General features: G+C 37.0%; 11 protein-coding genes across 15 annotated transcripts; 5 read left to right on the top strand and 6 right to left on the bottom strand.

The window, feature by feature from the left end:
- Positions 1-235: 235 nt before the first annotated feature.
- LOC110164185 (RNA-binding Raly-like protein) lies at positions 236-75,438 on the top strand. The gene is made up of 9 exons (XM_055151740.1): positions 236-364; positions 33,462-33,746; positions 64,051-64,126; positions 64,880-64,924; positions 67,301-67,494; positions 69,816-69,929; positions 72,297-72,463; positions 73,296-73,333; positions 74,755-75,438. The coding sequence occupies exons 2-8, from the start codon at positions 33,491-33,493 to the stop codon at positions 73,326-73,328; spliced, it is 885 nt and encodes a 294-aa protein (XP_055007715.1). The 5' UTR covers positions 236-364; positions 33,462-33,490; the 3' UTR covers positions 73,329-73,333; positions 74,755-75,438.
- Positions 75,439-76,931: 1,493 nt separating this feature from the next.
- Positions 76,932-92,412, top strand: lrrcc1 (leucine rich repeat and coiled-coil centrosomal protein 1). 2 transcript variants are annotated; one of them, XM_055152177.1, is made up of 19 exons: positions 76,932-77,367; positions 77,667-77,872; positions 78,024-78,089; positions 78,166-78,333; positions 78,663-78,826; positions 78,896-79,105; positions 79,750-79,949; positions 80,624-80,798; positions 81,444-81,592; positions 84,542-84,746; positions 85,353-85,492; positions 86,982-87,183; positions 87,767-87,883; positions 88,411-88,585; positions 89,525-89,688; positions 89,912-90,099; positions 90,761-90,898; positions 91,014-91,149; positions 91,766-92,412. In XM_055152177.1, exons 1-19 carry the CDS (start codon positions 77,324-77,326, stop codon positions 91,877-91,879), a joined length of 2,961 nt encoding a protein of 986 aa, XP_055008152.1. In that variant the 5' UTR covers positions 76,932-77,323; the 3' UTR covers positions 91,880-92,412. The 2 variants fall into 2 exon arrangements, with proteins under 2 accessions (XP_055008152.1, XP_020784792.1); XM_020929133.2 differs by having other exon boundaries at positions 87,698-87,883.
- A 289-nt stretch (positions 92,413-92,701) lies between these two features.
- Positions 92,702-100,857, top strand: e2f5 (E2F transcription factor 5). The gene is made up of 8 exons (XM_055151872.1): positions 92,702-93,070; positions 95,544-95,653; positions 96,126-96,287; positions 97,224-97,332; positions 97,552-97,858; positions 99,129-99,266; positions 99,344-99,382; positions 99,908-100,857. The coding sequence occupies exons 1-8, from the start codon at positions 92,882-92,884 to the stop codon at positions 99,982-99,984; spliced, it is 1,131 nt and encodes a 376-aa protein (XP_055007847.1). The 5' UTR covers positions 92,702-92,881; the 3' UTR covers positions 99,985-100,857.
- Positions 100,858-101,276: 419 nt separating this feature from the next.
- Positions 101,277-104,935, bottom strand: ackr4a (atypical chemokine receptor 4a). The gene is made up of 2 exons (XM_020929182.2): positions 104,848-104,935; positions 101,277-103,407 (listed from the first exon to the last, which is right to left on the bottom strand). The coding sequence occupies exon 2, from the start codon at positions 103,398-103,400 to the stop codon at positions 102,315-102,317; it is 1,086 nt and encodes a 361-aa protein (XP_020784841.1). The 5' UTR covers positions 103,401-103,407; positions 104,848-104,935; the 3' UTR covers positions 101,277-102,314.
- A 2,309-nt stretch (positions 104,936-107,244) lies between these two features.
- myripa (myosin VIIA and Rab interacting protein a) lies at positions 107,245-125,977 on the top strand. Its single transcript, XM_055151331.1, is given in 17 exon segments — positions 107,245-107,334; positions 108,205-108,334; positions 112,886-113,107; positions 113,485-113,621; positions 116,545-116,625; positions 117,249-117,346; positions 117,430-117,510; positions 117,779-117,886; positions 118,479-118,608; positions 118,914-119,407; positions 119,806-121,302; positions 121,305-121,415; positions 123,158-123,334; positions 124,026-124,187; positions 124,624-124,722; positions 124,793-124,853; positions 125,655-125,977. Coding segments are annotated over 16 exon segments (3,585 nt in total). The 5' UTR covers positions 107,245-107,334; positions 108,205-108,224; the 3' UTR covers positions 125,672-125,977.
- A 496-nt stretch (positions 125,978-126,473) lies between these two features.
- plxdc2a (plexin domain containing 2a) lies at positions 126,474-136,997 on the bottom strand. The gene is made up of 13 exons (XM_055151984.1): positions 136,911-136,997; positions 135,548-135,696; positions 134,470-134,610; positions 133,200-133,269; positions 132,982-133,104; positions 131,823-131,941; positions 130,536-130,635; positions 129,886-129,981; positions 129,724-129,805; positions 129,265-129,325; positions 128,277-128,484; positions 127,449-127,585; positions 126,474-127,054 (listed from the first exon to the last, which is right to left on the bottom strand). Exons 1-13 carry the CDS (start codon positions 136,981-136,983, stop codon positions 126,839-126,841), a joined length of 1,575 nt encoding a protein of 524 aa, XP_055007959.1. The 5' UTR covers positions 136,984-136,997; the 3' UTR covers positions 126,474-126,838.
- Positions 136,998-138,332: 1,335 nt separating this feature from the next.
- On the bottom strand, positions 138,333-140,713 carry LOC110164143 (peptidyl-prolyl cis-trans isomerase Fkbp12-like). The gene is made up of 4 exons (XM_020929174.2): positions 140,588-140,713; positions 140,467-140,514; positions 139,557-139,669; positions 138,333-139,049 (listed from the first exon to the last, which is right to left on the bottom strand). Exons 1-4 carry the CDS (start codon positions 140,622-140,624, stop codon positions 138,921-138,923), a joined length of 327 nt encoding a protein of 108 aa, XP_020784833.1. The 5' UTR covers positions 140,625-140,713; the 3' UTR covers positions 138,333-138,920.
- A 901-nt stretch (positions 140,714-141,614) lies between these two features.
- On the bottom strand, positions 141,615-147,676 carry LOC129408238 (MAM and LDL-receptor class A domain-containing protein 1-like). The gene is made up of 9 exons (XM_055151350.1): positions 147,549-147,676; positions 146,890-147,051; positions 146,003-146,237; positions 145,144-145,303; positions 143,925-144,039; positions 143,557-143,674; positions 143,202-143,298; positions 143,051-143,120; positions 141,615-142,961 (listed from the first exon to the last, which is right to left on the bottom strand). Exons 2-9 carry the CDS (start codon positions 147,037-147,039, stop codon positions 142,929-142,931), a joined length of 978 nt encoding a protein of 325 aa, XP_055007325.1. The 5' UTR covers positions 147,040-147,051; positions 147,549-147,676; the 3' UTR covers positions 141,615-142,928.
- A 4,833-nt stretch (positions 147,677-152,509) lies between these two features.
- Positions 152,510-171,695, bottom strand: si:ch211-106h4.4 (MAM and LDL-receptor class A domain-containing protein 1). Of its 2 annotated transcripts, XM_055151344.1 has the most exons (35): positions 171,565-171,695; positions 169,938-170,060; positions 169,041-169,169; positions 168,421-168,523; positions 167,733-167,898; positions 166,991-167,207; positions 166,775-166,906; positions 166,536-166,660; positions 165,609-165,840; positions 165,020-165,288; positions 163,751-163,841; positions 163,520-163,663; positions 163,203-163,328; positions 162,430-162,563; positions 162,181-162,346; positions 161,449-161,568; positions 161,215-161,369; positions 160,710-160,805; positions 160,526-160,616; positions 160,195-160,314; positions 159,904-160,006; positions 159,279-159,429; positions 158,946-159,165; positions 158,295-158,415; positions 156,962-157,094; positions 156,503-156,581; positions 156,311-156,421; positions 156,217-156,246; positions 155,701-155,826; positions 155,018-155,230; positions 153,942-154,061; positions 153,666-153,827; positions 153,516-153,598; positions 153,109-153,268; positions 152,510-152,650 (listed from the first exon to the last, which is right to left on the bottom strand). In XM_055151344.1, exons 4-34 carry the CDS (start codon positions 168,513-168,515, stop codon positions 153,167-153,169), a joined length of 4,233 nt encoding a protein of 1,410 aa, XP_055007319.1. In that variant the 5' UTR covers positions 168,516-168,523; positions 169,041-169,169; positions 169,938-170,060; positions 171,565-171,695; the 3' UTR covers positions 152,510-152,650; positions 153,109-153,166. The 2 variants fall into 2 exon arrangements, with proteins under 2 accessions (XP_055007319.1, XP_055007320.1); XM_055151345.1 differs by lacking the exon at positions 156,217-156,246.
- Positions 171,696-171,834: 139 nt separating this feature from the next.
- Positions 171,835-192,092, top strand: mrc1b (mannose receptor, C type 1b). The gene is given in 32 exon segments (XM_055151343.1): positions 171,835-171,996; positions 172,727-173,083; positions 173,893-174,063; positions 174,506-174,661; positions 176,830-176,940; positions 177,437-177,574; positions 178,119-178,295; positions 179,044-179,198; positions 180,025-180,138; positions 180,630-180,745; positions 181,212-181,360; positions 181,919-182,118; positions 182,661-182,776; positions 182,873-182,945; positions 183,308-183,461; positions 183,882-183,920; positions 184,411-184,574; positions 184,900-184,961; positions 185,038-185,135; positions 185,207-185,349; positions 185,426-185,531; positions 185,636-185,763; positions 186,192-186,236; positions 186,331-186,430; positions 187,219-187,451; positions 188,047-188,212; positions 188,627-188,791; positions 189,165-189,281; positions 190,378-190,533; positions 190,861-190,887; positions 191,413-191,563; positions 191,565-192,092. Coding segments are annotated over 32 exon segments (4,299 nt in total). The 5' UTR covers positions 171,835-171,899; the 3' UTR covers positions 191,680-192,092.
- Positions 192,093-192,463: 371 nt separating this feature from the next.
- cacnb2b (calcium channel, voltage-dependent, beta 2b) lies at positions 192,464-215,180 on the bottom strand. 3 transcript variants are annotated; one of them, XM_055151349.1, is made up of 14 exons: positions 214,983-215,180; positions 201,437-201,502; positions 200,799-200,921; positions 200,247-200,386; positions 199,778-199,839; positions 199,663-199,688; positions 199,233-199,313; positions 198,735-198,793; positions 198,543-198,652; positions 197,920-198,071; positions 197,373-197,468; positions 196,987-197,160; positions 195,873-195,891; positions 194,745-194,882 (listed from the first exon to the last, which is right to left on the bottom strand). In XM_055151349.1, the coding sequence occupies exons 1-13, from the start codon at positions 214,998-215,000 to the stop codon at positions 195,880-195,882; spliced, it is 1,119 nt and encodes a 372-aa protein (XP_055007324.1). In that variant the 5' UTR covers positions 215,001-215,180; the 3' UTR covers positions 194,745-194,882; positions 195,873-195,879. The 3 variants fall into 3 exon arrangements, with proteins under 3 accessions (XP_055007321.1, XP_055007322.1, XP_055007324.1); XM_055151346.1 differs by lacking the exon at positions 195,873-195,891 and having other exon boundaries at positions 192,464-194,882; XM_055151347.1 differs by lacking the exons at positions 195,873-195,891; positions 201,437-201,502; positions 214,983-215,180 and adding an exon at positions 201,301-201,395 and having other exon boundaries at positions 192,464-194,882.
- Between the last annotated feature and the right edge of the window lie 9,813 nt (positions 215,181-224,993).

Genomic DNA, 224,993 nt, shown 5'->3' with positions numbered 1-224,993 from the left:
TTTCATATATCCACACATAAATCACTGCCTGATTAATGCCTACTTACCATTTCCCTTTAGGACCCTTTTGGGACTTCACCCCTAAAGACTTCACATGGCACGCTCCTTGAACACCATTAAACCCCAATATCACGGGACAGGGGTAAAAATCAATACTGTTTCTGCTTGACCCGCTCCCGTGCGCATTTGGATAAGACGCTATCAGCAACAGCGGAGCACAGAAAGCCCCGGACTTGTCTCAAACTCGTGCGTCACGTGATCCACCGGAGGAGCAGCGGCAGCACCAGCTCAGCGGTGGAGACACGATCCCTCCGCCAATATTCGCTCTGTTTGTGATTAACCTGAACGCTTTCGCCTCTTTTTGGTGAGTACGTTTTGCCCTGACACTTTCTTGAATGTCTTTGCTGGCTTTTTATCTTGCTTTTACGTCTTGTTGAAACGGAATGAACGTGGAAAGGAGGTCCTGTCGCTTTCTGCCTGTAGTCGCTTCAAAATCTTGGATGCTCAGTCTATACCACGGCGTTCACTGATTTATATACAGACGCAACTCTCGCTATCGCCCGCTTTTTCTCCCCTTTCTAGCTCGGGACTAGTTAGTTTGCCTTCTTGTTTTGGTTATTTTGTGGCTGTATTTGTGGCTGTGGCTTTTGGGCGTAGAGAGCGTTCAGAAGTATTGGAAGTTGGACTGTGCTTTTGCTTGATATTGTTAGATGATTCCTTCAGACTTGTTTGTAAGTGTGATATTGGCCACGTTGTTGACAACAACCGTGATTCATATTGGGCAGCTTATGTTTTATAGTCAGTGGAAAACTTGTGGACTGAAATGAATGATGTACTGTTCAATTTAAGTTTACATTTTTTAACAATATTACCAACGATTTTGTAATGTAGTAGTTTACTATGAAACAATTCTAGACCTCAGTTAGAATAAGGCTACCTAGATACAAACAATTTTCTTGTTCAGTGATAAATGCTCACATTAGGCTAATTACTGTAGGCTACTAAACTCCTACTATTACTTGAACTTGACTCTTGTGAGCTTTAAGCCATTTAGTTGTTGTTGTTGTTGTTACCTTCTCATAAACAGACCTGGAATTGTGTTTAGTTTCATTCACACATGTTTGAGTAATCTTTTATTATGTCCACATCTCCAAAGGTCAAAATGTTCTGTTCCACCTTATGACGTCATGACGCTGTCGTTTTCAAGATAACAGCTCCTTTTCAACCTTTGTTCAGAGTTTATCCAAATGTGTATAGAGAAAGTGTATGGATTTTAAAAACACAGTGGAGCGCTATAGTCCAATGAGGTTCATTTGGTCTTCTGATAATTTATGTTAATAGGTTCTTTTTTCTCACCAAGAGTTTGTTTCACGAGTTCATGAGTGAGGGGAAGATGGAGCGTGAGATTGACAGGCGGTGCAGTGTCAGCAGTGATGCGGTCGCTGTTTCGAACCGTTGTGGTGAAGAGGGAGCTGAGCCAAAAGGCAAAGCTCTCGATTTGCCGGTCAGTGTACGTTCCTGCCCTCACCTGTGGTCATGAGCTTTGGATAATGACTGAAATGACAATATTGCAGATACAAGCAGTCGAAATGAGTTTCTTCCACAGGGTGGCTGGGAGCTCCCTTAGAGATAGGGTGAGGAGCTCAGTCACAGAGGAGGAGCTTGGAGTAGAGCCACTGCTCTTCCACATCAAGAGGAGCCAGCTGAGGTGGCTCAAGCATCTGCCTCCTGGACGCCTACCTGGGGAAGTGTTCTCGGCATGTCCCATTGGAGGGAGGATCCAGGGAAGACCCAGCACAAGCTAGAGGGACTACGACTCTAGGCTGGCCTGGGAACACCTTGGGGTCCCCCTGGAGCAACTGGAGGAAGTGTCTGGGGTGATGGAAATCTGAGAGTCCCTGTGTAGACTGTTGCCCCCGTGAACCAACCTTGGATAAGCGGAAGAAAATGGATGAATGGAAGAATTTGTTTTCATACCTGACAGTTTCGAGTTCTCGACTGCTGCGCACGTCACAGCAACATCACATGACCACTCTGAGGAAGACCACTAGTGAGCATCAGGTATGAAAACAATCTCTTGGTCTGAAAAAAGAACCTAATAACATACACTGCAGCGCTTCCTGCACTAAAAGAGGACTAAAATATACCAGGACACACAAACGCCCCTTAACCAAAAAACAATGACCAAAAACTCAAGAAAAGTAAAGTTTGTTTCTCACAATCATATTAAAAGCTTTGTCCACCAATGGGGCCCTTTTCTGTATTGATCCAAATCTTTTATGTATAGCCCTATTTGTTTAGCATTTTACACGGTTAGCACTATTCCCACAAATTCTGCCAGCACGCGCTCTCAGTGGCTTCTAATGAGCCATAATCAGAATTACAAGTTTGAAAATGCAAATGAGCTGAGCGCGGCAGGGAGCACTGAATCAGAGAGAGAACACGGCTTTGAAACTGGGGTTATGTGGTAAAAATACTGAATAAATATTACACTGATATTGTGGTTTTAGACTCAAAGGAGCAGGCAGTAGTAACTTAGACTCATTTCCTAGAATTACTTAGAGGGAGTCACAAAAACACTGCATATCTCACGATATCTAGTTATGGCAGTATTACTCACTGAAATATCTCAATGTATAATTTATAATGTCTTCTGCTCAAGGAAACTTCATGAATTTGAGCTGATTGGATACAGCATGGCTGGCTGAAGGCTGACAGCACTTAGATTAGGTCTTCACATTATAGACAGATCCAACAAGCTCCAGAACACTATTACATTGGATCGATTGGTCCCTGTTGGCATTCAGGGTTCTGTTCGAAAAAGCGTTTTGTACAAGTACTACCTCAATAACCTATTTTAGTAGGCAGGTTCTATAGTGCATTGCAAAGTATTTGTTGTATATGTGCTCTCTCTCAGAAGGATGTAACCTATTATGGGAGAAAATACAGCCTGGAATCACAGGGTCCTCATGATTTGATATGATACACGATACATGGCTCATAGTATGATATTATCACGATACATGTTATAATCGATATATTGCACATGATACTGTGATATATTTCTGTTTTTTAAAAACCAAACACATTTTAGCAAAAATATTTATTTGTTAAACCACTACTTCACTAGCCTGCATCATTTCGAAGAAACCGTCTGACCTCGCAGCTTTAGAATTCATTCGCTTGGCGGTAGACGGGTACTTTTTTTTATTTAACCAGTCACTGCTATTAGGTCATGATGTATGTAATGCACCGCTAACAGGGCTAACTGGTATTTTATTTTCCCAAACCCTGTAGGAAGAAAGGCAATAACATATTTCCCCTTGATATTCTCTTTGTTCTGGCTTTAAATCCTCCATCTCAGGAATCGTTGCCAACACAGAATGTATGGCTCTTTGCTGATTGGCTGGTGCCCGGACTTGCACTTCAGGGTTTTTGCAAACTGTCTAGTGTATTGTGATTCCTGACCTAGTCACTGGAGAGAAATGAAATTGAGAGGAGGCACTAGGTGGTTTTAATCATCAAAACTGTGGACAGTGAACAGTGTATTGCATAAACAAGGTTCCTTCCTTGTCATGCAGACACACAAAAATTCCTAAAAGAACCAAAAAACACTATTGATACAACAACTCATGTAGAATGATTCTGTATTATCAAATTTAGTATGATAGTGATGATATATAAATGCTTTGATATTTTTACACACCCCTAGGAGAAAATGCTTAGTGCTAAAACTATAAAGATGCAATTTGTAACTTTTCTGGTGTATGGTCTGCTACCTGCTCTTGTCCATAGAGATGTTATTGTTCTGCCTATGATTTTCCATAGTATGGCATTAGACTTATCTCCATGAAAACGAGCAGTTGATGCAACTAGGCCAGATTACAGGCAAGAATCTTGTTTTAATTTTCATTTCGGCAATATAAACCTGTAATTGAATAAAGATTTAGTTTTAACATTTAAGGGAGTTGTGTTTCGTTTCTTTCACATGTGTTTAAAACTCAAATCCGGGGTTTTTCTTTCAAACAGAAATCACACTGTTCCACCTCGTCATGTCATGTAGTAATACGGGAAGAGCTCCACTGTCTTAGTAAGGTAAAAGGTAGCTGTTGAAAACTACCACTACATGACATCTCAAGATTGAATAAAGCATTTTGAGCTTTGGAGATGTAGACAGACTATAATATTAATAATAATAATGAGGCATTACTCAAACAAGTGTGAATGAAACAAAACACAACTCCAGGTATGTTTTTGGGGAGGTAACAGCATTATAACATGACGTAAAGCTCACAACAGCACAGCAATAAAGCTTGAAAAGAGATAAATCCTGTGGTAATAATGTGGTCAATAGTTAAATAACAGACAGTGAAAAATAGTTCATGGCCTGCATCCTTTAGAACAAGAAACAGGAAAACAATCTTGTGTTTTCTGGTTGCAATGGCAAAACTCCAGCTGGCATTGGGATTCTGCTTTTCTCAAATTACAACTTTAGGGACTATACATTTTATTCACTGGTTTCGATTAAGATGTTATAGAATTTACAGTGCATTATTTCATCATTTCTTATTATTATCACATCAAAATGCTTTATAAAGACGTATCCACTCTTGTTACAACTAAATGCAGCAGAGACTGAGCCGTTGCTTTTTAACAGTAACTAAATGAGCGTTGGTTCATTATGCAAACAGCGTTGATGGATTTGATTTGAACAGTTTGACCTTGTGTTGAAGCCAGAACACGCCCTCAGGCTACACACTTTACCCTTACTAACAACTAATAGTGAAATTTAAGTTTGGCCACTTGCTGGAGGCTGTTGCTAAGGAGTTTTGGGTTTGCAAATCTGTGTACCACCACTGGTCCATACACCCCAGAGTTTTAATCAGTGGATAAGGGCTGTGTGTTTACTCTTAATTTTAATTGAGATTGAGTAGTTGGTTTCTAATTGTCAATGATCAGTTTTTAATCTAGGGGTGTACCGGCAATCCACTGTCAATAAAAGGATGTAGTTTGGAGCTGAGTTCAGGATTTGGAGAAAGAAATGTGACTATTTTTGTGTTAAATGGCACTGATAAAATTTGTATCGTATTGTATTGAATTGTGTTGTATTGTATTGTCATTTTATTTGTTTTAAATAAGACATTATGAAATCAAATACTAAACTGTGATCAATCAGTATCAGAAAAAATATAGGGTCTTAGTTTGGTCCTGGATTAGTCTTGTTTAGCCCTGGTTTAGTCCTGATAGTCTTGGTTTAGTCCTAGTTTGAATGTTGTTTGTCATAGCTATGCATTGTTATGTACCACAGCAAATGTTACTTTAGACCTGGTTTATTCCTGGTTTAGCCCCATTTTCAGTTCATTCCAAGTAGGACTGGGCAATTAATCAAATTAATTCAATTAATGATTGAATCAAGTTTACTGCTGACTTTCTTACTTGCCAAGCAGGGTTATGGTGCAATCGAACAGTTGACATAAAAAAAATCATTCTCATTCAAACAATTAAGGTTAGATACATAGACATTTTTCTACAAATGTAATTGAAGGCAGTTTACAATTTCTTAATTAATAGGATATGATAGGAATGACTCTGTCTTTGTTTGAAATCAGAACTGTTCAGTGTTTACAAAAGATGATATTTATTTTTTGGCCATATCGCCCAGCACTAATTCCATGCCTATGTTGATCCTAAGTCTTGTCTTAACTCTATGTATGTTATATTATATTAAACAAATGTATTCTTGGATTGCAAAAGTTATAAGTTGACTTATTATTACACATTTCACTTTCTAACCCTCATATTAGTCCATATAATATACGTTTTTCATCCATGTCTTGTGTACATCTCCTCCCCGTCTGTAATGAGCAGGTCAGAAACAGGTGGAGGAAGCCATGTGTGAAATGCTCTGCTGTGTACACTATACTTATCTCTCTATGGAGCGCTCTCTGGAATAGCCCGTGCTTCCCCTGCACCGCTATGACACCCGCGGGACAGATAAAGTTCAGCTAGGCGTCTCTGTGGCGACTGCTAATCTGAGCATACCCTGTACGCCTCCTGGACGTGCGGGTCAAGGAAGCACTGACCCTTAGCATGCTGTACTGTTCACTGTGTGATACACTGTGGTACAGGTAATACAAAGGGATACAGCTGCTTTATTCTGTGGTCAAATCCATACAGGACGATGGCAATAATATAAGCTTAATATAACTGAGATCAAGATTCCGTCATTTCTAAATGCTAGGTCTTTTTAAACATGCATTATGTAATATTTCTAGCGGAGGGTCCTGCTCTCCTGCCCGTCTACATGGAGATGATTTTGCTTCACCTGGAACACGAAATGGGTCGCCTTTGCACTAGGGCTGGGTATCATTAAGAAGTTGCCGATACGATACATACCTCGATACGTAGACCACGATACAATACAAATCTTGATACAGTGCACTTTCAATTTGATATATATTTCAAATGGATTTTATATGGTTCAGTAAAAATAATGTCTAAATCATGGCTGTGATACTAAAAGTCTTTGTTAAACCACTTCTTGTGCAAAGTGAATATGAAACAGGCACATTTTAATCATCAAAACAGTGAAAATGTCAAATGTGTTGCATAAGTTTCTTCCACTAAACAAGCAACAAAACTGTAGCGCTGTAACAAAATAATTTAGTAAAATATACCAAAAAATACTTGGCAATATATATTGATACAGCAGTCAATGATATCGATACTGTATCATCACATTAGGTGATATTTTGATATTTTTGCACATCCCTACACTCCACTGATCTGACCTGTAACTTGGCCTCGTGACATCTCCTGCTTGTCTCCTTGTCTCCTTGACATAGTAAGTTTAGTTTAATGTCATACTGTGGAACATTTCAGGCACTTGTCACTCCACCAAAAGTTATATAGTGCACCTTTAAAGTCTACAGCTACTCCTCTTTCACTAAAACAAAGCATGTGGTTTGGAGCAGAGTTTAGACCTTGAAGGGAGAATTTTTATGTTTTTTTTTGTAACATGACAGTAATTAAAAGTGTGTATAGTTTATGTTCTTGAAATTCATACTGGAAGTCTCAAATTTGTTTTTAGGAAGACAAAATTATATGCCAGGGAAAACTGTGACCTATTGCAGTACTAAATCAAATGTAATGGAGTATCAGATGTATTCCATTTGTTCCTCGTATTGCAGCTCCATTCCTGCCTCCTTTGTGGCAGAGAGATGAGGCTTTTTGTCACACAGAACACATTGTAGTGGAACACCTGATGCTCTGTTGTGTTTTGAGACGTGCCATTAGGTGAACATTATCTACCATTCAAACACACTGAAGCTTGATTTCAGCACCACGGAGAGCTCCATCAGCTAAAAAGACATGATGCAGGACTGAAGTATGAGTGCTATAGCTGGACTATAGTAAGACTGAACCAGATCTAAATCATGACGCAAAGTAGTTACAAAGAACCAGGTCTAAACAAGGGCTGAGGTTTAAGGATTGAGGTGTACACTTAACATTAAACCAAATATACATATTAAACCTAAATGTGAAGTGCTTTTAATCTGTCTGTTTATCTCACATCATCTTAAAGAGGGGATATTATGCAAAATTTATTTTTAAAGCTTTCTACTATGTTATGTTCCTTCATCAAAAACATGCCTGAAGGTTTTAAATGTCATCCATGGATATTTCAGTAATTTAGTGATCTCTCCTGGGCACTATGTGAGCCTTCCTTTTTACTCTTAGTCTTTCTACATCTCCAAAGCTCAAAATGCTCTGCTCCACCTTGAGTTAACAGTTACCTTTTACCTTTAGTTCAACTGAAATTGGTAAAATGATTTTAGTCAAAGTGTACAATGTGAAAAAACTCCTGAATATGCAGGGTTTGTGTGTGAAAGGTGAATGAAACAAAACACAACTCCAAGTATGTTTTGATGTGGAAGCAACATTATAACAATAATAAATCTGAAAATAGCATAATATAGGCATAGTGTCATACTGTAGAACAATCCAATGAAACCAGTAACACCTGTAGACACGCAGTTGTCTGACCCTTCACCAGAAAAGTTACACAATGGACCTTTAAGAGAGAATGAGAAGGAACAGGCCTGTGTGCCAGAGCCATGTTTAGCAGCTTTACTTCAGCACTACAGACAGCTGCCAGATGTGATTGTTCCTGAACAGCTGGAGATGTGAGACTGAGTAACCTTTGACCCATCCTCCTCCTCACATGCAGCACAAACGCCTCTCATTTCTGGCTCTGCTCTGACATCAAAACTCAACCTGATGAAACCATTCAAGAAGACCATTCAAGGCAAAATATATGACGATGATAAAATTGTTTTGTTTATAAAATGTTTCGTAAATTGGTTTGGGCGATAAGCCAGAAAACAATGGTATCCAGGCGGTTTGCTTTTTACTGATTTAAAAGATAAATAAAGGTGTCGTGTAGATAAGAAACAGGCCTTGGGCTGTTTGAAACAATTCAGACATAGTTGTTTTGTTTTATTGAATTGTAAACAGATTTATTTGACTGCACCAGAGGATACACTGATCTTTTACGATATATAGCGTCTGGGCTGGAATAGACTGAAGAAAATGTGAAACTGATGTAATAACGTTATAAATATTTGGAAACACCTTCCTCTTTTTACACATATAAATCCTCAGAAATTATTTGGCTTTTAAAGTTTAGAAAACACAACAATGACTTTTGGGCTTAACCAGGACCTATCCAGGTTCAAGAAACCATTAACTGACCATTAATCGATCAAGTATACCAGGAATTATTATGGATGCAATCAAATAATATTCAGAATTTAACAGTTACATTAAAGAAGTCCTATTGTGCTTATGTCTGTTATACAGCTATAAATTAAAGAAACAAGTCTGCTGACCTCCATGTTAGAAAACTGTGGTGCTCAATGGGACCTGATGTTGCCGTAAAACATCATCACAACAAAGAGTCCACATCTCTGGAGAACTGAAGATCACACTAGGGAGTAGAAGATTTTTTTCATTTGGAAAAAAGTAATTATGCAACACTGCTGAATGCTACGTGTATCACCGATTAAGAAAATAAAATTGTTGTATAATGGTGATGGAGAAAATGGGCGTTGATCGGTAATATGACATCTTGAAAATAAGTTATTAAAGATTGCTGAAATAATAATACTCCAAATACAGCTTTGGGTGAGTAAATAGTGAGGAAAAAAAACGTTAACATGGTTAAAAGAAAAAAAAAGTTTTACTTAATAGGTCTGCTTTAATAAAATCAAACTGTTCTCTGACAGTGTATTCTCACAAGGAAACTGCAGGGGGAGCTCTATCGCAAACATTACTTGCAAATGAATAATACAGGTTTATGATCAGCTGTAGACACTTTTCCTCACCCACTCCTCCTTTGGTCAGCCTCTGTTTCTCTGTTTCTTTCACAGTAAAGTGTGAACACTCTGAAACTAGTATCAAGTAACTGGTATCAAAACTAGATATTCATTGGAATTGTCCAAACATTTTTGTGTTCCTGTGTGACTTATTTAATTCAGGTACTAGGGAAAATGGAAAGAATAGGAGATTGGCAGAAGAATTTTAGCAATTTTACAATTTCCTTCACCACATTGCTTCCCAATAGATGCTGAAAACTTGTGGTTGTACATGGCACTCAGAGGAGCCTTTAGCCCCTCATCTTCTCCACACTCCATCTTTATTTACATTCAGATGAGCTCAAATGACTGGGGACTGTTTACCACATTCAAATGTTGCAGCATCTACAAAATCTGCCCTCTGCCATTGCACAGACACTTTCAAACAAACAAAAAAATCTTGTTTTTAAAAAGCATTTGACATCTCTATTGCAAATGCCACCAAAATGAAAATACAGGTTGATTTTTGGTGGTGGTTACCTGCTTGTCTCTATGGGGATGTTATTGCTTTGCCTGAATTGTCCCATAGTATGGCATTAAAAAAGTCATATTTTACTTGCTTTGCTTTTAAACACCTCGAAAAGGTGTCCCCTTTTCACAGATTTAATCTGTAACTTGCCCCATGGAGATAAATCTGTTTGATGTCATAATATTGAACATTTCAGGCAAAGCAATAACATCTCTCTGAAGACAAGCAAAATGTGTAAACTAAACAAAAATTTACAGAAAATAAATGACAAAACAATGACAATGGACTGAACAGATACTACAACAAATGGATTAAACTAAAAGTAGAATTAAACCAGGACTAAAGAAGTATTAAACAAGGACCAAACCAGAGCATAAACATGATATATCTGTGCTAAAAATTGGATGTGACTAAAATCATTTGGACCAGTTTGAAAATTGCATGATGATAGGACTAAACCAGTACTAACCATAGACTGTATATATAAATGAAGGAAGTTGTCATGCGGGCACCTCCAGCTTCTCCTGATTCCCTTTGACTTATGCTGGAATATTGTCATCCCTCTCTCTGTAACTGCTGTGGTGAGCCTCGCCAATTTGGTCTTAAAATGTTCGTATTAACCTGCTCTACATGATCCTGGTGTCTTTCTTTTGCTATTTTGTTTGTTATTTTGTGTGCTATTCATATCTGACTAAAAGTGATCCAAGACAAAACCTAGACTAAACCCAGAATCAAACCAGGACTTACTGTCTTCTATAAAACTGCGAGTTTAGATTAAGAAAACACTGACTCTTAAATCCACTTTGTTGACCTTTGACCATAAAGGTGCTGCTCTGTCTGGAGTGTTCCACAGTATGACATTAAACACCCCTATACCTTACATTGATTCAGTTACAGGTGGTTTTATAGCTCAAAAATACACAGAAAAATAGACATTTTAACTATGAGTGGGGTTTCCTCTCCACAGATCTGACCTATAACTTGTCTCGTTTGGTCTCCATGAAGATAGAAAAGTTTACTATACTGTGAAACATACCAGACAAAGCAATAACATCTCCATGGAAAAAAGCATTTGAAGGACCCTCCACCAGATAAATAATCCACCTTAAATTCGTGTACCTCTCTCTCTGACCCTTTGTGCCATGATAACACAAACTAATATTTTGTTATCTGCTAATTCTTCTGAACACTTGAGTCCCATCTGTGGAGAAAAAAACTATATTTGATAAAAACACACTAACAACACACACATATGGAAATAAAGAAATATTTTAAAGCATGGCATCTGTTTACTCGCTCCAAATGGATTCCTGTGGAGCAGAACAGGTGGAGTCCCTATAGATTTTCTTGAAGGTGATGCAGTCATTTGGAGGTGGGAGAGGCTTTTCAACAGATTGTATTTTTCACATTGCCCTAGATGATAAGTAAACTACATTGTAAATTTGAGCTAGTAGTGTTGTCAGGATTATAACATTTCAAACTCAATTTCAGTGCTAAGGAATAGGCTTGATACTTTAAACCAATTTTGATACAACAATGATAAAAAAAAAAAAAAAAGCACTCTTTAGCTCTTTTTAGACAATAGGTATTTTCAACACATAATAATAGTACTTTTATTTTACAGTTCTTTATACTAGTTCTGATAAAGCTCAGTATGACTCTAAAACTGCAAAAGAAAGGTCAAATTTGGTCTGTTTTGTGATTCTTTTTAACATCGATGCTTGCTCAAATTAGTAGCTTCAAACAGAGATAAACGGATACATCGTTTCCCAGATATATCGGACCAATATTTGGACTATTCAGCATATTGGCCAACACTTTAATATGAAGAGGTCATTGCATAAAATGTGACTACGCTGATCTTATACATTTGGGGTAAAAAGGGTTGTGGGAGTATCTATAGTAAATTTAAATTAGATAATTGGGGGATAAATAATCTAAATTGACCCCAAAAATATCGGTAGATTATCAGCCATCGGTTTCTCTGGATTCTGAACAATCGTGTTGGCATAGAACGTGAAAAAATGTAACAAACATATCAGTCTATGCCTAGTTTGTCCAGTTTTAGTATTATATAGATCAGATTTTTCATCCTTCTGACAACAACATGATCGTGCATCTTGATCGTGCAAACTCCAAACTATGCCCCCACCTCACCTGGCAACCTAATCCAGAACCTTCTAGCTGTGAGGCTCATATGACAACAGTTATTTCCTCATTAAATGCTTTATACTAAATCCTATTTGAGCGTAAACATTGGCATCACTGTTATAATATGTTGCCAAATTACAGGCAGCCCAAAATAACAAATTCAGCTAATACAAATGGGACCTTAAAGAGCCTATATTATGCTATTTTCTGATGTTCTAGTGTTTTTTCCTAATCAAAAACATGCCTGGAGTGAATATTGTTCATCTCTCAAACAGGAAACACTCTGTTACACCTTTGTGATGTCATGTGGCAATGGAGGGGGTGCTCCACTGTGTTTTTAAACTTCACATGTCTTCTCTAATCATTTGGATAATTTTAGCCCTGGAATTGCCAATCTACTGAACTACAGATAAAAGATAGGTGACAAGACATCACAAAGTGGAACAGAGCATTTTGAGGTTTGGAGGTGTAGACAGGCTAAAGGGTTTTTCAGACATGTGTGAATGAGCAAAACCCAACTCCAGGTATGTTTTTAAGGAGGTAACAACTAGGGATGGGCATTCGATTCAATTTCCTTAATCAATCGTTGTGATATTTAACGATCGATTTTTTAAATTAATTTTTAATCATTAACGTTTTTATATAAAAATTATCATCAATATTACTAATCTGCATAAATAAACTCAATTTTAAAACATATAAACCATAACCACTATAGAGCCACATCAGTCCATTTGAGATTATGATGTGTTTAATGCATCTTTGTGCACATTGGCTTACGTTTTACAGCAACAAAACTTAAAACCGCATGGCTAATTTGCATAAACTTTAAGCACCGCTCTTAGCGCAGCTCTTTTTTTAACAGTATTTTCACTCACTTTTTTATGTTGGTCACGTTATTTATTTTGGCTACTGCTGTGATGAAAAGACTGAAAAGTGTTTGTCTTTTGGACGGATGTGCACTCATCTTTATGTTGCAGTAACTAGGATATTGCACATACATGCACCATAACGAAAGCGGGATACTCCAAAAACCCAATCATACCTGGGACACTGATGTGCATGTAAACACACTCACTGAGTGGTACAGTGATCTCCAAGGAGGTGTGCCAGAGCCCAAACGTGGGACTGTGAGGTGCAACTCCAGTGTTTGCGCTGTCAGACGCAGCCTCTTCTCCTTATGCTACGCCAAGCACAGCAACCTACATTTGGTTTGTCGATTAAAAATGAACTTGATAGATGAAATTCTTAACGATCAATTATCGATTAGTCAACTAATCATGCCCATCCCTAGTAAGAACATTATAACATGGGTTAAAGCTCACCAGAGTAAATTTTGCCTTAAAAAAATAAATACTCCAAAGCAACAATACAGTGCAGCATTGTTGGTAAACCTGATTTTATGATGTGAGCAGACAGCAGTAGTAGAGCTATTCTGATTTTAGCTTTAGGTCGAGTCTATTATTGAAAATTTCAGCAAGACTGTTTTGGGATCCACTCATTGCCCATGTACCAGTGGGCTGCTTTCTGCCCTCTGGCCTCCCTGGTCCTGGGTGTACAGAGAAATGTGAATCTGAATTGCACATAGTGAATGAATGTGAGAGTGCACAGTATTACCCCCTAGACCTGAGCACCACGGGACACTAAGAAAATGAATTAATGAATAAAGTGAGCAACATATTAAAATATACATTAGCAGCTTGGCCCCAAGACTAAGACAAAAATATAACAAGAGATTTTCAAACTTCTCACATCGAGTATACTGAAACAGGGATTCAACTAAAGAACTAGTCCACTAAATATGATCTGTCAAGACAAAAAACAGGACTGTACCGATTCACAGACTATATGAAAAGTTATTAATCATAATATAGTACTAAACCAGGATTACATCCTCACGCTATGCCAGGGTTGTAAAAGATATTGAAACCCAGATACTAGCAGATACTAGAATGCGTTTAGTTGTCCTGGTTTGCGTCCTGTAATGAGGATTTGGTTTGGTCCCAAGCTAGCCCTGGTCTAGTCTTGGTTTGGTTCTGATTATAATCCCAGTCTAGTCCCAGTTTTGATATGGTAATTGGTAGGGATGTCCAAAAATATCGAAATATCAATATATTGTATAATTTAATGTGATGATACAGTATCGATATTGTGGGTTACTGTATCTATATATTGCCAAGAGTATTTTTTGGTATATTTTACTAAATCAATTTGTTACAGCGCTACAGTTTTTTTTTGCTTGTTTAGTAAAAGGAATCTCTTTTACGCAACACATTTGACATTTTCACTGTTTTGCTGATTAAAATGTGTTTCATATTAACTTTGCACAAAAAGTGGTTTAACAAACACTTTTAGTATCACAGCCATGATTTAGCCATTACTTTTATTGAACTATATCAAATCGATTTGAAATATATCGAATCAAAAGAGCACTGTATCGACATATGTATCATATTGTGGCCTATGTATCGAGATATATATATCGTATCGGCATCTTCTTAATGATACCCGGCCCTAGAAAGTATGAATTCACCCAAAAACTACTGTAATGTCTCAGATACTCATTACCCAATTGAACAAGTATCAAAACTTAAAGCATAAAAACATAAACGGGACATTAATGAACTGCAAAGTTAATGGTTTAGTAGTCCATATTTAAACTAAGACCACATGGTAATTCTTAGGGACATTTTTTTTTAACATTTCAGTTTAATTTAATCTTGTTTTAATCTTCTAAACTAGGTATAAACCAGAACTAAATAACCATCTGTTCACATACAGACTATAGAAGGGGTAAACAAGCACTAAACTAGAAGATCTAAAATTGAAAACTAGACTAAAATTGAGTAACTTGAACCCACACAAACCAAAACCAGGTCTAAGTAGTAATCTTCTTATTCTTAAGACCCGTTGAGCAATTTGAGAACAAAATGATCTATTTGTTTGTATTATTGCATCTCAGTATTCACTGCAAAAGAGCCTGGCATGGCAAAACTATGATGAAGTTGCCCAATGCCCAGATGTAATAAAAGCATACTGCACAATGAAGTTGTTTTGTGGGTTATCAGCTTTGCCTTTTATTGCCAGATTGCGAGATAGTGACGTTCTCAGATATGAAGCAGGCCTATAGGTCACCCTGTGTTTTATCTTTCTCCAGTCATTGGCTGACACAGAGCTGTATGAAGATAAGAACATTGTACATCTCATTTTAGGCTTGTGTAGTTTGTGCTGCCATATATAAATCCATATATACATTCACACAGGGTTTCCACTGGGAGACAGGGCCAGCTGTAACTGCCAGCCACAAGGGGTCAGTATTAGAATAATTGTTAGAGGAGTTGATTGTTTTTTTTAATCATTCATACAAAATATGATGTTAATAATTGCAAATAGAATCATACGATTTTTGAACAGTGATTGTGATATGGATGATTTTATGGAGAGAATTTGGACCCGCCCATCAGCCCTAAGGAAAAAAAGAAGGAAAAAAGGAAATAAAACTTGGAGACATTGAAAAAAGTGTAAAGAAGTTGAGATGATCACTGAAATCATAGTTCCAATTATCCAAATCCAAGTATCCAAATTATCATGAAGATCCGACTGACAGCACACACACTCATGAGAATGAGGAGCCCACACCTGTAATCAAACAGGAACCCCAATCTCCAGAGTCCACAGACGATGTCCAAGACAATTCCAACTGTGCCAACACATTCCCAGAATGATCTCCATGGAAACATTGTATCATGTAAGGCAGACAGTGGAGAGATGAACGAACTGTAATGTCCTGAATTGTCAGAAAATCCTGCAGTTCCTCTGAAATCTGAAATTGGTTAACATGTGACATGGAGTTGCTAAAGGAATCTCTGTCTTCACCACTTGAACCCAAACACAATAATGACAGAACCTTGAGCAGAAGACACCAGTATAGTTGCTGAAGATGAGATGGCCACTAACGTTATAATTCCTCCAACTGACCATGGAGATTTGATTCTGACAAATTTAGCACAGAAATTGAAGTCACAGAAAAAGAGGCTGCTGTGGAGGTGACTGAAATTGCTGAATCTCAAACTAAACAAAGAGACCTGAAGGGTAACACCCATAAAAAGACTGAGGAACCTTCAGTTAGAGCCCAGAATCACTAAGATTAAAAATAAAAATTATGTCCAAGAAAAGTCTTCACAAACTAACAAGCCTCAGGGACGTTCAGTTAATGCCAATATCGCAAAGTCAGGACACAAAACCAGCAAAGGAGACGAAAGTTATGCCCAAAGCCAAAGAACCAGTGATGGGCAGATGTAAGAGGCAGGGTAACTTTAAACTTCCTGCACATTTGAGGAATGTCGGAGAACCGGAGGAAAGGCACATTTCAGAGACACACATTTTCAACGAATTTTCCAAGTGCAGTTTCACCAACAGCGTCACCATCAGCGATGGTGATATTGATGCTTTTTTGGAAGAAATACATGAACCCACCCCCAAAGTCTGAAGGAAAAAAAAGTAAAAGAAGAAAAACTGGCTTACATGTTTAAATACTGAAGCTCGTCTTGACACCTCTTTATCTGGACCAGCTTCTTTTTGAGGACTTTTGACCACTGAAAATATAGAACATTAATGTTTTCAGTGATTTGTTATTTTGGCAGTGGATCTATCACCAAAACCTAACCTATTCTAACAGATCTTTTTTTCAGACTTTAACTTACAGACTTGCCAAACTACTACTACTAAAGTAAATTTAATAGTGGTAGTGAATTTGTCAGCTATGGATTTACAAACTAAACTTTAGTCTAGAAAAAAAAAAAGAATATGTTACAACAAATTATTATAAGACCAAATTAACGTCATTGGATCAAAACCTGCAAACTGGAGAAGCAGGAGAGTCCAGAAGATCTAGGACTGTGGTGCTTTCTCAACAAATAAATAAAGTGTTCAAATAAACATTTAATTGGCAAAACACTGTTCTCATTGATATATTCTTGTTTCTTATGTCTTTTTGTAGTAAGTATTTTTTTCGCTTCTTGTTTTCAGTACCAGGGATTTCTACCATGTTTTCTACCTTGTGATGTCATGTGGTAATAAAGAAGGTGCTCCACTTTGTTTTTAAACTCCATACACCTTCACTAGAATCGTTTGGATGATTTCAGCTCTGCAATTTCCAATCTCTAAAAGGTAGCTGTTAATGAAAACTAAACCTCCATGACATTAGAAGGTGGACTAGAGCATTTTGAGCTTTGGAGATGTGGACAGACTAATAATAAAGGATTACTCATGTGTGGATGAAGCACAACACAACTCCACCTGTTTTTTTTTTTGCAGAGGTAACAACATTATAACATGGCTTAAAGCTCAAAAGAGTCAATTTTGCGTAATATAGGACCTTAAATTCATAATCTTGCTCTTCCATACACCTCTACCACACACAGAGATATACAGAATGAATACAGCTCTTTGATATTAGCCTTTAGCCTGCTCCCTCTGCCCCTAAGCCTCTTGAAGATGATTGGCAAAGCTAAAGCCTTTTTCTGGATCCTCCCTCCCCCCTCTCCTCAACTGGATCTCTTACTCTGCTCTTTTGTTGCCATGTTCACCTTTTTCCTTTTCCTTTCAACCCAAGACCACTATTATGCAAAGTGTAGCCATTTTGTTTGAATTGTAAAGAGAAATTGCCCACGGATTCTTGGTAAGATTTGGTTCCCTCCAGAGAAATCGGAAGGAAGCTGAGATCTTGCTTAGGTTTTGTTGCAGTAAATATAGTGCATATTTGTAAGTACAGCATGCTGGTGTGATTACTGGACCCAATTTTATCTCAGAACACTGCTACTGCTGTTTTCTTTTGTAAATATTAGCCCACAGTAACCCAGTGAGAAAAACTGTGTGAAACCTACTACTGCTACTACTACTACTACTACTACTACTACTACTACTACTACTACTACTACTACTATTACTACCACTACTGCTACTTCTACTACCAACACAACTACCAGTACTATTACTTCTGCTGCCACTACTACTACTACTACTACTACTACTACTACTACTACTACTACTACTACTACTACTACTACAAAACCAATTCATATATGTAATTAAACAGTACCTTGTGTGCCCCACTTTTCAGTCCCATCTGGCAGTGGGCTGCTCTGGTCCCTCTGTATACAGCCAATAGACTACTTTTCATTAAGTTTAATTACTAATCGAGGTTGGTGAGTGATTCAGCAGTATAGTCTCCTCTGTTGAAGCATTAGCAGTAATTTATGGCCATAGACTCACAGCCAAATGAACAAGAAGAAGAGCTGCTGCTATTTAAGACAGATAATACTCCTCTATAGAATACAACTGCCGTACAATGGCTACAATAAGCCCTATAGTTTAACTGACCTAATTTACTGCTACTTTGTAAGGTGTAAAAGGTTGCATTACTTTTACATTGGGTTTATTGTTAACAGTTAACATTTACTGACTTAAAAATGTGAAAAACAGAACTAATTTGAATCAGTTTGCAAAGTTATTCCTCATTTACCTTATGCATTTCAAGCATCCTAATTATTCACCACATTGAGTTTATAAATACTTTTCAAAAGGCTAGAGCAGAGTTCATGGTAATGGTAATAACGGCTACTGTGCACTTCCTGCTACTACTACTACTACTACTACTACTACTACTACTACTACTACTACTACTACTGCTACTAGTAGTAGTACTGCTACTACCACTACTACTACTTCTACTACTTCTACCACTACTGCTACTAAACATACCACTACTAGTATGACTAAACCTATTACTGCTACTACTACCACTACTGCTACAACTAAAAAAAAACATTTGTTTATGTAAAACAATTGGGGTAGGTCATTTTAAGTTTTTTTTTAAACTTCATCCTACTCCTTTTGAGCACCAGGTCTCAAAAATGTTCATGTACATATCATTTTTAGTGGTAGTTGTTGATTTTGTTTTACCTTGCTCAGATAAGTAAAAAATAAATACAAATCCTAAATAATAATAAAAAACAAACAAACAAACAAACAAACAAACAAACAAAAAAACTACTGCTACTACCAATACTGCTACTACACCTACCACCACTAGTACCACTAAACCTTCTACTGCTACTACTACTACTACTACCAGAGGTGAGGACTTGCAAGTTGTGACTTGGACTCAAGTCAGACTTGAGTCACTATTTTTAGGACTTGAGACTTGATTTGATAAAATGAACTGAGAGTTGGACTTGACTTGGACTAATGGGCCACTGACTCCAGACTCGACTTGAACATGCCTGTATTTGACTTGGGACTTGACTTGGACTTGAGGTCAAATATGTGAGACTTACTTGAGACTTGCACAACAACTACTAATGACAACTATTGTGCCCTTCCTGTTTATCAATAAATAAAGTTAAATCAGTAGATGCAGACGGCACAGAGCAGACATATAAGAGCTGCTTATACAATATATCTGTACTGTGGCGAGACAAACGCTCAGTCAAAACCATTATAAGATGATTGAGTTGATTTTGCGCAATCTTCCCTTGAACATTTTCTTGAAAGTGGAAAAAGGAAGCAATTGTGAATCATCTTTTTAATACACATTTACAATAAGAATGTTTTTTTCAGCAATCCATGAGTTTCAAAAGTATGAAAAATAAGGGCAGTTTCTAGAGCGATGGAGAAAAAGTCATCAAAATGTTGCCAAATAGAAAGCTGAAACTAATGAATAACTCACTCAATAGAAGACAATAATTCCCCAATACAAAATCCAATAATAGAAAGAGACATTATCTATGGCAGTTTTGAAATAGCACTTTATATTACATTATAAGAGTTGATATAGGCCGAGCTTTACCCACTCATTACATAAAGAGCACAAAGCTATCGGCCTCTTGTGGGATGTGTAAGCTCCTTTGGTTTCTGTGGGGAACTATAGGCTGAAGGAGATAAGGATGAGGACTGGGGGTTCATTTATATCTTCTTTCCTTAGAGAAAAAAAGTTCAACCATTCTTATCATAGGGCTGCCCTGGTCACTGCTTTAGGGGGTTGGTGCAGTTTCTGTATGTGTTAAGACATTGCATGAAATTATTACTGCTACATTTGAGATACTTCGCTCTGGTTGCATTAGGACTGCGACATTGTAAAAACGGTTTAACTAATTATTTTCTTTGTACTGACTGATCCAGATTTGTCTTTGATTTACATTTTTTCATATTGAATTAAGTACGTAAACTTTATTTATATGGGGCTTTTCTCAGCTCGAAGTGTGTCTTGAGGTCAAAATATATCCACTGTGTAATGTATGCTTCAAATTATAAAGTGTTTTATTGTCAGGAAGAGCGAGTTTGCATGCTAGTTGTTAGTGTGATGGTAAAACTCCACTCTGTTGTCTGAAATTTGTGAAAAGCGCTTATAAAGTCATGGCGGTGAATAATTAGGATGCATGGAATTCATAAGGTAAGTGAGAAATAACTATAACTTAGCCTGATTCATCATCTGGTTTCACTTTGTGGAAACCACCTAACCTCGTTGCATTAGAATTTGTTCGCTCAACGGTAGGCGGGTACTTTTTTAAATTTAACCAGTCGCTGCTGTTTGATCGTGACGTATGTAATGCGCCATTAACGGGGCTAACTGGTATATTAAACTTTTCCCAAATCCCATAGGAAGAAGGGCAATAATGTCTTTCCTCTTGATAAAATTCACCAAACATTCTCTTTGTTCCGGCTTTAAATCCTTGATCTCGGGAATCGTTGCCAACACAGAATGTATGGCTCTTTGCTGATTGGCTGGTGCTCAGAATTCTGGGATTCTTGCAAACCGTCTAGTGTATTCCGATTCCTGACCTAGTCGCTGGAGAGAAATGAAATCGAGCAGAGGCAGTAGGTATAACTTTGGACCACTGAACTTGTTCTGTTTTTCAAATTTTAAGATAATAAAAATCAGATACAGCACCTTTAAAGCTAATAAAACAAATATATAAAACATCTTTCACATTTTAGACTTGACTTCATGAACTGAAACAACATGAACATTTAATCAGTGCCATTTAACACAAAGAATAATTCTGCTCCAAACTGCATCCTTTTACTGACAGAGGACTGGCTGTGGACTGCTTGATTAAAAAGAGCCAAGCTGATCATTGATGATTTGAAACAACTGGATGTAGTTTTGATTAAAGTTTGATTACTTGCACAACCCTAATAGCGTTGTCCAACCATTAAGAGCTGTTTTTATTGTTAGATAGCTTTTTTTCTTCAATTCTTGCCTCTTACTAAAATGGCAGCGCTGGTGTGAAATGGTCTCATCTTATTATCACATATTGGAAGAGGTGACAAGAACTGAGAAAGCACATTATGGACCAAGTTTAACACCCAGTGACATACGGCAGTGCTTCCCAACCAGAGTTACGAGGACATCAGTATTGTTAAAGGTCCTATATAAGTCCTGTATAGATCCGTCACTGGAATTCCTGTGAAGATGTGTGGAGTTTAAAAACACAGTGGAGCACTTTTTGTATTACCACATGACATGGCAGAGAGTTTTCTGTTTTCCCATGCATGTTTGTTACGGCCACGGGCCTCCAGATCCTCCTCTGGCCATATCTGCTTGGATCCCTGTGTGTGTGCAAGCCTCCATATGCAGACCCCCTGCTGTGATGCTGTGATTGGAGGAATCAATTTAAGATGGCATCTGGAGCCGCTCCCGCTGATTGGTGGAAGCCGAAACACCTGGCCAATCCCGGGCCTACACCTGGAGCTCCGGCCCTATAAAAGGACCCGCCCCCTGCCACTCATGGCAGCTGTTCTGTTTGTGGACTTGCTTGCCACCTTTGTGTCTCTCGTGGTGTGTTTTGTCGAGATACTAGAGTCCTGGTGACTTAGACTGGTTTTTGTTTTTCTGTTTCATTTAGTACACCCTGTTTTGGTTAGCCTATTTTTCCTTATACTGTTAGCCACTCTGTTTAGAGCCTCTTTTTGTTAATTCTTGTAAAAATCATTGTTTTGTTAGTTTTACCTTACAATTCTGTTAAATAAATCACAACTTTAGTTTTACCATTTTACAATCTTGGTTATTTTGTTACTTCCCCCTGTCCCTAGCAGAGCTGGGTTGTAACAATGTTTGTGATGAGGAAATTATAATATAGGTCAGAAAATAATGTAATATAGGCCCTTTAAAACAAGAAAATATATTAATGAGAAAATGTTACAAAAAGTTTCTAACAATTTTATTTGTTTCTGCATCAAATAATTGTTTCGTGGTGACATGAGTATTGGTATGAATTTCAATTAAAATTCAGACGGAAACAGACAAAACACTCCCTTGGACTTTATTAATATTATATTGAGAAGCTAATTCCCAAAAATAACACCAACAGTGATAAAAACTTCACTTTAACACTAACAAAAAATTATAGCGATTTCGAGACCACATTGATAATAAAAGCACTATTGTTTTGGACAATACAATTGAATTTTCCTCACTAAATGAAATTGTTATAATCGCCATGTGGTATTAAATAAGCTCTGATAGATATCATTGCAAAACCATTCAGGGAAGGTCCTTTTTACTTTTGTGATTTCTTTTACCAATAATTCAACTATCTAGTTTCAATACTAGTTTTAATATTGATTTGTATCTGGATATTTGTTTTCACAGCCCTAATAGCATAAACATGTATTCGGGAAGCCTACATATACTCCTTTATATACAGGTATCAGTTGTAATGAAAAAACACACTTTATTAAAAGGAGGACACATCACTGTGCTTCAGAATTGCCCTCTTTGTCACCCATGTTTACTTTGCTGACTTCTTGAATATGGCTTAAAATCGTGTCAAAACCTGAGCAAAATCAAGTCCTGAAGGCCTTTTTGAGACATTTTAACTGTAAGGTGCTATATTTTAGATTGCACTTTAGACCTAACTCTACCACTCTCAGAGCTTTCAAACACTCTGCAATAAATCAAACTCCAGTCCATTTGTCATACCAGATCAAAGAGGCCATCTTTCTTTGTACAGTGTGGAGTGAAGGATCATGGGTAAGAGGAAGTGGTAGAATGATGACTTTATGGTTTGGATCTGTGGACAGTTATTTCAGTGACACTGTCCAGTCTGACTCTGCAGTGAGGTGGAGAAGAGCTGTCAGATCCATCTATTGAATTATGAGAGGAGAGGATGAAGGGAGAGAGGGAGGAGGGAGAGAGCTAAGGAGGTAAAGATAGCCTTTGTGAGGGTTTACGGTGACGAATGAATGTTTTCTAGCTTTGCATTTTATCAATGGGTTTCAGAATGATGAAATATAGGAATCGTTGCCATAGCATTTAAATATTTTGAAGAAAATATAATATATTTTTAATGGGAAAAGGTCCTCAAATTATTGCATATAACATGAGACTGAAACCCAGGAATAGCTGAGTTGTCGTGCTTGATATTTGATAGTAATTTCAATACCAGAGTAATAATAAAATGCACTCCTTTTTATATAATATAATGTAGTACCAATACGTTTGACAAGCCTATATAAAGGTAGCCTGATTCATCAGCTGGTTTCACTTTGTGGAAATTGTCTGACCTCGCAGCATTAGGATTTGTTCACTCGATGGTAGGTGGGTGCTTTTTTCATTTAACCACGGATGTAATGCTCCATTAATGGGGCTAACTGGTATATTAAACTTTTCCCAAATCCCATAGGAAATGGTCACATTTTTCTATAGCGCTTCTCCACTTTCAAGGCACTTTACAGCAAGGAACCACTCACCCATTCACCCAAGTGTACACAAGTGTACACAGACACTGTGGGCAAGGTGGGTTAAGTGTCTTGCCCAAGGACACAACAACAGCATTCACCTGTGGGAGCTGGAATCACACCAGCCAACCTGTGGGTCAGTGGATCTGACCACTCAACCTGTGATGTTTATGTTGAGAGCTGGATTCGAACCACCAACCTTCAGATCAGTGGGCAAATGCTCTACCAACTGAGCTACTGCCGCCCAGAAGGAAGAAGGGCAATAACGTCTTTCCCCTTGATAAAATTCACCAAACATTCTCTTTGTTCCCGCTTTCAATCCTTGATCTCGGGAATCGTTGCCAGCACAGAATGTATGGCTTTTCTCTGATTGGGTGGTGCCCGAACTCACACTTGGGGGTTCTTGCAAACTGTCTAGTGTATTCCGATTCCAGACCTAGTTGCTGGAGAGAAATGAAATTCAGTGGAGGAAATAGATGGTGCCAGCCTGGATATTCTAAAAGTCCTATATTACACAAAATTTAAATGTTTTTACCTCATCAAAAACATATCTGGACTTGTGTTTTGGGTCATTCCCACATGTTTGGGTAATCCATTATTATTATTCTGCCTACATCTTCAAAGCCCAAAATGCTCAGTTCCACCTTGCGATGTCATTAAGGGGCATTTTTTTTTAGTTAGCAGCTACCTTTTACCTTTTTTTCAGTAGATCGGCAATTCCAGGGTTGAAATTATCTAAATAATTCTAGTGAAGGCGTATGGAGTTTAAAAACACAGTGGAGCACTTCCTGTATTACGACATAACATCACAAAGTGGAACATAGTATTTTCTATTTGAGAGAAGATTGTGTGACTGAAACAAAACACAACTCCAGGTATGTTCTTAATGAGGAAACAACATTATAACATAGATCAGAAAACAGCGTGATATGAGTTCTTTAAAAGGAAGCACAATTTTACTCTTAAATATGATTACCATGATTCTTATAAAACATTAGAATATTTTTGAGTTTGCTGTGTAAATAAAAGTTTATTTCTACAAATTTAGTTACCAGCTAGTTAAAGTAAATTAGTATACAACCTTGATCTTGGTCCACAGCAGCATTTGCTTATCTCACATTTCATCAAAAGCTCAAAAACTGTATTGCTCTGTGAATATTTTGCAAGAACACAGTTTAAAGTTTAAAAATCTTCATTACATTAGTTTCAGTAAGGGGTTTTGACAAGTGGAAATCTGAAGTACACAGTGGAGTAGGGAAAGTGTGAATTATAGATAGTATTTATAAGCCAGAGCACCAGAAGAGGTTGGTCAATACAGAGTTTAATTTGAAATTGTAGTAATTTTAGCTGTTATTGTTGGTGAAGGGCATTGCATGAATATGAAGGACAAAAGTACATTTTCAGAGAAATGAATACTAAATGTGGAAAACAGAGAAAAATTCCTTTACTGTACATTGTTACCAAACATTTCTGCAGACAGCCACATCATCATAACGCTGTATATACATAAGGTTAGAGTAACATATCATATAGGCTTTATTTTTTGGGTCACATTTTTATTTAGCACTTTTTCACCTTCAAGGCACTCAAAGCGTAGCCTGATTCATCAGCTGGTTTCACTTCGTGGAAACCGTCTGATCTCTCAGCATTAAGATTTGTTGGCTTGACGGTAGGTGGGTACTTTTTTAATTTAACCAATCATTGCTATTTGGTTGTGACGAATGTAATGCGTCGCTAACTGGGATATTAAGCTTTTCACAAATCTCATAGGAAGAAGGACAATAACGTCTTTCCCCTTGATAAAATTCACCAAACATTCTTTTTTCTGGCTTTAGATCCTCAATCTTGGGAATCATTGCCAACACAGATTGTATGGCTCTTCGCTGATTGGCTGCTGCCTGGACTCGCACTTCCAGGGTTCTTGCGAACCGTCTAGTGTATTTCGATTCTTGACCTGGTCACTGGAGAGAAATGAAATTGAGCGGAGGCACTAAGTGGTGCCAGCTTGGCTACTCAAAGCACTATACATCAAGGAAACATCAAGGAAACACTCATTCATCAGTGTATGTGTAGACAGTAGGGGCAAGGTGGGTTAAGTGTCTTGCCCAAGGACACAACGACAGCATTTATCTGTGGGGGATGGAATCACATCGGACCTTCCCACTTAACCAAAAATATTTATGTTGAGAGTGGGAGGTGAACCACTAACCTTCTGATCAGTGGATAAACGCTCTTACCAACTGAACCCTTTCTTAGTAGTCTGTTTATATCTCCAAAGCTCCAGCTGTTCTGTTCCACCTTGTGATGTCATGTAGTGGTGGTTTTCATGTTAGTTAGCTTTTACCTTTAGTTTTTTAGAGAAGAACTCAGCAGGATTTGTGTGTTTAACATGTGCGAATGAAACAAAACACAACTTCAGGTATGTTTGTGATGAGGAAACAACATTACAACATGCCCAGAAAAGAGTATAATATGAGCCCTTTAATATCAAATATTTTTAGCTCAGTTATCGGGATGTAATGATATCCAAATCTCTCTGTACGATATCATGATATGCATCTCATGGTATGATATTTATTGCGATATTTTGGAGAGGACACTTTTTAGCTTTTAAAATACCATAACAAGATTTTGGTGTGAATTATTTTTGTCACAATCCCAAGAATTCAAGTAAAAAACATATTTCTTCATGTTGTTTTTACTGAAATGAATCATAGGATATGTAGTTCCCCATGTTTAAAAGCTGTTGCTACCAAAAAACTGTGCCTTTAAACAAAGGAACTTGCGATTCGATATATTGTGACAGCCTACAATTATTATTATTCTGAGATTTTTGACGATATCACAATATTTCAGTTATTGTTACATCCCTACTCAGTTATAGCAGGTTTTCTCTTCAGGGCATCTCAGCTGGGGCCCCTACACCTTCTGCTGGCATATAGTATTGGCAAGCATCAAATGGCTAACTTCTTTTCTTAAACTTCTAGCTTCGATAAGTAAATTTTTCATGTTTTCATATTATTTTGTATTTTATTAAAAGTTATTGTCATTTTAGCTGCTATTGTGCGTGAAGGGCATTGCACGAAAACAAAGAACAAATTTACATTTTCAGATAAACAAGTAATAATTGTTGGTTAGTCTTTGTAAATGTGAATGTTGAGTGGAAAACACATACAAATTCAGTTATTATACACTGTGCCCAAACATTTCTGCAGACAATTTTCTATGTTCTACCATGATTCTTGTTTGGACCCCATAGTATTTTTCTAACAGGATTAATGGTCATGTTTTTCTCTCAACAATAAAAGGAAATTGCTGTTATCCTAGCTATATCCATACCCTTCTGTTTTAACACATTTCTTTCAGATTTCTGAACACATTCGGTGCACTTGTATTGAGCTAGTCTGGGCCAGTTTCCCCTTCTCTATTATTACACTCAATCTCTGCATGGTTTAAAATTAGGCTGAGGCTGCTATTAAGACATGCATTCAGTCTTTTCAATAGCAAGAGCCCTTTACATTCACCAGCCACTCTGCAAAACATAGTATAGGTACAGACTGAAATCAATGGGATCTGATTTCTTTGATTGTAATGGATGTCTTTTTAACCCAACACCGTAATCAACTTAATCACACAGGGAAAAGGTGAACTTCTTATGTTATGTTGGTGCAGTTAATGTGTTTGAGTGTAGAAAAGGCTACAGTTGAAAAGGAGAAGTTAAGAAGAATAAAGGGTTTTTAATCAGAAATGTAAGACACACACACAAAAAAAAACATTATTTGGTTCAAGGTAGTTTGAAATGGTTCTTGTTTTTCTGTTCCTGATTTACTTTAACTGCGTGCAGCATTTGACCCCTTTTGACCTGGTTTAGTAAAGGCATGTGATGGTTAGGTCCTTGCTTTGTCCTGGTTTAGACTTGGGCATGTCCTTTTTAATTATACTGTTACTCCACACAGTGCGTTATTGTAAGTGATGTAAATTGCTCTCTATTGGCCCTTTTTGTTGGCCTGATTCATTAGCTGGTTTCACTTCGTGGAAACCGTCTGACCTCGCAGCATTAGGATTTGTTTGCTCGACGGTAGGCGGGTACTTTTTTTAATTTAACCAATCGTGCTATTTGGTCGTGACGTATGTAATGCGCCAAATCCCGTAGGAGGAAGGGGAATAACGTCTTTCCCCTTGATAAAATTCACCAAACATTCTCTTTGTTCTGGCTTTAAATCCTTGATCTTGGGAATTGTTGCCAACACAGAATGTATGGCTTCAACTACATCCATCTTGACCGTAAAAGTGACCCACATAGGCGCTTGAGTTTGACGTTATTGCTTCACAGCTCTTTCTGATTGGCCAGTGCGGGGTCTTTAACTTCCGGGGTTCTTGCAAACTGTCTAGTGTATTCTGATTCCTGACCTAGTCGCTGGAGAGAAATTAAATTGAGCGGTATTAAGTGGCACCAGCTTGGCTACCTTTTTGTAGTAGTTCAGTAAACTTCGTTTTACTCTTCTTGCACAGTGAAATCATTTTAAAAATAGTTATACTTTGATTTTTTACTGCATATTTTTGTTCTATTAACTGTTTTTGAATTTGTGTTGCAGCAGTGAAATTTCTCAATTGTTCTCTTAAAGATGATCTTACCTATGATTATTTAAATTGACTTAGGCTATGTACATTGCATTATGGCTGTTGTTATGAATGCAAGGACAGTGAACTGAACACATAGGCCCATACAATCTCCTCATCAGAGTCTTCCAGTATGGTAGACCTTATAGATCCCATTGTGCCCGTGTTTTTGCAGTGCATTTCGATTCTCTGTTGATGTATTCAGCAGCATAGTCTCAAGGTCAGAGAGCTGCAGTTTTAGAGGAACTTTAGCCCTCGCTCTGCTCCTGTCATCTGTAACTTTTCACTTCACTCCTGACCCAAATGCTCCCATGTTCAATACACTGAAAAATACAAGATTTCACATTTATATTTCAATAGTCTACAGAAAGACCATGTCATGACTTCTCCAGGAGGTCACTGGGCTATAAGCATGAAAATACTGTGAATAGCAAGAAGACACTGCAACTATTACACGTGCATCGCTACCTGAGAATTATTACATAAAAATATTGTATTAAAAATTGTTTATTTAAAGGGGCACTATGGAACTTTTCTGGTAGAGGGTCTTCCGTAACGCTATTCTGTGGAACATTCTAGGTAAAGGTAAAGGTAAAGGTGTATACCAGGAGTCACCAAACTTTTTTCTCAGGGGGCCACATTATCGCTTGACTGTAATGGGGGGCTGGGGTCGGCTCACCCGTATAACAGAATTGTATGACCCTGACAACGCAGATTATATTTTTGAAAACCGCCACACTGTCTTTACATATCAGACAAACTGCACGGTCCTTACACTAGACAAAAAAATAATTGGTTGTCCACTGTTCTTTGAAAACCCGGCACTCTGCCAACTTTTCGTACTTTATCACTCGCCATTTTGCTGTCCTTAACTGCACTACAAAACTCTGCACATGCTTTGACTGTCACTGTTTGATTTTGAGATTGTCAGGTGATGAAAATTTTGTGTCAAATGTAAATACACCATATAATTATTTAAATATAATATAAATACTTAATATAAATATAATTTTTAATTGAAAAAAAAAAAAATACAAGATCCAGATGTGTTATTATTTGCCAAAAAGTAATAAAAAAAATAGGCCATGATAACTTTTGAGGATTGCCTCACAGGGCCAGTTCAAGTGGTGGGGGGCAGAGGTGCTGGGGGGGCCGCTCAAAGAGGCATGGCGGACGGGAGTGGACCAGTGGGGCCTTAATTTGATGACCCCTGGTGTATACCCTCCAGCAGAAAAATGAAAAAGTGTAGCTCATTTCCTTATTATTTAAGCTATGCACATTTGCAAGATATAATAATATTATCATTAACTAGTCACAAAATATAGTTTGTGAATGGAAATGTGAATGGAAATTTTTTTATGAAATTGCTTATTATAGTGTGTTAATGACTGCATACATATTGTACTGCAGTTTCTAGAAAGCAAGTACTCAAAATACTACAAAAGCAACACATTATAATTGATGTATATGTGTCTAATGTATTTTACTAACCTACTGCATGTTATGAGCAATAGACTTACAGTCTGGTATACATCCTCTTGTGCATTTAACAACTGGCTTTTAGTATTTTCCAAATGCTTTATGCCAAGTTTGTGTATAACGTTTCTGGCACAGTTCTATGGCTGCAATTTTATGGACAATTTAATTTACAGGTATGCTTTTGTGAGACTACACTTATCATACCAACATTTTTTTTTTTTCTCTCTGAGGCCATTTTCATTATAATTAAACTGGAACTGGTTTCTCTGCTCCCATGACCTTTGCCTGAAAAATATTGATGGAAAAGAAACACACACACAAGAGTAATTGCAACGGCAATATGGATTGCAGATTGTTACTGGAAGATGCTTGTTGACATTTGACCTAACAGAACAGGTTTTTGTGTTAAACGTGAAACAAAACACAACTCCAGGAATTTGTGATGAAGAAACATTATAACAGCTCAATAAAACAGTGTAATATGGACCCTTTAATGTCAGTTAGTGTCTTAAATGGTTAAACAAACATCTGGTTGGCAGAAAATGGCACTTATTTCCTTAAAACACACTTAAGTGGAGTTATTGTGATGTTATTTGTGGAAACTGTCTGACCTCACAGCATTAGGATTTGTTGCTCGACAGTAGGTGGTGCTATTTGGTCGTGACTCGTGACATATGTAATGTGCCACTAACGGGGCTAACTGGTATATTAAGCTTTTCCCAAATCCCGTAAGAAGAAAGGAAATAACATCTTTCCCCTTGATAAAATTCACCAAACATTCTCTTTCTTCCAGCTTTAAATCCTCGATCTTGGGAATCGTTGCCAGCACAGAATGTATAACTCTTCGCTGATTGGCTGGTGCCCGAACTCACACAAACCGTCTAGTGTATTCCGATTCCTGACCTAGTTGCTGGAGAGAAATGAAATTGAGCGGAGGCACTAGGTGGCGCCCGCCTGACTATGTCTCAACCTCCTCTACAGGCAATTTTATCTCTGGATAATTGAAGGTGTGCTTCAATTACCCAGAAGCCCTATTTATATGTCCATCCCGACAACACCTTCTGTCTCAGCTCTCTCAAGTGTCTCTCGTCCATCCTTCAGCCCAAAGACATCATCTTTAAGGAGGGGGGATTCCGAATCAACTGGATGACCATTTTGGAATGGAGATGGAGCCCCCATCGCATCTACCCACCATCAATAAATATCTTTATCATATTCCATTGCTGTGGCGTGGTCCTTGCTAGTGAAGATCCAGTTGTGTTATATAACTGTCATTTATCCTTCAAGTCACTACTGAACAGTTTTGTAAGAAGAAAAGTTCAAACATTATGAAACGCTTTAGGACAAAACCGGCATGTAAATAGAAATTATTACTTCCAATTAAAGGCCCAACAAGAATATTGGCTAATCAGCATTTTTTTCAGTATTGCTGCCGATATTCAATACCAGTATCAGTATCGGTGCATCCCTAGTTTAGTCCAAAAATGGCCCTTGTTTAAACCAGGTTTAGTTCTAGGCTGGTCCATGTTTGCAGTGTAAACCTAGTGTATATGAGTTCTGTGTTGTGACCCAGTTTGTCCTTTAATGTTGGCTTTGGATTTAAAGGTGAACTTAATACTTTGCATGTAATGTTCCACAATATGCCATTAAACTTAGAGACCTAGAGATAAGATCTGTGGAGAGGCAATGCTGCTCACAGTAAGAAAGCAAGTTTCTCAAGGTCTTTTTAAGCCACAATTGAATAAATGCATACTGGTTTGACATTGACATTCCAGGCTAAGCAGTAGCACTCTAAATGACATGGATGTTGAAGCTCTGTAGTAATAAACTAATATTAGAGAAAAATAAATACATTAAAAAATTCAATTGTCCATATGTTTTACTCTCCCTTTCTCTATTTGTAACATATCCACCATTACCAGGGGAACAGTTTGGAGCAGAGGTGACACCCTTATGATCTAGGTGTGATTTTTCCATTCCCAACCTGGCAACCCAGCGGCCCTGCAGTCTTCTTTGGTGTGATTTGTCAGATTCTCACATTTCTGCTTCTCTGTCAGTATCTCACCTCCCGTAGACAGCAATCTGCTCCTCACAGCATTAATGCCATTATAAAAAAAAAAAAAAAAAAAAAGACAAGCAATATAAACACAAACTCTGCCAAATAAAAAAAAATTATAATTACACTGTAGGGCTGCAAGATTAATTTCAATCAAATGGAAATTGCATTTTGAATGGATGCAATTAGCAAATCGCAAATGGTGCAATTTTTGAAGTACCATAATTTTCTCCACAAAGAACAAAATATCGTGTCTTATTCTGCATAAAATGGCAAATGCTGTAGTTTAGATCTGAACAAACATGCTCTGATTTGTGATTCGTGTATTCGTGTTTGGTCAGTTCTGAATGAATTAACTTTGAACTGAATCCCATTATTAAAACAGAAATCGCAAATCTATAATCGCAATCACAATGCTTAAAATCGGCAAAATCTTCCCACTTTTACTAACAAAATGTACCCATGTTAAATATTAAGCTCCAAAATATATTGCTCCAGCTTTCATTTATTGAACAATAAGTCCTTATAGTAATTATCATGACAGGACTATTATAGTGACAACTAATAAACATGAACTACTAAAGCGTTACATTTCATTTGTATTTTATTGTACATTTAGAATAGTTATTTGGGGCTTTAGTGTTATTGTGTGAGTTATTTTCAGTATTACCATTTATATTTTTTATATTTTTTTCAGCAATATATCATACTTCAAACTTTGTAATTGTGACAAGCCTACCCAATACTTATCAATACCATTTGACTATGGGTCTGTGTTAAAATGCACAAAATAAATCTAATTATCAAAAACTGTTGTATTTGGCTGGTTATATGCACTTGTTATTTGTTCCAGTTGGTTACAGTTTCATGAGTATTTTTTGCCTATATTTTTAAAGGAATTTATTCTGCATCTTGAAGCCTGAGCTTATTATTGTATTGTATTGTGTGTGCACTGTATGTCTATTGAAATTCACTGCAAATCAGTCTCCCTTTGGAGAATAGAATGCTTGGAAGTTCAAGATATTTGGAAGTAGATATTCACCGATCCCATACTGGTGCATGCTTCTATATTGCTTCAGCCGATAAGATTTACAGGTTGTAGGTAGCCCAGAAAGTCTCATTATGTTGGAACAGTTTTGTCTTATTTTTGTTGTAGGGAATTAATTTTATTGGTTGATATCTGTTATCAGCAAATACTTAAAGCTACAGTATCGAAATCATGGTTGGAACTGAAAAATCTGGTTGCTGTATCCCTATTTGGAAGACAAAATGGAAGAAATTTCAAAATTACTTATTTCAATCTTTAACATTTCCCGTTGTTTTGCATAACGTTGCTTGTCAAAATCTTCACAAAACTATCAGAAAGAAATCAGATTAGCCTATACTCACATCAGATGTAATTGTTTACGTGACATTTCAATAATCATATCACAGAAATCAGGTCATGGGCAGATCTGTGGTGTGCATGTAAACATAGCCACTGATCTATCTACATCTCTAATCCATATGTCCTTATATTTCCCATCAGGCTTTGCGGTGGGGCCTGTGGTGAGTAGAATGACCGGAAAGACCCAGACGAGCAACGTGACCAACAAGAATGATCCCCGCTCACTCAACTCTCGAGTCTTCATCGGAAACCTGAACACGGCGGTGGTGACGAAGGCTGACATCGAGGTGATCTTTTGTAAATACGGCAAGATCGTGGGCTGCTCCGTGCACAAGGGCTACGCATTTGTGCAGTACTCCAGTGAGAGGAACGCCAGAGCCGCTGTGTCCGGGGAGTACGCAAGGGTCATCGCTGGACAGTCACTAGGTAAGTGTGTGTGTGTGTGTGTTTGTTTGTGAGCTGTTCAGTCTAGTAAAAGTAGATCTATCCATGTCGTCAGATACGAGGTTCATGTTCAAATCAAATATAACTCTTATTGGTAACAGCTGTAATAAAATTCTTCAGCACAAAAACATCTGACATGGCCAAGTTGTGTATGTTATAATGTTTATGTTATAATTTGGTGTTCTGGTTCTCAAGACAATTATCTCATTTGGGTTGCCATTTTCAACGCTGAAATCCAGTAAATGAAAACCTAAATTGCCTCGCTACTGAAACCCTGCAGCCAATTATGATCCAGTGCTAGTGCAGCCTCTGCAGCTCAGTGATGCTTGAGGTTCTGAGCTTTCATGTGAAGCCTGTCCATATACTGAGGATGAGAAAAACTTCTTTCACAGGTCTGTCTGCAGGTTAAGATTGTGGGAACCCAGGTTCTATTGGATTGTAGTATCTTTCTCATATCTGTAAGAGCACAGGTTACATATAGTTACTTTTATACAGTGTTTCTGTTAGGTTTGTTTCATACCCAGGTATGAACTCATTCTAAAACTTGTATCCAAGATACCCTTACCCCATTGGAAAGGTTGAGCAGGAGTTTTTTCTGTAGTAGTGACTGTTGTTGTTGAGACAGCAGCACTCATCATTCAGATCAGAATGTAATGTTGTTTTGTTTTTACACTATATCAGATTTAAGCAGTAACTGTAATCACAAGTAAACTATACAGCATTAATACAAAAGCATTTCTTGCTAATTGCTAACATTTGTTATTTTCACAACAGTTTAAACGGCTTGCTATGCACCCTCTGCTGACGACAATGGCACTTCGGGATGAATTATGTTTATTTATACGTGTGCGTCATTATGCAAGTTGTAAATATTTAAATACCAATGTTCAGGTCTCTAATGGTGGCTTAAAAACTTTGTAATGGCTAACACTGAATTACTTGAAGGTTTAGTGTAACATACCCACACAATAATGTTGGGTCAATGTACAGAATCGAGGAGAGACTGTAGTGTATACGTACACTATTCAGTGGTAAACCGTCTGATGAATGCTCTAGTCCCTGACTGATCGCGTGAGTTGATGCTTAAATTCAAATACCAAATAGATCTTAGTAGCTGTAGTAGCTTGACCTCAAACAAGAGCATCTTTGAATAAAGTGGTGATAGTGAGAGGAAAGCTTTATGCCTATTTTATTTTCATATTATAGCTGCTGTTAGTTTTTCAAGATCATAGTCCAATGCTTTTCTCAAATGCAATAGAGTTTTAAATATTTAATATTCTGCTAGATTGGAAAGTTAAAATGCCTGGTTTGACTACACATTTCACTCAAACCTTTTTAATTAATACAATAATATTTAGGATTTTGCAAACTGCCACTGATTCACTATGTGAAACTATTATATATATATATATATATATATATATATATATATATATATATATATATATATATATAATATATATATATATATATATATATATATATATATATATATATATATATATATATATATAACGAGTATCTACTACTATCATACACAATTTAAAGTTTTATTCACTAGCAAACATTTTCACTGAAAACAAGACTCTAGTTTTAAATGAAAGTAAACTATTTTGCCAACATTATATTTGATCAGTAAACTATAAAAGTGTTGCCGTGGAGCTTCAAAATAAGACATAGGAAATGTACAGGGACTTGGACTCTTGGTGTTTGGGGGATCTGAGTAAACCCTGTTATATTACTTATTGATCACTTCACAGCCCTCTCCATAGAAAAACACAGTCCTCCCTGAGCCCCTGTCTCTCATTAAATATGAATCAGAGCTCCTCTGGTCACATCTGTAAGTCCAGACAGTGCCTCATGCATTTAAACACCCCGATAACCATTTTTTGACCATGTATTTGACCAAAATGTGTCTTGTTCCAGTACAGATACATTGTATAAGCGGCTCTTGAGGTCAAAATATGTCTGTTAAGTGCTGTCTCCATTTAACTATAGAGTGTTTTACTGTCCAAGAACCAGGAGTGCACTGTTAGCATGATAGTTGTTGTTAGCATTACTCCGCTCTGGTCTCTCAGACTTGTGAAACACACTTATAAGTTCATTGTGGTGAATAATTAGGGTGCTCTGAATGCATAAACTAAGTGAGAAATAACTTTGGGGAAACTGTTTAAAATGAACTAGTTATAATTACCTGTTACACACAAAACACTGCTTGTTTTTAAGACTGTAAAACGCAGATAGATGTCTATGCAATGACTCGAAGAGATAACCTTACTGTGTTCAATAAGATCCTTAACTGGTTTTACATGAAAACATAATAAGAGAGACATTTTTGAGAGTTCCATCTGATTATGTGATTATGTGATTATGATTGTTATCTTTGCACTAAAAATGGGTGTTATTTTTGCTATTTATGTATAGCTGCTTGTGTTACAAATTGAGGAGTAGGTGGAGGGGTTACAGGAGAACAAGAAAGCAGTGGCTGTAGGCAATTTTTTATAATGATATAGTGATTATGTTATTTTATGTTGTATGGTGGTCACCCATTTCTGCTCCTACGATCTCAAATTAGCTGTATATGAAAGCCCTTACCCACTCACCAAAAGGTCGATTTGATCTCCTCCTCCTGAATCTCTGTCCGTGACTAAAACACAACTCAGTTAATCATTGTTTTAACATAACAGTTTACAGAGTAAGTACGTACAAGCCACGTCCTGCTGTGTGCAAAATCAGCAGATGTTTTCAAAGGGTTTTCTGAAACAAAATAGCCTACAAAAGCTACAAATGCTATACAGGAAAATATTAAACTTCATAAGCAATTGTGATGTATTAGCTGTTTTGAGATCATAGAATGTGTATCAATAATTTAGTATTTCCTCAAGCTTTATCCCAAATTGAACTGAATGAATACATGGCAAGTCCAATTATCTTGCTACATTTATCCAACCACAGCACAAAATCTGCATATTAACAATGAGTGCAGGATGATCTCTTCCTAAATGTATATCCCAATAGAAAATAGAGAGTTGTGTGGTTACAATTTAATCATCAATACACATGGTGGTAGACAAAAGGTTAACGTCTTCTTGTTCTCTGCATTTGACTCATCTTTTCCCCTGGTGCCAAAGAGCAGGAGGGATCTTGAGGACTTGGTCTTGAGGACTTCAATTCCATAACAATAGCTGGAGGATTGTTGTTCATGTTTTAGCTTTTGTTATTGTTAAACGTTTTCTTTCACCCCCACAAATCCTTTGTTACTCATTATTTGTGTTTTTAATACCTGCAGTTCCTTTGCGGGGTTCAAGCATCAAGCTTTAAACAGCAGTTTCAATGCACATGCAAATTATTTCACATTTTTATATTTTTTAAACTCACGAAACACATAAATATATCACCTAGCTATTGAACAGTTCCCTTTTAATCTACCACTAGGGCTGGGTATCATTAAGAAGTTGCAGATACATATCTTGATACAGTGCACTTTCGATTCGATACGATATATTTCAAATCGATTCGATACGTTTCAATAAATAATAAAGGCTAAATGATGGCTGTGACACTAAAAGTCTTTGTTAAACTACTTCTTGTCAATTGTGTTGCAAAAACAGGTTTCCTTCCACTAAACAACTCATCTTTAACAAAATAACTGAGTAAAATATACCAAAAAATACTCGGCGATATATTGATACAGCAGTTCACGATATCGATACTGTATCATTACATTAAACTATACGATATATCGATATTTCAATATTTTTACACACTCCTTTTTACCACCATTTTAAATTTACATTACAGGACTAATTCATAAAGCCATTTCGAACACAGAGCAGGACTAAGAAATGAATAAACATAATAACCTTGAGCAGCAAAATTCTTATGATATTTGTGAGTTCGTAAACTCACGAACATCCTTATTGACATACTCCCACTGTAAGGTTCAAATCCGCCCAGCAGTGGACGGACCTATCACAGAGCAGCTTTGAGGTTTGTGTGGAAGCCAAAGGCGAAATGCCCTAGTGAACCAAACAAACATGGTGACACAGATGTACTTCATCTTATTTTAGCATCAACGGGGTCTATTTTGTTTGTGAAAAACATGTGGAAGGTAAGAGCTGCATGCATTTGTGGACAGGGAAGATGTCTGTGGTTTGCTGTGAATGTTCCTGGAGTTATTTACTATGTGCACTCTGACCAGAATCCTACTTTTTAAGCAAATATCACAAATGTAATAGCAGTACTTGTCCAGAAAATTGTAGTATGATTTTTTTCCCCCCTAATCGTCTAGCCCTATCTTCAGTATCCTATAATCCTGTATGGAGAAAAACAGCAGGTCTTTTTAGCTGACTTCACTCATATTCAGTGTTGGGAAGGTTACTTTTAAAATGTAATCCCCTACAGATTACAGATTACACACCCCAAAATGTAATTTGTAACATAATCCTTTAAATTACTTAAAGTGAGTAACGTAATCTGATTACTTTGGATTACTTGATATTGTCATGTTTTTTTAAACGACATGAATGTAGCAACCACATCCTCAAAATTCTTGTTTGTTGTCTTCAAATTGTCTGAGCCCAAGTCTCCATGAATAAGCAACTGTTTGCTGTAGAGAAACAAAGACCACGAGATCTTAATATAAGAGGTTTTGTCTGTTAAAAGACAGTAACAAGATCAGCTTTTCCTTCACCAGATTAAAAAATATTATTGATAGAGAAATTATATGAGATCACCTTAAATTATGTCAACCTACTGTTAGGTGTCATGTTGTTTAGACCTGGTTTAGTCCTGGTTTAGTCCTGGTTTAGTCCTGATTTTTAGACCTGGTCTAGACCAGGTCTTTAGTTCTGGTTTAGTCGTGGTTTAGTCCTAGTTTAAACCTGGTTCAGTCCTGCTTTAGTCCTGGTTTAGTCCTGGGTTAGTCCTGGGTTAGTCCTGGTTTAGTCCTGGTGTTAGTTCTGGTTTAGAGGCGCACAGGAGGAAGCGCAGTTTACGCGAGAAAACACGGTCCACACGCGGCGCACGAGACGGCGGTGTCCGCGCTGTAACTACGGAAGGAGACGTGGTCCGCGGGTTCTCAGGTTGATGACGATGATGAAGGTGTTTGTGTGTGTTTGTGTTTGTGTGTGTGTTTGTGTGTGTGTGTCCCCTCATGTGGCAGGTCACTATAGGACAGTAGTGCAGATATTATGAGTCTATGCAGGTTGTTTTCACCAGTGCCAGTAGCTCCGGTTTCACATTTAAGTTGTAGGCGATTTTATATTTGTTTTTTTTATATATATATCTCACATCGGGAGAAGAATTTCCAAGACACAAATGCGTTTTTACCAATGCACTGCTGCTTCCACTGTGTGACTGACACCGCCAACTTTAACATGACGTTTCCATCGCTCTTATTGCGCGCGTTCTGTTTGGGCTTCAGGCAATGAGTGAAATTACCGAAATAAAAAAATAAATAAATGGGATGTAGCACAAAATGTGAAAACAGGAAAATACCGCCTTGTAATCCACTTATTTCAGCAAAGTAACTGTAATCCAATTACCACTCATTGAAACAGTAACTGTAACGGAATACAGTTACTCATAATTTGTACTCTGATTACGTAACGGCGGTACATGTAATCCGTTACTCCCCAACACTGCTCATATTGACACTTGCCTCCCTGCCTCAAATGTCTCTCAACATTCTCTCTATTACATCCTATTTTCTCCAACCGCCAATCAGCCCAGTGTACCATCTTCTTGTTAAGGCACACTCAGTTGCCTTTATCACACCTATGGGAGATTTTGCTTTAGTGTGCCTGTCCCTTTAAAATAATTTCCCCCTACCTTTCTCCTGTCAGGTCTAACCCATCCACCCATCGCACCTTATCTTTTAAACATGAACTTTAGATTTCATTAGTGGGTGGTGGGGATATTGCCGGAGGAAGCTGCAGACTCCCAGATGTGAATTTCAGATATTTCTTCTTTTTATTAAATCGTATGGAGCTCTAACTGACAGTGGGAAGCAGTGCAGAGCTACACAAGAGTGAGTTTGTAAAGCGTAAAGAGTATAATGTGTTTGAATATGCAGCAGGTGACCAAGGCCAGAAGTGTAGTAGTGTGCAGTGAGCAAAATGAAGGTGGAGATTTTCAAAAGTAAGAACTGCTAAATAAAATAAATACAGTTTAAAAAAGGAGCTTCTCTCATGGATGGAGCCCTACTACTACCTCTTGTAGTATTACTACTACTGCTACTACTACTACTACTACTTCAAATATATACAACAGTGGCTCTTACACATTCTGACTACTACACTTGCTAATATGACTTATGTTACTACTACTGCTGCAGTTGCTACTACTATTGTTGTATTAAGTACACTTAAAGGTGCTTTGTTCAACTTTTCTGGTGAGTTTTCTAGTAGGTAGTAGCTTGATTCATCAGTCGGTTTCATTTTGTGGAAACCATATGACCTCGCAGCTTTAGGATTCGTTCGCTCGACGGTAGGCAGGTACTTTTTTCATTTAACCAATCGCTGTTATTTGGTCGTGACGAATGTAATGCACCAAATCCTGTAGGAAGAATGGCAATAACGTCTGTTCCCTTGATAAAATTTACCAAACATTCTCTTTGTTCCGGCTTTAAATCCTTGATCTCCAGAATCGTTGCCAACACAGAATGTATGGCTTCGTTTACATCCATCTCGACCTCTTTGTTTACTGTTGTGCTGTACCACAAAATGGATCCAGAGAGGTGCTTGAGTTTAACGTCATGACTTCCCAGCTCTTCGCTGATTGGCTGGTGCGTGGTCTACAACTTTCGGGGTTCGTGCAAACCGTCTAGTCTAGTGTATTCCAATTCCTGACCTAGTCGCTGGAGAGAAATAAAATTGAGCGGATGCACTAGGTGGCACCCGCCTGGCTAGGTAGGTAATGGACCACTACCTACTTGTCTCCATGGAGCTGTTATTGCTTTGCCTGTAATGTTCCATGGTATGACATTATATCCATTTATTCATTACATCTGTTTCTATTGTTCAAAAATCTTTCTATGAAAAAAATCTTTCAAGGGATGAGTCTCCACAGATCTGATTTGTAACTGATTTGCACTTGTAGTGCTGTTACCTGCTTGTCTGTCTTGTGATAAATAGGTTTAATCTGTACTGTGGAACATTCTAGACAAAGCAGTAAGATTTCCATGGAGACAAGTAGGTGGAAGACCCTCCATGCTATGCAGTGCAGCTTTAATACTACAAGCCTACTTATATTTATTACTATTAGAAACTAGACCACTGCATCTACTACGAACTGGGCAATATTCAAATGTATTTAGAAACAAAATTTATACAAAAATGTAATGGCCTATAATTAGAGCGGTGCAATTATCTTTTAAACAAGAGTATAAAGAGATATCTCTTTACTTTATGTTTTTAATTCTACAGTGCGTTTGTCTGATTTAAACTTAAACCTCAACTATTATATTAAAAGATGGTTTATGTTTTAGCTAATTTCTGTTGCGTAGCCAAAATATCTGATTATTTTTATATCAGTATACTTAGAAATCTTAAAAATCGATATTCCTTTTTGTCTAGCCTATGCTTAGTCCCTGACTGATACTTAAGCCTCAGCTAATATACATTTAAAGACACATTTCTGATGGATTACTTAAAAATCTCGAGCTATTAATTTTTGATAATACTGCCCACCTCCCCCTGTGGTTTTTATTCAAAATACTTTTATCTATTCTCTCTACTTGGTCTAGATACAATCCTATGCTAATTCTGTCCCTGTCTGGTGCTTACATGCTGCTGAAGTCCTGCCTAAATTGAATCTGGGCTGCAGCCTTGTCGTCTATAGGCCTTTATGTAAATGTTGTGATGGGAGAGTTTGGCAGTTGTCCTGAGACAAAGGTGACTCTTATTAAAACAGCCCTGGTTTCCCCTGACTCAGCCTTTCTGCTCTGTTCTGTTTTTATCATCCGCTTTCAGATTTATGGACACTTAGATGTTATTTTAGATTAATTCAGTATCATCGTTTCCTATTATGTTCAGCCAGTGTAGTTCAAGACTGTCAAGACTGATGTTCTGTGTTAGAGCTCCTCCTTGTGGGGAAAGTGACTAATTCCCAAAGTATTTGTAATAAAGTAATAAACAATGCATTTATGGGATAATGTGTTTTAGCAAGTTTCTTACATTTTGTTTGGTTAGGCATTAATCGTTATGCAATTCAATCTGCAAAAATACTATTCACATTTTTCCCAGGTTATTCTTGTTTTATTGGTTTAGTCCTGTAGAAGATTGGTCCTGTTCTAGTCCTGGTTAAATCCTAGTAGTTCTGGTTTTGTTTCCTATTTAGTCCCTCTATTGTGTAGGTGCATGTAAGTGTTAACATACCCTTTGAAAACCACGAAAACTCTCAGAGAATTTTGATATCAAAGTCCCAATTTTTTTGCAGAATTTTGGAAACTGCTGGTTGCCAACTGTACATATGTTTTTCACTGAAATGTTGTTAAAAATGAAGATAATTTACATTCAGTTAAGTTACATTCAGGCATTTGTTTGATTGATTGATTGATAATTACTTTCTTTCGCTCTTATTTTTCCCTGAACACTAGATGGTGCCACTATCAAAGCAAAGCACTTTATCATGTTCCGCACACTGCTAATAATACTGGAATACTGGAACTATTACTGCTGCTACTAATACTACCAGTACTGCTGCTACTGTTGTTGCTCCTACTACTACTACAACTACTGTTACTACTACTACTACTACTAATGACATTTTGTACTAGGGCTGCATGATTTGGGGGAAAAAGTATTGTATTTGCAAATTAAGCTTTAAATTCAAGATTCAGTTTAAAGTGCACATCCATAAGCAGTAATATCTGTGAGCAGAATCAGATATAAACTACCAAACTTAGGTTTAAACTTCAAGCTAAATTTTCCCCTAACTAGGCAGGATATTTTGTTGTGTATGTGAGCATTCGATATAACCCCAAAAATTGCAACCTCTGCAATTTGGCAACTGCATCGATTCCAAGTGTGATTTCAATCCAGTTGCGGTACATTGTGCAACGCTATTTTGTACTCTTGCTTTGCTGAGGATGAATCCATAGTGTCTGTATATGAGGCGAACGTTATTAGCTGTCTGTGTTTTCCTTTAGGAGTGAACAGTCACAGGCCTGTTTGAGGCAGCTGTGTCAGTGTAATTAGACAGTACAATTATGTGTCTTCATCTTGAATACAGTGTAAACGCTCCGACAGCTGGGGGCTCGGCAGGCGGTATCCCATCAGCCCCTCTGCCTCTCACACTCTTCATCACTGCATACAGAGGAAAACACGAGGAGACTGGAGAGTATTAGGAGTGTGCTGCATAAATGGTTTTGAATAGGAAGGTCAAACAGGGATTTTTTGTTAAGTTGAGGCTATAATATTGTGTTGGTCAGTGGCATATTCAGTCAATATTTTTCAGTAAATGTTTTGAATGTTACTGTAGAAATGTTTTTATTATAATGTATAATGCGATAATTCATTTCAGTTCAAAAAGTTTATTGTCAAATTTCCATATGAAAAATTGAAATAATGTTCTCTCTCAATCTTCTTAATAAAATAACAATAATAATAATAATAATAAAATAAATGGAAAAGTCCAAAGTTCTGCTTTAGGGAGATGCAAATTCCTAGCTTCCTGGCTGCCTGGTGGTTAGAGAGGGGAGAGGGTTCAGCTAAAACAGACATGTCAAACTCAGGCCCGGGGGCCAAATTTGGCCCACGATATAATATCATATATGTATTAGAGCTGGCCATCCGGCTATAGAGACATTATTTATTTAAAATATTCTTATTATTTTATATTATGCTTGTTCTGGATTTAATGTTTAGAAGAAGAGAAGAGAAAACATGCAAATTTTGCAATTTTTCAATAAATATTTAGTTGGCCCATGACTTAGTCCTAGTTTTTAATTTTAGCCCTGTGAATTTTTTGACACCCCTGAGCTAAAAAAAAAAAAAAAAAAAAAGATAAAATGTATATGTTATCTTAAAGGTTGTATAGAGGATTTTCCAAGGAACGAGAAATCCAGCGACTGTTTGTCCTTTTTCAAATGTTGCGCATGCGTGAAACCACCCCCCCTTCCCTACAGCTCCCTACTTAGAAACGCCTCCTCCCGCCTCCTCCTTACGCCAGAAACAGGTTTGTTTACAGCCGGTGCGCTGCACATTACTTGTACACAACTAACTACAGTGTTGGTTAGGCAAGGCGGAGAAGTGAGGAGCGGGGGGAGCGGGTGCGCGGACATTTCGTGCGCTGACGAGAAGTGAGGAGCAGGGAGAAGAGCGGAGCAGGGAGCAGGGAGAGGAGAGAGGAGAGGGGAGCGGTGCGCGGAGATTCCGTGCCCGGAGAAGTGAGGAGCAGGGGGAAGAGCGGAACGGGCAGCGGGGACAGGAGCAGGAAAGGGGTGCAGAGAAGGGTGCGTGGAGATTCCGTGCGAATGAACTAGCTACAACACGCAGCAGCAAGCGGACTCTTTCTTTGCCTTGAAAATTACGTTTTCAGACATAGGATATCGCTTTCGTGTCCTGAAAAATGTTTGACTAGCTCTTGGAAATAAAGTACGTTTTCATAATAAGCAGAAGTGACCTGTCCAGGAGTAATTTGGCGACCAATGCGTCAGTCTTTAGACCCTGCGTCTGCTTCAGTTGCGCCATCGCTGGAATGAATCTTCAAGAATCACCTTAGTTTGGCTTCGCTGCTTTTCCCCTTGTCTTCTTCTTTCAGCAATCTCAAAAACGTACTTTCTTTGCGTTGGTGGAGTAAACAGCATCTGTGCGGCTTGCGTCTGTGGACTGCGTGACAGGCGTACGTAAACCACGTACCGGCAGCGCGCAGAGTTGATGAATTTTTATTCTCTTTTTTTTGGTCATCATAATTACAAGGCTACTGCACCTCTATAATGCTATCATTGACAATTTGAAACAAAAAAAAAATCCTCCATACAACCTTTAAGACCACACTTTGAGACATTGTGATATACATGTAAAGTCTGCCTGTTTAAGTATGTAATCTAAGTAGGTAAGTTGTGACTGGGGTAATTTATTTCCATACATGTTTTTCATAGATAAGAAATCACAAATCATGTTGCTCATTACTACTCTCTTGTGGTTTAAGTATACACATTTGCACTAAAACTAAAGATGTGAAATAAGATATAAATCAGTACATATAATTCAAGTTTGGAGATAATATGAAACTATGCTATTAAACCTTTGGCAAAAATAAGATTCAAACTGCAACACATCATCAACACATTAGAAGCTGAGTTGCAGGTAACCTCAGAGGAGAAAGACATTGCATGTTATATTCTGTGTAATACAATAAAACTGCATGTTTTTATCTTCGCTGGCCCGCCGGCTAGTCTCTTGTGTTCATATTTAGTGCTTACATTGCAACTCCGTCCTCCAACACTCTCTTTTACTAACAGTGAGCTTTTCTTTTACATCTATACACAACCATAGCAGCTTCTATATTCCTGCTTATCTGCATTTTTGTATAAAACAAACTTAAATCATAATATAAGCTGGTGGTGTGGAGTTTTTTTTACTCGTTGGTTCCCCCTGGAGTAGAGTGATAGATGGTACGGTCTGAAGAGGCTGAAATGCTCTGGCGCTGCTGAATTTAGGAGAGAGGAGACTAGGAGAGAGGAGACAAGGAGAAAGAAAACAAGGAGAGAGGATAACTGAGCTGTGTTTGAGCAGGATCCAACCATGTACAAAGGCAGGAGAAACCGTAACTACAGATGTAAGTACAGATATGTTGTTTTAAGTTAATATTAGAGAACTGCTTTTACAATGTGATGACTGTGTAAATTACTCAGTGCTGTGCTGCTAGTTGGGAAATAGTAGTGATCAAAGTATAATACAGTAATACAACAAATACTTCACTGGATAATTAACTAACTATTCTTTCTCTAAGTGTTGTTATTATTCTTGATATCTTCGAGACTCTATAAATAACTACATTCTGTGCAGGCGGTTGGGGAAATAGACAAAAGTATATACTCATACAAAAAAATACAGTGTTGGTTAATTAATTATCACTTTTTTGTTGTAGCTATTTTTGCTTGAAATCTGATCTCAAATGCACGCTAGGCTTTGGGTCTTGCAAACTGGTTACTAACACATTTTGGTATATATTTGTTTTTTTTGTATTGTATGTATGGAAGTTCGGTAGTTCGAATCTGATTTTTTAATATTAAATAATTGTAATTGTTATAATAATATTGAACAAATAAGGATTTTCCAACTAGACTGCGTAAACCTGAGTTAAATATAGTTCATGTTGATTGGATGTAAAAGTTTTTGCTGTTGCTGTTAATGTTATAAACAAATAATGAAATTGTGTGAATGACTTGAACTAAGGCCAACTTGTATTGTCTGTATAAAAGCAATTACACACAAATATGCTCATAATACACATGGCATTTCAACTGGCCACATTTTAACATTTGTCTGATCATAATGAGTTATGTAAAATGCCAACAGGAGCTGCTGGTATTTATTATCATTATTTACTTGTTTATCGTCAATATGTCTGTTTAGGGAATATTGTTGGACTTCATAATAGGACTGAACGATTGGGGAAAATATCTAATTGAGATTTTTCTGACAAGCACTGCAGTTGCTTGCATTGCAAAACAGACAAATATAAGAATCACATTTCAGAACATTTCAGTTTGGACAGATCTAAACTATAGGGTTAGCAGTTTGTACAGATTAAGAGGATATTTAGTTGTTTGTGGAGGAAATAGTACTTCAAAAATTGCTGTCTTTGCAATTTGCTGATCACATTTTGATTCGATTCAGATTACGCTTGCCCTACTTCATATTCTTAACTTGAAACATGGTTCTTTATAGACACTGTCCCCTACCAAAGTGTTTTTCCTGAGGTCCATTGGTAATTTCTTGCTTCAGTGATCAGGGAAATTTCAGATGTATCCACGGCCAGAGCTCTGATAGGCCTCGCCACATGAGGCTGATTGACCTGTGAGCGTGGGCTAGCACCACCGCTGGGTGCAAGCATACATTAAGAACTATTAACAAACATTTATTCAAGATTTATGTTCTCTATACTAATGAGGTGTGTTTCATTAAGACCACAGTTCCTTCGTTTAGATTTAATAGAACTAATAAACAAAGAAAACCACGAACATCCCAAGAGCTGCAGTTTCGGAGATGCACGGACCAAATCATCTATACTAGTGTAGATTCTGAAAGTGGAGTTTTTGAGGTTACAATATCATTTCAGAGACACTTTATTTGAACAATTTGAATAATCAAAACTTGGACCAATTTAATAGTCTATCAATCTGAATAATTTTGCTGTGTGAAATTGCAATATTTGCTTGCTCAGTTTTCCTGCTTCTAACCCAAAAAACTTTGAGGACAACATGTTTATTTAGAGATAAATAAATGTCAAATGAACAATATGGGATTGACAATATACAGTTGTTAAAAACTACTATGTAGTTGCAGATTAAAATACATAAATGAACACATGCCACCTTTTATTGTCTCCCTAAAAAATTCACTAATGAAAAGTACATGTGATCTTACACCAGTTCTGATCAAGACCATTCTAAAATTATTCAGCAAATGTTCAATTAGGTCCTATTAAAGGTGCTATGTTATGCAAAATTGACCTGTGAACTTCAAGCCATGTTGTTACCCCATCAAAAACTGGTCTGTCTACATTTTGATGTAGTTTTACCTTTTGTTTGGTACAGATCTGCAATTCCTTGACTGAAATTCTATAAATTAATCAAGAGAAGGTGTAAACTCCATACACCTTCTCTTGATTAATTTCATTTCTCTCCAGCAACTAGGTCAGGAATCGGAATACAGTAGATGGTTTGCAAGAACCCCGGAAGTTGTATACCGTGTATCGGCCAATCAGCGAAGAGTTGTGAAACCATGACGTCAAACTCAAGTGCCTGTCTGGGTCCCTTTTGTGGTACAGCACAACAGTAAACAAAGCGGTCGAGATTGATGTAGACGAAGCCATACATTCTGTGTTGGCAACAATTCCTGAGATTGAGGATTTAAAGCTGGAACAAAGAGAATGTTTGGTGAATTTTATCAAGGGGAAAGACATTATTGCCCTTCTACCTACAGGATTTGGGAAAAGCTTAATATACCAGTTAGCCCCATTAGCAGTACATTACGTATGTCACAACCAAAAAGTACCCACCTATCGCCGAGCGAACAAATCCTAATGCTGCAAGGTCAGACTGATGAATCAGGCTATAAATATGCAGTCTGTGTGTTAAACATGTGTGAATGAAAAAAAAACACAACTCCAGGTATGTTTGGGATGAGCAAACAACATTATAATGTAGAAAGATATTTCATGTATCTCTTTTTTTATTTTCTATGTCAATACTTGTACACAGAATACCACCAGTATTAGCACTATGCCACTGAGTATACATTTTTGACATAATATCTGTACAGTGTGTTCCTACAAGCTTTAACCATGTATCTCAAATCCTCATGTTGAATATCTGGTGTAAATTTGGCGTTTTCTACTCTCAATAAAAGTTATACATTTTAACTTGTTTGACTTTTCAGCCTCTCTGGTGTAGCCAATGTTACTAGTGAATATTTGATGCAGTGGAGGTCTCTGGATGGAGTAAGCACAGGTTTTAGCTGACTTTGTTGAAAACTGTGGACAGGTTTCTAAAGGTCGTGCACACTCTAAAACTTCGGACAGTGCGTTTTATTAGTTGTGGCTGTGATGGAGAACAGTGTTGCTCAAGCTGCTGATTTCAAGAAGAACCAAAATCTAAAAGATACAAGCTTAAAGATCCCACATTACACTATTTTCTGATCTATGATATTATAATGTTTCCTCATCACAAACACACCTGGAGTTGTGCTTTGTTCATTTGCACATGTTTAACACACAAATCCTGCATATTAAGGCTGAATTATTTTCTCAGACTGAAAACACTGTTCCACCTTGTGATGTCATGTAAGTTCCACTGTGTTTTTAAACTCCACACACCTTCACTAGAATCATTTGGATGATTTCAGACTTTTGATTGGCAATCACTACTGAACAAAAGGTAAGGTAGCTGTTGTTACGGCCCCAGGCCTTAGGTTTAGTTCGCTGTGTGATTTTTGTGAACTTCTCCTAATTCCTGCTGCAGGAATCTTGGTCCGTGATTGGTGGGGCAAGTCGACGCCCACCTCACCTGCAGCCACCTCCCCCTATTTAAGGAGATTGCCAGCACCTGTTCGGGGCTGCTGGCCTTGGTGGCCAGTATGCCATTTTGGTTTTGTGCTTGTGTGTTAGTGTAGTTCTGTTTTGTGCCTTTTTTGCCTTGGTCACTCGATTCTGTTTGTGGGCTTATGTGGTTTAATTTGGGGAACTTGTGTTTAGTTTAGTGTGTGTCCCAGTTTTACCACTCGTTTTTGTGTAAGCCTGCGTGACCCCTTTTCTGGCACAAAACGCTGTTTATTCTGTTGTTCTGTTTCTTAGTTTAGGTTGTTTTCTGTATATTTTTTGTGTTTTGTTAATTTACCTTTACATTCCTGTTAATTAAACATTACTTAATTTATTCCATTTTACACTTGGTTTATTTTTGTTACTTTCACCCAAACGAGCTGGGTCGTAACAAATTGGGGCTCGTCCGGGATCTGAATACCCATCAATAAATGGATAATGATTAATAGGTTTGTATATTAGGTAAGTTTTTCAATTGTTTTTCAAAATTTTCATGATGGTGAACGGCTGCAAATTTTGCCTGTGGCTAATGTTTTGCCAGTCATGTGTGTCTGTTTGTGCTCCATGTGTGTTTGTGTCTGATCACCCGGTCACACACACCTCCGAGCCCCTCATTTTCCAGATTCCTTGGGTTGGGGCTTGTTCCTATGGCTCCTCATTCATTGGGGTAGTGAATGCTAACACTGCTACTTGAACTGCACCTGTATGCCCTGCCTTTCCTCCACCTTCCACCTGCTCCCTTAGTAAGTATAACTTGTCTTTTATTCTAGTTTGTAACTTTTCTTAGGTTTACTTGTGATTTTTGTGAACTTCTCCTAATGCAGGAACGTGATTTGGGCAAGTCGACGCCCACCTTGCAGCCACTATTTAAGGAGATGCCAGACCTGTTCGGGGCTGCTGGCCTTGGTGGCCAGTAGCCATTTTGGTTTTGTGCTTGTGTGTTATGATTCTGTTTTGTGCCTTTTTTGCCTTGGTCATCGATTCTGTTTTGGGCTTATGTGGTTTAATTTGGGGACTGTTTGATGTGTGCTAAGTTTAACTCACTACTGAACAAAAGGTAAGGTAGCTGTTAACTTGAAAGCTACAACTTCATGACATCACAAGGTAGATTAGAGTATTTTGAGGCTTTGGAGACAGACAGACTCAAACATGAGTTAATGAAACAAAACATGACTCTAAGTTTTTGATGAGGTAACAGCATTACAAATTTAGTTAAAGCCGTAAACTGTATAATTAAATGGACTTAACTAATGTGCTAGCTCCTGTGTTCCAAATAGGAAGTTCGGCTTTTCCGGTTCCTTCTGATCCAGATTCCCATTGACTTACATTGGAATATTGCCGCCACTCTCTCTGTAATTGCTGCTGTGAGCCTTGTCATGTTGGTCTTAAAATGTTTGTATTAACCTGCTTTACATGGTCCTGGTGTTTTGTTTTGTTTTTATTTTGTGAGCTAAAAAAAACAGTTGATATCATGAGTTTCTGGTTGCTGTGTATAAAAGAGGCGAAGGCCGTAGAATGGTTTTCTGTAGGTTTAAAATTGCAGAGCTCCACAGACAGCTCCACCTCTACTGCCCAGATGCTACGATGGAGAGAGTGAATCTTAGTAGCCGACACATTTTATACATTACTGTAAACTGGGGTGTGGTCTAAGGTAACAAAATACATGATACAAAGGGTATAAATTAGTGATGACTTAATGCATGACTGTTCTGTTAACATCATCAGGGTTGAAACAAAAGAGGTTTATGGTAGGTAATATTCATTCCATCAGCTGGTCCATCACACATTGTGACATGCAGCTTGTGCTCACATATGACAACATCCTGTGTTCTAATTAGTGCCACTCAAACCACTTATTAAATAAATAAATAAAAAAAAAAAATCATACCATCACCTTTTAATACTAGTATATAGCCTGACTCCAAATTTGCTCCTGTAACTGTTAGCATCGCAAACTCCATTTGAGTGGAGCCAAACACTATGGGTAATGTCACACTCACTTAGTCCATTTCTTTATATACTCTATGGTTAAAGCTCAAAAGAATCAATTTTGTGCAATATAGCACATTTAACAGATACCTGTACCTGATTTATACTGTGCTCAAAACATATAGCAATGAGTTAGGAAAGTGAGGAATCATCATCATCATCATAGTTTTTTACAGAGCCTTAGTCCTTAGAGTAGAGTTTAAAAAGACATACAACAAATAATCATACTTTGGCAAGACAACACGATAATCCATATCTTAATTATTCACCACAATGAGTTTATAAGTATGTTTCACAATTTTTAGAGGCCAGAGTGGAGCTTTGCCTTCTATGTTAACAAACAGGTATACAAATAGTGCACCATCCTTACATCCTGGTTCACGAATGTTAAAAAAGATTTATAATTACAAGTGAAGAAGATATTGCAATACTTGCTCCCAATATTGATCACATTTTCAGGTATAACACAGCTCTAGTTTTTAATCACCATATGGTAAAATCAGTCAGTTTGTAATTTCTTGCTTCAGTGATCAGGGAAATTCCAGATGTATCCAGGGCCAGAGCTCCACATGAGGCTGACTGACCTGTGAGCGACGGATAGCACCACCACTGTGTAAATGCATACATTAAGAGCCATTAAGAAACATTTATGCAAGATTTATGTTCTCTATACGCTAATGACGTGCAGTATTAATACCGCATCCGTTACAATATAATGTCAAGAATTAAAAGTACTGCATATTAATCAAAACTGGGATACATTTTACAATAAACTATCTGATTTTGAAGGTGCACTATGCAACATTTCTAGTGGAGGGTTCACCATTTGCTTGTTTCCATGGAAATATTATTGCTTTGTCTAGAATGTTCCACAGTATATATTAAAGATATCACAAGGGAGACAAGCAGACTACAGCACTAGGCTACATTACAATTCAGATCTGTAGAGATCCCCTGTTCACAGAAGGAATTATGGTATTTTTGAGCAATACAAACTTAATGATTAAATGCTAAATTGATATATTTAAAGTCATACCATGGAACATTCTAGGCAAAGCAATAACATCTCCATGGAGACAAGCAGGTAGAAGACCCTCCACCAGAAAAGTTGAGCTGTGCACCTTTGATTATTTTCTCTAGCATACGGTAAAATCATTATTCAACTTTTTCTTTAATGTTGAAATCAAGTTTGTGATTTTAGTTTTATAGCAACACTAATTATACTTGTATGAATGTAAAAAGAATTGTCTAAATCTAAGTGTATTATTTATAAAAGTTACTCACGTAAAAGTCATTACTACCCACTTTTGTACTTGGACCTTTGAGTTTGGATTCAGAGGCAGAGTTCAGATGGTTCAAAGCGTTGCACTTAACACAGACCTGGTTTCATCATGAGCACAAACAGCAGCCACACAGTAAAAGAGCGAAAAGTCCATTAGCCACTGAAGGCAGCACAGTGTCCTCTGGCTAAAGAGCTATGCTAATTACAGCTTCATGCAAAATTTTAAAAAACATAAATGTACACTGCTTTGAACTGACATGGATTAATGCATTTATACAACAATAGGGCATAACATAACGGACCAGCACTTTAATATGCAGCCTCATAATGCATTGTATTCTGAAAACGTTCTATCAGAAACCAGCACTGACTTCCACAGTAGCTTGTATGCTGCACAGTATATCAAAATTGGAAAATCAAAATTGCTTTTTGAATGGGCCCACTTATCAAATCGGTAAGGCTGGAATTATTACGTAAAGCAATGTTCTTTGCTGAAAACAAAATATCCAGTCCTTTTATGGGAAAAATTTGTATATTTCCATGTTCTCTAAAAGGTGCATAGTGTAATTTTTCTGAAGAGGGTCCACTTCCTGTTTCTCTCCATGGAGTGTTTTAAATTGTCCACATTATAGGCTCTATTCACACTTATGTCACAAACCAGGAAGACGTTTGGAAAGATGCGATTACAACTTCCCAGACCCAGTTTTCTTCATCTACATGTCATTGTAGCATCCTGTTGTGTTTGGCAAATCAACAATTACAGCCATACCTCAGTTTTTATCATTTCCCCACATACATACAACTCTGAGCGCACTAGGTACATGCGATTAGAAGAGGTGAGGCGCCAAATTCAAGATGATTCCAAACAGCACATACATATGCAGTGTTCATTTTACAACTGATGACATTTACTTCATTGGGTTTCATGACAGTCGGTCAGAGAGCCCAGTGTCAGTAACTACACTAGAAGTTGTAATCGAATGTTTCCAAACATCTTCCTGGTTTGTGACGTAAGTGTGAATAGAGCCTATTGTATTAAACTAATCTATCTCGCATTTATTCAACTACAGGTGTTATTTATTGCTCAAAAATATCTTTAAAAATAATTTTTACCTCACCTCTCCACAAACCTAACCTGTCATTTGGCTTGCATGTCTCCATGGAGATTCTTAAGTTTATGGCCCTACTGTGGAACATTCTAGACACATATCCATGGAGCCAAGTAGGTCATGGGCTCTCCACTGGGCAAGTTACACTGTGTAGCTTTAAATGTGCTCCTGGATTTGTTAAAATGCACACTGTGGACTTAAGCCTTGAAAATATAAATTCCAAATCTAATCACAATTACAGTAGTTTAAAAAAAAAGAAAAGACATTTCCTTTCTGCAAAATAAAGCAGCCCTAGTTGCTGGTCTGTTGGACTGGATTAACCAATCAGAGAAGTGCTTGATCTGTTTTGTAAAGAGCAGCCACCACAATTTATAAAATGTTACACTATTAACAAATAATCAAACTCCTGCCAAATCAACAAGTTACACACATTGCTGATCTATTAATTCCTAGTATAAAATTTATTCTAAAAACTATTGAGTTATTTGAGATTAGCATGATTTTGCCTTTTAATCACCACAGGTTCATAGAAAGTGGGATGGGTGCGTTGTCATGACTAACCTCATTGGTGTATTGCTTTCTTCCTAATGGACCACAGGTTGGTCTAATGACAATGTTATTAAATGTCTTGAAGGAAAGTGAAGGGCAGCCAACTGTTTGTGCTGCCAAGTTTTTTTTACAGGACCAAAGTACATGATTACGATTAAGAAAGGACGTGCACTGACTCCTCAGATCCTTATTCAAACATAACAGTCACAAATGTAAGTGTGGATAAAATGGAAATGTCTGCTGTGATGCAAATATTAGCTAGCCTGATTCATCAGACGGTTTCACTTGGAAACCATCTGACCTCACAACTTTAAAATTAATTTGCTCGACAGTAGGCGGGTACTTTTTTTATTTAACCAATCGCTGCTATTTGGTCATGACATATGTAATGTGCAGAAATCCCGTAGGAAGAAAGGCAATAACGTCTTTCCCCTTGATAAAAATTCACCAAACATTCTCTTTGTTCCAGCTTTAAATCCTCGATCTTAGGAATCATTGCCAACACAGAATGTATGTCTTTGTCTACTTCCATCTCAACCGCTTTGTTTACTGTTGTGCAGTACCACAAAAAGGGACCCAGACAGACGCTTGAGTTTGACATCATGACTTCACAGCTCTTTGCTGATTGGCCAGTGTGCGGTCTACAACTTCTGGGGTTCTTGCAAAGCGTATAGTATATTCTGATTCCTGACCTAGTTTCTAGTTTCTGTTTGAGAAAAGGACTCTAAATATGCAGTCCAAGTATGTTTTTAATGAGCATACAACATTATAACATAGATCAGAAAATAGCATAGTATGAGCTCTTTAAGTTCACTAATCAAAGCACAGAATTTCTTTAGCTGACTAACTGCAGCCCTAATACTTTGAATGCTTTTTTAAAGTACACAACATATCATCATAGATGAATATATGGTCCCAAGACATGACTACTTTGAATGCACATCTGCTGTGTCTTCATAACTGTATATAGGCCGTCCTGTCTCTCTCTCCCACAGTGCTTTAAAAGACTGTCTCTGTGATGAAGCAGGAGCAGGCTGTGCCCTTGAGTCTGAGATCTGATGGGGCTCTCTCCTGTGTCAGATTTACAAGGCACAAAAGAACATTGGAGAGTGGCCGTTACGCACTAGTCTAGTCCTGGATGAATATTAAAAGTGCAGATCAGGTCACTTGGAAATAAGAGTGGGCGATCGAGGCAAAAAGATGTATCACGATTTTTGGTTCAATAACTGAATCTCAATCTTTATAAAAACTGGATTGCTGGGTTTTAGATGACATTGCAACATTCTATAGGTAAAAAATATTTAAAGGGCCCATATTACGCTATTTTCTGATCTATGTTATAATGTTGTATCTTCATTGGAAATCTACCTGATGTTTTTAAACTCCAAACATCTTCACTAGAATCATTTGGATAATTTCAACCCTAGAATATCCTATCTCTAAAACAAAAGGTAAAACATAGCTGTTAACTTAAGAACTACAGCTACTACTATGAACGTAAATGTAATTTCTTGTTTGGGCTTCCATTTGTCACACAGTCTAGATTGGAGTGATTGAGATTAGCCCGATTAGCCAATCAGAGAAACAGTTTCTGTCTTAAAACAAACTATACAAAAGAGAAAAATATAATAACAGAGGACTGAAAAACATTGTGGACTTCTGCTGAATAATGAGCGAAGCACTAGACACTGTTAATCCGAGGTGAGAGAAATGTCATTTTGTTCTAAATGATGCATTACCATGAGCTTGTGTGTTTCCATGTTACACTGAAATAAACAAACCTCAAATTGCAGTGGTGACCAGACTGTACATCCTATACAGAAGAAGTCAGTGTGGATTTATCAAGCACAATGATCATGGTCTAATAGTTTTGTTGTTGTTTAGAACCACTTTCATTCTGGTCAGGGTTTAATTCTAGTTTAAACCTGGTTTAGTCCTGTTTTTGTTCTCATCCTGGATTCGTATATTTGTGTTTGGAGGCTTTGGGTGATCTCTTTATCAAATACACCTGCGTTCTGAACAGGCCTGAGTGGACTGCTCTGTGCCAAGACTAATCTGCCAGTCTGCCAAATGGACTGGGATAGAGGCTTACGGTTAGGAAACAAACTTAATTGTGCAAGAGACATTATAACTTTGCTTTTTGTAGAGAGAGCTGCAGATAAATAACATATTTCCCATGAAGATACAGGGGAATACAGCATAAATAGGAAAAACTACAGTAAGGCAAAAAATAAAACAATCACATTTTCTATTTTCTTTTTTATTTTACACTCTTTTTTACAGATTATACTTTTTACTATTTTAAATCTTTTCAAGAGATATACCCACTATTCAGTTTAGAATAAAATATCTTCATGGAGACTAACAGGTGGTGCTCCCAGGCAGGTCAGATCTGTGGAAAGGCAAGCTTGTTGTTTTTTTGTTTTTTTTTGTTTTTAATGCCATACTATAGAACATTCCTGGCAAGGCACTAGTTAGGGCTGTGGGCCTTTAGGATTTATATGGGACAACAGCAGAAAAAAGAAGTTAGTGAGCGGGTGAGTTTACTGAGTATTTGGTATTTTGTTTTGTTTTATTTTTTTTGGGGGGGGGGGGGGTTATATGAAGATAAAAAAGATAAAAAGATAAAAAATAGAATAAAGTTTAATTTGTCTTTATATAAATACAATGTTTCCTAGTATGTTTTTTTTTTTTTTTTTTGCATAAATACTTGTTTTTGCATGAACTCCTGTGCAGGTGTAGTTTAGGTCAGCTACGTAGAGATAGTAGTAGTTTTGAGAGCTTATGCCATGCCCCTTTTTAATAGACTAATCAATCAGCAGGACATGTCTTTAGTTGAGCAAAAATCATCATATCACATGCTAAACTATTACATAAAATCACATCCAAAAACTACATAGTGCTGATATACTGTACCACAAGAAATAGCCTAAGGTGTCTGAAAAGCCTGAATAATACATAGGAACCATTATAAAACCTACCCTAACATCTGATCTAAGTGTTCTGTATTGTTAAAATCTGTATTGTTTAACTATTATTACTCGTAAACCAGATGTTCCACTGGGTCCAATTCACTCCACTTTGATTCTCATTGTCTTCTTTAATGACTCGTCCACTGCTCCACTGCTCCAGGGCAAGGCGAGGTTCAACTTCCACCGTCCTCTGTAGGCTATTTGGAGCTGGGCTGTTTAATATGGATGAACTCGGAGGAGAGGAGCGCCCCCAGGAACCAGTGATTGGATTTTTGTACGACCCGATGTCAAGGGGAAGAAACGGTTATTGAACTCATCCGGACTCCGGGAGGCGCTCTGGAAAAATGAGGTCTTCTGAGGAGCACGATTGATGCATTAATCTACAAGAGAAGAACAGGTTGAGGGCTTAAAGGCGCTGTACCTGGTTATTACTGTCTTAAAAACGGTTTGTAGTGGTCCAAAATTATTCCTCGTTTATCTTATACATTTCAAGCATCCTAATTATCCAATGTTTACATGTGCTTTTCACAACTCACAGAAACTAGTTTGGAGTTAGAGGAGAGGATCAATGGTAAAGCTAACAACAACTTGATTATCAAACAATAAAATGCTTTCTAATTAAATGCAGATGTCACACAGCGGACTTATTTTAACCTCAAGAGCTGAGCTACTTATATTATATATCTGTACTGGGGCAAGACAGCTTATTACAGGATTCTAGCTTGTTAGATTTGGCAAGATGCATAGTTTTTTGTGCTTTGTATTTTCTATTGATTTTGAGCAGATATACATTTCTATGCAGATAATAAACCCACAACAGATGCTTCTTTGTCGCATTAGCAATTCAAATGAGCTGTTTATGTCCTGTTTGTTTTACTGGTCTTGTCTGAAATTAAGATAGAAAGTAACTGCAGCAGTTTCTTTGTTGCATGTAATGAAGAAAGAATCAGAGATGACTGCAATATGTCAGATTTCCAAAGAGAATGACAATGAAATCCTGTTGGAAAAAAATCAAATGTATTGTTTAAATCCAGTTAAAAATGACCTCTTGCAGTTAAAACATCTGTCTCTAAGCGAAAAGGTCGGCTGTATTTCTAGACTGGCTGACACGTCTGTTTGGATTTTACACTATTGTGAGAAAAGAGATACACAATTTAAACCAATGTAGAGATAAAACATGGGGAAGCGAGAATTAACCAGACCGAAACAACATCTACTGTCCTCTGTTTGAAGAACACAAAGCAATTGAATGTACTGAATCTGAACAGGTGCAACGGCGATTACCCATGAGGCCAAGGGAAACCATGGAAGAGACACTGCCAAATTCCAATTATCCGAATAAGTACTAAATCTGGAATAGCCCAATGCTGACTGGCTGCACCCTCCAGAAATTGTGATAGTGTTGTCCATTCAAGTGAAGACCGTCTGCTTATGTTTCCGTTGTAGGGAGTATTATACCTCTGATGACATAAACCAAGGACTGAATGACAGTGTGGGACTGGCACAGCACAGTAAATGTAATTTCTCTATCACTGAGCACCGCAATTATAAAAGCCCAAGTACCATTTGTCTTCTCTATATCAGTTCTTATATCATTTCTTTTTCCATATCCTAAAAGTCACAGACATTCACGACCCAAGTCAATAGACATTATTTTGACCATAACTGATGATTAATGAGGATATTTTATTGTTGACTGACTGATCGTGCCTCTCTGAACAGTTAGTATTACTCAAGATTTAAACAATGAAAAACAGTAATTGAACCAGCAATAAAAGGATCCATAAGTCGCCTAATTGGACATTAAATGGACCCAGTATTTAGGAAACAATGATCTATATTATGGTGTAAGCTATTATCATGACCGATGTGTCCACCATTTTCCATCTTTGGCATGTTCCTCAGTTCTCAGTGTCTTCTGTAGCATTTCAAAATATAACAATAAACTTTATTTAAAAGTATCAGATAGCCGTTAACTTCAAAACTACTGTTTCATGGGACAGAGCATTTTGAGCTTTGGAGATGTAGACAAACTAATAGTAAAGGGTCACTCAAACATGTGTAAATGAAACAAAACACAACTCCACTTATGTTTTTGAGGAGCAAGTAACAGCATTATTGCATGGCTTGAAGCTCACAAGAGTAATTTGTGTAAAAAATCTAAAAAGAAAATCTTGGTAGAGCACTAAAGAGGACAAAATGGCAACATTCTTTCCTCTGTTTTCTCCCCGTGGCTTTTTCCTATGTCTTCTGTAGTGTCTGAGTGTCTCTTATGAACACTCTATAAATGTCATACAGCTCACACTTTACTGTATCAATCAAACAGTGAGTGGCCACTGCTTAGCAACGCTGTCCCCGGACGTATCTCTCCACTTGTCTTATGTCACCATCTTACAATAACCTTACAATGTTTTGACCTTATAAGGCAGTAGAAAGTTTGGTTTGCCAGGTATCCACTGGAAAAGTTGGTTGGGAAACACTGTAAATGCTGTAAACATTTGTCTGTCAATTTATCATTCATTATCTGTCTATATCTTTTGGCTCAATATTCATGAGGTGTATTTTCTTTGCTTTGTGATAAAAATTTTCTGTGGTTTGCCTATGACACTATCCTACCTACTCATGTTTATTTAACTCATGTGTATTTATTTTTTTATGATACTCTACATTTATAATTTTTGGAGGTATAATCTTGCTTTAGGGTAGGGTTGTCAAAAGAATCGACGTGGGACCAAGTCATTGTTTTGCGAGTCTCAAGTAAGTCTCAAGTCTTTGACCTCAAGTCAGGTTCAAAGTCAAATACAGGCAAGTCCAAGTTGAGCCTCAAGTCTCTGGCCCATAAGTCCAAGTCAAGTCCAAGTCGTCTGCTTTGAGCTTCAAGTTATTTCAAGTCTTTAAACCAAAGTTAGAGTTTTGCAATTTATATGAATTTTAAACTAAAATTTACTTAGTCAATATAGTATATTTATATACGAGTATTTATATAATAGTTGTAGAAATGCTATTTTTTCCTTTTTAAATGTCTTAGTATCAATCATTAAGGTCAGAATAGAAGTGCTAAATCACAGTTATTTTGTCATGTAGTTCTCTGTATTTCAATCTGTTTTACTGTATTGTACTGCATTTTACTGTATAATACTGTGTATTACTGTAGTACATTTGAGGATACCATATCACAGTACCGCATTTATCAACTGTAAAGAGAAAAGTATTTTCTAAAAACATATTTTTTTAGGAGAAGCATCAAGTCTTCTCAAGTCAGAGGATTAAAGTCCAAGTCAAGTCCCAAGTCTTAGTCCATTTTATCCGGTCCTAAAAATAGTGACTCAAGTCTGACTCGAGTCTAAATCACGACTTGCAAGTCCCCCCTCTAATCGAAACTAAATACTCATTTTAGCAGGCACTGATACTAAAAAGTCACATTAACGGGACAGAAATAAATCGTTCCTGAATAACTTTAGAATGATCTTGAGCTGTATCAGAACAAGTATAAGAGCACTTAGACTAGTATATGCTTATGGACCAATATGGAACATACCTGGATGACTAAGGGATTAAACATGATAATATAAAAGAAAGTACCACAATTTAATATTTTATTGTCTAACTAAAGAGAGTTTTTGTTATCATTGTTTTATCAACATCAGTACTGAGTATCAGGTCTATTCTAGTCTATTTAGAATTGATATTTTAGTATCATGACAACACTAGTAGTTTTAGGTACGATCTTGTAGCCAATTTCCCATCTCTAATGATAGTTGTGTAATCTCTATAATTATTCATGTATTCTGTGTGTTTTGTCAGCTCTGTGTCTCTGTATCCTTTTAATGAGTATGGGACCACAGTGGAGAGGGCTATTTGTCAAGTCCTTCTGGTTTCTTAATGATAATGATACAGCTGTCCCAGAGCACCTGAAGACACCATCACAGCTCCAGTGGCCCATTAGAGCAACAAGGAAAGAGTGGAGAGAGAGGGAGCACGTTACATTTTAATACAGTGGAGTGGATGTACAAGGTGCTAGAATAACTGGTATGAGTTGGTGATTCATTTCAGATATCTCATAGTTGCATTGGACTCTAGGGATGTGCAAAAATATCGAAATATTGATATATCGTATTGCTTAATGTTATGATACCTTATTGATATCGTGGGCTGCTGTATTGATATATCGCCAAGAGCATTTTTTGGTATATTTGACTAATTTATTTTGTTACAGCTCTACAGTTTTTTTGTTTAATTAGTGGATGGAAACACGTTTATGCAACATATGTGGCATATTTGCTGTTTTGATTAAAATGAGAGTGTTTCATATGAACTTCGCCCAAGAAGTGGTTTAACAGACTTGTAGTATCACAGCTATGATTTATCATTTATTTTTTATTGAACCGTATCGAACTGATTTGAAATATATCGCATCAAATTGAAAGTGCACTGTATCGAGGTATGTATCATATCGGCAACTTCTTAATGACCTCCAGCCCTATTGGACTCCAACTTCTTGTTCAGAAAACACATTTAAAAAGCCACAATTACAATTCATTTTAACATGCAAAACTTCAAACTAATCTATATCATTTTTTCTCATATTGTTTTAGAGTGTGATTTGCTGTTGTCACTGCTACTTGATCAAACACCTTTGTCATTTCACATAGTGTAGTAGCACACATAGTATTCTAAAATCTGAAAATGTTTAAAAACTGCTGTCTCGTATACTAAATGGCTCTGCTCCACCGCCTCTTGGGGAATTTATCAAAAAAGAAACAGTGAGACCAGCACTCGATGCACAGCGAGGAAGGGGGACTGTGAAGTGCAGTGTAGGAAGTGCACCTTGGCCCAGAATATGTTCTCTAAGAAAGACTGCAGTGGCTGGAACACTCAGAGACAGCACCACCGTTACCTCACTGGAGAAACAGCTTAAAGAATGGCTTATGAGTAATCAAAGATGCCACGACTTTATAACCACTTTACACTTTATTGTCTTTTCATTACTACAAGTACAAGTAAGGAACTGGTGGAGGGGGCAAGTAACAGTTGCACAAAATGCTTGTAACTTTTAATCATAGCTAAAAAAAATAATTTTAAAATGCATATTTGCTGCTGCTTTAGGTTAATTCATGGTAAATATAAAAGGAGTATATATAATAGGGATGTAACAATAACCAAAATATCATGATATAATTTCGTCAAAGTTCTCATAATAATATCGTGGGCCATCACAATATTTCGAGTTACAAGTCTCTTTGCTTAAATTAAGAGTTATGATGCAGCAATAAACAGAAATAAAGATACAGGGAACTACATAGACCATGATCCTTTGCTCCATTTCATTGTAGACTGCAAGAAGAAATAACAGTTTTACATTTTAAAGGGAAAAAGTAGCATATTAATAGTTTTGTTAGTACCATGAGATGCATATCGTGAAAATATCGTACCGAGAGATTTGGATATCGTTACATCCCTAATCATGAGCCTCTCCACCATATTGTGAGCTTTCCCACAATATTACAATAAATACACTGTGAGGTTTATACCGTGATGATATCGTATCATCAGATTTGGATATCGTTACACCCCTAAAATACTATACATAATATTTTCTCTGTACCAGACCTGTAGTTGGGGACCCCTGCACTAAAACTAAAGGATTAAGTTCACCTTTCTGTGATGTATCACAATGTCTTGACAGATTTTGTCTATTTTGCCTTATGTATTGTACTGTCATGTCTTGTGTGTGCTTTGTACTATTGTTCTTTGTATGTTCTGTACTGTGTATGTTGTATATTGTTTGTACTTCCCCTATATAGTGTATCTAAACTACAATTTTCCACCACTTATCTCTCATAGTCCTCATTTTAACCCCTCCAGGAGTTGTTTAGGATTATTTTGCATTTCATTCCCACATGACCTTGAATGGCTCTAAATTCCCTGTTTGGGGCTGCAGATGACAGGCACACTGAATGCAGAGATAGCGCTGCAGTTTGGGGCTGTAGCTCACAGGCTTTGGCAGGTGGATGAGCTGTCAATCAAAACAAGTCGTGATGCTTGTCAGGATGACTCACTCTGTCAGTAATGAAGATCAAAAAAGGCTTTCGAAAAAATGTTAAAGCTTCTTCAGAAATCCACTTGAGACATTTTTGCTCATATATCCTGTCTAGCCTTGAGGTAAATGTGCTTTTGTGATAAATTCTGTTATAATTTACTGTCAGTCTTCACTCCCTGGTGCTGCCAGAGCTACAAAAAACATGAGGACTTTTTTGGTGAAGAGAACACAAAGAGGAAAAAAATCAAACTGAATCTAAGCATTGGCAGTATACTTTTCCTACTCATGAAGACAGTCCCATGTCTTACAATGGGATTATCAAGACAGCTTTTTAAGTTTTTGGAGTTGAACCTTTGAACCTGTGATGTTGGTATTGAATGAAAAGAATGTACTTTTTCACATTTCTATAGTGCTTCTTTTTACCTTTCAAGGCTCTCAAAGCACTTTACATCAAGGAACCACTCACCCATTCACACGCATTCATAACCAGACACTGGGGGTGAGGTAGGTTAAGTGTCTTGCCCAAGGACACAACAGGAGTATTAATCTGTTGGAGCTGGAATTGCACTGTGGGTCAGTGGATCTGGCCACTCTCCCAGTGATTTTTATGTTGAGAGTGGGCATTTGTATCAGTATAATGGGGTGTACCATGTAACTTTTAAGGTTTTGTTTATTTATTAAGACAATTAAGATTAAAGCAGAGATGCTAGTTTCAGACTGTAGCTTCAAATATACTCTTTTGCTCTTCTATCTGTAGTCCTTTGTGGGAGGAGTCAAAGATAAAGAGAATATTTTCCCAATTTGTTCCAGAATGGGGAAACTGTACTGCATACAAAATACAGTGTAGATGTAAAACTGTACATTCAACAGTTTCAACATCACTTTACAACAATTAAACTCAATTAAACAGCAGAAAGTGGACTGCATTCATTTAGCAGAGTTATTACAAAATGCACATTTTACAGCTGGTTTATTCTCAGTCAGGGAATGCTTGTTTTTGATGGTATTTTAACAGTTATTGAAAAAGTAATTCAGTTATTGAATACATGAATAATTGTTTACTCTTCTTCATCAGATATCAACATGGCAGGGGAGCCGAAGCCGTACCGACCAAAGCTGGGCTCCAAAAGACCACTGTCGTCTCTCTACAGGTCTGTATCTCTCTGAGTCACTTTAAAGTCACTTTAACAGCTGGAGATTGGTTTTCTGACCCACTTTTCCAACCATAGATGTTCTGTTGCTTGTTTAAAATACTCATTTACCAGAGCGTACTTTGAGCAACAGGCAATTCCCCACCTGATTCCAATTTGTTGGGGAACATTTTCACAATTGAATGCACTCAAGAAAGTGACCTAACATTTTTCAGCACACAACAAATTCACAGTTAAAATAAAAAGGTCCCCTACATGATAGATGAAACACTTGTTGCTGAATAAAATATCACACCTAGCATTATAACATGGATATACATCTATACATATCTATACATAACATACATCTAGCATTTTTTTCAATTAAGGGTGTTTTTATTGCTCAAAAATAGAAAATATAAATTTGTACTCTGAGTGGCTGGCCTCTCCGCAGATTTGACTTGTCAGTGAGCCTATTGCTGTCACCCACTTGTCTCATCTGCTTGAGATAAATGTAATGCCATACTGTCAAAGTAAGACCCTCAACCAGAAAAGTTGCATAGTGCATCTTTAAGTAGTGACGCTGTGAAACACTTGGCAAGTTGGCAGAAAGTAGCCTACAGCTATCCATAGGATTCAGAATAATGGAAAAAGAGGACTGCTGCTCTATGGACCTCCTCATCCTCATACTGAGGAAGTTTTCATTTTCAGAATGTAGTCACATAATGTGGTGCTTTCTCTTCATAAGGTAAATACTTCTTTGCTTTCTTCCAGTGGCTATGAGTTTGACTACGACTACTACAGAGATGACTTCTATAGGTATGTATTATTCGTGTCATTGTCTCACCAATGTCCAATTTTAGTGTCACCATTATTGTGACAGGAAGCACTGCAGTCGCACAATTGGCCCCATAATGAAACCATATGAAAGCCATTTACTTCTTTTTTTTTATTGTGATATTAGAGACAGTACAAACAGTAAAAGGGATTAGACATTTTGACTTGATGGGGAAAGGAGTGCATACATTAATGTTTGAAGGGAGTGACGAGACAATAAGAATGGCTTTTGTTCTTCTTACTGTATATGAGAGGACAAGTGTGTGTGTGAACTTAAGTAAATGGAGTTCGCTGTGGTTTCTTTATGGGCTCAATTGTATAGTTGCAGTGCTTCCTCTTACAATATCTTTTCACACTATCTAATAGTATTTCAAGTCCAGCTTTAAAAACTTTACGAAAAGGTTATGTTAAAGCCACATTACACTTTAAGAGAGAATGTTTTTAATTTTAGTTTCTCCATAAACCAGACTTCGAGCAGAGCCTCTTCCTGCTTGTTTCCATGGAAATGTTGTTCCGTTGGCTATAATCTTCCACAGTATGGATTAAAATGTATCATAAAGTATGGGCATCATGCAGTTAATGTGACACTTCCAGAAAATTACATACTGTACCTTTTAATATGATATAAACAGCCTGATAAAGACATATGATTATGTAACTATAATTATCCATTAACCAATTCATTCTGACATGGCCACTCTCATATATCATCACTATATCACATCATATACTTTACATTTTAAGTATCAAACATCCTACACTGTAAAATCACGTTCCTCCTATCTCCTGCCTCCTGCTGTTTCGGAGAGCAGCTATTTAGATAAAAGCCGTACAGAATTGGCTCATTCTGAATCATATTATCACAGGGGTATTAAACGTCATATTTGGGAGGCTTCATTCTTCTCCATTGCGCTCTATAATGGCACTCTTATCTCGGTGGTAATGTCACATAGTCCCGCGGCCGGTCATTTGGGAAAGATCCACTGTGAATGTGTCTTCCTCTTGACGGTTTCATTGGTTTGTTTACTTCTCCTCTGCGGTTATCTCAAGAAATTAAATCATCTGCTTTCAATCGATGGATGTGCTTATAGAATTTAGGGATTTACAGAGGATTTTTGATATATTTGACTCAGTGATGTTTGTCAGATAAAAATATATTTATAATTGATTTGATAAAGGGCCCATATTACGCTGTTTATGATCTATGTTATAATGATGTTGCCTCACCAAAACTACCTGGAGTTGTGTTCTGTTTCATTCACTAGTTTAACACACAAACTGTATTCAACATATTTAGGCTGAGTTCTTCTTTCATACTGAAAATACTCCTCATGATACCACTTCATGATGTCATGTGGTGATACAGGAAGTGCTCCACTGTGTTTTTAAACTCCATACACCTTGGCTGGAATTATGTAGATAAGTAGAGCCCTCGAATTGTCAATCTTGAGCTAAAAGTAAACGGTGGCTATTGGCTTGAAGCCTACCACTACATGACATCATAAGGTTGAACAGTGCATTTTTAGCTTTGCCGTAGTTTGGAGATGTAGACTGACTAATAATAAAAAATTACTCAAGATTGAAACAAAGCACAACGCAGGGTATGTTTATGACATACAGTCAGTTTGGTGTAATGTAACCTTTAAAGCATTTATAGAGACTTGGAAATGATGTAACTGGTCTATTTTGGGTTTTCTATTTTGTATACTATCATTGAAACAGTATCCAAATCCTGCTTTGGCACAATAAATGAGAAGTTATGTTTGGCAAACAATGATATGTAGCTAATTGTAACTATTGTATTTAATTTGTGACTATTGTAAATGCTACAAGGTACATTATATTGAGAAAATCCAATTTCAGCTGATCTGGAAGCTAAGTGGGAATGGGTCTGGTTAGTACTTAGATTGAAGAATATACCAGGTGTTGTAGAGGGGCAGCAGTGACTTAATGCATTCTATTGTTGTGTCCCTAGGCAACACATTTCACCCACTCTGTCCATGTGTCAAGGTGGTGTATGAGTGATTGTTGGTGGTCGTAGGGACAGACATTACAGAATGGCAGCCTCACTTCTGTCAGTCTGCCCCAGGGCAGCTGTGGCTACAATAGAAGCTTACCACCACTGAGTGTGGAATAAATGAATGATGCACACAATTGTAAAGTGACTTACAGATAGTACAGATGGTATTTCTATCTGTATTGTGTAAGTAATTTTTCATCTAACATCCTAAAACAAGATGTTGCTTGATTTGTGTCAAAACCCTGCCCATAAATAGGGAACTTGACAACCAACTGGCACATTTTTTTCAGGTAATGCATTTTTGTTTAGCTGAATTAACAATGCTCTTCTATTGTCCTCAGACTGTTTGAGTACCATGGACGGGTGGTGCCCCCCTCCAGAGCTGTGATCCCAATTAAACGCTCTCGTGTCATCGTCCCATCCCGGAGACCCAAGTCCTCGTTCTCCATCAGAGCCTGCTCCTCCTCCTCTTCCTCCTCTTGCTCTTCATCGCGACAGTTCAACAATATCTCCTCTGCCCACGGACCCAGGCGTATGTTACTCCACAGCGATTTGAACAGTTTAAGGTTTAATTATATATAGGTGTCAAAATATACCTAGATATAAATAATCACTCTTTAACTGCATTATTCACCTAGCCCACATTGAATTATGTAATCAACTTCCATTCATGATACATGATCTATTCAAGTCAGCGACAGTCTTTTAATTATTCTATTTTGATAAATAAGAAATATTTATAATATATTATATATATATATATATATATATATATATATATATATATATATATATATATATATATATATATATATATATATTATATATATATATATATATATATATATATATATATATATATGTGTGTGTGTGTGTGTGTGTGTGTGTGTGTATATATAACCAGGACTAAAACCAGTGATCTCATATATAAAGCATTTCTCTATCAATAATATTTTTTATATGGTTAAGGAAAGACTCTACTTTTTATTGTCTTTAAGTAGACAAAAGTTATTATGTTCAGATTTCCTAGTCTTTGCTACTTTACAGCAAACAGTTTCTTATTCATGGAGACTTGGGCTCAACAGCCAATTTGAAGAGAACAAACAAGAACGACATTTGCAGGATGTGGTTGCTACATTCATGTAGTTTTAAAAAGCATGACAATATCAAGTAATCCAAAGTATTCAAATTACGTTACTCACTTTAAGTAATTAAATGGATTAAGTTACAAACTACATTTTGGGATATGTAATCTGTAATCTGTAGGGGAATACATTTTAAAAGTAACCTTCCCAACAGTGCAGATTAGTAATAGTAATAATAATGATGATACTGTGGAACGTAAGTGACTGCATCTGTTAAAGTTTGTTAAACAATAAATTACTTTATAAAGTCATGTTTTGGTTCTATATCAGTCTTTTGATCTGCCACAATAATGTAATAATGAATTTAAATGAAAATACCTCAAATTGAAGGCTTTTCTCAGCAATTTTTAGGTGAGATTAAAAAGAGATTAATTAGATCATAATTAATTAATCTCTAATCTCTCTTTTAATCGCATGACAGCAGATATATATATATATATATATATATATATATATATATATATATATGTCAGGGAATTGACCCCGACCTCAAATATTAAAGAACACGCCAGGGACACAGTGGTTGGTTTTACTTGCGCAAGGAGTAAGAGAGAGCTCTGCCTGTCGCAAGGAGTAGGAGAGAGCTGCCTGTCTCATCCTAACTGAAGCTCTCTTCTCTCCATCGGCCTTTTATTGTAGAGCACACAATTAGCATACAGTAGGTTACTTTGAATACAGTACCTATTGTTCACATGTTGTCTCATGACTGACAAGCTTCCACTGACACAGCCCCCCATTATACACAGGTTTCCCATTCCAGGTGGTAGATAGCCTCTAGCAATTCCCCAGAGTTCTGTGTTAACCTCATGATGTTTGCCATTACTATTTGTTTCTCCCGGTACATTATCTTTAATGAGTCAGCCAATGCATCAGCAAGATCACCTGATACAGCTTGAACACAACAAAACAAGTAAAACAAAAAGCCAATGTTGATAACTTATACTACATCATGATTGCCTTTACATGAGAAATGCTTATAACATAAAAATTCTCTAACAATATATACATATATATATATACACATACATACATATATATTTAATACTTATCTCAAAAATCCTGTGTGCTTTGTTATAAAAATTTGAAAAAAAATAGGTACTGATACTGAATGATCCAATATTGGGGTTTTTTAAACACTGAAGGAGTGAGAGCTTCACAGGATTTTTTTCTTTGTTAAATGTTCATAAGACATGCTTCTCAAGGACAAGGCTGTTTGTGAAAGCGGCACAGCTTTCACAAACAGTGAAGATGACCATGCTTGTAGAATAAAAACTTACTTATTATAAAAGTTACATGGGATGCGTTTGACACAGGTAGTATCTTCATCATGGCATATAATGAAACACCACTGAAACGAATGTATGCAAAATGTTTATTTTTGTATACATTGGTATATAATATTTTTTTTACTTTATCACAATTAAGTTATTATAATACAAGAATGGTCATCTTCAACTGTTTTTTTAGCCAATACAAAGTCCAGTATGTGATTCCTGTGTTGTTTTAGCAGGCCATACTTCAGTGTGTTAAAATGCACAGCGTGAACTGATCTCGAGTCTTAAATAATTGCACTTGCCACATTTGTATTAGAAACTGTAAATCAATATTTCTTCGAAGCCTAATTCAAAACACCTCATTTCAAGCAACCACTGACCCATTTACCCTCTCAAGACAGACTGACCATGTAATTTATGTTTTTTGTTTCCAGTGAAATCTGACCAACTCGTAACAATAAAAAAGGAGCTGTCTCAAATCAAAACCAGGATTGACTCTCTGCTGGGCCGACTGGAGAAGATTGAGAGGCAGCAGTGGTCTGACGTTGGTGAGTTATAATTAAACGTATTATGTGCATGTTTACTGCATGCATGTAACAAATGGAGAGAAGAGGAGAGAGGTTCGATGAGATGCTGTAATGAAAGCTTTCTATCTGTCTGTAAGAGCAGAGAACAAAAGGGAACAGAAGAAAATGGTGTGTGGTAAAAATAACATAATCTAATGAATGTTAAAATGGTGCTGCTGTAGTCTTCTGAGGCTGACTTTCTCTACACAGGCTGTTCTATTAACTGTGAACACAGAGTACATTTACAATGTTGATTCATTCATTTGCATTACCTTTTTGTCCAATTATCACAATATCCATCATCCTCCTGCAATGTATGCATTAATTGCCTGAGTACTTCTGCATATTAATTAAGGAGTGCATGTAGTAAATCATGAATTCCCTTTTTTAATAAAGTGCACCTTTTAACAAGAGAATGAGTACAAAATAATATATGAACTACAGAAAGCTAGGAAAACCCATCTTGCCAGTCAAACATGTCTAGTTATAAGTAGTGATAGTTGACTGACTTGAATTAATAAGGATGCACCAAAAAAACTGCAGTTCTGCTTGTAGTTCTGGTAATTTTTTTTAATACAAAGTTTCTGTTACTTGAGAGAAATATCACAACTACATAACATATCTGGATCAGTTTTTCTTATTTCCTTTTAAAGGAAATAAATGCCATTTTCAAGTTTCTGATCTGGTGTCGACTGATATTGGGTATTGGTAAATAAAGCTATAATACTGAACTGAGTATTGGAACTGAAAAAGCTGGATTGGTGCGTCCCTAACTTGAATATGCACAGCATGCAACATAAATGAGTCTCACTTTTGCCCAAATCCAAATCTGTATTTATTTATATTATATATATGTAGCACGCTTCACAAACAAAGCAGATTCTAAAGTGCTGCACAGAGACAGAGACTAAAAAAGACAACAACCAAGGATATAAATGTAAAATTTGATCATAGTCCAAAAACAATAAAACTAGCAAAACCAAATAAAAGAAAATGTTACATTGTTTTTGCTTTGTGCTGTCAGTTTATGCAAAACTCAGTTAAAAGCAAAATAAAACAACCCATCTTACACTGCAAGATTAATAAAGGAGACCATTACTCATTTTTTCATTTTGTTCAATCTTTGGCAAACTGGCAACCATTATACTGTAAGTGCCATCTTTATTGGGTAAAAGTTATTTCTGTTTGTTGTTTCTCTACATATAAATGCCCAATCAAGTTTAATGAAAGACAACTGTCAGCTTTATATATAGATGTATATATAGTACACACACACACACACACACACACATATATATAAAAAAAATAAAATAAAAAATGTGTTTCTCACCTTCCACGGTGGTAGGTCTCTCTCACCTTCATTGAGCTCGGGTCCTCTACCAGAGGCCTGGGAGCTTGAGAGTTCTGCGCAGTATCTTTGCTGTTCCCAGTACTGCACTTTTCTGGACTGAGATGTCCATTGTTTTTCCCGGTATCTGTTGTAGCCACTCTTCCAGTTTGGGGGTTACAGCCCCGAGTGTCCGATCACCACAGGCACCACTGATGCCTTTACTTTCCAGGCTCTCTCCAGCTCTTCCTTGAGCCCCTGGTATTTCTCTAGCTTCTCGTGTTCCTTTTTCCTGATATTACCATCGCTTGGTATTGCGATGTCAACCACCACGGCTCTGCTCTGTTTCTTATCCACCACCACTATGTCTGGTTGGTTCGCCATCACCATTCTGTCAGTCTGTATCTGGAAGTCCCACAGGATCTTGGCTCGGTCATTCTCCACAACCTTTGGAGGTGTTTCCCACCTTGATCCTGGGGTCTCCAGCCCGTACTCTGCACAGATGTTTCTGTACACTATGCCCGCAACTTGGTTATGTCGCTCCATGTATGCTTTCCCTGCCAGCTTTCCCTATATATATATATATATTATATATATATATATATATATATATATAGAGAGAGAGAGAGAGAGAGAGAGAGAGAGAGAGAGAGAGAGAGAGAGAGAGAGAGAGAGAGAGAGAGAGAGAGAGAGAGAGAGAGAGAGAGAGAGAGAGAGAGAGTCAAATTGTCATTCACTCAAAAGTACTTGGACAATATGATGATGTGTGTTAAATAAATGGAAGTGAAGTGACCTGGCAATTAAAGGTTCCACAGCTCTTTGAATTACGCTTTTATATAATTTGGCCTCTGGTTGTATATGGATGTTGTTGTCTACTAAAAAAATATTCCATGGCACGTGTGGAGCTCCCATAGGAATATGAATAGTCAGTGTGTCCATCCAGGCTTATCTGTGTGTAAAATGAAATCCATACTCACTCTCAGATGATAACAGTGTATATCAATGTGTCATGCTGTTTGCAGAGATGATGCAGAGGAAGCAGGAGGAAGTGTGCGAGTGTCTCCATGGCGACGCAGCGGACCATTCTGGAGCAGAGGAGGGGGAGGCGGGCGAGGTGCAGGGGGAGGGAGGGGACATGACGGACGGAGCAGAGGAAGACTACGATGAAGACGAAGGCAACAGAGACCTGGTAAGAAGGGCCATTACGAAGTCTGATGGAGTGCAGTGTAGGGTTGTTAAAAAAAATCAATACCCAGGCCACATACTGATTGATACAAAAACTAGTGTCAAAACTAGAACAAGTATTGATACTAGAAAAAAAATAATAATAATAACTTTTCCTGGGTAGTTTTTAATGGTTTAGATTTATATCAGAACAAGTATAAGACCACATGATAATATTTGGGTAACTACCTTATCTTTATTTCAAAAGAGATTGGCAATTCTAGAGCTGAAATTATCCAAATGATTCTAGTGAAGGATTATGGAGTTTAAAAACACAGTGGAGCATTTCCTGTAATACCAGATGACATCACAAGGTGGAAAAGAGCCTTTTCTGTTTTAGAGAAGAACTCAAACAGAAACCAAAATATGGAGGATTTGTATGTTAAACATATGTGATTGAAACAAAACACAATTCTAGGTATATTTCTGATGAGAAAACAACATTATAAAAAAGATCAGATAATTGCGTAGTATGGGCTCTTTAAGTTTGGAGTTTTAGTATCGTGACAGGACTAGTGAGGAGTGGGAGGTAATAAAGGATACAGGAGGACTTTGTTATGTATTCAGATGGGCTTCATGCACTCTTATTATGCAGATTTGACTGTGTGGGTTTGTAAAGATAATAAGAATAGTGGACCATTTAATACAAAAACAAATCACAGTACCATACTAAATCTTATGTGTATTTAAACTTTCATATTGTTTTAGTTGACTTTAATTGTTGTCCTCTATTCTATACAAGATAGTGAGATTGGTGATTAAATACATTATTAATTTGTGTTTCTATTTGTTGGCAGATTGAGAACCACATATCAGACATTGACAACTGAGAGAGGTCAGTATTCAATTATGTTATTCCTTTTGATGGGTTTCCGCTTTCTTTCAGATTTATTGCCGCCATTTTGAGTACTTTTCAACATTCAGAAGATGTCATATTTTTGTTTTGAATTGTTAATTGCTATGGCAACAGTGCTAATGATTCACCAGTCTGAAACCCATCAATATATTATTTCCTCAATGTTGTTATAGAAATTACAACAAATAGGAATTTCCTTTGGTTTTGTGTGTATCTTTGTATGTTTTTTTCCATAGAACTTTGAGAATGCTAGTGCTACCCAACTCTATTCAGAAAAATAGTAGCTTATTCTTCAGTGTAAGTGTATGGAGATGGACTAAAAAGCTTATGATTACCTCCTGTTCATCTCCATGGCCTGTCATTGGTCTGCAGCGCTCAGGCACACTGCAGTTTTCTGTGACGCCTGTCTGAGCCCAGATTGGACTATTTCATCTAACCACTTCCAAATCTGCTCCGACTGCGTTTGAACAAATGGCTTTGAGATTTCATTTGCCTCTTGGCTGGCATCTCGTCTCACTGTTCGCTAGCTCTCTCTCTGGTAGTGACATGTTATATTATGAGGCTATAGATCAACACTTGAATTATTTACTATATTTGATTAAATATGTAAATTTACTGGGGCAGAGAGAAGTCACCTAAAATGTATATCACAAAGAACAACAAGAGACAACCATACATCAAGGATGGGTATAATGCAGAGGGCAACTGTCCCTACGGAGACAATAAATTGTAGGCTACTAAATCTTACCTTAATTATGTAATTGACAATATAACTTTTGCTAGACATATTCAGGTTTTTATCCTGTTGGTCAATGATAATAATAATAATCATAATCATACAGCTAGGAGAATGAATATTGTCAAAATGCAGTTTTCTGTTGTATTAGTCAATAATCCAATAATAAAAATCAGGTTCAACATTTGTGAATTTACCTTTTAACTATTTCTTTTTTGATGACATTATCAAACAATGTGCTAACTTGTTTTGGGGAGTTTAAATTGTTGTTGGAAAAAAAAAGTTTCCACTCCACTCTCACTCTGAGTGTCAGCAGTGGCTTCAGTGTGGATGCAAATTATATCACAATATTAAAATTTTATATCACCCCCAAAGTATACAACAAGATGTCATGAATGATATAGCCCAGCCCTGGCATATAGTGTTAGTCTTAAATCTGATGTGTTTGTTGTTTCTGTACAAATGGTGATGTTTTAGGGGTGTCTTATGTGCTATAACCTTTGCAGTACTAGTAATAATCTCCATTTTCTTAGCCATGCATTGCTTATTTTGTTGTGAGATGTCCCCAGAGTAGTTTTCACCTGTCAGCCAGTCTCAGAAGCCGTAAATGTAAGCTGTAATAATGATGCAGATTCCCTCTGGACTGACACTTTTTTCTTTTCAGAGACAGAAATAAAGACGTCTAAATGAAGACACCAGCAAAGCCTCTGGATGTGACAGAAACACAGTGAATTGTTAAGAGCCAGCAGAAGAGGAGAGGTTTCAGTCTTGTCTTGTTACAACTCTGATGTGGACTTTCTGAAAATGCCGGCTTATGAATATTCACAATAACTGCAAAAAGCAATCAATAATCCCTGGAGTTATTTCCTCTCAGAAAAACAAGGACTTTATTTTGTGTGCTTAATATAATCTCTGATGATCTGTAACAGTAACAGTGATGAAAATGTAAGTCAGCCATGACATTTGTCATTGTGGATGTATTTATTATTTATGTGCATTAAAAACTCTGAGAGAGACTGCTGTTCATTTGAATGTAGGAAGTGTTTACACTTTACAATTTATTTATCTTGGAAAATGTAATTTATTCAAAATTTGTGTTATCGTGTATTCAGTTCAAGGCACACAACAATTACCAGAATGCTGTTGAAAATATAACTATTTCATCTCTCAACTACAAATAAGACTATGTAACCCCTCATTCATCCAGGAGTGGTCCAGTAAAAATCCTACTGTCTCAAGCCTACCATCAAATTGAAAATGTCTTCTGGATGGGAGCTGAAACCCCTTCAGTCCAAAAACTGTTCTCCAGATGACCACCATTTGAGACCTTCTTTACATTGAACATACATTATAGCTGCTATAAAAGATTTAAATATTTCACTGTCTGTGCTGTGCTCAAGCATTTAATACATTCATTCCTATCTTTATATTAAACAAAAGCAATTTTTTCCACAATATGAAATATTCAATTGATGTGTGCCTTTGTGTTTCTCTTATAAATCATAAATGCATTTAGTTTATTTCTGTTTGGAATTTATGAAAATGATTTTAATAACAAGCATGTGAAAAAATGACCCATTTGTTCCATTAGTATTCACTGCATCCGATGTACAGAGTTTTTCAAATAAACGGGTTTCCTGTTAACTGTATTCATTCTTCCATTGGAACGCATGCAAAAATACCCATAATGATAGACATAACTCTTTGCATCCCATCTGAATAATATAATTTATTTTATCACTTACATGAAAAGACCTATATTAGATATAGAAAGTAAGAAGTCTATAGCACTTACTTTGCAAATTCTTATGAAAATCTTACTGAAATAGCCTAATCTTAAAATATTTATATATTAAGTATGAAATATTTGTTGATGTCAGTGTTCAGAACTATTTGTAACACTAATTGTCACACTACTAATTGCTGCAGTAGCAGCAGTATACTGTATTTATTACACTAGAAGCATTTAATAGTCCCAAATGGACCAACTTGAAATGTCCTTATTGACTTTCTTATATGCACTTCTCAACCAAATGAATGCAGCCAGGAGAACCCCCCCTCCTCTTGTATTTAATTATCACATACACCTTTTATTATTACAGGTACAAGAATATCCATCTATTCTACTGTGCAATTGAAAATACAAATCACTGACCGATGAAAAATGCATGTGTTGCACCGCTGCAGCAACAGATGGCATTACTAATTCACTGACTCCATTTACACTAGATCATCATTTTCACAGGTTAAGGAGGGCCACTGGCGGGGTTACAGGGATAATTGAGTCTATCACGGCTGGATAGTGGCCAATGGGTACTATGATCAGTCAACCGGCACTCCTAATGTGGACAGCGTTGAGTGTGTGAAGAGAGGAATCAATCAAAGGCCTGTTGCGACCAGCAGAAGCAATTAGTAGTTTAATGGAGGCCAGGATCTTTAAAGTACACCTGTGATTACATATGCTTATTTCATGCACATTACACACTGGCCTACTGTTGAAGCTGGCAATATTACTGCTGCTCTTACTACCACTACTGCTACTAGGCTACTATGTACTAAAACGTTTTATTTTTTTTAATTCAGACATGCCTAAACATTTGATGGGTACGTCGCACATCTGTTTAAACTTTATCATGAAGAAATGCTATAAAATTCTCAAACAAACTTATGTTTTTTTCATTAAACTTTACAATTAATTAATGTGTGTAGTCTACCTAAGAAGAGAAAAGATTTTATACAGATTTATTTCAAAGCATGATTTCAAAAAGTTTAAAGTGGGCGGAGCTAACGAGCATTTGCCGGAAGTTGGAGTTGTGAACGTCATGTAAACAGGAAGTAAAACTCTCGAAGCGGTGTTTTCAAGAAGCTAAACGACAAAAAAGTATTGAAACAAAATAAAGGTTATGATATGGCTAGTCACAAGTAGATTACTGCATATACCGTGTGTCAAAGTTACTATTAGCAAGCCTTTAGTTGGTTTGATCTATTTGTCGTAATTGTAATGGACAATGTTTCGCAGTCGAAGCCAGAAAAAGCTAACCTCTTTGCGTCGTCTTGTTGTAGTAACAGCTAACCAGGTACTATTTCTCAGATTTGGTTTATTTTTGCGTTAACATTGCAGATGATCTCAGCATTACATATTGCAGTTACATATAGCTATATATGGTAGCTTTACAAAGTCAGACACTTTATTAAACTTGATTCAAACTTGGAGATACTTCTATATTTTCATTATGGGAGACACTGAACTATGCCTCATCGACAAGAAGATAAAAAGGTAACACACTCAAAGTTTACAGTGCCTATAAATATGTAGTAACGCTATGTTTTCAATATCTATTGAAACTGAGCTATATACGTTTGTGCTGCTTTTAATAGTGTTGTAGAGCACCGTATAATTCTCTCAGTTTTCTATTAAATTCCAATAGAAAATAACTCTTTTCATACTAATTGTAAGTTATATTGGTTTACCATCATCTTAAACTATGTCAAAATATGCATTATTTCGTCTACACAGTCAGTTTGAAGTCCCTCTTGATCATACCACTTCCCTCATTCATTCATTAATTGTCACAGTTTACTAGAAGTCCAGCTCGTCTCTACTGTTACCTCCCTGAATCTTCACTGTAACAACATCTCACGAATTGAAGGCCTCACCAATGCGTGGCACCTGCGTCATCTGGACCTCTCCTCCAACTGCATCTCTCACATTGAGGGCTTGAGCTCGCTCACTTCTCTGAGAACTTTGAATTTATCCTGCAACTTAATCACCAAGGTCGAAGGTGTGTGTTTTAATTACCTTCTCAGTTGTATGATGGATGATCTAGTACAGGGGGAGTTCCTCAAGTAATTTATATCTGTCTTCCGTTTGGTCTAAAGTTCTACGAGTGTTTTATGAGCTGTAAAATCACTCCTTTGTCCCGCCTCTCTCAGGACTGAATGGCCTTGTGAACCTAACAAGATTAAACCTGTCCTATAATCAGATTAATAACCTCACAGGTAAGGCTTGTGTATTTTTGATAGTGCCACCGGTATCACACTGATGTTGATGGATCTTATTGTCCTTCTGTAATAGGGTTGTTGTATCTCCACGGCCCGCAGTACAAGCTTAACCATCTTAGCCTCCATGGCAACCAGCTGGACAGCATCGATCACCTTTTGCAATGCCTGCTGGGATTGCACAGCTTAAAAGAAGTTATTTTGTACAAAGATGGAGCAGACAATCCACTCTGCACATCCCCTGGTAAAACTTAAAAATATGTGACAGGAAGTTATTACTATTAATTTTATTTTATTTTTTACAGTTGACATATTTTTTAAAAGTATTTCAGAATTGCTATCTAAGTTCAAAACACTGCAGTGTCATTGAGTATTTTTTCTGCTTACCATTTTTTTAAATTTTTGTCACAAAGTGTCTGTACTCCACACATGCATTTTTTATTTTTTATTTTTTTCATGCATTTACTATTCCTTGTACTTGCCAACAATATATTTTTATATACAAATGTGCAAGAGCTAAAAAAAAAAATAATAATATGAATTAAATACAATATGAATTTCCCTTTATTGCAGGTTACAGGGAGATAGTCTTTCAGTCACTGCCTCAGATTTATGTCCTGGATGGTTTAGACCATTTGGGAAACCCACGTGAACCTCGTGTGCATAAACGAGACATTCCTGGTTTGGAAGATTATGTGGACCTGTTTCTCTCATCTGATACCAGTCACCATGAAGCTGTAATTTACTTATTTATTTCGTAAGCCTTTTAAGATTACATGTAGAGTACTTAAGATGTTCTTTTTCAGGTCAAAGGAAGTAATATTAACACTCCCCGCATTGACGAGGTGTTGAACCAGTTTCGTCAGCGGATTGCATCAGAAGTTTTAGCAGAGACCACCCCACAGTTGGATCAAAAGGACAAGGCCCCTGCAGTTTCCACTGCAGCCGATCCACCAGACCCTCATAATGAAGAACGCCTCCGGAAACTCGAGCGTCAGGTGTCTCTGCTCATTCAGGTGATTACTTTTAACATGACTGTAATAAGAATGGCGGACTAGTATAAAATGGAAATGCATAAAAAATACACTTTTAGGTGGACTTCTTGCAAAGAGGTGGTTTCTTGCCATTTTTACCCAAACATATAGTGCCCAGACAGGCTGTCTTTAATGGCAATGAATGGACTAAAACTTTTCTTTTTTGATTTCATTGAGTGAAGTTCCTTCACCCTGAACAGAGTTTATTGCGCTTAGAAAACTGGGCTCCTGACATATTCATTATGAACCCTCTCTGATAATGCCAGGAATAAATAAATACAACTCAGTTTGAAAGGTATTTGTGAATGTATTCTGCCTATGGCTCAGAACAAGGAACAATTGTCACCATTGCCATAACAATTAAAAACAAAACATTATAAAATATATATAATATATAATATTGTTTAATGGTCAAAAGTACTCAAAATGCCACCAAGAAGTTCAAAATAAGGATATTGTCAACAACATGTCTGTGTCAGCACAGATTTGGGGTTCCTATCATAAACCCATTAGATATTTTCTTATGATGGTGAACAAAAATGTTAAATTATATTCTGTTCTTATAGTGTATTTATTAAAGTGTGATACAACAAAATTCCAATTCCAGCACCATCTTTGTGCTGCAGGGTCCTATACGAGACAAACTCAGCAGCAGCATCAGTACTCCTGCTGTGGTGATGGTACGGGTACCCAAGAGGGACACAGATCGTACGTCGGAGAGTGAGTGTGACAGCGGAAAAGAAAACAAGAAGCGCTCAAGAATCCCCAAACATATGAGCAGCTCAGGAACAAGGACAAAAGGCACAAAGGGAAGGAGATCCGACAGGTAGAATGAATACACCAACTCCAATTCACATGAAGAAGGTTTAATTAGTTCATATTAGAATGTTTTCATGTGTTTGAGAATAGATGCATAGCTTTTCAAAAGATAAAGGTTATATGAAAATGCAGTCTGCAATATTTTTGGCTTTTTTGGGCTTTGTCGAGTAAATAGCACTTGTACATGGTCTCTCTTACTTCTCAACAATCAATAATGACTGTCAAAAATAAAATTACAACTTATTATAATTATAAAGTATAATTACAGATACAAAATTGACTCATTTGTCTGGTTTCGAAGCTCATTTGTCTGGTTTCAAAGAATAAAAATAGTAACTGGATGTTTACTATTTAGCTTGTCAAAATAATTACAACAAGCAGCAGGTAAAATGTTTATCAGCTTCCTCTTCATATTCTGACAATCAATCACTCCGTATTAGCTGTTTTTTATGTAGTTAGTAGCATCTGTAATTTAATATACGTACCTCACTTTCCTTTTCAAATACAAGGTGAACTGAATATAGTTTCAAAATCCCCTTAGTCACTGTTTCAGACTTTGTTTACCCATAAAACTGAGAATTACATCCATCTCCTTTGACCTTCATTGCCGCCTTAGCTCCGGGGTTGGTAATAATCAGGTTTTACAGCTTGTGCGATGCCTGTGATTTGTTTTATGTGCAGTGATCAGGAGAATCATAAAACTACATCTTCAAAGTCCTCTGTGGGGCCCAAGAAGAAGCCTGGCATCGCAGCAGGAGTCGAGACAGCAGGGGCCACCAGGAGGCGCCCTTTGAAATGTGCCGAAGCCTCTGGCCATGTAAAAACAAGGTCTACCAATGAAGAAGAGACCTACAGGGTAAAGACGAATAGGTTGTCTCCATGTAGAAATACAAGCTTGTATTTTTCAATAATGTTTTCTACCCCATTTGATGTCCGCTTGAAAATGGGATACACTTTTTATAGCAGAAAATTATCAGCTTTACAGATAGCACCTAAATGACTTCTGGATTTGGCTAGGTGATTGTGACCAAAATAAATAAATACATTTTGACAATACAGAACCGAAGCCAGATCAAACTCTTTACTGACAACAGGAATTAATCTGTTTTTAAATCATCATAAAATAATATATGCAAAATACAGTACAAGCATAATTACCAATGTACTAGGGCTGCAACAATTAATTGGAATAATTTAACCAACTATTAATAATCATTGACAATTATAATATTTATTTGGACTATGCATACTAAAATGCATGCCACAAGACGGTTTATCATGAAGACTCGTATGGCAATATTAAAACAATAGTATTCTTTGTATTTATTTTATTTTCAAACAGCATTACTTCAATAATTGTTTCACTAGCTGACTAATCAAAAATAATAATCACTGAATAGTCAACTTCTTAAAAAGTTGTTAGTTGCAGCTAAGTCTACCACAATTTTGAAAAGCGCTGATATTGCCTTCACATTTACACTATATTTTGTGTGTGTGGTAGACTATAGTGGAGGAGCGTGACCAGGAGAGGGAGCGGCGCTGGAAGGCGGAGCAGGCGGTGAGGAAACTGACAGAGGATCTGAAGTGTCTCCAGACCAAAGTGAGTGAGGAGCAGGATCTACAGAACCTGGCTGTGCACACCACTGACAGGTAATAAAATCATGTCCTGTGTCGTATTAGTCCTATGTATTAATCAATTCAAGTCTTAATCAATAAATCAAAGCATGTTTATAATAGTGTTTAGAACTTACAAGACCAAAGTGCTTTATAGAAAAGTGAGGGCATAATAAAAAAACTATATATAAGTCAAATATATCAATAAAACACAGCTTAAACAGTTTGAGTTAGTTATAGAAGCTTTCTAAATTACTTAATATATAATTAGAACTTATTCAGGTTGTAAAATAATGCATATATTCATGTATAACCACTGCTATGAAATGTGTCACTAAAAATAGTTAGTTGTGGGTGCAACTACTCCACCTGGTGCTCTTTAGATTGAAGCAGTTAGAACAAAGTTACTTAAAATGTGGCCTAAATACATGTTAAATAAGAGTTATAAATCAGCTCACTGGCTAAATAATATTATTAGTTTATAGTACTTGTTACTTATCCACTCACCCCTGCATGTTTGAAGCTTTTCATGATTATTATTCTAACAAAGTGTCCATTTGCTCATTCTTCTCATGGTTTGGTCCTGGTTTGAGCCAGTTTAGTCCAATTCTTGTCCTGGTTTAGTCTACATTTTGATGTGATATGTCTGCAAGTCTGAATGTTCCCTAAGAGGTTAACTCACAAATGCTGTACAGGTTTGTAGTTATTATAAAAATCTACCTTGCCTAACATCATTATTGCGCAATGCTCAGAGATGAATTAATATAAGCTGAAAGATACTGATTATAAAAACATCTTCGTATCTCAGAAGCGCAGCCCACATCAGTGTGTCATTAAACTACTGACCCGTCATTAAAAGTTTCCAGTGTCATTGAACTAAACTCGCCTGAAGCTTTCTATAATTATTATACAACCATTTAGTGGAAGAAGGACCATTAACCCACAGACCCATTTTCATTATGTGTATTAACCAAATGCAGTATGTCTACCATCATCTCTAATTAAATATTCATATCTGTCACTGCACATTAGAGAGCTTTTGGCTGGGATAATAGGCTCAGCTGCATTTGAAAGATTTTAGTTTTTCAAAATTTGTGGAACTGACACATCTGAACTTGGACTTGAAAAAATCTAATTGGAGCTTCACAAAGGCTAGTTGGGGCTAAACTAGAATTTAACCAGGACTAAGCAACTGTAGATTTAAGTGAGAATACAATAAAACAGTATTAAAATTAATCAGGGCTTTAAACTTCAAAATACTGAAGAAAAAAAATCAATTGAACTGAATCATGGTGGTGTCTGTGGAGGATGAAATTATGAGTTTTATACAAAAACAAACAAACAAACAAAACAAAAAAAACAGAAAAAACCTTGACATTTAACCTCTGCTCCACAGTTTGAGAACCTCTCCCACAGTTTGACTTGCACATTTGGTTTGGATAAATGGGTTATGTTAGTAATTAGAGCCACACTGTCAGGCATATGTCAGCAGCGTTATGTGAATCCATCTTCTCCGTCACTTTGTAATGATGCTGCAGCGGTCGGGTATCTCTCATCAGGAGGCAGATTACTTACAAATGTCTTATCATCAATTCAAATAACACAGCATGAGATAGCTTTTTTGGACTAAATTATAAATTCATTTGTTTTTGGTTTCATAAGCGGTTAATGTCCCGAGGTAATTCTAAGATTTGTTGTTTTATTGTAAATTAAATTTTTGTGTCTCTTTTGATTTGGTTTATAATGGTCTTTGTCAGGAAATTGCTGTTTATTAGCAAGACACAAAAAGTGATTTTTAAAATGTAGGCAAATTTTGTCTGAAAGGTAAAAAGTATGAGACACTAACTTCAAGGAAGTCAGTAACTAATCATATGTTTTCTCAGAGCAAAGATGATTTTCATACAGCTTTCTGCATATATTAGTAGAGTCCTGCACGGGTCCATTTTTTGGATACCCGCACCTGCCCATTAACTTGTGATTTTATCAAAGTTAAACTCGCACCTGCTCGGACACGATAACATTGCACCCATTACCCGCCCGTGCCCGTGATAAATCACACACAAATTAAAAGCATTCTAACAGAAGCATCCATCAGAATACGAATTGAAAAGTTACGACTTCAAGAATTACAATCACAAAATGAAATGAAACAGTTACGCTTTCTTCAGATTACGAATTCACAAACACAACTTTACTGTCATCACTTCACTGGCAGTATTTACTGAATAGAAGAAACAATGATCGAGATGCCGGACTTTTGCGCCACACACGCCACAGGCTGATCCAGGACTAAACCAGGACTAATTTAGGATTGATTCCAGGACTAAACCAGGAATGAACTAGGACTAAAACAGGACTAATCCAAGACTAAACCAGAACTGAACCAGGACTCACTGTCGGGATGGGCTTGGAGATGCGACTGTTGCTCCAGGCGAGTGCACAGTGGGCTCGGGATTCTCTCTCTCTCTTAAGTCCAGGATTAGTCGTTGTGTAGTTTTGGTTTAGTTCTTATTTAGTTCTGACCCGCTCATACATAATTACTACTCGTCCACATACCCCCCCCTTTAAAATTCCAGAATGTTAAAACCCGCCCGTTTCAGCAGCCAGTACCTGCAGGTACCCGACCTGGTACAGGACTCTGTATACTAGTAAAGAACATGCTTCTTTTCACTAGTGGCATAGTGACTAGTTTTCGGGCTCACATCAAGAAGCTCCTGGGCTCAAATCCTGGGCCATGTGGAACCTGAGTTTTCATGCTCTCCCTGTGTATGGATGGTTAGACATGCAATGTTCTGATTGCAGTGATTTAAATTGCAAATTCAGTAAAATGGTGTGATGAATGCATTTCCCAGTCAGTTGGGTTTGGGTAATGCATCTCTGAATCTCTGGTCAACTTACATCAAACATGGCAGATTTGACTGAAAATATCAGTTTTTTGACATTTGATCCCAGCTCTATTTAAACCTTTCTCTCTCCTCTCTCTAGATTGAAGGAGATGCTGTTGAAGGAGCGCTCTGGCCGCTCTGAGCTGCAGCGGCGCGTGGAGGAGCTGGAGGGCCGATGTCAATCTCTCACTCAGGCACTGGAGCAAAGCCGAAGCACAGAACAGCTGCACAAGACCGGACTGAGCAAACTGGAGGAGAGCATCGCGCAGGCCGACAGTCTCAGGGTTATGCAGAGGGCAGAAGAGGTGCTCAATATTTCTTTCTTTATGTATTTATTATTTTTTATTATGACTGAGGTCGAAAGCAGTGGAGCTCAGTACTCCTGGTCACTTTGAAGTCTGCTCTTGTTATTGAAGTAAATTTGGCATTTACTTTCCCTGTAGACAGCTAAATATATATGATTCAGAAATTTTTTAATAACTTCATTTCTCATTGATTTTTCAGTTTACTTCCAGAAGCAGGGGGCTGGGCGGTCACTGTTGAGCTCTATACAATATATAGTATAGATATGGATATAAATACTCAAGAAACATTATTAAAGTTTTACATTAAGCCAGTTCTTCCATTGTATCTAAATGTTAGTCCTGCACTCATCCTATTGTGTTTTTATTATTATTTTTCAATTTTAGATAAAAAATGTCCAATTTGTAAGTGTCTCAGGCCATACAGTGTAGTAAAGCACGACAACACAAAAACTTTTTTCATGACTTGTAAAATTACATTACTCTAAATTGTGAAATTGTAGACAGGTTATGTGTTTTTATTCTTCAGTATTTAGTAAACATATTTTTCTTGGAGATTTGCAGACCCAGTAATTTGTATGACAGATTTTGTGTAAATGTTGTGTTTAGATGAAGCGGTACCAAGAGTTGGAGAATAAAGCAGCTGTGTTAAAGAGGGAGCTGGACATTCAGAGAGCTTCAGTCCAACAGCACAAAAACAAACTGCAGCAGCTCCACGAACTCCTGGCTTCAAGGGAACAAGAGCACAGGTACATTACACTACAGCACTGGGGAGGGTATTAGTCAGAAATATAATTTGTCAGTCATCTCAGTAATATTTTAACTGACTGGCAACGGGTTTGTGAGAATCAAGAGAGTGGTCTTTTTTGCATGTAAAATAAAAGTAGGACTGACTTCTGAAGATTCTGAACTTTTAGATGAAATTTTGCATCATCAGATTTACTGAGCTGAAATTGGCATTTTGCAGTATCAGATCAGTATCAGAGATTGACAGCCAATACTTGAAACATTTTCTATTATCAGTATCTCCAAGTAACAATAGCTTTTGTATGTATTTTACATAAGGTACAATGTAAAACATTTTATAGTATTTATTCATATTTTAGATGGAACTTTTAGCTCTTACAAAGCATTTTTATACAATTATGGCCTTCGTATATGGATAATAAAAGCATTTGGTGTGCTTATCTTCAACAATTATTAAATGGCTGAAACTCTCAGTTTAATTAATTGCTCTAAAATCACAAAACAATGCATTTGTTCCATCAGCACATTTGGTCCATTTATCATAATGGGTTTGAATACTGTCTCTTTAACTAACTCTCATCTACATCCCATTGTCATATGAACAGTAGAATGAGACAGTGGTTAATTATATTGGATATTTTGTTTATTCTGTTAAAGTGTGAATTTTGTCTGCTTTACAATATTCAGAATAATTAAAAAGCACTATAGTAAACCTCATGAAAGAGAAAATAACAAATTTACCCCCTTTTTGGCTGCTTTGCTCCATTTCTTAGTGTTTGAACCAAATAATGTTAGAAAAAAATACCCTCATTCAATTTTCTCAGTATTGCTATTAACTATTTAATTATTAATTAGCTATTTATTTACTTTTGTGCACTATGTAACTTTGTAACTTTATAAATGTCAATCTCCTCTTTGCTTGTTTCCTTCATGGAGAAGTTTTACCTTGTCTGGAATGTTCCACAGTATGGCATTAAACTGATGTGTTTTTCAATTCAATTACAGGTGTTTTTATTGCTCAAAAATATCTTGGAAAAACATGCATTCTTACTGAGATGGTGTCACTGCTGCACAGACCTGACCTGTAACTTGGCCTGGTGTTTTCACCTGCTTGTTTACATGTAAATAAATCTGTTTAATGCCATACTGTGGAACATGCCAAGCAAAGTAATAACATCTACATGGAGACACGCAGGTGACACACCATACGCCAGAAAAGTTACATAATACACCTTTAATCAATATTCAGAGACGTTTCAACTACATAATAACTGCAAGAATATTTAGTTTGTAGAGGATTATACCTTTGAAATATTTGCAGGGAATGTGATTTGCAAATTGCATTAATTCAACACAGTTACAGTCTTGATTCCTTTAATCTTGCAGCAGCCCCATTGCCCAAGGTTTTGCGGAATATTTAGTTAGTGCTGTTTCTTGTCATAAATGTAAATGAAAACAAAAGCAAACTAGAGGCTATGTCTTTGCCTACAGGAAGCAGCTGGAGATGCGGCTTCAGCCCGGTGGAGCAGATTTCCGCGAGGCAGTGGCCGAAGAGGTGTCATTGGTCGAACAAAAACATGCCCAAAAAGTGTCTGAGCTACAGGAGAGAATTGCAGAGGGGAGAAGACAGTACGGCGCTCTAGAGGATGAGTTTCGAATGGCGCTAACCATCGAGGCTGCAAGGTTTTCTGAGGTCTGTGTCAAGATGAATAGAAATCTTAAAACCCTGAAGCAATTTAAAAAGTGAAAAAGCTTTTGTGATGTTAATTTAAAACAGAAAAGATTGACCTCCTCTGGTGATAATTTTTTTCACCATGAAAGTTGATTTTGAATTGGCTTTGATTTTTTGTCCAGCCAAGCAGCTTAGAGAAAGAGTAATTTTAATCAACCTTTGTATGTAGATTTTTTAGCTGGCACAAAATGTAACCTATTTTCTACCTTCTAAGTAATACATCTTCTTGTCACTGCATGCTTTAAAGGTTCACTTAGTAACTTTTCTGATGATTGTGATTATTTTACAGTTATTTTTTACCACAAAAATATAAAATGAAATCATGGAAAAATGGAAAAAATTGATATAAACTCTCCACACATCTGACCTACTCATTGGTTCCAAGCAATGGCAACCGTCCTCAGTGGTCTTAGCAGAACTGAAGCAAAAACTGAAGGTAAAAAATGGAACTCAGTTGTCAAAAATGTGTGTGCAGGTAAAAGAGGCGTGTGATCAGATGAGTGCAGAGTTGACAGATTTGAGGTCATCCCTTTCCCATTCACAGCAGAGGGAGAAGAAGTCCGCGGCTCTGGTCCAGGAGCTCACAGCTATGGTCAAAGAGCAGAAGAGCCGCATCACCGGCCTCATCAAAACCAAACGAGAGGCCGTCACTGAGCTCAAGGTACAAGTCAAATTGTTTGTAGCCTATGATCTATACAAGTGTTTCAGGTCCCTTTTAGATGTTTGAGTTTTAAAGGGAATTATTATGTAAAATCAACTTTCATGAGGTGTTAACCACATTCTAGTTATATCCATCTATCATTTGAAGATTGAGTGCTTAGAAAATTTAAGTTCTCACCGAACCCCTATCCCTGCCCACAGCTCTGTACTTGCCTGTTGTTTTTATTGCACTATTTTGTCTGTAAATAAATTCCTATTCCTAATATGGAACTTGACTCCAGATTTGCTCCTATATTACTAACCTCATGAGCCTCATTTTATTGGAGGCAAAGGCCATGGGGGATGTCACAGTCCTTAGTCTACTTCTTCATACAGTCTATGGTTCAAAAATTGGCTGGTATACTAAAAAGATTAGTTACAAGCATTTCTATCAACATTATGAAAATGTATTACACATTTTTGTAGCATTTTTATGTTGTATTCATCCATAAAAGTAAGTTAGTGTTAAAATTAGCCATGTGTCCTCAGAGCCGTGTGCAGTCATTGGAGTCAGAGCTGGAGCAGGACCGGCGTCTGTCTGTGCAGCTGGAGCTCCTGAAGAAGGACAAGTCCAGGCTGTTGTCTCAGCTCACAGCTCAGGAATCTGTGATCGACGGGCTCCGAGCAGAGAGGAGGATTTGGGGACAAGAACTTGCTCAACAAGGTGAGACACAACACTCTAGTATTTAAGAATGACTGGGGAGTGGGCTATGCAAGTTATCTTTATTACAATTATCAAAAAAAAGAATTGTTTTGAATAATATGTATGTGCACTCACTCTGTCCCAAGCAATCTGATGCAATCAATTATGACTCAAATAATGGTGATTTGTTCTGCTAAGAGAAGGTTTGGTCTGCCTGATCAGCGGTCACCCACTCAGATAGAGAAGTATAGTTGCCCTTTTGACTACTACATATCTATGTATAAAATTCAAAGAAAAGTCTGGGAAAAGTACCGGTAATATGTTTGGGCTTGGGTGTTTTGTCACAATTTGAGCTGGAACAGTATTTTTTGCATAACAACATTTTTCTGCATTATTCCTCATCTTGTTTGCCAATGTCATTATGAAATCACTGTTAACTGATGGAATTCAGTTACTGTCCATTACCGCAACTCTTTGAGAGGCTTCAATAACCAAGTAAAATGCATAACAAGTACAATAGTATTCCAACCTGAAGAGACTCAAAGTGAAAGTTTTAGTAGCTTTATTGAATGAGTTCAGCTTTGGCGCTCAAAATCTGGCAGAAGTGATGAAGGTTTGGCTGTGTGGCCGATTAGAAGATGTTTAGGAGATGTCTTCCTGGGGCCTGGACACTGAGAGTGGTAGAGGTGAGGCAGAGGACAGTGAAGGGGACGATTAAAGGATGGCACAAACTGAAGCGGCCGCACATCTACAGTGGGCAGACTGGGTGCTGATTGGACGAGGAGGAGGTGCGGCGAGCGATGGATAGGAGTGTTTTAAGTGAGGTGATGAAGGCTGAGGAGCAGGGAAACTCTGGAGAAGTGGTGAGGTAGACGAGAGCGAAGTTAGGTCTTCCAGGCTGAAGTTAGGCTAGCTCAAAGCCCCTAGCCCTTATCAAGACCATCTCTCTTGTGGCTTTAGGAGCCTCTTTAGCCCAGGACCGTGGGCGTTTGGAGGCCAAGATTGAGGTCCTGTCCACGGAGCTGGAGACACAGAAGAAACAAAATGAGAGAGATAACGACGCCCTCAGAATAAAAGCCAAAATCATTGATGACCAGACAGAGACCATACGCAAACTTAAAGAGGTACTTTATGAGAAACTTTAAGCTAATTTCCTCCACCTCCACAGAATATTTATATAGGGCATCTTTAATATTGATTGATAAAAACACAAATAACAACACACAATACAAAATTACATTAGACTCATTGTATGCCTAATTGATTTAATCACATTTGAATAATATTAATTTTTTCCCTCAGTTTTTCTTCAACATTTCCTTGACTTGTTTTGTCTCTTTGGTGCAGTCTTTGCAGGATCGGGAGGAGCAGATTCAGAGGCTGAGCGAGGAGTCTGCCCAGGCCCAAAACTCTTTCAAAGTAACAGAGACAGAACTCAAAGAACACGTGGAATGCCTCACTCTGCGCAAGGAAGAGCTGAAGCAACAGCTGCAAGATAAGGACACAGAGCTAGAGGAAGTCCAGAGGGTTTACAGGCAAGAAATGGATATAAAAGTGAAAAAAAGGGAGGGAATAAATCAGGCTAGTCTAGGGTTACAATTGTATTTTATTTAGGCCTATAGTGTCATCAATCTTGGACAATAGCATGCCAGGCAGAGAGAAAGGAAGTTCAGTTCAGGGTGACAACCTCAAATTGTAGGAAGAGACAGATAAGTTGTTATATATGATGGGACATGGAGGGACAAATTCAGGGAATTTAAGTTCATAGATAATAACTGCAATAACTCTTCATGATTTTCAGTTTTTATCAATGAGACTCGAGTGGTAATAGGTGTCTACATATTAGAACTCTGAATGGCAGTAAATGCAAAAAAAATCCTGATTTAATTTTGAGAAAAAAATTAAATTACTGGTAAGTTAATAAAATATTTCAAAGTAAAATTTCCTATTTCAGAACACTTACCACTTTACTACTGCCAGTGCCTATTGCTGGTCTATTCTTTTACCTGTAGAATCCTCTAAATCTCAACTGAGATTAGTTCTCTTTTTTTTTTTATGTGATGAAAGATTTAAAACATTTAATTGAAAAGTTTTTTGTTTTTTTTTTCAAAACAATCTTTAGATTTGTACTTTCCTTCTACAATTACAGCACATCAGAGTTTTTTGCTAATTAAATTGTGTCTTGTCTTTTCTCAGTGAATCCAGCAGAAAGTGGAGGGACAAAGCAGAACTTCTCACTCGACTGGAAACTCAAGTAAAACGAATGAAAGAAAACTTTGATGCAAAAGAGAAACTGCTGCTCGAAGAACGCGATAAAGCCACTGAAGCACAAAAGTACGACTAATGCTCATTTAAAAAGAGATGTACTCACTGAAATAATGATGTCTTCTAAACTAATTTGGATCAAACGTTATGAACAGCTGTCTTGTCCTGTCTTGTCATTTTGCAGAGCTGCAGTGGAGAAGCTGCGTAATATCGATGATGCTTTCAGACAGCAACTGGAGTCACTTCAGGTCACTCACCAGACTGAGCTGCTACAACTGGCCTCAGACAAGCAGAAACTGATAGAGCAAGCCAATCAGAGGGTTAGATTATAAATACTACAGATTATGTTCAGTGCCCTCCCTGGTGTATTCTTCTATCATTTATCCAGCCTTCAGAGTCTTAGATATAGAGTACACTTACTTTTGAAACTGGTATTTTTATTTACCTTTTATTTTATTGCAAAACTACCCTAATTAATTCATTAATCATTGCATTTTATAGCGCCTTTCAGGACACCCAGACATTAAGACATTAAGCAGGTGCCAGACCCTTCGCAAGAAATGTTAGAGCCCCATTAACTTTCTCCTTTTTTGTTACATTAAATGACCGACCTCATGGAGCAGTTAATATTTGATTAAATTGATTAAAGCTGGATGCCCTCCCTGATGTATCCAGCCTAGGAAAAAAGAGTAGCCCTACTTTTGAAATTGGTGCATTGAAGTAAGAGTAAAGAAAAAGGTTAGTGGCTAGGTTAAGGCCATGTTTGGCTTCTCATTGCACTATACTATTTGTTTAATTGAACAATAGACAATGCCTCTAGCCACATGGGATCAAATGGTTAACTGTATTTGTACCACAACTCTGGGTAAATGGAGGGAGATGCATGCATAAGGAAGGGCATCTGGTGCAAAACAACTCAAGGACTGTGTTTTGCAGGTTTATGATGTGGAGGAGGAGATGCGTCAGCTGCTGGAGGAGACGAGTGCTCAGAAAAGAGTCATGGAAGAGAAAATAAAACGACTCAACAGTGTGCTAAGAGAGTTCAGTTAATGCTAACATAAGAAATGTGTATTTTTTTTGGTCTTAAATATTGTATATAAGATGTATCTATTAAATTAAATGACTGAAAATATGGTTGGTGCTGTCAACATAAACATCGTTGGTTGAGCAGTCATATTCCAGCTCCCACAGTTGAATGCTGTTGTTGTGTCCTTAGCTGAGACACTAAACCCACCTTGCCCCGTGTACATTGTTGTATGAATGTGAATGTATGTGAATGGGTGAGTAATTATTTGATGTGAACTGCTTTGAGAGCCTTGAAATTTGAAAAGCACTATTTAAAAATGTGACCATTTACCATTTAGTGCCTGTATTGTTATCAGTGTTTATTCAAAGGTGCAGGTAACCAATGGGTATCACATTTTTATTTAATACCAAAGCAACAGGTAAAGCAATGACTGATTAGTTAAAATGCAGAATACACATTTTATTACATTCTCAAATCAGCAAAGTGATAAAAACATCTGCAAGTCTTGTCCAATTAGTTGTTTTGACATTATTAAAGGAATATCTGGTCGCCGTAATCCTTTACAGACTATAATTTTGTCTCCTATTCACTGGTCCCACTGTGCCAATTAAATTAAGTGGGGGCTGTCACTCATGTCTGGAGTGTGAGGGGGCGGGGCGGGTTAAGAAACGGGACGGGGCTAGGCTGTGTCCCAACTCTACACTTATTTCCTCGAACTCCCAATTTTTCCGTCAGGTATTAATCCCGCCCATGGAGGAGAGTGAACCAATAAAAAACGACTTGCGTCCTTCGTCAATGGCTCTTTTCTCGCAGTGGGCGTGATGGACAAGTTAAGGAATCGAGAATTTGAGATGTTGAGGAGGCAAGTGAGCTGAATCGGGACGCGCCCCTGCCTGAACTGGACCGCGGTTTCCCTGGCAACAGCTCTAACCTAACGTAACGTGCGTCCATTTAAAATCCGCGTAGGTACTTTCACACAGCGGCCAAACTGAGGTAAAAAAGACACGCTGCATACGAAGAAATGTATGTTAAGACAGGTTAATAGCGTCCAAAAACATCAAATTAAGTTGTTTTATAGAAGAAATATGGAGTTTGAAGCCACGGAGACAGTACGATCCACTCCGAGCCGACACGAGAAAAGTTTGGGTCTCCTTACGATGAAGTTTGTGAGTCTGCTACAAGAAGCGAAGGACGGCGTGTTGGACTTAAAAGTGGTCAGTGAAATAAAAAATGTAAAATGTTTTGAGTTTCATTCAAGGGTGTATTATCTTGGGCCTTCCTCTGAGCGACAGATGTGAACAAAGTGAAACAAAAGGCTGCGGGGTCAGGTGCAGTGATTTGGGCTGCAGGTGGATTAGCAGCCTCCATTAGCATAGCCCTTGTTGTTGATGATGGAAAAAATACAAAATATACAAAAAATGTCAGACTGGTCCATGTGGGACAGTCTAATTTACTAACCAAGCCAATAATAATAAAACGGTACATTAAAGCTAATTTGAAAACAGTTTAGTAATGTTAGCAAGGGTGTGCGGTGTGTGTTTACATGATTTTTCAAACTGTCATTTATAATAGAATCAAATAAACAATTTAATTATCAGATTTAATTTAATACTTTTTGGCCAGTCTGTTATTGTTGAAAGGAAAGTATGAAGCAAAAGGTTTCTAGATCTTTCTTGATTGTGATTGTTGTTTGACCGTAATGTTTAAGTGCGTATGCCAGGTTTTTGTCTTATTCTAATTTTGACTTGGTGGGATAATACCTGTTGTAAATGTAAATTATAGTTTTACACCGATTAAGAAGGAATTTGTGAAGAAAAGTTGAAAAATAGTTCTGCTTTAGAGATTCTACATTGAGGACATCACACTTGGTAGAATTCTGTCCAAAACGGGAGCACAATCTCACGCAAGAAACTAGTTTACTTTAAACATTCTTTTGACAAAATAATGGTGTTTTCTTATAGTTTTATTTGCCAAATAATCATTTATGTGTATATTAGAGTTTTGGCGTTCTGTACATGGTTGCTAATGTAGAAGTTATGGACCTTATTAGAATGATGTCATGATTCCACCAGGAAGTACAATTTGAAACATAAAAAATGGCCAACCAGGAACATTTAAACATTTTTGTTTAGCTAAATCTTCAATATAATGGTATTTACTGTGTTTATTTTATGTTATTTAATGTTTTAGTGAAATGAGTCGTCCAGCCTGTCATAGGCACTTTAACAGTGTTTATTTTTAGAGCTATAATTAAAAAGGGCAAAGTCATAATATGAATTAATAATTATTGTAATAATGAGTTTATAAAATGGAAATGCATGGTTCCTATGGGAGGTGCATACTGTTATACAGTATAAAATTACAGAACTCTGCTTTATTTGAAAATGCCATCCGTTTCACTACTGTAGTGCAGTCTCTGAGCTCATATTTTACTGCAAATCATGAGCCAAATTTACAAAAAACAGTGTATTAGCTTACCTGTGCTATTAAGCTGACCTCTTCTTCACCGCTCTTTTTTTCCAGCCTACCACAGAGTATTTACCAAGATGAATTGGCTACAGCCTTTTTAGATAAGCACTCACACAATGGCAAAGTTGATGCCCTCCGGTCTCCTCTTCCAATCTGTGCTTTTGCATCATCATAAATTAGCATTTTATTTCATCTGCAAACATTTCTATATTTTTTCTTGCATCAGTTCTATTTCAAGTTTTCTGTTTAGTCAGTCTTGTCAGTTGGATCAACCTGAGGTCATCGCACAACAAGGATAAACGTTATTAACTGAGCCTTGGGCCTCTCGAACAATGCATTTGTCAAGTGTGGATTTTGCAGCCACAGATTTCTTTGACTTTAATTGAGTGTCTTTGCTCAGTGGTTTTCCCTCTCTTGTTTCGCGCCAAAGCCTGGTAATGTTTACACAGCAGGTCTCTCCACCTCCTCCTTCTCTCCTTTGTATAACAGTGCTCTGCTGATCTGCTGTTTGTGCTGCTTAATTCACCAAATCCCTCATTTGTTTGCAATCCTCAAGTCCCTGCCTCCACACCTGCCTCCAGTGATCACAAAAGCGCCTTCGGCTCAAATCAGAGGAACTGGGATCTCTATTAAATGCTCTGTTCGATTTGATAATGTTATAATTTCAGGTGGAGGGCAGGGGCCCTCCATCTTCATGGGTTTCAGAATGATAAAAAAAAAAACAATAGCAGTTTCCATTGAGATTAACAATTAATGCGATATATAACATTGTTTGGATGGGAAAAAAGTCCTCAAAATGTTGCATGTAATAGAAGCCGTATAACCTTATGGGAGATTCTCTTGAACCTTCTTATTTTTTAGTAATTTGACCTGCAAACCTGGCATATTAATCTTATGGATTAAAGTCCATTCAGCCCACAGTAATAACTTCTTTTTGGTTGACCCCACTTTCTGAGGCTATAGTGAAAAATGTTTTTTTTTTTCCCTTTTTGTTTGTTTATACTGACAGAGCACACATTTTTGCCAGTTTTCACGAAGATACATCCAGTAATTACTGAGATATTAACTATAAACATGGTAATTAAATATGTAGTCTGACACATAAACGGCAAATTCCACCATTAGAATTCTGACCCGTCCTCCAGCTCCATTGTAAACTATAGCTTTTTTATAATCTCTTGTTCTTTAACAACACTTGTTTGTGTGATCGTGTGACAGGCTGCAGACTGTTTAGCTGTGAAGCAGAAGAGGAGGATCTATGACATTACAAACGTGCTGGAGGGAGTGGGGCTCATCGAGAAGAAGAACAAGAACATCATTCAGTGGAGGTCAGCTATGAACTTGTGTTGAATTTTTTTTTTTACTGACTTCAACAATAATAATTCTCACACTGTCACTCACAGCTTTATACTGCTTTATTTATTAACAAGATTAACCTTACAGCATAAGAATTCTGTTCCTTTTACATATTTGTTTGGAAATGTATTTAATAAGGCATTTTTATTTGTGAATTCGTAAAGGAAATGTAACGAAGTATGGGCAGGACTTTTTGATTTTGGAGAAAATATCAGCAATTTGCGACTGAAAGACTGAAATATGAACTCAAAACCTAATACAGTGATCCTGTGGTTTTCAGAGGACAGTCCTCTAAATAATTGCAGCCTTTGTGGTCTGATGATTGGGCCAACTCAATATTTGATTCTTCTGTGATTTATTGTGCAACCCTACTAGACGTCAACACAATAACCCCAAAAAGCATGTAAATTCAGCCTGTATGTTGTGTGTATCTGTTGTGTGTAGGGGTGAGAGCTGTCACAATCAGACCCCCGAGATGGTAGAACAGGTGAAGCTGCTGAAGTGTCAGGTCTCTGATCTGGAGGCTCAGGAGCTGGAGCTGGACCGACAGAAGGCCTGGATCGAGGAGAGCATCCAACAGCTCAGCAACGACCCCACTGTGGCCACATATCCTTTGCACAGGGCAACGTACTGTTACCCAAAATCAAGGCTCTCAAACTCAGTTAGAGCAGGGGACAAAGTTGTAAAATCAGTGTTGGTCGGGGGTCGCATATTATATAATGTATAATATATGACCACCAGGCATGCAGCCTCACACAGAATAAACTTGAATGCAATGTAGTCTGATATATTTTATAAGGGCCACATGATATGAGACAAAGAAATTTGGTAAGTATATGCTGTACGAATAAGTTAAGCAAAATTAGAACTTGTACCAAGACCAAATTGGGTTAAAGGAATACACAATAAGTAAATTGTGAATAAAATTTGCCATTTTTACATCTACTTTCAAAACTCTTGTTTCTTTTCATATGGAGAACTTTGTATTGTATTTTTATTTTTGTCATGTGGTGATATTGTAAATAATCAATAATATCTTTTACACATGGGACACAGGGCTACAGTTAAAGCACTTTGAAACTTTTAGACCTCTGCTGTGTCACTGCTAAGCTAAGTTCCTGACCAAGCCTAGCTCAAGATCTGGAGTTGGGTTTCCAGACTGCTTCTGATAGTTTGCCTGAGTAACACTGAAGGACAGGTCAAATACAGAGATCAGTGTAATAAGCTACAAATTGAATCTTACATTGGAATGAATGATCTGTTCAAAATGGTATAGTATCCTTCCCTCAAAACCTCTAAGATTTAACATAAAACTTCTGAATTTCTTGACCTTGTCTCTTGTACTGTTGCTCCTGTTTAGATTGCCTTTGTCTGCACTAAACCACTTTACAGTTTGTAATACGACTCCTAGTTATGCGTTACTGAGAATGATTACTGTAATTATTATCTTGAATGAAGAAACATAAGAGCCAGGCTAATCTCAGGCAGTTTTTCCAGTATTGTGAATGTGCAGTTTGCAGCAGGACCTTAACACGGGTTCACATATAAGTTTGTGACACATGAAGACATCTGTAACGCCTTTAGTGGAGACACTCTCCTCGCCGTCATGGCTCCTGCAGGAACACAGCTCGAAGTTCCTCTTCCCGAAATGGTTAGTCATTTTTGAAAATGCAACTGACTGTTAACTTGGTTTGGATTTATCACCTGCTTGTCTCAATGGAGATGGACACGTTTAATTTCATCCTGTATCAAATACTAGACAACCAGTTACTTCTCCATGGACACAAGCAAGTGGCAGATGTGTTGTATAGTGTATGTATGTACTCCTGAATATGTTTAAACCACATGCATGCTCTTATTTCTTTTCCAGAGTCTCAGTGGCCAGAAGAAGTACCAGGTGAATCTGTGCTCACACACGGCTCCCATTCAAGTGATGCTCATTAACAGAGACTGTGATGGCTCTGCTCCGGTGGTCTTCTCTGTGCCCCCCACAGACGAACTATGCCCCATGCCCACACCCCCCCACACCCCCGCCAGCCTGCAGCGCTTCCCCCTCTCCTCTCAGGCCTCCTTCTCCTACTGCAGCCAGGACTCTCTCTGTTCTGACCACCAGATGGCATTCACAGACCATGAAGAGGTGCTCACGCCCTCCTCCACTCCTCCGGACCTGCACATGGGTAAGTGCACTGCTCCCATGTCTGTGATGTTTGTATAAATGGACTATAAGCATAAAGAAGATAATGTTAAATTTAATGTAAAATTAATATTCATTCATATTAACCTTTTCTTAACCCTTAACCCAACTCTGGATGGAATACTCTCTCATCAGGTTTTCTTCTATTTATTACCTTTTACAAAATGTATTTTTGGGAACTTGCTTTCCCCCATTTTGAACTCTTATATCAGCTCAAAAAAAAAAACAAAAAAAAAAAACAAGACACAATATTTGCTTTTTTGTGTCAAAGCTTGATTGATTTTTAATCCTGGAGTGAAAATGAAACAAAAAACGCCTATATAATGCAGAAGGAATAGGGTCAGTGATAAGTGATGAAAAACAGGAACTAAAAAAAAAATTCAAGATTTTCCCATAAATGTATCCTGTGACTCATTGCTTCCGACTCAGATGGGTTGCCTGCCTTAACTTGTTCTGACTCTTGGATTTCTGTTCATAATTTACATGATGCTAAATCAAGCCACAAGTCAAAACTGAAAATATGTTCTCTGATACGTTTTAACCCCTGTTATTTTAATTTAGTTTAAGTTTTTGCAATGAAATATGATGAGTTTGAGAAATTCTACAGTATTTGTATTTGGTGAGATAAGCAGATTTATAACTGTCACATCAGCAGTTGTTTTTTTTTTGGGATCTGACTCATTTACAGTCTTATTCTTAGACCATTTTTTTTTTTTTTTTTTTTTTTTTTTATGAGTCAGCTTTGCAATTTTGCAATATTGGACAACACATAAATGCATACACTGATTTTGGAATGGTTTAACTGTGTAACTTTTTTGTAGGAGTCTACCACCTGCTTGTCTTTGTATAGATGCCATTGCTTTGTCTGAAATGTTCTCTAGCTTAGCACAGGAGAAAGGAGAAAAACAGGTGACTCCGACAAGCCAAATTACAGTTCATATCTGTATAAGAGTTCAATTACTGCAAGATGGAGAAGTTTTATACCATACATCATTCTAGACAAAGCAACATCTCCACGAAGACAAGCCTAAAAAGTTACACTGTGCACCTTTTTAAATTTGAAGAACATTTCGGTAGATATGTAGTGGTAAACCAGAGTAACTGCAAGAGGTTGGTTTGTGTAAGTAAATATGATGCAGAGAATACTGCTTAATAAAGCAGGTCATTAACAGTAGTATCTGTAAAAGTTTTAATGGTCCAAAGCGTCTGTGTATTCTTAGTTTCTCTTCTGTTGTTGACTGTGTCCTGTGCAGAGTGCCACAGTGATGCCTCCATGGGCCTGTCACAGAGGCACATGGACCTGGTGGGACCTGAGTTTCAGCCTGTGATGGACATGAGCAACTTACTGAAACTGAGTGGAGCCACGGACCACCTCAAGGACGAGCGCATGGGTACAACACTCGGGCCTAAAGAGCAGTGCATTCTGGGGCTTATCATGTCTAATCTCATGTTTGTGTCTGTTTTGTAGCAGCTGTGGATCTCATTGACGAACTAATGTCATCTGATGGTAAGGTCATGGTGTTTCTTTAGTTATATTTCTCTTAAAGCAACATTGTATAACTTTCTGGAGGTGTTGATTCCATGGAAATGGAAAGTTAACAAATATTCTCAGTGGAGATAAAGTTCATGCCATGCTTTGGAATGTCATAGGGGCATGGGGGATCACTTTAAGGATGGATGCTTTTTTTTTTTTTTTTCTCTCAGCAAAACAAAAACATCTAAAATGAATTAAACATGCTTTTATTTAGGTTTTTTTGGCTACAGGATACACAATGAGGGTTTAACAGAAATCATAGAAATGTAAAAGTATGTCCCCAAAATGTGTCCAATGTTTTTCTGTTGCAAAAGTTCAAAATTGGCATAGTTCATGTAAAATGTATTATAAACTTATGCAGTATTGTTAAATTGTTAACAATGTGTAAGTGCAGACTGAGCTTTTGGGGATTTTATCAGCTAAATAGTTTATCAAGAAATCACATTTAAGTCATAGAGGTGTATTCTTATCCTCCTGCTCTTATCTCTCTATACAAAGGTATGGACTACAGCTTTAATCTGGATGATCATGAGGGAGTATGTGACCTCTTTGACGTGCAGATCCTCAACTACTGAAGTACATCTGCTGAAGTAAAAGTACCACTACTACACTCTACTGAACTGCAAGTACTACTACTACTACTACTGCTCCCTGGTACTGTTGTCTTTGGGAAGCACTTTGGCCACTCAAACCTTAACCACTCTACTCAGGACAGAAAAGCTTAAAAGATACCTGTGACCCCAATTGGACCCTTTGAGATTTTATAGACTAAATTAAGCTTTTGTTGTTTCATTTGGATTGACAGCATTCCCAAGAGCAGCTTCTCTGTGCCGAGGTGAGCTCAGATTACTCTCCTGTCCTGCCGCACTTTGTCTTTTTTGTACTTGTTCCACTTTAGTTTTGTGGAAAAGACTGCTGTTTGATTTCTAGAGTTTATGAACAATGTTGTCCTTGAGTTAATATTGCAAGAATCTATGAATGTTCAGTATTGGCATTTTTAGTATTTAAATTAAAGTTCAGGGTATGACTCAAAATATTTTCATAATGCATTAATTGTATTCATATGAATAATATATTTGACATTCTACATTTATCTATGAGAAAAGGGACAAAATAAGTAAAACTGCCTTAAAGTTTTCATTTCTAAATTATTGCCACACTGCCATTTAGGCATCCTTTTTTTTTTTTTTTTTTTGTACTCAGTTGGGAATATCTTATTAATGTAAGAGAAATCATAAGTTTGTTCTCCTAGTTATGTGAAACTAATGCCGATGATTTACTGCCTGATTTGTAATTTGATAATTTAATTTAAATGTATAGTTTGAAAATGTTGGTGCCAAAAGGCCTGTTTTCCTATTTATGTTTTTTTTTATTGTACACGATTTTTTATGTTTGTTTTGTTTTGCACACTTTGCAGAGTTTTCTAATAAATATATTTGACTTGTAAATATTTGATCTGCTTGAGTCCTAATTATCTATTCAGCCCCAGGAGACGGTATGCCTTTGTGCCAAGCCAAGCCAAGTATGTTAACTGTCAATCATTTTTTCATCACTCCAAAACTTGTGCATTGAATAGCACTGATGCCATAGCAATGAAAACAAAACCTTCTGAAAGTGTTTTTGAAAGTGCTCAAAATCTCACAAATAAACAGGATGCTGATAACCACAATCAGTGAAGTTCCTAAGAGGGTATGCTTTGGAAAGGCAACAAGGAAAGAATTAACCCATACAGTTTGTTTCAGGTCAGTCAAAGGATGGTTTTCATGTGTGAAAAATTAGACCCATATGTTTGTTTACTCTTTTGCTTTTGCAGGTGGTACTGATTTATTAGTGAAGACTTCAAACTATGACCAGCATTTCCCACCACGAGTATAAAGTAGGTTTATTTCATTTTTCACAACATATTTACAAAGATGTGCTTGGAAAAAAAATGTACAAGTTTTTGTGCACTTTGTTGCAGTTCAGTTGCCTGGGATCCGAAATACATCTTGAATACTTGATTGTGATAAGATGTCACTCTGGACTTGCCAGCCAAACAGTTCAGTGGAAGCTGAGCCAGAATGCAGCCTCAAGGTTGGTGCTGTCACTCATCAAATGTTCATTTAGTAATTTATCTCTGTCATATACTCAAGGTAGTGTTCAGTTTGCTTTTTGCAGACTCAGAAACAAAATCTACAATCCCACATTCTTTTAGGCAAAGCATTAATTACTTGTCAGGATGTTCTTTAAACATGATTTACAATTATGTGTTCAGTTTGCAACACTTTACACAAAACCAAATACAGACCACAGTTGGTATTTCAGTCGTAGTTTTAACTTTCAAATGAATTCCACATTTTTGTTCCGCCTCAATACACACATGTGTTATCTGACCTTCAAACCTTTGAAAGACCAGCTGCTGTTTTAAAACTTACTTATTTAAGCCACATTTGTCTATACAAAAGTTAATATTTTGTATTAGTTAACTGGCATGACTACTTGGAAACCCCTCTAACAATAAGGTGAAGTGGGTCTCCATTTCCTCCAGTAGAAGACTTGCCTTGTTTACTTAAAAGAAATGAGCTGATGAATATGAATGAGAAAATAATATCTTTTAAGTCCAAACCAGCAGTGACATCCAAGCAGTAAGCAGCTGTGGGTGTTTGGTTGCGTAAAGTCTGGATAAAAGGCCAGTAAGGGCACTCACTAATCTAAACTGGACTAAACTGTGACTAAACCTGGAACTAGACCAGGATTATAACAAGATTTGTGTCTATATCCATGTCAGAACTAAACCTGGGATCAAACTAGGATCAAGCGATGTGGAAAACCACCCAAATGTACACTCTGAAGACACCAATACGTTGAGTAGTCAGCCAGTCTAGGAAACATTGAACCCTCAACCTCCACGCCACACTTTTTCCGCTCAAATAGAAAAGGAATCAGTTTGTTGCGACTGGCTGTGAGAGTTGAAGGACATCTCCACTTCCTCAGTCCTCTGGCGTCTGCTCCTGTTGTTTTTTCCGAATCGTTTTGCCGCTTTCATTAGGTTCTTTCTGAACGAGGATCCCACAAACGTGTAGAGGAGGGGGTTGATGCAGCAGTGAGTGAGCGCCAGGCTTTCTGTCACCTGAGATGCTCTGTCCATGACTTTACTGGTCTCGCAATGAATCACTATGGTGTAAATAGTGTCCATTGTTCTGTACACTTTTAGTATGTTGTAAGGCAGCTGGGTGATCACAAATACCGCTACTATTATCAAAAGAACACGAATTGCCTTCCACCTTTTACTCTTACTTTGAATTGGAAGTTTCCCAAGCATAAGTCCCACTTTGCAGTAACAAACCATCATGATTAAAAGCGGAATCAGAAATCCTAGAATGACTTCAAACATCTCAATAGTGGCTTTACCTGCTCTACCCATTGACGAGTACACTGCTATACAAAAACTACGATTCCCAGCATGCCTCACTTCAGAGAGCATCAAATCAGGAAAGCCCAGGAGGAAAGCACTCGCCCAGACTGCAATGCAAACTTTCCAGCAGTTTTTCCTATTGAAGTGTCTTAAGCATCCAGAGTTGTCACTACCTTGCATCTTTGTCAAAGCTAGATACCTGTCGATGCTAATGCAAGCTAATAATAGCATACAGCACGTAAAGTTCAATGTATAGCAGGAGGAAACGATTTTGCAAAGTGTTTCTCCTAGTATCCATCCTCGGGACGCATCGAAAGCCCAAAAAGGAAGAGTGGAGAGAAGCAACAGGTCGGCAACAGCTAAATGGGTCAAAAAGACATCTGCCATCGTTTTTAGGCGTTTGTAGTAAATGTAGACGGCCACCACCAAGGCGTTACCAGCCAGACCTATGATGAGACACAGGGAATAGACTACAGGGAGGAAGACCCCCGCGAATGAGCGCACATCAGATTTTTCACACAAAGAGGGGTAGTCATCGTAGCTGAAGTTGTAGGTGAAGTTTTCATGATAGTAAAACTCATCATCAAACTCCTCCATTTTGGATCTGTAAGAAGGAAAAGGATGAACAGGGATTTAAATTAAACTTTCGTTACTCCAGATTTACGCGCCATAGGAATTACATGTTTACTTTTGTATGGGAGTTACAAGCTAAAAAAACAGATGCAAAGACAACCATTACTGATGGGACACCAGGAGATGTGCCATTTGGTACCAGGCCCCAGAGGAAAATGGATATTTTATAAGGACTTTTACTATTTAATAGCCTACCACTACATCTATGTGTTTTACTCTGAAAATATAGTGCAAATAAACCTTGTAAATGGCAAACACTGCATGAGTATTAAGACATTGTTTTTAAGAACTAGGGTTAGGAGTTTTATGAGTTTTGCACTGTTTTTACAGACCCCACCCTCTTCTACAGGTTCCTGAAAAAATCTTATCTTTAGTACAAGTTCTTATGAGATAAAAGGCTAAAAACAATGAATTACACAATTACTTTTTTTGGCAGGTGCCACCGAGGATAATCTAAACCTTCTGGAGTACTCTCATATTGTATTTATAAATGCAATCATAGATTTTATGCAATACCACAACAAAATTATGTTGCCAGTTCTCTTTAAACTGTATTTTGCCATGGGGTTTATTGTCAGGAGTGATTTTAGTCAAATGTGAAAACTTCAGGAAGCTTGGAAAACAAATTAGCTTATTTTAAAATCTACCCAATTTCTCAGCAGTACTTTTGTGGACTTAACTGTTTGTCCTTGAGTCAATATTAAGACAGCTGTACACTTGAGGTTTAGCTCGTTCCAAACTTTTCTCTCTATAAACAATGTCTGCTTGTTTGGTTATTTTGAATTTAGATCAATGTCAACAACTGGCGTCGTCTAGTTGTTGTCTTCGTGTTTTAAATGTTGTTGTCAGATTGTGGATAAACTGTTTTGCCCCAAAAGCATTTCCTTGATGTAAGACTGGGATTAGGAGAGACCATTAAAAGGAGCCCCTCACAGTGACTTACTGTTTAGGCTGCTAATTACATCAAGCTGCACGTTTTTATCTTCTATAATACCAGGATAAATAAAGCCTTTATGCAGATAGTTTCTTTTTCTATCCATTGTCCGGATATTGTATGTACATTTTTTTTAGGTTGCATGTTTGTCACTTTAAACAAAACAAAAAAATTCTTTCAATCTATTCTTTCAGAATAAATCTATAGGTTCCACAAACAGCACTTATAAACCTATAAAAATACCAAATTCTTAAGACTTAATGCCTTGACTCATGACATGCACATTTGAATAAAAAGAAAAACTTTATTATTAAGTGCTTGGTTTAGTTTATTATTTATATACTGCATTGTATGGTATTAAGTTGGTTCATTTAAAACTGCACACTTCACTAGTTAAATTAGGGAAATGCTGCAGTACAAGCTTTTAGCAGGAATTGTTTGCAGGACAGTGCATATAGAAAATGTTATGAGTCTTACCGTTGGAGATTGCAGAAAAATGTGGCTCATGTGAGATCCAGAGCTCCTGGAAATGAAGACAGAGCAAGAAGTGTGGAAGGAGTGAGTCAGAGGGTGGAGGCAGAATACAAGAGTCAAACAAATCACAATGCAAGTTTAAAGAAAGGAGTTTTATTAGTCACCAGTCAATCAATACATCACTGACACTAACAATATAGTGGAAAGCATTGTGATATACAGTAGGTTTCAATTTCATATTTGTGCTTGAATGTAATATAATACATATAAACCCGCTCATTTTCAAATATGCACAATTTAGTGACGCCTAAATGCATTATCCTTTCAATACATGATTAAGAACAGAGTACCTGGTTCATAGTTTTAAAAAATACATAGTTATAAAAGGTACAATGTTAAAAATATATTCATCAATTCCATTTTGTCTCTTGCTTTTTCCTTAATCCGAATTCCTGTATCCTCCGTACTGTGTCTGTGAAAAGACAATTGCAATTTGTTATGGGATTCCTGCCTGTACACACTTTGTCTATACACAACAGTTGGTCCTTACTTGGTTTTACACCCTAATGGGTCCAAATTGTCGTGGGCGGATCCTTGTTGAAAAATACATTTGGTGTTGACTTGTTTTGTATAGATTTTGTTTACATATGTTTAAAAACACACACACAATTTCCACATATTTACCTTGGGCGCCTTTTTGGTGTGTTTTGTCCCGGCTTTTTTGGGGACTGAAAGAAAAAAAAAAAAAACACACACTCAATACATCACTCGCTACTTTTGCATGACCAGGTAAAGTATCAGATAAGTGGAAATAATGTCCCATTGTTGCATCAGAAAGAAATCAGATGTAATGTTTACATATTATTTCAATGCTCTGACATCTGTAAAAATTATAATAATAATAATACATTTTTGTTGTGCATATAAAATAGCCATAGATGGTCAAACAATAGATGAGAATAAAATTATAACTGTAAGGCTGCTTAATTCGTTTGGTATTAATTGGTTTCAAGCTTGGTGATTACGGAAGCAAATAAAATGCTTCCAATATTTCCTTGACTAAAAGTTTATATTTATTGCCATTTAGAGTTCTAGTTAGCAGTCATAAAATAATCTTACTCCATGGATCATATTGCACGCTCCAGTCGTTGCCCACATACACCCAGTCACTCCTGTGTTGGCGCGCTGGAGCTCATTTCCACCTTCTGCCTAAAATTTAAAAAAAGATAATTATTTTACAATCAACATTTCATAACCATATTCAATGATAAAATACCTGGAGTTTGCTGTCCGTTGGTGCAGTGAGGATGAGTACAGCTTGGAGACTCAAAACCAAGATCAATGTAAGACTCTTCATGTTGATGATGAGGTGCAAATGAACAGCCCTTGGTACTATGTGCATGTTCTTTTATTTGGACCATTATGGCCGTTTTCTTGGGTGGGGTTTGGTTAGATAGAAATGTATCTAAACAGCGTAATTATGAGATTGCGTCTTAAGTTTATTTGGCTTCTTTCTAAACTGATTGTATCTAATGAAATCCACCCTTATGAATAACTTTCTACTTTTGGGCAAAACAAGTTGTTTAAGTGTAGCTCTCTGGCTCCATCTTATGGTCTGAAGATAGAATTGTAACTTTACAATCCAACACTGATTTATGAGCTGCTCTACTGTATGTATCCAAGATAACCTCAAACAATGTGTGTATATATGTATGTATGTGTAAAGTGGCACTTTTATTTATTTTGAGGGAGAGAACACACTATAGAAATTGAAGAAAAAATACTTGTAATAATGGCCATACAATACAGGCATAGGTTTTGCAACTACACTTTCTAATCTGGTGGGTAACTCTATAGCCCTAATGACAAACAGAATTCGCATAAATTCAGCCTAGAAGACCTAACTGCTCTCCTGTCTTCTCCAGAGATAACCTGCTTCTCAGTCTCCATAACCTCACTCCAAATACCCCTCCCCTCCTGTCAAATCAGTGCCCAGTCTGCTCAATTTAAACCCCAGTGCAGATACTTCGGTTTGTGCCACGCCAAACCTCCTTCTCAGTACCCTCTCGGCAGGTTGAAAGACTGGAGCTACTTGAACTTAAACTAAACTACTACATGAACTACTTTAACATAAATTACTACAACAGTCTACAATTTATCTTTCACCTCAGCAACACCGCTGCAGCTGAATGTATTGGTAGCTTTGTTGCTTTAACTTTAACTTTTCCACATTTTTGTTATTAAAAAGTTCTCTTAACTTGTACATTTTGTGTGTTCATGTTCCTGTCACTGTTAAAAATCCTGAATCATAAGTCCACCTCTTCAGGACCTGCCCCTCTGCCACCACCACAGGAAACTCTGCTCCACCTCCTTCACTCAGCAACTCCAGGAGGCCAGTGGAACCTACACACTTTGGGATTTAACTTCTTTTTAAAGGAGACTTGGTTGAAAGCTTGTTATTCATTGATAAAAGTGGAAGAAAACTATAAGGTAAGATGTGGAGTTCAATAGCCTTTTTTGTTCATGTTGCCTGTCATTTCTATTTCATATCTGACTTAAGCTTCCATACATTATAACTACCAATTTTACACTTGTATAATAGTAGTAGTGTATTTTATAGTTTCAGTATCTTGAATTGAAAGTAGTTCCATTAAGTGTACTTCTGGTCATGTAGGTTTAATATTGAGGAATGCTAATCTGGTGGATACCGAGTCCTTGATTGTTGCTGTAAGTGGATTTTTGAATCTGAAAAGTGGCTTATGAGCTTATGGAGGCTGCCCACGGCTCCCAAGTGTGAAACAAATGACTAAAGACAAATATTAGACTTTTCTTTCATTCTCTTGATAGTGTTTCTGTTTATATTCTGTTTAATGTTTTGATACTGTCACAGCCACCTGTTGCACATAACAATAACTTGGTAAACTTATACTTTTCTGCATGCACTGTGTTGTATTTAATTATTTTTATTTAATTGTATCTTAATTTTATACTTGTATACTAATTACTCGCCTTGATTTCTCACTACATATTCTTTATTTTTCAGATTTTCTTGTAGTTTGCCCCATTGTGGGACAAATAAAGGACAAAGCATTTACAAAAAGTCAGATTTGGCATTAGATATGTAAAGTCATACCTTTAGACAACCAACTAGTGTTAGTTTTTGTGTTTCCTGGCAAGACACTTCAGCTAAATTGCTAATGGTCACAGTGTGGAAGGGCATTTGGCAGAGATAACACAAGAAAGCTATCATTGTAATTGTTGTGATGATTTGGACAAGCCAGGCCCCAAAATAATAATTTTTGTATTTATACAGTGTCTATTGACTTAACATGTAGTAATATGATTATTTTTGCTTTCCAGTTTTGTTTTGTGTGTGAACCATGGGTCGAAAGCTGGACCTGTCTGGACTGTCGGACCTGGAGGCGGCGCATGTTTTACAGGTGGTGCAGAGAGACATGAGGCTGCGCAAGAGAGAGGAGGAGAGACTCAGGTCAGTGCTGAAGAGCTAGAAACTGATGTCTATAGTCAGATAAACACACATTTGAGCCTTGTATACGCACATTTATTTTTGAGGCAATATATTTTTACTGTGTTTTTACCTAGAGAAACAACATAAACTACCACCTGAAAGAAAAGGGAAAGGACTTTCAGTTGTAAATGTTAATAGTTTTAGTTCTTATGTTTGCATGATAAGCTGCTTAGTTAAAAAAAAGAAAAGGAAAAGATTATGAGTACAGGATAGGCTTTCACAACATGGCCTACATAATAACATGAAGTAGACTTTAAAGGATTAGTAACTGAAATCATTACTACTTTTTTTCCCATCCCATTTTAGCAAATATAAACATTTGTCTAATCCAACTATCCCACAGTTAATCTATCATTTGGATGGTTTGTTAAATTTTTAAGTTGATATAAATGGTTGTTGGACTTTAGCAGAGATTTCCCATCATGCTCTGTTCTTAACTCCCATATTGTCTAAAGCTCTGGACAGGAAGTGACAGCCCTTTCCTGTCGTTGTCATGTAAACATCCGCCAAACATTTTTAGAAATTAAAAACTTTCGCCAAGTGCAGACAGGACTTGGGTGGGAGCAGATTCTTTATTTCTGTCCAAAACAACAGTGAAACATAAAAAACACTGAAATGCTACGTGCTCCTAATGAAAACAATCTGCTTACTCATATTAGAAGGCTTCAGGAAAGACCACTGGATAAGGTTAACAGTTTTAACAAGCCACTTAATGAGTTCATTTACAAGGCCAGTAAACATCAGGCGACTAGAATAATCAGGTAACTCAATAATTAGATTGGATAAGTAGCATGTGTAAGTTAATGAGCCCATATTAGGTTATTTTCAGATCAATGGAGTTGTGTTTTGTTTCATTCACACATGTTTAACACACAGAAACCCTGCATATTTAGGAGTTCTTCTAACAGAAAAAAAAACAACCCACAGTTCTACTCTGTGAAGTTATGTATATACAGGAAGCGCTCCACTGTGTTTTTAAATGCTCTCCACCTCATTTGGAGTTGCCAGTACCGAACAAAAGATCTTAACTTGCAAACTTCTCATTCACAATATCGCAAAGTGTAACAGAGCATTTTGATCTGAACTTGTTTTTTGTTTAATTGTTTCAAACACAACTCCAGGCATGTTTGTGAGGATGTGCCAACATTTTAAAGCTCATGTGAGTCAATTTGGCATAATATAGGAGCTTTTAATAGATTTTTTTGAGTAACTGTTGTATTTGAAAGACAAAGTACAATGGATTAGCCCTTTTTTCTTTGACAAAACCATCAAAAAGAAATCGGATTGCTCACATCACATGTAATAAAATGTTGATAATCTAACAACTCCTGAAATCTGATAATGAGCAGACTTCAAGTGTATTAAGCGAAGCACTGTTATCTGCTGTTATCCACTTTGCTTGTCAATGTCGATTAACTGAATCATGTAATTTTGAAGTCCCTGGCACGGTTGTTTATAATGATATTAGTTTGCTTACACACGATATCCAAAAGGGGGCGATCTAACTAAGGTAATCACAGGACTTGCACTTTCTGTCCTTTGTTTTGATATGTAAATATATTTCTATATCACTGTTACAGCTGAATACATATTTGTTGTCTTAATACTGACAACACTGGATTCATTATTTAAATATTTTCCATCAAGTGAAACTGATGATGTTAAAACGCCCAGACTATTTATAGATGACTTATGCATCACTGATTTATTACCAATGTCTCACACGAACATTTGAGCATGAGCGCATTTGGACTGTGTGAAAACTGCTCTCAGCAATACTCTGGGTCATTTCTGCCTCATAGATTAAATTTATTTTACGTGTCAAATCTAAAATGAAATGTGAAAGTTAAAGGGATAGCTATGAGTATAGCAGCAAAAAGGTCTATATAATGTTTTTTATATTTGAAGACCATCTGAATGAATAATTTTAAATTAAATTGACTCTTATAAGCTTTAAGCCGTGTTTAGAATACCTCCTCAAAAAGGAGTTGTATTTGTCTCATTTTCACATGTGAGGGGTTTGAATAAGTTTTGAACCTCAAATCCAGCAACCTTTTTTGCAGTGTGCAATTTTAGAAATGCATATTATTTAGTTTAGGTCACTTTTATTTTTATTTTTTTCATTTAACAAAAACTGACACACATTTAATTGCATTTTCAGTTTTGATTCATTATTGAATAAATAAATGTAATAAATTATTTTTCAACTGTGCCTTTGTGCCCTCTAGTGCTCGAGGATGGGTCACTGAAAACAAGCTGCATTGCATAATTCTCTACCTGTGTGCACTTGCACCACCTGAGCTATTAGACCTTTATCTAATCTTTATAACTGCATAAATGAGTATGGTGGAAAATAACACACGGAGCTACGTGTTTTTCTGTGTGAATAGTGTCTTTTTAAGCCTTGTTTGAAATCATTCTAAAGTATGGATTTGCTGTGCTGGAAAGTTCATGTTAAGAGTCATTATATCCACATGTGGCTTTCCTTTCCTACAGGTGAAGGTTTGCAAGACTAAACCCAACATAATTTTACACAAACATATTAATGATTTAGCATTCAAGACTGCTTTTGTTCATAGACGTCCGCAGATTTTTTTTTCATTATTCAAATTACTGCATGACATCACAAGATGGAATAGTGTGTTTTCAGTTTGAGAGAAGAACTAAATAAAGCGTAAATATTCCGGGTTTGTGAGTTAAACGTGTGAATGAAACAAAACTCCAGATGTGTTTTTGGTGAGGAAACAACATTATAGCATGGGTCAAAAAACAATGTAATATGGGCCCTTTAAATATAAACTGTAAGAGTCAAGACTTGAACAGGACAACAACAAAAAAACTAAATCCACATTAAACCAAAACCAAATTGGGACCAGACCGGGACCAGACCAGCATATGCAGAACAAAGAAGGCCTAGGTTAAACTAAATGCTGCAAGGCATTATTGCATTACACTTACAATGTATAATTTACATTATAAGTGTTATAATTTACCATAGTTGATATTGCAAAAACAATATAGATATGTTAAATTAACATTATATATCACACACAACATAGGCTCATGATTAGTTAAAGGTGAATGAGTAGTCAAAGGTACCGCACAGGGCGCAAAGAGGAGTTGAAATAATGATTATATTTGACTGTCAAACCGAGCTTGTGTTAGAAAGCCCGACTTTGTGTGAGTGTATGCAGAGAATGTCCTGCTGCAGTCTGAATGTTTTATTCAGTGTTTCCTCTCTTAACCTTTGGAGCAGCGCAGCAGGAGCCAAATAAATCATATATGCACCTGCTTAATATTGAATCACAGACTGAGTGAAAGTGTATTTAAAGCAACAGACGTTCTAGTGGCACTATTTACTCTCTCAGATACTACAATACAATCTATGGTAAAGGGACTTTTATTTCTTAAGATTACAAAAATAACGTAATCGTAATTTGAATGGTGCAAATTGTCAAGACTGCATGACTTATTTGTGAGCAGTTAATATTTCAGTGTTCAAGCATTAAGGCTCCTAGACATTCAGGTTGTGAAATGTGAACTGAATCTTGATTTTTCACAAATCTAATGGGAAACTGAGTACTGAGACTTCACTTGCTCAGTATAAACTGGCTGACTGGGGGGAAAAATATTTGAAATGTTGGTATCGTGACAACTTTGTTTAATACAAACTTAATTTCATAAGGTGTAATATTACTGTATCACAAGGAATTTATTTTAAAATTAATTGTTTTAATTTGAAATGAATTATCTATTTAATATTAATCATGGGATCTTAATCTGTTTCTGGTACAGTAGTTTAAAGGGCCTATATTATACTATTTTCTGATCTGTGTTATTATGTTGTTTTCTTATCATGAACATACCTGGAGTTGTGTTTTGTTTCAGTCACACATGTTTAACACACAAACCCCACACGTTTAGGCTTCTCTCAAACAGAAGACACTGTTCCACTTTGTGATGTCATGTGGTAATCAAAGAAGTACTCCACTGTGTTTTAAACTCTATACACTTTTACTAGAATAATTTGGATGATTTTAGCCCAGGAATTGACAATATCTCTTGAAAGGCAAAAGGTAGTTACCACAAAACTACCACTTCAGGACAACACAAAGTGGAATAGAGCATTTTGAGATTTGGTTACTCAAACATACGTGCATGAAACAAAACACAGCACAACAAATAGGCATGTTGTAGAGGAGGAAACTGCATTGTAACATGGCTTAAAGCTCACTTTGCATAATATGGGACCTTTTTAAATACTATCTAAAACTATTCAGAAAATGTAAAACATGTCCAATATATTTGTCATTTTTTCAATATCAAATGAGAATTTAGTTTCAAGATTAGTGCATCAATTATTCTCTGAGTATAGTTTTTTTTTTTTTTTTTTTTTTTTTTTAACAACCCTGGTTTGTGTTGATTGTAGTGGAATAATTTTTCTGACCACTCACTCTCTCTACTTTGTCCTTCTCTCTCCTCTTCCTGCTCTCCTCCCCCCTCTGTGTACAGTGATCTAAAGCAGGAGTTGGCAGAGGAGGGCAGTCGTAGCCGTCTGCTGTCCACTCAGTCGTGTTTTAACCAGCGCTGTTGTATCCGCTGCTGCGCCCCTTTCACTTTTTTGCTGAACCCCAAGCGTCGGTGTGGAGACTGTGGATACAACGTGTGCCGTGCCTGTCGACTCTACAACAAGAAGAGCAAGGACTGGCTCTGCTCCTCCTGCCAGAAACACAGGTGAGCGGCATGAATGATACTTGTACTATTTGTAATGTAACAAATATACAAGGCAGTGAATTCTGAATATCTGTCATGTGTTGAATAGATCTGATGGTACTATGTTTATTTTATTTATTTAATATAGTTAATTGATTTTAATTAATTCAAGGTATTCTGTCTTCTGTACCTTCTAATGATTTTATATGTAGGCTTATTGGACATGTTTTGTGTACTGAAGTTTGCAGTATTGATTTCTCATTTACCAGGTCAATTTGTGTGAGTTCCATAGAAAATGAGTAGTTATAATATAAATACATGCAGTTCATAATAGCCCTTTTGCACTTTCAAAGATGGTCAGGTAAAAGAAAGAAACAGTTTGAAGTATTTCTTTGCAGGCTGCTGAAGACCCAGTCCCTGGAGTGGTTCTACACTAATGTGAAGAGGAGGTTTAAACGTTTCGGCAGCGCTAAAGTCTTAAAGACTCTGTACAAGAAACACCTGACGGAGCACAGCATCCTCTCAGAGCTGACAGGTACGGCCACACATGTCTGCCTACACCTGCCTACTGAACTGTTCGGTCAAACCAAAGTATCATAGTTAAAATGAGAATTGAAATAAAAAAAGATTTATCAAAGTATAATTCAATTTCTGTGAGATTAAATTGATGACTAGAATAAATTCAACAGTTGAAATACAATGGTACTCAAGCCCAAGTAGCATGAAGTATGAACTAAACCTTATGTAGTTTGATTCTTTAGTTCTAATGCAGTTTTGTTTTAATCCTGTTCTACTTCTAATCCAGGTTTAGTCCTAGTTTAGATCTGATTTTGATGTGGAGCATGTGTGAATGTAGCCTAAAATGGGACTAAATTAGGATTTGATCATGACTACACTGGGAGTAAAGTAGGTTTAAACCTGGCAAAGTCACAACTATAATGTAGGACCAAAACATAGAAAAAATATTGTGAAGAAGTCACTAATGGTCTAAATGAAGAAATTCTTACATGGAAAGCATTTCTTTGCTATGTTTCTTGGGTATACTAATTTACCAGATATTTTGCTCATGTATTGTTGTGTTTTCAATATGATTCTCACTGGACCATTTTGAGTCTTTTTTATCATATTATTATGTTCATATTGGACTGGTCTGTGCTTCATGTGTACACACATATGGACATGAATCTCAGGCCAATAGTTCAAACTCTGATCAGATTTAACTGAGGGATTTCAGAGGAAATGCTGTTGAGGTCAGCAGACATTTGGTTTAACTTTTATAGACTGTTGAAGCTGCTATTGTGCATAATCTAACTTAAAAAAAAAAAGTATACTAAGGGTGAAAGTAGTCTAGGTAAAATGCATGCATCAGGACAAAATATTTAGTTGTATTTATTGTATTGGTTTGGAACAATTCAGTCTGTGTGCACAAAATCAACAGTAATATAGTCTTGTTCTTCCTGTGTGAATCTTTTAGTATACTTTAGTTACAACGCTTACGCTGATACAGGATTTATGGTGTTAGTTTGAGTTGTGTTTTAGGCTCTTGTCTTCTCTGTGGTCAGGTGTGGTGTAATGTCGAGCCAAACTGACACATCTGGGTCAGACTGCAGTGATCTGGGCACCGGAGGCGTGTTTTTAAAGGACACAGAGAAACTACAGCTATTTTTATTTAATGGACTGCCTACACATAACTTGTCACATGACACTTATTTACTATAAATCTATAACATTACTATAAAACTGCCATAAAATTAGTCAACAATTAACCAATATTTAAATAAAAAAATATAAAAATAAGAACAAATCTTTTTTGTAGTTTCCTTATAACACTAGTGTGATACTAAAATTTCAAACTCGGCTTTGATACTATAAGGAAAAGCCTTGATACTCAATACTGATTCCGATACCATTACGATGAACAAAAACAATCCAACTGTCTTTATTTAGACCATAGAAAGTGATTTTCAAATCATAGTACTTTCTCTCTTTTATATTACCATCTGGTCTTTAACTGGGCGACTAAAGGATTACACAGTTATGTTTCCAAAGTGGTCCCAGAGCATATGTGTTCTTTTCTTGTTCTGATACGGCTCAAGATCATTCTAAAGCTATTCAGGAAAAATTTGACTGTCCTGTGAATGTGACTTTTTTTTTAGTACCAATAGTTGCTCATATGAGTGTTTAGTTTTAGTATTGATCATAATCTTATTTTCAGTACCTTTGACAACCTTACTCAACACATAAATAGAAATGTAGCTCGGTAAAATTGGATAGAGGACAACTTTGTAGACTTTGGGCTATAGCATAGATTTCACCAGAACTCTCCATGGGGTTTTAAGTAATCAAATATTTAGGAGACCATTGCCTTAAAACATTTTGCTTTAAATTAATAAAATCTTACCAACCTGGCCCATAACAGGAAAAACATGTTTCTGAAACACAGAAATACATTTTCCATACAATGTGCCCCCTGTTTTATAAAGAATTGGTTTAATACAGACGTGTTCACCTTCACACTCACACACACCCTACAGGAGAGCTGTGACCTACAGCCCTTTAGCTCGTAGTGTTAGCATCTCTTTCGTCAGAAGTCCAATTTGGGCCAAAACTGTCACGTTGCATTATCTGTTCCATCTGCCAGGGGGTCAAACCTCATTCTGCTACCCCTGCCCTACTCGCATTCCTACCTCTGCTCTGCCCCCTGGAGGATTATTATCTGAAGTGTCTCATAAACTAAGTGCACATCTCCGTAATCTCAGCCGATCAGAGGGGCAGCGTCTGTCTTTGGCCCTAAAATGATTAAAATTGACCCTAGCGGCCCACTGTACTTCACAGAAGGCCAGTAATGCCAGACACGAGGCTGCACTAATGCACTTACATAACCACAAATGACTGTATTGTTGCTTGGCCTTTTCAGAGGGGGGAACAGTAAAGGAGGTCATCATGAAATTTTTCACTCTAAATAGGCTGAGTTATTAGAAGACATTGTACAGCATTATGAACTATTTAAAGTTAAAAAAAAAAAAAAAAAAAGCTTGAAAATCTTAGGCTTTTGCACACTAAAATGACCATTCGGTAGTATAGTAAGTAGGTCCATTCTAACTACTGGGTAGATGTGAGGTCTTCTACAGTTCTAATATTTCTTTAATCTAGAAAAAAAAAAATCCAGTTTTTGGTCCTTTGGGTAATTTCTTAGTTAAAACTAGGGGTGTAATATAAAATTATACTGGGTTTAGCCCTTAGTTAGACCAGGAATAGTACCATTCAAGACCTGGTTTAGATGCTGTTATACTCGGAAAACCAAATCTTTTTCTGAGGTGGTACTTTTACTTTTATGTAGCTTGAGAACAAGTGCTTTAGTATATTGCTACAACCACACCGTTATGACCTTGATTCCTGGGTTCTACAGTTAGCTGAATGTCTCTCTCCACTCTTCACATGTTTCCTTGTTCCCGCAGATGGTAGTGGTTATGAGGAGAGCATCGGCAATGATGGCAGCATCTGTGGAAGCGACTCCACCTTCTACAGACAAACTGAAGGTGAATCATATCAACTAAATAAACACAAGCTGTTAAGTTAGATTCTACAAGTATATCATTTAATGCAAGAGTCCACTTCACTTTGTAACACATAATTTGCTTACCTGACTAGTCAGAACCACATGCTTTGACAAAACTTTATAAAGTCAAGTGGATCTGAAGCCATATCATGTATAATGTCTCCCCAGTTTCACAGGGCATGATTGGCAGGCGGATTAACCAATCAGCGTCAAAAACAAATATGGCTGCTTACACATAAAAAAAAGAAGAAAAAAACCCAGAAAGGAGTGTAGATTTTTGCAAAATTGACAATTTAAGTGCCAAAATTTTAGAGGAGGTGTCTTCTGCATTTGAGAGCCACGTGATACAAATTAGCAGCTTTGGTTGGATCGTCTCGTGTTAGGATGGAGGATTTTCTCCAGCTGGTCCGGTTATATTCGCAGTATAATCACAGTATTACAACATATACTGTATGTTATTGGTGTATTACCAACCCACCCCTACTGTCGTATCTGGGACGTGATACTTGTATCCTGTTTCAAACACATTTATGCCTCCCAAGTATTTTTATAATATTTTTTTTAGTATTGATTGAACTGGAGTTGTGTGTTTCCTGTGTCCAGAGCACAGCATGTCTGAAACTCTGACTGTGGCTCGGCGTGTAGCAGAAGAAGCCATCGATGAAGCCATTTCCAAAGCTGAAGTCCACACCTACAGCCAGGTCACTATTACACAAACCACCTACATAAAAAAGTGTAAATAATCTTATGGATACGTAATAATTGTAGCTTCATTTGTTTTTAGGAAAAGCAGAATGAAGCACACTATTTGCGCCAACATCGAGGAGAACTTATTGAAGAACTGGCAACTACCATAGTAGAAAAAGTAGCTAACACTTTGAGTCATTCTTTACAGTACAAAGTATTTATTCATTGTGAAACCCAGTTTATAATCTAAACAAGCTGTCTTTAACCTGGAGTTGTTCAGTCATAAAACACATTTGGAATACTAAAAAGAAGCGTATTGCTGTTTTAATACACTTTAGAAAGACTTGCACTTGTACTGTATGTCGCCTCTGCAGCAGCTGTTTTTTTGTTTTTTTTTGCCGTGTCTCTGGATTAACATTTGACCTTGTATAATCCTGTGTGCTCAGATCATCAGTCGCAGGAAGACTTTGGCCCAGATCAAGAGCCAATACGACCAGGATCTAACCCACACGTACTACGACCACTCTGTGCCTCCACATCAGCAAGGACTCTGGGTAACCACAATACAAGTCTTAGTAATGCAATTATATTATTTCCCGCTACTGTCATAGTTGAAACAAAAGGACATCAGGTGTAAATAAAATAATTATAACAGTTGCTTTCAAACATATCACTGCAACATCTGGAGGAGTACCTTTTGAATCATTTGTAAAGTTTGTAATGTAAAGTGATGTCAGCCTTTTGTACATAGTTTATGTAAATCTTCTTGTGGCCACGTGCTTGTCTCCATGAAGATGCTTTGTTTGGAAAGTTCTACAGTGTGGCATCAAACATGTCTCTCCCCATGGAGACAAGCAGGTGATGCCATCAGCCCAAGTTACAGTCACTTAACACAACATGCACACGTTTAAGACCATACATTAGAACTTTTCAATCAATGTAATAACTTCTCCACACAGAGTAGGTGGAGACCCACCAGGAAAACTCACTTTTAAGGAAATCTTACAAAATTTTGTATTTGTAGATGTGTACCAACCTCAGTTATCATGAACATGTTTGCATGTATTCTCTTCCTTATATTGTTCATGATAGATTCAACAATAACAATATTGTGCATATATTTTATACAGTCCATTATGTCTGCAGAGGACCCACTCTTTGTCCCTGTTGGACATTGGAGCAGACTCTTCCACCTGTGATAGTCACAGTCTGAAGAAAGAGGGTCCTGGCGCATCTCTGTCGGCCTGGAAGAGCGTCGACCAACTCGACAGCTCTGGTACTGTACAGACTACTGAATATTGATAGATCTCACAAAATAACATTTTCACACACGCATTGTGCTTGCGCCCAGAAAAGGATGGTTTGTTAAGTTTTGAAGGAAAAAAAAAACAAACACTTTTGGTGATTTCCCAAAATATTTTTATACAAAAACATGATGCCATTGTGCAGTTGTTTATTATAAATCATGTAAACATTTAATCTTGTCACCTCCCATGCTGTGAGATATTTGTCTCAGCCCATTTTTCCTGCTGAATACATGTATTGTTCATTTCTTCTTAAACCTTGCTGTGTCCCTCCCAGTGCTCAAAAGCCCAGACGGAAATTGGCTAGTCCTTCAGAGCGGCCAACTTCCTCATCCCAGTCTGCTGAGCAGGAGGAAGTCTCAGGTGTACAGTGCTTTGGAGAGAGAGTCTGGAGCAGTATCAGCCTACGAGGCCATGGACTCTGACTGTGAGCCTGACAGCTCCTGGGGTGCGGTCCTCAAAGAGATCCACAAGAAGATGGGCCAATCTGATCTGCTGGAAGACCTGGATCTGGACTATGTGGGAGACAGGAGAGGGAGCAGGGATTCTGAGGGAAACTACTGGAAATCTAAGGCGCTGATAAACAAGAAGGTGCCAGTGGAGATCAGGAAGCCCTCATCGTCTCGGAGGACAAGTATCATCGACGTGAACTTTAACCTAGAGGGAGGAATGGTAGAAGAAGAAAGCAGAGAGGATCCGGAGGAGAGGAGAGTGAGGAGGGCCAGGAAGAAGAGGAGGTGCAAAAGAGAGACCAATGTTTTATGTGGACAGGTGAGCTTCAGTAAAGTGTTAGTAAAGAGCAAATAAATATGAAACTAAAATGAAGTAACATTTTCTCAAGCTTGGCATAGTCCAAATTGTATAGATATCAAATAATTTAGTTAAATAGTTTAATAACAATTACAGATATTATTGCTCAAAAATATCATGAATATGCATTCTTTCTTTGAGCCTGCTAGCCTCTCCACAGATCTCACCTGTAACTTGGTCTGGTGGTGTTACCTGCTTGTCGTCATGTAGATGGTTTGTGAAATATCCCAGGCAAAGCAATGACAAGCAGGTGGCGGACCTTCTACCATAAAAATTGCAGCCTTGAAAAGTGCTTTTTTTGTTTTTTGTGGTTGTTTACATTCATGTAAATACCAATATGAGTCACTTTATTTTCACAGGACCACACGCTCCATCTCTCCTCTGACGCCATCACACCTGAAACTTTAACCTCTGGAACAACGACCCCTGACCTCTGCAGTGACGTCATCAGCCCAGGAGCCAATCAGATCAACCAGGAACTCACTGTAAAACTACAACAACTGGCGGGTCATAATAGCATTAGTGACTCTTCAACCAATGTACAAAACAGTGTCCTTGAAAGTAACAGTGGAGACTATATGGACCTGGACGAAGCCGAACCTGATGACAAAACTGAAGATACTGAACTTGACAATGAAGCAAAGGAGCGATTATACAAACTAGTTTCTCAGTCTAGACTCTTATATTTATCCTCTACCGATGATGACCTGGACAAAGCGGGCATCAGTGAGGAAGAGGACACACAACCAAAGGAAGACCTGAAATTTAAACTTTGCCGCCTCGAGCAGGAAGTCAAATCTACTCAGTTTTCTTCTACAGAGGACGAACTTGATAGAATAGGTCTAGATGAAGACTTAACGAAGAAAGAAAAGGATGAAGAAATAGGTGTTAAAGTGTGCAAACTAGTTAGCCAAGTCAGTGCTACACAGTTTTCTTCTTCTGAGGATGAACTTGACAGAGTGGGGAGTGCAGAAGAGGCCATAGAGGATGCAGCGTTATGGAAATTGCAAGCAGAGAGAGGCGAGCAAGTTAGAAATTTAGCCAGTTTGGTGAGCATATGTCAGTTTTCTTCAACAGAGGATGAACTGGATCGAGTAGGACAAGATGAAATGGCCCAAAGTGAGGAAACTTGTAATGATTCTGACAGAACGGAGTCTATCGGAGATTTAGACGTAAACATGTTTGAACTAAGAGAAGACTGTAAGGCCATCAATTATTTAGAAATGTCCAAAGGAGATATTGAACCGAGCGATGCGAAAGAAAGTATAGATTTTGAAAGGAAGGAGTCTATCGGAGATTTTGATGTTAGTATGTTTGAACTAAAAGCAGAGGGAAAACCAATTTGGGAGGATGACACAGTGCAGGATACAAAAGAAGGAGGCAGTTATACAGGATACAAAACCACTGCAAGTATTGATAGTGAATTTGTGAATGAAGCAAGTTCACAAGAGTCAAAAAATCTTGAGAAAATATTAGCTGAAGGCAATGGGCAAGAGAAATCAGATAGTGAAGAAGATGAGGTTGAATTTAATAGAATTATTAATAGCATGTTGATGATGACGTTGGAGGATATGCAAGTGGAAGGACAAAATGTGGGAGAAACAAATGAGCAGTTTGAGCTGGGTAATTCAGATGATACAAGAGGAGGTGAAGATGGAGGGAGAGATGAAGAACTGGGAAAAAACTATGAAAAGATGGAACGTCAAGATAGATGTAATGGAAATGTTTTAAGTGATTCAAAGGAAAAAGTGACCACAGCAGGTGAGGCAGAGGAGGAACGTGGAGAAATGCAGAATAATATTCAAGTTTTCAAGGAAGAAGTGATGGAGGAGAGGATGAAAAGTGCAGATACAGACAGAGGTGGAAAAGTGCAGATACAGACAGAGGTGTGGGACCGGAGTCGAACCAGGAGCAGAGCGGGATCTTCAATTCTCCAGGGGGTTTACTCTCTCCAGAGGAAATACAAAAGGTAAAGGTGCAATTTTTACTTTTAAATGTAGTCACTCATCATGTCTTTTTAGCACCAACTTTTCATGATTTTTTGATTCTAAGATGATTCTAAGATTCTAAGCTTTTCATTGTGAATTTTTGAGATTGGATTGTTTAAAAATTGATTTCATATACATACTATATATACACTATACATCACTCAATCTCAGTCCACCAACTAAAGTAGTTCTGACCAAGCTGAGGTCAAGATCAGGACAAGATCTACTCAAGGTAGCCCCAGCGGCATTGAAGGATGAGTCAAATGCAGAGGACAAATCTCCATAAAGGGACAGTCAAGTGTACCTGAAGTTTAATTTAATCCTACTTCATGACATCACGAGGTGGAACAGAGCATGTGGAGCTTTAGGAATGCAGACCGACTAACAATACAGACTTACTCACACAACTCACAAAAGTCCAGGAGGTAACATCATTATAACAATAGATATTCACAATAGCTCTCTGTGATATGCTATGTGACATTTTCTTTTCTTCTTCTTCTTCTTTTTTTTTTTTTAAATTGGTTCATTTTGCAGCATTACAAAACAAAAACAAACCAGACCACTACTACTTGGATCATGACACTGACAGAAAGGGTCCAAGCTGAAGCAAAAGTACCAAACCCTACTAAACAATAACAGAATTCCAAGAAAGAACAGATAGCAGCACATCAACAACAAGTTTACATTTACAACTGTACATATAAGAGACAAAATATAAATGAAAACAAACACAATTTAATGCATAATTCATTCATTCCAGAGCTCTATATCTTTAAAAACATAATGCTTTATAATCATCACTCAGGTTGTTCCATAAACTAACCCCTCTAAAAAAAATGAAGATGAGAACTAAGAAAAATGATTGTATTTCTGTTAAAGATGCCAGCTTTGATTTGCTTTTTTATTTTTTTTGTTTATGGTCGTACAAACTAATACAAATGTTAACAAAGGCACCAAGGTTTATCGTTTATGATAGTAGAAAATAAACCACAATGAGAGTGAAAAAAATTTTAGGATTATTTTAATTAAAAAAATGTGTGTATTTTCATCACTAACACTTCCTATACTTTTTTGATTTCTTATGCTGCTTTTGTCTGTGGGTCCTACAATTCAGGGAAGTGAGTTTGTGTTCACTCAGCTAAAACAGGTGAGAAAGACAGATAGAAATGTCTGTGTTGTCAGGTTGGTGTGTATGTGCTTGTCCTCCCTTTGTTACTGTGAGTTCTCTCCTCTTCTACTCAACAAAAACACACTATTCATGTTGGTGGAGTTGGTGAATATAGATAGTTCCATAATGTATTGAAGGTAAAGTGCTTTTCTTTCTGTGTATATTAGTATATTGCTTTGCCCACGCCACTATTGTTCAGAATGGGCTTTTAACTACAGCCCTTATACTTCATAATTACTGCTTTAATGGACATCCAACTGTACCCTTACATAAATAAGCTCCAATTGCGCTATCATTATTTACTCTAGTAATACTTTTCACCACTTTCCCTGTAAGGTTTGAGTGATCGATGGTAGTAAAAGTGACCAATTGGCAGCCACATTACTATCAATCTGTCCCTGGGCAGCTGTTGCATGCTACTAGGTATTAAAATGTGATCTAATACAAAATCAAACTATAGCATTTTCCACTTTCAAAATATATAATACGTTGCTTTAAATTGATCATCATACTGAAACCCATGGATTGGTTACAGTTTGTGTTGTCCCACAGAGATACTCTGCTCAGTCTCTGTGCAGCATCACGACGGAGGTCCTTAAGGTGCTCAACGCCACAGAGCAGTTGCTACGGGAGACAGAGGGTGCTCCTGACACCCCCTCTGCCCCATACGCCCCTCTGTCCCCAAACCACAAGCAACTGGACCAGCAGCTCTGTCGGCTGGAGGAAAATGTAAGAGCAAAAATGCACATCTGTGTTGTTTTGAATGCATGCTGCCATTGTGTCCTTTAGCCAGACCCCTTCAGCTCAATAATATGAATGTGTGAGAACTTATGAACGTGCAAGGAGTTCACTCATCAAAATTGAATGTGAACTGGAAGCAACTATGAACTCCAAATGACTGTACATCATTTATTTCTTATCTTATTCAAAGGTTCACTTTGTAGCTTTTCCAGGTGAAGGGTCTGCCATTTGCTTGTTTCCATGGAGACGTTATTTCTTTGTCTGAAATGTTTCACAGTATGGCATTGAACTTATGAATCTCTACGCTGATCAGACCTGTAACTTGGCCTGGTGACATGTGTCTTCATAAGTTTCAATAAAATTTTAACTTTAGCAATAAAACACTCATAATGAATAATAAATAAATGCTCACTTGAAACATTTAATGCCATATGCTGGAACATCCCAGAACATAGTGTGGAGCATTCCAGGCATCTTCATGGACTAAATCAGGTGAACCCTCCACCAGAAAAGCTACATGGTACACCTTTAATTTATGGAATTAACTTCTCGCCATGTGAATTTTAAAAACAAACTAACATTTCTTTGATGCTAAACAACTGACAAAACAATTTTAAATAAATGCTCGTATTGTGAATAATATATGTATTCCAGTGTTGAATCCTCTCTCATTCCCCAGGTTTACATAGCGGCTGGTTCAGTGTATGATTTGGAGCTGGAGCTTGAGGACCTGGAGGATTGCGCCCGGGCAGTGTGCAGCTCCACGAGCCAATCAGAGCTCAGATACCTGGAGGAACAGGTGGCAACAGCTGCAGCTAAAGTCCAACAGTCCGACATGCAGGTGAGGGGACATTTGCTTAAGATTTTGCTTTCTCCAGTTTGGCTATCATGGTGAGGTGAATAATTGATTATTCACAGTTTATGTTTGTGTGATTATGACCCAGATCAGATTAATCCTGATTAATCCTAACTGATCCTAACTAACATCAGTCCAGTCCTATTATTAACTGCTTGTTATAGTCATGTCTGTACAGCGTTTAGAGCAGCTGAGGTTAAATGTGCTAAGATCTATTTCTGGTGTTGTGTTCATGGTTATTTGTTTTGTCCAGTTTTAGTCCTTTTCAATCCTGTTTTGGGTTCTCATCCTAGTCATCCCTAATCCTAGTTATCCCTATTTTCTTCTAGTGTTTCTATGCAATGACACCATTCAACTCATGATGTGCACCCATTATAAGGAACATTAATTATCAATTTTTGGTGTTTTTTTTTTTTTGTAGATATCAGACATTTCAGCCAGAATCGCTGCTTTGAGAAGTGCCGGGCTCAACGTGGACCCTCAGCCCACTTTCACTAAAACCAGGACCTCACCAGCAAAGGTACTGACCGCACATTTCAATATTAAAAGAGCTGAATGAACTTAATGAATGGCTCATGTTTGTGTTATAGTGCATTACTCTGGATGTGCCGAGGCAGCAGAGGCGCCTGTTGCCGGCTCCGCCCATTAAAGGTACAGATACACACCACAAAATAATTAGTTTAGTTAGATATTAGTTATTTTGTTTATGAATCGTTCTCTTTAAATACATTTTAGCAGTTTATGATGTGGCTGACACAAAAAAATGCCATTGAATTTAAAGTTAAGGAAGACATATTGATCTTGAGCTGGCTATATACTAGTAGTAATAGTTATAATCTATGACACTTGTGGATCATTATGTTATGATTTGAACATTTTTTGCAATATTATATCATAATCTATCTAAAACAACTTAATAAAAGAAACAAGTACACTGACTTCCACGCTAGAAAATTGTCATCACAACAAAGAGTCATGAACTTGTTGGCTCTAGAGAATAGCTGCACATCAGATTTTTTTTTTTTTTATATTTCATTTTTCATTTGTACCAAACTAACTATGGAATGCTGCCAAATCCAAATCCAGTGGTCGTATGGCGGTGGTGGTGAGAAGTTGATCAGAAATCTTGAAAATAAGCGATAAAGCGACAAAGACTGTTCAAATATGCACAAATCACTCCAAACACAACTTTGAGAGGGGAAATGAGAGGGGGAAATAACTATAGCTTGGTTATAAAGAAGACAGATTTTGAGTAATAGGTCTGCTTTAAGAAATGAAACAAAAATTTGCAGCGACCATTCTTTTGTTTTTCCCTCCAGACCTTTTTGAGATAAACATCATTCTTTTTAAACTCTTTAACAAATATGATTTCTTACCTCCAAGTTGTTTACAAGGCTTTAAATAAAAAATGCCACTGTAAATTTAAACACATTTTCCTTTTTTTTTTTTCAGATGACAAACAAACCTAAGTGTTTTACGTCCAGTCAGCAGTGCCTAGTGCCTTCACTGTCCACACAACAGACAAATGATCCTGTGCTTTTGCTGTGTGTAATGATTAAAAAAAAAAAAAAACTAAGACTGTTAATATATTTTTGTTTCATTGTTGAAATAGATTTTTTTGCACCACAATAGAAGTAAAAAGCAACAACACATACTTGTGCTAAAAGTGGCAAGGCTATTACATGCTTGGATGATGTGAAAAATTAGAAACGTTACATATCCCACCTTATTTACTGTCCTCTGTAAATTGTATTTTTGCCAGTTGTAGTTTATTTTCAAGCACAAAATAAAACAATGTTAATATAAATAGTTATGGTTCAAACTTTTATTTTTGTTGTTTTGTATTTTCGTTGATCCAGTTTGCTCCGGCGCTGGAGATGGGCGTGTAGTGAGGAATTCAGTCTGTTTTTTGAGATGAGGAAATGCCACCCGAACACCAGATTCCTGATTTCTGAGTCTGAAAATGACAGACTTCTTTAAGACTTCTCAGCCTCTAAACAAACAACCTGCAATACCAATACGTCACTTTGAATATGCAAATAAACAAGATGAAGTAGTATTTATTTGCTACACAGATTCTTTTCGGGTTTGTCAGAGTAGTAGCAGTTATAGAGGACTAGTGGAGTTTGAGTAATAAAAGGTAAAGGTGCCAAAATTGACTCAAAAAATACCCCAAACTTTCTCTCATATTTATTTATTTATTTTTATTAATTTAGTTTATTTCTTGAGTATTATGTTTAAATTAAAAAATAAACCAGTGATTTGGCCATGTAATACAAGACGTTTCTTTACAAAATGTACCTTACGATATATGATTACAGGCACTTTGATTGTTAAAGAAATACTTGATTTTGTAGAATTACCTATTTGATTCCAGATAGATAAGTTTAATGCCATACTGTGAAACATTCCAGACAAAGCAGTAACATCTCCATGGAAATGAGTAGATGGCACAGGACATCTTTTAATAGATTTCCTTTTTTGGTTACCTGAGTACTTTTCTCTTTTATGTACAATGTTGCATATCATTTCTTCCTCATAGAGGTTAAACAACTTTCTCAGTGAATGCTTTACACTGCTGCTGCATTCAGTAAAGAAACAGACCCATCACAATCTCAAAGCAATCTCTTGTAGTGTCAGGAGTTGTCAGACAGGAGGAAGCGTTCTCGTTGGTCTGGGACTACAAAGCCCTCTTTCTGCTCGCTCTCCCTCCGGTCTGAGATGATGAAGGCCTGTTTGGGGTCAATGACCACAGAGCTGTCCAGGTCCCGACCTGTGAGCTCCACCTCGGCGTACGAGGGCCGACCGGAGCCACGGCGAAACCGCAGCATGGGCCAACGGGTCGGGCGACGCTGTGACAGAGAGAGGAGTGTAAAGGGTTAAAGGGTTTAATAAAAAACATCTAATAAAAACGTAAAACACAGCATATTAAGATGAACATATTTTAGATGGGGTGTTCATTTGGTTAACTAATTAAATGCATCACATACTTAAATCAATTTGTTTTTTATACATATATATATTTGGGGTGCTTCTGAAGCAACATTATGTTTTTATATTGCATTATACGGCCTTAATATGTTCTCACAAGGGAGCTACAGTGAGAACTCTATCGCTAAAGTTACTATGTTTTGCTTTAAATCAAGAAGTGTTAAGGGTTAACTATAAAAGTAAGACTTCTAGCAGATAAATAAAGTGACTTATAATAAATTTAAGATTTATTTAATGTAAATGTATTAATTGTACCTCTATGAAGAACAGACTGAGGCCAGAGGTCGGATGAATATAAACGTACAGAGACAGAAGAACCGCTGCTGTTACGACAACGGTCCCCACGGCAACGCCCACCACAAGACCCACCTGGTCCGGGACCTCATCAGGACCTGGGCCAGAGAGGGGGGGTTACATGAAGGTTTATACCAGGGGTCTCAAATAAAAGGCCCAATTCCCCCTATTGTCCAGCCATCGACATTATATCAGAAATACCATATAATTTGGTATTTTTATTATTTGACATAGGCATTTACTTTAAGGGCAACTTAGAAAATTAACGAATGGAATGAACTCAAACATAACAATTTGAAATTTGAACTTCAATCTTTATTTGCTAGTGGTTTGTCCACATATTGCCTTTATTAACCTCATGTCTTTATGTCTTTAAAACTGGAAACAATTATGGTTGTCACTTATTTTTATTACATTAGTTCTCTTGTGCTGATACTCATTTTACTTTGTGGTACTTTTTTATTTTAGTAATTTACCATAAACAAGGTGATATTTTTAGATGCCCTCTGTTCTTTTAAATCATTCCCCATTTGCTCTGAATGTTACACAGTATGGCATTAAACTGTCTATCTGGGGAGATCTGTAAAGAGGTGAGCCCATTCACAGTAACAATGCATGTTTTTCACTGTATTTTCTATAGCAATAAATACACCTGTAATTGGATACTGCAAGATAGATAGGCTTACTGCCACACATGGAACATTCCAGACAAAGCAATAATTTTAACAATTCCCACTCACACCAATGATTTAAAACTATTATCTTGGCTTGACAAATATACTTATGTACCTCCATTTTCAGTTGGAGGTTGTTTAGTTGAGACGGTCCTCTTGCTCGTGTTACTGTGTGAGGTATTGTCCGCTCTCTGTGTACTGTTCTGGGGGTCAGCTGTGGCCCCCTTGTGCTGTCCCGCTGCAGACTGGGCAGAGGTGGTGCTCTGGGTGGAGGGGACTGAGGAGGAGGGGTCGGAAGTCTGAACACAACGAGGGTCTCCCCTCTGGAAGATAAGGGAGGAACGTTTCAGTGCATTTCTAATAATCATTAATCAAGTTTAAACTTTACATTAACACAAAAAAGATTAAAGTGCTTCAAACTTTGTACATGTTGACAAGAAATTTTAGATTTATTCTTGGTCATCTGATAAAATTATTTTTAATTTAGTCAAGATTTACTCAGACAATTGAGTTTAGTTTTTTCAGTCCTCAAAATGTCATGCTAATTTAGTTGACTAAATCCTTAACAGTTTTAGTCAATCTGAAAATATATTTGCATTTTAGCTATGATAAATTGTATTGTGTTGCTTCATGGGACATGTACAGACATGTGCCTTGAGTTTATAATCTGGTTTAGAGCTCTGGGACTGACAAGTGCAACTTGAATCTAGTCATGAATGGAACTAGATTCAAGTTCCTTTTAGTTTTTATGTTTAGACCAAAATGTTTGTCCTTTTTGTCATAGTTTTAATCAATAAAAATGTATGTAATTCTAGTTTAGCCTGGTTTTAGTTTTTTTGTGATTACTTTTTAGTGAGCAAAAATTTAGTCAAAGAACACAAATAAACTGTCCTATCTTGTGAATGGTCACATATGTTTCAAATAACGCCCATAACATAAAAAACTGAAAGTTGCTTCATAATTTGTTGCATTACTCATTCCCTCCGGTAGTAAGAGTTTAACTTTGGCCCATGGTGTGTGAGCGCAGTGTTGAGGGGTGACTCTTCCTCTGAGCTGTGTTTGCTGCTCTGTGATTTAGTGCAGATTCAGTGACAGGTGCAAACCTCGTCCAGACAGCCGTGGTCCACCCAGTCCTGGCGGTTACGGTCAAAACCACTGGAGCATCTGAGGGGAAAAATACAGACATGTGAAAAGGGTTGTGGGTAAGATTTGTAGCATTGGGGGAACTTTTTTTTGTAATAAAAGTTGCTCTATTTGTACATAATAAGTAACTATTTACTATTTGCTATAGTAAATATTTGCTCTACTAAAGACTAACATACAAACATAAAAGAGCCTAACTACACTTTTTACAGAGCACAGTCGTCAGCGCATTATCAGAGCTAAGAGTCCAATTCAGAATGTCCCGTAGCACCAATCCTCGGTCATTATTTTTAAAAACACATACGCATAAGTGTGAACCAGAATCATCAGTAGTTTACACCCATGTGCTATTTTTTTGTATATACATTTATAACATTTTTATTTTCATTTATTACAAAGGAACAGTTAAAATGTTTTACCTTTGAAGTCTGCTGCACCAGCTACAGTTGAATCCAATCTGAGAAGAGACACACGAACCACAGCTGGAGAACTGGAGGCACGCTAAACGGACATCAATTATTCGCAAGTGTGTTATTAAGTACTTAATTGATATAACTCATATAATTAGAATTTGGACTTACTTGGAAGAGGAAAAAACTCGACTCCAGTGCAATTAGACACTGAGGACTTGAGAATGTCCACTTTGTGATATTCATAAATGGTTTTCCTCCGGACATCTAAAGAATCAGCAACAGTAACTCAAAGGTGTAACATTTTTGGTGGAAGGTCCATCACCTATTTGTCTCTATGAAGATGTTATTGCTTAGATTAGAATGTTCTACAGTACGGCATTAAACGTATTTATCCTGCATTTACTCAATTACAGGTGTTAAATGCCAATAACATCCACATGAAAAAACAAATGGAAGACCACCAAAAAAGTTACATAGTGCACCTTTAATGTAGAAAATACATATATTTTTAAAGTTTACGTAATTTTTTTTTTGCACTGACTGGTGCAGCTAATATTAAAAAGTAGTATTAACAAGTAATAGTAGTAGTTGTAAGAATATTTGCAACTGTATCAAAACTTAATTCCTCAAAAATATAGAAAAATGTTTTCTACCAATAATAAAATAAAACAAACCATATATATTTTTTGCTGTACTTCTAAATTGACCCTTTGAGGATAAATATATATATATATATATATATATATATATATATATATATTTTTTTTTTTTCTCACAATGCAATATTATTTAAATATCTTTGAACAGCTGTAACTTACTTGGAATCTGCTCGATCTGATGCAGCACCACAAAAGCATCAGACAAACCCACTCGGACTGGATGATGCTCTGTGCTGATGAGGCTGGTGTCCACTGGGATCTAAAACAGTACAGGCACAAAATAAGGTCTGTTACATAACCAGCTGGAGTAGTAAGTAATACAGTTAGCAACACTGAGGATAGAGAAACATGAGCATGTGAAGACCATATTTTTGGAGGAGGAAAAATTTGAGTGACATGTTAACTTACATGAAAATTAAAGGTGATGTAGCTTTTCTAATCTATAGTTGTCAAGTATTGCCAAGTATACAGCACTTTACCAATTACAAACGTGTTTGGCTGAATAAATGGCATGCAAAATAGATCTGACCTGTTACTTGGTGTAGTGGCATCACTTGTCTCCATAGAGAAAAGTTTAATGGGATATTTGTGTAAAACTCTGTCATCCAGGTAGAATCCATGACAAAAGGAGAAATTCAGTTTGTCAGCTGGACAAAAGTTTATTTGGTCGAATACGTTTTGCAGCTCATTCAAGCTGCTTCTTCAGTTCTGGTCAAAATGCTTTCTGAAAGCAGCCCTAATGGCCCTGAGTGATTATGCTAATATGACCCCACACTCAGTGCAAGTTCAATAGACCTAGCTAACTAACAAAAACTGTAAACCAGTAGGTGTGTTAGTTTCAGAGTAGTTTCATTGTAGTTAACTCCTCCCTGCAAGCAGATATAAGGCAGTGTCCACCAGCATTTTGACCAGAACTGAAGAAGCAGCTTTTTGCCATTAAAGCCATATTGTGGAACATTCCATTTAAGCAATAGCATGTGTCCCAACTGATGTAGGTGACAGACCCTGCACCAGAAAGTCAGAATCATCTTTGGGTCTGCAACATGTAGAATTATTTATGAATAATTGGGACCAATAAAAATAAACTGATAAATAGAAATAATTAGACTACACAGACCCATTACAGAGGTAGTAAGAGTTGCCAGTGAAGACAAAGATAAAAGATTCATAAGTTAAAGGAGTGCTTTAGAGGGTTTTACTCTACCAAACCAAGTAATTTCCTGCAATGAAGACACACATGTAATTGAAAAAAGAAGTTATACCAAACTGTGAAACATTCAAGACCTTTAAATGAGACAAAAAGCTGAGAGACCCTCTACCAAAAGTTCCATAGTGCACCTTTTCAGTGAACAGGACAGTCGACCAGTTGGAATAAAAGAAGATGATGTAATTGTTGTAATTGTGAAAACAGCTAAAGTACCTTGGGAAACATAAAATCAAAGTCACCTGTTTGTATGCAAACACGATGCGTCCGTTTTTGTGCAGAGCGGCCTGAAATGTGAAGGGTCCAAGTCTGGAGTTGTCTTGGAGGAGAATGTCGCTCCACTGCACCACCAGAGCTGTGCCTTTTAGAGAAGAGAGACTATTCACAAAAAGGATAAATACAGGACCTAAACACCAACACTCAACCTCTTTTTATGCAGCCAAACTTTGTACATCAAGTTTTATTTTATTTTATTTCATTTAATTCATTTTATTTTATTTTTTGCTGAGTTCATGGATTGTAAATGAAATGCATGATGGGAAATGAGGTGTTCTTAAACAAGAGGGGACAGCAGACTGACAGCTGATTGGGCTGATATGTTTTTTTTTCAGGAGCTTTCCTCTCTCCTCTTTCCTAATCTCATCTATCAAGTTTTAAATGGTGTAACAGTGTTTAAAGTAATATATACAGCAGTGGCTCTCAAATCTTTCACACCAAGTACCACCAAAGAAAAGATTTGTATTTCTAAACCAAGTTTATTCCAGGTCCCTATAGGGCTAAACCAGGCAGAGGAGGTGCCTGCATTAGGCAAAAGTAAGCAGCTGCATAGGGCCCCCAAATCTGGAGGGGTCCCCAAACATTTGAACTTGTGCTGTTAATGGCCGAGGCCTCAGTGCAATTTGATTTTCTTTCAATATGACATTAAATGGCACTTTTAAACAATAATCATAAGAAAAAGAAAAAAAATTTAATTGTATTAAACTATTTTCAGCTCTGGTTATCTAGTATAATAATTCAAATAAATAGAGATGTGCGGTTCTCAAGAATAATGGGGAAAAACAGATAATACATAAAGGTCCATTGTGAGGGCCCCAAACTCAAGTTTGCTTAGGGCCCCAAAATTGCTAATTCTGCCACTGAAACCAGGTAAAAGTCTAAAAGTGGACTACACCATTTCCACTGTAGTCCTAAACAAGAAACTATACAAAGGAAACAAAACTGTGGATAAAATGAACTCTAAATTAGACAAAACCATAAACCATCCACGTACCACCTGAAAGAGATTTTGTTCCACCAGTATTACATGTCATGTACCACAGTTATATTGTCAGGGAGTCTTGTGTGTGTCTCCTCCCCTCTCAAATTGGCATGTTATGTTATATTAGTTTTCTCTTTTCTCACCGTTGTCAAAGTAAAACACAGAAGAGTTCTGTGAGAGGCTTGGGTCGAAGTTGGCCATCAGAGGAGCGATGTACTGGGTGGCTGTGAGCAGCTGGTGCATCACCTCTCCAGTGTAAATGAAACCTGACATTTACAAAAGAACAGCTAATATTATTACATGGAAAACAGAATAATTCACATTTAAAGTATTCAAAAAAAAAAAAAAATTCAGATCTTACCACCAGTGGCCACAGTGACTTCCTTCAGGAGGTGACCATAGAAAGGGAAGTCAAAGGACAGACGCACTCTCTGTAAAAACAGCATTTGATTCATACTTACCCTACACAATATTTGCTTTGTTTTACATCAAATGAGTGGTGTCTATTCCACTTCAAGGGCATAGATTTGCATAGGGATGGTGGGGACATGTCACAACCAATATTTGGGGAAGACAAAATAGTCCCTACCAATATTTTCCATTTTATTTTAAGGAACAGAAATATAAATTTATTCCGATATAACACATTTTAGTTCATATTTTGTTTATTAGACGTTCAGTGATGACAGAGTTACCCCTGCCACTATTTCATTGGCTGCAACAGAGTGGATGTCATTAGTGGAGCCAGGAGCCTAAACTGGGGAAGCAGCAGAATAGGGCCAGCACCCGAAGATGGCGGCTTGAGCAGGCGTGAGTGAAGATGCTGTGCACCAAACTTTGAAAAACTTTTCAAAAGGGACTTACTTGGCTTCATCTTCAATTAAACTTACCTTATAATGAGTCGCCGTGAGTGAAAAAAGAGCGACTATCTCCACAAGTGCACCTCCCAAACTGAGCCCTACTTGTGCACTGTCAGCAATCGGACTCTACTGACAATATTACATGGAAAAATGTACGGACATTACCTCACAAATATCTCATCACCAACAAGCAAAGGGAAATCTGCTACAAACTTCTACATCCTTGTTATTTGCTAAAAAATCATCTTAGAAGGGCAATGGACACAAACTGTACATTTTGTAAACTGAAAAATGAAACCACGTCCCACTTATTTTGGACCTGCCCAGATTCCATATGTTTTTGGAAAGAATTCATAAAATATATGGAGGGGGGTGTTAGTTGAAAATGTCCCCACCAAACCTGAGACCAAACCTAAGCCTTTGTTCCATTTCTATGATTCCACTAAGTACAGATAGATAGAGCTTCCTCAATTTTTTCTCATTCAATGTTTATGTATTTACCTCCAGCATCCAGCAGCATTATCCAGTTTGAGAGATTATCCATTATTTGAGAGAAAAGGCTGAAATGTGAACTGAAAAACTAATACAAGAATCTCATAAATTTCAGTTAAAGACATTTTGTTATTCGAATAAATTGCACCCTTTGTGATTTGATAAGTGCACCATCTCAAATTCCTATTTCCATTCAAATGCGATACATTGCCAATCTTTGCCATGGGACCTTTTGACCCGTATGTCCCAAACTGGAGTGGGTGCAGGATTGTTTCTTACCTCAGCCTGGCGGTGCAGATTTGGCAGAGAGCCGTGGTTCTTCCATGTTTCCTGACGCTGGCTGAAGTTCACCCACAGCTCTGCTCTCAGCGCGTCTGTGGAACTATACACCTTTGACGTGTAGTAAACGTGATCAACATCCTGTGTGGATAAATAACACTAATAACTTTTCAGACGTAAACATGTACAAGGGTGAATGTAAATAAAATCAATAAATGGACAACAGAATTATATATTTGAAATCTATTGTATATTTAATCTATTATCTATTTAATGGAGCGTTGTTCAATTAATTTTATTTTTGTATAGCCAAATACTCAGTAACTCATGAGTCTTCACAAATAATGTATAGGTAACAATAATTTTCACGAGTGAGGGAAGGACAGAACGTGAGATTGACAGGCGGATCGGTGCAGCTTCGGCAGTGATGCGGTCGCTGTATTGGACCGTTGTGGTGAAGAGGGAGCTGAGCCGAAAGGCGAAGCTCTCAATTTACCGGTCAGTCTTTGTTCCTACTCTCACCTATGGTCATGAGCTCTGGATAGTGACCGAAAGGACAAGATCGCGAATACAAGCGCTTGAAATGGGTTTCCTCCGCAGGGTGGCTGGGCGCTCCCTTAGAGATAGGGTGAGGAGCTCAGTCACACGGGAGGAGCTCGGAGTAGAGCCGCTGCTCCTCCATGTCGAGAGGAGCCAGTTGAGGTGGCTCGGGCATCTGTTCCGGATGTCTCCTGGCCGCCTCCCTCGGGAGGTGTTCCGGGCATGTCCCACCGGGAGGAGGCCCCGAGGAAGACCCAGGACACGCTGGAGGGACTATGTCTCTCGGCTGGCCTGGGAACGCCTCGGGGTCCCCCCGGAGGAGCTGGAGGACGTGTCTGGGGTGAAGGAAGTCTGGGAGTCCCTGCTTAGGCTGCTGCCCCCGCGACCCGGCCCCGGATAAGCGGACGAAAATGGATGGATGGATGGATAATTTTGATGGGATACAGCTAACAACTGTTAATGGAAATCTTAAAGGCCTAAATGTAGTTAGATATAGAGTTAGAGCTTAATTATAAACTTGTACCAAACAGTATCTTACTGTAGTGGTGTTGTGGTTCTCCTCCTCCAGTAGATGGTCTCTAGTCTGGTCTTTGGTCTGGTCTTTTGTCTGGTCTCTGTAGTGGCTCCCAACAGTCCGACCATGAGTCCAGAGTTTCGGAGGCCTTTCTGATGATGGGGGTGCTATTTCTGCACAGAAAAATACACGTGAAACGTATGTGAGACATGTGAAATCATGCACCTTCTTTACAATACAGTTACAATAATTTGTAATTAAGCACACTAAATAAAATCCCTTATTGTCAAGCTCAACTGCATTATAATTTGGAAGAATAAATTATGTTGCAACGTTATTTTGGCCGTATACAGACGCAAGATGGGCCTACAGTTTTCAGTAATATGTGACTGCCTCCAAGTGGAATGAATCTTATCCATCATGTTCAGACACTCCTGATTTGACTAGGCCTGTCTATGCTGGTATCTATGGGTTTCAGAGTGATGATAAATTAGAATTAAAAATTTAAAACGAAATATTATATCTTTTGAAGGGTAAAGGGTCAAATGTTGCCTCTAACAAAAAGCTGAAACCCATTAGTGTGTCCTTGCAGGAGTGATGAGGGCCCATATGAAACTAGCGCGCTTTAATCAGTGGTATTCTGCGCCCTGTAGTCCTCTCCCAGGGCATCCACAGCAGCGCGCCATGTGGGCAGCTCTCCCCCGCTCCGCACTGACATCACGGGGCTTGTCCTTCCTCTTCGCACCGAGGGGCCAAAGCGCGCTTCACATTCCTCATGGGAGCACCTCCACTGCGGGCCAGTCCCAGAGCGCACCGGGGCCAGGGGCATGACTCACACTGGGGTGGCTGCGCTGACCCCCACCTTCATCGTGTGTGCGTAAACACGTTGGCAATGCAGCGGTGTTAAGTGTAGCACCAGCCAAACAAACGCGTCACACAAGAATACGAGAGGCATCGTGTTGTTGCAAAGTGGAACCGACTCAAAATACGTTCATAGTGCATAAAAAAAAAACGGGTTGGTATTGATAGAATTAAACATTGGGTTATGCCACACTAAAGTTGTCTTAAAATTGAGCGTTTGGATTGTGCGTAAAGTTAGCTATTGTCAAAATGTCACACAAAAGACGACTGCGAGTACTGGGGATGAACTCTTTCCCATAGCCTATACTACAAAGTAATAATTCTTAAATTACAGTTTAGGCAGTCCGACAAAAGTTAGCCTTTGTAAACGATAGCAACTTTCCCCTCTTGGATGCAAGTTAAAAATAAAGATTAATCAAACAGCATCCTATCCCTAAACACAACATTAGTTCAGACATTTGCGCAGGCCTCCATTACATTTCTCAATTAATATAAAGTAAAAATGTAAGACAATAACTGTACCTACCATAAACAGGTTGTGCGCAGCTTATGTGAAAATAAGAAAACACGATACATCCAACAAAAATAAAAGGAGTCATTATAGCGCTGAGTATAAAATATAGGCTTATTAATAATGCATAAAACGCCCCCGTCTTCTGCGCGTATTTTTTAAAATCGATCCAGCTCAGATTTAATTTCTCTGTGGGACACTTGTGCAAAATACTCACACTACTGGAGCGAGGCAGAGGCGTGGTTTATAGACTTGACCTATCCTCTACGTCCAAATCACAAAAACAAAAAATAAGATAAAACTTGTGCGTAAAAGTGGATTTGATATCATTTCATATACATTGAAATAGTTTTAAGTCTAAAAAAGAGAGATATAGCTTACAAAAGTACACGAGCTGTACACACATTTTAAATAGAAGGAAATTTCCCTTTTACCATTACTTTTATGAAATTATTATTTCAAGTAGTGAAATCTTCGTTCAAACTGCACAAAGCATTTTATTAAAGTATCTTGAACGTTCCTTATACTCCTTTAAAAACATGGGCTACATGTGCCAAGAGTGTTTGTTTTTCTTTCTTTTGTCTTTGTTTTTATGTGAAGAAATGTCCGCGGGTGTTTATACAGTAAGACTTTTAGTTTTGCGCCACAATTGCAGTTCCTCTTGTTCACACACCAAAAATCACAGCAAGCAAATATAAAAGTCCGTGAAAGTTTACACATTTACAGCTCCCGCTAATGAGCCTTTCCCCCTTGTGCTTTCAGCGGGTGCTGCGACGTCACTGTGACGTAGTCCGTGGAGGGATCTATAGCCTGTCTGTCACAGTTATTTTAATAGATCCACGGTCTGTCATAATTTTTCACCACGAGATGTCACTATTCAGCTATTATTTTCATTTCATTTTAATTAAAATGAGCGCATCCCATTCCCATCACGCACAATGTTGTTTCTTCATCATCTACTTGCCACCTCTTTAAAGTTTAGACTAAGTTGTCAAAGATTGTACAGGTATATGGATGCACTGCTGTTTTCTTCACAAAAATCAAAACACATTTAGCCACCGATTATGCAACATGGCTCTTTCTCCTCTGTGGGCGTGAATGACAGCTGAACTGCTCACTCATCACTGTGGGCGAACTGAGAGACACTCAAAACCAAAGTGCTGACAGAGTCCAAGTGATAAAGAGAGCCCTTATTTGTCCTGCGATGTATGAGGCATTAGATGATGTAAAAGCAGTAGGCTACAAAACATGATAAAATCTACTCTACAGACAAGCCTATTTAAATAATAACTTAACATAAACACACATCTATAGCATGATCATGTGTATATTCAGTGTTTTGCCCTTTTTCTTTTTACTGCAAAAGGCAAGAAAAATAAAACCTAAAATATTTTAATTAAACAAATATTCACACTTTATACAAGGAAAAAGACATGGTCGTATCCAATGTTTTAATCAAGAAGTGCAATACCCACATATTAAGATTAAATGGCAAAAAGGAGTGGGGGATAATGCAAAAGGAGGTAAGACAAAATAAAGGATAGCAAGGAATCTACTACAGGCACATGTTTTTAAAATTAAATATTGTGGAAAAGAAACATGTTTCAGTAGTCAAACTTCAAGAATGATTCAGTAAGCACAAAGTCAAACACACAAATTGAGATTTTACAGTTTCAGGCATGGCATTATTCAAATAAACACATGGATGGCGTTTAAAAGTGTGTACTGAATCTAGAGAACATTTCATTTTGAATAGAAAAGTTAAAATAAATGATCTTTTCCACAATATTTCAGATGTACTGGCAACAAAAATGACAAAATAGTAAGTTGCAAAAACATCACTGAGAGTCTAATAAATTCATGATGTCAACTCAACTACCACATTTCTAAAGCATTGGGGAGATTCAAATTTCGTTACAATTGTGGAATACTTGATTGTGATGGAAATAACAATTACAACACAATATTAATTAAACTGGTGCCAAAGAAGTGGATGGAATGAGCAGCTATGGGGTATTGAAAATGTTAATAGCAGTTGATGAGTTCCACCTCAAAGACCAGTATGGCATTGGGGGGGATGACTGGTGGGTATCCCCGAGCTCCATAGGCGTAGTCTGGGGTGCAGGTCAGCTTGGACACCTCCCCGACAGACATCTGAGGAAGAAAACAGTAATAATGCCAGAATAATGAGAAAGCCACTTTGTTGATTCCACTGTAGACCAACAAATATCATCCATTTTACAAACTCATTTTATAAAGCACTTTGACTTTTCACTGAACTAATTTCACTCTACAAATAAACAGACATGCCTAATTACAAACAGATACATTTGGAAGTTGAAATTAAGTTGGGATAAAACACGAAGATGAACAGGTATCAAACAAATTCGCAAGTATGTAGAAAGGCATTGAATTAATAGGTATTAATATGCCGAGTTTAGACAAATCTGACAAATTGATGAGTGGAATGGATTTAGTTTGCCGTTACGTCAGAAGATCCAGTATTATATCAATGAGGTGGTAAAAATCAGTAATAACTAATTTATTGTTAATAATAACATCTCGACTGTGAGATCTGTAACTTATTGTTTTCCAATATTCCAGACAAAACTATATTTTCAGAATAAGATAGGCCTAACACAATGCAGAGTATGGACTGACCTGAGCGACGCCCTCATCCCAGCCTTTGATCACTTCTCCATGTCCAATGGTGAACACAAACGGCTTCCCGCGATCCCTGGATGAGTCGAACTTCTCCCCAGTTGTCAAAGTGCCTACAAATCCACATTTAGACACATTATTGCAGAACTGACAGTTTCAGATGAATGTAGTGTCACAAATCAATTCACAAAAAATATATAAATTACTTACACACACACACTTAACTTACACACACACACACTTAACTTACACTTACACACACACACTTAACACACACACACACACACACACACACAAACTGAATAATAATAACAATAAAAAAATCATACAAATTAGACTTTTGATTTGGGCTAAACATTTTTTTAATGATTTATCTGAAAATTGTAGTGGCATAAAATGAAGAAAATAGGTTCACAAGAAAAAGCATCCAATAGAATTCAAATGCAAAAAGCCCAATAACCAAAAATACAGGCTAAATAATAATAATAATTTACCCTACTATCTTCTAATGGGCCAAATGCCCTTACAGGAACACCCTCCTCATTCCAAGTTTCCAAGTTAGAGAAGAGGCGTATTCTTAATCTATAAAGTGTATTTCTATCTTTCAGGGACTTAACAATTGTATAATTTCCAAACTCCTAACAACAGCGGTATTTTTAGAAGCGGCAGCGCACAGCAGCACAGATGTAGCACTAGCATTGAAACAAACTACGCCCCAAAAGTGGTTATGAAAACAAATGGTTGAAAAAGAATGAATGGTTTATCGTAATCCCACGTCGTATTATTGAAAATCTAGTAGTAAATGTGTTTAAATGGTTGATGAGCGGTGTGAGCGGTGGACTGGATGGTTCTTTTGTGTGTACGCCTAGCCATGCGCCATAAAAGGCCGTTTTATGTCGGCTCTACCCACCGATGTAGTGCACGACAACCTTCTGTCCACGCTGCGGGTACGACCTCTCTGGAATAAAAATGTAATCACATGTCAAACACAATGCTATATTTGTAAAACGTATGAATAAAACACCATTTACCGTCACCAGGTTTCAAGACTTCTCTGTGCACTCCCATTTTTCAATAGACGTCTGAGCGCTGCTGTTTCTGCTGCTGCTGCTGCTGGTGCGTGCTGTGCCCACACACTTCCGGTATTACTACCTCCACACCGGAACTAGCGGCGCGTAACATCCGACGTACGCTTAGCACAGCTGTGATTGATTTGTCTTTTTAAATGTGTTTTTATAAATGTAAATGAACCAAAACCTTTTTTTTTATTATTATTATTTTATTATTATTTTTTTATTACATACAACTGGGTGCATAAACTTGATATAACAAACATGGCTGTGTGTCGTCAGCAGTTACATGTTGGGATGAGGGAACATAAACACAACATATTATGTAGAAACAATACAATACAAAAAAAAGTGCATTTAGGAATAGAAAAGGATAATAGCAAGGGAAATAGAGTTCATTCAGCCTGAGTTCATAAAGGTAGGAATACACAGTTTGAGGTTTAGGTCCATTCATATGTTTCAGAGCTTTTATATATAATCTGAGTTCGTTTTTAAAACAAGCAAAATTAGGGGGACATTTCTGATTTTTACATTTGTGGATGTAAAATTTGGCAAGACATAATATTACGTTTACACAGAGTTCTTCTTTTTATTTTGTAGTAGTACACCAAAAATTATAACATCTCTGTTTAACAAGACTTACATGAAACAAAACCACGGAGACCAACTCAACACTGACCCCGAGCAGCAGCCAGCAAAAAACAGCTCAAATATCATCTTTATCACCTACTTGTAAATTGTAAATAGACTGTAAATAGATAAGAGTGTGTCTGTTTCTATTCAAAACCACTGAATGACCAGCAGAGGAGAGCAGAGTGCTGTAATACTTCAAGATATTACAATGAATATACTACACTTTTTATATGTTACTTTTTAAATACTTTTTCACATGTATTCTTCCAAAACATTAACGATGTACATTAAAGGCCCTGTACCGTGTTTTTTCCCATGTATTTGAGCTTTTTTTTTTTTTTTTTTTTCTCGAATTGCAAATTGTCTGTTAATCAGTAAGTGTGTGTTAGCATACTAATTAGTTGTTAATGCCATGGCAAAACTACACTGGTCTCTGAGTTGTGGAAAGCTCTTGAAATGAAGATGCTCAGAATGTATAAGTTAAGTGAGGAATCACTTTGGACTACTGCAGGCTGTTTAGAATAAACATTATATTTTAATATTTTCTTTATATACACAATTTTGAGCTTTTAAACATGGCATGATATAACCAAATTCAACCTTCTATATATTTTCACATCTTTTTCACATCCTATGACTTTTTGATTTATATAATTTCAGTATAAAATGTAAAACAATAGACTTGCATAATTTAGGCGGAGGTAGATAGAGTAAGTAAAAGACAAACTGTCTGGACATAAGATCTGATTTATAAATTAAAGTTCATTTAACATAATAATGCACAAAATCAGTTTAATGGTTAGACCAACATGAGGAAATCTAAATTATATCTGAAGGACTGATGGAAGAAACATGAATGTTCAAATAAACTCGTGCAAAATATCCAAGGGTCCCCCTTTTGGAAAGATGCCCATTGTCAAGCTGCATTCACGCATACGAGGCTGTACAAACACAACTGATTTGAATTTTTATATTAAATTGTTATTATTATTTAAGGTTTTATCAAAATGTATCTGCCAACTAGATGTTTTTTACGTTGATTTTGTTAGCAAATGATAGCATAAAGGTGTTATTTGAGAATATAACAGGGCCAGGTCGGCCAAAGAAATTACAGAAAATATCATAAAAGAAAAAGACACACTCACAAATCTAAAATTTATCATTTACAAAAAGAGAATGACTGTCTCCAATTAGAAAATGAAAAACTAATAACTGAAAAATGTGATGCTGTCCAGGCAAAATCCAGTATAATGAAAGGAAGAAGCATCCTCTTAGGCCGCACTGTATTGCATTATTTATAAAATGTGGTAAAATATCTATCTGACATCATTGTTTAGTATCTGAGGAGTTGTTCAGCACAGTGGATGAGCATAATGGATGATCTCATGATTAGAGCCAGTTCCACAACCGCCCGGAGAGTCGCTCCAAAACATCGACTGTGGTGTCACTGCTGTCTGCATCTACAAAAACAGCTAAGCACCGTGTGAAGCCAAGCCATGCTGGTTTTACCATGTTTAATCTATGTGTGAACAAAATGAATAAAACACATTTCAAACTTATTTTTGCCCAATAATCCTTTCTATTATTTATTTATTTATTGGCATAATTGGTTATATAAATGTAAATATCAGGTAATATCTTATAAATATCATATACATTTGAATATTTTCTAAGCATTAGATGTGTTTGCATCCAGTGGCACCTAAAAAGAGACACATGCATTTAAAATGAAACATTATTGTACAATAATAACATTATGTATTTTTGTTTGCAGTAGTCATCTTAACTTACACTGTTACAGTCAGAAAGATCAATAGCTGAAATATGATCTAAAAGCTCAGAATTCATTAAGTCATTTTCCCTATAAATGAAGACATGACAATTTATTGAAATGTATGGGATATGAATTAAGATATGGTTTTGTATTGTAGCAGTGATTTACTTGTAACATCTTTTCCGGCTGAAAATGAAAAGAACAACAGAGATGATTATAACAGCCAGCATCGTGAAACTAACTCCAAGGCCAATGGTTAACGCATCTGTAAAGAAAACAATAATTTTGAATACTAGCAGTGTAAGGAAATTTCTCTTATAATCTATTTGAGAGGGACTTCTTTAACAGTACAGCTCACCTGTTGTAGTTCAATCTAAGTCAGATCTTTATGGTTAGATTGTGTTAAAACAAATTTCAGATTAAAGTCTAATTTAAGCAACAGAGTTTCAGAGAGCAGAGCTGTCAGTTAACTCAGGAAATGTTTATCACATCAACTGCAAAGTGTCAATAAACTAGTTGTTACCATGCTTGGCATCTGGGTCGATCGGAGGTTCTGAGTAACAAGAAAAAGGGACAATACTGATGTCGTCAAGGGCAACGTGTCCCACTGGGTTTTGTCCTTTTAGATAGACAAACACAAACTACAAAAAAGTTCAATAAATTACATGTTTTTTGAGGGGAAGAAAATGATATGTGATCAACAGGGATATTACAATGACTTCTAGTGGAAAATCTGCTACTGCTACAGTTCCCTGCTGCTCAACACATAAATCTACCTCCACATACTAACCAGGGCTCTTTGACAACCAAGCACAACCAACTAAATGAAGTTATGACGTACTGAATGTATCCACTATTATTCTAACATGATTTTTTTCAATGTTTACTTACCCAGAATGGCTCATTATGTTTAATGGTCACACTGGCTTCTTTCCATTGTTTTCCCTTGTTTCCACTTTCTTCCCACTTCAACATGCCCTCCACATTCCCAGCCTCATATGTTCTCCTACGAAAACATTAACAATGGACATTAAAGGCCCTGTACTGGATTTTTCCTCCCCCGTGTATTTGAGCTTTTTTCCCCCTCAAATTATAAATTGTTTGTTAATCAGGAAGTGTGTGTTAGCATACTAATGCGTTGTTAATGTCACAGCAAAACTACACTGGTCTGAGTTGCCTCTGCCTCTTTCAGTCCTTTTTTTTTTTTAAATCTGCTTTTGTAATTGACTAATCCACCTATCTCACAGAGGTTGGGTCAAGACTACATGTATTTGTAAAGAATAGGAAAAGCTTGTAATTCTGCTGGACAGGTTAGTTATAACTTATATAGTTATATATAGTTTTAATGCATCAAAAAAGCATGGAGTTGCAAACGTTTCCATAACCTTGCAGTCTCCCTTTCAAAATGCTGTCCTCTGGTACACAAGTCAAGGCAAGCATACAGTAAACAAGTCCATACAACTTCATACATATTTAACTACATCTACCAAAATCTGATAGTTATCTGACTTCTAGACATTCAAAATTACTTGATGATTACTTGATTACGTAAAATGATATGTAAACAACAAAATTTGATGTGAGTAATCAGAAACACCATGGTAATAAAGAAACCAGCTTTTGCTGTTTACCTATCCTAATAGTCTTATGACTAAAAAGTCTAATTGCAGCCAGATACAATTATTATTTTAAAAGTGCACAATGTAACTTTTCTGGGGAGGGTACACCATATACATCTCCATGCAGATTATAATCCTTGCCTAGTACATGACATGGAATGTAGCCATCAGGAGTTTTTATTGCTCAAAAATACCTTGGCAAAAGGTATTATCATTCACAGTGGTGAAGTATTTTCAAAGATATTCTCATTATGACTTGTGACTTGGCCTGGTGAAGTCACGTGCTTGCCTCCATGGAAAAAGATGAGTTTAATGTCATACTGTGCAACAAAAAAAAGGCAATGGAGATAAGCAACTCCTTCCTCCAGAAAAGTTTTGTTATGCACATTTATGTTTTACAATAAGAACTATAAACGCTACCGTGTGCAAAGAAGTTTAAAAGACTCCTGAATTATGCCAAATGCTTAAATGTCCCCAAGTCCAAAATTTACCTGTCATTAATGTGGAGTCTGAGTGTCCCAACATGCTCTCCATACATGTGGTACCAGAAAGTAATGCAGTGCCCTCTGTTGGATGGCTGGAAAACCTCACCAATGAGAAAGGACTGGTCTCCCCACTGCCCCACAGAGCTGTCCACATAGATGTAATAACCTAAAAGAGCACAGCATTTGATCAGTATTTTAACAGTAACATGCAAGACTCTAAATCAACATGAAGTACTATATGCAAGAATAAATAAATTAGCAGTATAAATAGTGTTAAGGGTGAAGATGTGTTATCTCTTAGTTTACATCGATTGTGTGTTGTTTGTGATTTGATAATGTCTAGTCTACTCTCACATTGTGCACATTGCAAACAACAATCTTTGCTATTATTTTTTGCTTCTTTAGGCATTGGTGAAACCTAATTTATTCATTATTTATCTGATTTATTTCTATTTCAGCTATAGTTATTTTAACCCTTATGTCACGTAATATATTTTTGAGGTGATATTTGGTTATTTAAGTGCACAGTAAGGCTAAACAATTATTATAATTTTTGTTGTACTCTGAGATTTTTGGGTTATAAAATATGTTTAACCAGATAAAGTTGTATTATGGCAATGGTCGATTGAGAATATTTACAAATATAGTAAATTATTGATGATTACTGAAATTGTTTAATCATTTTTGACATTATGATTTAGTAATGCCACTCTTTGCTATGAAAATGTGTTTTAGAGACTATATAGTCCAGATAATTATGATTACTAAAGAAGTCAACTATGAGGCCTATTTAAATAGTTAATTTAACAGTTTCAGCACTTAAAAAGGCCACTATTGAGCATAACTTTGTAATACATTTACTGACCACTAGAAGAATTGGTGGTGTGATCTACGGGAGGTCTGGTGGTTGATTCCACCCCTGCCCCTGTGCCCCTGAGCCAGTCTGCCTGGTCAATCTGCCCCATGTTAATCCAGCTGCACAGATTGGTCTCAAAGTCACAGTGTCCCGGAGGAGAGCAGTGAGCCTCTGTCAAATGCACATCATCAAACGCTATGCCCCCCTCCTCAGAAGGGCCAGACAGCACCCCCTCCACCACAATCTGCAAGGCAACAGCAATATCAATGAAAAATTTGTTGTATTTAGAGTAACATTAATACTAATGGTACTAAAATACATCTTTTTAAGTGCATGTTTTTATGTGATTATTACTTAGTCTGCTGGGTCAGTCTATATATAGTCTAATAACTTTTTGGCTATTGTTAACATCATGTCAAGTGTATTATTTCAAGTAGGGACTCTGATTCCCAGCCCTCTAGGTTGCGTTCATGTTCTACAATTTGATTATATCATAATATCAGATGATTGACAAGGGCCTATATAACTCTTAACTACTATATATAACACCTTTATAGATGAATATTGGCAATATTGGCCTTTGAGAAAATAATTTCACTTTTGTGAAATTTATACTGAGAGAAAAGACATTGAACTTTGTGCCAGTTTTGTTTTAGGTGGATATTCAGTGATTACAGAGATATTACCGTAACCATAAACAAGATCATCAAAACTGCAACTTGACAGAAAATTTTACCATAAAATTCTGATTTGCCCTGAAGTTCAACTTTAAAGATTATATTAATAATAATGTTATAATGTCACATGAACACAACTTATTTGCTGCTGCAGAGGCATTTCTGTATATTCTGTGCTCTGAATTGTGTCCAGTCAGAGGTGCTCTTCTGCAGACTCACCCTGTAGGGCTGGGATCGAGGCAGCAGCGCGGCCTGGGCAGGTCTCCACAGTGGAAATTGAGCTCCACTGAGGGAAAGTACAAGCATCTCTTTAGCCTCATCTGCACTTCTCTGGTAAATATTCAGAGTCCCCGCATTATTTCCATACATGTAGTACCAGAGCTGCACACAAGAGCCTACATCTGTGAAGAACACAACAAAAGAGAAAAACTGCAAAATACAAGTACAGGTAAGTACTTGTAATAAGTAAGTATAGGTAGTAAATCAATTCAGGCAAAAGGATTCCTTCCTGATTTGAGGATTTTGTGAGGACTTTCCCCTATTCAAACTATTTATTTTATATTTATTTGAATTTGTACCACAGGCACACCAAACCCTTCAAATCAGGAAGGAGTGTTTACGCCTGAAACCCATAAAATGTTCTATGTCCTACACGCTGCTGTGTCCTACAACTTCACAAATCTGATGTAGTGTGAATTGACTGTGTGGTGATGGCACTTTTAAGGGGGAGCAAAGTGAGGGGGGACTCAGTGTTAAAAGCAAAACAAATTAAATACATTTGAATATATTGTTATCAGCAAATATAGCATTTTCAAAACAATAAAAGGTAATATGGCGATCTAAATATGTTATGTGTTACAAATTGAAACAGTTCTCACCAGGTTGATACAGAGGTGAAGACATAGCAGCGGATGGTTGTGTTACATCATTCTGTGTGGAGGAGAGAAAGTAGTACATTCCAAAGGGGGTGTTGGTCGTGTGGTCGGTGTGGGGTCCTGAGTATTGGGAGTAGCCAAATTGTCTGACCCACTTCATTTCATCAGTACTGTCCTGACTCCAACCACAACTGTCCTGCTCAAAGTCACACACATCTACAACACAGAAATTATTGTCTTTCTGAAATCATTTGTCAAGTATAAATCAAATTTTGTGATTTGTTTGTATGTTTAAAAATAGGGATCTGTTCAGAAGGCACATTGTAAATAACTCCAGGAACAGTAGCCTGACAAAACAATACAAGAATACAATGAATTTTATGTTTGTAGATGCAGAACTGCATGTAAACACACAACTTAGATGTTTCTAGCAAGTTTTAGAGAGATTCAAATGGATGGGAAGAAAATATTGAAAAGACATGCAAAAATAAAGAAAATAGTGCTGTGTTATAAAATGAAATAGCTCTATGTCATCAGCAAAATGTACAGACTTTTTATTTGTATTAGTCTAATCAGAAATATTGAGCAAGTTTTGGCCCTCGTTGATGGTGGTAGGTAACAGTTAAAGAATTATGTCTACATAAGTAAACTTCACCAAAATTAAAGAATACAAATTTATAAAGAGATGTTAAGTATAATTATTATAACTATGTTTTAGTAAAATTAGTAGTCTAACTTGTCATATGCACTTTAACTGTGTTAAAATGTATAAAAAGTGCTTTCCAATGAAAACCTCCTTTACCAGAGACAGGACATGGCCCAGCTGTGAGGGAGATATCATCTATGACAATATCTCCTGCCTCTCCTCCAACAGTCGCCTCCAAAATTAATTGACGGCTCATCCTCGCGGTCACATGGTTTTGCATCTGCAACCACTGGTCACCATGGTTACCTGACTTCTCCCACATCTACAGGAAGCACAGGAAACCGATTCACTCTTCACAATGAGGATGTGAGTTTTGAGCAATGAGGATTTCACAATTATGAAATTATAAAATCACAGAGAGAGTTAAAAAGGGAAGTTGATCCACATTAAAAAGTGCCAGTCTGTGCATTTGGCAAGAAGTTCATGAAGAGAAATTGCAAAATACAAATGGCAATGGGTAATATTATATTATACCACTCACACATTAAAATTGTTTATCATAATGGTTATTGGTATTGCTAAAAGAGCAAAATAAATGCAATTTAACAAAACTTTGCAAGAGAGATGTGCTGGTGTAGTGGAAACACAGAAAAAAGTTATTTTTTTTTTGTCATTTCAGAATTTGTAGGCACATCCAATGTAATGAAAAAGAAGATAGGATGCTTTACCAATAATTTCTCAAAAACGTCTGTAAATTGTAAGAACATCCTCAAAGAGCCCACAGTTGGCCCAAACATGTGGTACCAGAAGCTGAAACAGTGTCCCTCTTCACCCGCAGGGGGCAGTGCCATCGATTTGAGCAGGGCCTTACTCCCTTTCTGACTGGCAGAGGATGTCCTCAAATAAAGGTATTTCCCTGTAAACAAAAGTGGTTATTTGAGCCCTCTGCAACTGATAAATATATTTGTACACATATATTTTATTTTTATTTTTATACATATATTTTAAAGCAACCAGAGTTTCCCAACCAGAGGTATGGGGACCCTTGGGGATACACAAGAACTTGCCAAGTACTTGGAATGAGTTCAGATTTCAAATAAAGATGAAATTGAATCATATTTGAATCTAAAATGTTCTTTGAAATATATTTTACATACTTAATAGTGTTTGTGTAGGACAATATTGGCATAAATATCATTAAAACATGTATACTTTTATACTTTTTTTTAAGAAAAACAAATCACCACATGAGTACATGAGTGTGAGATAAGACTTACACAAGTGAAAAGACAAAACAAAATGCAAACTGCTGTTTTAAAGGGTATATGGCATGATTCTTATTTCACCAAGTCTTTATTAGTTAAGATTTTATTTAAAATCTTCCTTATTTCTCTTTCTCTCTCTCTGGTGTTGGACCATGGGCAACAAATACAACAGGTACAACACAGACAGAAGTAATTCCATAACAGTTACCAAAGAACCATAATGTAAACAAGGGCATAACATCTTTATTTTGTTAAATTAATGTTTAATCTCTCCAATAAATGCCTTCCTTGTTAACATTGTCACTGCAATTTTGATGTATTTTTCCATGTTGACATATAACATAGAGGTATTCTGCTACTTCCAGTATTTTAGTACTTTTCAGCTCTTTACTTAGCTGATGTAAAACTATAATAAATGAAAAACACAGGTACTATGCCATCAAACTAAATAATAACTAGAAAACCATGAAATCCTGTCATACACACTTTGAATAACAAACCTTTTCCAGTGGTGTGGTCTCCTGCAGGCCCAGTGTTAGGACTTTCAGTTGGACCAAATCCCAAAGTCCAGTCTAGATTATCCTCAGCTCCTTGTAACCAACTGCAGAGGCCATCTTCAAATGAGCAACCAAAGAACGAAACAGCTATGCAATAAACAAAAACATAACATCATAAACAAACAAATAAATAACCAAGTCCTAAAGACCGATATGGGTAAGACATTGTAAAAATATACCTGGTGGTTCAAAGGACTTTTGACAGTTGATGAAAGAAATATCATCCAAAGCCACAATCAAATCTTGTTTGACTGTGCTTCCATTATTTCGGATTCTGAACCAGATCTGTAAAAGAAAGTTAAAGGTCCACTATGCAGTTTCTCTGGTGGAGGGTTCCCCACCTGCTTGTCTCCAGTGAAATGTTATTTCTTTGCCTGTGAATGTTCCACAGTATGACATTTAACTTATCTCTCACCATGGAGACAAACAGGATATCAACAGGTCAAATTACAGATCAGATCTGTTGAGAGGTGAGCCTGCTATGGTATTTTGAGCAACTGAAACAAATGTAATATCATAAATACAAGACAGATGAGTTTAATGTCTGTCAAACATTGTAATAAAATCTCCACTTCCGTCCAAAAAGTTACATAGTGCAACTTTAGTGTTTGTTTTAAGTACATCCTTGGCTCTGTATTGACACTACATGAAAATATGGTACTCAGGTTTGCAAAGCTTTCTGAGGAAGTTCGCTGTTGTTGGAAATTTACAACTTTCTTCACAGCCATAGCACAGTTAGTGTTGTTCAGTGCTCATGACTTGCATGTAAATAAAATTTGGCAAACTAAAGTTGGACAAGCAATTTTGTCACAAACAGATAACAAAAACATGTCTTGTCTGCATGCTTTGATTTATCTTGGTTAATGCTGTAACTGTAACTGTTTGTACAAAAAACAATATTTGCTTTGCTTTTACTAGAATTATTAAATTAGTAATTAATTACTTAATTTGTAATTTGTCTTTACTAGATTTTGCCTTAATAATACTTGTTTTATTCCTTTTTTGTCGAACCTTTTATATCAGGAAGCACGTATTATTTGCAACTTGTTGATTGTTTTCCACAGGAATAAGAAATCTTGTGAAATCTGGCCCTATCCCTACCATGTAAAACATTTCAGCCATTCTATCACTTGCCATAGACCCAAAGTTTAATACAACATAGATTTGTTCAATTCATGTCTAAACCTTTATTGTATTGTGATTTGTGATTTACCTGAACATACAAAAGTATTCACCTTATAGTTTTTCTGTTGTGGTCCAAGCATTAGGTTTTCTGGGGTCCACTGAGCACCGGTACTGTGGCTGCGTGACCATAGGATTGCTTCATGTCCTGCAGAGCCTCCTTCTTGCTGCATAAGCACAGTGAGTGACCCAGAACCCTCTGCCTGTATGTAGAAGTGAAACCTGACAAGGAAAAATAAGGAAGGAAGAACCAGAGAGTGTGTTGTTTGGAAGCCAGTTGCAGAGTTTTAGAAGATGGCATTGAGCAATTGACAGTTTAAGAGGAGAAATACAACCATTCACCTTGCATTAACAACAAGGATCAAATTTGTGGTGATTGGGCTGTGCAGTTAATCAGATTTTAATCAGTTATTGAGATAATTGTCAATGATCAGCTATGGTGTTTTTAATTAAGAGATCTACAGCCAAGCTCTGTCAGTAAGAGCATGTGGTCTGGAGCAGAGTTGAGACTAAGGAGGATTTTGTTTGAAATGCCAATTGTTCATGTTCATTAGTTTTAAGAACAAAATAAAATGCAATTGTAAATCCTGATAGATCAATATGAGATCAAGAAATAGAATCAATGAACTTTAACTCACTGCAGCTGACAGTACGAGGATGCAGGAGACAGAGTTGGACTTTGCAGACGGGCTTCGGTTTGTGATGGTGATTCACTGAAATCCACTTTTATGTAGTAACCTGGAGATACAGTAAAGAATGCATTTTTTACTTTTGGTTTGTTCAAAATTCACAAATCAATTGCAAAGTGAGTGTAGAGTTTGCCATTAGAGTACACTGATATATAAAAATGAAACAAGTGAGTAAGATGTAACATTTTTTAAGTTACCTGTTTGAATGGTATGATCTGACGAAGGCACTGTGTTGTTGCTGGACTTTTGCCTTTTCCATTTAGTTTGTCCATCACTAATATCAGTCCACCCACACTCGTCATGTTCAAATGTACATGGGCCTGGAAATGAGACAAACATATATTCTTGAATTCAGATTTTCAGATCTTTCTCATTCAAATTCATTCAAGTTTCCACACTCACCACATCCATGCTCATCTTCCCCTTGTGGACAGTCTTTTTGATAGTCGCATTGAGCACTGGCGTTAACACAAACTGTACCAGTGGACAACCAACAAAAAAACTCATTTTCCTGCAACAAATAAAACTATTTTATTTATTTTTATTAGGGAAAAGATGTTACAGTTCTCCTGATTTTTACCTGACAGGGGGGCACAGGAGAGGTAGTAGTAGGACTTATACTTGTCGAGGACAGTGGAGCTAAAGTGGTGAATTCTCCAGGCAGGTCAGAGTTCAGTGGATCAAACAAACAAACTCCAGAGAAAGAAATATCATCCACACCCACAAGGCCTCTGGGTCCTTCCAGATGTTCATAATGAAAAACAACCTAAAAATGTAAAAGATTAAGTAAAGATTTGGGAAAAGTAATAGCTATAATTCTGGGACTGTACTCCATTTTATACATGTAATAAAGTAAAATAGCTTTGACAGTATATTGTAAATGTAGCTGTTGTGCTATTAGCATGCTAGTTGTTAGTTATGCAAAGATGGCAAAACTCCTTTCTGGCCTCTGAAAGTAGTAAAAGCTGTTTATAAACTCATCACGGTGAGGTATTAGGAAGGGATAGGATAGGATGTGAAAGAAAAATAACTCTGGACCATTGCAAACATGTTAAAATAAATTAGTTCATAGTACTTTTTATTACAATTGTTCAACCCTTTTCAAGAATGTATAGGGTCCAAACCAGTACAAATGTTACAAGGGAAAGAGCAGAATGAGGTACATATAGGCGAAACACTAAGGCACACAGCAGTCCGTGTATTTTTATATAACGCTTTACTGACCTTGCTCTCGGTTGTGGATGAGAAAGTGGCCTCTGCTCGTTGCCAATTGTAGCTGTGCTTATTTCTTATTTTCCAAACTAAAATCATCTGCACCGCTCCTCTGAGTCCTGGACCGAACTGTGAGATTCCCATCAGACAGGCTGTAGTAAAAGAACCGTACCTGTGAAGGAAGGAATACAAATATAAAATGTAAACTTTTAAAAATCGTTCCCTAAAGCACAAACTTGACCATCCTTGTGCAGATAATTTCTTTCTGCCTTGATTGCTGTGATTGTGGCTACTGTGCTTGAATAAATATAATGCTTACCAAAGATATACTTGTATTAAACTCAAGTTTTTATATATTCATTTTATTGAGAACCAATTTTCATTTACAACAACACAAGCTCAAGTATTGTTGAACTTACAGTGCAGTTGGTGCTGGGCAGTAGTGTTCTGGAGAGAATCTCAGAAACATGGTCATTCTTCTGACTGGGGTTTAAATAATGTCCTGTAATGACATATAGTCTGTATATGCTCAGCTCTTCAACAGTTTAAGTTCTTTGCATATGTCAGACCTGCCGCAGAGTTTTTGGTGTGGTCTCGAGGAGGTCCGAGGTCGGGCCATCCCTCCTGCCCTGTGTGTAAAGTCCATTTAACCACAGGCACATTGGCCATGTTGTTGGCCCAGAAGCACAGACCATTTTCAAAACTGCAACGCTCAGTCACCCCTTTCTCCTCTATCAGAAGAAAAATAAGGACAAATTGATGCTTAGATACTATTCCACCAAACCAAGTAAAAACCAAACTCTTGTCACTTCGTGAAACTTGTATATTATATTGCTATATCTCACCACAGTGACTCTCATCAGACCAGTCGCCACAGTCATCGCTGAAATCACAAACTCTGCTGAGCTCCACACAGGCCTGGTTTTTACATGTAAACATATTCTCTGGACATGAAGACTGTGGCTCTAAATAAAAAAAAAAAAAAATTATCTAACTTCAGTAATACGTACTATTACATTAGTTACATTATTTTATTAAAATTATGTGCATTAAAAAGAGCACAAAAAAGTGTAAATTCACCCTTTCAGTATCCAAAATATTACAACATATACAATAGTATTACATTATTGAAGCTGCACTATGTAACTTTTCTGGGTCCACCACCTGATTTTCTCCATAGAGATGTTATTGCTTTGCCTGGAATGTTTCACAGGATGACGTTAGACTTCTTCATCTTCATGAGGAAAACAAGTGAAGCCACCATGCTAAGTTACTGGTCAAATGGAGAGCCGACTACTGGGGATGTAACAAAAAATGAAATATCGTGATATCGTATTGTCACAATAATATCATAGACCATGTACCATGAGATGTATATCGTGAAAAATCATACAGAGATTTAGATATTGTTACATCGTGAGCTTCCCCACCATATTGTGAGATTACCCATGATATCACAATAAATATTGTACTATGAGGTTGATACCGTGACGATATCGTATCGTGAGACTTGGATATCGTTACACCCCTAGCGACTACGCTTAACGTAAAAGCAATAAAGCATGTAACATTTTCATGGAGACAAACAAATAGCGGACCCTCCACCTTGAAAGATGCTTAGTGCACCATTAATTTCAACCTAGCCGAATGACCTTCCTATAGAAGTTTAAAACAGTTTTAATTTGAACTTTGTGTAAGCTTTTGTTGTCCTAGTCAAGTGCTTAAAGTTACACAAAATGACACATTCAATATCTGTGCAGAAAGAACAAAAATGTGGCTGTTTGCTGCAGGTGTTCCAATCAGTAGGAGCAAGTAGAGGGTGCTCTTGGAAAAATTCAAAATATGTATTGTATTGTAATTGTATTTGTATCATTAGAACTATTTTCCTCCTTTTTGCAAAATAAGGACAAATTTTGTGAACCTGACAGAGTACAGTTGGTGAAGCTTATGTTGTCGATAGCAATATGTCCTGGTCCAGAGGTCCTGGCTTCAAACCGGACCCTGAAGTCATGTGGGACTCGACCTAGCATGACCTCCACGCCATGCCACTCGTCTCCATGGTGACCAGACCCCCACCACAAAAGGGTTGGAGTCCCTGGACCATACTGGAGAAACACTTTAAGTGCGCCCATTTCTGTAAAAAAAAAAAAAAAAAATAACTAAAATTATTGATGGTTAGAACTCACTGTCTACTGTGGCTAGTCTTTTTCAGTTACTAGCCAATTAGGAGTTTATGTACTATTGGTTTCACAGAGTAACATCACTTCTACCTGTTGTGAAGAACTTTAATAGGGACCTTGATCATTCAAAAGATAAATTATTTTTATTTTAAAACACTGAAACACATTTATAGCCACAATCAGGGTAGGTACGATCATTTGTGGCAGTGTATAATTGTAATAAAACGTATATTTCTGACTATCTGGCTGGCTTCTTCTGGCATTCACAAAATATAATTTTTTAACTGAAAATGTTCTTCTGGAAGAAAAAAACCCTAAGAAAAGTCAACAATTCACCTGTTTTAGAATATTGTTAATGCAACAAAATACAAACAATAATACCAAGCCCTTGCAAAAGTCCATATCAGATTTGAAGTACACCTACCCTGTGCATGCATGTTGTAGTAAAAGTGTCCAGTACATTCAGCAGAAGCCTGTTGCATTAAAGGACTCAGCAGCACAGCCGGACTCTCATACTCTGCACGCATCTCCTTCACTGTCATGTACCAACCTAAAAAAAGATTTGATAATGAATAACACTGCAATACAATGAAGATGAATTTATTGATAATTACAATAGTTTGTCAAATTAAATAACTGTCAACACATGCAAATGAAAATATAGGTTGCATTCATTTGCATTTAGCATATGATTTAAAGTAGGGGTGGGGTGGAGCTAAAAGGTTAAAATTCACCTTCAAATGGAGATGCTTTAACCTGGTTTCTGGTTACTAATTTGGTAATTATTGGGATTTAATTGTTGCTGCTGTGATTGTCTAAAATTCATTGTCCCTCCTCTTCCTGGACAATTTCAGAGCTAACTTTTTTAACAGTGTCAAAACTTTAAGACATAAAACACACAACATCAAACACACAACAACAATAAGGTAAAAATCTGTACTTTTTCTGTTTTGAAGCCCCTGCCCTCCATCTGAAATGACAAATGTATAGCAAGCAAACTGGTAAAAGAATGTGTTAGTAGCATGAATTTATACCTAGAGTCCCATTGTCTCTGATCCATTTTAACTGTCCGTTGCTTGTATCATGCCAACCACAGGTATCAGTTTCAAAAGAGCAGCCCACAAACTCTGGAGTGCTTTCATTAACTGCCAGTAAAATAGACAAAACAATTAACACACAAACATACAGGTTGTTAATAATAGTCTTATATACATGTACACCTGTACCTTGACATAGACCTGGACTAATACTGATGTCGTCAATGGCAATGTATCCTGTTGGTTTAGTTTCAGCTTCTATCAGCAGCTAAGAGCAACAAAGAGTCAAACAGCCAAGAACACCTTACAGCGACTGATAGTGTTAAAAACTCTGTACCGTATTTTTACCCATGTATTTCAGCAAAATATGTCTATCTCCAGCTTTTGCTTGCTCCATGCTGTGTGCATCTTATTAGAGTGCTTTTTATTGTCCCATAATCAGGACGTGGACTGTTAGCATACTCATAGTTGTTAGTTTTACCACCATGGCAAAACTTCACTCTGATTTAAACTCACTGGGATGAATCATTAGGATGGTAGTGAGGAATTACTTTGGATGCATGATTTAAAATGAACTAGCTCAGTTTTTTAAAACATTTTTAAGATGGTAAAAATCAGGTACAGTGCCTTGAATGGTTATTGTTTTACCCGGAAAGGCTTGCTGTTCATTGTGAGAGTACGAGAGAACCTGGTCCATTCGTTAGCACTGGTGTTAATGTTAAATCTCAGGTCCTCCTCCACTTGTCCTGAATGAATTTTTAACTGCAAAGCCCCAGATTCACTGACAAAAGGATTAAACAGAAAAATCATGAAACAAATTAAGATTTGGCAAATAGAGTGGCAGTTTTCCTGTATTGACTCATTTGTTTAATTAAAGCTGCACTATGCTACTTTTCTAGTGGAGAATCTGACATTTGTAAAGATTTTGGAAAACAAATATCACAAGATGATTGTCTTTGTGTCTGTACAATCTTGTAGCAATTTTATATCTCCCCAGATCTTGTCCCAATTTTAACCTGGTTTCCACTGAACTTTACCACATTAGCTGTTGAAAAATGTCACAAAACATTTCTCAGACTGCTTTCTCTGACCCTTACCACTCATAGTTGTTGCACAAAGAGAAGCAGGTGATTCATGGCTGAATGACTTTAGTGCACAGTTTTAGAAGGAAGTATAGGAGGAAACTGAGGCCTTCTAACAGGATAGAAAGCATCCTCTGTGCTGTTGCATACTGTATGTTTGTGAAACTTTTAAGGGTGATTCTGCTGACCTGGTTCCCATAAAGGCAGAGGTAGAGTAGTAAAATCATGACACTGAATTTATTATTTGAAGTAAATGAAATTGGAAAGACAAAACTTTTATTAATGCATAAAATCTGGTATGTACAAAGGACAGACTAGGGATGGGTCAATATGGTTTTGACCGATTTGCCAATACTGATATTTTGCTCACAAATTTACTTTAAAGAATTTAAAGTAACAATCACAAATCTTCTTTTCACTTTTGTGAAAATAATAACAAAATATATTTTTGTGGGATATAAAATAATTTGTTACATGTTCGTGCAAACATACAGCCACATAATTCTTCTATTTCCATTCTGAGTCAAAAAGGATACACACAAAAGGGCTCACTGAGGTCAATACAAAAACCCTATAGAATATCAATATTAAGCACTGATGTCTGCTGATATCAAAGGAACTATATCGATATCGGCCAATACCAATACTGCTAATACTGGAACCGATATATGCCCCATCTATAGGATAGACCACAGCAATTAGAAAAAAAAAATCCTACCTGAAAGAGCGGTGCAAGAACCAAATATTGAAATAATTTAATATTCTAAATAAAGTAGGAGCGGACAGGAACCAAAAAAACGGCCCTGTACTTTTCCCCCACCATTCAGCCCACATTAAAACTTGAGGACGGGGGGGAGTGGGGTAGGGGTACTAACTGAATGTAATTGTGCACGACATACCTCTGCATATAGGACCAAAAGGAGAGACACGAAGTAGTCCCTTGGGGTAGAATCCATTCAGAAACTACCTGTGCTCTGCTACTGTGATCCAGGTGCTGTGCAGAGCTCAACAAAAATACACCTACAGTCATAAGAATCACAAAAACATTGTTACTGACTTTTTTTTTTTTAAACTGGCTTTTTTTTTTTTTTTAAATATACTGACATTTAAAAAAATAATAATAATATTGGGCAGAGGAAGTGAAAGAATGAAAACAGAAGTGGAGGCTAAAGAAACCTGAACAACAGCATAGACAATGGGCTATAGTTGTATTGGCAAATCTAATGATTTTGTAACACTTCTGGAGGAGTCACTAAGTTACATGTCAAATCTGTGGAGAGGCAACCCTTCGTACAGTAAAAATGCATCTTTTTAAGTTTAATGCCACATCATGCCACATTCCAGGCAAATCAGAAGCATAGTCATGGAGACAAGCAGGTCTCCCCAGAAAAGTTACTTAGCAATTTGTGGAAAATCATCTTATATTGCAGTTCATATATGCACTGGGTTTCAGCTTCCCATTTAGAAGATGATCGATTTTGTTGATAACTATAGGAATGCATACTTTTCATCATTCTGAACCCGTGTACAGTATATGTGTAGTTGTGTACCGTCAGAGGTTTGAATGGTATGGTCGGTTGATGGGCCAGTTATGCCTCCAGAGGACAAAACCCAGTCGTGGCCCCCTTCTATGGGACGGTTAACCCAAGAACAATGCCCTGACTCAAAATCACAGCTGCCTCTAGGACTGCAGGCTCCCTTTGTTATAGAGATATCATCTATCTTCACTGTAGAGGTCATTCCAGGCACATCAAATCCTTTGAAAACAACCTAAAAATACAGGAAATATAAGTGTGTGGAGAGGATGATATAATTATTACTACCTATTTCACCTGTCAAACTATTCGGATCAAGACAATTCAATGACCATTTTGAGGCCTTACATGAAACTTGGCAGGTGCCCACACAGTGACTTCGGCCATCTCCCAGGTCAGAGACATTGAACTAGATGACTCCCAAAGCTTTTCATGCAACTCTCCACTCCAGAACAAATGGACAGCAAGAGTGTTGGAGGGTGCCGCAGGCACCTGGTACCTTTAAGAAAGGAATACACCATTTCATAATAACATGAGGTAGTGTTATCAAATCATACATACAAAAATACAATAAAAACATCAATACATATGACAGTCTGACACAAATATAATGAGTTTTGGATGTGTTTGGATGTTCCATTTTCATAGTATTTAATGTATCAGATTAAAATTGGGTACACTTTTTCAGTCAGCTCTAATTGGACAATGATTCTCAATCTTTTCATGAACATTTCCAAAATAAATACATGTCCAAGTTTAAGTTGAGACTCAACTTGGACTTATCTTGGACTAATTCATAACAGTGTGCAACACAAATCAAGTACCTAAAGCTAAATTCAGAATAAAATTAATTTGACTGAGAATGTGGTGTATGATGAGATACAAAATAACACAATGGGTCATGTTTTTTATGCCATATTCTGGAAGTTCACAGACTTTGGACTTGCACAATGCTATGTTACAGTGGCCTCACCAGAAGCGCACACACATCTCTGCAGCCGCTGGAAGCTCGTAAGTGAGGAGTTGAGCCACTTTAGGTGTGGTTGAGTTTGACAACAGTACATTCATATAAAAACCTGGAGGACGACACATGACAATAAGTAACTGTAGTTTTGATGTAATGATTGCTTAAATCTGTATCGTCAGCATGAATACAGATGATTCCAAAGAGACAGGATGTACTCAGTGACTGAGTCAAATGCTGAAAAATAAGAAACTGTTACTGGAATCTTGAGTCATAAGATACAAGCAAATTACGCCTCACCATGTTCAGTTCGGTAAGTATGATCTGGATTTGTATTTTTAGCTTTTGTTCGACTCCACCGTCCAACATGACTGACATCATTTTCATAATTACACCAGTCCACATCAAAACCACACACGTCTGAAACAGAAGAAAAACAGAACAGATGTAAAGACAAGACAAAAAGTCATCAAACCCTTGCAGTTTTCCTTAGTAATGTTTTATTTTACTAATCAATCAAAGTATTATTCCATCTCTCTGTGATAAAAATGCACTAGACATTAATTTAATTGATAATGTCTACAGAAGATGGAAGCATGAACAAAAAAACAAAAACAAAAAAACACATTACCATGATTTTGGCAAACTCCGCCTTTCACTGTAATGTCATCAACAGCAATAAAACCTTCACTGCTCTTATTTCTGTACGCACTGAACAAGAGCTGTGGGTTGAAACATAATACATTAGTAATTGAGCATTTTGTTGTGCATAAATACTTGTGTACATGAGTTTAAGTAAAAAAAAAAAAAATTACCTTCTTTATGTCATTATTCTTAATATTTACTTGAGACTTAGTCCACTTTCGATCCTGGGTTCCATCTCGTGTCCACACCAACAAGTCAGAAGATTTCTAGAAAAGAAAAACAGAAGTTTGTTTTACTTAACTTTTCTTGTGGGGGGTCTACTACTTGCTTGTCACCACTGTTTTGCCTATAATGTTCTCCACTATAGCAATAATAAACATATGGAGAAAACCAGATCTGTGGTGTGGCAAGCCTGCTTACAGTAAGGATGGAGATGTCCGTTAATTTTGGAGCAATAACAACACTAGTAATGATATAAATGTTTAATGATATAAGTTTAACCTGCCATACTGTGGAATATTGCCAGGTGAAGGAATAACATCTTCAGTGAAACAAGCTACTAGTGGGGAACACTCACTAGAAAATAGTATGCTAAATAAACATAAATACAGCAATCAAGTGCAATTTCTAGTTTCTACAAAAATATAAACAAAAATGTATAAAAAACACTCTTACGGTCTGAATGAGCAGATCCAATGAGGACACAGTTGGCCCTGACATGTAAAACCAAAATTCAACACAAAACTCTGAAAAAAACTCCAGAATTGGGGTGGATATAAAGGCCTTCTCGCCATCTTCAGAGCCAGATCCATTTAACAGCAAAAAGAAACCTGAAGAAATAAAAATGTTTTTTAAACCAATGTCAAAAGTATAATACATACATACATACATATATAAATACATAAATACCCTGATTATTTCCAACAGTGTGGTCATACTGAGCCCCATGCCATGGGTGATCAATATTAAGTCCATTCCTAAGAGTCCAATTCACATCTGCACCAACCTCTGGAACCCAGGTGCACAGACCTGTACATTCAAGACACAAATATCCAAGAACTTTCAGCAACTTTCAACACAAATTGAGGAGCTGTCAATAACTGAAACAATGATTTCCAGGGTTATAACTAAAATATTTTTATTCTTCTTATGACCAGTCCACTATATAGGACATCTATAGAATACGTGTATGCGTTAAAAATCAAACCTAAAACGTATTCAATCCAATCCACTTTACTTATATAGCACATTCCTGTATTTATTCCTCAAGAATCCCTTGAAAAGTATTCTTACAGTCACCTTTCCATAGACCTGACCTATAACTTGGCCTGGTGTAATCACTTGCTTGTCTCCATCAAATTCAATGGCATATTGTGGAGCACTCTAGGCAAATCAATAACATAGACATAGCACATAGCACATAGACATAGCAATAACAATAACAATAACAAGACAAGCACGTGGCATATGCTGGAGAGTTGAAAAGATTTTTGAGAAATGCAACAATATGCTGGAATTACAAGGTCTATGTGTCATGAAACATTAGTCATTTTACTGGGAAGAACTGTAGACATTTTTAAGATAAAAGTATTTCTATAGAGATCTGGTTTTCGGTAAACTACATTTGAGGAAATTTGTGACCTTGTTCAAAAGTGCAGTCCATGGCGGAGGGAGGGGCAGGGGTGGTTGGAGGAGGAGCAGTTGTTGTTGGGATTAAGTCACTGCATGAAATATCTTTCATAATATGGATGTCATCAAGAGAAATACTGCCACAATTTGACTCTGGACAAGTGGCCTCAATAACAATCTGCAACAACCATTGAAATATAAATGAACACGTGTGTAAATATGGCATTGTGTATGATAACAGTATGTTACTATATGTTTTACTTGGTGTAGCCCAGATGCCATGTAATCCACTCTACCGAGGATCCAGGAGGAGTTCAAAAACCCATGTGTGCTCCACAGGGGTTGAAGGGAATCATTTTCATTGATCAGTACAGTCAAAATAAAGTTTGAAGGATCTGAAAACAAAACAAAAAAATCACAATGTAGAAGAAAATCACACAAATGTTACACAATACTTGATACATACTTGATCCATTATAATGTATCCCACTATATACCAACAAGTAATAACAAGTAATTACAATGTTCTAAGGACTAGAGTGGTTGTGGGTATGAATTATTACATTGTTACAAAAATCATTCTAACCTTTTGAGATACTGATCTGAACTGAACTTGCAAAAGCATGACATCATTACATGTTTTTGTTATTGATACTATTATATGATATATATGATATGATTACACTTAGCCTTAATAAAGCATGAACAAAAACTTAATTCTTCTTAAAATTTAATGATGAACAAATTGTTTATTAAGAATGATTTACGCTTAGTAATTACTTAGTTAATACCCTAACTTCTAGCCCTTTAATAGGAAGTTATTAAACAGGAATAATTCATTATAAACACTTTGTTAAATATGAATTATATTTCTGTTTATGCTTTACTTAGGCTAATTAAGGTGTAGTTATTATAAAGTGGCACCAATTGTTTACACATACAAATAAAACATCTGTTTGCACTGCTAAAAAATACATGATGCTCAAAGTATATTATAAAAAACTTTGCTAGTTTAACAAATAAAATAAACTTACAGTCAACTACCCAATCTGATGAGTAATGCCAGAGCTCCAAACAGGCTTTTTCCACTGAGTCCATCAATTCACTCTCAAGCCGAGCCATTTCATTAGGTTTAGTATTTGTGAAGAAGGCAAAATGACCTAGAAAGTGTAATAAAAACATACAAATTTTGATTTACAAACTGGTTAAACTCACTGACTTTGAACAGTGGTACACAGGGTTGAACAATACAGGATTACAGCATTACAAATATTTTACTCTCAAGACTGAAATGAATTTGGATTCATAAAAAGCAATAAGCATTTCTGTATAATATATAGTGAGTATTTACCAAATCGAGAATCAAGGCTATGATCTCGTCTTGGGATAAATGAATTTCCCAAACTGGATCCAGAAAGCCAGTCCCAGTGCAGTCCAGTCTCGACAGGTGGACTGTTCACCCAGCCACAGAAGTCCATTTCAAAGTCACAAAAACCTTTTATGAAAAGATAAGAAGCATAAGTACTATTTAGTTTACCATATTTAGAGTATGCAGAGACCAAAACTACACATTTTTACTGACCTTGGGGTGGACAGGCATCATTTAGCACAGTCAAGTCATCTATAGCAATATTTCCCTTTGGTTCAGGACCTGCAACTGCCTCAAATATCACCTGCAGTTCAAAAGCAACAATGAATAGTTTAGTTTTCTCATGTTCTAATTAGTTTAAATATTATTTTATGTACATTATGTAATCTTTTGGCAGGGGTCCACCAATTGCTTGTTTCTATGTAAATGCTGTTGCTTTATAGTATGGCATTATCTGTTTTGCATTTATTTAATTATTATTATATTTTATTTCTCAAAAATAAATGCGAAAACATGTATTCTCCCACTTGTCTCTACACTGTTCTGACTTGTAAATTGGCTTGGTAGCACTACATACTTGTCTCAGCTATTAATGTTTAATGAGTAATCAATAACATCTTCATTGAAACACACAGGTCATCGAATTACACAGAGGCCAATTTATACCAACCTATCCCCAGCCAAAACTGTCCTTTTGGAGCTCTACAGTATTGGGCCCAGTCTCAAATACAAAGTTGAAATAACTTTTTTTTAAGAAAATTAATGCTGTAGCATGCTGCGCACTGTGTATGATCATATTGAGACATTAGAATTGTTTATTTTCCACATTTCCATGGAACAGAGGAAGTCATAAAGTAAGTGAGTAATTTCTTCTGAAATTTTGCAGTGTTTCCAGTGAAATCCACACCAGGTAATGAATGACAGAGTATAGTGTATGGATTTGTATATAAAGATAAGATCTTCGGGGTTGGACCAAGGCAGAACTCATATGACTGAATTAAGTTCTTCATGTCTCCACATTTGGTCTCAACAGCAAGGTACATTTTCTGCAGATTTAAGTCAAAACTTGTGAACATGTGAGGAGGCAAAGGGACGCCCTGTGGCTCAGGATGCTTTTTGCTAAACAAGAGTATAAATCCTCATCAGCACCACGCTCTCTTACTGCAACACGATTAGCGGTAAACCTTGCGATTAAAATGCACTTGTCTTATCACTGAAATCGACTAAAATACATATCATGATTTATCGATCTTTCAATTTTTGGCACAGCCCTACATAGCACAACTTTAAATATTCAATTTGTATGTATATTTTTGACTCAGTGGCTTTAATGAATGTGGCAAATGTAAATGTGAAATGGGGATGAAGAGTGAAGGAGTGACATTCGAGAATTTTGACAGATATCTGACTCGAATTATAAAACTGAAACGTCAGATGCTTAGCTGAACAAATGTAGGATCTTTAAACACAATATGATGTTACCTTAAACTGGTGATTTGGACTGTGTAGTAAGATTCTCCCGTGTCTCCAGTGGCTGCCCTGATCCCCCTGTCGGTTCCACACTCGGACCAGCTCTGCACTGCTTTCATTGGTTTGAACATAAATATTTATTTCACCATCGCCCAACCCCTCCATGTGGTACCAGAACATTAGGCACTCTCCACCAGCTGCAGTGGGCCCCATGTCTGCTGTCATCACAGACACTTTAGACCCCGCTGCAAGACTCCACAACTCAGAACTCAAGTAGTAACCTACACAACAAGAAAGGCATTTACTGTTGATACATGAAACCTACTGAACAATATAGACATCAAAATCAGTACAGTTAATTGAATTAAACAGATTTGGTCATACAAACTGGCTGCCACATAACCCTAAGCCAGTTCTATTATACAGTAAATATATTTTTTGATTGAAGGAATGATTAGGGACGATTCTTCCAATTACTTGATCCACAAACTAATTCATGTTTGTTTTAAGAGGCATTTTCTGTATTATCCTTAATATATAAACTGAATATAATAGACTGAATCAAGTAGACAAAAAATAACTTCTTAAAACAGTGGTTTACCTTGGTCCGTCCCCAGGGTGTGGTCTGCCTCTGGTCCTGGAGCGTTAGCTGGTAGCACACTCCCTTTGACCCTGGACCAGCCTAAACCTCCAAAAGACTGAAGGCCACACAGAGACCCCTGGAAAGTGCACTCTCTCTCTGCAGGGCAGGACCCACTTGAGACACGGGACACCACAATATCGTCTATGGATATGCTCCCTTGTGTCCCCCCTAACACTGCTTCTATTATAAACTGAAACATTAGAGATGAGAAAAATAATGTAGAATGAAATATACTTAAGTGAAAAAGAACTTTGACTGAAGGTGCACAATGTAACTGCATGTCTCCATTGAGATGTTAGCTTCAGTATGGCATTATCTATGTTAGATTTATTAAATAACAGGAGTTTTAATTGCTAAACATCTTGAAAAACAACAACAATCTTAGTGTGAGTGGGTTTGGTTTTCCACAGATCAGACCTATAACTTGGTTTGGTGACATTCTTGCTTGTTTTCATGAAGGAAAATTATCTTAAATTAGGTCTAATACCATATGTTGGAACCTGCCAGGAAAAGCAGCAGCAAATCTGTGGAAACATGCAGGTGTAACAAAGTGGACCTTAGAGAATGATTTTACAATTGCACAACTGTTACAAACCCGAGCAACACTAAATCAGATGTAGTAAGTTAAATAGCAAAAAAAACTGTCCCAGAAATTATACAAGTCAAGAAAAGCTAAACAGAGTCAAACATGTATAAATTAGAATTTGCTTGTCTAAGAAAAAAAGTTTGTTGGTTTTCAGTGTTGCTTGTGATTATTATTAGTATTTTAGGCTTTTGAGTGCCATAAAATAGTTACTGTATTCCTGTAAATTTAGGAACCAGTAAGCAAGTTTTTGATTCAACTGCTTTGGGAGGAAATAAAAATAAAAGATTATCCAAAAATACCTGCATTGGTTTGTCACTTTGAAAAGTCAAATCAGCAAATCTCCATTTATTTCCCTGTGTCCCACTTCTCACCCACACAACTGTTTCTTCTTCACCAGGATGTCTGGTGATAAATTTTAATGAACCTAGAGTTGAGAAGAAAGTATGAATCAATGAATGACTACAAAGAGCAATAACTTGACTAAAACTGGGATAATATTCATCGGTTTTATAGCTGTTTTTATTTATTTGAGGTATACCTATATTGTTGCCAAATATATGGTACCAAAAACTGACACATAGGCCTTCGTGTGCTGACTGGGGAAAGCTGACAAGTCTGGCTGCTGAACTGATATTTTGATTTCTCTCGGCCTTTATTACCATATGGTAACCTGAAAGAATAACAAGAGGCACAGTTAAACAATGCCATGAAATAATAGTTTGATAATGTATTGTAATATTAGTACAAAGTATACCAGTAACTTCAGGGTTGTCCCCAAATTCAAATTTATTCCTGTCCCACAAAAGGTTGGCTGTGTAGTCATGATACCAAGAGCATGTGTCTTTCTCAAAGTCACAAGACAGCTGATCTGAAGCTGGAGGTATGTCATCCAAGCCACAATTATTAAATAAGATATCATCCAACTTTATATCGCTATGGCCCATGAAGGGACGCTGGGAAACAAATTGCAGCTGTGGAGTAAAAGAAAGAAAAAAAAAAACATTACACCCAAAATAAGGACATTTCCAAGGAACAAGTCAGCTGAGTTCTGCATTAAAAAACTACAGAGTCCAAAGAGGGCTGATGCTGCTGTAAACTGCATCACAACAAAGAGACGTGCAGTTATCGGCATCTCCTATGGATTATTGTAGATCATGCAAGCAGTGAGAAACAGATTTTTTTTTCATATGTACCAAAATTACTATGGGACACTGCTGAATCCTACATGTATCACTGATTAAAACAATTAAAATGGAGAACAAAGTAAGTATAGAGAAGTGGGACAGAAGGGTTAAAAATTTGAAAAGTCAGTTTTAAATAATAAACTGCTTTAAGATAATACAGAAACCCTGAGTGGGAGTAAATAAATTGAAAATAAAGGTGGAACACCCCATTTGAGAGGAATCAGGGTGAGTTACAGCCTTTCATTAAGTTTGAGAGGAATGGTAAAAGTGCAAAAAAGGCACAGAAACCAATTTTCTACAATCAGTACTAACCTTATATCCTTTAGGTTGATTCCCAATGAAAACAGTTGCTTTTTCCCATTCATTTGTGTTACTTTTTGAAATGGACAATAACGTTTTGTCACTCGAACCTCTCACTATTTTTACTTTCAGGTCCGATATAGCATGGGTGTCCATGTCATATATGTGGTACCAAAAGCTGAAATGAAAGAAGAGTTATAACGCTTTTTGGCATTTGGTAACAAAGTATAACATACATCAGTCATTATTTGACATGTTCTTCAATGAACACTTTTACTATATTGATCTAAAACAGCTTAATAATAGAAATGGGACCAATAACTTCCTGTTCAAAACTGCAGTACTGAAAAGGCCATATTCCTGCATGACCAGCAGCAGATTTGTACATAAAAAAAAAAATGGCTGTGCAACATCTTAGCACTTTTGTATGACCCAAAATCTACAAGCTGTGGGCAGGGATAGGACAATAGGTGAAAACAAACATTTTCTGAGCACTCAAGCTTCCAGTATAGGACAGTACAGTATTAATCAAAAAGACATGCATCAATCAAAATACTATATGTCAGCAAATCATGAGGGACACAAATATAATACAATAAAATGCACCTCATAGTTTTGCATTACAGGATTGTACTAATTATTTTATTATTTTAATCTTTCACAAATTGGGAAAGCATGCTGAAATATATCAATCAAGTACCTGAGAGAGCACCCAAGACCCAATACTTTTTTAACAGAGAACTCTAAAATAGCCTTTTGAAACATGGCCCCTCCTTCACTGACATCTATCTGCATCACATATCCTGCATAGAAAAAAAATAAACAACAAAATATCATCAAATCTTATCTCAGATGCAATAAATGAATCTTATGTATCTCGTGTTTTGTTTATAACTGGCCCGGAAGTGTACCCAATAGGGGTGTGCAATAATATCAACATATTGTATCATTTAATGTGCTGATACAGTATCGATATCATGGGCTGCTGTATCAATATATGGCCAATTATTTTTTTTTGTATATTTTACAAAATTATTTTGTTACAGTGCTACAGTTTTTTGTTTGTTTGTTTGCTTGTTAAGAGGAAGGAAACTCGTTTATGCAACAGATTTGACATTTTCACTGATGAGTAAAATGTATGTTTCATCTGAACTTTGCAAAAGAAGTGGTTTAAAAAAGACTTTTAGTATCATAGCCATGATTTAGCCTTTATTTTTCATTTAATTGTATCGAATCAATTTGAAATATATCATACTGAATCGTATTGAATCAAGGTATGTATTGTATCGGCAACTTCTTAACAATACCCAGCCTTAGTACCCAATGGACTCCCTGTGGTGTGGTCGTATCCAGGCACTGCACTACTATTGGCTCTTTGCCGTATCCAGGTGTATGATACATCTCCTGTAGAGTTCCACCCACATAAGTGATGCTCAAAGTCACATGATCCTGACAAAAAAAGAGTTTAAAAAACAAATCATCAAAATATACTGTCACCCCAAATAACCAATTATGCCTAGGAATATACATTTAATTTTTTGTATTTGGTCAGAACATGCAGTTGCCAATACTGGGCCTGGGATTGAACCAACAACTTTCAGATTGCTGGGTGAAAGCTATGCCACTTGTTATTATTTATTGTAGGTATATATTTATGTATTGTGATGATTTGACAATACTGTGACAATGGGACACGTTTATCATGACATGGAAGATTTACTGTTTTGGGATGAAATATCGAAACTTATGATGCACAAATCTCATCAATATCGGTTAGAGACTGGTTCCACCCACTTGCCATAGTAGTCTTGTCTTAAAGTTCTTTCACCTGACAACAATCACGTCTTTGAGATGAATAATGTCATCACTAAACTAACCTATATCTATCTATAAAAGCTACTCTGTGTAACTAATGAACTAATATTATTGCTTTGCCTTGAATGTGCACTGAACGACTTTTAAATTTCTTATTTCCATGGAGACAAACAGGTGATGCCAACAGATCGAGATACAGGTCAGATCTCTGGAGACGCAAGCCTGCTCACAGTAAGAGTGCATGTTTTTCAAGGTGCGCAGTACAAATTAAATATGCAAGATAGGTTTCAATTCGGTAGAAAATTCCAAGCAAAGCAATAATATCTCCATGGAGACAAACAGAAAAATTACACAGAGCAACTTTAAGTACTTTAAGTATTGCATACAAAATAGAAACAATACCACAGAAGTCCTCATCTGATCCATCTTGACAGTCCTCTCTGAAATCACAGCCTGCTCCAGATGGCACACATTCTCCACTCAAACAGCTGAACTGAGAACATGGAGACACTGCAACCAGAAAAACTGAGAAGGACAAATTATTATTAATATTTTTTCTCCTCAACAAAACAGCTACAGTAAATTCAACTCTCTCTTTTTATCTCTTACCAGGCAGTATAATCAGAAATGCCTGCATGTCTAGCCAAAACTGCATGAAATCCCAGTTGTTAGCATTAGTCTATAGAGCTCATCCCTAGCTAACCTCCTCGGTTGCTTTGAACACGTTTTATTGTACGTGCAGCAGTGAAAGCGTCAAATCTTATCTTTATCTAGGATCCCAAAGTCCAGAGAGCACTGGGACTGGACTGGGACAGTGGTTTTATGGCCCAATTAAATTCATTTAATTCATTTTATAAAGCAAATATTACACATTGTAAAAACTACTACTGTCATTAATGCTACTGTTTAAAATTATAAGCATCATCTTAACTGAATTAGATTTTAATAGACATCTTTGTACATACTTGGTGATAGGCTGACCTTATCTGACATTTTCACGTATCGGGTGAAGGCTAAGATGATCTAGGTGTACTGTATGTAATCTTGTCATTAAAATTGTGACATCATGTCAACTTGAAAGACTTTTGGTGAACTAGGACTCAGGAAATAAGTTCTTATGCAGTTAAATGGAGTTGTATTTTTTTTTTTTTTTTTTATAAAGAATAACTTTAATTTGGGTTAACTTTCAATGTTTCTGAGGCAACCTGTTGGCAATAGGTATATTTTGATTTAACATTAGCCCATGCTCTTAATTGATAATTGATCTCACAATTAAGACTCCATTTGTATTATATAATATGCAAATTACTTTGTATTGATGTTGTTGCAATGGCAACATTGATTTCATCAACCATGGATAAAAATGTTTTAATGGTTGCTTTGAACACTTTTCTATAGTTCCTTGTTTACTGGGTATTAGCCATTTAAGACACTACCTGTGTGTCTATCCTGAAAAGGAGAAAAGCTACAGAGGAAGTGAAAACACAGTTGAAACGCTCTGATTAAAGGCCTGTATGACTCAGAGGAGTAAGTGCAGAGAGCACAGGATGTTCAGCAAACAGCCACATCAGGACACCGACATAAAACATGTATAGATCTTTGGACTGCCACAATATACAGCTCAGACAATCAGCATTTCTATAGGCTCTGCTTCACAGTGTTTTAATATACTGGATTTGTATGCAATATTATATTATTCACTATGATCCTAAAGGTGCACTCTGCACTAACTTTTGTGGCGGAAGGTATCTGCTTGTCTCCACGGAGATGACAAGAAAAATAAAAAAAAAACTTTCTAAACATACAGTACATTATTACTGTGAGCTTTCGGTTACCACATCTCTAGATAAGACTAACCATATATAATAACCATATACAGTATAACCATAGCCATTGTGAAACATTCCAGTCAAAGCAATAACATCTCCATGGCGGACATTTCCACTACAAGAATTGCATAGTGTACCAAAAAGTTCAAAACACTGGTTCTCAACTAAAGTGGACTGACCTTCTGTCACTGACAAGTTACCTGATGAACAAGTCTTCAGTAATTTAATATTTTCTTTTTTCTTCTTCTTTGTTTCATTTACTTGAATGAAACAAATATGAATTATATTCAGATTACTAAATTAATTTCAATCTACTACTGCTTTATTACTGAGCCCATCCATTCAGTTCAGGCCTAACTTACAAATGTGCCACGTCATGTCTACCAAAGAAATCAGCATTTCTCTGGAGGATGGGAAGTAAACAGGAACACAAAACTTTCTCAATGAAGAAAAAAAAAATGCAATGCCAGTGATTTTAAGTTTGTGTCTCTGTGATGGTCCGCCTCATAAGTCTCCTGCCTGCAGTGCACTGACCATGTTGGCTACAATGGAGCTTATCAGGAGAGCGCTGGACCAGTGGATAACTCTGGCTGCTTTTATGGTTTTAATCCCAACTGCTCAATGTGCAAATGGTACAGTATGCAAAAATCTTGTAAACTTTGTATATGGACAGTTGCTACATGTTGATTATAGCAATCTCTATCAACTAAGCATTTTTTCCCACAGATTTTTCATTCAATTGTACAGTTTGTGATCTAAATATCGTATAGACTGCATACTATTGCATTATTTTTTAATGTTTACTATATACTGATACATTTTCTGAAAGCAACAAAAGATATGTAACCTTATTTTTAGATTTAGTTCTGTTAATCTGTCTAGTCCTGTAAATAGCTGGAATACTATAAATGTAGTTTAATTAGTTTTATTGGTTGATAAAATATTTTTTAGATTTAATACTCAAATTATGTTGTTCAGTGCATATGTTAGATTTGGTCTAACTACTATATTTCTTAATGACCAGTAATTTAAACATATTATTGACTTATGGAGTAGATATGTATGTATACATGTTGTACATAGTCAGTGATTACTTCATTATATCCATGGCTTTCAGAAGAAGAAAAAATGTGACTGTTGCCATAAGAATTCAAAGCAAATATCCTATCTTTTGAATATTGAAAAGTCTTGCCTAAATGTTTAAACAAGAAGTTGAAACCCATGAATTTGCTCTATATGGCATAACAATACCACTTTGTTATCAAACAAGCCCATTATGACAATTTGTCAATTAATCAGCAATAACCAATCATAAACACCTTGATATTTTTGATAATGCTTTGTTCTTATTGTCTCTTATAGATAACCCATTCACACTCACCAACAAAGCCACTGGTTTTTGTCTGGTTAAAAAGTCCACCCGCTGTTCGGAGGTGCGCTGGACAACTGGGAACCGACTTTTTGTGACAACCAGCAAAAAATGTCTCGGGGCCCAGGGCAACAGTGTGGGCAGCGAAGTCAGTCTTTATGACTGTGACGATCGGAGCGAGCTGCAGAAATGGGAATGTCGAAATAATACACTGCTAGTACTGAAAGGCCAGAATCTGTTTGTGGAGGTACGAGAGGACGAAAGCATAGTTCTGTCCCGAACTGTGGGGCCCAACAATCACCTCACCATAGTAGGGACCAACAGAGGAGCCTGCACCAGGACTTACAGAGGTACAGAACATAAAACACTGAATAATTGTAGTACATAATAACTGTAATAATATATTCCACCCAAACAATAAGTTAGAAATAGACTTTGACTGGAAATATACAATATGATGCAAATCTAACAGTGCAAATAGCTGAAGTATTGTTGAAGATTATGAATATGTACCATCTTGTCAATGGAGATTACAGATGGTTCTCAAAGCATTGTCTGGTCACATAAAAATAATCCTAGATTGGAATTGTAAAATGGCTATGAGAATAATCCCAAATCTGAAATGAAGTCTGACTGAATAATCTGATGCTTTTGTGGAGGCTGAAGATTTACAAGATTTATGAGTTTGTGGTACAAATTGTTGTTTTGAGGGTTTGCAAATAATACTACTGACTCTCAGCAAAGGCTTATAATATAAAATTTAATTACAAACAGACAAAATTTGTCTTTAAACTATAATTTTGTCACTATCCATCAGATTAATAGATAATTCACAGCCCCTATGTAAAAAGATGTCTGAATAAAGCAAATGTTTACTGTATTTTGATAAGCCTGAGTAATGCGGTGACATTTTTTGTGACGCACATTCAATACTGGTGCAAAATATGAGAAAATGTACTTTGTTAACTCATATCGGAAAGTGAAAAATCAAAAACTAATTGAAAGTATTTAGTAAGTATTTATCATGCTCAGTACATTACTATCAGGTTTAATCTACATTTGCACCTATGCAGTCTCTATCTGTCTATTCACAGTTTGCATGTTATATATATGTAACTGGTTTTAAATAATCCAATTTAAATATGTTTCCCTCCTCCAGAGCTGTACACCATTGGGGGGAATGCGTTTGGGAAGCCTTGCATGTTCCCCTTCATGTACAAAGACCGCTGGTACGGAGACTGCACCCTCGCTGATTCGTCCACCAGGAGGGCATGGTGCGCCATTGAAACGAAATATGAACATGAACGCTGGGGCTACTGTCCAACCATGTGTGAGTTTGTATTTTAAATAATAGATTCTAACTAGGTTTGTCACGGTAACCATTTTTGCAAAGTATGATATATAACAAATAATAATATAACAAATTTATGCCACTGACACAACCCTAAAGCAGGATTATCTGCCTTATTGACAAAAAAACAAAAAAAAACAAACTCTAAATGTGCAATATTGAGGAAAAAAAAAAGCAAAATGAAACACATATTTAGTCACTTAATAGTTAGTTTGTAGCTCTATTTGAGTCATGGAAGTTATTTATTCGACCTTCTCCTCAAATCTTATCATAGTACAGAAAAAAATCCCAACTAGTGCAATGAAAGAGTATGATAAATATTGACCCCCAAAATGTATTGTACTATCAGGCCTAATACTAATATTTATCAAAAAGAAAAAAATAAATAAAAAATGTATGATGTTTTGTTGTTTATATTTAGCTAATGAGCACTGGGTCAGGAACGTGGCGACAGGAGCGTATTACCAGATCAACTTGGAGGCTGCGTTGACCTGGACCCAAGCTCAAGTCAGCTGCCAACAACAGGGAGGCAATCTGCTCAGCATCTCAGATCCCAACGAACAGGCCTTTGTCTCAGGTATGGCGCCCTCTGGCGGACACTTACAGTAATTACATGAAGATGTATAGGTTGCATGTTTTCAACAATTTGAGTCTAAAAGTTTTGAAACATTTAAATAGGTGTAATTAAAGAACTAAAATGAGAGAAAGCAAGCAACAAAACCTTCACATCCTTCTGATACTGGGCATTGTACAGCTCCTGGGCTACTGAGCCACTCTGACCGGATCCTTTAAGATAATTTAAATTACAAAATAAACATATTTTATAATTCTACCTCATGCGTGGACTAAAGCTGCATTACTTTTATTTTAGAGGAGTTTTTTTTAGTGACGTTTTCTGTAAGGCAACCTCACTTTTTCATGGCTTAGTCATAACATAAACTCTTACCAGTCTTACCAGCTTGTCAAAACAATGCTATTTACTGTTTTTAATAAAGATATACAATTAATATTATGCAGAACTGAGTTAAGCCCACCCTTGTTCTAATGTTTCCTAAAAATGCTACTCCAAAGATCAGTGAGAGCAGGGTCTGATTGTGCAATCCAGACTGTTGAGGAACTTAAGGGCTTCCGCTTTCCAAAGGTTCTTCCATTGTAAACATCTGATCTCAATTTGTTTTGTGTTTTTGTGCACTGTGCATTTACAGTGGTAAGTATTTAATCATTAAAGGTGCACTAAAGAGATGTTATTGCTTTGGCTGGAATTTTACCCAGTATGGCATTAAACCTATCTAACATTTATTCAACTACAGGTGTTGATTGCTCAAAAATACCTTTAAACATCTCCTGCTTGTATCTATGGAGATATATAAGTTTAAAGTCATACTGTGGAACATTACAGGTAAAACTATAAAATCTCCATTGAGACAGGCAGGTGTGGACCTTCTACCAGAAAAAATACTTAGTAAACTCATTCATTTATTATCATAGTGTATAATTGCATTCAGATATTTATAAATATAAATTATGTATTTTAACATTTGAGGACTTTTTTCATTTAAAAGATATAATATTAAGCTTTAAGTTAAGTAGAGTAGAAAAGTAGTAAGTGGTGAGGTATGAAATCTTTACAATGCTGACATGATTATATGAGCTAATTAAACAGTGTCCATCTGCCACATTTGCTGCCACATTTGCTATAAAAAGCCTGTGCACACAGTCTCCATGGATATGAGAAAAGTCCATTTCACACAATCCTTCTGTTTAAAGTATTTCCTCTGAAGGTCTCCAACCACATGTGCTTCCACATATGGTGTAAAAACTTGTAGCAGCTCAAATGTCCAAAGCTCTTTAGCCTTTTCCATGGAACAGCTCATTTTATTCATTTTTTTAAATTATTTATTACCTCCGCCATGGAGTTTATGTTTTTTGCCGGCGTTTGTCTGTTTTTGTTTGTTTGTTTGTTTGGTTGGTTGTCTGTTAGCAACATAACTCAAAAAGTTATGGACCGATTTTGATGAAATTTTCAGGATTTGTTGGAAATGTGAAAAGGAAGAACTGATTTCATTTTGGGGGTGATCCGGAAGAAATCCTGGATTCTGGATCACTTTGAAATTTTAGTTAACATTGTGGTAAATGGGGCCAAAAAATTTGTTTCTCAATATCTCGGTTAATTATTGACCAAACCCCATGACATTTGACTCAGGGATGGACAATGGGATCCTCTTTCATATTCCAAAGGCTGATCCGGATCTGATCCAGAAGACTGATTTTATCGCAATTTATATAAAAAATGGGGGTAGTCCTTGGCGGAGGTCTGCGCTCTCTGAGTGCTTTTCTAGTTTATTTATTTTTGTTCATTTCGCATAGTCCAACAGTTCTTAAAACTGCACCTGCTGCACTTCTTGGTTCTTGCTTGGTTAAAATGATCCCATGATATGATGTTAAAAACTGAGCCTCAAAAAACAAATCGTTTCAAAAGCTGCTCAGTGTGTGAGGCAGGTGGCCACAAAAGCAGCTAACCCACGTGTCATGTGTAAAGTGTATTCATGATGGAAATTAGACATAAAACTTTTTTAACATCTCTGTTATGAAGAGATCTTTTTGCAGCTATGCTAACTAGGCATTTTAGCTATGTATAGTCCAGATAACGATTACGATCAAAATACGATCAGTCAGTTAATCGTGGCAGCCTGGCTCACAATTTTACCTTTATTCCTTTGTTTTCTCCCATCTTCTTCCGCGCAGTTCTTCTTGGATCCAATAGGTTCAGGGTCTGGATTGGTCTAGTCTTGGATCCTGAGCACGGCTGGCAGTGGGCCGATGGAAAACCCTTCAGATACGTCCGATGGACTCCTGGTAAATCAATGAGACAATAATTATTAATCTAGCTCAAAGTTTAACGTTAGCTTTTTCTCAGCTCAGACAGCAGATATAAATATACAAATAAATAAATAAATTATATGTTAATGTTGCTGAATCGTGTTGTACTATAGCAAATTCTGGATTCTAGTTCATTTGTGTGGGCTATCCTTTTTGATATCTCTTCTTAGAATGAGTTGAGTTATGGATTTTAATATGCATTCTTTCCACTGTAGTTAGTTATTACCTGCATACAACATTATTAATTTGACTCTCGTGTCAAGGCCATATGAATTACAATTAGGGCTGCACTAATAGAATGTTCTCTGCAAAAACTACACATCTTGTCGTTTTAATAGATAAATCTTATTGCACCTGTCGTTTACACCTCTACAAACATGCTCTTTAACAATATTCATTTTACTTGCCCCATCAGTATTAAATATCTAATGTTGCTGAGAATGTGAAGCTGATATTGCTACTTATTCTTCAGGAAATCCGCAGCCAAACCCTGGACACAACTGTGCGATTATTGACACTATTGGGCAGCAGACCTGGGAGAGCTCAACCTGTGGAAAACAAATGGGCTACATATGCTACAAGAGTGGGGCGCCACCTCCAACAATTATAGGTATGATACATCTCTATGGGATAATATGTGATGAGCAATACCTGTGATTTTTTAATTCAATCCAGTATCAAATAATACTATGGCAAGTATCGCGATATCGATCTAACACTGATCAGTTCGTCCATGACTCATCGATTCTCAAACTGTCATGCAATATTGTCTTGTCATATGATTATATTAGTCCTGGTTTTGTCTTGGGTTATGTCCAGTGTTAATTTCATTTCTGTAAAATTATACAGAATTAGGATGTGGAAGTGAAAGTAGTAGTAGTAGTAGTAGTAATAGTTGATGCTGTTGTGAGAAGTAGTATTATTGCAAGCAGTAACAACAGCAGTACTAGATGAATTTAGTAATAAGTAGCAGTAGTAGTAGTTATAGAGTAGCTGTTGCTTGTAATAATAGTTACAGTAATGAAAGTATTGGTAGGCCTAATAGTTGTTGCTGTAGTAGCAGTGGAAGCAGTTAGGAGTAGGAGTAGCAGTAGAAGTAGTCGTAATGGTAATAAGTTGAAACTTTATTTAAACATAGCTGTTGTACTCCACAGTTGAGCAGGGGTTTTGTCCTAGTCCCTGGATTCCCTACAATGGTCACTGCTTCCACCTTCACCGTGAGGCCAAAACCTGGTCAGAAGCTGTGAAAGAGTGTCGTAAAGAAGCTGGAGATCTGCTGAGCATTCGACACGTGGAAGACCAGAGCTTTGTCATCTCTCAACTTGGATACGGTGAGAGGAACATGTACTATCTAACCTTTCTGGTAGAGGGTGCGAACCTACTTGTCTCTATAGAGATGTTGTTGCTTTGCGTAGAATGTTCTCCAATATAGCATTAAACTAAACTATCGTAATGAAGTCAAGCAAATGGTGCCATCAGGCTAAAATATATGTAGAGATGCAGCCCTCTTCTATGTAAGCATGCATGTTTCACAAGGTGTTTTTGTGCAATAAACTACCTGTAATTGAGTAAATGCAAGATCCACAAAGCTAATGCTATACTGTGTAACTTAATACATTCAAGGCAAAGTAATACTATCTTCAAGCAGTTAACAGACTTTCTACAAGAAAAGTTATGTAGTGCACCATTAATGGCTGTTTTCACATTGAATTAAGGAATTTATTTATTTATTTATTTATTTTATTTAACTGTAGTAATGTTACAAATAAGGACATCACAAGAGCAATCTGATGTCAAAATAAAATAATACAAGCTACTGTGTATAGACAACAGAGCTGCAAAGTCCAAATGTACAAAAATAAGTGTGAAGAAGTATAATTTAATAATTATAACTTAAAACTTAATAATTAGTTAAATTATGTAGAAACACAGACATTACATAGACACTGCATAGCCATTAAGTGACATGCAGCCATTGCTTTTATTTTAATAATCAATAAAAAGTTCTGCTATAAAAATTTAAAATATGCACTGATTAATTTGTTATAACTTATGTCCACTTTATATTTGTGAGGGCAGCCGCGTCAGATCAGCTATGGATCGGCCTGAACGACCAGAGGACTGAGGGCCTGTTTGAGTGGATCGACCAGTCCCCAGTGCTCTTCAGCAGCTGGCTGTATGGAGAGCCCTCTGTGTCTGGAGAAATGGAAGACTGTGTCCTCATGACCGGAGAGGTACTGGCTCAAACACACTCCTTTCAAATAGGGCTGTGACAAAGTATTTCCATATTTTTATTGATCTCCCACAAAACTGCCCTAAGACTGTACACGTGATAAAAATGAGTGTTTACATTTGGACTGGACAAAAAATGGGTTTTGGAGAGTTGCTGTAGTTCTAATAAACAATGCTACAATGACAGCAAATATATTAAAGAGCCTATATTATACTATTTTAAGATTTATGGTATATTTATGGTGTTGTTTCCTAATCAAAAACATACCTGGAGCTGTGGTTTGTTTAATTTTAACAAACAAACCCTACATATTTAGTTCTACTCTCAAAAAGACAAGTTCCAACTTGTATGTCATGTGGTGATACAAGAAGTGCTCAACTGTGTTTTTAAAATCCATGCACCTTCACCAGAATCATTTGGACAATTTCAGCCCTGGAACTGCAGATGCCTACTGAACAAAAGGTAAAAGGTAGCTGTTAACTTGAAAACTTCTGCTTCATGGCATCACAAGGTGGAACAGAGCATATTGACCTTTGGAGATGTGGTCTGTGTAATGCCTCAGTATTCCAGGTTGGATCCTTAACAAAAAAAATCAGCTCTGTCAACTGGACAGTTTCACAGCTCATCCAGGCACCTTCTTGAGTTTATGGAGTAAACAAGTAGGTGTGTTATTTTCAGTGTGGTTAGCTTCCTTCAAGCAGATATAAGGCAACTCACTCAAAAAAATCTTTGTCCAGTTGACATAATTCATGTAATTGTTTCACAGTTTTTGGTGTAATCCTGGTGTATATTTCCTGCTAAACGTGAACTTTATTCTCCTTATGCAGAAAGGAAACTGGGCAGATCGTAGCTGTGATGAAAAGCACGGTTTTATTTGTATGAAGCAGAGCGGCAGTGAACCAACCGGAGACGAAATCAACTTGGACGTGGGCTGCAAACCTGTGAGTAATATTAAGAATTATTAAAACTAAATCTAAGTCAAGCACAATTAGAAAATATATCTTTTATTGGTAAAGGGGGCATAATACATAACATTGACTTGATCTTCTATTGTTCTGCATGCGAGACTTGAGTACTTAGAAAGTCTACCCCCTAACTCTACCTATTTTTCTTTACTTACCTGTGATTGGAAATATCTGATATGATAAATATATATATCACAGTCTAGGTAAAGGTTAAAATTTCAACAGTAAAAACATATAACTGACAATCTACTGCTTGCTAAAATGAAATGCCACTATTAAGAGGCAGGTTTTCCAATTTTGCAGGTTTGCACAGGAAGCATTGTTAAGCCCTTTTGGATCAATATTGTAGTTTGCATTAAACAACATGAAAAATAATAATAATAATAAAAAATACCCCAAAAAGTATAATATGTCTTGTTTGAGTTCATATTTTAAATGAAACTGTTGCTTTAATTCCAACTACACAGGGCTGGAAGAGGCATGGCTCATACTGCTACTTTGTGGGAACAGAGACCAAAACATTTGATGATGCCAATAATGACTGCAAGAGGACAAACTCCTACCTGGTTGATGTTTCAAATGGGTAAGAGCATCTTCGTGAAGTCCTATGCATTTAAGCTAAATTTGTCTTGCTTGTGTACAGTTATATTGTAGAAGCTACTCTTCAGGTCAAAATATGCTGCATGCTGTCTGCATCTACTCAGAAAGCATTTATTGTCTGATGATCTAGAAGTGTGAATGTTATTTTTTTGTTAGCTTTGCTGTCACAGCAAGACTCCAAACTGGTCTCTATGAGTTGTGAAAAGTACTAAACACATCACAGTGAATTACATGCATGAAATGCGTAAGAACCCCTGCTATTTTAAAAGAACTAGTTTTAGAATCTACTTTTACTTTACTTTTTACTTTTACTAGAACTGGAACTAGTAAAATCAGATACAGTACCTTTAAGTATAAAAACTTGATTTGAGTTGTTGTTTTGTCCTTGGACAAGACCCTTTAGCCACCATACCCACTTAGAAATACTTATTTTACTTCTCTATTTACAGAGTGGACAATGCATTCCTTGTGAGTTTGGTGGGGATTCGGCCCGAGAAATATTTTTGGATTGGTCTCTCCAATACGGGCGACATTGATCGTTTTGTTTGGACCAATACGGACCAAGTTCGATTCACTCACTGGAACGCCAACATGCCAGGTACAAATTAAATAATGTTTCATCACAAAAAAGCTTTAAAAGAATTATTGAATACCAAAAATACAAAGGATATTTTGTTATATGCCACTTTGTCACGATTGTGAACTTTGTTTCATGTATTTCCTAAACTAAAAGTTCACTATGCAACTGGTGACAGGCCCACCCTAGGCTTGTCTCCATGGAGTAGTTATGCTTGGAATGTTCCACAGTATGGCATAAGATAAAAGTGTATCTTTAAATACTGGATGGGTTTTATTGTTTATTATACTAATCATATTAATAGCAATTATTATGGTATTATTAATCTTCTTAGAAATTATATATGAACATATATTACTGAAAATATGGATAAGTGACAGACAACTGTATTATAGACAAACTGTATTATAGGGGAGATCATTTTAGATAAATAGAGTTTATTCATTTTATTTTGCATCACCCAATATCACAGCTACAGTCACCTCATAGAGCTTTATATATTATTTTAAGTAATACTTAGATATAAATTTCAAAAGCAAACTGACTAAATGAGTTAACTACCTAATTTATGTTTGCAAGGATACCAGCAGGGTTGTGTAGCGATGACCACTGGAGTTATGGCTGGACTCTGGGACCTGCTGCCCTGCACTAACGCAGAGAAGTATATCTGTAAACATCAGGCAGAGGGCGCTACAGTCACCCAGCCCCCACCCACTGTGTCTCCACCCAAATGCCCAGATGGCTGGAACAAGATCCCAACCAGAAACTACTGTTCTAAGGTTTGATCAGCAGTTATTGTTTTAGCCTGCATTTTCTTCATATTGTTGGTGAGAGTACCTTGCAAAATAATTACAAGGGTATACACTTTTTTTTGCCTTAGCCTACATTATTATTATGGTATGGAGTATTTTTTCTGGTTGAGTAGAGTAACATCTTTACACTTTTGACAGTTTCCTCATAACCTTGTCAAGGATTTCAAATATAAATATTGAAACCAACCAGACCAAGTTAATCTAAAATTGTGAAAAAATATCACATTGAATTTGAGGTTATTTGGTAGATTTCTGGACAGGCTGATGAGTATGTAAATATAGTTTATTATTATACCAACTATGAATACCAACCAGTGGTTCACACAATAAGAGGCACAATCAATCCAGATTTGAATCATTTTATTTAATACAATTTATGGAGCAGAAATGCATTTTATTGCCTCTTCGCCTCTGCTTATTTCTAAATAGTTTTAACATTAGAACACATTACTACAAGCATGGACATGGACTATGAGAAACACTGGCTTACTTATGTGTCTGTATTATAGTTTTTCACAGGGCCCAGAGCGAATGAGAAGACCTGGTTTGAGGCCCGAGATTACTGCAGAGACATTGGAGGAGATCTGCTCAGTATTCACAGCAGTGACGAGCTACGAGTGGCACGGTACTTTTTCATTGTTAGATCATATCAATTTGTTTGTTTCATTGTTCATTAAAAATATTATATTCATCTGACAAATATACTTTTGTGTTTCTAAAGTCATGGAAAAGCTTGGATTGGTCTCTACGTCCCGGACTCAAGCACTGGATATGCCTGGAGCGACGGGAGCCCGGTTTGTTTGTTTCTAATATTTTTATCTAAATACATTAAAGAAACTGTATGTAAGTTTCCATAGGTTTAAACCTAAAGGCGTCCTCACTACCTAAACAGCAAATCAATTAATCAGATTGATAAGTAAATTCTGGAGGTTCTTATGAAGCATGGCCTATCCATACTGAGAATGAGAAAAACTTGTATGGGTCCTCTTTATGCAGGTTAAGGCTCTGGTGATTGTAGTTCATTAATTCACCCAGTAATAGTACAGGCTACATGCAATTACTTTAAAATAAGTCAAATAACCAATAAAAATCTTTATTTCTTAAAATCTACTAAAATAAAAGCTTATTAAAGTAAATCTTCCTGCTGTATTTGTAGGTGAACTTCCAGCACTGGCAGGAGGGGGAGCCAAATAACTTCAATAACGCAGAGGCCTGTGCAGAGTTTACGATTTACAATTGGGATGAGCGAGGTTCCTGGAATGACGCAAACTGTGAGAGCTACAACGACTGGCTCTGTCAAATCCGTGCAGGTGAAGTACAATAGGGGCCAAATTATGTTAACAAGTGCTGTAAAAAAAATCCATACCCAGATGGCAGACTGCTGAGAATATCTAGTGCCACAGTGTTCCACCAGTGTTGTTGTGTCCTGAGGCAAGGCACCCCACCCACATTGCCTGCTATGAATGTGGTGTGTGAGTGAGTTGGTGATGGCTTTAAGTGCCGATGGAGCAGATTGGCAGTCAGTTAAACTGATTATACAGTTAAAACTATACATAATATTTTTGAATGAGAAAAAAGTGCTCAAATTATTGCATATAACAGAAAGATGAAACCCACAGATAGAACATTATTAATGTTTTGTTTTACATTCTTGTTGTGTTGTGTGAGTATTTATCAGCATCAAGATGACAGTATTTCTGAATATGTTATGTTATGTTCTTTTCTTTTAGGGGTCACTCCAAGACCACCTCGAAATAATACTTCATCAGGTAAGAACACAGTTCTGTGTCTCTATGATATATTAGTACACAAACCTATATATATACTTAAAGTTAATTTGACAGATATAATATATTATTTAAATTATTACCTGGCACTCAAGGTATGTATTCAGTAACGTCTAAAGCAAGATATCATCAACTGTCATAGATTACAACCAAAATGCAGGGACAATTTACACAAAAGAAAAGTTTTTTTTCTGATAGTTTAAACACTGATTTAACAAAATAATGGTTTATTATTTTTCAAATCATTCACAATCAGCTATTGTGTCATTTTGAATAGTTCTGACCCTTGTTAATAAGTAACGATAATAGTTATGGATCAAACTTCACCGAAATGACTAAACTAGAAAAGACTTGCAAGATTCTAAATAAAATCTTAAATATAATTACCATATGTAATTATTTTTAAGTGAAATGTCTAGCCTGTTCACTTTAAATAAAAGAAATTTAACAAATAGTGTGTGTATTGTTTCAGAGTTCAACACAACAGCGGACGGTTGGCTGGAGTGGAGAGGAAATCAGTATTTTATAAATAGAAATTCGCTGTCCATGGAGGAGGCCCGTAAGTTCTGTCAACAAAACCACGGGGACCTGGTCACAATCACCAGCCGAGTCGAGAATACCTTCATATGGAAACAGGTAACCCAACAAATATAAAGACATGTGAATAGCTGATAAATTTTCAAACAAAGCACAAATATATTCAAACAAAGCACTTTAAGAACTTAATTTTCCTGAAAAGGGAACTTCCTTTGTGGTCTGGCACATTCATATAATGCAAAAAATATGGTTCTATCTATAATGCTGAGTGACATTGTTATGTCATAGACCAGAATACATTGCTAAAGTAAAAACTAAAAAAAGAGATTGTGTGGAAACACCTGTGTTCTCCAAGGGTGGAAGGCCTATAATCAACTCTCCTAAGTGAAAACTAATTTCAGTGTGTTGTTGTTGTTTTCAACAGATTTCCAGAAGCTATGGACGTTATTATATTGGGCTTTCTGTAGATCTTGATGGTTCATTTTGGTATGTTTGAGAAAATAAAAAAAATCTGAAACTTTTCATTTATTTTTTAAATCAAATTGTTTTTACACGTTTGTAGGTGGATGAGTAACACTCCAGTGGAGTTTCTAAGTTGGGATCAAAATCAGCCTAAAGAAAATGTTGATCAAAACTGTGTCTTTATGACTTATTATATGGGTAAGTTATTGTACACCTTTTAAAAATGATATTAATATTAAATACACAGTGTGACTCAAATACATTTAAAGGTTTCTGGAGTAACTGTAACTGTGGAGAGGAGGTAAAATCCATTTGCAAACGAAGCTCTTCTGCTCCAGTCAACACAACTGTGGCCCCAACAACCCCTCCTACTGGTGGCTGTCCACTCAAATGGATGCAGTTCAACTCAAAGGTTAGGAATTAGTGTCAAAATGAGTATAAAAAATTTGACATAATACATGACATGTGACTAACACTCTTCTGTGCAGTGTTACAGCATCATAAACAACAAGAAATCTACTTGGGAAGATGCAAGAAAACAGTGTATTACTATGGGAGGAAATCTGGTCTCTATCCCATCAAGATATGTCCAAGGTTTGACCATTTTTAACCAAACATTTATCTACAATGTGTGCTTGTATTTAACAAACAATAGTAGAACATTATTTGGGAGGTCCTATGTTAATTTGTTTTTACAGTTTTCCTGACAACCAGAATGGCTGAAGCCACTTCCACTGACCTTTGGATTGGTTTGAACAGTATAAAACAAGAAGAATATTTCTGGACTGATGGAAAGGCAAGGAAATATACCAACTGGGGCTATGCGGTATGTAACTTTTCTGCTCTTCTCCAAGAAGGTATTATAACCTTGTCCAGAATGTTCAACAGTTAAGCATTAAATATAAGTGCAGTCTGGTCACCGGTGAATCTCCCAGAGTTCAGATGAGTGTGATTGACAGGTGGATTAGCCAATCAGGGACATGCACTTTCCATATCAAAACAAATGCCTGTTTACAAGAAAAAAAGAAAGGAAAACAGAATCAATGCGGAATCAGTAATGAGCTCCTTCATTTCACATGCGTCACTGAAATATACAAATCTGATTGCACAGCCATGTTGGAGCCTGGCTTGAGGCATGACTGAGGGAGTGGTGACCAGACCGATATCCCTCTGCAAAAAAATATACAAAGACATGATTCTGGACTCAGCAAACAACAATCTCTATGCAAAATAACTGTAAATTTATATTTTCAGAAAAGTAAACGCAGACAAGGAAGCTTCTATCAAAGATGGTATGAGGTACATTAATCTTCATTGATTTTTACCATCACTTTTACTTTTCATCACTTCTGAATTGACCTAACATTAAAAGTATGGTGTGTTTGCTGAATAGGAGGACTGTGTTGTTCTGAGCAGCAATCCCCTGGGCTTTGGAAAATGGATGATGAGATCCTGCAATGACACCAATGGATTTGTTTGTGTTAGAGAGCTTGGTGAGTGCAGACATCTACACAAAGATGAATACTCAAGTGGAAATGGCAATGCAGCAATTATCTTTTATTTTGTTAGTCCTACAATATTTTTTCCAACATACATTTTCTTTATTTAGATAGAATAAACTGTGTAACTACAAAGTTAGATTTGTTTGATGTTTAAAAGAAAGAGGAAAGTGAAAATGTTTGTTACTGCCAATTTTACATGATTATTATAATTATTATTATTATTATTATTGTAGTAGTAGTAGTAGTTAATTATTTTCAAAATTAAAGTTGCAGTATGTAATTTTTCTGGTGAATTGTCTGTATATTTTGACTAGAATGTCCCAGGGTTTGGCTTTAAACTATCTCCATGGAGACAAGTAGGTAACCCCACAAGGCCAAGTTACAGGTCAGATCAGTGGGTGGACCTAGAACTCATGCACCTGTAATGAAATTAATGCTTAATAGATAAATGTAATGCCACAATGTGGAACATTGAATCAAGGCCATAATATCTCCATGGAGACAAGCAGATAAAAAGTTACATATTGCAACTTTAGTTTCAAATATTATATATACTACAATAATAAATTGTAATATTTTTGGTACCACTTTATAATAACTGTACCATAATTAGTCTTGAATTAATGATTAATGCTTAATAACCAGGCAGCTAAATTACAGAGTTAGGAGTTAGGGAATTAATTAGCAATTTAAATTATTTACTAAGCCTCTTAAAAAAATATTTGTCATTATGAAGGTGTAGTTTTTATAAGATGTCGCTATTTTTTTTTTTTCCACAGATAAAAATATCCCCCCACAGTCTAGCCTGATTCTCCCAAACACGTATGTAACTTTGGGGAATGACAGTGTCAAAGTGGTAACACAAAACATGAGCTGGGCTGATGCTAAAGCTAACTGTGATAAAGACCAAGCAAAGCTGGCCAGCCTGCGCAACGAGTGGACCCAATCCTATGTGGAGCTGATGGCCAGGACCCTCAACAGCCCTTTGTGGATCGGACTCAACAAAGACGAGGTAAACTCAACATTATGTCCTTTTCAACTTATCTGTTTTCAAATTCAACTAGGCCAGTTTTCAGAAGTGGAAAGCAATGAACTTTTACTCTCTGAATACTGGTGAAAATTTGCTAAAGGCCCTATATTTTTGCTAAATTAAACAAATTAGGTTGTTATAGTATGTATTCTTCACAAACACTGAGCTGTGTTTTGTTTCATTCAAGCATGTTTTAGTAAACCTGCATATTAAGTTCGTCTCCCTCCTCAAAGTATTTTTTCTGTACAAATATCATGACAACCTAGACCTGGAGGCATTTCTATAGACACCACGCAAAGGTCATAAATTATATAAAGGTCTGAATTATAAATAATATAACATTATTATATAAATTATACATTATTTAATTACATTTCTAGTATTTAGAAATAGACATGGTTAAGTGTAGCCATATTAAGCGGTACATGATGACAGATATTAATAGATATTTAAAGCAAGAGTTCAGAAGACTCATTTATGCATTTGCTTCCTGTAAATTTAATAAGCTTTACACAAGAACCTTGTTTTAGTATATTCTCTAGAATAATTGCTACAATGGTGTTTCCTTTTGTTATAGACAAAAGGTTATTACCGCTATATTGATGGCTGGAGCATGAACTTTGCAACCTGGGCGAGTGGTGAGCCTCGTCAGGACAGGTCCTGTGTTTACATGGACGTAGACGGGAAGTGGAAGACAGCCTTCTGTAATGCAACCATGAACAGTGTGTGTCTGCAGTCCACAGGTACTGTGCAGTTTTATTTTATTATATTTTGTATTAACCTAACCAGACAGACAAAACAGAAACAAAATGTTATAGTCTTTCCAAGGTATAAATATTATAGACCTTCTTCTATTCTCTTCTCTTTTGAATGTTCACATGTAACAAAAATAGACTCAAATAATAGCCTGTTTTTCATTTGTGAGGTATTTATTGCTCTGAAAAAGTCTTACTCTGTCCTGGCTTGCATCTCCACAAACCTGACTCTTATTTGGCTTGGAAGAAGAACAACTTCCTGTTCCTTTAACTTTTATAATATTCCTTAGTAGATCAAATAATAAAACAAACAAAAATCTGAAGTGGTTGTTACAGTAGAATATGTATATATTTATTTACATGAGTTTGCATTAAGTTATGCTTAAATACTGTTAAATGCAGACGTGGCCCCGACCCTTTCCGCGGACTACCCGGGGGCGTGTCCTGAGGAGACAGAGGTGGACTATCGGCAAGCATACACCTGGATCCCTTACAAAGCCCGCTGTTACCTGTTTGTGACCGAGGAGGTGGAGTGGGGGGATGCTGCCAGCAGCTGTGCCAGACATGGTGAGAAAAGCTATCAACACATAAATCAACAAATGATCACTACAATAATAATTATGTCAGCTTTAGTTTGATGTCATATAGTCAGATGGACGGCAGTTGAGGTTTACTCTTAGAAAAAGAACTGCTGGGTTTCAGAAGGCATCACAACATTCAATAGGCTAATAATATTTAATACAAATGGGGGCAGCTAGTGAATACTTTTTTTTTTTTTTTTAAAATAACAAGCTCTCTACAATGCATACATTCCAACACAATTTTTTTAAGCAAATCTAATAATAAATGTATAGGACTCACACTATAAATACATTGTGCTATTTATTTAATACATTTGTTCATTTGTTTATCAATGTTGTCATATATTTTCACGTTGTAGGTGGGACGTTGGCAAGTATCGAAGATCCAGCAGAGCAGGAATTTATTGAAACAAGTTTGAAAATATTTAAGGACGCACACAGTTCCTTCTGGGTCGGCCTCTTCAAAAGTCACAAAGGTACAAACTGTATAATTGATCACAATCAACTTTGACAACCAACTCTAATTTAATCTATTAAAATAATTATTTTAGTCTAGTTTTCATGCATTTTTTACAAAATGACATAATGGATTTAGTTGATCATGAAACTTTATTTTGAAAGTCAAGTTATGGTAATTATATTGTACTGCATTTTGGAACTCCAAAGTTCTTTATTGTAGCCTGATTCACTTCGTAGAAACTGTCTGACCTCGCAGCATTAGGATTCGTTCACTTGACAGTAGGCGGGTACTTTTTTTATTTAACCAATCACTGCTAACGGGGCTAGCCGCTAACGGGGCTTACTGGTATATTAAGCTTTTCCCAAATCCCGTAGGAAGAAGGGCAATAACGTCTTTTCCCTTGATAAGATTCCATCCGTCCCTTATTTTAAAGGTCTTACACAAAATTGACTCTTGTGAGCTTTAAGCCATGCTAGAATGTTGTTACCTCATCAAAAACATACCTGGAGTTGGGTTTTGTTTCATTCACACAAGTTTGAGTTACTCTTATTAGTCTGTCTGCATTTCCAAAACCTCTGTTCCACCTTGTGATGTTGACCTTAGTTCAGAAAAGATCGCAATTCCAGGGCTGAAATTATCCAAATAATTCTAGTGAAGGTCTATGGAGATTAAAGCACACTTCCTGTATTACATCAAAAAGTTGAACAGAGTGTTTTTAATGTGTTGAGAAGAACTCAGCTTAAATATGCAGGTTTGTGTGTTAAACATGTGTGAATGAAACAAAACACAACTCCAGGTATGTTTGTGATGAGGAAACAAGATTACATAAGATAGATCAGAAAATAGTGTAATATAAGCCCTTTAAGTTTAGTTTTTATTTGTCAACAGTCTGTAGTGTTTTAAGGCAGCAATAAATTTAGATAATGAATTACCCTGATGAGTTTTTCATTTGATTATAGTTGTCTTAGTAAATCATGGTTTTCAAAATACATTTACTTTTTTATTATTAATAGCAGACTTTTCACAGTAATTTCTATTGATTGTTGCCACCCTAATTGCATAGACAAAGACTATGACAAATATATTAAAATAAAGCCTATTGTTGTGGTCAGGGACGTGGCAGTGGCTGGATAAGACAGTGATGGACTACACAAACTGGTATGAAGAGGAGCCTCGTGCTGACTATGGGGAGGTGCGGACAGCTGATGGAAAATGGAGCACAGGAAGAAGATGGCATGACCGCGCGTACATCTGTGAGACAGCTAAAGGTATTATTTCTTTATTTATTTATTCAACAAATACAGAGTAGGTTTGTGTGTGAGTGTGTATTACTAGGGCAAAAATGTAACTATGTATTAGTTTGTTACAGTTAATGGTGATTATTGCCCCAATATTGATGCTAAAAGTATTTTTGATACTGTTACAATTATTATGTCTGTGAAATCCTTAAATCCAGGTAGGTTCCATTGCTAAAGATTTTTTTCGTGTGACCTACTCTGTACTGTACCTACTCTGTACTATATTTTGGGGGTAAATATATGTTGATGGTGATGTTTTGAAAAATTAATTTCCTCTCTAATTTCCTCTCTTTTCAGTGATACCCAAAGAAAGTGGAAAAGCGGGTGAGTTATCTTGATGTATTAACATGTTTTTAATTAAAGGTTAAATATTATGAACTATTCAGGCTTTTGACTTAAGTAATTAAAAAAAAAAAAAACAGTAGTTTGACAGTAGTCAAATGTTTTAGGAAGATAACAATTGGCTTCCTGAGTGCCACCAGATCAAAACCTGGACCTTATCACAGCTAATTTAGAGCTAAACAAGGTCTAAAACGAGACTAAACAAGGTCTAAAACGAGACTAAACCATGTAGAAGTAGTTCTAGATAATGATTAGCCCAAAGGAGGACAAAAGCAATAATTTATTTATTTGACTGTAATGAAAACAAATATTCAAAACAAGGGTATGAAGTAATATTTCTGAGTTTGATTTTAGTCTATTCACAGCATGTCTTAGCTCCTTTCTGGAACATTGTAAAAGTATTTTACATAATGAAGAAATGAAGATATTTGCTTTTGTTTATATATGCTTTTCCCCTGAACATACAGAGTTCCCGTCTTTATTTTTACCTCTGTTCACTTTACACAGAACCACTGGGCCCACAGGAGCGGCTTAGTCGGACCCATAACTCCCTGGCTGTCGTCTTGGTGATCCTGGTCATCTCTGCTTTAGTCGCAGCCGCCATTTTCTATTACAAGAGATCACCGAACTCCTTCCCTACATTTGAAAACCCACTGTACCGAACGCTCTCAGCCTGACGTGGTAGACACCAAAAACCTCATAGAGAAAGTGGAGACTGAAGAAGAAATTGAAAACACTGCAGAAAATACCGCAGAGCCCATTATAAGTCTGTGATAAAACTAAAACAAAATCTGTCAAATTTCACAGTGGTATTATTAGTAGATTCTCATGGTAATTAGTAGTTTGTTATGTACCGTGACATGGACTAATAGTTAAATGTGAGTTTAATGAACTAATTTATGAAGAGATTTATGTTAGGGTTACAATGAATTAAATATGCTAGCTTAACTTAATGACAAATATAAAACAAATAGACTATTATTTGTCCCCACAAAATTGCATTTGTATTAGATAAATAAAACAATTGGACACATTTTTGATCTATTGCACAACCCTGTAGAAACATTTTTTTCTGTAATCTCTGATGTAAATACATTTCTATATAATGCTGCAGTGCCTATACTTGAACTATGCTGTGCTAGTGTGTCATGTTTGAAACATATTAAAAAGGTATTTTTTAATTAAAAGTTTTACTTTTACTATAACCTGTTTGTGGCAAATGTGGAGATTTCACCACTTACAAATACTACATAAAATACTGATACCAGTACTTTGAATATTGCTGCTTCTAGAGATGGGACCAAGTCATTGTTTTGAAAGTCTCAACTAAGTCTCAAGTCTTTGACCTCAAGTCCAAGTCAAGTCCCAAGTCATTGACCTTCAAGTCCAAGTTGAGTCCCAAGTCTTAGTCTATTTTATCAAGTCAAGTCTCAAGTCCTAAAAATAGTGCCTCAAGTCTGACTCGAGTCCAAGTCATGACTTGCAAGTCCCTACTACTAAGGTTTTATACATATAGACATGATAGATGACATAGATTTAATGACATTCATAAGCACTGTGCATTGCCAAGTTTAATTATCATTCTCCATTAAATCTCATACAAAACAAAACCAACCCAAAAGAACAATTTAAAAGAACAATTCAACATTTCAATACAATCACACATAGAAAGTCCGACACTAGCATACAGTGATTAACAAGGCATTTATGACGTATGTACAGATGCATAGAGATTGTAATAAAGCAATACATTTTTACCACAAGAAAATGCATAGAATATCCAGCATGTAGCCAAAAAGTAGTCACCAAAAGTAGTCATGCTTTTGAATAAATACAAGTCTGTGTATTTACTGTTATACTGTTTACAAAAATAGGAAGCACCTTTGAACCTCCCTTTACAATCTAGAAAAATACTTTCATTAAGGTGTAAAATAAATCACCTTTACAGTGTTATGTTATTTGAGGGGCAGGATGTGTGTAATACAAGATGAGAGGGTTAAATATCATTTCAAATGCAATGACTTTTTGCACAAATGCCAAAATGAACAATTGGGAATGTGCATTGTTAATGTTTATAAGATGCAACTTGGCTAAAAAATATAACAATAACACTGATCTGATTTTGTTCTTTTGTAAAAAAAATAAAAATAAATTGTAAAATTTTCTCAACAAAAATATCAACTGACACCTGACTTTTATTCAATTAATTTTTCAGTAAAATTAAGTTTATTTAACATTTTACAAGATAAGTCAATTGTGAACACCTTCTTATTTGCAATGACAACCTGGCCAAGCGCATAAAACAAAGCGCTTTGAATTAATCATTATTTTAATAATAATAAGAAGAATGCAGTGTTCAGCCCTGACAATACATAAAAACTGGAATATTTGTGATCAAGTTTGTGCAAAAAGGTAATTAACCAAAAGACTGTGACCTGTTTCTTCATTTCAACAATATTTTAGGGTAATGGAACAAGTTTTATGAAAGATGGCCATTGTCAGTCCTATCCACCTTATTCCGCCGCGCCCACTTTTGTCTCTAGACGCTCCTAAACCACACTTTTTTGTGGCAGCACTTCCATTTAAGCGGGAATCCCATTCATGTCAATGGAGAATTTGGGAAAGGTTTTGCATCTTAAATATGACAAAGTTGGTTCATTTGTGTAAAATTTACTTATTTGAACTTATTTGCTCTCAAGATCAGTAGCCCCATACAAAATAATACAACCCAAATGATAATGAGTTGCCCATGGCAACTTCCAGAATAAGGTGAATAGTGAATGAGAGCCCAAGCTGCACACGTGAATAAACCAGTGCTTCTGAATAATGCTGCTTTTAATGAAAAAAAGTAAAATAAAATATATGATAGGACTTGGAACTTGGAATGTTCCATGATATGGCATTAAAAATTTCAATCCCCATGGAGACAAGCGGGTACTACCATCAAGCTCGTGGTCAGATCTGTGGAGAGGCGAGCCCACACACAGTAAGAATGTATGTTTGTCAAGGTGTTGTTGAGAAATATATTAACAAATGCAAGATAGGTAAGTTTAATACTATATTGTGGAACATTCCAAGGCAATGCAATAACTCCATGGAAACAAGCAGGTAGCGGACAGGTAGTTTACCCTACCAAAACACACAATTTGCCCCATTTTACTACTTTTAGGTGGCTTCTGAAATAGACCACAACATCATTTAAAATCACTGGTTTGTTAAAAAAAAAGAGTCAATCATTGACACCACTGCCGTGCCTCCCTTTCCCTCATCTCTCTTTCTCTATCCTTAAACCTCTCCCTCTCTCTGTCTCTCTCACGCTCCGGCTGGTGGTCCCGTTCATGGTTGTGGTAGCCATGGTAATAATTGCTGTGGTTATGGGTGCTATAGTGTGTTGCTTGGGTGCTGTGCGGTTTCCGGGATGACAGGCCTGAGTGATGCTGGTGGCGGTATCTGTGATTCCTATTGCTCTCATTGTGCTCGTACTCCTCCCCTCTGTGCATGCTAGGGGGCGCTGCGTGGACATTTCGGGTTTGATGATGTCGCGAATGATTCTTTTGATGATGATTATGATGATGATGATGATGGTGCGATTCCTCTTCTAATCTCTCTTCAAATTCTCGGTCTCTAATTTCCGGTAGTTGTCTCCGTGCAGTTGGAAGTCTCTGGGTGTGCTCCCTCGCTGAGTCTGGAGCAGGGGGAGAGGAGTGCCCCGGTTGCGTTGATTGGCTGTTGCTATGGTGATCAGTTCGTTTGTGGTGATGATGATGGTGATGATGATGGTGGTGCGTGTGGGAGGGTCTCTTTGGTTCAGACCGCAGTAGGCGCTCCTCCTCTTCCTCGCTGGGACGGTGGGTGGGCTCATGTTTTGGGTTATGTTGAGGAGCTGCAGAGGCTGATGGAGCGCTGTCCTGCTCCGAGTGCTGGTCCCGGGACCCCTTCCTCTTAGAGGCCACAGGTTTCTTGTTTTTCTGCTCATCCTGGAAGAGAGAAAGTCAACAACAGAATGAGTTTTGGCTACAGGTTTTCACTTAGTTTTAGTTTGCTTTTGTTTTTTATTGCAAACTGACATAAACAAAAATGCCAACAAAAGTACATATTTTCAGTTTTAATCAACCGGAAAATACGTACTTTTATTTTAACTATGATTGTGTTGCATTATGTTGTGTACGGACATTGAGTTTGTTTATTGTCTGGTGTTTGGTAACTTGAATCTTGTCTCCACTGATTTATTTAATTCATTTCATACATATTTGTTTAGTGAGTATACCTTTATGTCCTTTATATAATTTATGTCAATTTCTTCACATGTACAAGACATACAAAGGAACTGATATTGGACCTGTCACCCCATCTGTACATTTACAAACACATAATACATAACATGGGGGTACCAGACATGGACTGGACACAGGTAGCAGAGGAAGAAAACATGCAGCATAACATGAGGATATGGGGGAGGAGAAAAAAAGAAAAGAAAAAGAGGACAGCCCCCAGACCATGCCCCTTGTTTAGTTTTATTTAACAGCATTTTAAATAATAATATCTGTACTTGTATGTAATTTTACTCATAGATTTAGTTTTTTTAAATTTCATTTTAGTCTGCAAAAACACTGACCAAAACTATGACAAAATATTTCAGGTGATGAAATTAACACTAGTGGACAATGTCAAAATTATAAAAAACATATATTGTATCAGACACAAGATGGCAAGTGGCAAGTAGAACAGAGGGGCACATTTACTACAAAGTTAAAATATGTAAAACAACCAAGTCAAAAAACAATGTTATAATGCTATATCTAAGTTAGTTTTAAGAAATTTTACAAATGAAACAATATTTTTCTATAGAAATAACTGATAACTCACATCTAGCCAGGCTAAGGTCTACTACCACTACAGTAAAACTATGACACTTTTAGATTACTTCCACTAAAGAGCCCAACATGGTTCTATTGACAAGCACTCACCACTCCATCACTTCTTTATCTGTCCAGTAGGGATATGAGGAGAGATGACATGAACGTTAGATGAAATGGACAGAATGTTTTTTCATAACAACATGAGATGATACAAATATGTTGAATAGGGATCGGACAAGATCTTGCATAATCAAAGTACCATGCCTCATCCTAATACAATCTCAAGTATACTTTTACATTTTTTTAATGCCACCAATCTGCCCTTATTTGTCTCCATGGAGATGCTATTGCTTTACCTAAAAAGTTCAACAGTATGGCATTAAATTGTCTATTATGATTAAAATTATGTGTCTATACGGCAGACACGTTAAACTCAAGCCCGGGGGGCAAATTTTGCCCGCGATATAATTATATTTGGCCCGTGAGATCATATTGTATGTATTAGAGCTGCCTGCTGGCTACAGATAGGCTATAGGGACATTATTTATTTAAAATTTAAGTTATTATTTTATATTATGCTTGATCTGGATTCAGTGTTTAGGAAAAACTATTATTAAACATTTATTTTTATAAGAAAAGGTTTAACATTACATATCTCAAAAGAAGAGAAAACATGCAGATATTGTTGAAAATTTTCAATAAATATTTAGTTTGGCCCACAACTTAGTCCCACTTAAATTTATTTACACCCCTGCTCTATGGAGTCAAGCAGGTGATGTCATCAGGCTAAGTTACAGGTCAGATCTGTGAAGAGGCCACCCCGATTAAAGCAAGATTAAATGTTTTGTAAGGTATTTTAAAACAATGAAAACACCTTTAACTAAGTAAATGCTATTTAATGCCATATGGTGTAGGGCTAGCAGTTGTTTATACAGAATAAGACAGGATATTAAGTTGTTTTGTAGTTTGTTATTGTACTTCAAAAACTGCAGCCTTTGCACTTTGCTATAGTATCCATTTAAATAGCAATTTCCATGCAAATTCAAATGCGTTTTCGAGTCGATTACAATTCATCTTGCAGCCCTTATTTATAATAATTACTATAGATCCTATGTTGTTTTTCGTCTTGTGGCGTTTGTGTCTTGTCCCACCCCTAATTCTAAACCACATGAAACAAATCTTCACAGTTGTATGTAGACCTAGATTATGACACTGCTTGTACCGGTATGACAGTGGGGCAGGTGGGCAAGGTATTCTCAGCGAGCGTAGCCACCAGTGCGTTAGCCGGCTCCATCTCAGGGGGGTGAGTGGCCCTCCAGTAAGACTCTAGGAAGTCTGCAATGTGCTCACACGCATCTGTCAGCTGGTTCTCATCCAGGATCACATCAAACATTTCCTATGGCACAGAAATAATAGAAAATATTGAAAAACATACAAAGAAAAGGATGAGGGTATGTGGAATGGCCCAACATAACAGACTTCCAGTTTGTTAAAAATATATTATTTATACAGTACAGCATTTTAAAATAGTTGAATTAAGGTTGCAGTTCATTCTAACATGCAATTAGATGTTTGTAATGTGAACAGTATCCACAAGAGGGCACTCACAGATGGGCACTGGGCGAGTTTATCTGCAGCCACTAACTGTACATTGAGGTGCTTGGTTTGAGACTTCCCCCTTGTTTTGATCAGCCTGGTCAACACCTACAAAAGTGTAAAGTAAAACAGAATAAATTAGTTAAGAATAAGAATGACTGAGGCTTAACTACTTAATTAATACCCTTTAAAACCTTTTTAAAATTATAATAACACAGCGTAACTTTCTGGAGGTGGTAATTCACCTGCATGATTTCAGTGGAAATAGAAAGTTAAAAAGTTACTTCAGCACTTTCACTATTTTCTACTTCAGAATATTACAGTCAAAGTAACAACATTTCCATGGAAAGGAGGCCAACAATTTCCATAGAAACAGAGGGAGGCCATCAGGTTTGTGGAGATGCAAGCCCACTCAAAGTAAGAACTCATGCTTTTTCTGTTTTTCAGTGCAAATAACATCCAAAATGAAAAAAGAAGTTTAAGTAAGATGTAGTTTTTACAATGTGGTACTAAATAAAGTCATATTTTCATAATTTAAAAATGGGCTCGTGTAAAGTACCTTTGGTGAGGAGATCTTGACGTAAACGAGGATTGGGGCCAATGATGTTTTGGATACTTGAAGCGGGTGGTTGACGGTGTCTGCGTCCAGGACAACTAGCTGCATACTGCGAGCCAATTCAAAAATCCGCTCCACCTCCCCCTGGATCTGAGCTGCAGTGGACACAGGCAGAATATAATATAATACGAGAATAAATAAACACTTGCGTAGTCTAAACATGTAGTCCAAAGAGATATATTGTACATACCAGCAGCATCTTAACAGGAACAGCAAAGAAAAAAAAGATACAAAGTCAATACTCACACAGCTAAGCATATTTCCATACTGTAAAAGGCAAGCTGTACTTCCTGGTCATGACACCAACTTACACGTCAGATTTTATTATATTAAATAAAAATATGACTAATAATGTTACAGAAATTAACTAGCTGACAGTTATCATTAAAAATACAAAATGAAATAAGAGCTAAAAGTAGCTATAATAAGTAAACTTTTGCCACGTTTAGCTATAGAGAACAACAGTGCCGGAGAGAAAAGTTTGGCAAGAGAAGTTTAGACCAAGGTCAAACTCTCAGTGCAGTGATTGGTATTACAAACAGCTGCCAGGCTTTGAGGCGATGTACCTAAATTGGAGCGAGTATTGGATCGGTCGATTAAGGCCTTTTTCCCAGGATTGTTGAGGATGGATCTTTTTGCCAAAGAAATGTCCGCTGTGACCCGCGTGATTGTTATTCTGAAAAGTCAAAAGTATTAAAGTACAATAAATAATTCATAATCTATAAACAAACAGAGGTGCTGAGTCTGACTGAACATACCTGCCTTCAAATCGGTGCTTTAAATAATCAAACAGTGCTTTTTGCATCATATCTGTCACCTGTGGGGAGGAAATGTAATACAATTATTAATTAATAATAATAAATAAATAATATTTATTAGGATTTGTATTATATATCAATAAGACAAAACATTTAAAATACTATTTACTCTCATCAAAGTGTGCACCTGTTTTAAAGGTGCACTGCGCAACTCTTTGGTGAAAGATCTGCCACCTGCTTGTCTCCATGGAGATGTTATAGCGACTCTCCACAGATCTGAAAGGTAATGTAGTGTAGTGCTGTGACCTGCATGTGATAGGCAATTTGAATTTATCCATGGAACATTCTAGAAAATGCAACAATATTTCGGTGGAGACAAGCAGGTGACGAACCCTCCACAAGAAATGTTACGCATTTAAATATGTGCAGCAACACTTGAAATAGTATTTCCCAAAACTGTGGCACGTGTATTCATTGATTGTGTTTGAGGAGACTCACATCTAAGCCTTTGAGTGATGGCCCCATAAGAATAACTGGACGCATTGTAGGCACTACATCGTACATGGCCACGTGCTCCCCCTATGGACATTTAAAGAAGTACATGTTTAGAATCGGTTGGTCACAGTCAACTTAATAGCACAGTTATATTGTAATATTGGTTAGAAAGGTTAGAAATAGCGTAGTAACTGGGATATGGGGGTATACATGTTTTTTTTTTTTCAGTAACACAATTAAAAAATACTAACAATGTTTCTTGGTAATTTATATGTAGGAAGTTAGGATTAATCATATTACAATAAACAGAGTGATCATATAAATACCAGTTTGGCCTTTATATACATATGATATTACTGGTTAAGTGCTACCAATGAATGATTGGAAGAATAAAATAGTTTTAATATTCTAATATGTTTGTATGAGGACTTACTGGCTTCTTTTTCACTTGCTGTTGTGCTGTTGAAGAAAACAAAAATACCAACACATTTGAAACATCAATGGACTCCAAATATGTGAACATATAGATGAACAGAGACTGCACTGACCTTGTGAAGGAGGGGTGTACTTCTTTGAATTCATATCTTGAGCTGCTTGAGCGGCGGCTTTACTGAAATGAGAATTATTCAAATGCATTTTTATTGAGCTTTAAGTGGGTGCAATCTTCAATGTCTGACTTGTCTTGATTTTTCTTTCTTTCTTTATTTATTTTTTGTTGTTGTCCTGGTTTAGTCCTAGTGTAATCCAGGTGTAGTTCCTGGTTTGTCACAACTTTGACCTTGTTTTCAGTTTTCAACCACCAGAGTATAAGATAAGATAAAATAAGATAAACTTTATTGTCCCAAAGGGACAATAATTCGTCTTGGGCTCACTGCCCACAGAAGACAACAGTCAGAGCTCTTCCCAAGATACATATATGTCCACTGGTAATGTCCATTGTCCATTTGTGCACTGCGTTGTTTTGCATTCCACATAAGTAAAGTATCCAACAGTTTAAGCAGCGGTCAGTATACGCACTTGGCTAAGGCCTTGGCAGCTTTCCTGGCCTGTACTTCTCGTCTGATCAGGATGGTCTCCAAATTCACAGGACTGGGAATAAAACCCACAACTCCATCTTCCTTTACCGGACGCCCGATCCACCACTCATTGCTAAACTTCTGCACAAAAAGAAATGATTATCAGTTACCTTTTATTCAATACTAAAGTGATTAAACCATTTTATCTTTTAAATTGTGAAAAGCCCTCAAAATATCACCTATAACAGGAAGTTTTATGGTTGATATCTCTGAAATTACTGGGCCTGTCCAGGCATAAAGTTAAATATCTTTTTTATTTTTATATCTGTAGAAATTATACAGTAAAGTATTGTCCTCATTTGAGTATTAAAAAGTGACACTGTTCAAGCACACATGCATGATAAGCCATAACATTTATTGACATTAAGCTATACCTTAAAAAAACAAACAAACAAACAAACAAAAAATTACTATAAGAGCTAAAATTATATTCACATTTTTTTCAAATAAATAATAAAACATAATGATAAACATATTCAGGAAGTGTGTGAACCTCTTTGATGTGGAGGAAGTCTCTGGCCTCAAAAGTAACGGCTTGTCCTGGGACTGGGACATTATCGTCATCCGCGGGGGTGTAGGAGAAGTTGCAGCGGACCGCAAATGCAACAGGCTTGTACTGCAAAAACACACAACAAATATGTTATATTCACACAAGTAGCAAATTACAATAAAACAACAGAATAAAAGCGAACACAAATTATGGAATGGGTAATTATAGATCGTAAATGATGTTGATTTTGGGTGTAACGTAATAAATGTATTATATATCTGAAGTAGGACTGGGCGGCAAAAAATCAATCTAGATTTCAAAAAATTGTGAGGAAAAACTGGTAATAATATTGCTTTGGGAGAACATGATACAGTATCTTTGGTATAAATCAATGAAACTTGATAGCATATTCTAAAAAAAACATCTCCATACTGTTCCTCTTCACAATTTTTAGAAATAAATTCCACATTCGAAGCAGTCAGACGCAAATCGCAGATAAGATTACATGTGTTCCAGTGGAGCAGAATAGCGTGGCGATAATCCAAATCCATGTTGATGTGGTGGAGTGTGATGTAACATGACCCAGCTGAATGCTCCCATGATGCAACAGTCAAACAGGAAGTCAGTTAGACAGGATTTACCTTGGCCTTGTCGAGCTGCACCTGAGCATTTCTTTCCTCAGCACCGTCCAAATCCTGACGCTCTCCCTGTAGGACACAAGAAAAAGAAGAAGAGGAAGGAGAAGAAGGCACATTTATTATTAATATCATTGTAACTCTTTTGGTGAAGATTGAGTATTACTTTAACAAACCTGTATTACAGTATTTTCTACACTATAATATTGTTTCCTCATCAGAAACACACCCAGAGTTGTGCTTTGTTTTATTCACATGTTTAACATATAAATCAATTTTTTTCCCTCAAACTGAGAACACTCTGTTACACCTTGTGACGTTATATGGCAATACAGGAAGTGCTCGACTGTGTTTTTAAACTCCATACACATTCACTAGAATAATTTGGATGATTTCAGCCCTGGATTTGTCAGTCTCTACTGAACAAATGGTAAAAAGTAGCTGTTAAAATGAAAACTACGGCTTCATGATATCGCAAGGTGGAAGAGAGCATTTTGGGCTTTGGAGATATAGCCAGACTAACAATCAGACATCTGTGAATGAGACAAAACACAACTCCAGTATGGATGTAACAATAACTGAAATATCATGATATCGTTTTGTCAAAGTTCTCACAATATATCGAATTACAAGTCTCTTTGCTTAAATTAAGAGTTATGGTGCAGCAATAGCTAAAAAAAGACAGAGGGAACTACATAGACCATGATCCTTTGCTCAGTGTAGACTATATGAAGAAACAGTTCTAAGCACTTTTAAGTCTTAGTTCTTTGGATTAAGTCTTGTCAAGGCATTTTAAGAGGAAAAAGTAGTATATTAACAGTTTTGTTAAGCTCCACAAAATATTGCAATAAATATCATACCATGAGATGTATATCGTGGAAATATTGTACTGAGAGATTTGGATATTGTTACATCCCTAATCGTGAGCCTCTCCATCATATCGTTTCCCACAATATCGAAATAAATAAATTCATACAGTGATGATTTCGTATCATGAGACTTGGATATCATTACACCCCTAAACTCCAGGCATGTTTTTGATTAAGAAACAATTTTATATCATATTAATCTTAACATTATTGAGGAGGTAACAACATTCTAACATGGCTTAAGGCTCAAGAGTAAATTTTGTGTAATATATAATTTTAAGACAAGTGTTGTAAAGAAAGGAAATTAAAACTTAAACTTAAAGTTAAAACTTAAACTTGAATTAACACATTTAATTAAATATTGCACAACTTTCGTGCTTTAAATAACTACACAAGGACATGAAAGTGGCAGTACTATTTTTAACATACAGAAAAACAACAAACTCAAATACAAATTAATTATTCATAATTCTAGATGCTAAAGGAAGCCTCCACAATTTAACCTTCAATCTTCTAGCTTTATCAGACTTTTTTTTACACTGTACATCACTTGACCCACTGAAGCACTCACACCTTAAGCCTTTTCTAAAACTGTATGATACTTTTAGTTTCACAAACCATTTTAATGTACTCACACCTCCCTGTTGACTTCTCATAAACACTGATAAACACAGGATTTATTTCACTGGGAGGAAGTTTGTCCCCTACAGGGCCTCTTAGATTCTTATGGCTTGTATCCCAGAGATTAGACCGTCCCCTCAAAGACATGCTAATTAATGCCCTTTATGTAAGAGCCAACAGTCAACCTGGCACTGGAGATACAAGCACACACTATCCTCCACTATCTACACGCTGCATGAATAATAACAGCGGAAGAGCGTAAGTCCTTGATGAGGATAAGATGTGTCAAAGACAGTTTTCACATTAATAAAATAGAAGCGAGTTTTGCATACAGATGCTCTTACAAGTACGGGTGGAAAATGTGTGTCTTGATATTTTCTGAATTACCTGATGACTATATTCAGAGGGAATTTTGGCAATTCAACAGAAAATGTGCTAAAAATTGTCTTTAAATGCAGTTGAAATTTAAAGTTGCACAGTGCACACAGCCCACAAGTTACAGGTCAGATCTGTGGAGAAGTGGATCTAGTCACAATAGAGCTGCTCGATTATGGAAAAATCATTATCATGATTATTTTTGGTCAATATTGAAATCTCAGTTATTCAAACGATTATTTTTAGTTACATGACATTTATTCGGCATTTCTCTCTCTAAAAACAAAACTAAACAAAACAAAAAACTTTGTTATTGATAATTTATCCAAAACATTCAAAAGGAAAATAAATATAGGCTACAAATATGTACCTTAAAGCAGTTCTAAAATATTGAACATGAAATAAGACATAGAAAAACATAAATGTATCAAAAATTAACTATATATCTAGCTGTTGTACTATTTCTATATTAAAAATAAATAAATATACTTATTTATATAAAAAAAAAAATATCCCAAAATAAACTTTGTTAAGCTCATTTCAACTTGATTATAGTTTGGGGATCATTTGACACAAAACAAAATCCAGATCAAAATTCAGTTAATTGCAGAGCCTTAACTTACAGTAATCATGCATATTTTTGCTGTAGTTTTGAGAAATGAAAGCACCTGTAATGGAATAAAATCTTGATATACTTATTTAATGCCATATTGTGGAACATGCCTAGCAAAGCAATAATATCACCATGGAGGCAAGCAAATGCCAGACCCTCCTAACACAGTGCACCTTTAACTTTCTGACAAATCTTAAATTAGTCCTCAAAAGAGCAACAATATCACACCAGAGCTGCTCCCGCTGGGTCAGGAGTCTGGGTTTGGATCTAGTCCGACTGTAGTATTTCTCACACTAGGCTACATGCAGGACATTACCTACATACTATGTGAAGCATTTTCTGTCATGAACAGTATTAAAAATCAGGATAGAAACAGACTGACAGATGTGCACCTTGGACAGTGTTTGAAGATTGCTACCACACATTACAAGCCAGATTTCAGAAAAATAGCTTCTTCATATCGGTGCCACTTCTTTCATTAAAGAGATAGATTTTTCATTGGTTATGTTTACAATGCAGTTCTGCTGTGGTACTGTTTTAATCTGCATTACACAATTTGAGATTTTCCATCAAATGCATTATTCACTGAAAAAGAAACATTGTATGCTTTTGATGAATTAAGTTTTTAGTTAGTTGTTGTGGGATTTAAAATTGTTGATCAGTTGTTGATTTTACTGTTGTATTTTGTCAAATAAAACATTGTGTACTGGCGGATTTTTTGTGGATCCCGGTTTTGCAGTCTGGAAATATTTTGGCCCTGAGGAAAATTTAATTTGAGACCCCTGCTAGACCAATGCCTGTGGCTGTGAGAAGTCAGGTAATGACGGGAAAGAGGTAATGACGGTGTTTTTCATCGGCGTGCTAAGGGCAAACTTTAAGGAATATTTAAAAAAAAAAAAAAAAAAGATATATTTTTTTGTGAACCTATGTCTCTAGATGTGACGTGCCAAATGTGAGCTAATTTGGACCAAAAAACAGGGACTAGTAACATTTTACAAACACGCAGTCAAAGCAGTGGTGGATTTCTGAACCAGTATAGCTAACATTCATCATAGGGGTATCCGCCAATTCTACTTTTGGCTTGTCTTATTGCTCGCTATCACTGTTCCAAATTTTTGTTTGCCTAAACCAAACTTTGCCTGTCTACAGTCACATAGGGGTCCACTTCTAGACGGTGCTGCTGAGTTGAGTCACTTTGGGCGTTGTCGCAATTTGGGTTTGGAGACTTTTCGGTGATGTTTAGGCCTTCAAAATCGTGATAGTTTGCAGGTAAAAAGAATAATAGAGAAGAAACGAGTGAAGAACAACAGCCCAAAAAGTAGCAAAAATAGCAAAAGACTGGTGTCAAGTACTACTGTAATAGTAGTGGCTCTAGTAGTAGCTTGTATTGAACTAAAGATGGAGAATATAGAATACCAAAGGTTCAGTGGGGGGAATTAAGAAAAGGTTTGAAGATCATATAACTTTTCTGATGGATCTGCTTGTTCCCATGGAGATGTTACTACTTTGACAGGAATGTAACTCAGTGTGGCATAAAACTTTTCCAATTCTGTGGGAAAGATAAGTGATGCCACCATGCAACGTTCTTTGTCAGTAGCAGTAAAATACCAGAAAAACTGCAAGATATAGCTGTACTGTGGAACATTCTAAGAAATAACATCTCCACGGAGACAAGTAGGTGGTAAAGGTATGTACCACTAAACGTCATATAACCACAAGAAACTCACTGATGTAAAATATACACCGTGCTTACAGTATACAGAGGCCGATCTCTTCTCAGCCGCCTTTGTTCTTCTCTTGTTTGACATTATTTTAAATGGCTGCCCCCTGCTCTCGCTGTCACTCTGATAAGGATAGATGAAGAGCCTCATAGTACAGGGCAGTACAAAAAATATATCACTTAAATGCTTGGGTAGAGTCATTAAGATGAAAAACGCTAAGAAAGAACAGACCTAAAGTAGTAAGTGTAAGGTTTAGTGGGGTATTTAGCAAAAACACCACTTTTAAGAGTTGCTATGACAAAAGCTATATAACTTAATGGAGGGCACATCACTTTGTCTCAATAGAGATGTAATTGTTTTGAATATAATGTTCCACAGCATGGCATTAAACTTAACCTATCTCCACAAATACCATAAAAGGTCAAATATTACACAAAACTGACTCTTGTGAGCTTTAAGAATCTGTGTATCATTTGTTTTTTAAAATAAAACCAAAAACAAGAAAATGAAAAAACAACTATTTTCTTCATTATTTGTCTCCAAAACCAAAATGAAAAAAAAAAACAGATAACAATTCATTTTTTCAGTTTTCGATTTTTTGGTTAAATGAATAACACAAAAAAAAGGATAACAGTTGTTTGATGTTTCATCCAATTTTGACCCTTACGGACTGAACCAGGAGTAAACCAGGACTGATCTCAGGAGTGAACCAGGAGGAGTAATCCAGGATTGAACTAGGACTAAAACAGGACTAAACCAGGACTGATCCCAGGCCTGATCCAAGGACTGAACCAGGAGGTCTAAACCAGGACTGAACTAGAACTAAAACAGGATTGAACCAGAACTGAACCAGGACTGAGTGTCAGGATGGGCCGGTCCTTTCTCCTGCGGTCACTCAACAGTCTACGTGGGCACAACTCCGGGCCCGTCCCAACACTCAGTCCTGGTTTAGTTCTGGTTTAGTCCTGTTTCAGGCCTGTTTTAGGCCTAGTTCAGTCCTGGTTTTGTCCTCTTGGTTCAGGCCTGAGATCAGTCCTGGTTCAGTCCTGGTTCAGTCAAAATTGGGGTCAAAATTGATGAAACGGGAAATGGCCATTATTTGTTTTTCCCATTATTCATTTTAACACAAAATCGAAAACTGAAAAAAACAAAAAAACAAATCGTTATTTGTTTTTTCATTTTGATTTTGGAGATGAAAAATGAAGAAAAGAGTTGTTTTTTCATTTTCTTATTTTTGGTTTTATTTTGAAAAACAAATGAACGAATGATACACGGTATCTTTGTGATGAGGAAACAACATTATAACAAATCAGAAATTAGTGTATTATGGGCCCTTTAATAAACCATTAGACCATTAGTCATTCATTACATTTTTATTGTGCAGTGAATTCCTGTTAATCAGTAAATTGAGTTGTTTCCAGTGTAAATGTGGGGGCGGGGGCAGGAGGAGGAAGTGGCCCTCCTGTGGGTGAGTTATGCTCAGGCAGGACTTTGTTTACACTGACCGCACCAGACATCTGTTCACCGAGAGCCCAAAGTCAGCCAGCCAAAAACACCTCCTCACCCCACAATATGAAGACTTAGTGCCCATGGTTTGATCAACAGTGTGTCCTCTAAATGTATTTAATGTGCAAGAGTAAAAGGTACAGCTGCAGGCCAGAATTGAATGATTAATAACCTCATACAAATGCGTTATAGTCTCTAGAAGTCGGAGAATGAAATTAAAACTTGCAAATTTGAGTCCATCTGAGGCTTCTGTTTTACATAATTCGCTCCAAACTTCAGTATCGGTGTAGAGGATGTAAGTGCAAAATCTTTCAGAAAATTATTCTTGTATCCCCACGTGCAACCATAACAGAATGACCAGGCCAAGTTACAGGTCAGATCTGTGGAAAAGTGACATTGACACAGAGTGGAAACCATTTTTTAAGCAATATCTGTAGTTAAATAAATGCTGCGTAGATAAGTGTAATGCCATACTGTGGAGCATTTCAGGCAGAGCAATCACAAGCTCCATAGAGACAAGCAGGTGGTGTAAACCCAGTGGAAATATGGGAATTTCACTCACTCAAATCATTGCCATTTTTCAGTTTCTGCTTCTAAGATAAAACATTGACATTTCACTTATTATATTCATTAAAAGGGACAACTGTGAAGAGTAAAAATGTATTTGTTTTAAAGTCTAAAAGGGAAGGATGTACGCAAGGAAATATAATGTTTAAAGTCAATGTTCAGTACGAGCAGCAGCCCATTACCCTGATTATATGTGCTGAGGGATGAGGAGGTGTGGGGCCGAGGGCTTCTTGTGTGCTTCTTCAAGGTGACTTCTGCCTCAAGAACATTTTCACAGCAGCTCACAGAGGAGACAAAGAGGAAACCATCACTACATTTACACGCCAATACGCAAATATGCAATTTGTGTCTAATTTCTCCAGACAACCAATCAGACCACTCTTGTCTCAATTAGGGATGCACTGATATGATAGTGTTTATACTGACCAATACGAGTTTAGTCTATAAACTGGTGATTTACAGGCCAAAGATGGACCAAAAACAACATCTAATAATATTACATTTCTATTTTGACAAAGCTGTTCTGTAGTTACAAAACACATTTTTACCTTACGCTGAGAAATAAAGAAATAAATTACATTTTCAGTCTCTGTCCTGGTATTGGTTGATATCAGGTATCAGCAGATACTTAAAACCAAAGTATCAACACTAGTAATGAAACAGAAAAACCTGCATCCTAGTCTCAATCTATGTGCAGGTCAAAAAGCCAAACAGCTCCAAATGGGGGCTAAGAGACATTCAGGGGTGTCTAGTCATTAATCATCTATAGCTTATATAAAGTCATTTACGTTAACGATTTTTGGTGTTTTTACGAAAATGCTAAATGTAAAATGAGTTAGTACACTGGCAAAACATAATATTACTAATATTTTCTTGGCTGTTTCTTGCCCAGTGCAGTTGAGTGCCTCTCCTGTCATGATCTGAGAACAGTACTGTGAGGTGTTTGTGTGATTTGGGACCTCTGTATCACGACTCCCAGTTTAAGATGTTGAGTTTACATTCGTCTTAAAAATTCTGTAAAAATTTGATTGGGCTAGAAATTCTGTTTGCACAAGTGTAAACAAAGTGACTTAAACAGTCACAGACAAACTCCATACTGGGACATATGGCAAAATAACATATACCCAAACAAGAATAAAATACAATATACACAAGTACAGGTAGCATTTCAAAAGCCCATTTTGTGTTTTAACTTTGCACAATGAGCCACACCAACATTGTCTTTTTTATAAGTACAGTCATTACAACAGCTAATGGACCAGAGTGGTCAATTGTCCATAGTACCAAGTGTTAAACTTTCTCAAAGAGTGCAGCCTCATAAAATCTTTGGCAAAGGACTTGTATTTCTTAATGGTTATTTGTTAAGCTGGATAATAGAGAATAGTAAACTTTTAGTAGGTAGTAACTACAATTGTATTGTATTATTCCCACTGGCAATATATAATAACAGTTTTTAGACAAACTTTGAATAACTTCAAGTGCGTAATATGGTGATTAAAAAATGTTATTATGATGCACTATAAACATTTTTAAAAGCAATTCCAAATGTTACAAAGGATACAGTGATTTTAGATGACAGAATATTCTCAGAAAACAACAAAAACAACCAAACTTAATGTCGGGAATAATGGAATAGAATAAAACTGCTAACCCTTAGACATACAAACATGTTCTGTTTTATTAGTTTAGCAATTCATGTTTCAGTCTGTTTGGAAATGTTTACAATATGACATCACATGAGCCAACATAGATTTAAGATATTTGTTTTTACCTCAAAATGTCCAGCCCAGTAACTGACCCTTGCAATCAGCAAAGTTGTAGGAATAGTTATCTCGATCCTATTGGCTTCGAGAGCTTTTGTGAATTTGTGACATACATTTTTTTTGCCATATCGCCAAGTGTCCGTCCCAAACACCATTACAATTGCTGTATAATCTACAGTTTATTCCAAACTTGGAGTAATGATCCTTTCTATCAGATAGGCTACACTCTTCGTTTCTTATCCCATTTCTGCAGCTCACATTCTCATCAAGACGTTTCCATGGCAACTTCCAAAAGTAAAATGCAGTTTCAGCAAAAAATAGCATTGACTCATCAACTCCTGCAACTGCTTTGAGAAATAAACAATGAAACCACGCTGAGAGGGAAGCCGCGATGATGTCTTGTACACGGGCTAATTGAAAGAGATAATGGTCAGATGGACATTTGAATCAGCAAAAGATCTACAAAGACGCTAATGGACACTTAGATCATTTTCAGTAAATAGGCTTTGCAGAGATTAGAGGGTTTAATAACAACACCTTATGCCAGTGGTTCGCAAATGTTTCACACCTAAGGAATTATTTAGCCTTCCAATTGCTACCACATATAAACCAGATCTACTGTATATAACTTGAATTATACCAAGGATCTATAACAGGCCTAAACCAGGGCTAAGCCAGAACTGCAACAATGAAAGTTCCAGTGTCCTGTCGATTTGAGATACCCATCGATTTGAGATACCAAGTGTTACTGCACATGCACACCCACCAAGAGCTGTTAGAGTTTAAATGCTGTCGATTTGAGCTCCTGAGGCAGAAGTGGAATAACAAGTAACATTTTAAAAGTGTATTGTGTGCATGTTAGATTTACAGGAGAATACCAATGTTAGATGATTGAATAGTTTGGATTTAATATTTGATTTTATCGTTATAATTTTCATTACATCGTATTTTATTTTGTTACTATGTGTAAAAAACGCTGTAACTTTGTTTAGAAAGGCCCTGTATAAATAAAATATCACTATATTATAAGAGGAAATTCACACTGTAGCCTATGATTTTTATTTAATATAAAGATTTTAGTGTTTCTAGTCATTTCTTTCTCTTATATAGTGGGAGCCATTTCACAGAAGATATAGACCTGTCGAAATGAGCTACCTCTACCCAAATTCATATAAATGAGTGAATAATGGTGATTCTACAGTGGGAGCATTATTCAGTGGCTGAATTGTCTTGTCAATATGTGCACCCTTTAGTCGGAGCCCTATTTGAGCATAATATGACTGTCAAAATGAAATGCCTACCTATATTCATATAAATGAGTTGAAATTGTACATAACTAAGGTATATAGTGTGATCACCATGTGCAAACAGCATCAGATCTACTGTTTCTAATCCAAAGAAATGTTGTAAAACTGGGGAGGTCAGCTTTATTGAATCTATACAACTGTACATGGAAAAATGTAAAGTAGCTTATTTCGATAGGGTAGCGTGAATCGATAGATATCACTCTCGATTTAGGCTGCGGGTAGCTCAATTCGAAGGGTCAGCCCATTTTGACAGAACACCGGATCAACCCAAAGGAGGAAAAAAATGTGTATAAAGCGGATTATTTTAGTAACACACACCCACTACAATTTAGGTAAGGCAAAGTGACAAGACCAAGATAAGTGTCTTGCCCAAAGGCAGCTCTGTGCTGACTCACTGCCACCTCTGAAGTTTGACCATTTAAGTTTGAATTAAAGATAAAAATGTCCATCCCATGTCAGATTACAGTGAATAAATCAAGCACAGTAAACATTCACATTTCCATCTACATAAAGTATTCAGTTGTTATGACTTGTAAAAATCTAAAAATGTACTAAATCACAAGCCACTAAACCAAAATTCTTAGCGATAAAAACACATATGACTGTTTGACCATTTCCACCGAGACAAGGACGACCACTGACCAAAAAAGTTATAGAGCATGTTTAAGTTTATCTCATGCTAGACTTCATTACAAAATTTTAACATCACGCACATAAATCAAAATAACACAACAGATCTTCCAAACATCTTAAAAACTTGAAGTCATGTTGATTCTATTACATCTGAATGATCTCGATTGTATCTTACCCTGCGTCGTATATGCATGGCTTTCATCAAATCCTGTAGTGGAGTGAGTACTGGTCATGTTAGAAGTGTCTCCAACATTATGAAGTCTAAGAGAGAGAGCGTCTGGTCTGTACAGAGTGGGCGGCTGACACTGAGCTCTGCAGCAGTCTGGAGGAGCAGGACTCAGGGTTTGTGGGACTGTTTCATGGTGAGATCAAATGTGTGTTCCTCATTCTACGGCGGCCATGTTGGAGTGGTACCAGCTGCCAGTAACATCTCATTTGGGAAATCTCAGAGGCAAACTATAGGTTAAAATCTATATGCTATACTACTAAAACACTATAACTGATCACAATGAGTTGTTTGTAATTGTTTTTGTGACATAAAATGCAACTGAAAACAAAAAAATACAGTTTTCTAAAGTTTGGCAGTGTCTGTACAGCCATGTGCAAGCTCCACATGACACATGCATCATTCACTGCTCGGCCAAAACAGGTGCACTGGGCACATGGTGGGTCTATGAAAAGAATTTTGTGAGGATTTAACAGATCTACTGCCACATTTTATAATGTGAATGATTTTGCAGATTTACAGGTTAGATCTGTGGAGAGGCAACCCTGTGCAACAGAACGCATGTTTTTCATTTATTTCAGCAAAAGCAAGATGGGCAAGTTTAATGCGCCACTGGGAAAGTTACATACGCATCTTTAGAAAAATAGCACATCTTTGCTGTTGGGGCTGTATGCCCTTAGTTATTTAGTCAATTAATCTGTTGATGGTGTAGTTAGGCTACTTTTATATTTTATAAGGATTATCAAGATTAATATGAACCACAGCAAAAAGGAGAAGGCATGGAGTGAGTTAGCTGGAGTTTTGGCTGTGCGTGGGCAGCTTTTTCACTTAGGAAGATGCTGTTTACTCTTACTTCTCTGTATACCTAGTTTTTGAGCAAGATCCTAACAAATTTGAGACCCACTGCCACACCTATTAGTCAATGCATTAATCCACAGAACATATCTTAGTCAACCAAAAAATTATAACATTATGATTTTGACTTTTGAAATACACATTGTATTATTTTGATATTTTGAACTCCCAATAGTACCTAGAATTACATAACACTGTAAACATATCATGTATAAAAGTGTTTGACCTTTGACCTGAGTTATCAAATCACTTCCTGGATTTAAGTTCAGATACTTTACTTTGGTTTATCACACATGAAGAACATATTACATAGGCCACAGTTCCATGTCTAGTGCTGCATCTGTCACTCCTGTGAAAGCCACAAAATACAGATAACATCGGAGCGGCCGAATCTAAAATTGGAAAATATCATCCGCAGCAGAGGCCAAATGTGTCTCTGCCTGTCTATGGGTCATGATTGTCTGTGAGCATAAGCAGATTAACATGGCATGCGTCAATCCAGGATTTAGAGCCAGAGACACAAACGCTGCCTCCTCCTCTCAGGAATGGTATCACACCCACTGCATTCAAACTATCAGTGCATCTTAAGTCCTCCGCTCCTCCTGCTCTGGTAATGACACTCGCTATAGTGACAATAAACAAAGAGGACGTTATATAATACAGTTGTTCCCCTCTGTCATTATGAAATATGCACAATCTGATCTGTTGGCAAGAATAATTGCAATTCATGGCTTTCAGTTTCATGTTTATAGGCTCCACTTTGAGTACAATTTAGGACAAAATAAATCTCGAAGACCAAGCATGGCCCAGGTATTTAACCAAGAGTCAGAGACAGGAGATATTATCACTATTATGCAACTATGAACTTCTTCAGAATGACTTAAACTGCTGGAAAAGTTTTGGGCCAAGTTAAATTTGAGTTCAAGTGAAGTCACTATGGCAAAACTGTTTTATAATACAACAATTAAGGACACTTAGTTTTGTTCAGTATAGTCTTTACGTGACCAAAGTAAACTAGACAACCTTTCCAAATCGACAAAATGGTGTCAGTAACATTACAAAGTTATAATGCAAGGCCAGTTATGCACAGTTATTACATTACTACATTAGTTAGGTCAGTGAGGCCAGTCTTTGGGCTGGAAACTTTAAAATTTGATCAGGTTTCAGTACTTGAACAAAGCCTGTTTTTGGTACTGGTACCTGAATGATTTGGCTACTTTTTTCTTAACTATTCCTCTGTTAATCATGTTAAAAATTCAATTAACAACTTTTTCTGGGAAGGAAAAACTGTAGCTGTAACTGTAACTTTAGCGCTGTCTCATGAAGCATCAAAAACAGGTATCAAACTATTTGGTTTTTTTTTCCGGTACCAGTAGTTTTTTTTTTTTTTTCTGGTACCATTCTGATATCTTTTAATAGTATCCTGCCCTCAGATCAAAGTGTGTATTGGAGCAAGTGAACTACACAATTTCACAAAATAATACCTAATATTAAAGCTCATACTGTCACTCAACAACCAGAGAAGTTGTACACTGCATATTTAGTTTATACTGTTTTAAAGCATGATTATATGTTGAGTTTTTACCATGACGGCTAATTGCCCCACTTCCACAGAAAGAGCAGGTAGATGGAGGTATTACCCCACTAACAGAAGCTAAGAGGCTTTTTCCTATTCTGAGCAGGAGCAGCAGAGAACCAGCCCTGCTCCAGCACAGGACAGTGGGTCGTCCAGTGTGCTTCCTCACTCCCACTTTATCATCAGCTCTTACTCATAAGCAACGACCTACGCTTAAACGCTAAAATAAATATGGACGGACATGCTATAAAAGTGCATGGGTTTATCAAGGATGAACACAGTAAGACAATAATAGGACAGAAGGGAGGAAATGGTTTGCTCATAGAAAAGTAGCCTGCACTTCTATAAGAATAACAGTTTACCTTTGCATAATAATGTAGGTCTGCTGCTATACTTTGGGATGGGCTAAATAACAAAAACTATCAAACAAGAACAAGGGTCCCACAGAATGGCACTATGGAGAGCAACTTCTCTTAAAATTGACTTAAACTTTTTTACCCACATAACAAGAAATAGGCGTGTATGTCTACGTAGCCTGTTATCCAGTCATTATCAGTGAATAATTATGCTGCATGATACTCAATTAGCATAGAGGTTGACTTCTCAGTTTGAGTGAAGAGGGTCCTTAATAATTAAGGCGGACTGCCTAAAACCAGATTCATCTTCATGGGACAACAGAACACCAAAGTAGTCAGGTATTGCCCTGACTGAACTGCCACACTTTTATATATATATAAAAAAATGCAGGTGTCAGTGAGCCCACAGCGCACACGGGGGTGAGTGAAGAGGCCTCCTCACACACGGATTATCACGCAGTGCAACAGATGGTGGCATTCCTCTTCTCCATTACGCGCATATACACATCTTTAGGTCCAAGTAGACCACGTCTGATTTTAAGTAAATTTGTGTGTATGTGTTACCTTTTTCTTGGGCGGCATGGCGGTTTGGGCGCTCCTTCAGCCGTGTCCCGTCGTGGGTCAGTTACGAGCCTCATTCACCTGACTCCGGTAAGTCCAACTCGGACCGCACCGCCATGGGACAGCTCCAGGGCGCGCGCACAGGTCCCGGGACTGGAGAAAGGCCCACACTACAGACGGGTGCACGGGGGGTGCACGGGGAGTGTCCGTGATGCAATGTGTGATTGTCCCACGGAGCCACGCAGGTCAGCGCAAGTGACGCACAGAGGAGTCGCGGTGAGTCCCCTGCAGTGTGGAGTAACCCTCCGCGGGGCCGGGTATTAACGGCTTATTTCTCCCAACGGCATCTGTTGCGTCGCACGCGCCTCTAGTGACCTCACACAGAGGAAGTTTCCCAAGAGTCCGCGCGCTCCACGAGGTCACAGACAGTGCCTCCTGCATCCCAAGGGGAGTTCAGAAAGAAGCGCTCTAAACTACATCTCATTTCAGTCTCATTCTCTCAGTATAAGCTTTTTTTTTTTCTTTTTTTGGAGCGCAACTCACTGTCTGTTTCAAAAAAAAAGAAAAAAAAAAAAAGAAAAGAATAGCCTTCAAACATGGCGAAGCTGCGTAAACTTCTGACATTTTCTCATATAATCAAATTTACTTTTCATAATGACCCGAAAGTGCTTTTGTGTGTCCTCAGTTCACCTTTTCATTCTGGTGAAATATCAGGGAGCTGTTTGGGGCCGTGCACGTGTCACCATGCTGCATAACCTAAACATACAGCGCTTTAATACCCTGTTATAACTCGACAGTTAAGTTAATTCTACATAAACCAGATGTGCCAAACTCATTTTCACAATCACATTTTTGAAATCTACGTGTCAGACCCCGATTGAAACTAATCTGAATTGGTTCTCAGTCATAAATAGGCCTGATCATTTCTGAGTCTAAAAACTGCAAGTCTATGAACGCTCACACCTTACGTTCTCAGTTTATCAAATCCAAACTCTTAATTCATTACCACGCCCCCCCACACAGACCCCGCCTCTCGCACGTGTTCAGAGCTGCACATGTGCTCACTACAAACATCAACAAACAGCTGTGTGTAAGCCTCTTACACAAACCTCTGTGTAAATGTGTCCAGGACTGTGGAGTCGAGGGCCCAGAGAGGCACGCACACCCAACTGTAAGTGTACAGACTAAGTCCCCTACTTACATCGACTATAGACTATTGCCAGTTGCTGCTATGACCATTGGATTTTGAGTGATGATTATAATAGTAATAGTTTAATTTAACAATAGTAGTTGTTTGTCCATCTTCATCTGTGTGTTTTTTATGTTGTTTCTTTTTACCGGGGCAAGTACCTGTCCAATTTAACAGAGTGTAAGGAGGACATGGAAGCTTGATTCAATTTTACAACATGGACCTCTATGACTACTATGTTTTAAAAAGGACCAAACTGGATTTTCATACGCAGATGTACAGGTTTTGACATTGAGATACAGACAAAGCAACAACATTTCCATGGAGACAAACAAGGGGTGCACCATTCATCAGAAAAGTTGTCAAGAGCACCATTAAAATGAACTCATAACCCTACATCTCAACCCCTCAACCCTCTTCAGTATCTTACCCCTGAGACAATCTTCCTGGACAAATTTGCCATCCTTTGCTGGTCCAGGATCTCTGTCCCATTTAGTCCTCATTGGGTCAAAACTAAATGCTTGCGTTGTGCTTCTCAAATTCAGAAAATTCCAGAAAAATCTTTACTTTAGAAAGCCAAAGTCCAAACGTAACTCCTGTAGGATGCAGTGTAGGAGTGAAGAAGATACTAAGAAAATAGCCGGAAAAATGGTGCGCCAGTGCAGAAATAGATGATATGATGCATTCTCCCTGTCCCTGCTGCAGCTCTGTGTGTGAAACAGGCTATTCTATTCCCATTATGCATTTGAATATGTAATGTAATGTAACATCTGGCTCTGGCCCCTCCTCTGTCAGTCCATAAACAGCCAATCCTGCTATTCCCCATAGATCTATACTGTACACACTGTGGTCTGTATCAGCTGCTCTTGTGGCACGAACACCTCAGACATGCTCACAGATATTGCAATAATGGAACTACAATTGCATTTTACTCCATGGAAATGTTACTGCTTTGCCTAAAATTAAGGATAATATTTACCACAGGTACTATCCCACCAAAAAAACATCTACATTTGTTATATGTTAAAGCACTTTTTTTTGTCCCCAGAGAGCCATTTGTTCTCTACATTTGACCCATTCTTCACTGATGTTGGGGCAGGAGCAGCACCCAAGGACCCAGCACAGATCTTGGGCTACACATGCAAAAGGAAATGTCATTGAGAGGTTGGTACAGAGTGGTCAATATGAGCCTGCAGTCTGTTTGTACTGTAGACTAGTGTTTGGATGCACAGTTAGATCAATGAGACCCTTAAAGCTTTATAGATCTGGACTGAAATACCACACTGCAGAGCTAACAATGGTTTCACATATTATGGATCCACACATGCAACTGTGTTATGGTCAGTTTTACAGCACAACATTGGGAATAGGGGAATTGTATAGACTTTTAATCTGATCCAAACATTTGTAATTTATTTAGATTAATGAAGATGTTATTGCAATGCCTGTAATGTTCCCTTAAATATTAAACTGTGCAGTTATTCAGTTTCAGGTGTTTTTATTGCAAAAACACAAGTAAAAAATGAAAAATATGAATTAATGTGAGCAGGTTCTGTCACTTAGCCTGGTGGCTTCACCTGCCTGGTCTCCATGGAGATAAGGTAGGTAGGTAAATGTAATGCCATACTTTGGAACATTTCAAGCAAGCATTCCAACATATAGCCCAACATATCCATACAGACAATCAGGTGACTAACTCCTTCAGTTACATAGCCCATCTTTAAATCATGATACCAGTCTGGTTGATGTATGCTCATTCATAGTGGCTAGGCTGGTGCCACCTAGTGTCTCCGCTCAATTTAATTTCTCTCCAGTGACTAGGTCAGGAATCAGAATATATTAGACGGTTTGCAAGAACCCCAGAAGTTGTAGACTGTGCACAGGCCAATCAGAAGAGTTGTGAAGCCATGACTAGGTCCCTTTTGTGGTACAGCACAACAGTAAACAAAGCGGTCAAGATGGATGTAGCCGAAGACAGACATTCTGTGTTGGCAACAATTCCCGAGATAGAGGATTTAAAGCTGGAACAAAGAGAAAATTTTATCAGGGGGAAAGACGTTATCCCCCTTCTTCCTACGGGATTTGGGAAAAGCTTAATATACCAGTTAGCCCTGTTAGCAGTGCATTACTTACGTCACGACCAAATAGCAGCGATTGGTTAAATAAAAAAGCACCCGCCTACCATCGCGTGAACGAATCCAAATGCTGTGAGGTCAGACGGTTTCTACGAACTGAAACCGGCTGATGAATCAGGCTAGAGAAAAAACCTTGGAGTTCCAAAATGCAGTTCAATATAATTACCATCACTTAACTTTAAAAATAAAGTTTCATGATCAACTAAATCCATTATGTAATTTCATTTAAAAAATGCATGAAAACTAGAGTAAAATAATTATTTCACTAGACTTAATTTAGCGTTGGTTGTCAAAGTTGAAAAATATGAATTAGTGTGAGCAGGATCTCCTCTCCACAGGTCCTATCACTTGACCTGGTGGCTTCACCTGCTGGTCTCCATGGAGATAGGTAAAGTTAATACCATACTGTGGAACTTTTCAGGCAAAGCATTCCAACATATAGTCCGTGATAGTCTGTGATAATTATATTTAAGCCATTATTTAACTAGAAGATTTGCTTTACGGTTATCTCATTTCCACGCACTGGGGCAGATTTGTGACTACCATTTTGCACCTACAGCCTCCGTTATCAAATCACACACTCACATATTCGTACAAGCAAGAAGGTAAAGTGTCTTGCACAAGGACACAACAGCCAGCAGTAGCAGGCATTGCTGATAGGTTGCTAAGATTGATCTACTAACCTTGTAGATAGTGGGTAAACCTTTACTTACTGCCACTGGAACAAACAAAATACAATCAGAAACCGTCCAGGCTAGTCTCTTCAATGATTAGCTACACCTTCATGCTTTAATTCCCCTTCTCCTGTCCATTTCGCCTGCCTCCCTCTTTTGCTCTACCTGTGTGTATGTGCAGTTACTAATGCAGTGAGTGAATCCAATGCATTATGTGCTGTTGCTGTGTGGACTGCAGAGGAATCCTTTTGTACCACATGGAATTGGCTTCATGTCACTTCTTTCACTTCTGCTCCAATCAACTTGTGGATTAATATATGTATATGTCTCTCCATCCATCTATCTATCTCGCTCAAGTTTTTTATGTTAAAAATATGTAAATCTTCAGTACATGGCAAGTTAACTGAACTGAATATTGTTACTTTGTTGTTGTTGTTTTGATTTGTGCTTTTGTGAATCATTTACTGTATCATATTCTTGAACTGCTGTTGTCACATGTACAAATATTTCTATATTCTGCAGATGTAGCATTAGTAAATTCTGGGATAAGGGGTAGGAAAATATATTTCTTTTTAACATTTACCTCCTCCTTTTGAGCACCTCAGCTATGTACTTATATCACATCACGTAATGTATGGAAAATGATGCTCTATCTATCTATCTTTCTATGTTGCCCAATGACACAAAGATAGTGTGCATGTTTTCAGGAGCTTGAAATCAGTACAAGCGTTCACAGTACTGTTTAGGAGTTTGATTTTCTACAAATGTTGAAAGTGACTGACTGAAAAGCATTAACTAGGTCGTGTAATTTTATGCGTGAGAGATTGTTTAACAGTAAGTCTGTTGTAGTTCCTGTGACAAAGTACAGCGCAGTGCCTACAGTTAACATCACACCTCCAGGGAAAGTCGATGGAAAAGTATAGGTGCCCAAGAGAAATGTGATTTATCAAAAACACCAGGTGATTCAATGGATTTTAGAATGTTTGTATTTGGAAGACAATGTTCAATGATGTTCAATATTTTATCTTTCATTTTTGTCTTTGCCACATTAGTTTGAGAACAATTAGAAAGAAATCAGATTACTGAGTTTAGTAATGTAATGTAACTTTAAATGACAATATTTTACAACAGAAAACAGTCTATAGATAATGTGATATGTGAAATGTATGAGATTTGCTGTATCATCTACTACAGTGGTCCCCAACCTTTTTTGTGCCACTGACCGGTTTTACGTCCGACAATATTTCGTGGACCAGATGGGTACACTTGAAGACATGGCTTATGGGAGCAGATGCAGTCCACGGGGCATGGTTTAGTCTTGGTTAAATCCTGTTTTAGTACCGGTTTAGGCCTTGTTTGGACCTGGTTTAGACCTGGTTTAGACCTGGTTTAGACCTGGTTTAGTCTTGGTTTTGCATCCTGGTTTTATTCTGGTTTAGGCCTGGCTTAGACATGGTTTAGACATGTTTTTTATCCTGGTTTTAGTCCTGGTTTAGTTCTGGTTTTAGTTCTGGTTAAGACCTGGTTTAGACCCAGTTTAGACCAGTGTAGACCTGGTTTAGACCTGGTTTTAATCCTAGTTTTAGTTCTAGTGTAGTCCTGGTTTTAGTTTTGTTTTAGTTCTGGTTTAGTCCTGGTTTTAGTTCTGGTTTAGAGGCACGGGAAACACAGGAGGAGGCATGGTCCGCACGGTGTATGGGAGGTGGAGCCCGGTACCAAACAACCCGCGGCCCTGTATCGGTCCACGGCCCAGAGGTTGGGGACCACTGATCAAAACAAGACAGAAACAGCATATATATGACATTTGTTCAAGCAGTTTGTCCCTGTGTGTAAATACCGTTTCTAAAATCTTTCAAGCACTCAGGCCTAAACTTGTTGATAAATTGCTGTTGTCGTCTTGGTCACTGATGCCCAGAGAACATTAGTCATCTGTTATTTTCACTCCATTTACTGCAAAACATCTCACACGCCAACACAAATCATCACTGGTGTAATTCAACAATGGATCAATACAAATTCAGCTGTGGTTACGATTGAATGAAACCACTTTTTTGAATAATTTAAAAGGCATTCCTCTGTTCCCAAAGCAGCTCAGAGGATCCCAGTTCTTCCTCTAGTTCTTTGCTGGTGTCACTGTTGAAACTAGGCCAAAGTTGTTAAGCTTTAAGTCTCAGGGATAGACTTAAGTTGCAAGTCACCAGTCAAGAATTAAGTCAGTGAGAATATTGCCTTTGCTTAGTCACCAGTTTGTCACAATATAATCATAAAAATAAAGTAAATATGAAAATAACAGTAGCAAAATTATGGGATTTCAATTCTATATTTACTCCAAAAAAGTTAATCTAATCCAAATCTAAAATAATTTTATTTGGCTGTTTATGCCACAAATTAGGAACTGTAATGACATAAAGAAATGAAAGAATGCAAGGATAGTACAGACTTAAAGGTGCGCTGTGTAGAGGGGTAGGTATAGAGAGCCACATGCTTGTCTCCCTGGAACTGTTAGTGCTTTGCCAGGATTAGCCATTAAAACATTTATTTCCATAGAGATCAGCAAGTGATACTAGGCCAAGTTATAAGTTAGGTCTGTGGAGAGGCAGTTCTGCTCAGAGTAGGGCAATAAAACATTTGCAATTGAAGAAAGCAAGATATATAGTTTGCTTTAGTTTATTGCCATACTGTCAAACATTCCAGACAAAGTAATGACCTCTCCTTGGAGACAAGCAGATGTCAAACCTATCTCCAGAAGTTACACAATGCTCCAGTTTTAGCTTCCGCTCATCCCAGTATTAATGTAAATGTGGTTTTAATTGAAAATGTACTGGCTGTGTTTCTTTTTTGTGGGAGGTACAGCTTATATGTAGAAATGCACATTTGCAAAGGTGACTAGGTATTTTTGGTATAAGTGGCTCTCCTCTTGATTTTGCTCTTCCATCGTGGCTCTTATGAAAAACGTAGTGCGTGTCACTGAACTAGACCATCAACATGTATTCTTAAATGGACAAAGGGGACAAAGAAAATGACCTTGGCTGTCACAGACTTAGACAAAGTGTACGTGGCCAAATCTCTGTAGTATCACCAGCCACTGTATTCAACTCAGATTCATTTGTAAACATAAGCTTTCACCACTTTACCATGTCAAGTGCTCTTTTATTTAAGCCACAGGTGAAGCCATTGGGTTGAGTTTATCTGTAATGTCCCCATCGCTCACGTCTCCTAATCAGATCGATAGCGTGAGGCTGTTTTACACCGCCACTGCCTGTCCTGATAAACTGCCACACAGCCCAGAGCAGGCACAGGGAGAGTTTTAACTAAATGTGATAACATATGTCATGTAGTTTGAGGTGCACAAAGAGAGCGATGTGCAAAAATAAATCTCAAACGTTAAAATATGTATCTTAATTAGCATAATGAGGAATACATTAAAGGAAACCACCACATCAAAACTGGCATTAACCAAACATTGGCTATACCTGGACTAGACTAAACAACATATATTCGATCAGGGCAAAACCAGGTTTGAGATGATGTCTAAGGATTAAAGTTGCACTGTGTAACTTCTAATGCCCCCCTGCTTGTCTCCATGGATATAGTTTTCCACAGTTTGGCATTAACTTATCCATCTTGTATTTATTCACTTACAGGTGTTTTTATTGCCTTGAAAACACACATTCATACAGTGAACAGGGTCATCTCTCCACAGATCTGTCTCGTAACTTGTCCTGCCAGCGTTACCATGGTGATAGATAAGTTTAATGCCATTTTGTGGAGCATTCCAGGTAATGCAATAACATCTGCATGGAGACAGCTAGAAAGGTACACAGTTACAATCAAGTCTAAAAAAAAATTGAAAAACCAGGATGAGAACTATACACTCACCCAAAATTAATTATGGACTGCGCTGACCAGAGGTGAGACCAAGTTGTTGTTTTGCAAGTAAATCTCAAATATTTGACCTCAAGTCCAATTCAAGTCCCAAGTCAAATACCAGCAAATCCAAGTCGAGTCTTGAGTCACTGGCCCATAAGTCTAAGTCAAGTCCAAGTTATCTGCTTTGAGCCTCAAGTCATTTCAAGACTTTAAACCAAAGTACTAAATATAGCTCAGATTTTTACAATTTATATGAATTTAAACTAAATTGCACTTTAAAAAAGTAATGGTATATTTATATACAAGTATTTATAGAGTATACAAGAGTTCTAGAAATTAATTTGGTTAATTATTTCCTTTTAAAATGTGATTATGGTCAGAATAGAAAGCATTCAGGTTTAAAAGTGCTTCTCAAGTCTTCTCAAGTCACAGGCCTCAAGTCTGAGTCAAGTCCCAAGTCACAGACCTTCAAGTCCAACTGGAGTCTCAAGTCTTAGTCCATTTTATCAAGTCAAGTCTCAAGTCCTAAAATTAGTGACTCAAGTCAGACTCAAGTCCAAGTCACGACTTGCAAGTCCCTACCTCTGACACTAACCAAAGCTAGACTGTTTGGACTAACCCAGAACTTAACCAGGACTGAACCCAACCATTAAAAATCACTACTTTCCAGCATCAGAAAATTGGACTTACCTGTTTACTCACATAGGTGGACTGCACTCGCCGCCAGTGTCCCAGCCCACAGCAATACATCAAGACATTCAGTACCAGGTGTTAGGGGAGGGTCCGGCCGCTGGTAGCCTCTGGTGTGGGGGTCGAATCAGGCCAACGCCCCCATCACCTCCCCTCTCCGGTGGTCCTCTTGGCTCGGTGGTGGTGGTCCCATATCAAAACTATTCCCAAAGCTGTAATTTAGTTTGCATAAGTTTCCAATCAGCACTAGTTGATTAAACATCCATCAGTGTGTTTCCCCTCATCTTAAATAATCTATCCAATTGTCACAAATATTTCACATCTTGCTTGCATCGTTTCATATAAGACAGTAAGTAATGCTTTTCTATGCACTATGCTTCAAGCTGGTATCCGTTTCAAATCTGGCAAATCCCAAAGGGGTGTCCTCTCCTCCTCCTCTCCCGGGGGGGTCCTTCGCTCCTCTTTCGCTGATTTTGATGAATGGGGGGAAAGCGTTGCATCCACGGCTTGTTATTGCTGTCTACTGTGTCTCTCTGTTGCCATGCTAGAGCAGGTAACAGCAGCTAGCGCACTAGACACACTGGCTGAATTCAAATGCGCCTCCAGCCACCTCCCCTTTAACACCCCCCCAAACCCCATTTTCCTTTCTCTCCCCCCTCCTCTCATCCGGCGTCATCTCCCGCTCCTCTGTCCGCTATCTGGCTGGCTGTCTATCTCCTCTCGCTCATCTCTGCTCCATATACACGGCTGCGTCTGCTGTTGAGAGCTATTGTGAGGGCTGCTGCGCTTATCACTTTGAATGCAGGGCTAACCCGATGACAAGGTTAGAGATCCTGCAAGATTTTTGAAAAAAGTCAAGTGCTGGAGCAGGTAAAGTGGGACAGATTTATGTAAAAAAAAAAAAAATGTATGGTTCCAATTTCTCAAGTGTTGCCATTCATTTTAAGGTAAGAGATTAATAAATTATATATTACAGAATTATATATAAAGAAATAATGAAACTGTTGGACTGACCCAAGATTGTATATTCAAAAATAAGTAATAAAGCTGACTAAAAGAATAAATGTACAGATGTTGGCATTATCTTTTTAGTCAGCAAGTTTTAGCCAATAGTTTCCAAGGGTGTCACAATCTCAAATGTCAAACTTTGTGGTTTAACAATTATTTATAATTTAAAATGAGACATCACTCTTTTTATACAGTGCCCTGTTTATATGACAAATAAAGACATTTGCTCAGTTTAAACATTTATTGAAATTTGTGTGGAAAAGGGTCTGATACCTGCTTGTCTGAAGATATTTGCTTAGAATGTTACAGACAATATGGAGTTGACAGTGACCACCTCGGTTCCAAATCAAAATTTCTCATTCATTTTTCCCATAGACTTTCAGAAAAATAAAATAAATAAAATCATATTAAAAGTTTGAAAGCCTGTCCATCAGCTATGTGCTATTGT

Source organism: Boleophthalmus pectinirostris, unplaced genomic scaffold (assembly GCF_026225935.1).
Source record: "Boleophthalmus pectinirostris isolate CB_2022bp ecotype Guang Dong unplaced genomic scaffold, ASM2622593v1 HiC_scaffold_16, whole genome shotgun sequence".
Lineage (NCBI taxonomy): Eukaryota > Metazoa > Chordata > Actinopteri > Gobiiformes > Gobiidae > Boleophthalmus > Boleophthalmus pectinirostris.
The sequence above is the reverse complement of the archived record's forward strand: the minus strand, read 5'-3'. Positions and strand labels throughout refer to the sequence as shown.

Excerpts from the sequence above, each read along its gene's own strand:
- LOC110164185 (XM_055151740.1), top strand. The coding sequence starts at position 33,491 with ATGACCGGAAAGACCCAGACGAGCAACGTGACCAACAAGAATGATCCC. Across the intron at positions 67,495-69,815 it reads CTCTGCCCACGGACCCAGGC|TGAAATCTGACCAACTCGTA; the intron begins GTATGTTACTCC and ends TTTTGTTTCCAG. Across the intron at positions 69,930-72,296 it reads GCAGCAGTGGTCTGACGTTG|AGATGATGCAGAGGAAGCAG; the intron begins GTGAGTTATAAT and ends TGCTGTTTGCAG.
- lrrcc1 (XM_020929133.2), top strand. The coding sequence starts at position 77,324 with ATGGGAGACACTGAACTATGCCTCATCGACAAGAAGATAAAAAG. Across the intron at positions 78,334-78,662 it reads TCCACTCTGCACATCCCCTG|GTTACAGGGAGATAGTCTTT; the intron begins GTAAAACTTAAA and ends CCTTTATTGCAG. Across the intron at positions 80,799-81,443 it reads ATGAAGAAGAGACCTACAGG|ACTATAGTGGAGGAGCGTGA; the intron begins GTAAAGACGAAT and ends TGTGTGTGGTAG.
- e2f5 (XM_055151872.1), top strand. The coding sequence starts at position 92,882 with ATGTTAAGACAGGTTAATAGCGTCCAAAAACATCAAATTAAGTTGTTT. Across the intron at positions 95,654-96,125 it reads AAGAACATCATTCAGTGGAG|GGGTGAGAGCTGTCACAATC; the intron begins GTCAGCTATGAA and ends TGTTGTGTGTAG. Across the intron at positions 97,333-97,551 it reads AAGTTCCTCTTCCCGAAATG|AGTCTCAGTGGCCAGAAGAA; the intron begins GTTAGTCATTTT and ends TTTCTTTTCCAG.
- ackr4a (XM_020929182.2), bottom strand. The coding sequence starts at position 103,400 with ATGGAGGAGTTTGATGATGAGTTTTACTATCATGAAAACTTCACCTAC.
- plxdc2a (XM_055151984.1), bottom strand. The coding sequence starts at position 136,983 with ATGACTCCTTTTATTTTTGTTGGATGTATCGTGTTTTCTTATTTTCAC. Across the intron at positions 133,270-134,469 it reads ATCTGCACCGCCAGGCTGAG|AGAGTGCGTCTGTCCTTTGA; the intron begins GTAAGAAACAAT and ends CTGTTTTTACAG. Across the intron at positions 133,105-133,199 it reads AGTCACTGTGGCCACTGGTG|GTTTCATTTACACTGGAGAG; the intron begins GTAAGATCTGAA and ends TGTAAATGTCAG.
- LOC110164143 (XM_020929174.2), bottom strand. The coding sequence starts at position 140,624 with ATGGGAGTGCACAGAGAAGTCTTGAAACCTGGTGACG. Across the intron at positions 140,515-140,587 it reads AGTCTTGAAACCTGGTGACG|AGAGGTCGTACCCGCAGCGT; the intron begins GTAAATGGTGTT and ends TTTTTATTCCAG. Across the intron at positions 139,050-139,556 it reads GGGATGAGGGCGTCGCTCAG|ATGTCTGTCGGGGAGGTGTC; the intron begins GTCAGTCCATAC and ends TTTCTTCCTCAG.
- LOC129408238 (XM_055151350.1), bottom strand. The coding sequence starts at position 147,039 with ATGTATGGAAATAATGCGGGGACTCTGAATATTTACCAGAGAAGTGCA. Across the intron at positions 146,238-146,889 it reads CTCGATCCCAGCCCTACAGG|ATTGTGGTGGAGGGGGTGCT; the intron begins GTGAGTCTGCAG and ends GTTGCCTTGCAG. Across the intron at positions 143,299-143,556 it reads CGACCCAGATGCCAAGCATG|ATGCGTTAACCATTGGCCTT; the intron begins GTAACAACTAGT and ends TTTTCTTTACAG.
- si:ch211-106h4.4 (XM_055151344.1), bottom strand. The coding sequence starts at position 168,515 with ATGCAGATAGATGTCAGTGAAGGAGGGGCCATGTTTCAAAAGGCTATT. Across the intron at positions 163,842-165,019 it reads GTCCAAATCACCAGTTTAAG|GTGATATTTGAGGCAGTTGC; the intron begins GTAACATCATAT and ends TTTGAACTGCAG. Across the intron at positions 156,422-156,502 it reads TAGTCCAGGTCTATGTCAAG|TTAATGAAAGCACTCCAGAG; the intron begins GTACAGGTGTAC and ends TTTTACTGGCAG.
- cacnb2b (XM_055151346.1), bottom strand. Across the intron at positions 198,794-199,232 it reads CATCACTCAAAGGCTTAGAT|GTGACAGATATGATGCAAAA; the intron begins GTGAGTCTCCTC and ends TCCTCCCCACAG. Across the intron at positions 198,653-198,734 it reads AAGCACCGATTTGAAGGCAG|AATAACAATCACGCGGGTCA; the intron begins GTATGTTCAGTC and ends TTGACTTTTCAG.